This window comes from Thermobia domestica, chromosome 5 (genome assembly GCF_964235325.1).
Source record: "Thermobia domestica chromosome 5, izTheDome1.hap1.1, whole genome shotgun sequence".
Classification (NCBI taxonomy): domain Eukaryota; kingdom Metazoa; phylum Arthropoda; class Insecta; order Zygentoma; family Lepismatidae; genus Thermobia; species Thermobia domestica.
The window spans coordinates 60,292,887-60,581,244 of NC_137458.1; the positions used below are offsets into that span (position 1 = coordinate 60,292,887).

Sequence of the window (288,358 nt, forward strand, 5' to 3'; positions counted from 1 at the left end):
GGCGGTGGGAGGTCATACCGCAACTTTTAAGTGCTCCGAACTTTGGGATGGGTTATATATATATATATATATATATATATATATATATATATATATATATATATATATATATATATATATATATATATATATATATAAAGTTTCGTCTTCTGGGGGGGCATCGACCTCCTGGATCCGCCCCTGATGTGTACAATATTTATAATGTGTTTATATTGATAATTTGTGAACTATTAGTTCATTCCATTTCATTTCCCTTTCTGCACTCCATTATCCGGGTCACTTTCCATAGAAATCATAGAAATAGTTCCTGTTTTCCTGAATGCAGTATAATATTGCACTAGATACATTTGGGACCTGTTAATTTTGAACACCCTTGTTTATTGTTTATATGTCCACTCGCTCTTCTCTGGTGAAACAACTAGAAAGAGTTCTTTACCTGGACATTCGACTAGCTACTGGCGCTCTTCGTACTAGTCCTGTTGCCAGCCCTTGTGTTGAAGCCAACGAACATTCATTAATATATCGTCGTAGGAGGCTTCTCTTTAATTATTTTGCACACGTGCTCTTTATTTCTAATCACCTCTGTAGATTTTCTTGTGTGATGGCCGGATTTACGACCTCTATGCTGCACGTCGTCGCTGTACACATGGTCCGTCCATGGTATATCCATGTGTGTGATAGTCTCCTTTTTGACGATTTTGTGTGGCCCTCTCTATCGTTGCTTCAATTTTTTGTTGTCCCAATAAGGCTGCTTCGATCACCACGGTTTGAATTACGCTTGTCTTCACACCCCAAGCAGCATACTAATTCCCAGCTGTACCAGCAACAGTTTACAACACTCTCAGAACAGTGCCCTAATTTTAGTGTGTTCTATACGGAATTTCTGTTTAAAGAGGGAAATTCTGTTGGCTGTGCCTTTGTCATTGATGAGAGGAACTCAGAATATAGCTTACATCGCATGTGTTCCGTATATACTGCTTGATTTACTGCCATTATGCTTGCCCGTGAACATGCTCTCACGCTCTCGTTCCGTCGTGAGCTGGTTTGCATCGATTCTCAGAGCATAATTAGGGGCCTCCACAAGTCTTCATTAAGCACGCCTTCGTTGAAGACATTCTTCTGAGATCCAGCCATCAGCTCTAAAACAGGACTGAGTCATCGTTGTCTCTTGGGTGCCGGGTCATGTTGGCATCCGGGGAAACGAACGTGCTGCCACAATCGCCAAGAACGGTGCCTTGGCTGAAGTTGCATTGGAGCATATTCTTCCTTACTGCGATCTTTACTAATTTTTCCACCTTGATACGCACTCATTGGCAAGCAGTTTGGGACCAGCCTATTGAAAATGTACGCAGTTAAGCCGCTCCTAGGAAAGTGACATACATCTTCTCACTCTAGTCATCTAGATGAAGTGTCTTCTGACGTGTTTTCGTATCGGACATTCTCACCTGACACATGAGTATTTGCTGCGTGGTTTGGGCCGTCCATATTGTGAGGAGTGTATTGTCCCTCTGAGTATTCAGCACATTCTTGTGGAATGTTCTGAATATTCAGATCTCAGAGAACGTCACGGATTGCCTTGTACCTTTACCTGCGCTTTGGTGAATGATGATGGTATTGTTAGCTTGGTACTTCATTTTCTTCATGCTTCTGAGGTTGCTTACATTCTCTGTGCTTTCTAGTCTCTTTAATCTTTTAATTGCTGCTACGCTTTTAGCTATTGTTGTATCTTTTTATTTTTTCTATATTTATTGTTGTTATCTATTTTTATTCCATATATTTATTCTTTTATCATTATTTTTTGTTTTTAATTTTGCAGCACTTTTTGTTTTTGATATATTCGTTTTAGCTTTCCTTTGCTCTTCTATTGATACAGTACTTGTGCGAGCAGCCGTGTCAATCGTGACATGGGCATACGGCCTCAATGCTGATGTCCCCATACGCCCCCCCCAACTCAGTCATACATACAAATTACTAAACTGGTAAATTACAAATATTAATAAGCTGGGTACACTCATCCCCTCAATGAATGCAGCCTAAATTCAAAAATTAAAAAATGTGGAGCAACATTATTTTTTCCTCTTCCTCTTCAGAGCTTAATACTTAAATTCTAACTCTTTCATTCTCGATACATCACTTTCATAAGCGTCAATATCGCTTTCATCAATCATTTGAAGTACATCATCTTGGTCAAGGCCTCGACCTGAAATAGAAATCGAAACAAGTTTTCTCTTTAATTAACCAGAATTGTCAAGTTCTAGAGTTAATTCGTTGAAAAGAAACGCCAAATTAACATTTAAAATAATTCATACAACATTAAATAAGTACAGCAACAATTCCAGCTAGTTAAGCACCCAACCCTGACTACAAGCCTAAACAATTATACATACAATTGTTCAATGTTTCTAGGAAGTAACAATAAAAATGAAATACGACGCAGTAGTACAAGGATTAGCCAGAATTTTATCAGTTGCGTACGATTGTTCAGCCGGCTGAACACGCCAACAATGACGTCTTATATTTACAGACTTTAGTTCATATCAATAAAATTTCTTACTAATAATACACACCAGACATTTCTTGATAAGAAAGAAGCGAAATGTATTCCCTAAAATAGGTTTTATAATGAATAGACGTACCTTTGTGTAAGGACGATGCAGCTTCCCGCTTCTCTGGACGTCCAGCCATACTCCCGAACACAAAACGAACAAAAGAAAAGCGACACTCGCACTACTCATACATACAGATAAAGTACAATGTTCAACGAGCTCGATGACGGAACTTGAATGCATTTGCCCCGTTTGCGATAATACAACGTGACCTTGAAATTTGTTCAGCGGGCTCGACAAGGGGACTGAAGAGGATATACATACTAATAACATATTATCATCAGTGGCGATTCTTGAGGAAAGTCACATACAGTGTTGGCAATTTAGCCATTTTCACATGTCGATTAGTCCGTAGGAATGTTGCGTAACTATTATTTTGGCCATTTCATCATTAATGGTTGCTAATTTCTAGCCATTTGTCTTTGCTGGTAGTTACTTTTTCCAATCGAAACTTTTGTAAAGAAATGGATAAAAACAAAACAAAATGTGTTAATCTTTCTTTTTATATCTTAGTAGTAGGGATGGCCACAAAGTTCCGGTTCCGCGAGAAACGGTTCTCGGAGATCCGGGTTTCAGAACCGGTTCCGGACCTGAATCCGAAACACCGGTTTCAGAAACGAATCTTAGGAACCGGTTCCAGAACCGGATCTAAGGAACCGGTTCCAGATCTGGATCTGAAATGTCGGTTCCAGAACCGGGTCTTAGGAACCGGTTCCAGACCTTGATCCGAAAGCCCCAAAGACCCGTAAAGGAGGCACAGAGTTCACCTTCAAAACACTGCAAAGAAAACCATGCGCTTGTGCCCTCCCCGCCCAGACCCGCAGTGCCCCCACAAAAAAAATTTTGTCCACCAGTGGGTGTTTAGCCAAATGAGTTGGCCAGTTTGCCTGTTTAGCCATGAGTTTGCCAGTTACCCAGTTTATTTAGTCAAAGAAAACAAGCGGCCGCCGCCTGGGCGCCTGCATGTCGAAAAAAAATGAAATAAAATCTTTGTGTTTTACGTTCCATGGTTATGCCGGTTAGGCTAAAGGAGACGGTGATGATGAGTAATGAATGAAATGGTGGAATGAAGAACGTAGGAGGAAACGGGAGAACCCCAAGGAAACCACGCATACGGTGTTTGTCCACCACAAAGTCGCCTGCCTGTCGATTCCATCATTTCATCTAGCACACTGTTCACAGCCTGCCAGCAGCTCGGGTATAGCGTAAGGATGGTCATAAATTTTCGGTTCCAGTGGAACCGGCTCTTGAAGATCCGGTTTTCAGAACCGGTTCCGGAACCGGTTCCAGATTTGGATCCGTAAAACCGGTTTCGGAACTGGATCTTCTAGAGCCGGATCCGTTCAGACCCGAAAACCGGTTCCACCAGGAACCGGTTCTGGCCATCCCTACTTAGTAGCACACATGGTAACTTAACACAAAGGGGAATCTAAAAGTAAGTTGAAGTTAGTTGAGGCGCCTAGTATCAAAATCCGCCACATCCATTTCACTTAGTTTCGAATAATCTCGCTAAACGTGCAGTGAAGTTCCATATACATGCGTACAAAGTCCCATATTTGAACTAGTTTTTTTTAGTATGAAATATTAAGCTTTTAAACAAAATTCTGTTTCCATGGAATTCCTTTAGATCAAACATATAACAAGCGATATATAACTCAATTTTGGTCTTAAAATAATAATAATAATAATAATAATAATAATAATAATAATAATAATAATAATAATAATAATAATAATAATAATAATAATAATGGATTTGGCGGCCTTTGATACTAACACCTCAGTTGTACAATCCAGTATTTTTTGTGTGTGCAGTTATAATTTTTATATAAAGTAGGTGTCGAGGTGTAATATGTCTGACAGCCACCAGAGCGCAGTACGTTGTTTACGTCGTTTATTCCGGTGACTAGGTTAATTGAAACGTGGCACAGCAACTGGTACATTACACAAAAGTTAAGATGCGTAATGTCATTCGATTTTGTATCCCATGGGAAATATCCAGCAAACCAACAGAAATTCATCAAGAACTAACAGAAGATTATGGATAAAATGTGATAACACATAAACAAGTGAATGTGTGGCGTCACACGTCTCCCAATATAAGAATTGATGTGACAGATGAATAATAAAGTGAAAGAACACTCTTTATATACTCTCAAACACCGTCTGTACAGTCCTGATCTAGCCCCTTCTGACTACCATATTTTTGGACTCATGAAAGAACGCATGGAATGTTTCAACACATTTGAAGTAGTGCAAGATGCTTCTGTTGCCTAATTCACGAGTTTGGAGTAAGATTTTTTTTTCAATAGGCTTAGAAGAATTGCTCTCTGATAAAATAAATGTCTGAGCCCATGTGATGACTACGTACAATTTTAGTGTAATATCATATGCATAACATACTACGATTACATATTTATTCCCCTTTATCTTTAGGAATAATGATCTTACAACTTGGTAGGCAAATGATCGAATTAGTAATTGTGAAAAATAAATAGATTTGTAGATCCCGATGTCGTAAAAAATGTGTGTTGGTAGCCAATAATTTGCCGTTAGTTATCCAATAGTTTCGACCTTGCATACTTAACAGCAGTTTTATTTATTTATTTATTTTTTTCGTAGGAACTACATTGCCAATTGAGTTGGTTGGCAAATGCTCAATAAAGCGGACATTTGCAACACAGGGCCAACATTGGCAGTTAGCTAGACTACCGTTGGCAAATGCTCGATAAAGTTTACAATTGCAACGCAAGGCCAACATTGGCAGTTAACTGAGCTACCGTTGGCAAATGCTCAATGAAGTGGACAATTGCAAGGGAGGGCCAGAGCTGGGCTACCGTTGGCAAATGATGAATAAAGTAGACAATTGCAATGTAGGACCAACGTTGGCAGTTAGCTGGGCAACCGTTTCCCACACTTGAGCCTAATGTAATACTGGTAGGGTAATAATATTATTATCATCATATCGTTTAAATCTTGGAGAGACAGGTATCTCAATGGCAGAATGTTCACCTCTGGTGCTACGGGTCCCTGGTTCGATCCAGGTCATTGTTGATTTGTGGTGGTCAACATCGTGTCCGTGGGTTTTCTACGGGGTTGCTTTCACATTCCCATTCTACCAATTCTTTCATAATCATTTTCTTTTAATAATCACCCAGTCTTCTTTAGCCTGAAGGACATAAAAAAGGGCGTTAATCTAGAAATTTCTTTTCGTTGATTTTTAAACCTTCTTTCTCTGTCTCAGAATCGTGATTCTTGAAAAGAAATTACGAGCTCCCTCTTGGCTAAGCGGTTAGCGTACGCGCCTTCGGCGTGGGAGATCCGGGTTCGATTCCCGGTGGGAGCTCATGTGGTTCGGATTCCACGTTAATCAGTAGGTCCACGTCTCATATAGCCTCGCTGCTGAAAGGGACGCTAAACTAAAATCAACTCAACTTGAAAAGAAATTCTTCTTTTTCTTTCGAAAATAATTCGTAACACCACAAACAATTATCTATAACAATACTAGACAGGGTCGGCTCGTCCATATAGACAACATAGGCGGCTGCCTATGGTGGAAACAATTAGGGGCGGAATGGCAGGCATTTTTTTAAACCTACGGTTTATCAACACTAGCCAAAACGTACGTGCGCCAGCGCTTCCGTATTCCCACTGTTCATTCTATGACTAAAGAAGATCTCCGGATGCTCGCACAGAAATGTCACTGTCCAAATGTTTCTACGTAAGGTGGTCAATGGAAACTTAAGGTCTGCAACCCTACTGCAAGAATTATCTCTTCATATTCCTACCCGTGTAGCGCCAAATACCCATCTCTTCCACCTTCTTTCACAGAGCACAAATTTATATGATCAGATAACAACTGACGTGGACATTTTTTACGCTATTCAGTTTTTGACAGAATAACTACATAAATTCAAAATATCTAAAAATGAATTAAGAAACTTCATCTTTGCTTTGTCTTAACCATTTTTTGTTTTATATTTACAATGGACATCGACATGGTTTATATCACAATAAAACTTTAATTTCCTGAGGTTAATTTTTTTTTTTAATAATTGGCTTGTAGATTACTTATTAATACCATGGAAAGAGGCATTCGAAGTCTTATTTTATTTAATGCTTAAACAAATCGTAACAATATGATGATGTGGTGAAAATGACAAAGGTGACAAAGCTTCACTTCGGTTTGGGTTTGAGGAGAAGATTATGGGGGCTCAGACATGTTTTTCGCCTAGGGTATAAAATATCCTAGAGACGCCCCTGACACTAGCAAAATGACTTTTAACACCAAAATACTACTCAACGTATTGAAATGTCTTACGTTGATATACAATGTTTCGAGCACATGGTATAATGTACGAGAAAGCTATATAATTGCTATTAATGACAGAGTGAATCAGACTAAATAGAGATAATGAGGAAACATAATCATCCCACCTTGCAGTCCTTCAGAATTAGTGAAGTAGTAGAGAGAGTTCAATTAATCAATTTGCGATCTTTTATGATCTATTATCTTCTTCTATATGGACATAAAACGAATACTGTCTCTTTCTTCCTTTTTTCTCAGAAAATAGGGCCTACTGCATTATCTAACCCATATCATATAAGTTATGTAAATGAGCAACATTACAAGAATTGATTGCTTAGCGAGTTACTACTTCTCTGTTAGCGTAGTGTAGGGATATAGACATTAACAAACATTTTATCAATTTTATGAAAATTCTTTGTTAAATATTTCGCAGTAGCACCAGAATTGGAGACGGTGGGCAGTCGCCTCTACTCTCCATTTTCTGGATTAATCTACTTACTTTTACTGACTGGAAGACAACATCAAATTGACAAACTACTTTTTCTTTTTCAGAAAATTTAAAGTGTTGAACTTTTACCCTAAACTGAAAGCTCCGTTCCGATGTACAGTAACTGACACATTTAATAATTTCCATTTATCTTGATGCATTCTTTCCTCATCAATATGTCATTGTTCCATGGAGTGTGTATCGCTAAATTTGGGATCTAAAAATCTATTTTGTGCCTCCATAAAACCTTTAAAGGGTAGACTACTAATTTCCACTTTATTACGCATTGAGGGTCAATGAGAACCAGCACAAAGAAACCATACTTGAGACCCACACAAATTAAAAATAAATAGACAAATAAAAACAATCATACAAAGATAGCTATGAAAGACCATGTTATTATTAGGGCTAATCAAATATAACAACAAAAATGTTAAGCGAACTATAGAACAACCGTTGTTTTTAATGGAAACAATGAGTTTTTCCCTTTTCTCCTACAAGATTTTGAAAGAGAAATCATACATTTTAAAATTTTATTCGGGAGTTGGATGCAACATACTCGCTGGCCAAATTCTGCCCTCGAGCCTCCATTTAAAAACCATTAGTCTAGAGAATAGATATCGAGCCGGTTCTCTGAGAGAGAAAATCTGCTTCCAGGATCATAATTACCTTTTATCAAGAAGAAGCAAAGTTGAACAAACGTATGAAATTTCCGCACTGCCATCTTGAGATGCTATTTTGAAAGTGAAGAGAGAGTGGAATCGATAAGGTCTTTTTGTATGCTCTAAAGATTGATCTGAAATACCAATTCTGAAAAATTCAACTTCCATCTAATTAGTTCGATATCTGCCATATTTTGCTATCTTTCCTATCTTATTACCTAAACACACGTATTGAAGATGCGATTTCCAAGCGCTTGACGTTGTAATCAACGCTCTATCGTAAAGAAAATGGTGTCAATAACATGCAAAATGTACCGTTAATGATTGGAAATTCATAATATATAATTCGGTGAGTCCTCTTTCAGTATATTTTTAAAAGACGTGTTTACGTTGTATAAACTTGTTGTGATATGTACGATTCCACCATGATGATACAATTCTTCTGTACAGTATTGACAGATCGTTTTACTGTAAACATTCCTTATACACACAATTTTTTTTTCAGTGAGTTACAAAGTTTCAGGTAGTGAAACATTTTGTACAAAATTTTCAAACTATAATTACTAAACAACATTTAAAAAAAAACTTCTAAGCAAGTGAAGAGCAATTTTCAAATAAAAACGTTTAACCAAAAAAATTTTCAAAACTTTTCAATGAGTGCAAAAAATTTCAAACTTGAAAAATTTTAAACAAAGATGTCGAAACAAAACTTAAAAACAATATTTTAAAAAATTAGACAAATATTCTTAAAAAATTTTAAAATCTTAAATTTGAAATTGGAAGTGTTTATTTTTTTCTCAAAAATTTTTGGTAAGTGCAAGAATTTTTTAACCTAAAAATATAATCAAAATTTTCAAAAACTTTTAATGAGTGCAAAATTTTCAAACCTTGAAAAGATTAAACAAAGATGTTCAACATAAACTTTTAAAACAGTTTAAACAGAAAAAAATCAATATTTTTGAACTGCTCATCCAGTCAAATTGCATCAACGTTTGCTTTCCAATAATGACCTTAAACTATGAGTTGTAACCAAAGTTCCATGTGTCAAATTGTTGTTACATATCAAAATATTTTAATAATTACCTTTCAGGTTTCAAGTCCTCATTTTTTTCCACCAATGCCCATAGACTTAGTCGAAACAACAATACTCAAGTTCAACATTTTTTGATTTGTGATTTTAGCGTAGCGTCCCGTTCAGCAGTGAGGCTATATGAGACGTGGACCTCCTGTTTAATGTGGGATCCCGACCACATGAGCTCCCGCTGGGAATTGAACCCGGGACTCTCACTCCAAAGACCAGTACGCTGACCGCTTAACCACGAGGAAGCTCTCCCTTCACCGTTAAATTTTATAACAGATGTACTGTACTGTACTATAAAGTTTAAGGGCTACGTAGCAGTTAGTCTTTAAACTTTATAGGGCAGTTGGCTTTGTATACAAATATTCGTTACTGTATATTTAAAAAAAACTTTCTTCCGGTTTAACAGATCCTTCATTTAACCGAAGCAATATGAGTCGCATCAAATTCGGTTGAATAGGGCTCTAGTGTAATTTTTCCTTTGGTCTATTTTCGGAAGTGTTATAGTACTGTACACTGTAATCTGGTATAGGGCAGTCTTGGGAAGTAACGTAACGCAAGTAACGCGTTACTTTTTAAGTAACGTTTCGTAGTAACGCGTTACATTTTTTCCAAAGTAACTGTAACGGTAACGCGTTACAAATTTTCAAGTAACGTACCTAGTTTGCGTTACTTTTTCGCGTTACATTTCGGATGAGTAACAACAATATATGTATATTTTTTTGGAACAAACGTATCTTTCCTGTAAGTGAATTTCTCAGAATGGAACAAATGGAGCATGAATGTCAGTGACCGACAATTCCTGCACTGTTCGCCTTTTCCAGTTTCGCCTTATGACCTCTAGCAATGAAATTAGCATGTAAAACCTGTTATCACTTTTCATCTTAATGCAAGGCGGAATGGGAAATCTCGATGTGAATTTTCCCGTTTCGCCTTACGAACTTTACGTTGGTAGGCTTGCAAATACATTCATAGATACAATTTGATTTGTTTATTTACATAACAAAATATAGTGCCACTTGCTGCTTTTGGAAGATGAGGGCAGCCTCAGGGCAATCACGTGAACTGATTGCAAGCACCTGGAAGATTTGGTCTTAGATTTTGACAGCTCCAAATCAATACATTCAGTGAGTGAACTACGAGTGCAATGGTACTGGTAGTCTATTTTACTTTGAATGGTGTTATTTTTATAAAGATGGAGAACGAAAATAATTTATCGTTTGAACATTTGAAAGAATACTTTTTCTTAAAAGCTGAAGATGATGTTGAACAGCAGGGGCGTATTTAGGGGTGGGGCTTCCGGGCTTAAGCCCCCTCCCCGAAATCTTACTTACTATAGTAAAGTATATAAAATATCTTGCAGAATTTTCACATTTTCAGGCAAAGCCCCACCGAAACAAAATTGTAAGTACGTCACTGCTGAACAGAATTTAAAAGTAAAGTGGTGCCCCGGCGGGAAATATTTATCAACAATTAGGGTGCCAGAATGAACGACATTCAGTAAGGGTTTAATATGAATAAACGGTGTTCTGATGAGCAGACCTATTTTATTGATGTAATGTTGATGGTATGTAATATTAGGGTTCTTTTAGATCAGTTTGCATATCCTAAAGTCCCGCTGATTATAGAGTTTGGAACAACTAGCTTTAAAAGCATGTATCGATTTTAGAGTTATTGGCAATTTTGATTCACCACCAGTTCAAGTGTTCTCATTTCGTCAGTTGTAGTGTAATGTTTCTCTATATTCTGTATTTTTAATTTTACATAGCAACATTGTTATTATTATATAATTAGTTTAGCAGAATAATAATAAGCAACCATTTTTTCTAACGCATAGGGATGGGCATGAGTCAAGCTAAAACTCGACTCGAATCCAAGTCGAGCTTCGAGTCGAGTCAAAAGTAATATTCTCGAGTCGAGTTCCGAACCGATTCACTGTTTTTGGCGTCGAGTTTCGAGTCGAGTCGAGTTTGATAAGTGGCTCGCTCGTTTTAACTCGTTTTGAAATCATGGGCTGATTACACTGGAAAGTGAAAGCCATGAGAAATGTAAGCTAAGCAGTAATATGGAATACTTTTAGTGTTCCTCACGAGAGGGGACACTGTTCGCATCTCGTCTCGTCTCGATAGCGAGACTACAAGAGATTTTTTTATAACAAGCTTAGCTCGGCTCGGCTTAACTAAGCCGATGGCTCGAGCCGGCTCGTTTGGGGTGAACCATCGGCTCGAGCTGGCTTGGTTGGGATAAGCCATCTGCCCGGTTCGACTCAACTGAGCGAAGGGCTCTAGCCGACTCGGTTGGGTGAGTTGTTGGCTCAGCTCACTTCTCGGTTTGAGTCGATAGTGAATGAGCTGTAAGCTGATCTGTTCGAGTCGTTGACAATTCTAAACCCGGGCCGAGCAGTTTTGAAGATATTTGGCCGCCCTATAACTTTTAACAACGTTTGGCTCGGGCCCGAATACTCAACCTAGACCCTCAACCCAAATTCAGAAGCTCGTGAACAATGTCCTTTATTTCTAGACTTCACGACTACCGAGATTGGCAATCATCTACTTTTTTAGTATTCATATATAAACCGCCTATCTTTCATGTTTATACACAGTGTTGTTATAATAATAATAATAATAATAATAATAATAATAATAATAATAATAATAATAATAATAGCGGTAGTAATAGCAGTACGGAAAACTGAAGTAATAAGATTTTTTCCACATATTCAAAGTTTCGGACCTAAAAGTAACGCGTTAGTAACGCGTTACTTTCGAAGTAAAGTAACAGTTACTTTTTTGAGGCAAGTAACGCGTTACTAACGCGTTACATTTTAAGAGAAAGTAAAGTAACTTGTAACTCGTTACATTTTTACAAGTAACTTACCCAACACTGGTATAGGGTCATTCCAGAAGCTGAGGGGGAAATTTTGATATTTTTTTCTACATATCTAAATGAATGTTTTCTACCTCATCATCGTTCGAAATGATTTTATAAGACAGTACTGTCCTCTAGCCGGGATTTTTTGTCATGCCATTACAATGAGTATGCTAAGATGAAGGAAATGAGTTTAAAATGTATACCAAACATATAGTATTTGCCGACATACAGTATTAGGAAGATTAAACATCGTATATAAACTCCTTATTAAAAATAGGTGAACACATGCTCCAGTATTTTCTGAAATCACAGTTTTAAGAAAATTTCTATCGTTATTTTGCTAATATATAATAAAAGATACGGGTCACTACATTAAACTTTATCGCTCCAATTTCATAAACGAAATCATATTACGGTGCAGTTATTACCAGAACATGAAATACGAACAACAGTAAGTTTTCCTTGTTCGAAGGAAATCACTCTCAGTATTTTTTTTAATTTTAAATGACGTCATTTATCAGGATTATTAATTAAATATTTGTTTATAATATATATATCAATAAAATCACGTAATTTGTATTTGAGGAAATCATAAAAAAGAATAAAATAACACTTCCCATTGTAGATTTTTTTAGAAGTGATCTACGCAATACTATAGGGTTATTCACGAAATATGAACCAAATCGCTTGAATATATTTTTTAATCCTACAAAAATAGGATTTAACCTGTACTATATGGTTATTAATGAAACTTTTACTTATTAATGAAAAAGCTCACCCTGGAAAAACAATTTTTTTCAGGACAAAAAAGTTATGCTATTTTATTAGGTTAGTAATCAAACATTTATTTAAGAAATGTGAACAAAAGGTCTAAAAGAAATAAAAATAAACGCCAAGAGTAAACTACTCTTTTTGTGGATATTTTCAGGACAAATATGTTATGCCATATTATCAGGCTATTATGAAACATTTATTTATTAAGTATGAAAAAAAAACCTACCTGGTATTTTTTTGAGAAAATCGTACGAAAAAAATTGAAAAGAAAACACCGCCGAGAGAAACCACTTATGCTACAGTGTAGTGCTATTAATAAAATACTGTATATATATTTATCATGGAAAAATTCGCCAAAGTCGTTTTAGAGAAAATTACCCAGAAAGAATCAACCTTAAACTACCCGTTCTGGTCTTTTTCTAGAAAAACAACTTAGTCATATACTACTAGGGGCTACTACTACTACTACTACTACTACTACTACTACTACTACTACTAATAATAATAATAATAATAATAATAATAATAATAATAATTATTATTATTATTATTATTATTATTATTATTATTATTATTATTATTATTATTATTATTATTATTATTTTGCCAGATGCGAAGCCAGAAATTTTTGTTTGATGGATCGAAATCAAAAGATCGGAGGAATCCGGAGGGGCTCCCGTAAATGTTCAACTGATGTAAACAAAAAATAAGTATATTATTAAAGAGAGGTAAGGGCATTCTGTCGAGAAAGTATAAAAGATTTTTCAGGCCAGTCATTCTGAGTGAGGTTTTTCTGGGTTTTCCTCATTCACACCAGGCAAATGCAGGGATGGTATCTAACATACGTCCCAGATCGCTTTCTTTCTTCTCCAATCCTATCTTCTTTTCCTTTCCTCGGATAATGTGATCGTCGAGGGACATCATCCCTCATATGTGACGGGCTAACATGCTCGTGGATGCCAAAAGTCCAGAAATCTAATTCCTAATCCTAATTATTAAAAAGAGAAATTCTTAGGTTGGGGACGAACCTCTTGGGTTCGCCCGTGGCTATCACTAACAGAAGTCAACTGCTACAGAATGTAAAACTTCTTTGCGCTGTGATCTGCTAATCTTTTAGAATTTAAATAAAATCTGTCCTCTTTAATAATGCATATGAATTGTAATTTCTCTTCCCCGTAATTTTCTTCCTTCTGTCTTACCCTTTATCACATTCATCGTTATACAATTGAGGGGGTGAGCGCAACAGTGTATCACCTGTGCTTGCTTTTGGTATACTGTACGAAAAACCAGATGTGTTTAAGTTTAACTTGATTTTTCTCCATTTTTAAAAATGTAGGTTAGACCACTGTTGCGCTCACCTAATCAATTTCTTCAGAGTCCTCTCAGCATCCTTTCTTCTCCTTTTCTTCTCTACGTTTACCAACACTCAAGAGGACTTAGGATGGAATTCTCTATGTTTCTCTCTTTCATTTTCAGACTATATTTTTCTAGTTAGTGGCCTGTATACAATACTGTACATCTTTCCTATATTTTTAATACCGAAGAGAAATTGGAAATTTTAATCAATTGATAATGTACTATACCTATGTTCTGATGTCATAGGGAAAATTAGTGAAAGAAAATTAATTAGAATGGTCCGTGCACTGGTGTAATTTTATAAAAATAATTATATAGAATATAATGCAATTAAAGTACCGGTACGCTATTCGTGGATGTATTGATCTCTTATTGCCTTATCCGTTATGTAAATGAGAAAGTTAATTACTTCTTCATCACACATTTCATGTATTATTATTATTATTTGACTAAAATTGATCTTTTTATGTAGCCTAAATTAAAATCGCATACTTTTCTCAATAGATGCATTCATCGATGCATGTTTATATATATATATATATATTTAAAAATGCACACTTCAAAATGTATTTCTTTATTTCTTATATGGTTCATTCCTCCTATATGGTTCATTTCTTCTCAATGGAAGAAGAAAGATTTTCTTTGAAAGTGTCAAATAATAAAGCAACACGAAACATTCCGAATTTCCAGTTTATTTGTTTCCTCGCCAAAACATTTAACACATTCCTAACTAAAGTGACACAGATAAGCTTTTACTCACCCCCTATTCTGATCGAAAACTATTGCCCAGTTCGAATTTGTTGGCAACACTGGCTTTCGGAGAAAATATCTGTTTTACTACTATGTAGTAGGTGGAGAAGGCTAATAGGTCAATTTTCAAGACTACATAAGAGTATCAAGAAATTGCCAGAAGTTACCAATTTTTGTTTTTTGACAATTCTCAAATTTAAGGATTGGGTCAATGCACTCCTCCCAAATTTTAAAAGGAGAGCATCAATGTACTTATGCCCATAAAAGAGAATTGACTACTGTACTTACAAGCCTATTAAAAGAGTATATAGAAGATTAAAACTTCCAAAATTAGAATATTCGATAATTTTTTTACTCATAAAAGAGAAAATTTAAGGGGTAAGCCTACGCATTCCTCCCAAAATTTAAGAGAGTTGCGTTAACGTATCCGTGTCTTATAAAAGAGAATAGATCCTATTCTCAAATATATAACCAAATTACGTGATAAACCTTATCAAATGTTATAAATTGGGTAAAAATCCTCAAAATGTAGAATTTTTGACATTTTTTACCCATAAAAGAGAACAAGCAGAACCAACCAAATTTATATTTGGGTTCTAGAAAACATTTACCAATATTTTACAGTTCCCAAATTTCAGGGGTAGGCCAATGTACCTCTCCCGAAATTTAAAAGCAGATGCGTAATCGTGTCTTATAAAAGTATAGACACCTACCCTACACTTAACTATATAAGCTATAACGTGATAAACTCTCATCAAAGGGTATAAATTAGGTCAAAAAATTCTCCGGATTTGAAATTTTGGAAATTTTTTAAACATAAAAGGAAAAGAAATGGACAGCCCAACTTACAGAGGTATGTGGCACAGTCCTATACTACCATAACAATTTCTTAATTTCGGCAATTTCCAAAAATTAAGGGTGATCTCTAAATCATTGATTCTGGGCCAGGGACCAAAGGGCAAGAAAGTTCGCCTAAGTCGCGCAAATACTAGTTTTGTTCCAAATTTACCCCATTCTTCCCTATACACACATTTCGAAAGTTACTATTCATTCGCTTATTGCTGTACTTCTGCTCAGTACAGTATTGATTCTCACCTGTTGATGACACCGTTAGTGTAGCAAGATTGATAGTATCACTGCGCTGGAGACAGAATATAGGTCTAAAATTAAAAAAAAAAAAAAAAAAAAGACTAACATCGAGCACCATGTCGCAACGCCAACCACAGTTTAAAAAGTCCCGCATGAAACATTTATTTTTTGTAGATTTTTATTAACAATAAAAAAGTCCTTTCTCCTTCCTTCAGGTTCTTTCGCAACTCACATCCTCATTTTGTTTGCATCTCAATTTTTGATATTGATCAGGTACTTAGACCCAAACTTAGTCATCTGTTATGCAACAGGTTCCGTACGTTTAGCTCTATAGTACTTTATAGCTATAAGAAACTAGAACAAAAAGTGTCTGATATATTTTCATGTAAATCAAACTACTTGGAGTATTTGTGGTTCTACTGTGATAGGAATAAGGGTACTTCCACAAGGCTAGGGAAGCAGTACTATTTGTTTCCTCTATACAGGAAACAAGTGTTCCTACTTCCCTTACCATATGAAGAGAATATGATGGTAAAATTATAGAGCAGTTACCTCTGGTCTCAAGGACTTTCGGAAATGAAATCTTTCAGTTTTACGTTCCACGATTATGCCAGTTAGGCTAAAGGAGACGGTGATTACGAAAAATAAATGAGATGGTGGAATGAAGAAAGTAAAGGAAACGAGGGAACCCCGAGAAAACCCACGAGTGTTGTGTTTGTCCACCGCAAAATCCACACGGGATCGAACCAGGGACCCCAAGTACCAGAGATGAATGCTCTACCATTCCCCCCAAGCACTCTCGGTTCCATCCCAGCTCGCGCCGCTTGAGTATTTTGGTGAACGAAAACTGTCGAATGCATGGATTTTGTCAGGATTTTCCTGTTTTCTCTGAATTTATTCATTCCACCATTTCTTTCATAGCCTTAAAACATAAAAAGTTAAACTTAGAAAAAAAAAAGAGATTAGGATGATGAGGATACCAGTGAGAAGATACTGGTCGAGAGCGCAACAAGGAAATGATAACAGGGAACAATAAACACGTTCAAACTGATATTGTGAAAGTTAAGAGGCAGGATATTGCGGTCTAGAAGGCCAGGGCGATGGGAGATGACATGCTAGCCACACATTGCCCAAATGATAGCAAATTGCATGTCAAATACATGTTGAGGAGACATCATAAATTGGCCTTTCCACAACACAAGTTTTCTCTTGTTATAAGTGCCTAGTATTATGTTAAATATGACCATTTCAACGATTTTTTTTTTTTTTTTTTTTGTTCACGTCCATCGAAAAGATAGCATAAATTAAGATATTAACTTTTGATAATAAGCTCCTCATATTAGATAAAAAATATAATGTTGATTTTTTATTTTTATTATTATTATTATTTTTTAATGTGGTGAGCAAGTTTACTTTGAAGGTGCTGCCTTCCCTTCCAATATTCAGCTGAGAACACTAACACAAGCAGTGGGATTTTATTTGGAATATTTTTAATATTTGTTTGAAAAAAAAAAAAAACGAATATTCGTTTGTCATGAATTTCGTTTAAAAACTTACCAAATTAGACAGTACAATCCAAGTTTCTCACGGAAACATCAACTAAAAGATGCATTAGTTAGCCTACTGTTACACAAGATTACTGGATTTTTTTTTCTTTTTTCAAAGGGTTAACTTCAGAGGAGAAAAATCAGTATTCAGATATTTCCCACTGACTAATCTACTTATTGTTATGTTTAATAATTGGATGAAATTATTCCGATCGAAAGTGTATTACGCTTTCCACCTGTCGTTCAATGCTACGCATGCTACGATGCTACTACACAAGGTGCTCTATGCCATAGTGCAGTGTTATCCAGTGTGCACGAGTAGAGACTCCAGTTTGACATGATTTATTAACAAAGGTCACAGGACAATATTTTTCAGGAAAACATAAACAAGATTGTTTGCGTAAAATAAAATACTTTAGCTTATAAAATTATAATGGTTAATATAATAGTATTGAATTTAAACGGTTAAGCGAAGTACAATGAAGAATGATGGCCATTTAAACATCAAAGAACTCGCCTTGTAGTATATGCACTTTGTAAACTCGCGCATTGGCTTCCTGTTCCTAGGCACCAAAGGGTGCACAAGTGGGAGTGGGGATGATAGCAGAGAGCAAGTAATCTGTGGTGCGAATGAATGACTTTAGCTGTAGAGGGTGTAAGTGCGTGAAGCTGCACGTTAATGTGTACTTCTACGAATGAGACTGTACTGTACGTAGCAGTACGATGGTAGCATCATTACAACAACTAAAATAATTTTCTTCTCTAGATGGATTAGGTACATTGAGAGTGTGTGCTGTGCTTAGCTGCAGTTCATGGCGTGAGGCATGGCAGCAGTGAAACCTGCCTCTCATATATTGCAGTTGAGGCCTGTCGAAGTTCCGAAGTGTATGCTAAATGGAGAAAAGTTCATTAAGTGGGACGAAGTAAGTCAGTTAATAATTTATTTGGAATATCGAATACGCAAAGCCGTTCAGTAAAGCCGGCCCTACTGACCCACCTGCTAGATTCTCCCTCTTGCATTGATAAAAGAAAAAAATCTTATACCTGTAGCTAATGTCAATACCTGCTAAGTTTTTTGACAGTAAACTTTAGTGTACGTTGTTTTTCTTGAAGTAAATAAATATTACTATTTGGTAAATATTACGAGCATGCTAAATGAGTTAATGTTGGAATTATGAATTCCTTCCCGTCTACTGTCATGCAAAATTGCTAGGTAAATAAAAACTTCTTGTGGGCGGAGCGAAAATGTTTACAACTACATTGAAAATACTTCGAGTATTTTCAGATAAATAAGAGCATTGACTAATAAGTCACACTAAATTAAAACGGGTATATAATATTAATACTTCTCCCAATAATTAAACGAATGTATTAATCGCTCTTTCTAGATCAGATTAACTGAATATAGCTATAATTCGACAAGAAAAATTGTTTCGTGAAGAAAGAGATCTAATATTAAAACCAGCACTTTTTGATACTAAAACCAGCACATGTCTTTAATACTTAGTAAAGCTTTTCCAGTAAGCGACTGGAAGTTAACCACTGGGTACAAGTTCAGTTTATAAGGGCAATAAGATTTTTATAAAGTTATTGATCGAAGCCATATAAACCTATAAGCTATTCGATTAGCAGGTGTCCACTTACTGGTAATGCTTGCATGATTTGTTTTGTAACGCACCAGAAAGTGGGGAACCGAGTGAAAACTGGTGACTTGTACACAGGGTTTAGGGCGCGAAGCACCGAAGAAGATACCCTACTTGAAACTATTGTTACGTATATTTTTTCGGCATATGTCGGCCCGAGAAGGGCCAGAATTTTTTTTCTACCAAAAAAAAAGTTACGGTACTTTTTTTAAAAAAAAATATTGCTTAATTTTCGTTAGGTAGGGTTAGGTCAATTAGTTCAGTATAAATTATTTTTGTACTTACACAGGCCCACTCTTCCCATTTAGCTGTAATAATGACAGAAAACAACGTGCCCTGCGAGGCTCTAAGCCGCCCTCATCCGCCAGCGCCTGCTCTAATCCGACCTTCGGAAAATATTAAACTTTGGTACAGAAAGAAACCAGTGACAATTGAGATGGTTAGCTTTAACCCTAAGAATATTCCGGAATTACTAAACCCTCGTGCCCCCACTGATGAATGGAGCCGATATAGCTAATGGCTTTACCAAATTAAGGGTAAATACGTACACCATTTCCTGAATTCCTGTACGTGTTTTTTCTCATTCACATCTTCCTTTACCACCCCTTTATCACGGTAGTGTTCTGACCATTGACCTCCAAGAACAAATCGTGGGAATCTATGCTTCTTTGTCTCCAATCACAAATACAGAACGTCTTCCTCATATGGGAATACGAAAGAGTTAAGAAAAATAGGATAAAGGATTTTAGATCGTTTGTGTATGCATGTAGAATATTAGGTACCGCAACTATAGTGACTCATTGTTAAAGCGGTCACTTCCAGTGCGTGGCGGGCCCTGGTTCGATCCCAGCTCGTGCCAAATTGGCTTTGTGATGGATAAATACCGTGTGCGTGAGTTTTCTCGGAGTTCTGTTTCGTCCTATTTTCTCCATTGCAATCATTATCGTCTTAGCCTTGGTGCATGATGGACGTTAAACCTAATCAGAAAAAGCGCAACTCAACTATATTATGGATGATGCGATTCTCTACTATTACATAGGTTTCGGTTTTGCGTACTGAAAATTATTTAATGTAAATGCTTCTTTTATTTTAAGTAAAGCATTTCGTCCATGAATTATGCAAAACTCATATGCAAGCATTGTTTTATCGTTTTTAGATATTGAAATAAGCCATTTAATTCATTGTATTCCATTGAAGCCGAGGAAAATCAATAAAGTACTATAATTAGCTTACATCAGTTTGCAAATCTCAATGCAATCACAGTTGGTACAGCGGACCCGGTAGGAGCTCATGTGGATCGAACTCCACGTTAAGCTGTCTACGTCTCGTATGGCCACGATGTTGAGAGGTTGAAAGGAACGTTGAACTCTAGTCCAGCAACCAATCGATGTAATCACAGAATACATGTGTTTCACGTTAACATCTTTGACAGAATTTAGGAATATTGTCTGTATAAATTGACTATTGGAGATTCATTTGATAAGCATCGATTGATTGCTGATTCACTTACTATGTCATTGTCCATTTATGAAAATCTCTTTTTAAAGCCTTTTTTGTTAGTTTTTCACTGAATACCTGATTGTTTTATATAATATGTGCACTTACTTAATCGTTTAATTTGATGCTGCCAAGTGTTATTACTAGGCTAAATAAAAATGAAGCTATTAGTGGGGAGAAAAGGGGGAAATCCTGTTATTTTGTAAGATTGTGCAAGGCACACTATGATGAATACTATTATATAATGAGTTACTTTATTTTTTTATTTTTATTTTATTTTATTTTTATTTATTTATTTATTTATTTTTTTTTTTTTTGCTTCCTGTGTATGAATCAGGTTTTTGCCGCCGCCGTCTTGCGAACCTTTTTTCTTCCCGATGTGTTCATAATTTTAACGCCGAATCGTATTAGCCGAGTATCTATATAGTAGTACTAAATTTACTGTTTATCTTATCCATAGTCTAAGATTAGTCGCGGTAACTCAATTGTGATCTTAACTCAGGCTAAGTTGCAGTCCAGCATACTCAAAAATTCGTAACTATTTTGCTACACGAATTTTGAAACTGAGGGAATCCTTCGGATAAATGAGAGCTGTGGATTTACTATATACTGAAGCAAAAAGAAGGAATTCATCCTTTCCCGAGGGGTGGGTACCGGAAGTGGGAGTGTAGACGAAATTTTGAATTCAATACGTATAGATAGTAAAGCCGAATTGGATAAATGGCGAAACAGTTACACATTGATTTTTTTATATATATACAATTAACTTATTGTTTTGCTCAGGTTTAGCTCGACGAGCCGAGTCTTCCTGACCAAGTTCTAATCTGTCCCTACGTTCAGTTCAAAAGTTAATGTTAAAGAAAGAACTCCTTCATAGAAACACATGGAAAATCAATATTCCTCACGGTCGGATCAAAGAGAAGAGTTAAATTAACCTGAGCTAACCAAAATTAATTCAGATCAGTGTTTTCCCACTATCTTTGTTAACGCAGGTACCCACCATCTCTGATGCGCCTGCTCCCGCGCGAGCCTCCTTACTGAGCTTCTCTCCCGGTTCGGTTAGATACAAGTTTTGCTTTTGGTAGCATATTTGTGAACGCGTATGAACCCATAAAAAGTAAACCCTCCTTAGGTGAATCTGCACGCAGTATTCTACTGTAACTACTCCCTTAAGGAACTCCTAAGGTGCTAAGAATGAATTTCCTGTTCAAAGACGAGTATGCAATGAATTTAAGTATGCCAATCTAAAGTAGTACAGCCCGATTTTTGTTGCTCCAAGTAAACTGCGCATGTACGGGAACAACATGTCATGTAGCAACACGTAATCAGGGTGTCAGACTGAGTTCAGGCATGTACAATATATTGTCTCTAATTTCGAAAGGCCTATCTGAGGTACCTCAGCTCTAAAGAGTTTGTAAATTGTTCATTGCAGCTTTTGAAAAATTCAAGATTGTTAATAAAACTCCAAGTGACCAAAGCAGTATAAATATTTTAAGATTATATATTTGTGTTACAGTTTCGGCTATGTAACACAAATATATACTCTTAAAATATATATATATATATATATACTGCTTTGGTCAGTTGGAGTTTTATTAGCAGTCTAAAGGGTTCATGTTGCCCTCCCCAAGTGAAAATGAATTCACTACTGGCTGGAACTTGAGAATGAGTAAATAGTTGTTAATCGATAGATATAAATTTAGAATCTAAAAATATGATGTTTATAAAGTGTCGAGTCCCAAGCAATTTGTTTCAAACTTAAACATAGAACGAAATGAGGATCAATTCCATTAACTATTCACCTGAAATTATTCTATTAATTAGTGACAATTTTTAATAGCCAGGTTTCTGGATATGTTAATTCACGAGGGGACATCCAAAACTTGCGTTTTACTACAGAAGATTTTTCCAAGTTTGACCCACCTGAGTTTTTGAGCTTTTCATTAGTACGTATATTACTGTGTAACGAAACTTTTTTTTTTTTTTTAAAGTACAATTCTATTTCACACTTTTATTGAGCGAATTAGACACTTCTACATATTAGTATGGTATACTGTAACATTTTATAAATACTAAAGCTGCCCTACGACTGTCGTAACATTCTGAATAATATGAATGGAGTGCACGATGGCTCAGTGGTAGAGCGCGTGCCTCTGGTGCGGTCCCTGGTTCGATCCTCGATCAAGTAAGTTTGTGGTGGACAACATCGTGTCCGTTGGTTTTCTCGGGGTTACTCCCGTTTCCTTCCATCATTCACTTGCGTTAATCATCCGTCTCCCTTAGCCTAATGGGCATAAACGTGGGACGTTAATCTGAAATATTTCATTTCCAAGATTATGAGTAAATAAAATCAATCTTAAGTTATTTTGAGATAGGGGAGGCCGGGTAATAAGAGACATGGCCAAAAAATACCCTAAATATCAAATCAAAATTATTTAAAAAAATAAGTAATGGCAACCTTTACTTTCCTACCCCACTTGCACTTACGAACTAATATGAGTTTTTATATAGTCACGCTATGAAAATATACCTTCACTTTGAACTTACCATAGAAGTTCGTGACTGTTTTAAGATAAAATTTTATTGCGAAAAGTGAGTTACAAATGTGGAAATGACTACTATGTAACTTTGTGACTAAGATTATGAACATAGTTGTGAAATTTTGAAAAATGTTGAAACATTGCATTTCAGGTCAGATGAGAGCATGTCTCTTATTACCCCTTTTAGAAATTACAGCTGTCTCTTATTACCCCAGTTCAACTTTATGTTTATGTTTATTTAGCGTATGTGACGAGTATAACCTGATATTTTTTGTATATAGAAAGTAAATAGGAAAATTCCTACTTTGGCAATTCAGTCTGAGTCTGTGCATAGATAGTGACAATTGAGAATATGCTTTGGATCAACTAATTTCATCATCAACTGGTGAAAGTTTGCCAGGAGAAATTTATTCAACTAGAGCAGAATCTTGCTTAGAAATGTATTACGCCGTGTACTACGATCTTGACTGGTATATTGGGAGGGTTATTGCTTTCCCAGATGAAGAACCGTGCAAGGTTAAATTTTTGAAAAAATAACTAAGTGGTTTCAGTTGGTCTGCCTATGATGACATTCAATCAGTTACGTCCAAATTTGTGTTTTATGGACCTATCAAACTGGATGGAAATGGAAATGGGCCATTCCAGATTTCTAGAGAATAGCTCCAAAAAATTCGTTGTGTTTATAGCAAAATGAAAAAAGACTTTTGAAACCAAAACAGAAAGATTAAATATGACTCATCTTCTTTTGATAGGCCTAGGTGTTTGTAGGACTATTCTTAAAATCGATTTGTTAAACTCATACCTATATGCCAACAGTTCTTTTTGACCTATACATTTTTCCTATGTTTGCTTAAGTGGTCCAGCCTAAGATAATTAATTAAGCCTACCTGCTATAATTATGTAACACTGAAGTTTAATTTACATTTATGAGATTTTTAAATGCTAACTTAGATTTTACAAAGGCTAGCATGACATTTCCAAATTCTTTTGTACATTTTCCATATGATCGTTCGACTGTACTCATAAAAGGTTTAATATTCATCTTGCATATTTTTCGAAAATGCAGTTTTACATAGGCTACATTTTACATAAAGTTTGAACAGCAATAGGTTTACAACATTTTTCAATGTTCTCTTCGTGTATGATTATAATTTAATAGCTTTTTCAATCCATTTAAGTTAGCTAAAACTATTTTTCAAATGCGGTGATTTTTCTTCATTGAGAATTTAGGCACTTTTTAAGTTCATTTTCGACATTCTCCAGAAATTTCTTGTCAGCATTCCTTTTTTTTTTTTTTTTATTTGAGCTCCTCCGTGGCTAAGCGGTTAGCGTACGCGCCTTTGGCGCGGGAGACCCGGGTTCAATTCCCGGCGGGAGCTCATGTGGTTCGGATTCCACGTTAATCAGTAGGTCCACGTCTCATATAGCCTCGCTGCTGAACGGGACGTTAAACTCAAAATCAACTCAACTCAACTCCTTTTTTATTTGGTAGTGTTTTATCCGTAATGTATCTAGATTCCGTAAAACGCAACTTTACTTTGTTTCAATGGTTTTTGATATTTAATATTCAGGCAAATAAATTTTCCGAACGAACTATTGAATTTCATTTTTTAAAGCTTGATACTTCGGGAACATATGCACATATTTCAGATCTGAAAAAAGTAAATTGTTCAGAATTGTCTGAAGATTTTTCCTTAAACCACTACTCATTTTCTGTTCTATGTGTATGAGCACTGAGAGCCCTGTCTCTTATTACCCCTTAGGGGTAGTAAGTGACACTGACTTTAACAACATTTTTCGTGAATTTTTTTGGTGTGAAAAAAGAACTGGAAAAATGTGTTAATACATCAGCAGGTTTCATTGTTTTAGTACAATCATACATATTTTCTGCTAGTTCCTCAAGAAATCAATGCAAGTGCAAGAATATATATATATATATATATATATATATATATATATATATATCTTATTACCCCTTCCTCCCCTAGTTAAAGAAAATGTTAATCTATGAATTATGTTTAGATTTCGAGAAAATAGCAGCCTAGATTGATGCAATTATCGAATTAGACCATTCTTAAAACGAGGCCAATGTTCCTTTATATATGTATTTATTTTGACGTTGTGAACAGAGCGTCATGGAGAGGGCCCGAAATTCGTACTTAGAATCACGCAATAAAGGTCTGACCAATTTTCGGGGTATTTTGTTTCATGGGGTTTTAAAATTTATTTTATTTTTTATTCATTTATTTATTATTGATGATGAAGCATGCGACTGAGGCTTCAAATTCAACAGTATCACGCAAAAAAACTGTTAAACCTACTTCGAAAATTCTTGGTGTAAGAGTAGACTTTTGGCTTGGAAGAGTTCATAGGCATATATACTGTATATTTCTGAATTCTAGACGAGGTTTTTTTTTTTTTTTTTTTTTTTTTTTCAATTTTGTGCTGAAAGATATAGGGTGGTCCTCAGTGACGACGCCAGCTTTTAAGTTCTTAGGGAGCAAGGGAGGGGCAGATACATTTTCGAGGGGGGCTACTTTTCATACCAAAAATGACATATTTATTATGTTTGACTTACTTTACATTACAGTGTGTATTTCGTTGCTGTTTTCATATTAGACCTATATGATTATAAAGTAAACTTATTTCAAGTAAAATTTCTAACAAATAAGTAACGTCTGCACATGAAATATTGTTCAATGGAACTTTTGAAACCTAAACGTAAATTGAATTACTTTCGCGTATGCTACAAGTAACATATTCGTCTAGGACTATATGCTACGTTTATCGTTTTCATGGGTAACAGTTCTTACAGAACTAACTATAAGGACACGAGTTTGGCGCGAAAAGCCTGGTAGTCGCAAATTAAGCTGTTATAAGCCGGGAATAATGTTGAAGAAAAAAGAAGTATAGAACCTTTAAATAAAACAAAATATGAAATTGAAAACTTCAAACCTGGATAAATACAAACAAGTTATGTAATTGGTTTTACCTTTTTTTGTTTCTAACCGAAGTTGATCCAATGAGAAGAAAACAAGTCGACCAAATCTACTATTGTTCGCTAGGCACGATATTAAAAGTCATAAGAAAGAACTATAACTAAAATTTACCGGAAAAGGCGCTAAATTAGAAAACAGAAATACGCGTGCACAGCCAGACACTCAAAGAAGAAAGCTTGAAGACTAATCTGCCACATAGTAAATGCATAGATAGTACGATCTGACAATGAGATTGGTATAAAATGCTATATGTAGAATGTTTTATGATTGTAGGAGTCTGGGGGGGGGAGGCAGGAGTAGCCACCAGGGGGCTCTTGCCTCGTTGCCCCTCCCCTCTGGCGTCGTCACTGGTCGTCCTGCTTTCGTGATATAGGATGAGTAGTTTTTCTTTACTGAACAGAATGTCGAGTTTCATTAGGCTCTAACTTTAACATCTTCATCGCCTACCGTGAACGTTCGCAGATTCAGTGGGACCTTCCAGTGAGGAAGACTAAGGGAAGCCTGTATCTAATTTAATTTTTAGTGTAGTTTTATTATAGTAAGTTCTGAAAATATACCCAATATGTGTGTAGATATTTTCCCCGTAATCCTTTGTAAAAAAATGAAATTGCCTTACATTCAGAGTCGTCTTGGATTTAGAAACGTATTAGCACGGGTATCAGAAAAGTACCGAAAAAGTCTTCAAATTCAACGTCCTCGTGTGATTTTGGCTTGACTGATTTGGACGATATTGGGGACAAGATTAGACCTTCGGTATCGAAAGATGTATATAATAGTATTAATTTTAGCGCAGGGGAAAAAAGAGAGAGACATGACAGGTGAGGGACCCATGATTCAAATTAACATAAACATGCGAAAGGAATTTTATTAATTTGCATAAGGTTATACCTTCGACCTAGAAATCTTTATATATATTCAACTTGAAACACCAAGACATAGAGCGGAGAGAGCCGAAATTTTAATATTATCAAGCAAAAATGCCTTTATTTACTTATTTCTGACCACAGTTTGGTCTGTTCCCCTGGAAACTTTAAGTGTATTGACTTTGGCAAACAGTGACAAAGTGCGGATTAAAAAAAAAAAAAAAAAATATGTAACATTTATAAACCAATAGACTGATAGGTCAATATACTCAAACACTCAATATTAAAGAACCTTCCTAATGGAAGAACATTGAACACATTACTGTAGTTCAGATTCCACCTTGAACTGTAGCTCCTATGCTGAAAAAGGTTAAATTCAACTACTAGAATAGAAAAATAACAAATCTTAGAGATCTTCATCGAGCAGTGAACAGAAAGTTCATGTAAATTATGAGTGATGTTATCTCCATATACGTTATGTCCAATTTAACATTTTCGCTCCAAAGAAACAATATAATCCGAAAACAAAACGGAAGAAAACGAGAAAACTCACATGGTTCCAAGTGGATTGGATTATTTAAAATTAATAATTTTTTTTATTATTTTTTAATCTGTTTAGTAGATAGATTCAATTAATCAGAGTTAAATTTAATCTTGTGAGGAAAATTTCGATTCCCGGTTAGAGTTATGTGGTTTGGATCCTACAGTAAGCTGTAAATCACATGGTGCCTTCCATTTCAACTCAGGCAAAAAAATAATAATAATAAAAAAAATAAAATTGTACCATCACCATCGCAGATATTGTTGAAACTTTTTTTTATAGCAACTAGACATGTTTTTAAGAGACCCATATTTTTTTGTTTTGTCGAAAAGAAAAAAATTCTTGCCAAATAATGGGCCATCAAAGATGGGGAGTACAATTTATGAATTGTAAAAGACATGGAAAATAGTCAACTTCGAAGCCTCACCATTCAGCTATGGAGACAGGTAGAGTTATAATTCTTGTTGTCGTATGTACATAGGGATATAAATAAACTATATTTTATTATAGTTTGGTTTGCGCATGCGTGTCTTTTTGTACATGAATTAACAAATGAACGTCAGTTTATCTGAAAACTCGAAGTTTGCGGATTTTTTCGAGCATTTCCGGTTCGAATTTTAAAATTCTGTTTTCACGGTTGGTAAGACCTAGTTACCCGCTTTCCGAAAAAAAAAAAAAGAAAGAAAATTGTGTCGCTTCTGTGTGTAACCGTTTTGTCGCAAAAAATTCGAGAAATTGAAAAATTTTCAAAAATCGCCATTTTTGGGCGCCATTTTCTCGAAAACACCATCTTTTAAAATTCTGAAACTTTGTCAGATGGTTCAACTTTACATGAATAATAAACACACCAAATACCATTCTCGACCAATGCTTCATGAATTAACTACAGCCTTTTGAAGTTAGCGAAGTTTCATTAATTTTGATGTCGCAGTTAGCAACACTGGAAACAATAAAATTGCAATGATTTGATGATGTTTGTGGTTCACATTAATTAAATGAAGAATAAAAGGTTTTCCCGACTGGTTTTTTATTATTTTAATCAAAAAGGCTCTTTGAAATAGTAAAATGAGCCTCTCCCCTTCTCCGTTTTTTTTTTTTTTTTTTTAAACGAAGTAATCTGAGATGGAAATTACGATTACGAAACACACAAATTTTAAGCTCACTTACTTAAAATAGTCTTCGGAAACAAAATTTCACTTTTTTTTTCACATGGACCAATTATTTGCTTGCTTGGTGTCTTCTTCACTAATAGCATGTAACCGTGCAGATACTCCAATAGGTGTTCGTACACTCACAACTCGTCCAGAGGTGGATCCAGGGAGGCGATTGATTGCCCTCCCAGAAGACAGGCACGTAGCCGGGATTTCGTGAAAGGGGAGGGAGTCCGTGACATGAAATACTGTGGTCATCACAACAAGAGCTCAATGATTCTAAACTATTTTACTGGAACATATATTGGTTCGTTCAGCCACGATTTCGTAACGGGGGTGGGGGTGGCATAAAATTCTGAATGCCCAGGATCTCGATCAATCTAAAGTACTTTACTATTAACATATATTGATTTGTTAGGACAATAAAATGAGGATATGTTAGTAAGTATTTTAATAACAAGCTATGAGAAATCTCGAATAAAATAATAAAAATAAAAAAACAACGTGCTGGAAAAGATTTTACAATATTTACATCCTACCTCTGTTCATTCAAATATAACAATTTTCCTTTCATTATGACCCCGACTATTATAAAAAGTACATATTCACTATTATAAAAAGTACATACTCAATAATGTCTTGTAAAATATTTTACCATATCTGCGCTCCTTTCTCTGCTGAATCAAATGTTAACAGAACTTTCTTTCCATATAATTTTTTTTTATTATTATTCCGTCAACTACTGTCTGTTCCAATGACAGGTGAAAGGAGAAGTAGAAAATTGTTTTTGAAATAACATCTTTGATACTGCAAGGATGCAATGACGAAAATTTATGATAAAAATGTCCACGGTGCTACACAACGGTACTATACTTTCGGAAGTTTGAAATCTCGCTTGAAATCCCCCTGACTAGTACCAGAAATTCTGAGAATTCCGTAACTCTTTTAGAAATTCTGAGAATTCCGTAACTTTTCTAGAAATTTCAAATTCCCTGACTCTTCCAGTATATCTCGCTCACCTCGCCATGTATTTCAGGTAATACAAATCTCCTTATAAGAAAGAGTAACCAAAAGCTACCTGATTTTTTAAAATTTTTAACGCGATCTTTCTTTTTTCTCATTTCATTTTTTCATCCTTAATTATTTTTTCATTTCTGTTCTCGAAGGGGGGGTCCGGACCCCCCTTCCTTGGCTACGTGGCTGCAGAAGAAGAAACTTTCTTATTTTATATATAAATAAAACCCATCCCAGAGTTTGGAGCTCTTAAAAGTAGCTCTAAGTAGCAGTTATACCCCCCCCCCCCTTCAGAAGTCCTGGACCCGCCCCTGCGTAGCACATTGTCGATAATCACAAAACACTTATTTTCACTTCTCTTATGTTCTTCTGGAAACCTGTACCCTGCTGAAGGTCCATGTGGAAGCATAAACAGCACTTCAACTTTACGTAATTCATGATTTATTCATAATTCTCCTACGCACCACTGGTTATTATACGTATATGCAAGGGCGCCGATCCTGGGGGTGACCCGGGCCCCCCAAAGCTGATGTGGGCTCTTTATTGTATTTATGAATATAAAATGTTTGGCATAATTTGAATGCAATTTGTCCTAAAATCCTCATATACTTTCTGCATCTGAATGCCCCTCCCGCCAAATTTTTCAGAGAAATTGGCGCCTTTGCGCATATGTATATAACAAATGTTCCTTTTTGCAGACTTCTTAAATCTACACTTTGAATTGCAGAAGCTCGATTTTGGGGAAAGCATGAAGTTAGTTTATGGTGACCCGTTACTGCCTTAAAAAAAGTTCACAGTTTTCCGAAAGCCAAAGATGACTTCTTTGAATACCAGTTACCGGTCGCACACTTTCCCAATCTTTCCCTTTTTTTTCTTTCTTCTTTCTTTCTTTCTTCTCTCTTCCGGAAGTTGTCGAATTCAGTTCCAGGCAACAAAACAAGAGTAGTACCCGAAGTTAGTACTTGCACTATACTCAAGAATTATTCTGAGGTTTTAATACTGTGTATCTGTTTTTGCCTATGGTTATGCCGCGTTGCCACTCTTTACAACCCCCCCCCCCCCAAATACCGTCGTAGAGACCCTAGCATGGCAGGTTTCACTGCAAAACACCGCTTCTTTATCAAACCTGTCTGCATCTCGAACATCTGAAAGCGATTTTTAAAGTGTGATGCAGCACCATCAGAAATCACTGACACGGTTTGGGAGATTGCAGACACTTATTTTCTCGTATTCGAACCTTTTTCAATAACCTATATTTTCGCTTTTCTTCGAGTATTTTTAGAATCTTGTCTATGGCTATGAGTACATGAGTCGAGTCGTGTGTTTTGTCGTCGCTTATTACAACAAAACTGTCAGTTGTTCCATATTCCGGTGATAACTCTGAATTTCACTTTGCAGAATAACAGTCCAGTTTTCAACGAAGTCCACATGAAGTAAAATAGAATTAGCAATTAATTCTCTTTGGATTTTCTTGATGTAGTCATGAATTACAATTATTACAGTTAAACCAGCAATGTACGATACGAAAACAGAAAGTGGCGCAGTTTTTTAATATACGAGATCATTGTTTTCCCATATGGCGTACGTAACACTTTCATTTTCAACAGGATCAATAATTAAAGACTCCACACTTCTTCCTTCCACTCCAGGACATTCACCACATTCTAAAAGACAGCTGTCATTTTCTACATATCATACTACTAAAGGAAATAGGTCACTCATGACAGCTTCAATACAGGTTGCACCTTTGATTTGTTGCAACGCAGTAGCAGCTAAGTTAAAATTTGCACAAATACACACACACTTCCCTCGCAGGTTGCGGACTGACCCACTTTAGTCGAATACTACAAAATTTCGAGTGACCCATTCTTATGCCGGAAGTGTTCTGTTTAAAAAGTCCGTAAATTTCTTTGATGGAACGCGTAAGAAAATATGTTTCGATTTTTTTTTTAAACTTTGTCCTTCACTTAATTGAGACTTTGTCTGGAGTATTCCAAATCATCACTAAGGTAATAGTTCAGGCTTTTTATAGATCATCAGAATTTATTGGATGGCCATTTTAAGTAAACTTAAAATTTGTGTGTTTCGTAGTCGTAACTTCTATCTCAGATTACTTCGGTTTAAGAAAACGGAGGACTAGGGGGAGGCTCATTTTACTATTTCAGAGAGCCTTTTTAATCAAAATAATAATAAAAAAAACAGTCAAGAAAACCTTTTATTCTTCATTTAATTAATGTGAACCACAAACATCATCAAATTATTACACTTTTATTGTTTCCAGTGTTGCTAACTGTGACATCAAAGTTAACGAAACTTCGCTAACTTCAAAAGGCTGTAGTTAATTCATGAAGCATTGGTCGAGAATGGTATTTGGTGTGTTTATTATTCATGTAAAGTTGAACCATCTGACAAAACTTCAGAATTTTAAAAGATGGTGTTTTCGAGAAAATGGCGATTTTTGAAAATTTTAGTTTCTCGAATTTTTGCGACAAAACGGTTGCACACAGAAGCGATACATTTTTTTTTTTTTTTTTCGGAAAGTGGGTAACTAGGTTTTACCAACCGTGAAAACATAATTTTAAAATTCGAACCGGAAGTGCTCGAAAAAAAAATCCGCAAAATTCGAGTTTTCAGATAAACTGATGTTCATTTGTTAATTTATGTACAAAAAGATACGCATGCGCAAACCAAACTATAATAAAATATAGTTTATTTATATCCGTATGTACATACCACAACAAGAATTGTAACTCTACCTGTCTCCATAGCTGAATAGTGGGGTTCCGAAGTTGACCATTTTCCATGTCATCTACATTTCATAAATTGTAGTCCCCGTCTTTGATGGCCTATTACTTGGCGGGAAAATTTTTTTTCGACAAAACAAAAAAATATGGGTCTCTTAAAAACATGTCTAGTTGCTATAAAAAAAAGGTTTCAACAATATCTGATATGGTGATGGTACATGCTCTGCCTGAATTGAGATGGAAGGCACCACATTTCATATTACGTCAGTGCTAAAAGGGAGATTGAACTTCTAACCAACAGTAATCAAATTTTATACTTATGGTATTACGATATTTATAATTTTAAGCTCTTTATTTTTCCCATACATTCTCAAATAAGGATAGTTGATTAGTTAAGGGACAACTCTGTATCTTTATTAATTCGTGCATAAAAATCCTGTAAAGATATATTAAATGAGTTATCTTATTTCGTTCTTCATCATATCTAGAAATATGATTGTTCGAACCTGGGATTCCGGCTTTATCTGAAGTGTGTAGACTGTGTAGGGGGTCTGTCAGGTTGTCTGAAAAGTATTTACCCTTTGGAGGTCAAAATTGAAAATATATTTACTGTTATTGGAAATAACATTATGAAACCTCATTCGATGGCGAAAGTGCAAAACCTAGTAACTCATCAAAACCACTTCTTCTTTTTTTTTTTTTTTTTTTTCACTTACGAGTTTTTGCACACGTAGATTCAGATGGGGGGAATTGAATGCAACCAAAATGTAAAATTCCATAAAAAGTGGAGATACGACGTTTTGCACTTTCACCATATGCAACATTTTGTGCGATGACCTGTCATTTTTCTGGTAACAACATAATTCAGTCGCTGTAGAACTTCTGTGGTTTCTGGTCAAAAAATTGTGACAAATGTTTTCACAGGTCTCTTTATCCTGACAGTGCCAGATCTGGGATATACGGTGGATGCATTAAAATCTCGCAGCGAAGCTCTCACTGTTTCTGAGAGTCGCTAAAGATGTATGCGGTCTGGTGTTATCAACGATATCCGTTTTGTTGATCAGTTTTGGCCGTTTGTTTTGAGTTGCTAGGTGCACTTGCGCCAGTTGTCGACAGTACAAATTCTGTGATTGTCAATGTAGACTTTGCCAAAGACTACGATTTTTTTCGTACATTGTTGTTGTAGTTTATCCACTTTATATCTCACGTAATCAACCACTTCAGAAGTGTCTCGAGTTCATTACGTTTCAGTAGAGATTCGCGGATGGAAATTCAATCAAGTAAATGTTTTTGAGTCAGATCATATGGCATCGATACGTTGAGCTTCTTTTTGTACCCAGGCTTTTCCAAATGGTTTAACACTAACGTTGGATGTTTAGTTCCTTGGCGATGTCATAACTGCTTGCATGCCGGTCTTGCTCGACTTGCCAAGATATCATCCACTTTTGTTAGATCGGTTGTCCACTTTAAGGAGCACCTTAGATATCGAGATTTCCAGGTCAAAAGCAAATGAACCATCTTTAGCGTGTTGCTTTTGATAACATATCTTGCTCATAAACAACAGAAGTTTCTTCACGTATCTGCGCAGCATTTGTGCCTTTCTCAAAATAAAATTGTGAAATGTAGCGTGCGGAAAGTTCATTTATTGTCAGGATGTAATACCTTATGTCTGATTAAAAGAATTTCACCACTCTTTGATTGCACATCTACTAGCTTCAAATGTCAGCTGCCAAATGATTATATACCCTGAGATTTGTGACACTAACTTCTTCTCGTGCACAGAAGCGCAATACTTTTTAGACGAGTTAATATTTAGTATAGTAGCATTAGTATCATAAGCCCAGAGATTTGGATTCGGTCCTAAGGTCAGTCACACTTTTTCATTCTGAATTCCGTTGAATTTGTTACTTGCAGAGGATAGTGTATGAGAAAATATTATTTTTTCCTCCATTTATATAATATATTTTCGTGATTTTTTTGTGAACTTAGGATGGGGATAAATTTCCACATTGAAAGAAAAAGTTTGGGCAAACTCTTATACCCCTAATACTGCACATATATGGGTCATAAAACGCGTGAATTCGTCCAAACCGCGATTATATTTAGTTGATTCATTAATTTGTATTTATGCTCTTTGTCAGCAAAGGGGCTGTATAAGACGAGACTTAAAGTTTAAAGTCTAATGTGATCCACTGTAGTTAGTTCTGTTTTCCGATCATAATCGAACCCGTGACCTGGTACACTAAAGGTACTGCAACCAAAGACGCTAGCCACTAGATAGGCTAGGATTCTGTATTTAGTTTGAATAGTAAGATTTGTTTGTCTGTTGATTGATTTAAGTCCAAAGTGATTTAAGTTGAATTATTTTTTACTCTATGATTTAAATCAAATTTATTTTGCTTAAAAGAGAACCAAAATGCGTAGTCCGTAGGATGGTAGTTGTACTGATTTAATCGTTTCGTATTACAGAAGAGACTTGAGGAGGAATTGTATTATCATTTAACATTCATGATAATACACATCATAGCCTTTTTTACCGTAATTGGAGCGTTTAAACATACATAACAGGCTGAATCGTTTCAAATTAATTTTTGAACATAGAACTTAAATCGAGCCAAATATTATCATCTCTTTCATTAAAATGCCGTATGTATCCCAAAGAAGGTGGAGGACGGATTTAGAATGTATTAAAAGAATATACTATCTCACAGCCTCTCATGGTTTGAAGATAAAAATTCGTATATAATCTGCTTATTTTAAGTGGTCACGTGCTCCAGCGTTTTAGATAATTCCGATTGTTAGAAGGGAAGGCAATTTCTATGTTATGCTCAATAAAAATAACATCGATGTTGTCTGCTTCATCATTTACGGGAAAACTAGTGAAGCGCTTGGAATGAACTTTTAAACATAGTTAACACTTCACTCGAGCCAGGTTTTTATCTTGTCACTTGCTCCAAAATTCATATCCTAACGAGTAGAAAGATTCAATATTTATTAACAAAAATAATATAACTCACGAGTCCTTCAAGTTAGGCAGTTGAAACTCGGTATAGAATCCTTACGGTGTAGTTGAGACGTATCCCACGGTTTTCGAAAATTATGCCTTTAAAGGAAGAACATTATTGTCATATTTTAATTTCCTATTTTGTATTCATGAAATGACGAAAGTGAGAGCACGATCAAACCATTTAAAATGAAGTTTTGAACATCACTTTGAATATAACTTGGATTGGCGTGGGTGTTTATCATTAGTTCTATACTTGGATTGAAATGCGGCTGGTGGGAGTGGGCCGATTTTTCTCAAACAATAATGGCCGCACCGCTTAAAAGGATTGTTCGAAGATAATTATCACTTGAGTCGGGGTATGTTTCTATGTTTTCGTTTCGATTCAAATACGTATCCTGAGGGGTGGAAAAGAGGGTTCAAATATATTTGTCATATATTTGCCATAAACCTGTTCTTTGCGTACGAAGAACAGACATTTCAGTTTTTTAAACTGTTAAGGGGAAAAGTGTATTTGAATGAAAAAGCCATTCTTGATTCGAAACATCTTACTAATAAAAGATCTTACATATTATAGTAATACTTTTGTCATATTGAGTGCAGATGACTTGAAATCTATGATCATGGATGATGTGCCTCATGTGAAACCAAAGATTTAGTTAATTGGCGAAGCTGATACATATCGATTTCTGTTTTGAATTACTAAAACAAAGCTAACATCAACATTGAAACTTCTCGTATCGCCTTGACTAATATCAAAGAAGTTAAACATAAAAATCTATAAATTTACATTTCTGTCAGTTGAACTAATGAATGGATAGTTACGCAATGCGAAATTTCACAGGACTTAAAGGTCACTATACTTTATATATACAGGGTGTTTCAAAATAACACCGACAACGTTTGGGAGATGATTCCTGACACCAAGAAAAGACAAAAAGTATAGACCAACCTGGGTGCATAAATGCTTCCTTTCAGAGTTACGGGCTGTCGAGAGTCCATAGCTCCAAACTATGTGACTTACCGTAAGCAGTTCAAGACTTCACTGAGGAACTAGTATGTGTCCTATCCAAATATCCATGTTTCAAAATCCTGCTGTACTTCCGCAACAATTTTTATAGAGGTAGTTGGATAGTACTTCAGATTATACGCCCGTAGCCAAACTCCCTCATGCATGAGTATGTTAGGATTCTCAAACATGTATTTTGGATAGCGCACATGTTAGTTCCTAAGTGAAGTCTTGACCCGACTACGATAGTTTTGGAGCTATGGACCTTTAAATTTCATTTTTTAATGTTTTCGATAGCCTATAACTCCGAAAGGAAGCATTTGTGCACCAAAGGTGGTCTATACTTTTCTCCGTATCTTGATGTCAGGAATCACATCCCAAAGCTTGTCGGTGTTGTTTTTAAACACCCTTTATATATCAATCAACCGGAGGGAGATGTACACCTAGTCAAAGAAGAAATTACCATATAAAGGAAAATCTTTGGAATGTGCCTAATCTTAGTTGTGAATGAACTGGATGGGCACAAGACAAGACCTCAGTTTCGAAGTGTTTTATTTCTGAAGCAGTAAACACACAGCAGTAAAGCCATAGAATGAATTAGTTGATATTATTTAAATAAAATACCGGTATGTCATTTTAAATATTTAAGGGATATTTGCTATTGTCATTCTCAGGACTCGAAAAATTCCAGGTTTTATACCCTTTGATCACGTTTTCCCTTTTCTACGCTTTGATCACGCTTTTTTCCTTTTTGTATCCTTTAATCAGTTTTCTCTTTTATACTCTTTAATCACGTTTTCCCTTTGTACTTTTTAATCACGTTTTCCCTTTTGTACTATTTAATCACGTTTTCCCTTTCGTACTCTTTATTCACGTTTTCCCTTTTTGTACAATTTAGTCACAATGTTCCTTTGTGGTCGAGTGATTAACTCGTGTGGTTCCAAGTTCGATTCCCAATGGGAGTACATGTCTCGAATACAAATCTTAGTAATAGTTTACATATGACCGTAAACAGTAGGCCCTCGTCTCACATAATCTCTGTTCTAAAAAGGAACGGTAAACTTCAAACAACCAGCCAATCTTTGATCGCAATTTTAGAAAAAAATGTATAGGTTTCATGTATATTCCATGAAAAGTGGAACGTTTTTGCAGGGATCTGTTTCTGGTGTCGAAGACAAGGATTTTGAAGTTTCGTAATATTGTTGGAGCGACATGTAACTCTTGTCTTCGTCATGAAGTTGTTAGGATAGCTCTACTGATAAATTTCTGGTATGTTGGTGACAATAGAACAGTGTCATTCACATTGAGTACGGTATAATCAAAGGCTAGTGATATATCTGTATGTTTCCGGTCCAGTTCCATTGATTTACTTATGACATGTCTATAAGCTTCCACAAAAATGAGGATTTTCTGTTACAGTAGAATTTCTTTAACAAAGAGAAGATAACGTTGAATTTGTTTCATGTATTCAGTGAGCTATAAGTCGCTGAGAAATTGAGGCTACTTTCTTGGATGACTGTACGTATACTGAAAATCGGATTTTAAACTTTTCTTCTTTCTTTCAGGATATAGGAACGGTGACTCACGTCACGTTACGTGTAGACGAGGATGGATTCTTTCTATACTGGACAGATCCATACGATGTAAGTGTAAATATTTACTAAGAATCTGGTTGTGTATCAAATGATTCAGTAATCATTACAAGAAAATAAAATTTAAAATATCTTTAGTCTACCATTCTGATGTCATATTTATATGTTGAAGGGGATTGTATAAATGCAAATGGATAATATGAAATAGTCGAAGTTGAATATTTAAGAAGCCCAGTGTATGCGATTTACATAGGTAGATCAATGTAATGCTCATGTTACGAAACAGGAATCAAAACCTGTGATTCGTTGCCATAAAAGTAATCTCTGCATCCAAAAAGGATTGATATACTAGAGTAATTAAACTTTAATGTAATTGGTGAGAGGAGCTGATGAGAAAATTAACATTCTTCTGTAATATGTGGATCCAAGTTCAATATCCGATGAGGGTGAAAAGTGTAGTCTATAACCAAAGGACATAGAAGGTCAGTTCGATCAGAAATACATGTAAGTATTAAGTAATTACATACGGGTTATTCATTCTTGTGCTAGCCATTTCAAACGGACATTGTATATGCGAAGCTTTGCGAAGAAGGAGCAGTCGTCCATCAAGGACTTTTTCAAACATTAAAAGCTGTCAATCGAGATCCCCATGTGCAGATACTGATTCTCCCTCTACCAACGACTGCCTGCTTTCCACCTGGCTTCTGGGTTTTGTGTTCGTGATATCCAGGTGGCGGCTTACGATTAGTCGAGGGCAGCTGGAGGATCGAGCTCAGCGCTCGTGAGGCGCCTTCTGTTTTATTTTCCACAATTGGTACATAAGATACGTGGTTTGATTGGCAACAGTGCTCAGGAGGAGTAGATATAATCGCCCATTAGCGTGGAAGCGGTGGCTTGGCGTGTCCTTGAGACATATTGAAACATGCACCGAGATCTCTTTATTCAGTACAGCGTAGCAACCAGTGAGTGTGGGCGTGTGTGTGTCTTGGTGGATTTTTAAGTACGCAAAATGGATGAAAAATTTGAACAACGCGTTTGTGTGAAATTTTGTTTTAAAACTGGGAAATCTGCTTCGGAGACTTACGAACTCTTAAAACAGCTTTTGGAGACAAATGTCTGACCCAGTCAAATGTGTTTATCTGTTTTCACAGATTCAAAGATGGCCGCGAGTCAGTAGAGGATGACCCTTGGTCTGACCGGCCTTCAACATCAAAAACTAACGAAAACATTGCGAAAGTTGGCGATTTAGTGTTCTCGAAACGTAGACTTACAATTAGGGAGATGGCTGAAGACCTGAATTTAAGTTTCTATCCGGTTCAGTCATTTTAACTGATGATCTGTACATGCATCGAGTGTCCGCGAAATTCATTCCAAAAGTGTGTCACACGAACAGAAACAACACAGACTTGGAGTGTCCCAAGAACTGTTTAATCGAGCCGAAATGGACTGATTTCTTGAATAGGATAATAACAGATGATGAATCATGGGTTTATGGGTATAACCCAGAAACAAAGGCCCAATCTTCTCAGTGGAAGAGCCCAGATTCACCAACACCAAAGAAAGCGCGACAAAGTCTGTCGAATCTGAAGAAATGTTGGTGTTTTTTTTTTATTATTATTATTATTATTATTCTAAGGGTATCGTGCATCATGAATTTGCCCCTAGGGACAGTCAGCCAGCCAGAAATACTACAAAAGTGTCCTTCAGCGTCTGTGCGAAAATGTGCGGCGGAAAAAGCCTGCTCTCAAAAAAAAAAAAAAAAAAAAAAAAAGTATTCTCCACTACGACAATGCACCAGCGCATTGTACGTTCTCGATCCAGGAATTTTTGGCCAAATTCAACATTCCTGTGCTTCCGCAATCCTCGTATTCCCCAGATTTGGCCCCGGCCGACTTCTACCTTTTTCCGAAGTCAAAATTGTCATTAAAAGGGAAAAGAATTGACTCAATTGAGGACACTCAAGCAAATACGGAGAGAGTGCTTCACACCATCACGAAAAATAATTTTCAGGAATGCTTCCGGAAGTGGAAACACCATTGAAATCGGTGTGTTCATTCAGCAGGGGACTACTTTGAAGGAGATCTATCACAAGCCTGTAAGTACAGCCATTTTTAAATTACATGCCCAATCTTAAAACTTTCCAATCACACCTCGTATTACAAAATTATTTAAATTATATAGAATGTGAACAACTAGAATAAGATATATTACTCGACAAATTTTCTTTTGCAGACAAACTACAGTCTGATTGTCACAATAGATATGTACCTTACAGGGATAATACGAAAGCGCAGCAACAGTAGCTTCAAGTATTCTATTATAAATGTAAAATATGCATGGGGCACAGCCCACTGACATAGAACTTGACCATGTTGGTCGGCCACTGTTAAATGGGTAGGTGTAACGTCAGAGTAACATATAAAAGACTGTGAGAGTAGTCCCAAGTTGATGCGAACTGAGAAGCAGCCTGCAATAAAGCAGAAATTATATAATAAAACAGTTTACAATGCAAAATAGCGTAAACTGAAGGGTACGTCAAATAACCCAAACAGTGTAGCCAGCAAAAAAAAATGACGTGCCTGCCTTAATTTATCAGGATATGAACGTATAATATCTAAATATTTGGGATGAATTCTTGACAAAATCTATCTGGATGCTAATATAAGCAAGCACTTTTATCGGTTGTAAAATCGATTTCTGAACATTAATAGACAACGTCATTCGAGATAAGATGGCCAGCGCGTGCATCAAAGCGGTAGGCTGGCCGATACGTATTTGAATTTCTAAAGAACCAGTCCATTAGGAAGCGTGCAATAAACTTCGGCTATTTTTCTTTCTTAGGCCTTCCCTTTGTGTAATCCTTTATCAATAAATAGTAAAATGAGTTAAAATCTATTATTATTATTGTACGAATTAGGTTTACCTGTTACATTGTTTTGTTTATTTTAAAATTATATGCATGTACAGTGTATATCATTTTATATTTTCCTGCTACTAGACGTAAAATTTATTTTAAAATGTGTATAATATTTTTATTTTTTGACTTCCTCTTTCTGTAATGTTTTATTTAAAGCTTACAGTACAGTACAGTACAAAATATTGGCCTAAGAGATTAGGAAATATAAATAAGAGCAGGTTGTGGTGTTGGTTTTGCATGTATGGGTATGTATGAGAATGCTTAATATACATACATGATCATTTTCTCATTGATGAGGCACAGCGGCCCAATAGATTCCTTACCTGTGATTCAATCCCAGACCAAGTGATCATGTTACAAACAATGTCATATCCGTAAATGTTCTCGAATTCTTTTACTTTTACATCCGACTGCCTTGTATTACCATTTACTTGAATTTATAATCCGTCTGTTTTAGCCTGAAGAGCAAAGAACAGCAGAGGAGCAGGACATTCAAGTAAAGATTTCGTTTCATGATTATTTCACTCCTTTTCTTGTCATAAAATATCATCACATGATCATAGGTGTTCTGCCGTTATTGGCAGGTCACTTGCCGCAGCTGGGAAGTTTCAATGCATCACGATCTAACCGTTTCGTCTGTACGTTCGATTTTTCGAATTTAATATCGTCCATCAACTGTAGCCTCTTTCACCTCTTCCTCTTTTTCCTGCCACTATACCATTTAGCACCTCCCTCATAATGGAGTTTCTTCTAAGCCAAAATCCCAATTAGTTTCTCTTCCGCTTTTCAGTTATATCTAAAATTGTTCTTTTTTACTCTGCTTATTCGTTTTTTGTTCAACCCATCTCTCTCTCTTAATTTTTCTACACATTCATATTTCGAAAGCGTCCACTCTTCCCTTTTTTTCCCCCCATCGCTTTTGCGTAATTATAAATTTCCTCCAAATATTCAGCAAAAAAGTTTATAATAAAATGTTTAGTTATGAAATAAAATTAACGGTACCATCATATAAATGTTATATCAAACATTTTCTTTTGTAAATTGTAATTGACTAAAATATCATTTTTATTGTTTTTTAGGAGGTGACCTTACTGGACATTTCTAGCATTCGTGATACTCGTACAGGAAAAAGTGCAAAGATTCCTAAAGTAAGTGCGCCTTTCTTTCAATTTCATTGATTTAACCGTATCACATAGGTAATGCTGTCTTAAAAATTCAGGTGATTTGCCTCATCCTTTTTAAATTCCATATTACAGTCAAACGTAGAAAATGTTAGTACTTAGTCTGAAAGGAAGTTCTCAATTGGCCATAAAAGATTTAGATTTATTGGTTTTAAATTTCAATTATGGATATGAATATTAGGCTTTTCAAAGAGAGGTGGTTACTTAAAATATTTTGAACAAAATTCTACTCTATATTCTTGTTCTGAAAAAGCTTCTCAATTTACATTTAGTTTCGAAAGCCTTACAATAGAGAATGTACTGACGTAGAAAGGTTGAAAAACTGGAATTAACCTGGATTTAAAAAAAAAAAAATATTTAGAAAGAAATTTAATTTTTACCCATATTGTTTTTAAAGTTTGCTACACATTATTTTAAACATTTGGAATTGGTAAATTTAAATACATCGGACGAGGACTGTAAAATAATTAATTTTAAGTTGTTTTTCTTCTTTTGTTACTAGAAGACCTACGTTAATTCTCAGTAGTAGGAGTCAGATCATGTAGAAAGTTGGAACTTTAAATATAGGAGTAAAAGTTAAGCAAGTATTAGAACAATCAGGCTAGTTAGGTTTTCTGTTTCAGTATCTTTTTTCTAAAAGTGAGGAATATATTTTGTACTTTAAGGCAGTTCTTTAAAGAATTGCGCTAGAATTTATGCAAGTGTATTCTTTGAAAAACGAAGTAGCAAAACGCTTACCTCTAGAAGTAATATATTTGTAATTTAAGCACAGGACAGACAGACACACAAATAGAAAGGTCAGTTTTACCTCTATACTTTCCGATCCCAAGCAAAGCATTTCCTATCATTTCATTTCTTGTATTGTGATTTCTGAAAATGCGTTGCACTTCCTAGATTTCGGCTCTGCTTTAGATACTTGTTTACGGAGGATAACACAGGAGGAAAAACTATAACAACATCGAAGGAGATTACCAGTCAAGATGAAAGGTTTCTTCGCACTGCCTTACCCTGATGAGTCCGTTCTCTTTTATTTTTCACGATATTGTTCTGGTTTTTGTCGTGCTTTTATTCCATGTGTGAACAGGACTTTAGGAGAGAGCCGAAAGAATTCTCAGGAATCACAGATACAAGTTAGTAAAATGGTCGTTAAAATTCCGAAGCGTGTTAGCATATCATCTGAAAACATTTCCAGTCAGTAAATTTCGAATACATTCTTGTTCCTCATCATCAGAACCAAGGTAAAAACTTTAAAAGTAAAAAAGAGATTAAAATAAGAAAAGCGTAAAGGCTATTACTTAGGAGATATGACAAGGAGACGGTAAACTGAGTAGAATTGGTAAATGAATCGGGAATATTAAAAATTCTAGCATTTAGACATACGTCATTGAAAATACGTGAAAAATACTCTATTTAGGTTCATCTCCGCTCAAGCATAAGAATGATAGTTGGGGTAGAAGAGAGTGATCCGTTTAATTCTCTAGATTGTGTAATTTCGTACTAAAACGTATCGCGAATCACTTCAGGTAATCAGTGTATACTTCTCGTTGTCATATTCACATGTATATTACAAAGTCCAATGTGTTGCAGTTTTTTAATGAAAACCTTGCAGTTATGTTTTAATATTGAGGATTTGAAGATGAATTGGATTTTTTTTTTTTAAAAAAAGTAGATATAAATATAGAAAGATAATTAAACCAGATTATATTCTTGTGCGTCTTTACGAAAGTTGTACATAAAAGCAGCATTCCGCTTCTCTGGAAAATATAGATAAACCTTTTTCGATGTATAAAATGTTTCTTCAGCGTTCCCTCTGCTAATTCAACTGTATATGAGGTGCTGTGTAAATGTAATAAGTTATATTGAGATGACAAAGCATATTGTGCAAACTACAATAACAAAGCATGTACGAAGCATCAAGAACTCTTTACCTGTTTTAGGACTTTAACTATTTGACAATCATAGGCCACGTTATTCACCGAAAATTCTACAACAATATTATTAGTGTATTATCATCATCAGCGGTAGTCTGCCATTATTGGTATTCTCTTGCTTCAACTGAGAAGCTTCTATGCTCCGTAGTCTTCGGTTAACCTTTTCGTCGTCACGTACGATTTCTCTGTTTTGGTATCTTTCATTAATTGTCTCCTTCTCCCTTCCCTCTCTTTCCTGCCATCATACTCTAGCACGCTCTCAATATACAGTTCCCTCTTAGCCAGTGTCCTAACCAGTTTCTCTTCCTCTTCTTAGTAATATCTAAAATTGTTCTTTTCTCCCCTGTCATTTCTAACACTCTCCCATTCGTTTTCCACTCGACCCGGTTAATTCCCTTCGTTCTTCTCCACACACATATATCGAAAGCTTCCAGTTGTTTTTGATCATTTTTGCGTAATGTCTATGTTTCTGACCCATACAGAACAATATTTCATAAGAAGCGTTTTATGAGTCTTTTTCTCAACTCTTTATCCAAGGTTCCAAAAAATAGTATTTTCTTTCTCCTAAAGGCTACTTTCGCCATTCGTATCGTTGCTTTTATTTCATGTTCACACTTCATATCATGACTAATAATAGTACCCAAGTATCGAAAACTAGCCACTTGTTCTATTTTCTTCCCTTCAATATATATTGACACCGACCGCTTCGTTTCAGTTACCATGGCTTTTATCTTTCTAATAAATTAGAGCATAAAGGAAAAAAAAAATCCAAAGTTGGGACATGCTCCGGTCAATAGATCTAAACAAAATAATATGGATAAATATAAGGATAAATTTCTCCACTGCATTGATGACAAACATGGAAGATGTAACTAAATCTAAACCTTGACAATAAGTAATTTAATATGTATGAGTTTGACTGTTAGGTATGTGAGCGTTCCCCTTTTGGTCTAATGGCTAACGTGTGTGCGTCTGGTGCACATGGTCACATGTTCGGTTCCCGGTGGTAGAGCACAAAAAAATTAATTTCACAATCATTCACTTTAATTAATTACCTGTCTCTTTTAGCCTAAAAGATTTAATCGTAGGACGTTAACTAAAATTTTTGTTAGGCATATAAGTTTCCGGCATTAGTTTTTTCTCCGTGTCTCGTAACTGAAGGAAGGAATAGAAGTTGTTTAAAATTTTTACAGGATAAATATGCAGGAATAACAAATATAAAAAATAGTTTTTATTATTATTATTAATTATTATCATTATTAACTGACAAAAAACCTTTGAGTACACACCCTAAAGAACCATGAAATAAGCGTAGGAAGAATTCGAACCTTTATTTTCAGTTGAGAAATATAACGCAATAACTTTTTGACGTCATATCGTTCGCAGCTGGCAATAACATGTTCAAAACTCGTACCATTATTATTCCATACTATTTTCTGTGTTTTAGGTGATTTTCTCTCTGCAGTATTGTCTCCTGTTTTACAGCTATTTTGGAGAAAAGAAAAATTGTACAAATTTCCCTTTGAATGACTCAAAACTTGACTCATTCACTTTGATGACAAATAAACGAACCCTGATTGTAAGATTCGAAAGATAGGAGTTTTATCTTTTTATGTTAATGAACACATTGACCATGGTCGTATTGACTTATAAAGTGGAAAGAGTTACAAAACCTGTACAAGGAAAAAAATTCTGTGTATAATTTAATGATCTTTTCCGTTTATTCGTTAGCGTGTTGACTAAGGAAATTTGTTTTTTCAGGATCCAAAATTGCGGCATATAGTAGCAGCGCAAGATGGCTTGGAGGACAAAACACTCACTGTATACTATGGGACTGATTTTGTTAACCTATCATTTATTAGCTTCTTCAGTACGGACAATGAGATAGCAAAGGTAAGATATAGTGCTGGAATGTGAGGACATAGAAAATAATTTCTCTTTTCTGTACATTATATATGTAAATATTTTGCCCGCAGGCGCTCCATCCTAACTGCGAAAGCAAGAAACAATATTCTAGTTTTATACAGAGAACATTTTCAGGAAATCTATGCACCAAATTCATCTCAATAGTTTTTATTGTCCTATAATCATTTAGTACCAGTAGGCACCGAACAGTGTAACTCAGTCTGTTTCAAAAGAGAGTGTTGAAAACTTAACTTTTCGTTGAGAGAACTGTCGTTTCTGTAAATGTTTCTTAACACAGACCATTTGTTAAAAGTGTTCTCAATGTAACAATTTTTTATAAGGATTTAGTCATATGTTACACAGATTTAACTATTGCTGGGTATAAGAGGCATACAAACGGTATAAGGGTTTGTATAGAAAGTAATGAGATCAATTATTTTTTTCTGATTGGACTGTACATCTCAGCGCACTCGCTTCAGGTGGGCTCGACGGACGGGGAATTAAGTTTCAAACGTACTTAACGTCAGTCACCTACGAGCTTCCATGCAGTTCGTATTGTCGTTTAAATGGACTCCTGCGTATAGATTCAGTCGAAGCGTAAAAATGTAACGTTCTATCGAACAGTGCTATGCCATTAAATTCTGTGTGAGACTCATAAAATCGATTATGGAAACGTTAACTATGATCTGTCAAGTGTTCAGGACTAAAAGTCTAGGCTGTTGTGAGATGGCACAAGTGCTTCAAAGCCGATGGAGAGTGTGTGGAAGACGAACCCCGCGCAAGACGTGCGTACCCGGGCATAACAGAGGAAAATGTACACGTGTGCGTGATATGTTAAACTCAGACCGGCGGTTAAGTGTTCAAATGATCACAAACCACATAGGAATTGATAGTGACTGTGAACACCATCATTACTGAGGAGGTGGAGATGAGAAAAACCTGTGCCAAGCTCGTCCCGAAAGTTTTGACAGATGACCAAAGGCAAAACTGTGTGCTTATTTGTAAAGATGTTTTCAGCGCTTTCAAACAGACTCTCTGAGTTTTTGAACAGTGTAATAACCGGCGACGAAACGTAAATGTTTGAGAACGACCCACAGGTAAAACGCCAAAATGCCGAATGGCACACAGCAGCATCCTATTGGGGAAAAAAAGGCTCAAATGAGCAGGTTTAAGGCTAAGGTTATGCTTATTGTCTTCTTTGGCGCCGAGGATGTGGCCCACCATGAATTTGTACCTGAAGGACAAACTATCACGAGTGCTTTCTACGTGAAAGAGCTGAAAAAGTTGAATAGAAGGTCAACCGAATGAGGTCAGACATTGCCACCGATTGGAAGCTGCATCATGACAATGCATCAAACCACACTTGCTTCGAGGTCAGCGACTACCTGGCGTCACAACACTTCCCACGCCCCCTACAATCCCGATCTGAATCTGGCAGTTTTCCTGTTTTCCCGAGTGAAGACAGCCCACAAAGGACACCGCTATGGGACCGTAGCAGAGGTACAAGCATCTTTAACGCACGTGAAAAATTCATTGGCAGAACTGTGTCGACGCCCAAGGGTCCTATTTTGAAGCATTTTAATGATTCGTTGCGATATCTTCAATAGATATTTTTCCCCCGAATTTGCTCTCATTACTTTGTATACAAACTCTATAAGACATCTGGCACAAGAGGCAGTCAGAATTTTTTCTAGAGTCAGTTGCGAGTAGAGACAGACTTATTGACAGTAAGTACTACTACAGAAATTTTATTTCTTCATTCATGTACAACTTGTTCCCACAGTCAAAGAGTTTAAGTGTTATCATGGATTGAATACACACAAAATACTCTGGTGGAAATATTTAAGAACACAAGGAAATTTGCAGATCAGACCCAGAGTTGGTACAGGAGTAAGTGTTGGTAGTGACCCTAACTTGCCGCCGATAAACATTCCGGAAATACTATACAAGGTGTTATATACAGTACTCAGTATCGCGTTTAAGGGCCCCGGGTGGCAATACAAACAACTGTCCAAGCAGATAACCAGTCGTATATGGTGGGTAGAAATTACTTTCGTTGCTGAATATCACTGCCTTTCATTCGCCTTGCTAGTGAAATCTCTTCTGACACCACTGAATATGTTCTTGGCGACGATCAACAGGCATTTGCAGTAATCGTACTAGAGGAACGTGGGAACTTCTACCTGCCCTAAGATAGCGACATGTGATTAGTGTTCCTGCGCTCACGTTGGAGGTCATCATGGTTGTGATAGCGTTGCCGGTTGCCTTGTTAGTTAGGCTTAGACGTTCTGTCTGTCCAGGCACTTCCCTATGTGTTGAGGGGGCAGTGGGTCCTCTGCCCTCCATTTTGTACACCAGTAATCAACCGCTAACACGTCATGATTAATGTAAGCGATAATCCTGCAGAATGACCATCTGTCCTATATATTGCTACTTCATATGAAATTGCTTAATTTCACAATAGGCATTCGCTAGTGTCATCCTGACATTGCAGACACATGCTGTGATCCACACACAAATACACTCGTCATGCTGTTCGATGTCCTTCATACTATCCGTAACTTACCATTCAGAGACACTGCAATGAGCATATCCTCTACGGATACACATTCTGTGGTTCGAATTTTGTTTGTTCGAACCGGACGGTGTATGTGGAGGTGTTCTTAAATACGTTTCCGCCAGTGTAATTTTCATAATTTTTCCACAAAACAATTGTGTGCAAAAAACCTTAGAATGGTTATTACTTTATTACTTTAATTATTATTAGTTTAATTATTGTATGTATAGGTATGAAGTTGAAGTAATGTAGTCGCATTTATAGAAAATTAATTTAAACATTTGTTAACTATTTCTTTCCTGCAGGTTATGGAAACTGATCTATAATGAATCCTGACATTACAAGTAAAAGAATAACTCATTGCTCAAATATATATAATAAATTGTCGTTAAAATGAGAACCTTGGTAGGTCTTTGTTGTCACACAAAACAACCCGAAACGTGCACTTAAGTTTCACTATATTTACAAAATAAAATTATTGAAACAAAACTAAGGATTGAACTGCACGCACTTCAGCCACAAATTACTTGTCCGCAGCTTGACTTTTAGAGATTCATACACCACTTATATATGTAGATATGGCTTAAAAGCCATACAAGAATGAGGTTTTAAACTGTAAGAAGGTATTATGAAGTATGTCTAAGCGTTTGTAATAGCTCATTTTAATAAGTATTGAGTAACTAGACCATACTGGAGACAGAGACAATGTAGCAGCACATGCTTCTTGTGAATGTCTGTGCAGATAGTTGCTGTAGTTTTGTATTTTCTTGTTAAAAATAAACAACTTTGCTACACACAGTTTAAGTACAAATAACGTGTCCTTAGCTTGACTACCACAGATTTACATTCCTTTTATATATATAGCATATTTCAAAATCGATCTAAGCGTTTTAAAGATGCTTTGAGTTACTGGAATATATTTAGGATTTGGCAGATTGAACGCAAGGCAAGCCCAAGGACTAGCACATTTAAATGTTACTACCGTTACTTCTAACAACTATAAACCGCTCTTACACTACCGTTACTACTAACCAATGTATGCTGTACTGTATTAAATGAAAATAAATTAGTTATTGTAGACACCTACTTAATTACCTATATCTTTTCCTCGCTTATTTTCCAGAACCATCTAGCGGAAATTTTGACAGGTCATTTTCAAGTTTATTTGGATATTTTTTTTCACCACAAGATTTGTTGATATTCTGGTTCTATTGTATGACCATAAAGCTTTCATTCAACACTCGTTCGACTCATGCATTACTGAATGGTATAGCGAGAATAAACTGCATTATTTTGAATGGGTTTGATGCATCTACTTTCTCGAGAAACGCACTAAATAATTTACAACAATTATTCTTTTATATCCTGTCAAGTGTTGATATAAATTTCAAACCAGAAACTCTATTACACACTTCATTTCAATCGAAACTAATTTTAAGTTTTCATTCCCATCTTTGTCAATCATCAAATGAAAGCAGTGTTGTTGCCTGCGATAATACAGGCACAACAATGATAATTTCCCATAAGTAGAAGCTTTGCTTTGTATATAATTAAATACACACTAGTTATTTGCTGAGCAAAACTATATATTTTCATTAAAAATTATGTATTACAGTTTCAACAATTAATTCTTTGGCTTTTTCAGACACTGAGATACAGGATAACTGTGCAATCTTATATACAGCTGAGAGAGATTTTAATGAAAATATATAATTTTGCTCAGCAAATAACTAGTGCGTATTTAACAATGATAAGAATTTAAATTTATTGCTACAATAAGAATATAATCTTACAGTATTGACTACCACAGATTCACATTCCTTTTATACATATCGCGTCGATCTAAGCATTTTAAAAATGCTTTGAGTTACTGGAATATATTTAGGATTTGGCAGATTGAACAGGCAAGCCCAAGGACTAGCGCATTCTTCACATGATGTGTTCTAATGTACAGTGCTACAGTATTGTACATTAGAACACATCATGTGAAGAAAGCATGCATATACACTGATCCAATAATCTCTCTCTCTCTCTCTCTCTTTTTCCTAAAAAATAAAAGTTACATTTCTATACATCAAAGCACGTAGAATATATACTTTTAATGAATTGCTAACTATACCATAAAAAATACTAACAAAACAATTGAAGGAAAATTTTAGAGTAGAACCTGAAAAATTCTATTGGGATATATCCAAAATAACAGGTATAAAAACCCTGAGACGTTAAAGGGTAACAGTGTATAGCAATAAATTAGGATTACATTCGAAACTTATCCCTATCACCTTACATAAAACTCAACAATGAGACGCTCTGATATGTTGGGTGTTGGGAGACGGAAGGAACGATTAATCACATATTATTTCAATGTAGATTTATGTCAAAATCTTGGGAAATATGTTAACAACTTCATCTGAAAAAGTGGAACAAGGTCATATTCATTAAAAACTTTTGTTTGCGTTGGACAGTAATAAAGTCAATATGGAAATTCTGTTGTACTTACAAGACAATAATGTAACGATTTAAGAATTTTTTTTTTTTTTTTTTAATAAAACTCCCTAAAAAAAAGAAATATATGTTATCAAATGTAATAGGGAAAAAAACGGACAAATAAAAATTTACATCAAAATCAGGAAAAGAAACGAAATAATAAAAGTACAGCATTAATGTAAATGGCGACACGAAACAGTATCTTGCGCCAATGTAACAGCTTTTCTTTCTTCCATAGGGAAAGAACAACTGCAATTGGAACTGTATGTATAACTAATAACTAACTACAACATGTATAAGTCATGAATAATATATATAGTTGATTTAGGTAACATATTTTTAGTTCGTTGGCCCATAGACCCTATAATGTATTACGAACCCAAGCACTCGTGGGAGCGTCCGAAGATTTGGCAATCCTAAATATATTGAAGATAGAGGCAATGCTTCTTCTGAATATCTGCGCATACAGTTTCACGTTTTCCTGAATATTTGTTTTTTTTTTTTATCAAATATTCTCTCAGTTCGACTAGTAAAAAGCATTAATAATGAAAATATTTATGTTTTAGTTGAAAGTTGTTCTGAAAGACAAGCGTAAAAAAACTTTTTATGAACAGATAAGCAGACATAATATTACGTAATTTCTAATTACTCATTTGTATATAAATATACATACGCACAAAAGTGCTTACAAGACAACAAAACTCCAGAGGCCTTGCTTTCCCTTTCCAACCTCTCTAACATGCACTTTTGTTCTTCTCTAGCATGCCCAATGTAATATTTATTTATATATTTATACCTATTTATTAAGCAAGTTCGAGATGCAGTATAGCTCGCTCGTGGCTTTGGTTAACATACGTGCGGGAGAATCGATATTTTGAGCTCATGTGATTCGACTTACGTTAAACTGTAAATCCATGTCTCATATACCCTCGTGCTAGAAAAGGACTTTAGGAGGCGAAAATCGAGATAATGTGCATCAAGCAATTTTCAACTGGATTCCTTAACAGAGGGAGGATTTTCTTTCTTTCTTTTTTCTTTTCTTTTTTTTTTTTTTTTTCGAAGAAAATAGGTCAACCACCTCAAAATACTCTTGTCAGCGCTTTTCAACCGAGAATGTCCTTCTCTTAACCTCGTCTGCAAACAATATAATCATGGCAAAAAGAGGAAAAACTACAAAAAAAAAATCCATAGATGTTGCGTATCCCAATTGAAATGCACTCTCTGGTTAATTTTCTATGTTGGTAAAACTCCTTTCGAATTCGCGTCAACAAGCACAAATACTCTCGCAGCGCTCAAATCCCCCTATTCAATTGTTCCGAAGTATACAACCCTTCACGACATTACATTTAACCATATATTCCGTGTAAATATTTTTCTTTCCCCAAACTATTCTTGATCTCGGTGGGAACAAACCATCCTACCAGCAAACTACTTCCTGGTATTAACCATCTGTAATACTTTACATGAGTAGTACACTCACTCCGTTTTCCGCTCTTGAAGAGTGATAAACTTAAAAGGGTTTATCAATTTTACAAACTTGATATCAAATATCTAAACAGAGTGGACTATTTATGTTGATACGCTCTTGTAACTTTTGGCCATAATATACTTTAGGCTATAAAACTTATAATAAAGTGATCGTAGATTTTTTTATTGAATTTACATTAAGACTTCCGCTACGAGAGGTTAGCTTCCTTAAGTGGAAAACTTTCAACGATGTTGACTAAGAAAACCTAAGCGTCCGGTAGGTAAAGCAGTTTGTTATTTCGCGTGCGTCGTTCACTAATGTACCAAAACATTGAATAGTGTCAATGGAATGGAAAAGAATCAGAAAAGTTTCAGAGTGGTTCTGTGAAAGTTAAAAAATACAACGTTTGTTACTGATAACATCGAGATATTTGTATATTTTTATTATTAGAATAAACGTTTTTGTTGTGATACCACAACAATGTATGCCATGTGATGTAATAAGTTTGCTGTAGATGCTTTAAGAAAACGCCGCAAGAGAGGGTGAGAGTTCCCAGTGAAAATTTTGACAGTTACTAAATAAGAGATGTATACCAAGACTAGTCTAAGTGCATATCTATAATTATGCGTCAGTTCGGTTCCTTAAGTTCTTAACCTTAGAATCTACGTAATCTATATTATAAAATTGAAAGTGACTAGGTTTGTGACTCTTAATCTCTTGAACCGCCTGACCGATCTCGATCAAATTTTCAACGTAGATGCGGTTCTGGCCTGGAAGTGTTTTTAGCTATTTACTTTGACGGTACAACTTAGGGGCGGAGGGGGACATAGAAAAAAATAAATAAAACTTAATAACTCTCGAACCACCCGACCAATCTTGATCAAATTTTCAATGTAGATGAGGTTTGGAACTGCCATGATTTTTATCATTTCACTTTGACGGAGCAACGTAGGGGAGGGGATGGAGGGGGAGATATTCAAAAATCAATAAAAATAAAAGTGACTATGTTCGTGAATTAATTACTTTTGAACCACCCGATCGATCTCAAATCAAATTTTCAACATATATGAAGTTCAAACCTGGGAAGTTTTTTATCATTTCATTTTGACAGTAGATCTTAGGGGAAGGGAAGAGGGAAAATATATTAAAATGAATAAAACTTAACTCGAACCACCCGACCGATCTCCATCAAACTTTCAACATAGATAAGGTTCGGGCGTGGAATGTTTTCTTCATTTCACTTTTACACTTTTACAACGGTGTTTCCTGCAACGAAGGGGAAGGGGAGGGGATATATATATATATATATGGTGATCAGAAAAATGGAAACACCTGAACGAAATTGCAACTTACCAGATTAATATGGTGTCGAGCCACTTTTCGCCTTCAGAACAGCCTTGATGCGACGTGGGATGGGGGTATAGAGGTCGTGAATGGTAGCAAGTGGAATTTTACACCATTCCTCGTGCAGGGCATCGGCCAGTTCTGTGAGAGAGGATGGAGGTGGAAATCGTCGCCGGAGTCGTGTTTCCAAGACGGACCACAGATGTTCAATTATGTTGAGATCTGGGGTTGGGCGGGCCAGGGGAGGTGTTGAACTTCATCCCGATGTTCCTCAAACCACACTGCAACAACGACAGCTGTGTGAATGGGTGCATTATCATCCTGGAAGATGGCGTCATTGTCCGGGAACAACATCCGGACCATAGGATGCAAGTGGTCTCCTAAAATTGTGACATAATCGTTGGCAGTGATTCGTCCGCTAAGTGTGACCACAGGAGCCAATGAAAACCATGATATGGCGGCCCACAGCATCACCGAGCCGCCGCCATGTTTACAGTTGGACAGAAACACTGCAGATCATAAGCCTTTTGGGCGTTCTCCACACATAAACACGGCCCGTGGTTGGAAATAGGGTGAAGGATGACTCATCCGACCATATCACACGTTTCCAGTCCTCAACGGTCCAAATTGCATGGTCGCGGCACCATTTGCGGCGTGCGAAAGCGTTATGGTCCCTGATGAGCGGTTTGGCCCGTGCAACACATCCCCGTAAGTTCATGTCATTTAATTCGCGGCGGACTGTGATTGTCGAAACAGGGTGGGGGAGATACTGATTGAGTTCCTCCGTCACTTGCTCCGCAGTGGCACGACGGTTCTGCGTGACAATGCGTTTAATACCCGGCGTGACGTCACTCATGATTTTCTTCCGCCCACTGTTCCGCTTCCCCGATGTCGTTTTCCCGTGTGTTGTGTAGGCCGTCATCACCTTCGACACTGTCCCACGCGACACACCTAACACAGTAGCCACTGCCGTCACACTCACTTCACATAACCGCGCACCAACAATTTGCCCTCTTTGAAAATTGTTGGTCTTCCATTTTACACCGTCTGCTGCAGCCACTGGACACTGCTGTTCCACTGCCCCTGACGTAGTATGGAGACCGACCTAACACACCACCACCAGCGGTCCGGCGCTGCGGGCGCCACGACACCACTGCCAACCCGTACCTCTGACGTGTTGCCAACTACAGGTGTTTCCATTTTTCTGATCACCATCTATATATATATATATATGTATCAAAAAAGTAAAAATAAAAATGACTGTCTTTGTGACTTGATCGCGCTTTAACCACAGGACCGATCTTAATCAAATTTTCAATATGGATGAAGTTCGGACCTGGGCTGGTTTTTATCATATCACTTTGACGGTAGACCTTAGGGGCGGGGGAGGGTAGGGGACAGATATATAAAAATAAATAAAACGTAATAACTCTTGAACCACCGGACCGATCTCGATCAAATTTTCAAACTAGGTGAAGTTCGAACATGAGATAATTTGTCATATCACTTTGACGATGGAACTTAAAGGAGGAGAAAGACATTTACAAATGATCGAAAATGACCGATATTAGTGTCAAATCTAGTTTTTGAGGTTGCTCGGATGAACAGTGACACTTCTGATGCCATTTAAATCCAAATTCAGCCCCGCAAAAATTGTGTGATGAGAGGTATATATATATAATCAAAATTACCAATATCAGTGTCGAATTCATTCTGGGTCTCTGAGATAAACAATGACACTTCCGATACCATGGCCCGCAACATGGGGAGGAGAGGGGATATATAAAAATAATCGAAAATGATCAATATCAGGAGCGCTTTAGTAATAGTAAAAAGTGACTGACTAACGAAACATATTACTATTTTTTCTGAATTTAACCCAGCGAAACGAGTAATTGATGCTAGTATTGAATAAAATAAATACTAACCATGTTTCTAATATCCAGTATTTCGGATACTTTATAGAAATGAAATGAAATCTTTGAGTTTTACGTCCCATGGTTATGCCGGTTAGGCTAAAGGAGACGGTGATGATGAGTAATGAATGAAATGGTGGAATGAAAAAGTGGGAGGAAACGGGAGCACCCCGAGAAAACCCACGCACACTGTGTTTGTCCACCACAAAGTTCACTTGGCGGGGGCTGGGACCGAACCCGGGACCCCTAGCACCAGAGGTGAATGCTCTACCACTGATCCACCGCGGCCCCCAAAATACTTTATCGAGTATCCATTATCAAGTACTGTAGAGGCTTAAAAAATATTCAGCACCAAAGCTTTCACATGCTTGAGAGATTTTTACTTATTACAGTTTGTTAGTCTTTGCAAGTAACAACAGTTATTTTTACCCACTTTTAAACGTAATCTTCATTTTCTCACACACATACGCCATGGAGTCCGAACGAAGTACAGTGTTACCATATCCTGTATCCTTGCACATAAACAATTTGTAAACTTGGGTAGTAGATATGTGCGTGTGATCAAGACATTTGTACTGTAAGTAGATTAATTATTACTACAGTATTGTAAGTAGATTACACAAATTCCAGACAATAAAGATATCCAAGATAGCCCCCATCTTCCCCCCCCCCCCAAAAAAAAAATACAGTGAGCTATTAAAACACGTTACTAGGTTAATATGCCCTACTTTACTTTATTTTATTTTATTTTTTAATTGAAGATTTCCACTGAAAAAGTTCTAAGCTTTAAGCATGTGAAGATCGTGGTGTTGAATATGTTATAAGCCTCTATAATCCTTGATAATGGATACTCGATAAAATATCTGGAATATTAGATAGAAAAAAGTACATATTTTATTTGGTAATATGTATTTCATTCGCTCTATTAATCATTATTTAATACTAGTTAATGTTTTTGTTCTCTTGAAATACGGTAAAGAACAGTAATGGTCGAAATATCAACTGTGAAATTTATACATTTACTTTGAGCAGGGCCGGATTTACCACTAGGCTCGGGTCTAGGGACGCAGCGTTCTCAGTGGTGCACATTGGACGAAAATCTAATAAACAAGACAAAAAATGCAATAATTGAATAATAAAAAAGTGATTAAAGTTACAGTAAACGCCTTCCAAGTAATAATTCATTTAGTGAGTCTGTTGGGTTCAATCATTGATAGTTGAAGTTGAATGCAGTTTTAACGTTGTGCTTCCCTGTATCTCAAAAAGTAATATTGAAGAAAGTCCATTTTTTCTTGTAATCAAAATAATCATTTGTATTACAGTAGAAACTAATTTCAACAATGAAATCAATTTTTTTGTTCGTTGTAGTCATATTTTTTAGTGTTATGAATATTCACACTATTACAAACGAAAATTCAAGACAAATTTCTTTTAATATAGCACCGGTGCGTATTGTTAAAACTAATCATTCTCTGCAGAGGTGCACGTAGGAAGTGGATCCTGGAGGTTCAGAACATCCGAAATTCCAACTTATCTTAAATTTAGTCTAATTTTAAGGGTGATTTTACAAATTTTAATATAATTTGTCCTCATATTTGAACTCTCCAGATGCTTTTGACCTATCCGAAATAAATTCCTATATACGTGCCTTATTCTCTGTAATTTTATTAAAAAGAAATCATTAAAATTTATACACAAATGTTGAAACAAAAATATGCATAAAATAAGTTTATTTGTTTTTATTTTCTATCATGCTAAAATTGTATGCGTCGAGGTGAGAGGTGCAAACATCTTTCGACCTAGGATGGAAAAACAGTAAATCCATCCTTGACTTTGAGGTAGAAACCTATTTATTTTTAGTTTAGTACCTCCATTCATGATAGTTTGAAATATGCTATAAAGACAAAATTTGTCGGTGAAAAAAAAAAAAAGAAAAAACGCGTAAATTTCTGATCAGTTTATTGAATTGTATTATTATTATGATTATTACTATTATTATTATTATTTAAATATAACTAACACTTTTATTTTTTCTTCATTTCAATGAAATATTTCAAGACTACTATTGTTCTCTTTCTTGGGTATGATGTATGTTGAAAAACTCGCGCTAAGAACTCGTACCTATTTATTCATATTAATTACACTTCAATTATGATATAAACACAAGAAAACAGTACACTATCACTTTCAAGAAAAACCCTCAGAATTGATGTGTTGAACTATGTTAATATGCCAGAATTTTTTTCATTATTGTATGTTAATTTGTTCTTATTCTTGTTCTAGTACTGGAGCGAAGAACTTCTTAAAATGGCCTACAATCTTCTGCAACTCAATTCTGCAGCAGTGATGTGTCTAAAAAAGGCTTACACAAAGCTTCATTTAACTAAAGATAAAAAATCAGGGAAAATACCAGTCAAAAAGTGAGTACATTTTTTTTTCATACTCTCAGTTACTGTAATTATTCGACTTCCAAACTATGCTAAAAATCTCTTTGTTGCGTGTTACTATTAAATTTAATTATACCTCATAAGTTTAATGCATAGAATAAAGCACAATACAAGTTTCCTGCTTCTTGTACAGTTATTCAAGATACTCAGAATGATTGTTGTTAATGGCCAGACCATATCATAATGGCGGGCAGTTGCTTGAACATCGTCGAACAGTGTGTTCGCGGGGATTCCTGCATATGTCGCTGTAATTTCCTCACAAAAGTCCCCCAGCCTAGCCAGTTTCCTGCTGTTCACGACATTCTTCAAGATTCTGTTTGAAACTCACGCTTCCAGTGATATTGAACTTCATCTGTGTTTTCAAACTTTATCACTTTAAAATAGACTTCCGTTCCTCAAATGTGAACCCTGTATCGGCCAGGGTTCACGAAAACAATACGTTATATGTTACAGTCATTGAACTTCGAAAACAATACTCAAGTTCATTAACTTGTATATGTATTTTTTATGGACATTGTATATTTAGACGTCTCTGTACTCTTCTAAGAGGTAAGGTATCTATACAGTAATTAACTTGAAAATTATCAAAATTCCATCTTATTCACGTTAGCGTCTGAAGATGATAGTAGAGCCTAGCCTGTTGAAATATTAACCAGTTTTTCACATTGATATTCTATAGTTTAACACTTCTAGCTATTCAAATGAAGCTTCTTTTCCTCTTGATTTTTATAGAAGGGTTTTGTTTCATTTAGTCTAAAAGTTTTCTGAAACTGATTTCCGTAATCTTTAAACCTTCGTGGTCCTTATGTCATATCGCCTACAATGCCAAATGTTTTAATTTACTTTACATTCTCTTGTGGATAGTGGTTACCACTACAGTATTTTTTTGTATTTTGTTTTCAGTATTACAAGACTATTCTCACAACACAAAGATGATCGGAAACGAGTTGCAAAGGCTCTTGATCTTGCTGGGCTTCCTCATGGAAAGGTAAGTTGGAACCCATTTCACTTACTACAGTTTTATAATCATTTAAGTTAATCATCATTTTCCAACATACGAAAACCAAAGAGCACATGTTACAGTAAAAACACATGAGGAATGTAGATGCCTTCGTTCTGATAGTCACATAATTTATTTATATATTTTGAAGGAAGAAAATAATTGTCGAATGCTTATTAGGAAATGTTCCTAAACTCCTTAAATGAAGTCACGTAAAAATAAAAAGTGAAAAAAAAAGTAACATCTACTTCACTTTCGAAGCTCTATACTCTTACGCTTGGTCTTCTTAAAATTTATCTTGCAGAATTATGTATCAGAATGTGCCGCACGAGTATAACTTGTTTTTGAATGAGAGTTCGATCCTTTTTAATACCCAGATATGTTCGTGATGGGTTCATTCATTAGTTGAACCCATAATACAATACGAATTTACTGACTTGTTACTTTTATTCCCATTTAAATGGGTGGGCCACTTTGTCTCAGTAGTAGAGCGTTCACCTCTGGTGCATGAGGTCGTTCGTTCAATCCCAGCTCGCGCCAAGTTAGCTTTGTAGTGGACAAACACCGTGTGCGTGCGTTTTCTCTGGGTTCTCTCATTTCCTCTCACTTTTTTCATTCCACCATTTCATTCCTCATGATCACCGCCTCCTTTAGCCTAGCCGGCATAATCGTGGGACGTAAAACTTAACGATTTCATTTCATTTTTATTTTTTTCTCATTTAAATCGCTGTTTCGTAGAATTATAATAGTAAGTTAATTTGGCTGAATACTGTTTTTACAATCAGAGTTGGACTTTTGCTAGGTTTGTTCGTGGCTTCAACAAAGTTTCTGGCTCGGGATGAAAGATTTATATTTATAATATTTTTTTTTTTCTTTTCCTTCTTCCTTCGAAGAGAAGGTTAAAAGGAAGCGAGTTGTGTTAAGCGTCATTACCTGCTATCGCAAAGAGTTCATGATTTCAAACTTGGTTTACAAATATCGTTATTGGTATGAAGAATTTTAAAACAAAAATGATGAATAATGGCACACGATATCAGAACATCTTTATAGAAGAAAAGAAAAACAATATTTTACGTAAATTTGCCAAACAAAGAAATATAAGAGTAATATTGCCAGTTCTTCTTAAAAGGAATATCCAAGCTACGTGGAATACACGGAGTTTTCTCTTTCAATCTTTAATTGTCATGCAGTGGAATATATCTAACAGTACGTTTTTCATATTATTGATATTCTTTACAGGTTCCACAATATAAAATTCAGAAATTTTCCATATTCAGTGTTTGTATGCGTGCAAGCTTAGCACTTAATTGCATGAGTACTTTTTCTCTTGTAATTACTTACAAGATATTTTCGTTCTCTTAACCTAATTTATTTTATTGATTAATAGATTTCTATTTTTAGTTGTTGTCGTTATTGTTATTATTATTTTAACTACGTTTCTTTATCTTCTGGCGACTGCTTCCTTATTCATACTCGACGTTGTCCACCCTTTTTCTGATTTTGTTTTGCTTGTGTCAAGCATGAAGTGTGTCTTATTTTCAGTCTCTAATTTTGCTTTTTTTTTTCCTATATTAGTGTAAGTAACTACTTCCAGCACTAATAGCCATGTGTATTTCTTCTTTCAGAACGATGCAATAAATCCCCAGAAATTTCATTTTGATAATTTTTTAAATTTCTATAAGAACCTCACATGTAGGAGTGAAGTAGAGAAGATATTTGAAAAGGAGTAAGTATATAAAAAGGACTTAGTTAAATAAACAAAATATTGATCATTAAATTCAAGTTCCACATTTTTTTTTAAGTTGTAGTCACTGGAAATAAACAAGGAAGGAAGGACAAATCTCATTTTGATTGATTGAATTTATTGTATTTAATTGTAGATGATTTTTAGGTGTTGAAATACTGTTTACTTTATATACGTGCTAGCGTCAATTACTCGGTTCGCTGGGTTAAGAAAAATTAGTAATTTGTTCCATTAGTCAGTCACTTTACTATTGCTGAAGCACTTTCTGATATCAGTCATTCTCGATCATTTATATATATATATATCTTCCCCCTCCGCCTTCCCCAAGTTGCGGAGCGGAATTTCGATTTAAACGGAATCGTAAGTGTCATTGTTCATTTCAGCAACTCCGAAAACTATGGATTCGACAGTAATTTCTGTTATTTTCAATCATCTTTATATATCTCCCCTCCCCTAAGTTGCACCGTCAAAGTGAAATGATAAAAGCCATCCTAGACCCAAACCTAATCTATGTGGCAAATTTGATCGAAATCGTTTCCGTGGTTCAAGAGTTATTAAGTTTTATTTATTTTTTATATCTTTACCCTCACCCTCCCCTATGTTGTACCGTCCAACTGAAATGATACAGGCCATCTTAGGTCCAACCCTCATCTATGTTGAAAATTTGATCGAGATGTGTCGGGTGGTTCAAGACATACGAAGTCACATAGACTTATATATATAAGAGAGAGAGAGAGAGAGAGAGAGAGAGAGAGAGAGAGAGAGATAGATAGATAGATATAGATATACAGATGATAATCAGAAAAATGGAAACACTTGTAGATGGCAACACGTCAGATGTATGGGTTGGCAGTGGTGTCGTGGCACCCGCAGCGCCGGACCGCTGGTGGTGGTGTGTTAGGTCGGTCTCCATACTACGTCAGGCGCAGTGGAACAGCAGTGTCCAGTGGCTGCAGCAGACGGAGGTAGTGTAAAATGGGAGACCTCTCAGATTTTCAAAGAGGGCAAATTGTTGGTGCGCGGTTATGTGGAGTGAGTGTGACGGCAGTGGCTACTGTGTTAGGTGTGTAGCGTGGGACAGTGTCGAAGGTGATGACGGCCTACACAACACACGGGAAAACCACATTGGAGAAGTGGAACAGTGGGCGGAAGAAAATCATGAGTGACAGGTCACGCCGGGTATTAAAGCGCATTGTCACGCAAAACCGTCGTGCCACTGGGGAGCAAGTGACGGAGGAACCCAATCAGCACCTCCCCCACCCTGTTTCGACAATCACAGTCCGCCGCGAATTACATGACATGAACTTACGGGGTCGTGTTGCACGGGCCAACCCGCTCATCAGGGACCATAACGCTTTCGCACACCGCAAATGGTGCCGCGACCATGCAACTTGGACCGTTGAGGACTGGAAACGTGTGATATGGTCGGATGAGTCATCCTTCACCCTATTCCCAACCACGGGCCGTGTTTGTGTGGAGAACGCCCAAAGAAACTTATGATCTGCAGTGTCTCCGCCCAACTGTGAAACAGGCGGCGGCTCGGTGATGCTGTGGGCCACCATATCATGGTTTTCATTGGGTCCTGTGGTCACACTTAGCGGACGAATCACTGCCAACGATTATGTCACAATTTTAGGAGACCACTTGCATCTTATGGTCCGGATGATGTTCCCGGACAATGACGCCATCTTCCAGGATGATAATGCACCCATTCACACAGCTGTCGTTGTTGCAGTGTGGTTTGAGGAACATCGGGATGAAGTTCAACACCTCCCCTGGCCCGCCCAACCCCAGATCTCAACATAATTGAACATCTGTGGTCTGTCTTGGAAACACGACTCCGGCGACGATTTCCACCTCCATCCTCTCTCTCAGAACTGGCCGATGCCCTGCACGAGGAATGGTGTAAAATTCCACTTGCTACCATTCACGACCTCTATGCCTTCATCCCACGTCGTATCAAAGCTGTTCTGAAGGCGAAAGGTGGCCCGACACCATATTAATCTGGTAAGTTGCAATTTCGTTCAGGTGTTTCCATTTTTCTGATCACCATCTGTATATATATATATATATATATATATATATATATAGATAGATAGATAGATAGATAGATATAGATAAATAGATAGATAGATAGATACGTTTAGAGTAAAAAAATAAACTGAACTTTTATAGAAACTCATGTAAATAAAATACAATCCAGCAACAATATATTTATTATTACAGGATAGAATCCTTCTTTTTACTAAGACGAACAGTCATCTTTTTTTCCAACGTTTTTGTAACTTCTTGAAAACGGACATGAATTATTGTTCTCAGTTTATATATACTTAGCACAGAAAATACTTTTTACATTGTAAAAATAAATCTGTGATGTAGTACAATAGACAGAAAATCTCATTCCTCATACGCGTCTTTCTCATAAGTCAATGACCTGGAGAACTACCACTCAACAAAAGTTAAAAGTTAAACTTGAAATTTTATTCACAATAAATGCACGGTATTTAATAGTAATATTGCGAGTTCCGATTGTGTTAGTTTTACTTTTAGTAGTCAGTATGCAATTATATATATAACATGTACTTGAGAAGAAGGTTACACACGCAATATATTTTGCAACCCATGTAAAAACATATCTCACCAATACTTTTTTCGCAGGTTTTCCTCTGATTCCCATGGGAATTTGAATTCTAGTACAGTTTGCAATATTAATCTATATTTATAACTATACACGTGAGCTCTCAAACTTGAATGATTTCTCTGTAACGGACACCTCTTATTTACAGATAAATAATTATGTCCCATTGGTGTCCGTTACTTAGAGGTTTAACTGTAATGTTCTTGGTCAGGTCTTTTCCCAGCGTTCACGCAACTTACAAAACAACCTTGTTTTGATTGCTTGTTTAGACCACCTATCGGGTACATCTTGACTCCGTCGGTTGAACCAACTTCCACCCTTGGAGAAACTAATCTTATGGAGACCTACTGATCGCCTGTACGTTGTAAAACTTCCATCTGATTTTTTTCTTTCTTTCTTCATTTAACTACATTTTAAAATTTCAACTGAAAAAACTTAAGTATAAAAGCATTAGTTATTGAAACAATTGTAGAACAAAATAAGTATACTAATCGTTCAATGGAAGAACTTTCGTATGTGCAGTTCAATTTGTATTATATGTTACATTATCTTTTTTTTATTGTTTTTAGAAACACACAAATACCTTAAACAGAGGGCATGAAAAACGTCGAGGGGGCCGCAGTGGCTCAATGGTAGAGTATTGACCTCGGTGCATGGAGTCTTTGGTTCGATCCCACCTCACGTCAAGTGAGCTTTGTGATGGACAAATACTGTGTGTGGGGGTTTCCTTGGGTTCTCCCGTTTCCTCCCACTTTCTTCATTCCACCATTGCATTCACTTCTTATCATCACCGTCTCCTTTAGCCTAGCCGGCATAACGTGGGACGTAAAACTTTAAAGATTTCATTTCATTTTTCGAAAAAATCTCAAGTGCGAGGTCGGCATGGCGACTGAAAATGCGAGTCTGACTCCTAGCAAATTCATAATCCAGACATGTAGGCTTATATATCAAACTGAATTTATATTATATTGACGAAAGGGGGATACAATCGATTTTTAATACACTAAATCCTCTATAAATAAAAATGCATAACTGGAACGGGACTCGAACACGGGATCTTCGGCATACCATGCCGATGCGTTAAGCACTACGCTACCGAGTTCGCTCCCAAAATAGTCATTACACTCTTCCATTCTTGCAGTTGGTATTCTTTCACTCAGATCACATGGTTTGTATACAACTTCTGTTGTAATTGGACAATCCAGTGTCCATATTCAGGAGACCTGTGACGGTTATATTATCGTTATATTGATAAAAGGAGGAAAGCGAAAGGAATAAACATTAGAGATGTTCTGAATATGGACACTGGATTGTCCAGGCACAACAGGAAGTTGTGGTACAAACGATGTGGTCTAAGTGAAAAAAGTAACCATTGCAAGAATGGAAGAGTATATAGCTGTTCTGGGACCGGACTTGGGTGACGTAGTAGTTAACGCATCGGCATGGTGCGCTGAAGATCCTGGGTTCGAGTCACTTTCCGGTTATACATTTTCATCTATAGAGGATTTAGAGGATATGTCCAATCATACGCTTTTTCACTCATTGTGTATCATTGAATTTATATTATTATGGCGCCTGTTCTTGATGACTGGTGCTAGGGCAGGGGAAGATTTTTTGACCACTGCTTAACATATTAACACAAATGAATCGGTCATTTGAGAAACACCTCATGTCCAAAAAAGTAAACTTTCGGGAAATCTAAAAAAAAAAAAAAAAGTTTTTCCATAATTTAACATCCTATATTTTTTGAATTTTTTTATATGTTTCTACAGGGGTTTGGTAAGCTAATTCTAGCAAAATAAAATTTTATGATTTTTATTTTGATATTTAAAAAAATTATAAAAGCTGTTGGAGATGTGTTGTTTCTCAAATGACTGATTAAACGATATGTTATCAGGTATGAAATAGAAGGTAAAACAATGCAAATTATTAATAAAAATCAGTATTTTATTTTTCAAATAATATATACACATTTTCCAAACATTGTTTCTTAAAACAATTCAATGTCATTCAATCGATAGTTGGCCAGTCATAAGTTTTTGAATAAAATTCACCAACAATGTCTGCAGGTATATAGGCTTCGACTTTCTTGAGGTCATTGATTTTGTTGATATTGATAGGTACACATTTTTGCGGGTAGGCACCGATTTTTGGAAGCTCTGGTAAACCAGTTCCCGGTTTTTTCAAGTCAAAATTTGTTCATTGAGTCCACCAATAAAGTTTTTTACTTTAACTTGGCCTACATGTTTATTAGAGTACTGAAACTCCATAAAAGTTGAAATGTTGAATTTTATTTTGTTTTCCCTTGGGATGTTCCTTGCTTGAGTCTCCGTAGATATTACATTTTTTTAATAAAATTGACCAAACCATGATTTAAAATCCTTCACTTTTTCACTTTCTACTATTTCCGCCAGGAACTTGTCCTGAATAGCAGCAGAGTGCAACGTAGTTCAGCGTGCTGTTTTTTTTTTTTTTTTTTTTTTTTTTTTGTGTGTAAATCCTGTCAGTTGTTTTAATTTTTCGTTTGATTACACTAAAGTCGCGGTCACACGGAAGGTACAAATGACCTCGAATAGGAAAATAGTGATGAATACTGTTTAATCGGCCAGTTTCCATAAGGGCAAAAAAAAAAAAAAAAAAAAAAAAACGCATAACCACGGTGTTTTTGTTTTGTCCAGGTGCACCATCGGAAAAAAACATGAAGATGCCTAACACCAGCATCAAGAACTTCATTGATATAATCAACTAAAAATGAACAAATTTCATTCGGCTCCTTCTTAGCTAAGCCCTTATGATATACATAAAACTTGGCTTTATTGGTTGCAACATCATGAATATTAAAAACATTCACCGTCAACTGTCGTAATTAAAATATTTCTTGAACTGGTATTTGAGGAAGTAGAAGGTTTTGCATAAAGTCCATGCAGATCCCACCTACTTTTTCATCCGTTAAACACCTTTGTTTAATATTTTCAATGGCTTTGAAAAACTTGTTTGATCTCCTTTTATGCACAAGGAGTTCCGCAACATAAACTCTTTTAGCTACATCATTTAAAGATGGACTTTTTTATTTTGACAGACAGTTCCTCACATTTACAACAAGAATCAATCTAAGGCCTCCCAAAAGTTAGGTCAAAATGCTCATGAAATATTTTCAAATAAAACTTGTAATCAACACTCAAGTCTGGATGTTTTTCTTTGAAAAGTTGCTACATAATTCTTACATTAAGGTTAGCGTTCAAGTATTTGTAAGACCTGCTGGTGTAATGGGCTTCTTTCTGGGAAAAAGAGGCTATGTGGTCGTCAATAGCTTTTATGATATGACCTGGTTTAGCGTTCCCTGGAGCATTTGTCATTTGAGAAACAACACATTTCCAGGAGATGAGGTGTTTCTCAAAGGAATTGATATTTTCTAATGCGCCATCAGCATGGTTACTAAGTGGAGGTGAGTTGTTCTATGCGTATTGGATTTGTCTAGCCTTCACCAACAATTTAAGATGTCTAACTCAATTTTGGCCAAAAATGGACATGAGGTGTTTCTCAAATGACTGATTCAAATGTTTATAGTGCTGCCATTGTACACTTCCATGTGAAAATAAGTATGGAAATAAGAGAAGAATAGAGTTCAATAGATGTTCCAATGTGATGCAGTAAGACCGGCTGTAGAGTAGAAGTTTTTTAAAATTTTTATTTATTTATTTATTTATTTATTTTGACCTATAGGAACCGTGTTAAATACTATTTTATAATATTACATTATCTTTTTCTAGGCTTATCTAAAGGACTCACTTCCAAAGATTTCCCCAACTTGATTAGATGTGCCACGCACGTTTTTAGTATATTTTCGGCGCTTGTAACGTAAGAGAATTACTGATTTAATTTGTGTTTGCATCGTTTGAAGCAGTGATGCTATAGGACAAGATCTGCTGTTTAAAATGAGATGTTAGCCACAATACAGTACGTTCAATGGTCTCTTACCGAAAATCGAACCCGTGTAAACCATAGCTAATGAACTGGGGAGGAGGCCTTAAGAGGATGACGTTTACAAGATCGTATATGTAATTGTATGATTCTATTTCAAACTAATATAATAATATAAAATGTGCGTATATAATTGTATTATTCTATTTCATACTAATATAAATAATGTAAAATATAAAGCTCCTTCGTGGCTAAGCGGTCAGCGTATGCACTTTTGGCGTGGGAGACCTGGGTTCGATTCCAAGCGGGAGCTCATGTTGTTCGAATTCTACGTTAATCAGAAGGTCCCGTCTCATATAACTTTGCTGCTTGAAGGGACGTTAAACTCAAAATCAACTCAATTCAATAATAGAAAATATGTATATATAATTCTATTATTCTTTTCAAATTAATATAAATAATATAAAATATACAGTTAATTGGTTTCCTATAACTAGGAATATTTTATATTCAGCATAATTTTCATGGAGATATCTGTAATTAAATAAACTTTTTTTTTTTTTTTTTTTGTATGTGTATTTAATACTATTTTGTGGGACCTTGAATAAAGAGTTTAGAAAAAGACTCAGAAAATGCTTCGTGTGGAATATTGTACTGAATGGGGCAGAAATATGGACATTACGTAAAAATGATGAAAAACGACTGGAAGCTTTCGAAATGTGGGTGTGAAGAAGAATATAGAGAAATAACTGGGTCGAGCGGAAAACGAATGAGAGGGTCTTAGGAATAGTGAGGGAGAAGAAAACAATTTTAGATATTATTAACAAGAGGAACTGGTTGGGGCATTGGCTAAGAAGGAACTGTATCATGAGGAACTTGCTAGAGAGTATGGTGGCAGGGATAGAAGGAGAGGGTGAAGAAGACTACAGTTAACAAAAGAGAAAAATCGTACGTGAAGACGAAGAGGTTAGCGGAGTACCGTGGAGCATGGAAGCTTCTCAGTTGCTGCAAGTGACCTGCCAGTAATGGCAAAAGATGATGATTTTGTATGTGTATGTTTGTGTGTGTGTTCCATCTGTGTTTTATTTATTTTATTTTAACTTACGTTTCGAACGTACTGACTGCATTCATATCAAAGTTTTACTCATTTCGGACATTGTTGTACAATTATTGAAATATAATTTAATTGATACAGTTTTACATTTAAAAAATTAATCAAATATTGTTGTATCTCACGGTGTCATTCAAATTCATAATAAAACCGTTTTCTTAATTATTATTATTAAACAAGAAAAGAATAAGAAATCGGTAATAATTTAAATTTGAATGAAACTGTAAATTATAATAATATTTGATTAATTTTGAAATGTAAAATTGTAACAAATTACATTACAATAATTGTACAGTAATTCCTCAAATTAGTTAAATTGACAATGAACGCAGTCAGTGCGTTTGAAGTGTAAGTTGAAATGAAATGAATAAAACATGAATGGAACACACATACACACACAATTTATTTAACTATGAATACATTAAATGTTTATGGTACCTTAAATTACAGTGTAAACGAAAATTAATGTGGAAACAATACTAATATCAATTTAATAACAATGAGTAAAATTATACACATGTAACACTGATAAAAATAAAATCACTTTAAAAGATTTATATGAAAAATTTCAGCTTTGTATGCAGTTTGAGTAAATGTGTATTTTTTCCATAGGATTGATAATCCCAAGAAGAAGCTTATGACGGCAGACCAGCTGGTTGATTTTCTCAACAAGACCCAAAGAGATCCCAGATTGAATGAAATATTGTACCCTTATGCAAATACAGAACGAGCTAAAGATCTCATTAAGCAGTATGAGCCAAATAAATACAATGCTCAGAAGGGTAAGTGATATTGTAGCGAAAGAATGTAAAATTGAGCAGAGTCGTTTTTATTATATACAAATGTCCTCCATAGTTACAGTAAAACCTATGTTCGGCGAAATCTGTCAAACTAGCATATTACTATATCTGCTTAATAGCTGTGTCAAAGTAACTGGTTGAATTAGAGAGGTAGCCAATTTAACAGGTCTTATCGTGCATAGAAATAAAGTATAACCTTGGGAAACTTAACAAATTGTTTTCTTCAATAACGTGTAGTTTTAGGAAATATACACAAAATAAAGTTTTTCTCAGAAAGAACGAGGTTTTTAAAATTTGTTTTCCTTTTCCTTATTTTTCCAGGTCAGTTGAGTTTTGATGGCTTCTTATGTTACCTGATGAGTGAAGATAATCCTGTAGTTTCTCCATCTAAATTGGACCTAGGTGAAAATATGGACCAACCTCTCTCTCACTACTTTATCAACTCATCCCATAATACCTACCTCACAGGTAAAACATGGTAATAAGTCTTCATTCTTTGAACCTAAGTTATGTAACTCGTATTTTGGTACGTTAGTTTCCTCTTTCAGAGCTTTAGAGCAAAAATGTCGAAGAATTTATCTGAGGAAGAAATACACATACCGACAAGCAGCGATACATATACCATAATTGACACGATCCTAATAATAGAAGCCTGGTATCTGTTAATACAAAAGTTCTCAACTTTTTCCACTGGCGTTGCACCAAAGCATATTAATTATTTATACCACCGTAAATCATACGTACCACCGATAGTGGCTCGCGTACTACAGGTTTAGAAACTGTAGTTTAATACGTAACTGGTGCGAAGATGAGACATTTATGCATTGGTAAGAGTACGTCCGACATGTATGACTTTTGACTTTTGTCTGTAGATTATCAAAGATTTCTACACCAGATACGCAGCTAAGCGCCCTGTGTGAAAAATTGTTTCCTTCTTGGGCTGATTTGTCGATGGTGAGGGATATCTTTCACCTTCGACCTCATTTTATTTCCGGAGGTTCAGTGGTTTTCACTTACCAAACAGCGAGCAGTCACGTGACTTATTGGAACTACTGTATTATTTATAAACACTTATCGACCGTTCTGTGCCCAATATCTATACTTAGCATGTCTGAACGGCGTTCAGAAAAAAAAAAGTTCCCTTTCTTATAAGAGCAACGTTTATTTGCTCAATTTCTCCAGATAATTTTGAATTATTTTTTTAACCGTGATTTCGTTGTTATTCTAAGGGAGAACGGTGGCTTAGTGGTAAGAGTACTTAACCTCTGCTGCGTGTCGCCCCTGGTTCGATCCCTGGCCATGTAAGTTTGTGGTGGCCAACATCATGTCCGTGGGTTTTTTGGTCCTCCCAATTCTCATTCCACCAATTCCCCCATCATTCACTTGCATTAATTATCCGACTCTCTTAGCCTAACAGGCATAATCGTGCGACGTTAAGCAGAAATATTTCACTTGTTATTAATCTATTTATTCTTATTCATATGTTTTAGGTGTTGTTAATTTTGCTTCTAGCACTGGACTTTGAATCTAGCAATCTGAGTTTATATCTCTGTGACAGTGTACGTGGGTTTTATTGGACTTCTGTTTCCTTTCACACACTACATCATATTGTTTTCGTTCATCATCATCATTATCTTCCGTATCTTTGGAGCATAATTGCGAAACATTAAACTCAAAAATAAATAAATAAATCTTCATCTTTATGTATGCAGCAAATTGTTAAGCTAAAACTACTTTCCTCAATTGTAGCTTCTTTCTTAAGCCGAATAGCATAAAAAAGCATCTTCTCAACAAATATCTTTCAGTGGTTGAACTACTACAACACATATACCTTTTTTTCTTGAATTGATACACACAAAACTGTAAACTGTAAAAATCAGTATGTCATACATTTATTTTTCCATAAAAATTTCCCTTCTAAACTTAACCATATTACCATCAAAACTCTCAAACAACAAACACAGAATATCATTTTATTAACAACGTTACTTTTAAAGCTAGTGCTAACTTTATTAACTTTGCTTGCTATTGTTACGTAACACTTCCAATAGCTTTCAGGATAATAATCATGATATACTCTCACTAATCTTCCTTTCTGATTTAGTCGTTTGTCATCATCTTTAGGGTCCTGTAGTCTTTTACTGTTTGCGATACCAACTAAAATTCTGCGATTTCTTAGGTATCCCTCATATACACCGAATGTAATTAAAATTGATTTCTCTGAGGTACCTAGTGTTTCTTATAAGTTACGAGCCTACTCTTTCATTTGTTAACTCAATATGTATAACTAATTTCCTTCTTGTTTTACAGGCCATCAACTTACTGGCAAATCTTCTGTAGAAATCTATCGCCAGTGCCTTCTTGCTGGGTGTCGTTGTGTGGAATTGGATTTGTGGAATGGACGAAACGGTGATCCAATTATTGTGCATGGATACACACTAGTACCTGAAATTCCTGCAAAGGTAACTGAAAAAAATTGTAAATAATAATTATAAGTAAATAAAGTTTACACGCGATTCATTTAGTTTCATATTAATGGTTCAAAAATTATCGATTTTTTTATGTTACGTTGAAACGAAATTAATTAATTGTTTGAGAGTATGTTGAGTCGTAGGAGACATGATGACTCAATGATAGAGCGTCATATGTAGTTCGGAGGATTCCTGGTTCGGACCCCCAGACAGTAAGCATCATATTCGTGAATTCTCTTTATTCTCTCGTCGTCTCCTATGATTTTCGGTGATTTATTTACATTTACCAGTGTCTTCCGTTGATTGCAAGAAATTACTGAGGATACTAAATATTTTATTATCTCTTTCTTTCAAAATGTAGTGTCGTTATATCCTAACTATATATGAAACTGAGCTGACTGACATAAAATAAATGGGTACTTCCGGTTGACGTGAAAAGTTGAAATTTGGCATGATTGTACCTTTTCGGGACTAACCAACAGGGAATACATCCATCCTATATATATATATCTTACAATAGTTGTGAGGTAGTATCACAGACGAGAATACTTCGAGAAAGGTATAATATTTACTGCGATGTTTCATTGCCAATGCTAGTTTGCTTAGGTTGAGACACGTGCCTCTGTGCATCGGAGGTGACCGCTTCACAACGGATTGTAAACGATGGTATTTTTAATTTTTGAAACAGAAAATCCCAAATATGGAACATTTTATTATGTGAAAAAGGCACTATACTAAACTTTATTTAATTTGTATTTATTTTCTTAGTGCGTTTTAATTTATTCCATGGCCAATATTTCAGTCACTAATGATCCTGAGGTCTTTGAGCTCTAATGGGCTAATTGTTGTTAGGAAGAACAATCAAACTGCTTATGTTGATCATATAGCTTAACGTTCTTAATTAATGCGGTTTTATCCTGAATCTAGAATCTAAAAGGTGATTTAATGAATAAAAATATAAATATTTAAATTTGTAAACACTATCTTTTCAAGAGATTTTCCATTGTATCAGTGTTGCCAATTCCAAGGTCTGCCTAGGTTTCTTAATATGTAGAGAATTACCTATATTGAATCTTGCGGTAAAGTTACATGCATATAAGTAATCTCTAAAATAAATATATATATAATATACAGTGTGAAAAAGAACTCCCTAGTTTTATTGTGTCCTAGAATCTGTACAAAGTGACATACCCTATTCTAATTTGTGGTGTTTCATTCATCAACTCTCCAAGTTTGGCTCCCCAGCAGTTGGCAGGTCTGCTTGACCTTGAGACGGCACCAGTGCTGTTTTTTCCTCTGTTTCCTCAGTTCAGCTTAGACAGGCGTGCAGTGCAGATGTGCACTCCGCAATAATGTGTACTCCGCAACAGAAAGTGCAGTGTGTTATTTGGCTTGTGAAAACTGAGTCAGTTATAACAGTGCAACGTAATTTTAGACGTCAGTATGGTGGTAAACTACCTACAGCAAAAACTATCCTTCATTGGCTAAAGTCTTTCAAGGAAACCGGTAGTGTTTTAAAAGCAAAATCACCAAGTACACCGAGAACTTCTGAAGATGTTGAACAGATCCGTATTTCTTGTGTTCGGAGCCATTGGCGAAGAAGTCATTGGCCAGACGTAATCTACAATTAGGAGTGTCTAAAGGTACTGTGTATGATGTGGGTAAAAGACCTAAGTTGCGCGCCTACAAATTGCAACTGTTTCATGAAATTAAACCTACTGATAAAATCGAAAGGTATGAGTTTGCTGCAGACTTTCTACACAGAATTGATGATGATGTCATTTAAAAAAAGTTATCTTTTCTGATGAGGCTGCATTTCATGTCAGTGGAACAGTTAATCGTCATAACTGCAGAATTTGGGGGGAGAGCATCCACATGAAGTTATTCAGCATCAACGTGACTCTCCTAAACTTAATGTCAGGTGCGGTTTGATGGAAGATCATGTGATTGGTCCTTTCATTTTTGTAGAAAAAACAGTAAACGGGGACGTTTACTGTGACGTACTGACAGAATACGTCTTTCCCCAAATGGACGATATTGAGGCGGAAAAGGGGCTTGTGTTTTTCCAACAAGATGGCGCCCCACCTCATTACAGTAACCATGTGCGTGCGGCTCTTGACACTCGCTTTCCAGGAAGGTGGATAGGCAGGGCTGGCCCAATACCTTGGCCACCACGAAGCCCAGACTTAACCCCACTGGACTTTTTATTTTGGGGCCACATAAAAAAATGTTGTGTACAGTGAAAAGATCAGAGACGTCAATCATTTACCGGAGAGAATCGTCGCGGCGGCTGGGACAGTCACACCTGAAATGTTGGTGAACACGTGGCGAGAAGTGGAATATCGTCTCGACGTGTGCAGGGCCACAAATAGATCCCACGTTAAAGTCTACCAACATTAAACAAAACTTAAAGGAATTCTCTTTCATGATATGTACTCATTGATGTAAGTTTTCATTCATTTCCCAATTAAATTTATACTTAAAGCCAGGGAGTTCGTTTTCAAACACCCTGTATAACTTCCAATTAATAAAATTGTGATTGATTTATGGAATTTTCCAAGACTGGGGCAAGAGGAAAAAACCTGGTTCGAGAAAATCTACCGCCCCGGCCATGGCCCATGCTTAAATACTATCCTAGTTAGTATGGTTCTTTTATTCAGACTTGGAAGAACCCATCGGAGTGAAGAAGAGGGTTCAAAGCTTCTGTTACAACAAATGTTTTCCATCGTTATTATGGATCTCAGGTGGAAATTTTTAAATGAGAAGCTCTCGAAGTTTTGATAGTTTCCGTATTAAATGTACTTGTATTACCATGCGACTTTTTTTTCCCCTCTGGAACCAAAGGTAAAAAGTCTATCTGCTAACTAGGCGACACGGATTCGATCCTCTGGAAATGGGAGGTTTTCTGGTTATACCCTCATTCTTTGAGGTTTACAATTACAAGCAAAAACAGAGAGAGAAAATAAAGAAAAAGGAGACAAAACTACCCAATGCAAATTGGACATCCAGATTTCCAAGACTTTATATTTGTTTATTTTATAAAGAAAATTGGTTAATCCAAGTGGTCATATAACATATTGACACATATTGAAGATATGAAAAATAAATAAACAGACTGTAGCAACGAGCACAAGCGCACATTACAGAGACTAAATATTTTCTATCTTACTATATTTTCCGTATTTTTGTATCCATGTTTCTACGCACTAGTTTTCCGTTTTTGTATCATTGTATGCTTTATTCAACATGTTTATTTCAAACTTTTTTTTTTAAATATTTTTTAAATAGTGGGATAGATATATCCTTTATGTTCTGAGCAGACTAATGTAAATTTTAATGATATGTATACCATAAATATACACAGGGTGTTTCAAAACAAGACCGACAATGTTTGGGAGGTGATTCCTGACATCAAGATAAGACAAAAAGTATAGACCAACTTGGGTGCACAAATGCTTCCTTTTGGAGTTACAGGCCTGCCGAAAACATGAAAAAATGAACTTTAAAGGTCCATAGCTCCAAAACTATGGGACCTACCGTAGTCGCGTCAAGACTTCACTTGGAACCAACATGTGTCCCATCCGAAAATACATGTTTCAGAATCCTAAGGTACTCAAACAACAATTTTTATAGAGGGAGTTTGGCTACGGGCCTTTAATTTGAAGTACTCACCAACCACCTCTATAAAAATTGTTGGGGAAGTACCGCAAGATTCTGAAACTTGGATATTTGGATAGGACACACATTAGTTTCTAAGTGAAGTCTTGACCCGACTACGGCGAGTCCGGTTTAAAATTCTGTGAGCAGTCCGGTTTAAAATTCACAAATATGTACCCAGTAAGTAAAGATGTAAATGATAAAAATTACGTAGTAAGTTACTTAGACAGCAAAAAGTGGATGTAGAACAGAAAAGGTGCCTTTTAAGAATATCCTGTAGTGGTCATAAATAGAAATGTTAATAATAATGATAATAATAATAATAATGAAAACATTGTTTGAAGTGTAGTATGTTTGATTTTAAAATTCGTAATCATATTTTGTAGGAAGTCATAGAAGCCATAGGAGAATCAGCTTTTAAGACTTCAGAATATCCTGTGATTCTTTCTTTTGAAAACCATTGCAACCCTAGACAGCAAGCAAAGCTGGCACAGTATTGCAGGGAAATATTTGGAGATACGCTTCTGGACATACCTTTGGACTCACATCCAGTAAGTTAAACTTCTTGAGTGTTATTAATGTCTAAGTAGTTGCATCCGCATTGCTTCATCTGAGTTGTATGCCCTTATATACAACCATATTTGACTGTTCTCTTTACATTAATGGAAACTAAAATTGGCCCTTATGCGATTAGCTTGGTACTCGTACTCTGCAATGAAACTGCCTTTGTTTCATGTCACTTTAATATTCGGCCACCAAAGTGACATGACGGTCTTATTTCTGTATCTCCGCTTTAGAGAACAACAGGGTTGGAAGAAGGGGCATTGTATGTATATCTCATTTCTCGTATTCATATCAGAAAGTGCGAATGGGTATCGGCTTTTGCAGTGTAACACTTCCAATAGAGCAAAAAAGTTGTAACACACTGTCTGGACAGTGCCAGCTGGTCGTCTTTCGTCATGAAAAGGGGGATACCGATAGGTATATTGCTCGTCTCTTGAAAATCCGTAAGCCGAGAGGTCGGCCTAACGAGCTAAATGGACGAGATAGACATGTGATTCTAAGAAGAGTTAAGAACCAGGGTTGGCAAAAGCCAGTTTTTATTGAAAAAAAAACTTTTTTGTTTAAACCATTTTTTAAAATAATTTGCTCTATGTATTTATATTATATATGGACAGAAATTATTTTTTTTCGCCTTGGTGGTATTATGCAACAACGGGGTTATGCTGGAAGGGGTCACATAAGCTTAAAGCGGAATCCAAACCGCTTCTCGACTTACATACGAGAGAAATTGTTTTCCATTTGGACTCGAAACCGGGACTAATTGGCCACAAATGCGATGAGTCTGCCGACTCACTCACAAAGGACTCCTGATAAAAAATACGTTGTACTGATCTTTACATACTTGTTAATATGATTGTCAAGATTCATTTCAGAAGGACAAAAAGATAAACAGTTGCACAAATGAAACCATTATTCAAAATTATACATAAATCGGGAAACTCCCGCCTTTCTATTGGGAAAATCCTGTTATTACTTTAAATGCAAGAAATAACGGAAAAATTCCTTTATTGCTTAGCATGTAAAATTTTATGGTCAACGTATCGTAATCAGTACGCTAAAACTGAGGTATTTAATTATAAATTTAGTATGTAGATATCATTCAATTAAATTAAAACTCCAATCCAAGCTAATGTTGGAAGCTACATAGGCAGTCGATAAATTTTTGCCAATTTCTATCAATATATTTAAGCAGCCGTGGATTCTTTATAAAACAATAGGCAGGTAGGCATACAATTTGGTTTCGTTTCGTATTTTTAGGCTTAACATCCTTATGTAATACCGAGGTAAGAAGATTTTCGCTTAAAGTGACATCCGAACCGCTACTTGTTTACATTTGAAAGAAGAAGGGTTGTGGTTCGATCGAGAATTGAACATGGAACAGCTTGATTAAAAGGTGAAAAGTAGATAAAACCAATGCAGGTGGTTTGATATGTGGAAACGTCACCATGAAGTTCATACGATTTAAAGCGTATTTCGTTTTTAACAGTTTTTTTGTTTTTTAACACCAGTTGGTTTAAACCAGCCAACCCTGTTAAGAACCCAAAATTAAGTGCACCAAAAATTGCAGCAGAATTGTTGAAACAGCGTGGAAAGGATGTATATTCTGAGACTGTTCGGAAAGTACTGAAAAACGAAGGATACCACGGAAGAGCAGCTTTAAAAATATCACTGGTAAAATGGCATCCACGAAGAGAGTCCTTCAGGTTTGGGGACAACTAGAAGTCATTGGTGGGCTAAATCTGATGAGTAGGGTGTTGTGGTTGAAGTTCAATACCATGGCCAGCCAGGAATAAGGCCACAACATCAGCACAGTGTGGCGGTGCATTGCTCATGTGGAGGATGAAATTGTCATTTGCCATTTGTGGTGTTTCTCAGTTGATTTTGGCAACAGTTATGTATCCAAAAGTCTACGAAAAAAAAAAATACTCGCCCGTAATTGTGTGACCTTTCGGAACAGAGTGGAATAGTATCACTCCCTGGGATTCGTAGAAAATAGCGTAAACACCTTTTCATTGGATGCCACCTGATGAAATTGTTTTGGGGCTTTTGAATCTTTGTGTTTCTACTGCATCGACTGTTCCTTTGTTTCTGGGTTGAATAATGGAATCTATGATTCATCGATTTCCAAGCATGTCAAATTTGCAACACTTGATCGAATCCTTGCCTCTTTTTGATCTTTATTAAGCATTCGTGGAACCCAGTGAGAAGAAACTTTTCTTTAGGACTAGTTTGTTTTAATTATTAGTTACATGTTTCCATTGTTACCCCTCGTAGTATGTCTCCTGCATTGTGACACGACTATCTTCCATGATGAAATTTTCAACACGATTAATGTTACCGTCAGTTGATGTTTTTGGACGTCCAGACCTGTGCTCATCTTTCACACTCATTTGCCCTGCTTTGAACTCACAAATTAACTACTTAACAGTGTTTCCACTATCAACACAAATACCCGGTGAGAAATTTCAAAATTACTCGTTGCTCTTCAACCGAAAGTTCCATGTCCCCGGCTAGTATCAGAAACACTTCTTACTCGTTCAGGCACTGTGACTCAACTGCTGCCACATAGTTTAAATATAAAAATAAAAACCTTCACTGGTTAGAGATTAAGGATGGAGGTATGCAATGCCGCAGATGCTTTCCTGAAATGACAAAAAAATTGTGGAATTTAGAACAAAATGTGGCTCGTACTTTTGGTGTACACCTCGTATGTACAGAATACCTCTTTATGCTTATTTAATAGTTTTTGAATGAAAGTGGGACCATGTGATTCAGTGCGTGGGGTCTTTGGTTCGATTCCAACTCGCACCAGCTGGGCTTTGTTGTGGACAAACATTGTGTGAGTGAGCTTCTCGAGGTGAGAGGCAAAATTTTCGAATTGGTCCCTGCGATAGTTCTAATTATTTTTAAGGGGGGGTGGAGTTCGAGTTTTATCTTCCTACCTTGAGAGTTTACTAAACTACTGTATTTTTGGCATAAATTCTAAAAGGTCTTCGTCCCTTCTTTAAGACAAGCATGTATGGTCTCTTCGATATAGTTATCCAAAAATAGATCAAGTCAACTAGGTGAATTTGTATGCGGGACAAACAAGCATTCATATGTGTATCTAAAATTTAAAAATATGAAGGGTTCAAATATTTGATATGTTACTAATATAAAGTCATTGTCTGTCGTTTTAGTTGGAACCAGGTGTCTTACTGCCTTCCCCTTCTTTATTGAAGAGGAAAATAATAATTAAAAATAAGAAGAAAAACAACAGAAAAATGTCGCTGGAATCGGACGGTAGTTTCGAGTATCCAGCTGAAGTGCAGGGTAACGGGGATGTTGCGCGTCCTTTTACTGCTGAAAGTGATAATAAAGAAAACACTGAAGGTAAGTTATTCTCTTAAACAAATGCTAAAAGAAAGACCTATTAGAATTTAATTTAATTTATCGTGTTTACATTGCATTTAGCTCTGGTTGTGACGTAGTATCTCCAACTTCATGTGTATTTCCAACTACCTGTTCGTTATGCACTTGATTTTGACCTAAAAGAAGATCTTTAATTGAATGTATGTACCTACCTTATACAATGCTTAACCTTATCTTCACAATGAGATCACAAGTTGTAAATTAAACTACAAAATTTTCGACAACTCTACTAATATGAAACTTAAGTTGAATGGCTTACTGTGTAATTCGACGATGATTTTTCTTAATAATGAAGTGACTACACTGTCGCTAAGTCGTGCAACAAAAGATATAAAGTAATTGCATATCAGGTGGTCAGGAAGCTAACTGAATGGATTCCTCTTTATTTTGGTTTAATTTGTACTTCAAAGTTATTTTGTTGTTTCCCTTATGTTTGTCCCAAATCTCAATCGTAATGCAAGACATTAGTTAATAGGGATTTGCCATTCAGGAAAGTAACAGAATTTTTATAAACAAGGAATATAATGGAATTAAATTCCACTGCACTTCATTTCACTTAGTCAGAGTACAATGTTTTATAGCATAGCAGATCTGGCATCAGAGTTTAGTGAGAAGGGTCGCAACTTTTCTCAATATTGTAATGTTTCTCATTCTTACTAGACATTTCCGACTAGTAAGTGCTAGCATTACTATGTCTTATATGTTAATATCAGGCTTGTAATTATGAATATTTTTATGTTAATATCAGGCTTGTAATTATAAATATTTTTCTAAGTTTTTTTGCGACTTATTTGAAAACTTCATAGCAGATTTACAATAATTTGCCTTATACAGTATGACTTTTGCCTTTTCTCCAAAGTAAACGCTATGGCCTTAACTTGTTTTTAAATCATGGTCAGTGTCCTCTCTCAGACTCGTAGGGATGAGAATAATAAAGATTTTTATGGTTATATTTCTTACTTCTTCTCGTATTAGAGGCACAAAATGTGATTTAACTTATATTTGGGGTGGTTTGAAATTTGCTCCCTGCTTTTTTTTTTATTTTTTATTTTTTTTATTTTTATTTTATTTTATTTTATTTTTTTTTTATATATATTTCTTTCCTACCAATGTAGCGCTAACGTGTATTTTTAAAACATTGTTGACAATCTTAGTCGTCTACCTCTGACCAAATCACAGGGTGGTGAAGTGCGACTACCATTGATATCTGCTAAGAAGGGCGGAAAAGCTAAAGAGTTGAAAGAAAGAAAATACACATGTATCGAATTCACTGATGTTGAAAAGATATACGCCCTGCGAATATTTTCTGTCTTTCGATGTTTCTAAACAGAAACACAAATACATTAACCAGCCCAAACCGTACGACCATCTGCTACTTTTTAAACGAAGTCGTTGGGATGATGTAAGAGTCATGGGGCCGAGAGGACCGCTTATTAGGTGGTGATAGGAATCTCTCTCGATCAATCAGTGGTGCTTGTGCGTAGAATGGTTAAAGTCGACAATTTATCATAGTTTGATAGGGTCAATTTGTGATGGCTGGACAGCTGGGAACAAAGGTATCGGAAATAATGCGACTTGTTGTGTTCACAAGCTTCTGTGATTAGTGTCCTCCAAAAGTGTGAAAAGGACGGTGAAACATTACCAAACGATAAGGCGTAGTGCGACCACACCCCATTAAATATCGGTCGTCGAAGACTGTCGAGGTTGGTACAACAGGATAGGACGCAAACTGTGGCACAATTAACAGCAGACTCAATAGTGGGCAGACAAACACCGTGCTCATAGCTTTTCTCGGGGTTCTCCTGATTCCTCCCACTTTCTTCATTCCACCATTGCATTCATTTCTCATCACAGTCCCCTTTAGCTTAACCGGCATAACCGTGGAACGTAAAATTTAAGATTTCATTTCATTCAATAGTGGACAAAGCATGAATGTATCTGAGGACACAGTTCACCGTACACTGTTAGATATGGGCCTCCGTAACTGATGTTTCACACGTACCAATGGTAACCGCACGGCATCGTTGATTATGACTGAAGTGGGCACGTGCCTATTGTCAGTAGACCGTCGAGCAATGACATAACGTTGCATGGTCATGGTCCAATAAGTCACAATAATGCTTACGTCACATCTCTGAAATGGTAAGAATCCATTGTATTCTAAGAAAACAGCTCCCGAGACGTGCACAGTAGAATGACGGTATGCCCGTAATGGCTCCATAATGCTTTGAGGAACCTTCACATGGTCATGGATCCAGTCGTGCGCGTGGAAGGCGCAGCGCTACTCCGAGCTATCAGCAGGTCATTGTTGATTGTGTACACCCATTCATATGAGACATGTTTCAAGGTGGCATTGGCATTTTTCAGAACGATAATGCCCCTTGTCATAAAGCCAACATTATGCTGCAATGGTTCGAGGAGTATTGTGGTGATTTCCAATTGTTGCGTTGGTCTCCAGATTCATCCGATCTTAACCCAATTGACGATCTTAGGAGTGTCATTGAACGTCAGATTCGAGGTGATTATGAGATTTACAGGAATTAAGTGATTTGTGTGTGCAGATGTGGATCAAATTTTTCCATTGATAAGAATATTTGTGCTCTCCAAATTTTCATCGTGATTTAAGCAAATGTTATGATCTTTCCAAGGTTAATAATATGGTTCAAACTTTTATCTAAAGATCCTTCGTCAAAATTTACTTTGGCACCTGTATCTTAACAAAGTACGATTCATACATTGCGTTCTCTATTCGCAGTTACGTTTTATAGAGTATTTTCACATTTGGTGTGGAATGGTTTGAGGCTGTCAAATGTTTTAATAGATCTGAAACTGCGAGATCTTGGTCTTTTGAACTCCTTATGTGCTCTTTTATTTTCATTGTCACATTCTTTTGGTCATTCCTATATGTTTGGTTGCAACCTTTTTCACTAAATATGTACCTGACACGCTAAAGTTATCCACATAGAAACTCTTGCGTAAACAACATGAAAATCCATTAATATTAATTGTACCTAGGTATGAACTAGATGGTATTTGTAAGTATTCTGATTTCTTTGAATAAACATGTAATTGTGAAATGTGTGGTTTATCTTTCAGAATTCGTTGAAGAGAACAACATTGAGGAATACATCGATGTAATGAAGTTGCAGGACAAAGTAGTGACGGGGAAAGAAGCAGCTTTAAAGGAATCAGAAGCGGGAGCAGAAATATCAGCGCTGGTTAACTATGTTCAACCTGTTCATTTTATTTCATTTGAAGAATCGGAAGGTAGATGTTCAATTTTAAAATTTAATATTAATGTATTTAATATTGCCTTGCAATATTTCCGAATTCTGTCTAGGAAGCCCAACATTATCAAGGACAAAAAAGTTGAACTGAACTAAGTACATGAGATTTTGATCATCCACAAAAATAGCAGAAACACAATTAAAAGACTACCTCCAAATATCTTTGTTCTGGAAGAAGTGTGATTTAATCAGTTCTATTCAACTGTTGTGTGTTGTGTTTAGCTTTTCATCCTTGATAATGCTGCGCGCTTTCCACCAAAAATTTGAAAACAAGATATTGCTTCTGTGTGTTAAAATTGGAAGGCGCATGAAGTTAGCGTCAATCACTTAACTTATCGCACCGATTTTGCCAAAGAAAATTTCTTTTGAACGTAGTTGGACACTAATTTAATATGATTCGTAGTTCCCACATTTCCTTGATTTTTTTTTCTTTGATGTATTCGTTCTGACAGTGTCTAAATTAAATAAAAGCATTGTTTAATGCAGAGCGTTTAGTGATTGATGGGGAGTTTAGCGTCCTTTTCAGTACTGAAACTATATGAGGTGAACCTACAGCTTAATACGAGAGCCGAACCATATGAGCTCCCACCAAAAATTGAACCCGGTTCTCCCGCACCGAAGCCAAACCATATAGCCACGAAGGAGCTCAAAGACCGTTTAGAACATGTTATGATGGAATACTGAGGCGACTTTTTTAGTCGAAAAGTATTGTTTGAATTAAATAAAATTTAAGAATTTCTAACTTTTTAAATATGCGACTTCATGAAGATTGCACAGCATTTGCAATTTTGTTGGATAATATTAATTAATTGCACAAAACTAACTCTGAAGTGTGTTAGATAACCGCAACTAGTCAGTTTTTCCTAGTAATGTTCACACAGCAATATTATCATTAATCTTTATGTTTTATTCATTTTTAGCGAAACGCATGTATTGTGAAATGTCATCGTTTGACGAGAAAGAAGCTACAATGCTTTTAAAGGAGAGACCAATAGACTTCGTAAATTATAATAAACGTCAATTGAGTAGAGTCTACCCATCAGGAACGAGATTCGATTCATCAAATTTCATGCCTCAGATGTTTTGGAATGCTGGATGTCAGTTAGTGGCCCTCAACTATCAAACGTTAGGTATTGTTATATTTCTGCTAATTTTACTATCAAATTAATATAGAATTAAGTTACGTTATATTCTGGGCTTGAATCCTAAGGAAGAGGATGATTATACTAGCATAATTAATTCATTTTAGTGCATATATTTAAAAATATCCGTCATCTTTTGTTTTCGTGTTTCGTTTCATCTCTTTTTAGGTTAAACAGTACCTTCCTACTGGCAGACGGCCTACAGTTAGACAATACTTTTCCTTTGACCTAAAGTTGACCTAAAGGACTTAATGTGATATTGATTCTACATTACATTGGTAGAATCAGTATTAGGTTACATAAAAGTCTTCGGTGAAGAATGTGCCAAGTTATAATAGAGTGAGTATAGTTACAAGTCGGTAGCATCAAAATGTCCCAGGTATTTGCCACATTAAATGGTCCAAAAATCTCCAAAATGCCCAACAGTTCTAAATAACCTATTATAAAACTTCCACAAATTCGTGCGAATGCCAGTTTAGCCAATGTGGATTTTATTTTCATTATTATTTTTTAATGTGAGACGTAAAAAATGACAGGCGCAATGAGACATGTTCAATCTTGGAAATTATATTTTTAGATTGTAGTAAGAAACGAAAGTAAGTGAGGTAAAAACCTTCCGTTCGTTCTCTCTCTTTCTCTCCCCTTGTTATTCTTTCCTTTTTAGTGATTACATAAAGTAGCCAAATGGACACTGATAAATTAATATAAATGGAGTGTTATTATTTTCAAATATGAGCGTTTGTTATTTTTCGTATCTCTGTTAGTCGATTATAAAGGTAACCAAGGAAGTTCTGTTACTTTTTGTGGAGGTCTGTGTTCCATTGGCTCTCACACCGTAAGTTGAATGCAAATGGTGATACGGCGAAGGTCAGTTGTTGGTGTGGATATATCCAACATACTACCTAGTTGTGGTTGTTCAGTTACACCGTGAAATTGTGTAAGAACAGAGGGAACATGGTCCTCCACAGAGCGTCATAAGGGCGTATATGCAGTACGAGTTCAAACTGGGGTCAAACGCCGCTGCAGCGACACAGAAGATATGCCAGGCTTTTGGTGAGGGTATCGTGACTACGCGGACAGTGCAGCGGTGGCTTAACAAGTTTAAGGACGGTGACGAAACACTCGAAGGCGCACCACGTGCAGGAGGACCAATACATGTACAAAATGAAGATCTTTAGGCAGCAATTGAGGCGAACAGTGGCTAGACATGTGAGGAACTGGAACTACAATTCAATGTGAGTGGAGTAATCATTCGGCAGCACCTCCATCAACTTGGGAAGCATTACAAGTTGGGTTGATGTGTCCCACGTGATTTGACTCCGAGCCAGAAAGCAACGTGAGCAGACACCTGTGTTTCTTTGCTGTTTCGTCTGAGGAATGAGCTATTTCTGGACAGTGTTGACATGTGATGAGAAGTAGGTCCTGTACAGCTCTACGGCGCCGTCATCATTGGTTAGTATCCAGCGAACCGGTTCCAAATCAGCTGAAACCAGCATTGCACCACAAGAAGGTGGTGGTATTGGTGTATATTTGGTGGACTCCTCGCAGCATCATACATCGGGAACTGCTACCAGCTTGTCAGAGCATCATTGCAACTGTGTACTATCGGCAGTTGAGCCGTGTTCAAGAAAAAATCAATACTCTGGAGCTGCACTTTTGAATCGTAAAGGGTCCTCCTGTTACAGGACAACGCTAAGTCCACGTGGCTAGGATGACCCGGGATACCATTCTACGCCATGGATTGGAAACTATTGCATCCGCCATACTCCCCGGGCATTGCACCTTCCGATTATCACCTGTTCCATTCCTTGGACAATCACGTTAGAGAATGCCAGTTCAAATCCCTAGTAGTTGCAAATTGCACTTGATACCTTCTCCGCTTCACGGCCCACCGAATTCTACCGCGATGAAATCCATGGCCTTCCAGAACGTTGGCAGAAGGTCGTCGATGCTGATGAGGGCTATTTTTGATCTTCAGGTACGTCTTAGATGACATATCGATGTTTTGAAGGTGGTGGGTAAAAAAACGACGAAACTTTGTTAGTTACCTTTATAATATTCATATTTCTTACTAAAGAACTTTATTCCTATGCATAGATTGAATTATCAAATAGACTTTTGTGTAAAGCCTTTGTTGGATGTCTATATGTGTTAAATCTTAAATATAAGGCCAAAACACTTTCAAAACAATAATGCATTAAATATAAGAAAGAAGTATAAATTTGGTTGTTTTCAGTGTGTTTGTTATGTTTCTAGATTTGGGAATGCAGTTAAATTTGGGCATATTCGAATACAATGGAAGATGTGGGTATCTGTTGAAACCTGAGTTCATGAGGCGAGAGGATAAAAGCTTCGATCCGTTTGCTGAATCTATCGTAGATGGAATAATTGCTGGTACAGTGAAAGTCAAGGTATGTTTCAATAAATTTATTTTTGTATCTGTAAACGTGTGAACATAAGTTTATATATCATTGTTTGACACTTTTCGTTCTCATATATATACCACACACTTGAAAAAACAACATACAAAATATGAACTTCATAGTTGAGATTAAGGACTGGCTGAGGTAGAACAGAGAACAGAAAAATTGCACGTGCGCTACTTGTACTTCTGCCTCCAAACAAGTAACAGTACTATCTTGTAGTACTGTTCTCAGTGCCGTGCCGTGGAAAATCAGCGCCTAGGGCGAGAGTATACGACGGCATCCCCGTACATACGAGGGAGGTCGACAGACCAGACGCGAAGCGCCACCATGGTTGGCGCGAATCGGAAGAAAATTTTCAAAAATAAACCCGGCTTTTCCTTGATTTTGAGCACTTTATTACTTCTTTCTTCCATTTTATATATGGGGGGCGCGGTGGCTCAGTGGTAGAGCGTTCACCTCTGGTGCTTGGGGTCCCGGGTTCGATCCCAGCCCCCGCCAAGTGAACTCTGTGGTGGACAAACACCGTGCTCGTGGGTTTTCTCGGGGTTCTCCCGTTTCCTCCCACTTTCTTCATTCCACCAATAGGTCTCCTTTAGCCTAACCAGCATAACCGTGGGACGTAAAACTTAAAGATTTCATTTCATTTCATTTTTTTTCCATTTTATATATGTACACATCCATTTTCCTAACATGAGTAACATTATAGGACCACTTCCTAAAGCAGGGAAAGGATTTAAGTACATACTAGTTTGTACTGATACGTTGACAAAACCAGTTAAATTAATACCGTTATGTGAAACCACAAGTAAGTTCATTGCTAAATACTGCTGTTGATCTAAAATATTCAAAATAATTTTTCCTCTCTTTTTTCTTTTCCTTCTTCTCTTTTTCCTCCCGAATTTTTCTCCCTTTTACTTCGTCGCCCCTCTTCCTCCCCAAGGCACGGACGGTACTGACATCAAAGCGTATTCTTGGTTAGTCGAAAAAGTGCGAAAATCTCCTTTGATTTTTTTCTTTTTTTCATTGAACGATCCTAAATGCAATAGATAAATACATCTCTTATCAAATGCTACTCACTTAATTGAACGATCCTAAATGCAATAGATAAATACATCTCTTATCAAATGCTACTCACTTAATTTTTAACCTAAAACTTTTTTATATTTCTTTAAAAAAGTTAAGTGCATTCCATAATGTTTGTTACATATTGTTGGTACTTTTTAGTACTTTATTTCAACATTTTATTTAATAGTGATTCAATTTGTTCCATTGCAGATAATATCTGGCCAATGCCTAACTGACAAAAGAGTTGGAACGTACATAGAAGTAGACATGTATGGATTACCGGCTGATACCGTACGGAAGAAGTTCAGGACAAAAGTTGTTCCCAGCAATGGTATTAACCCAGTCTACGAAGGCGAACCATTTGTTTTTAAAAAGGTACGAATTAAAATGATCAATTTTAAAAATTAGTTCCTAAGGCATCTTTTATAAATAGTATATGCGTAAAGAGTAAGCGATAGGAAAGACAAACAATAATCTATTGGGTTGGCCCATAAATTTGTGTTTCAAAACATCGCCGACAATGTTTGGAAGGTGATTCCTGAGACCAAGACAAGGCGAAAAGTATAGACCAACCTGGGTGCACAAATGCTTCCTTTCGGAGTTATAGGGTGCCAAAAACATGAAAAAATGAACTTTAAATGTCCATAGCTCCGAAACTATGAGACCTACCTTGGTCGGGTCAAGACTGATATATATACAGGGTGGGCCATTTTAATCAATCCACGGAAATATCTGAAAAATGATAAAACATAGAAGTAGGGGGTCTCACGGGAGTTGTATTAGCAAATTCATCTTTAGATATTGTAATGTTTGAAGTACACGTTATATTGCTAAGGGGGAAAATCAATTCCGCCAAAAGTACCCTTCCCCGCCCCCCGTAAATGGGAGTGACGGGGGGTAACTTTGAAATGTCAAATGGGAACATGGGTCGAGTAATACCTCGTTCGAAAGGTCTTGGAAAACTAAGTAACGCTGTACCAAAAGATGTTTCATATGGAGCACCAGTTTCAGAATGGCTGCCATGATATGGTTCTAAAACTCCAGTACCCGTAGTATGAAAACCATGGAAGGTAAATGAATGACACAAAATTGAAATACGTAAATACCATAGGGCATATCGAATGATATGACCCCTGTGATCCCAGCGGCCTCCCTGAAGGGGTCTTGTGGGCTAATTTCAAAATTTCAATGTCGGACCGGACAACGGTTCGGGCGTACGCTTCACCTACCCAATGCTGTTTGGAAGGCAGACTTCATGGATAGAGAATTGGTGCACTGAGTTAATGCGGATGGCCACATTTACATTTTTATTAACTATTAGCACTCATGTCATATTGTGAGCTTGAGGGACGAAACGGTGTGTACGTATATCCCCGAAATGCTTTCCGAATAACCAGCACGCATTGCATAAAAGTTTCTGTGGCGATGGAGATTAGCAAATTCACACGTTTGTAAGTTCCAGTGACTGCATATTCGACAACTTCTTTCGTATAACGTTCCTTGTGTTTTCGCATCAAATCATACTCAGCCATATAGATATGCGTTACCATTCAAATAAAATTTCACTTTTTTTTAGTCACTACAGCGTCATTCTTACAAACAAATGTTTCAACCACACCATACCTATTTGTAGCGTAGCCTTAATTAGCGAATTAAAGTAGAGTTCTCATTTGAACTTTCACAATTACTTTCCACGCCACTCACATACAGAGCGCAAAGAGAGATTATTTTGCAGGACTTGGATTTCTCTCTATACATTATGGCAATTTTACTCTAACATTTTTATCTCTATTGTATCATTCTCGAGCCTTGGAACACCTCCGTGGCTTTCCTATTTAATTTTCGTTATTTTCATTTATCTCTAACCGTATTCATACTATGCGCACTAGACGTTTTCTTAGACACAGTCACCATGTCTTGGTGATCATTTTGAAAACTGTGTCTCATGTCGAAAATAATCTTACAGAAGCTGTTTGATATTCATTTGTCTATGTAACGTGATGTTACTCGCTTCAAGTTACTATTTGAAATTTTCAAGTTGGCCCCGGATGCCTTTCAGTTGGCCCTTGGAGTCACCCCGACAACACCTCTCGATGTGCCTTACGTCAGTTACCTACTCCAGGTTTTTTTCTGTTGATTTATCTCCAATCGCTTTCATACTATGGGTACTAAACCTTTTCTCTGACACAGATACTGTTTTGGCAGCCATTTGAGAACACTGACACTTCACCTCAATCGTTTTCTCCTGCAAGATGTTTGATTTTGCAAGATTTATCGAACGAGGTACCACTCGACTCATGTTATTTGAAATTTTGAAGTTAGCCCCCAAGACCCCTTCAGGGAGGCCACTGGGATCACAGGGACCACACCATTTGATATGCTCTATGATATTTACGTATTTCAATTTTGTTCCATTCATTTACCTTCCATGGTTTTCATACTACGGGTACTGGAGTTTCCGAACCATATCATGGCGGCCATTTTGAAACTGGTGCTCTATGTGAAACATCTTTTGGTACAGCGTTACTTAGTTTTCCAAGACCTTTCGAACGAGGTATTACTCAACCCATGTTCCCATATGACATTTCAAAGTTACCCCTCGTTACCCCCATTTACGGGGGGCGGGGAGGGGTACTTTTGGCGGAATTGGTTTCCTCCCTTAGCAATATATAACGTGTACTTCAAACATTTCTTCTATGTTTTATCATTTTTCAGATATTTTCCGTAGATTGATTAAAATGGCCCACCCTGTATATACTGTATATTAGGGTGGAGTGAAAAATTGAAGTTTGCACATCGGTATTCTAATAGTGCGGGATTATTGCTCCTTAGTAAGTATTTTAAAAATCAATATTTATTTTCGTTGAAATCTATTATCTTTGGGTGCCACCAGCATGGTTAACCCTTTCATTCCGCAAAATTTTCCAACTTTTAGGTTGGCGAGCAAGGAGACTAGATGAATGGTTGATATCCTGCCAAATAATTGTCTTAGAAACTTGAACTAAAAAGAACTGAAATGAAGAGTATGTGTTTTTATTCTGCCAAAGCATTTTACAATACGTAGAGTGAAAATATTTCAAATTTTCGTGCTACAAATACTGGCAGAAAGGGTGGAATAATACGACGTTTAGAAGAGTCTGTTCAGAGACTTTTGCAATGGTTGGTTGGTTTGTCTGCTGCACGTAAATGAGCTCCCTTTAACACATTTGCTAGAATTAATTGATGGTAAGATAACAGATCCTTATGCATTTTCTGGACAGATTGGAAGATCATTATTAAATTGTGAAAACCAACAAGTTGTGGAATAAGATGTAATTGAGAGCCGTCTTTCAGCTTTCGAGAATTATAATAATCTCAGTGCGGATCAGAAATATTTGTATGAGATTCGCAGGGCTGTTTCAAATGGACATTTTCCTGATTCTTTGGCAAAGCGCTATGAAGGAAACATTGCGAACGTCAGGTGGGTTCCTACAAAAAACAGAATTATTCGATTGTATGTAGCTACACCAAACCCTTCAAAAGAATTAAAAGTGCTCTCTTAGTATATTGTAAAAGTGTATGCGCCAGTTTGGTTCAGCATAAAACAGAAACGTTTTTGCACAGATGGATCAAGACATTTCTTCAAAATAATTCAGTTATCGCGCTTCCTTTCTGAAAAGTACAAGGCTGTAATTGGTCCTGTACTTCAAAGAAATGGATGCTTTGGACATCCTGAAAACATTCTCCTCTCTATGATGACAGATGAGAAGAAACATACCAGAGAATTGGACTTAAGACGAGTCCTTAAGGCAAAACCTCGCAAATGCCTGGAATCAGAAATTACGACATTCTATTGCTGAATTTTGAAGCTGAAGACTACACAGAACTCATAAACTGGACAGATTTGGTTATAACTTGTCCCCCCCCCCCCCACACACACACACTTATTATGGATCTCACTGCTGCGAATATTTATAGAGTCATTCAAGGTGATACCACAAATATTGAAATTCCGAATATTCCATGCTGTAGAACAATGTGTAAAATTGGTGACAGAAGCATCGTCTTGTGTTTGTGGTGTAAGTGCACGAGATGGATACATAAGGGCAATACTCGAGTCCCGAAGACGTATGCCTGTCTTCAACACATAGTCAGAGTTTTCTACAGTGTAATGTATGTTATGTATCTCCACATATTATTTTGATATGAAGTTTTTCTAGCTCATTTCCAAGAATAGAAAGTAATGTATTTTGTCATGTTTTCACATATTATTTGTATATTAAGATTTCTTAGGTTATTTCCAAACTGAGATCAGAAATCTTCATGTCATTACATGACTTTTCTTATATTTGCAATAATCTAAAAATTGTGTGAAGATGTCTATTGTAACATACACTACACACAAAAACCTAAATCTTATGTTTGTACTGAGTGGTGTATTTTTGTCATCTTTTTTTCACATATCATATTATAAAGCTTTCTTAGCTTATATTCAAACAGACAAGAATGAAAAATCGCCTCACTAACTTCTCTAATATTATTAATATACAGTATTTATCAATGATGCCTGTAGTCGAGTATATACGTAGGGTAATACAGACTACACATAAATCTAGTCCAATTTTACGTACAAGGTAGTGTTCTTTTTTTTGTTTGTTCACATATGTTTATAAAGATTTTCCAATTGATTTTCAAACTAAGATAAGAAACAAAAAAGTTGATGTTATCAAACTTGCGTAATATTTGTAATAATTATAAAGATGTATTCGAATGTAGCATATATGTAAGATACTTAGTTTCATTTTTCCATTCAAGTATAATGTAAAAAATATAAGTACGTTACAACTAACTTTTCGAGTCCTCTATATCTATAACACTAAAATAACTGACTCAGAGGAGGGAGGTTTCTGTGATACAGTATTGTTATATAACGACTTTTCCGAACAGAAAAAAAAATTGCCTCATTTCACAATACTGTTAAAAATACATATGTCAGCCAAATTTCAAGTCCGTATAGCACCCAAAGGAAATGATTCAGGAGACTAATATTTCTGTGTCACAGTACTCTAATGGTAAGGCAACTTTTTCTCTCTATTAGAAAAAATAATACAGGAAAAAATAATTTTGTCTCTTTTACCAATACGGATAAAAATATTGGATTTCAGCCAAATTTCAAGTCCCGTGTGGCACCCAAAGGAATTAATTAACGAGACTAATATTTTTGTGACACAGTACTCTAATGGTAAGGCAACTTTTCCGCCCTATTAGAAAAATTAATTCCCAAAAAAATTTTTTGACCACTATTTCACTCCACCCTACTGTATATATCTGTTAAAGTCAACATCTGTGATTATCAAGATAAGTTTTTTTTTTTTTTTTTTTTTTTTTTTTTTTTTTTTTTTTTTTTTTAACCTGCTTGAATAGATCTAAATTATGGTATCAATTATTATTGGTAACAAACGACATACTATTTATCGTCATAAATGTTCCATTTTCTCGAAAACTACCTTCAAGTATGTAATTTTTTCAGTTCGATGTGATCTATTTACTGATAGATGTATCTTACATTTGGACAATATTTTAATTAAACGAAATTAAAATTAAAAAATTAATGATAGTTTTAGGCTGTATCTCATTAACCTCTACATATCTTGGTCCTGTTGCTAGTATTATAAAGAACTTAATGCGAATATACGAGGTGTGTTCAAAAAGTATCGAACCTTTTTTTTTCGGCGTAAACAAATGAATCGCGGGAGACTTTCTTCATTCTAGATGTAGAGGGGACACTCATGCGTAGTCGTAATTTTTTTTCCCGCCCGCAGTAAGCGTAAGCGTTGGCAGTCGGCCAACGAGTGAAGACTACAGTGAGTGGTTGTCAGATTTCATTTCTTGTTTTAATGACAGAAAAATTTGAGCAGCGATATTGCATCAAACTTTGCCGAAAGCTTGGCGATACCCAAGCGGAAACCATTCAATCGGATCGGTACATTCAATGTTGCGAACGAGAATTTGGGCATAAGGAGAGTGTCCGCGAAATTTGATTCAGGCTTTCCTCGCGAAACACAACATTCTTGTGTGTCGTCAAGCTCTCTACTCATCCGGCGTGGCTTCGTATGACTTTTCGTTATTTCCCAAGCTGAAAATGCCACTAAAAGGGACCCGATTTGAGTCAAGATATCATGTAGAATGGGATAGCGCATTTACTCACCAGTTCAAAAACTGCGTTCCAGAAGTGTTTCCAACAATAGCGGAAGCGCTGTGATAAGTGTGTGCATTACCCAGGAGACTGCTTTGAAGCGGATTATTGTTTCGGATTTCCAAATCAATAAATGTATTTTTCAAACGAAAGGTTAGAACTTTTTGAACACACCTCGTATTGGTATCAGTTTCATATAAGTAAGCTGTATGATTCTCGTACACGATCAATTTCACTTACAAATTAATTAAGTTTACAAATTAATTATTTTGTATCCGTTGTCTCCAAAATTGCGCATGCGCCTTTATATGCACGCGTATAATTCTGTTTAGCTAGACAAGATCTATAAATTTTTATGGTCATATCTTTCTACAATCTTTTCGTCGTTAAATGCTAGTAATATTGTAGAATGTATGATTTTCAAAAATATATGAACCATACAATAAAACACAGATAGAATATACATATGTTCCGTGTAGTATTAGTCATCGATTTTGTTTGACACTTGTCTATTTGTCGTACGTGCAATTTTTCGTTAAGTATATTCTCTAAGTGCCAACAAATGTAGCAAAGATGACTTTTGTAGTAGAGGTCTGCACGGGCTTGGTGCGAGTCCGCGGGCCGGACTCGGGCCTACAAAGCATATATCACTTCGGGCCCGGGCCGGGCTCGGCTGTGAATTTTTAAATATACAACCATTTTTCTGGGGCCTAACTTTGTAAATATACTGTACAACGATATTTAATAGACCATTCTTTCTGGAGAACTTTTAAAGCACATCTGCAAAATTAAACCTCTAATTGCTCTGAATAAAAATACAATTTTGTGTTAATTATTAAGTTTCTGTAATTCGGGCTTCTTTCGGGGTCATTTGATTATCACACGAGCTCGGGCCCGGGCTAAAAATCCCGGCCCGTGCAGACCTCTGTTTCGTAGTACATCAGACAATTCATAGACGTGTATGTAGAAATTCGCGTACCCAGTTAATTGGACACTGATTGAAAGTGATCTTAAGCATAATTCCATATGCTCTGTGTATCTTTTAAAACCTTCATACATTCCCTGTTGCAGTCCATACAATCAGTTGTTCTTGTGTCAGACACTTATTATACTATGTTTTTTGAACTATGACTGCGCACTTGAGGCATACAGGCTCGTGTGCTGTGGGTGGTCACTTTTAAGAGTGAGGCAAGTTTTGGTATCTTCATAGAATGATCTTAGGTCATTCACAATAATGATATTAGGTCATTCACATACAAAATTAATAGTTACCTCACTGTTAATTATTCCAGAATGTAAGTAATGAAAAGGATGGCTAATTTTAATCTGATGACTTAATATAATTATAAACCCCTATCTTGCTCTGTAGAAGTGCTTTTGTCACGACTGAAATTCTCAAAAAATTCTTGTTTTAGACTTGAGGATAGAAAGACGGCGGAGTATTGACTGATCAGGGTGCACCAATACCTAATTATGGCTCTGAATATATAAAATGTCGTCAAATGCTTGAGTTCTACATTACTTTGATTGATCTAAATTTGGTACAGTGTTGACTGCGTGAACAAGTTTACATGTTGCACTAATTTTGTATGTCGTTTTTTTTTTTTTTTTTTCTTTGTTTCCAGTCATTCAGTAGTGTATAATTCATTAGAATATCTCTACTATTAATTAACTTTTGATATAGCTTTAGTGCATACTGCGTCTTCACCATACATTTATGCATAATTTCCAGCGTTTTCCATCAGATTCTTCTATTCGTTCAAATTTCAACAGCGCAGGCTGCTCTCACTTTTTTAAAGGTCTCTCGAAATAGTCTATAAATTCAAGTATTGTATTACTATAATTTGATCTGTGTTCCTTTGTATTAAGTACAATGGATAAATTGTGACAATGTTGAAAAGTAAACTAATCACAATTGCTGTTAACCAGACATAAATTGAATAAGTTTTGGTAAGGTATAAATGATTTACAAGTTTATTATAGAGTAAGTTTATTAATAGAGGCCAAAATCACATTCAACGACAGCATGATTTGGTGTCTTAATGCACTGCTCATAGTAATTATAATACTCAAACGCTGTATATTTAAAATGTCTCAAAAGTTGCATCTTCTCTAATATGTATACATTATCCTACCATTTTAGGTTGTACTGCCTGAACTTGCGTGTCTTCGCTTAGCGGCGTACGAAGAATCAGGAAGGTTCATAGGGCACAGAGTGTTGCCACTTGTCGGATTGTGTCCCGGTTACCGACATGTGACGTTACGAAATGAAGTTGGTCAACCATTACCATTGGCGACATTATTTCTAAGTATAGAAGTGAGAGACTATGTTCCGGAAGATTTCAGTGAAATTGCAGAAGCGTTAGTAAATCCAATCAAATTCCAAAATGAACTTGATAAAAGGCATGCTCAGTTGAAGATGCTAACAGATGAAGTGTGTGATAACGTAAGTTGACATGAAATTGGAAGTTTGTTAGGAAATACACAAGTACATGTATTGTGTGTTAATTTCTATTGTCATTATTATTTAGTATTACCTATTATCATTTCAAGATAGTGGATCATCATCATAAGTGCTCTCCCATCATTGGAAGGTTACAGCCGCAAAATTAAAGAGGGTTAGTGTGACTATTGACTTGCGTCAATACAGAGACATTATATATACACAAAAGTCACAGCTCGTCCAATGTGGAAGAAAAATGTGCTGTATGACTTTAAGGTGGGTCTATTAGCAGCCGCATCAAGTCATCGAATATGTCACGCATTTGGGGAGGATGCCGTAAACACGCACCGCCAGGCATTGATTGCAGGAGTTCAGATCGGGAGATCTGAGCGTTTGTGATTAATCCCAGAGTGGGCGACCATCGGTGTTTAATGACGCCCTGAAGGGAGTCATAGAGGACATCAGTCAGACGTGTGGTGAACTTGCCAAACGCGTGGAGGTTTCCCCAGGAAGTAGTCAGACTTAACTTGAACCACATAGGGAAGGTGTACATATTGAGTAAATGGTACCTCACACGATGTCGGCAGCCAACAAGAAACAAGTGACAGCATGTTTGTCGTTAATGTCTCGGCACTGCAACATATCCATTTTTGGTACGTGGGTCTGTTTTCAGACGATCACGAACGGCAAGAACTTTTTTAGTTATCTTGTATAATCTTGTCTTGACTAAAGGTATCCGAACTCATGAGGTCGACACTTACGAATACAGAACTCGCAGACACTCACGAGTACGGAACTCACACTCATTTGACCTTTACCTCACAAAGTAAATGTGAAATTTAGTGAGCGCATGTTCCAAATCATGATATAGATGTGATTTCTGATTAGTGGTATGCGTTCGATGTCGGACGTGTGATGTGAGCCTGAAGTCAGGTGAGGTGATGTCGCCATGATGTTCAGAGCGTGACATCAAACCGCTGATGTGACAATGAGGTTGAAATGATGATGCAAGATGTTGGATTTATGGCCTGAGCGTGAGATTGAGATTAGTCCAAAGTGGGAATTATCCACTTTGTCTTGACAGGGGAATTATCCAAAGTAATACATTATAAATTAGTGGTATTCAACCCAGAGGTACGCAATGACTTCTTAGATGATACATAAACTTCAAAATAATATAGTTCTCTTAAATTTATAGCATGATACTCCAGTTCATAGTAAAACTGGATTATTGAATTAATAAGTAATAAATTATGTTATTTTATTTGGTAAATTTATCTATATTTTGGTTTGAATTTGAGGAGAGCTTAAATCTGGGAGTACACCACGTTTGAATGGAAAAGTGTTGTTAGGAGTACACTTCAAGAAAGAAGACAAAAATAGAATATCACTGGTCTAAACACCTGTTATTAAAGAAAAATCTCTTATTTCAGCCATAAATTCTAGCATTCCTCGAAGCAAACAGTTTTTCTCAAAACCTTTCCCTAATTAGTTGTGTTTTCTCTTCTTAGTTATCTAAATCACTATTTTTCTCTCCCCGCTTTATATATATATATATATATATATATATCAAAAGATCCAATATATTTCAATCAAAAATTTTCTTGTAGGACTTATAGTCTACATGTAGTGTAGCCAAACCCAAACTTATCACTTATTTGTAATTATTTGTAAGATCGCAATCTTTTGATCCATTTTTAGTTTTCCTAAAATTCTTGTTTTCCTAATTCTTCCCATTACTTTGTGTCGATTTTTTGTAATGTATGAGTTTTGTTGAGTACATTACAATAGCCTAAACCGTAAAATATAGTCAAATTTTACTCGAGAATTTATTTGTTTTAGAAAAAGTTCTGTAGTTAAGTTGTTTTCTCAACCATATCATGAAGAAATTTAAGAAAGAGGAAAGATAATGATAATCTTGTATAATCTTTAGTCCATTGGAAAATTAAATGCTTTGCAAAGGAGTGGAAACTCTTAATGTAGTATATTTACTTATTAATAATCAAAACCATTACCAATCAGATGTATTGGAGGGTAATCCATCCCCTTCAAACTTTTTAAGGGATGTAGATAGATAATTTTGAATGTTTCCTAAAGTATTTAAATCATATTTAGCAACAAGAAGGAGTATTACTGACGATAAATAAACTTGAACCGAAACATTATATATTAATAATAATAATCTGTTCAACCGTTTCGGCATTTATATAAATTTTATTTATGTGCAGTTAATAGATAAATTCAATTTAAATAATTAATTCAATTTGAATTTCTGACGAGAGTATATACTTATTTATTAAAATTAAAATAAGTCATAAGAGTTTCAATAACTTAACGTTATCTTCGTCAGACATTAACTAACAGAAGTATTTTCATAACATTAAATTATTATTGTTCGATAATTTTAATTGTTTCATATATATATATATTAATATTTAACAATCAGTTATTGTTATAATTTACGGTTTATTATAACAGTTTTTTAGAATCATCATTATTTTCACTTTCTTATTATTATTATTATTCTATCATATAATTTTTTTATTGCTTCTCTTAATTTTTCATATCCTTGATTTTTATCTTTCCATTCGTTCTAACAATCTATTCCATAATTCATGTATTTGAAGTCCATTTGTCCAGTTCATTAATCTTTTGCTTCTTTCTCTGTTTATCAGTCGCGCTTCTTCCTATTTTCTTATTACTGTTCTGTTCTGTTTTTCTAGATCTTGTACCTCTTCCCAATCTACATCATGTTTGTATATACAGTTATTCTTTTTTTAAGTCTCACATCGTCCTTATGTTGTTTTACTCTTTCTTTAATCTTTCTCTATGTTCCTCCAATGCATATCATATTACAAGTTTTACACTTCACTTCATGCACTACTCCTTCATCTTCTTCATTTATGTCTTTCTTCTTATTTCTCATTTTCTTAACTCCTTGTAGAATTCTACGACCTCCTTTTCTGTGTGTGTGTTCATACCACCTTTTCTTAATAAGGTCTTCAGTATCTCTGTCTTTTCTCCAATGTTTTCTATCCCGTCCCATTTTCACTCCTCATGCTTTTTCTCTTTTTTCCTTTCCTTCTTTCCTCTTCTATTCTGTTTTTTTATTTTTTGTTGTACTCATTCTTCTCTAGTAGACTGTGAAAATTCTATATTCCTTCCATCTTTCTTTCTCCTTCACTATCTGTTTCTTCTATTCTCCTCTCCACTTTTGTTACGAAGTTCCTTTTTGTGCTATTATCTACATCACTTCTGTTATGACAGTATATCCCTGCCTCACATTCTTTGCTATACCATCTTGCAGTAGCGGGTCGTGGTCTGCAGAAGCACCGGTTGCAATGTTGTAATATCAAAGGTATGTAGTTACGCGCAAGTGTTCCCCTCCCCCAACACTCTTGAGTCTTATCCAAAAAATATTCAGGAAATATGAAAAGGAAAGTCCTTTTAAGCTTCATTTGCATATTTATTGATTTAAGTGTTTTCTCTAATATTGACTTAATTTATAAGTTTATCCTTTTATTTTTTCAAACAACCACTATCAATGTACGTTTAAACACTATTTATATGAACACAAAACTTCTACGTTCATGCTATTGAACGAGAGAGAAATCGAATATATAGCATGTGCTGTAAACCATAAATGATATTGTTAACCCAAAAAGAAGGGGGAAAAAGCAAGAAAATTGCATATATTCAGGCATGCAGTTAAACAAAATTATTTAATTAAGTAAACTATGCATTATTTTAAAATGGAAGGTCTTTCTTCTTTCTTTTCGAGCTTCAAATTTTTCTATGACTTCATTAAAATCTGAAATGCTGCTTGCAAAGTTTTTCTAAATAGAAAGCATTGTTACTGCAAACATTTCCCGCTTTATTTTCTTTAGGGTACAGAAACACCTCTCTCATCCGACAATATGCATTTTGTTAGCATTTCTTTGTATGAATATAACTCACTCACTCACTCTATGGCCTATGAAACCCGGAGGTCAATGCCACGTTCACAAAAGCTCTCCACTGACTTTTACCCTTAGACGACTGGGTCCAGTTTCTACTTTGTATTCCTATTTCTGAGAGATCCATCTTAATATTGTCCTCTCATCTGCGCCTAGGTCTATCTAATGGTCATCTTCCGTTTGGTTTTCCAGTCAAGCGTTTCTACTTTCTTCCATCCTAGCTACATGACCTGCCCACCTAAGCCTCCTAGACTTGATGACCCTACAATGTTTGGTAAACATATAAATTATGTAGTTCCTGTTATGAAGCTTTTCTCCATTCCCCATTCCCGTTCCTCTTGGGTCCGAATATTCGCCTCAGGATTTGTTCTCAAATACTTTCAGTCTCAGAGTAAGCGACCATATTTCGCAACCATACAGAACAACAGGCATGATTATCGTTTTATATATTTTAAGCTTCCAATTCCTCGACAGAATTCGCGACAACAAGAGATTTTGAACTGAATAATAACACGAATTCCCTTCTTTTAATCGACATTTAATTTCTTCGTGCATATTATTTTCGTCTGTTAATATTGATCCCAGATATTTGAAGCTATCCACTTTATCAAAAGTATTATTTAATATATTTAACACATCCATGTTTTGCCGTATTACAGTCTCGACGCACTTCTATGTATTTAGTTTTCTCTGCATTTACTTCTAAATCCAAGTCACTGCAAGCGTTTAATAAGACCTCTTTGTATGAATATAAGGGACAAAAGGTCCATTTTTAGTAACTACGTATTTTTGTCTGCTGTTCTACTATAAACAAGCGTGAAATCTAAGATTTTTTTCTTCGAAAATGAAAAAAATAATAGTTTAACATTCCAGCAATGTACGCTAAAGAAGACAGGTGAATATTGAAAGTGAATGATTTGAGATTAATTTTGTATGCTCTCCGCCGAAAATCGAACACGGGATCATGTGCACGAAAGACACAGAGCTAGGAATTAGACCAGTGGTAAGATATTTTCTTTTTCGAGACTCGATGCCGCCTATTCCCCCCCCCCCCCCCCAGAATAGGATATTTTTCATTTTAAAAATAAAATCTATCCCAAGAATTTTCACCTGTGTATTACAAATGTAAAATAAAATTATTGATTTCGAATGACCGCCCTCAGCATTCAGTCTGTATCCGCCCCTGCTACCACCAGACGCGTATTTGTTCTTTGCGAGTTTCTGTTTTGTGAATAACCTCTCTTCCAAGCGTCTACATCTCACTCATTCTATCAATTGAGTCAAGTGCTGCCAAGCGGAGGAATTCGTAACTACTGCAGAAGCTGACTATATACCAGTTGCGGACGAAGGAGCAACTGGAAGAGGGCAATCCGGGAGGATAGCAGCGATGCAAGAATAAATCCACCTCATGTTAAGAGATAGGAGCTCGCTACCATATGCTCAATGTTACTGCTTCCAGTGGCAACGTTCGCTACAACTGGAAATGTAAATTTCTCTCTCTCTTTCAGATTTTTTAATTGATTTTTTTTTAGAAATGCATCAATACTGTTTTGCGCTCAAGAGCAAAGGTTTATTTTTAACTGATACACTACTTTAATGCTTAAAAATATCTTTAGTATTAAAAAAAAAAATCCGGTTGCACAACCATGCAACATATAGTACCAGCCGCCGCTGCCATCTTGTAATCAATCTTCCTTGGATATATGTAAATGCTTGCTATATTTCTGCAGGTTAACGTCTAATGAAGACAACGTAAAGTTATTGAAACTAATACGACTTACTTTAATTTTAATATAAAAGTATATATTCCTGTCAGAACGGTGAATATTTCCAGAGTGAATATGGACGAAGATAAATTCAATGCTAGTGTGTAAACAGTTGCAACACGTTGGCATAGAGTTCATTAACTTGTGCAGTGTATCTAAGGAAATGCAGGGTTGCTAAATGTTGATTGCTTCAATTCACTCAATACTTGTAAGCTTTTCTTGCAGATGCCTTACCTTCAAAGCACTGCATAAATTTTACGTTTAAGTTCGGGGCGTAACGTGCACAAGCTAGTAAAACTGCAAACATTTAAGTGAATGTAACAGAATCACTAATTTGATTGCTTAACTTAATAAGATCACGATGAGAGATCACGACAGTTAACTAAGATTCCGGAAGCGGGGTGCATAAAAAGTGTGAGAATTGGCAGATGTGGTTGAAATATGAAATCCTTTCTTTGATACAACAGCACATTACGTCAGTTGTGCCTTGCAGCCAAATTTCAGTCATCAATTTTGCAGAAAGTTGAGTTGAAATGTCTGGTGTCAGTGTTTATGTACAGTGAGAAACAGAAAGTAATCCATGGGTTTAACTTCACATGGAGTTGTCAAGAAGCTGTTTCGTGCGTAATATCTACATAAAAATTGTGTGGAGTGGGCCAAAACTCACAAAGATTGGATTAGTGAACAGGCGCAAAATAGTGTTTAGTAATGAGACGAAAATAAACATTATAGGAAATTAAATCAATGTATGAATATTAAGGCATTGATATACGTGAAAGAATAAATATTGTTATCTATTTATTCGTTAAATATCATCCATTGTCGCAGATATAAGTAACTTCTGAAACTTGATTTGTATTTCGCGTAAAATTTCCTTTAAACTTATTTATATATCACTGTAATGCAAATACGTTTTTTGAATCCTTGTAAACGCGCAAAATTACATGGAGTCCCTATTCATTGTTCCATGACTATAGATGTGTATGTATGTATGTATGAAGTGGTTTCGCCACTTGTTGAAGACACTAACCACAGCACTCCTCGAACACCCGACAGGTCATGCAGTTTCCAAAATGCACGTGCCGAGCCTCCGGGCCATTACAATCTGCCCTCTGTCAAACTCAGATAGATCGCGCGCCTTCCCCATTCTCCACACGGCCAGCACGTACGTGCTCCATACGTGTGTCTGAATAGCAGGCACTCCTCGTTAGGTGACACTGCTATCGCCTGGATGGGTTTATATCGATAGTAGGTAGGTGATCATAATGTTCTGGCTGATTTGTGTATGTAGATAGTAAACCTTCCTTAATTAGTGGAAGATTCCGTTGAAATCTTTGACAGATTTTTTTGAGTTGGTTCCTTTTCTTTATACGACAAATTGGTACTTTTTGATAGCTTTTTGTGTGCCATTTGATAGTACTTTAATATTATACTTCATACTTGCGAATTCTAATCAACCTCTTGCTGTCATTACAAAGGACGATCCACCAAGAGATAGAGACGGTGCCATTGAAGAACAGCTGAATAGGAAGACGGGGAGTCCGGATGCAGTTGGAGCATCATCTGTAGAGGAGCAGGTGACTGTTTCTACTGAAAGTGCTTTACCAAGCAATGCAGTTCAAGAACCAGCACCACCTCAGATTCAGATGCTGAGTGTGAGATCGTCATCAGTACCTGCACGTGCAAGCCTAGTAGGTAAGTAAGTTATAGCGTTCTATAGATTGCGAAATGTGATTCCCACAATTATTATTTTTTTATGACAACAATAAACGAATCTACTAATAATAAAAGTTTGACACTCGTCTGAAGCATCCAGATTAAAATCCAGTCGCAGACAGTATCAGCGATAAACTCCCGCCATCATCAGTGTGTGCTTCTATTCAATAATTCTATTGCTGGAAAAACTACATTTTTGCCAAATCTTCCCCCTCGGAGAAATAATGGTGGTTGATGAATTTTTCATAAGTTTCCTTGCTTTATAATCTGAGTTGTCATCCCATTACCAGTATCAGACTTGTAGTAAATAAATATCGACAAATTATTTATTTGTACACTAAAACCACTAAATCGTTCGACACCACTTTAGTCCTGAATGGCGTATATGTGACTGACCACTACCGCTTGTGAGAAACACTATCAACTAAAATAATAATAATAATAATAATAATAATAATAATAATAATAATAGTGCGTCTAAGGCGGCGCCTTCATTACACTACTAATGCGAATTTCCCAACTTGTGCAAAAGAATTGAAGTTCCTCGAGCAGATTCGAACTGCGAATTGCGAAGTCCGACAAACAAGTTGCAAATGCGAGTGATCTCAACAGTTGGGATTGTTCGTCCGAACGTGTGCGAATGAAGCGTTGTCTGCAGTCGAAGTGATGTAGTTTACAGGGTGGTGCCTATAGAAATTGTGCTTAGGGAAAGCTACAACTATATCAAGTGCAATTATATATTTTAGAATAATACAAACGAGATTTTGTAATTCCATATGTCTGTTTATTCAAAATATTTGAATTTGAATAGAACGCTGTTCATATTAGTGAGGACAGACCTCAGTTTTAGATCGAACTTAATTCTACGTATATGTGCTTAACCATTCTCCGTATTGAAAGACTCTGGTTTTATTTATATTTTCATTTTATATTATCAACATTATCCAGGAATATTATAGTTTTTTTTAATTATTTTTTTTTAATCTACGATTTTGCATACAGGCTAAGGGAGACCATAATGATGGGATGAACGATAATGATAGAATGACTGAAGTGGCGGGAAACTGTTACCGTTTTTCCAAAAGCTTAAAATACGAATTTTATACTTAAAATTTAAATTGTATCTTTCAAAGATATACGTTGATGTAATTCGCTTTCGCAGTTTTTCCGATCCATTGTAGGCAGTTGAGTTCGCAATCGGATTCAGACACAATTTAGGTGCGGCCTGACCGATTATTCTTCTAAGAACGAACATACTAAATCATTCCACACACTTTTGAAAGGTGGATTTGTAGCAGTTGCACCTTTTGTGTAATATTTAAAAAAATGTTACCTTGTGATTATTTTGAAGATAAGTTGACGTTAATAAAACAATTACCAGCTGAATAACTCACAGTATTTCCATATAATTCATATTTTGAAATTAATCTTTACCTTATTTCAGTATTTGGTGTTCAAACAGACGGTACAATTATGTTTGACGGATCGTTAAGCCCAGATTTACGTTACAGCCTAATTTCATGTACTCTACATCAAAGAAATAGGGGAAGCCATTATGACGATCATTCTTCGATCAATTTCCACTTCTGATGAACGCTGTCCTTTTGATTGCGAACTATATAAGCTATTTGTAAGTTCAGTTGTCTTTGCGTTTACGGAAGTTAACATGCTCTTGACGGTGTAGTGTGTCCCACGGGTAAAGATGTGGAGAAACGTTGATAGATCTGAATACCAGTCTTCCCGGCTAAGTAAAATGGAGCAGCAGTTCAACTCCAATGTGGTCTTCCAGTTAAATTAGTGGTCAGGCTGCCTTGCATCAATTTAAAGGGAGAACCACCTTGTGGCTATATGATTAGGGTACACATTTTCGACGAGGGAGACCGGGTTGGATTCCCAACGGGAAGTTGTGTGGTTCGGATTCCATGTTAGGCTGTAGACCAGGTTTCATATAATCTCGCTACTGATAAGGCCGCACAATCCCAAATCAATAACCAACCAATCATCTTAAAGGGACATTGGTACTGAGAAATTATGTATATTGTTACATTTTTATATTATTCTCTTTCCAGCCTTAGAAAAAAAGTAATGTAAACAAACCCACCTGACTACCAGTGGGTCGATGACCAGTTGGTCTCACTGCACTAGTATCCTACCGCAATATAATCCCTACTAAAATAATAATTTTCAAATAAAGATATCGGAATTTATCCTGCATTTTGTGATAATAAATGCAATATATATAATATTTAACAACAGATGTAGCTTTATTTCAACCTCACCCGTATTTGGACATACGGTATTTACTGCGCATGCGTATGCGTTCGCGCGCCTACCTCACTCATTTAAAATTATTGTAGAATGCAGAGTTTCATGGAGATGATGTGTGACAATAATCCATTTTCGTCTCGTAAACACAAAAGAGGACAACAGGAACAGAGGCAATCTTGTTATATAAGGATTTAAGAGCATACATATTTCCAACATAGCAGTAGTCAGTGTCAGTGCGTTAATTAAACCAACTGTAGCCTTACACTTTGGAAATTATGCGACGACAGTAAGCAAGCAGACGATCTTGCTCTTCACGTCTCTCGCTACCGAAGCACGTGTGAGCCGCGGACTAATACGTTTCGCTTTGTTTACGTCTACTTTGTTCTAAGGCTGGAAAGACTTTAGTTAACTTTCTTATGTAAGAAAATTTATGAAGATGACAGTTCACACACCATTGTATCTCGGTCAGCGTGAGAGCAAGTACCCAAGTTTTCGTTTTCTTATCTTCTCCATCACAACTTCAGTTACCCACTGTAATGCGCCGCTATTATAGACCTGTGCTATAGCGCATTACATTATATGCAATAAGGATTTTGGTCTGCACCACATGATATAAATTTTAAAATATATATAACATTTTTCGAATTGAAATCAACAAAATATATTCTAGAAAGTAAAAATGGAATGTTAAGCACATATAATGAAGACAGCGCAGTGATTTAATTTGGTAACGTCCTGGATCTAACGTCAAAAATACGTCAATTGTATTAGTATTTATTAGAGATGCAAGGGCTCGGAAAAAAACCGGCTTTTTTGGAAAAAAACTCGGTTTTTTCTGCTTTGCTTTTTTGCTTGGGAAATTTTGGGCTTTTTTCAAAATACTGCTTTAAATTGATAAAACGGACTTTGTATCACTTCTCTATAACACAAAAAATAATTTAATTAGTGGTTGATGCTGATAATAATATAAAACATCGAAAATAAACTATGAATTTCGAAAAAATATTTCAAACAATTTTTCTTCAACATATTTACATTATGAATTCCACAGGATTAACCAATGTATATAATAAGAATTTTTTAACTTCCTATATACAAAAGTAAGCAGAGTTGGCAAGAACCGTGGTTGTTTTAGAAAATGCCAAAAACCCGTTTTTGGGGGGATGTTTAAACCAGGCTTTTTTGACTTAGATTTTTTGCTTTATGTATTTATATTACATATTCACAGAAATAAGTTTGTTTCGCCTTGATGTTATTATGCAACAGGGGGGTTATGCCGGAAGAACTCCCATAAGCTTAAAGAAGTGCGGTCAGTAAATTTCTTAAGTTGAGAATCTCCCGCCCTAGTCATTGGGAAAATCCCGTCATTACTTGAAATGTAAGACAATAACGGGAAAATCCTGTTATTGCTTTGCATGTAAAATTTAAAGGTCAACGTACCATAATCAGTACGCTAAAACTGAGGTATTAAATTACAAATTTAGTACGTAGATATAATTGAAAGTCCAATCCAAGCTAATGTTGGAAGCTACGTAGGCAATCGATAAATGTTGCCAATTTCTATCAATATATTTAAGCAATATTGGCTTCTTTATAAAACAACACGCATTTAGGCATGCAGAAATATACAATTTGGTTTGTTTCGTATATTTAGGCTTAACATCCTTACGAAATACCGAGGTTATCAAGGAGAAGACTTTCGCTTAAACTGACATCCGAACCGCTACTTGGGTTACGCATGAAAGAAGGTTTGTGGTTCGACCGAGAATTGAACATGGGACACCTTGATTAAAAGGTGAAAGGGAAATTAAACTATTGCAGGTGGTTTGATATCTGGAAACGTCACCATGAAGTTCACACGATTCGCATTTTTCATTCTTTTTATTTTTTTGGTTTAAACCAGTTATTAAAAAAAAAAAGTTGTGTAAACCAGCCAACCCTAAAAGTAAACACTTCTTTTTAAAGAATACACAAATAACTAGCAAAATAGTATGTAGTATTTTTACTTCAAAATATTCCATACCCTCTTTTTGAAACAAAATAAAATTAAAATAAAACATAAGAGAAATACTTAGATTTATATGATACACTTAAAGGCTGCACATCTAGAGCTTTTGGTTCTGTATATTCTTGAAATTCTACAGTTAAGTTTTATAGAACCACCATCACAGTTTACCCAATCCTCAAGTTTTCTGAATTTTTAACAAGAGGGATTCAACATATCATTACGGAACTCCCCCCCCCCCTCAAAAAAAAAAAAAAGACTACGGAATATATTTAAGTTAAGCTAAATACAACTGCACAACAAACATAACTGAGTGATTAGCTTTTGCGCTTCTATCGGGAAGTCCGGGATTCAACCAGCATTCGACCATTCTGACAAAGCTTTTCTTCATTCCATCTGTGAATGTAGAAATAGTGCGTGTACTGTGAGTTGGGCGACTTCCTTTTTTATTGTTTTTAAATCGTTATTATTACTAATTACCAGCAGTGAAGGTTTTGCGAAGGTTAGGGGGGCGGTCTTTTGGACTGAAGCCCGTTCCCCAAAGTTACGGAATGTCTGCAACAAACGAAATATCGATTATTTATGCCTTTACTCATAAACTTTAAGCTCCCGTCAAATAAAAATTACGAATGTTTAAAAAAACTAAACATTAGTAAGAAACCCTTCCCAAAATACTTTTCTAAATCCGCCACTGATTCTCAGTATAAAATGATTTTTAAAGTTGTATCCGGAAGATTATTGCTAAACATATAAACGAAACGAAATATTAGTTATGCCTGTACTCATAAACTTCAAGCACTTCCCAAATAAAATTAGGACTTTTTAGGAAACGAAACAATCAGAAAAACCCCTCCTAAAGTACTTTTCTAAATCCGCTACTGATTATTTGTATACATTGGTATTCAAGGTTGTGTCCGGAAAATTATTGCTAAATCACTTCACAGCTACAGTATAACAGAAATGTGGAAGTACGGTTTGACGGATATATTGAAAAACGTACACTTTGACGGATAAATAGAAAAACGGGCAAGTTTAACTTTTGCGCTAGAAGCTAGAGTACTAAAAGCTCTTAGAAATGAAACACGGATGACAAACTAGAGAAGAAAAAAGATGTCGATAACTCAAAAGTTAAGATAAAGTTAAATAGCCTCTAAAATTACCCTCAAATACTACATTCTTCATGTTAGCTTTAATTCGTAAAACATGTGCTCCATCCATCTCGATGGTGAATTTCAGAGCGAAATATCACATTCAGGTCATGGAATTCTTATCTAACTATAGAATATACTATAAGAAAGCTATTTAGATAGAAAAATCATGAAGTTGAAAAAAGCCAAAATTTCCAAAATTCTCGTTTTTTTCCCAAAAAAGCCGGCTTTTTATGTGAAAAAAACCATCGATTCAAAAAAGCCGGCTTTTTTGCATCTCTAGTATTTATTTGTTGTTTCGAGATCTAAATATAGAGAACCAGTAACAAGATAAAGCAAAGTGCAATTTTGTGGAAACATATGTGTATATATACTGAGAAGATAATTTGAAGTTCAATGTAACAGCCTCGAGGAATTATTCCTTACAATGATAATATTGATATAAATATATAGTATAATTGAAGATAAATATAAATAAATACGATGAGGATATCTGATGTATATATGATAGTTATAATACGTAATTGAAAACAAAAGGGCTGTTAAGGAGATATTGAATATTTGTGAATTAAAGTACGAGTATTATTAAATGTGCATATGTTGTTTCTTGAAGAATTGCATCACGCCATCAGTACTGGTTAAGTTTATATACATCTCATGGAAGGTAAAAGATAATGTTTTAACTGTGGGAGTGTCTGCATCAATGCCCGAACCAACAAAATATATGTAGCACCCTTCCATAAACCTGAAGGTTGGTGATAATAGGGCACTACACCACTTCCTTATATGGACAGGGTGATTTATCTATATTCAGGGGGATGTAAAAAACCGGGAAATTTTGAAAATTAAATAATTTGTTTAAAAATACTATTTATCTTATTTAATAGTAAAAATAATGCCATTTTAAAATTTATACAGTACAAGTTATTTTTTAAAGATGACTCTTATAAGTGAGCTCCTTCTCTACGCAAACATTCCTGCAGTTTCTTCGTTAATTTTTCATGGTTTGACTTAATATCTCAGCTGGAATTTCAGCAATTGCTCCTCATATTTCGGTTTCAATTCTTCCATTGTAGCAGGTCGACTAAGAAACACTGCTTTTAAGATGACCTCACAAAAAGAAATCACAGGACTTCTGATGATAGCATCTTGAACAGCTTGGATATTGTCTGGTGTACGAGCGGTTCACACACGGCCTTGAGGTTTCTTTTTCATTACCAAACCAGTTTGTTCGAAATTACGTATCCATGCTTTAATTGCATGTACTAATGGAACACGATCGTGGCGTTCCAAATTAAAATGACGGTGGAATTCTCTACGTGCCCCCTTCCACACTGTCAATGTTCTTGTAAAACGCTTTGATCGCAAAACCACGTTGCGCACCACTCCAAGTATTCATAATAACTAAATGGCAGGGTGTCATTGACAAGCCGGCGTACGTTATTCAGTGTTACCAAACGCCCCCTGTTGCCAACATAACTTTCAACATTTCCCGTTTCTTTGAATCTCTTGTAATTGGATTGACAAAGTGGAACGTAGCTTATCTGTATTTAATAAGAAAGAGACGAGAATAAGAATTTCTTCTTCCAACTGCTTGAGTACGATAGATATACACAACAATCGTAAAATAATTGAGTGCAAACACAATTGGTGCAGTTTATGATAAGAACGTTTTACAACCCCCACCAAAACCGCGGCTCATATTTGTATTCTACAATAAAGTTTGTTACATCTTTTAAAATTTTGCAGTATTTTCGAGAACGCGACTGCTTGAATAGAAAGCTAATATACACTGAATTTATTAAGCATGAGTGTGTGTTTCACAATGCTTATTTTTACAACGAGTGAAATTTCTCTTCTGTTGCTTACAGAAACAGCATATCAGGATATACAAGCGGAACCCCTAGAATCGTTTTTGGAAATAAAAGAAGTTAAAGATAAGAAATTGGAATTGCAGAAAAAATTAGAAAATTTACGGAAGAAGCATGAAAAGGTGAGTAAAACATTTAAGGAATGTTTATTTGTATTGAAAATAATGTTAAAGTTATGTCGAACATACCTTTATATATTTATTAAGTACTTAAGTATTAAAATGTCTTTTAACACACTGTTAGTATAAATGTTAGTATCGTATTTCGTGTCTTCTTTTCGAGACGTTAAAATTCTCTTAAGAATTGTGAATTTAGGGAACATAAGCTAAACGTTGTATCTTTCATTTTCCAAGGCTCATTACAAAAGTCAATGTCAATGAGGTTAAAGATGATTCCAGTTTCAACCGTAGAGTGTGGAAATTAATACTCTGGTTAACCTTTTTAAAATCCTTTCGTTTTTTAGGTAAATTATGGATTTTGAGTTAAGAAGGTACTGTTTCATTGCTGTTTATCGTAGGATCATGGTTCGTACCTCGTATTTTTTTCTTTTTTTTCACAATAGAGCTCACTTTCAAACGGTGCCTTCACATTTCCCTATCATGTCCTGAGGCGGGAAATTTTGAGAGAAATCGGGATTTTTTCTAAGATTTTTTTTTAATTTTGAGTCCCCCTACCGCCCCGTTCTCCTGTGTCAACACACAGATCTCAAAATCAACTGAAAAATACTAAGGGGTATACTGAATATGTGTACAAAATTTCAAGCTTTTATCTTGAATAGTAAGGACAGGAAAAAAATATTTACGAATAAGCTAAGAGCATCCCCACAATGCCCCAGATGACCCGAAAAGACCGGATGTAATATAAAAATTTCTTAAAACATCCCTATTTATCCTTGGGTCATGTTTTGTACCTCATTCTCTTCAGAATGGAATAGCCTTTCAAACGGTACCACTCTTATGAGTCTATCATGTCCCAAGGAGGAAAAATTTAAAGGAAATAGGGATTTTTGGCGAAAAAATCACTTTTCCCTTAGGTTGGACTCCTCTGGACCTCTCCTGTTCTAACACACAGATCTCAAAATCAACTAAAAATACGGAGGAGTATACTGAATGTGTGTACAAAATTTCAGTTTTCTATCTTGAAAAGCAAGGTAAAAGATATTTACCAGTGCGCTCCCCACAATACCCCAGATTCCCGTATAAAACAGGATCTCAGCTAAAAATTTCCTGAGACATCCCTATTTATCCTAGGATCGTGGTTCGTGCTTCATTCTCTTGAGAATAGAACAGCCTTTCAAATGGTGCCGTTCACATGTCTTCATCATATTTCTGAGGCGGGAAAATCACGAACAAAGGTATTTTTTGCCCCTCTGGACCCCCTGTGTTAACGCAGAGATCTGAAAAAATCTGAATTATACTAAGGGGTACACTAAATTTGTGTGCAAAATTTCAGTCTTCTAGGTGCCAAAGTAAGCCCACCAAAAATAATAAAAGTAAGCTAAACGAAAAAAAAGTGACGTCATCACTTCCTATGTGTCAACGCAGAGAGGCGTGAGATTATACGTAACATATTCTACAATGCCTCTATGCGTGCAAAAGCACAACAAACGCGATCTAAAAAGCTTTATTAGCACTTTTTTAATCGAATAATGAAGGTACTACACTATCGTAGTTACAACTGTGAAAGATATTTAAAGGGTTAAGGAGAGGAAAGGTCCTTACATTCCCACAGCTAAAAAGAACTCAGTCTTTTGGTGTTAAGATTCTGATATTTAAATTGCGTGTAGATTCCTGTGCCCAATCTGGTGGAATACGAATGCACAATGCGCGACCTCAAATATTTATCCGTGGAATTAAAATTATCTCCGTTCTTAAAGATACAAATTTCGAAGATTGTGGACTTTCGACAGAACCATATCATTTGCTTATTTCCTCGTGCTTTATTAAAAAAAAATCAAAACGTAGCGCACGACATAATTTGTCTTAAGCAACTTTATTGTTTCTTTCTGTCAAAAAACGTATTACCTGTGCATGAAATATGTAATATAATTTCTTATATAATGATTAGGGCAACCCAAAAGCATAAAAAGCATAACAGCAATTTACACATGCGATTGATACCTTGAACATGGTTGTGGTTGTCTAAGGGTCCAGAAGAAACTAATTTTAAAAGCATAATTTTAGAAAATAAAGCATAATTTAAAATATATAGCACAATTCTTGGAAAATTCTGTTTAACCCTTTCTGACCGTGTGATTCCATTTGAAATCACAGACTTCCTTGGCGTTCATAGCGCATATATCGTGCCGAATGATTCCAAGTTGTCTCATACGTTGTAGTTACAGCGCCCTGGCAATATATAATTTTGAAAAAATAATGGATTTTCTTACTTCCTTAGACTTCAACATATAATCCACTGAAATCAAAAAATTCCTAATTTCCAAAAAATAATTCAGTTCAAAAAGGGTTAACTACAAGTTTAACATATTGTATTAATATTTATTAAAACCAGTATTTAAAATGCAAAATCATTGAGAACATAACAATGCAACAATGAAAAGCTTATTTATATTTCTGTAAACTTTTCGGTGTAATCCTTTGATGTGGAGAAAAGGGGAAAAAAAAAAGGAGGAGAAAACTTTCTGCCAACAATGAATAGCACACAAGAACTCCACACTATGTTGCTATATGTACCTCTTGAACTTGAGCACTTTCTGTACTTTTTGGTGGCATCTTTTACTTTCCCTTTCTGTATATATGCACCTCTAAGGCTCACACAAGTGATAAAAAACTGACGCGAGTAAAGCATATCTCTTTACAGTGCATTAAGTAGAAAGTTCAGTAAATATTAAAGAAACTGGTTGCATAAAATATTAATGAATAGATCAAGATATTTAGAATATTTAATGTATAGTAAATATTATACATTATACATGATTAATGTAAAACAATGATTGAAATTAACAATAAAGCATAATTTGGAAAAATTAAAGCATAATTAAACAAGAAATAAAGCATAATGTGGGTTGCTCTAATAATGATGATTAAACGGTATGTTTTTCAAAGTATTTATGTGAGATTTTATGTTTTCCAGTGAAGACAGTAAATTTTAAGTGTATATATTTGCATTAACGACTGTATTTTGAAGAAAGTAGATTCAAGTATTTACTAATAGTTCAGCATTAAGTAATATATTTTTTTTATTTCTGGTTGTAGGAGAAAAATAACTTCTGTAAAGTCAAAATATCCAAATCCTCTCAGGAACCAGAAAAACCCAAGTCGAAATTTAGTGTTGGACATAAACTAGTCAAAATGTCGTCAAGTAAAAATATGTAAGTTACTAGTTTATATATATTTGATACTTTTAATGACATTCGTTATAATTGAGTAACATGTTTGATCAGTGTAGATTTTTTTATTATTATTATTATTATTATTATTATTATTATTATTATTATTATTATTATTATTATTATTATTATTATTATTATTATTACACTTAAATATAGCTTTTAAATGGAGAATCGAGAACGAAAATGGAAAATGCTACTTGATTTAATAGGATGGATATTTAATATTCATTTAAAATACCCCAAATATCCCAGAAGCACTCACAACTGTCGAAAAGTGTACTTTCAGGAAGAAGTTACTTTCCATCCTTTTCAGCATATCTTTTTAGAAAAGTAATATTGGTTTGATTACACTCCGTTGATTATCTTCTTCCTAATAGCATTATTTTCTTATTTCCAGAAATTCTCATAAAACTTCTCGTGTAACTAAATATTCTTCTCCGTGATTACTAACTGGTATCATAAAAATTAAATGTTTTTGAGTTTAACTTATTACGATTATACCCTTTAGACTAAATAGGGCGAATGATTAATGGAAGTGAATGATTTTTTGTACTCGACCACCGGGAATCGAACTCGGGACCACATACACAACCGGTATCGTGTATAGCTGATTAATAATTAAAGAAACATTATTTACAAGTCTCGCTTGCTTTATTTGACTCCATCGATAACGTAATTTGGTTGAGGAAGACTGTTAACACTGCAGTAAATTTAATCTCCTCAATATTCCTCAAGATATACTCCTTTTTTAATCACAATATTCCTTTAAACTAGGACTGTAATGAGTTTTGAAGAAAGAGTACGTAAGTTGAAGATTGAGGACTACTAGGAATGAAATGAAATGAGGTCTTTAAATTTTACGTCCTACGGTTATGCCGGCTAGGCTTAAGGAGACGGTGATGACTAAAAATGGGTGAAAAAGTTAGAATGAAGAAAGTGTTGGAAGGAAACGGGAGAAGCCCGAGAAAACCCACGTATAATGTGTTCTGTGTTTGTCCACCACAAAGCTCACTTGGCACGAGCCGAGATCGAATTAGAGATCTCATGCACCAGACATGAGCGCTCTACTACTGAGCCACCACGGAAGAACTATTAGTGGTAGGAAAAGTAATACAGCAAAACCTTTGAACTTCGCCACCTCTCTAAGTTGGCCACCTGCTTATCTTGGCCTAGTTCGTCTTGAACCTGCATTTTTCCATAAGACATTTGTTACTTTGTTACTCTGTAAGTTGACCGCATTGAAGCAGTGTTTAGCCTATGATGATAATGATAAATTTACCTGCGTATCTTGGCCACGCAAAATACCGTTTTGTTATTTTTCTTAACTCTTTCGTATTCCCATATGAGAGGAAGATGTTCTGTATTTGTAACTGGAGACAAAGAAGCATGGATTCCCACGATTTGTTCTTGGAGGTCAATGGCCAGAACACTACCTGATAAAGGGGTGGTGAAGGAAGATTTGAATAAGATAAAGCACGTACAGGAATTTAGGAAATGATTGTACGTATTTTTTTACCCTGTCTGTATTGGTCTATATGGGATCCTTTCATCAGTAGTCCCGGAAAATTCTCAAGGTTCAAGCTAACCATCTCAATTGTCAACTATTGGCACCTGATGGTTTGTCGAAAATTAGCGGAGGTTTTGAAATGAATTCCCTTAAGATTTTCTCAAAACATCTTTTGCTTCGAGGGAAACACTTGTAGCTCATTAACAAGAGGTGGTTAACTACAAAATTAGAATGTGCATATGTGCCAGAAAAAATAAATAAATAAAATAAAATTAAAATAAAAGGAATCTCTAGAATGAATCATCGTGAATAAATTTATTATTAACTGATTCGCTATTTTTCGAAAAACGTCATAAACTGCATATAAATTGTTCAGTTTATCAATTTATAATTTTGCTTTTCTTGTTTTCAATTTGAATCACTCAGTGTGCAATATCAATTTCAATAAACTGCATATGGTTGTTTGTGTTATAATGTTTTCAATCCGAATAATTCAGTGTACCAGACTAGTTTTCAGGAAGAGAAAGCTACATGTACTGTATTAAACATACTGTAGTAATTTTTTTTCTAATGCTGTATATTGTTATGATTACTCTATATACATTAGTAGCTGTCGTGTCATTGCTTATTAAAATTTTACAATCAAGTAATACTAGAAATCCTGTGCTAAAAATACACGAATCACACTTATTTTCTGTAAGTTGGTCACTTATCAATGGAACCGATGGTGGCCAACATAGACAGGTTTCACTGTATTAGAAGAAGGTAATCAGCGTTAAACTGTCGCTCCACAATCAACGTTAGTTTTTTGAAAATATATGTTCTGAAGAAGAAAATAACTTTTAGCCGAAACGTTCACATTTAGATGATTTTCGATGCATTTAGGATAAGTATTTTTAAGTAATAATACATTGTATTATCGGTCTAGGAAGAAGGTCCATTTAAACCTCTATCTTTTCATTAACTCATAATTTCCTTTTAAAACATGATATTGCATTTGATTGTAACGGTAATTTTGAATCAATCCGGCAACCGTGACGGAAACTGCCATATTACTGTAATTATTGATATACGTGGTACTGTAATTATTGATAAGAAAAATATACATGGTAATTAATAAGCAGTCATACATTATTTTCGTCGAGAGTGTGGTTTTTGGTTAATACGCACTGAATGTGGTGAAAATTCTGTACGTGAAACACAAAGGGTATTCTGAAAAAAAAGAAAAAAAAAGTTTAGTGTTCATAGTATGCCAAGCATGCGAACAGTTCTTTCGTTGGGAAGGAGTTTGAGACAACTAGCTCTCTTCAGAGCAAAAGTGATAAAGATTGGAGAACATTGTGTTACGTGTGTAGTTGTGTTTACAAGAAATGGAATATATTCCCAACATTTGCCGTCTTAGAAAGATTCTCCGACCTGTAAAGTATATTCAGAACTATTTATACTGGTTTGTAATGAGCAGTGATATATATAAAGTGAAAAAGAAGGCAAAGTAAATATAAAAATATAAAAAGATATGGGAAACAGAGGTAGGACGTTATAGACAGTCAAAACCAGTGAGGCGGTTCGCAGACAGGTTAGTAACATAAGTATTTTCTCACTTACTTCTGAGGGAGGCGGTTCGCAGACAGGTTAGTAACATAAGTATTTTCTCACTTACTTCTGAGGGACAAGGTTACTTACATGCGGCAAATGTGTGATCAAATGTACTGGTGTGATCGGTTTCTGTTCGGGGATGGGTAGGACGGAATTTAAACGCTGCAAGAGTATCAGTGATCGATCGTGCGAATCGAAAGTAGAATTAAAGAGTTTCGTCAATGTAGATAACTGGACATTGAGCACATAATCATAATTCATTTTCTATTCGTGCTTACAGGTTCCTTCGTTCTATCATATATTTGTATGATCTGTAACTTTCAGGATGTTTGACAGTGATACACGACAGGACCTTCTCTCACTCCACTCTGATGGCGAGTCATTCTACATTTGAAAGCAGTGTGTCTAGTGCTTTCAGTGCGTTTATGTTCTTATCAATCAAGCATCTTTTGTTTGATTTTCGAATGTGCTTGAAACACTACTTTGTTTCATTCTAGAAAATAAATCACCTCCTTCCTTCTCACAAAGAGGCTGTAGTTAGATCCTGTCTGTGTTGGAAAATACCAAGTGTTTCTAACCAGTTAATGTATGTCTAATAACAATTAGAGCATATTATATGTTATAATAATGATTAAATATTAAATTTCTTTTCTGTAAAATATGGTACATTCTTTTGTGCAACTCTTCAATTCAGGCACGAACTCCCAGGAGCTTCAGGAAATGTTGGTCGACGTCTTTCATGTGTTACTCGAAGTCCATCAGACGACATGATAGGACATCAAGCCCAGGAAGAAAAAGATCTGAGAATAAAATACCACGAAGCGGTGAGTAAAATGTAATTGTGTTGTATTGTGAAAAAAATAATATATATTCTGTCTCCAATCTTCATTTATGGTTACCAGTAACTGAAAACGTTTTGAATGTGCTGTGAAGAGTAGACTTAACATCATGAGGTGTCAGTTTCAAATCACAATGGTAGACATTCAGATATCTTGAATAGTGTATCTAGAAACTTGCGGGTATATTAAACCAGAATAATAAAATACACGTAGTTTAACTGGCATATTTTTTGTAAAAAGACTGTAGTAGAACTTGCGTGGTCCCTTTCTTTTCTTCCTTACTTTTGCTTCTAAATTACTTCGGAAGCACGAATTTCTTAATGCCAAATCTTGAATATTTCTGTCTATATGCTATATTTGTTGTTCTACATAAAAGTAGATATATTCTACATGCTATTTGTGTTCCGTATAAAAAGTATTTATCCTTTTCATACTAGGTCTGTTCTTTTGTACATAAAAAATTAAGTTTAACGTCCCACGATTATGCCCTTTAGGCTGAGGGAGACTATGATTAAGGCAAGTGAATGAAGGTAGAACAGTTGGCTAAATGAGATTGTGTTAGGAAAGGGAAAATACCCGGAGAAAAGCCACGGGCACGATATTGGCCACCACAAACTTGGCCGGGGATCGAACCAGGAACCCTACGCATGAAAAAAAAAACGCTCTACCACTAAGCCACTGTGCTTGTATGGAAGTAGATATCTTCTACATGCTATTTTTGTTTTGTATGAAAGAAGGTATTTGTGCTCCTTTTCAGTCCTAAATTTGTATTGAATAAGATTTAATTTGCAAATCTACTTAAAAAAAATATATACTTATACACCACTAGGAACGTTCTTGGAATTGCTCTATTTAGATGTCTTTTATTTCAGTGTTACAAACTACCGAAATTTTTTTGGTTGGTAAACCTGATTAAACATGAACATGGATTTTGATGCAACGAGACAAAGTTCACTATTTTGCAATCTGGTTGTAAACTAATGAGATCCCACTGTTTGTCTAGAACTAGGCAATTCAAGGCAAAATCTATCTTATCTTTCTTAACATGTTCGCGTAAAACATGAAATCCGTAACAGATTATACACTGGCCCCACTGAGTTAGGCACACACCTACATAGTATCGTGTCGGCCTGACTCTGGCCTTAAGAATTGGAGGCAACGTAATGACTCCATTAGCATCTAGACGAAAGTATTACAAGCCATGCATCCTCCATAGCGACCCTCAGCTGATCCATGTTCCTGTTGGGGTACAGCTCTTTCCACGACATCCCACAAATGTTCCACTGGATTCAAATATGGACTGCGAAAGGGCCACTATATTAACTGGAAATTGGTAGAATGTTCCCGAACCACCCAGAACCCCGTCGCCTTTGCACTGTTCCAACCTGGCATGCGGGATTCATGGCTTCATGCAGCTGTCGCCAGATTTGGACTCTCCTATCAGTGCGATAAAATCGGAATTGGGTCTCATCACTCCAGGGTACCAGTTTCCACTGTTTCCATGGTCCAATTCTTGTGCCTTTTAGCCCATGCAAAGTGTTCAGTCCACTGGCGGCCACTCGGGGTGGCGTGCGGCTTCTGAAGTAGAGACGATATAGGGAACGTTAAACTGTCTATGCACTAACAGTTAGGATGGAATCCTCATTCAGTTGGGATGTGTTTTGCGCATAATCTGGCTGCTATTGGTTCATACGATATGGCTCAGCTGGCGCAGTCTACGTTCATTGAGAGCGCACTAACCTTTGCGCTGTGACCGGTTTCCAAATGTCCTCCTTGCATTTACATAAACTCGACGTACGTTTGAAACTGTGATATGCGAGAACGCACGGTGATTTACAATCTCTGAAATGGAGTACCCCATTCATTAAGCATCAACAGTTTACCCACTGTCAGACATGTCTAAGTACCGAGCTTTTCGCATTCCGCTTGTCACGACTACTGCCCCTTGCAGCCACAGGTTCTGCTTACGTTTACCCCCAATCTGAGTAATCGGGGCAACGTATATGTGGGCATGGCAGTTCGAGAATTTCACACAGTCAGGTGTGCTTAGTTTGGGGACACGTCAGTTTATAGTATATTTTTTAGTTAGGGTAGACACTGTAACTTTAGTTCGTGTATAATCACATTGAAAAGTATTATAATACTTAACTTTCGAAAGACATTTACTGTATTCTGTAGATAACATAAGAAATAACACCATTTCTGTGTACTTTCTACACAAAAGATTACTGCAGTAATTTTGAAGTGGCTCAGTGGTGGAGTGCTTACCTCTAGGTGCTCTCTTATAGATCTTATAGCTTTCATGTCTTACAGGTGAACTTTTTCAGATAATTAAATTTATAGATTTTTCATAGTAATGTCTCATATCCCACTGAACGATTTCACCCTATGTTGTATTCTCAGCAAATAAACTGTGCTTTCTAATGTCAGTTTTCAAAATATTCAAATTATCTGCATCCTAGTTTTCATATGGCGCCCATACTTTTCTATCGGAAATCTGGATTCGATAACCATTTGTAATCTGCAAATATCTAATTTCATATGGTATAGGCGTTTGTCAGTTTCGTGATAGTACATTTATAAACTATCACGTATTCTAAGTAGATATGTGTATAATAATATGCAGCGTCGTTAACGAAATCTTAGGAATTACTGTATAATTAGAAACAGTATACTTACTTGCACTGGTTTTGTGTTTCAGATATTTAATATTGTTGGAAAAAGTGTCAACGCTGCACAAGAAAGCAACTTAAAGGTGCTAAAGGATGAATTCGAACACAAAACAGCAGAAGTAATGGATAAACTTCAAGTGATACGCCATAATGAAATAAAAGCACTCTCCAAAATCCATAAAGACAAGGATGAGATGGTTCGGTAAGGATTTGGAGTAGATGTTTCAGTCTTTGCATCATTCATGATTTGCTGATCTCTCTTGATATTTGAAGCAGACATAACGGGTAGAAATTAATAACAAGAAAGTTGATATGCTGTGGTGTTAAAAGTTTTTAAATGTAGTCTTCAATACTGACTGCTAACATCATTATGAGTTCTAGATACATTTTGATGGAGCTTATAGTTTACTAAATTGCCGTATTTACGCGAATCTAAGACGCCTTCGAGTGTAAGACGCACCCTTGGCGAAAATGAAAAAACCTACACTGCATTGATTTTAAAAAATAAATAAATAAATAAATAAAAATAATAAACAAGGAAAAACAAATAATGTTATGGGAAAAAAGAAATATTGAACTTACTGCTGGAATTGACGGTATATTCATGTGCATCTGCTGGTACTTGTTTTCTTTTCTAATGTAATTACGGTACAACACTTGCTTGCGTCAGTTTTATAACAATCCATTATCGGTATCATTTCGCGTAAAATGCACTATTTTAGTTCTGCATTCTGTTCGTTCACACAAAATACACATTCTTTACAGAATTGTGTCTAACGGGATTAGCAATTTTTGGCAAACCTTCATCTAAGATGGCGTAAATTTCCATAACTCAAATGTAAGACGCACCTTGAACTTGGAGGCAAAAAAATCAACAAAAAAGTGCGTCTTAGAATAGCGTAAATACGATATTTAAATATAGTCTTCAATAATAATTCGTAATATCATTATGAGTTATAGATACATTTTGAGGTAACTTATAGTTAATTACATTAAGTAGCAAGTTAAATTCCTAGCATAAATTATAATTCTAGTTGTTGTTTTGTATTATATAAATTAACCATATACTTTCGAAAGGGCTTTTTTTTCATTCATTACTTCCTCAGTGTTTCGTTGTAATTTGGTGAAAGCTTCAGCGGTTCTCAGGATCAGTATTTTCCTTTGAAACCAAAAGTATTTTAGATCAATGCAATATTTGTATGGTTAAGGAGATAATGATAAGGTAAAAGTTGTTCACAGTTTTGTTGAAAACGAGAACTTTAAAAAGCCCGTAAACTTAAGTTGAAGACAAGATCTTTAGAAAGCCCGTATACTTAACATCTCTACATACACAGGATAATTTGTTCGTTTGTTTGTTTCCTTGAAATAAAGCTCTGAGGCAAATATGACTACATTTGATTGATGTATTTCGCTTAATTGATAATACAATCACGCACCTTAACCAGGCTGAAAAAAAAAAAGTTCATTGCATGACTTTTTTCTTATTATTAATTTTAAATTTAAAACTGTTTTCTTCCCTGAGAAATACGAGATAGCTTCTGATAACAATGAAATGTGTCATTAGAAATTTAGCAGATTTTGAATTATAACATTTCTTTGTTGTTTTCAGAATAAAACGTGAAGTTAATACAAGTATGATCGAGAGAGGTGTGAAAGAAAGATTGCAGTTGAGAAAATTATATGAGAAGAAAAGAGAAGAACTAATTGGTCAGTACGATGAATTAAGAGCGCAATTGGAAGAAGAAAAAATGAAGGTAAATTTCGTATTAGCTTTGCAAGTTCTGCATCTTTCTCTTCACCATTTGAATGGTTACTTGTTGTACTCTCCCGATTTTAAAGTCTTTTTTTCTTGTTTTACATCTATAATGATAATTATGTTTTATTAATGATACTGTTCTTGCAAGTAATATTGCAGCCAGTAATGTTATGAGTCATATGTAATGTAAATATTGTAACTGTTTAGAATGCATTGTTAAAAATAGTATTAGTAGAGCTTAAATTATACATCTCGGGGATGTGCTTACTTCCTTTGAAAGCATAGCGTAGCTTGTCATCTGGAATAGCCTGGATAAACTTAAGTCTTCATATTCACAAATAATATGTACTATTTATTACTAAGAACGTTAACGATAGTCTAGTAACTGGCTTTGGAGTGAGTAAATCATGATTTTTTAACTATACAAAAATCTTACACCGAGTTGACCACCCTAGCTTAGAATATGATTCTCAACTTTTAGTCCTTTGAATACAGACACTTAAAAAATAAATAAATAAAAATAATAAAGGATCGATTTTATAGAAGTAAGACGTTGAAGAGAGTTTGGGACAAAATCGTTGTGAATTTCAAAAAGCAAAATTACATATAACAATAACAGATTTGACATATATATATATATTCACATTTCAGGAACTTCAAGTATTAATCAATTTCGTTTAGTTAACTAGCATTATTAATACACTTGGTTACTTACAGCCATACTTGCAACGTAAAAAGAAATAAGAAAAAATACCATAAGATTATAAATTAAACTAGTCGGATTATTTATAAACAAGCAAAAGGTTTACAGCTATGCCTTATAATGTTACTACTGTCGCTGGTAAAAGTAAATTTTGTAAAGTTGAAGTTTGCGTTTTGTTCCAATAGAAGTGCTACTGTATATCCTAATAGCAAAGAATTTAAACGTTACTTCATTCGAAAGTTTTTTATTACAATTAAGTTAGAATCTCACACATATTTGAACTGTAGGAAGTGTAATTCGTTGGAAGATTGGATTCTTCGGAGAGTCGAGGGCTTTACTGCTGATTTAGCATTCCCAAACCTAAAGTTTTCCCAATCCTAATTTGTAATGTTTCAAAAACTGTTTCGTTGCTATCTTCAAACTCTTACGAAAGACACAAAAAAATTAGTACTAGTTTTCTAATTCTCGAAGAACGAGTCATACAATATTTATAAATATTGTAACGTTCCACGTGTTTTCACACGTGGTAAATGTAAACACTCTACAAACGACATCCACGAGGAGGACATCGTCCACCATCGCCAACGGTCGGTAAATGACGGAGATCAACGAAGATACCCGACATTTTAAGATAAAAGAGGAGAGTACACCACAAAAGACATTAATCTTGCCCGGTTGATCAAACCACCAACTCTCTAAGACGCCTGGCCATTGAGTTCCTTTGCTTTCTCTCTAAGACGCTCGGTCATTGAGCTTCTTTATTTTCTCTCTAAGACGCTCGGTCATTGAGAGGCACTTATCCAATATACCCTAAGACACGTGGTCATTGGATTCCTTTAAACCTTACCAACAAACCTCCTAAATATTAGAGAAACTTGTACTTATTTGTAATATTTTGTATTCAAGAGGAAAACTTTTATAATAAAAGATCAAATTCCCGTGTACCATCTTTAGCTCTACCCTAAAAGAAACCTCTATAATACATTGTCGCGTGCGTGCCTTGGATTGATAATACGTTTCAAGATGCATACGAAATATTTTTGTAGGTTTTTTTAAAATTCTGATTAAGAATAGTGTATGTTAAAAAACAAACTGTCAGTGAGATGAGATATAGCGTTTTGAAAATAAACGTATAAAAACTGTATTACGAAAAGTATTTTTTTTAAATTATAACAATATTCTTTGGATTCGCAATTAATTTGAATTATACATTATTTTTGTTACTATTAAATCGTCGATCCGTATAGTAACGAATTGCAACTCCACTTCTTTCAAGGTTCATACGCATTCCAAAAAACACGAAAATTTGTTTTCATTTTTATATACTGAAAATATGGAATACAGTTGGAATATTCTTACACATGCATCATGCACAAAATCTTATACATATATCAAGTTTCATAATTTTTTATTGCATAATATCCCATTAAAGTATTCAAATATAATTACGCGTTTTTTTTTTTTCACTCGAGCACCAATTAATTGTTTTTACTACTTATCTCTATAAACATATTGTCACGGAGGAGATTCTAATCAATTTTAAGGATTTGTATACATATATACACCGATTTTTTTAAATAATGAAAACATCTGAAGAACATAATACTTAGCTCTTAATATGGCGTAAGACCAGGGGTTTTCAAACTTTTTGCAGTTGAGGCTTCCCTCAACAACCAAAATCTGAACGCACCTCCCCTGTCAAAAATGAAATTTGCCAACAACATAAATACATGTATCCCTAAAAGAAAGACTATCACTACAATAAACTATGTTTCATTAATAGAAATATCTTATTAAAGTAGATGATCTACATTGTATACGCTGACTACTCCTTCTAATGGTATTAGCCGGTGTTAATAATTATAAATTGTGTTAAGTCAGATATGTATGTTAAAATGAAAATACGAGCAAAGAGGGAATTTAAATAATAAAACCCGGCACATTTAAATGTGGAACAAAGTCAATGGGAAGTAAGACTATTCATGAATGGCAGTAGTACTTTAGAAGAGAAAGAAAAATTCAGCTAACATGGCTTAACGCGAAATTCCGAAGACACTGTTCTACAGATATAAAGTAGAAGACCGTTAGTGGCCATCTAACAAGCAATATACAGATTTAAGCCAAAGGTGAAAGGGTCATCAATGTGGAACAGAGGTGATAGAAAGGCCTAGTCCAGTATGTATTACTAAAGAAGAAGGGTGCACACTTTAAGTATGGTGTTGCATTATAAATATGTTCCTTTGTAGGGTCTTTCTTTTAAAGGTACTCGCGTCTCCCCTGACAACCTTCGGCGCCTCCCCAGGGTGGCGCGCCGCACAGTTTGAAAACCTCCTGCGTAAGACCATTGTTAGTTTACAGAACATTTGTAATTAATCGTGGAATTAATTCGTGCATGTCATAAATTGGTTCCTGAGGAAGGTTGTACCATTCTTCATGCAGTATAGCACTCAGTTTCGTTAGCGAGGATGGAGGGGCTTATCTGATCCGGATTCTAACTCCATAACTGACTCTTGGTGTTCAGTGTTTAGGTCTAGGGATTGAGCAGGCCAGGGAAAGTAATGTACTTAATTCTAATGTTCGTAAAATTACGCCTTAGAGCTCCAACAGTGTTATTTAACGCGTTATTATGTTCAAAAAGCGGAATTGGGTGTAAACATCATCTGGATCATACTGGTGATCACCAAAAGTTCCCATATAACCACGAGCAACATTGTACCCTGTAAGCGTAATCATAAGACCCATGGAATAAAGGAGACCGTAACCCACAGTATTACCGCCGCCATCATGTTCCAGAGAAAGAGTCTTTCTCTTCTTTGGGAGTCCACCATACATAAACACGGCACTGGTTGTTGCGTGTTATTTGGCGCTGTTCCAGGTACTGATTAAGTTTCGCAGCCACTTTTGCTGCATTCGCTCTACGGTCCTTAGTTGCAATCCTTTTCGGTGATGAATATTCCCTGCTATTGAAACTCTTCTTCCATCCACTAATACAGTTCGCTGATTTATCTTTGCGGCGAACTCTGTAGGTTATCACCACTTTGGACACTATTCGTCGCAACACGTACTAACTACCTAAGATCACTTGCGCCAAATGTTACTTTTCTCAGAAAATTATTTCAGTTTACCTCTTTCATGTTTCGAAAACTATAACATTTTTCTACCTTGATCTCTGGAGGAATACCGAGAGATCTTTCAGCTGCTGATGTAAGTTATTGTACAAAATCTGAAGTGTCAAGGAGAGTGCATGAGCCACATGTAGATATGTCCAACATGCTTTCCCTTATTTGTTTTCACAAAATAAATTGTTGCAACACTATTTTTAATCCTCACTAAATACTTACAAGTACATAATAACAAGATATCAACAAATATCTTGACGTTGGACTTGTACTCTGTTGTTCTTGTTATCGAAAAATAAATAAAGACAACTTCAAGTTGGAAAGACTTCATAGTATTTCTATCAGTTTATCGTCTAGGTCAGTTTTCCCAATTTGTGGTCCGCGGATCCTAGGTGTTCGTAGATCAAATTTAGAAGGTCTGTTGCGTTATTTACATCTTAAAATTTTAAATAATGAAATGGGCCACCTATATGTATAATCTGCATGTGTAACCTGCATCTGTATGCATAATATAAATAAAAAATTAATTATTGTTAATATTGTTGCATACCTTTCAACTACTACGCAGATACTAAAATATAAAGGTGTGGGGTCCATACGTTGCGTTCAAACTAGAAATTGGATCCGCAATTCTGAAATATTTTGGGAATCACTGGTCTAGGCCTTCATGCCGCGCATTGACATATCATGTCTCCTTCTGTAATTTATTCTGGATTCCTGAACCAAATATATTTATTTTTTTTCTCATTTTTCATTCAGAGCTATGGACATATTACCAAAGATTATGATCAAGGGAAAGTACAGTTACCGTCAAATGCGACAGGTGAAGAGTCTCAGTTGCCATCAACGTCTAATAAGTCGGGTGAGGATAGTCAAATAATAGCAGCTTCAAGTCCACCCGTAGAAAATTCACAGTCTCCATCAACATCCAGTGCAACTGGGGACAATGCTGTTCAGTGACATCTGCAGGAGGATCAAAAGGAAGTCACAGGTAATTTAGAGTGTAAGCCTGTTTAATAATTTATGTTAGTACCATGTATATTTCTGATTCCAAAACTAGGTTGCCGCTTGCTTTAGAGACGTATAATGTGGAGTTTTTCTTTGCTGAACAGAATCACTAGCTTTCATTAAGCTGTATCATTACACTCATCCTCACCCAGTGGCGTACCCAGAACTTCAAGGAGGTCCAAGCACTGAATCTCACATCTTTTACGACAAGCGTGAATTTTGTATGTGTTCTAATATAGTAAATGTTTATTTTTCCATATCATGCTCAAGAGAAGTGTTAAGCCCCGAAATCTTTTCCTTGCGTATACCACTGTTCTTGCTTACATTCACCTTGAACATTCGCAGACTCATAAGTCTCTTTCGGTGAGGAAGACTAAGAGAGATCTTGTCTGCTTTGATTTTTAGTGTAGTTTCATAGTATGTTCTGAAAATAATCTAGTATGTGGTGTAGATGTATTTTTTGTAATTCTTTGTTAAAAGTATGGAAGACGTATTAGATTCAGAAATATACGGTGTTATGATTGTAAATTGTTGCAGTATTCCTATTGGTTGTTTCGTACAGAGTTTTGAAGGAAGTGTGGTGAATTGTTTCTAAATATGAGTTCTTATACCAAAAAAGAAAATCTTGACTGCTTTCAATGGAGTGCGGTCAATAAATTAGTTGCCATTATCGCCATTATTTCTTCCTTCCTAGAAACTCGTTTTCTGTCTGAAGTCAAATACTTTACCAGTTGCTTGATAATACTAGTTCAGTAACGCGAGAATTACGTGCCTCAGCGTAGAATATAGTCTGTGATCACATATGCTAACTATTCACATGTACGGTGACACTTAAACAAACAAATGGAAGCCGCTACATTGTATATGAATTCCGAATTGCTTCGACAATTCCAAAAGTCTTAAACGAGTATAGTAAACTTTAAACTTCAATAATATTAACAGAATATATTGTAAAATTTTGTGTATTTTTGTTTTATATATAAGGAAGAGGTAGAGCAGTTAATAAAAAGAGTGTTTGGAATTGATTTTTATTACTAGTTTTATTATAAAAATTTATTATAAGAGTATTTGTATAAAAATACTATACAATTTGGTTTTTATTTAAAAAGGTAAGTAAAAGGTAGTTTTTGACCGAGTGGTCGCAAACAGGATTTTTAATAGAGCCCCGTAGCAGGCTAAGAGAAGTGGAGTTAAGGAACCAATGTTCCGTAGCAAGTAAAGGCAGGTTAAATTGCCAACAAAGCCCCGTAGCAGGCTAAGCTAGGAGATAAGATAGGCGTAGTCCCGTAGCAGACTAGAGGCCTGGAGTTAGGTTACTCCAAAAATTTTGTAGCAAACTAGAGGAAAGTTATTAGAGAATTGGTGTTGAGTTGTTTTTGTTTAATTTATAGGGTCCTTTTGGGTGGCGGTGGCGCTGCTGCTCCAATGTTGTTTTTTGCTCCATGGGAGGGGCTAAAAGCTGTTGTTTGCATGTGATTATAGGTTCCTCTGACGAAAGATTTTTTTGTTAAACCATGTGGTGTTGTTTGTAAACATTAAAGCGTAAAACTGCTTGTTTACGACATCACATAAAATATTACAATATATATATGTAAACATAAAAAATAGGAAGAAATTTAAATTAAATAGCCATGTGCACAAAAATCGCTAAAGAAAGTGAGATCATTCATTGATCGTAGAAATGAAGATTCAGAATCACCTATGTAACGTCCAATTTCCAAATATTTTGGCACAAATGAATTTAGAATCATATGATGTATCTGTTCTGTGAGTGATAGCTGTTAATACTCTCTTTGTTACAGCGTTTTTGAAATTTTCAGCTTCAATTAGATCGTAACTAAGACTTTTTGAGTCATGTTTACTTAAAAGTAATCACCTCCGAAAGTACTTTCCTACATTTTCTTTACGTTTTGTATATACAAAAAGACTGTTAAACTAACTTTCAACCTCTCAAGGGATAAAAAGGACACTTCTTTCCCAATGTATTTTTATTGTAATCTGCTTCGAGATGCGAGTTCGAAAAATAAAACTTATTTTAAAAAGAAAAACTTTTTTTTTCTTTTTAAGTCTGGAATATTACTTTTTCCAGTTTCAATTTAAATGAAGAACATGGTAGGTTCTTCAATGCTACTATAGTTTCGCGATTTGTAGAATTGACAGAACTACTTTCAACAATTTTGTCACACACAGTTATCGTTTCCAATTTTCAGAAACTAAAGTCTCATTTGGGAGCATAGGCAGAAAAACTATTTATGCTGCATTTGGAGGTTCGTAAAGTTGGAGGAAGAAGCTGTTTTATGGTGTTGCCAAAATTTCTGTTTCATATATAGAGTAACAAACTTACTCGTTTATAATAATAACAAAAGAAGTTCAATCGTATTAAGGCTACGACATACTCAAAATGCAATTCACTTCTTCAATTTTGCGAGGACAGCTCATGTTATTTCCTCTAATTGAAGCAGATCTCCAGTATCCCATGCTCCAATGCTTGTTACACAGTGTATTTGACTTCTTTTGACCTATCAACTTGAAACAAAACATCGCAGCACGCCTTATTCTAAACACGAAGAACCGTAGTGCTGGCGATCTTTCTGGGAGTTACGTCCTCTAGGGAATCCCTTGTTGAAGAATGCATTTTTGAATGGCATATGTGTGACTTCTTTTACGCTGATATGGACCGCCCTCGAGTTCTAAATAACGCATGTTGAAATGTAGCTTTTCCACTCCATCACAGGTCCGTATGAACTTTATTTTGATGTGAAGAATCTCCTTTTACAGCTTTTCGGTACAGTTCATTAACAACCTCTGTGTATATATATAACAATTTATGAATTTAGGCAAGTCAGCGAAATTTGCAGCTTTTTCAGATGAGAAGACGCAACACATAGGTAAAGCATTATCATTTGTAATAGAAATATTTTAAAATTAACGTGTATTTGTTTCATTATGTTGACAGATGATTGCGATGGTGAGGAAGAGCAGCAGAAGGAAGACTCGAGTATTTGGTGGAAGATGTGTTGTTGAGCACATTCAAATTGTGATCAGTATTAGTACACGAGTTAACTGTGTATGCAACATCAATGGAACTTACTTGGCTAAGTTTCACATTGGTACTGATTTTATACTCTGGATGTGATAAAAATTTTGTAAACATCTAGGAATATATATATATATGTCGCCACGTGTTGTGCTTTGTCTGTTGGTATGTCTTCCATGCAGTGCAGCTGTATCTTTTTTCCCCCGTTACATATATATTTGTACGTATGTATGTATGTGTATAAACAAGATATTTGATTCACAAATGTATATTCAAAATGGCTTGTTTTGAAAAAAGAAAAAAAAAGTGCATTTTACTTGCTATGTCATAGACCTGATTTTTTACAAAATATTTTTATCTCGCTTTTAAGTTGAACATAATTACAAGTAGAGTGTTTAATAACTTAGTTTTTCTACGGTAATTGATTTTCAGAAGTGCCATGATCTATATTCAAATTCTTATTATTATTTTTAATGCACGTTCTTTTTATTGATTTATTGAATAAAACTTATAGGATGTAATTAATTTTATATGCTTGATAGTTTTTTTGAGACTGAATTTTAGCGTTATTTATTCTTAATGGATTGCACAGGTTTTCCTAGTACATATCAGTTGTATGTGAAGTATGTACTTTAATATTATGTAGTATGAATATGATATGTTTGATTTTAGTCAAATTTAGTAATTTTGTACTGCACTGCAAATGTGAAGATAGAAGGGTAGGCTGTGATCAATATAAATTTCTTCCAATGTTCCCTCCCTCTCCCAGTCTTTTAAATTATCCCTTCCCTCTCTGTGTACAGTGTGAATTTGCCTCAGTAAGGAAAGGAAGAAATGAATGAATGTCTTTAATTGTAAAAAGATAAAGAAAATGAACTTTTAAGAACATTGTTTTCTGATCTTAAGTTATCAAAAAAAAAAAAAAAAAATCATACACAAACACACACACATAACAAAAACACAAACATACATATGCATAATATATGCATCCATTAGAAGACAGTTTCGGTATTTTCCCAGTACTAGCAGTATTCTCGTACTGCACAGCAAGAGTTTAATTTATGTGGTCTGCTCAAAAGTGAAGGTGAGAAGTGTAAAAGTGCTGTGATATGTTTCCACTTGTGAAATACTACTACAAAACAAAATCAGAACTTTCTGATCATCTGTTTTCCACACTTCATATAAATATATATATATATTTAACAATGAGTGACAGTTTATTCTGAATTCATTCATTTTCCGCATTATACTCTGTTGGCCTAGTTCGCCCAAAGATAGCAAGTTCAAAGTATATTTTTAATATAATTGATAATTATAATTATTACTATTATTATGATTATTATTGTATAGATAATTTTTTTCTCCAGATGTCATTTGATTTTTTTTTATCGTGTTAGATAAAAAATATCGTAAATACATATATATATATTTAAATATAAATATTATATAAAGTGAAATCTGTCCTATCATTATACTTCTCGTGGTTTCTAGTGTATGTTACCTCTGAAAAATGTTGTTCATGAATTCAAAGTGGTATGTGTTGTTCATTGTTGTTGCTGCTGTGTTTAAATAGGACTGTGGAAAAATAATTCTAAATGAATGTATTTTAATTGTTGTCTCTTGGTAAATTTTCACTTTTAGATGTTGCACGCAGTGTATATCTTTACTTTTGTATTATTATAGAATTTCGGTGTTTTTTGACTGTTAGTTGCTAAAATTTCCATATGATTTTAATTCGTTTACGATTGTTTTGTTATATATATATATAAATAAATATATTACATATGTATGTATGTATGTATGCCTAGATATAATGGATTGAGTGGATGCCTATATTTAATGATGAAGTAGTGTAGCATAATTGTTACGTAAAGATTTTGTTCCTTGAAGGCACTAAAATAGGAATCAAATAAGAGATATACTTAAATATATTTGTAAGAAGTTAATATAAATTCTTTCTCGAAGTTTCAGGGTAAAGATAGATATCAAGTATGTATGGCATTGTTACGAACAACTATTGAAAAATTCGATATTTTCCAATTGTAGTATCAGACTGATAATGGAGTGGGTTGTATCGTAAAGAAAAAAAGCTCAAATTATCACGTGAGATGTGTTTTTAAAAGATTTGATTCGAACAAATTATAGGTTTTTATGGCACACGTGACATGTCAAGAGAGAAATATTGACAGCATGTACTGTAAAGATGAAAGATTCAGGAAATCAGACTCAGATTATTCGAAAACTGAAAGGACTGATGCTTACAGCCTATTAAGTGTTTTACATTCGCTCCGGTTGTTTGTTGTGGTAGTTGACCTTAAGAGAAATAGTGCTAATTTAAGTTGATTGTCACCGTTACAGCCTCAGTGTCTGTCGTTTTAAAAGAATAATCGGACTTTTTTTAAAATATAATCGGGCCAAGGATGATCAATATACGATAGTACAAATGAAACGCCTAGTCATTATTTACAACCGAGAACTATTTTTTTTAAGCTCTTTTTAAATTGTTGGTAATTTGTTTTTATAGGGTCAGATTTAGATAGAAAATTCTCGTTTGCCATCAATATTTACGTTCCTTGAAACTGGAAGTTCTGTAAAATTAAATTTGGAAAGTGAACCGACAAAAGTATTGGTAAAAATAGTGATATACGATCTAACGATTCGACGTATCTAGTACAATCTTTCCAGTGTCTTTTTTTTTCTGTTCTTTGTTAAACAAGGTTTGATTTTTTTTTTACCCTAAGAATAAAAAAACTAAAAATAAAAATTGGGGGGACACCGCAGTCTAATGATTAGAGTGTTGGATTCACATTCACGTGGTCCTGGATTCGCTTCCCAATTTTCGGCGTCCGCCTAGCGTCGTGAGGCAAACTGGAGAGTCACGTGAATGAAAGACGTGACTGCCACTAGATCTAGAAAGTCTCCGATAAACCGGTTAGTGACAGGGCGACGCAGCACACTGACCACTTGCTCGTCTCTAGTTCAGTTGGTCGCTGAAAGATGGCGTTGGAGCGGCTCAGTCCCTCACTCAAATGCACTATTACGTCAAGTAGTTTTGGTTACAAATAAAAATTAACATCCTGTCGTTCGACTTTTCGGTTTTTCTTTATATTATATTGTCCGACTTTTATACGTTTCCTTAACAAAGAGTACCTCATGTTAACAAGAATTGAAGTTTAAAAGTTAATCATAATTTTGAGCTTCATAAACTATACTATGTACTATCACTTGCTAGTGTCATTATGAAAATTTTGATCAGAGTATACTTTATCATTAATTTCATCTTAAGAGATGGCGTGGATATCGTACAGCGTCAGTTTTTAGGATTACAGAAAACAAAATTTTCTCGAAAACTATCTGCCCATATCGTTTTGTTCAGGTTAATGAGATCGATCAGTTGAGTCAATCTTGGAACATTTTTTTTCCCCCCCGTTGCATGCTAATAACATTTTAGAATTGAAGAATCAGAGCCTGTGCTAATCTCCGCGATAAGTAATTTCAGTGTATATGGTTGGTTAAGAAGATAATTTTATGATTTATAATTTAAATGAGATCTCAAAATCTCGCAGACGTATCAAGTATTCCTGAAAATACATCATACAGTGTAGCATATCAGTTATGTAATTAACGGCTGTAGTATGTTTTGAAATGTATGATTCAGCAGACTGTGTTCGTTTATTTGGAATATTACATCCTATTTAGTACCTAGCCTAATAAGACGACAGCAGTTTTAGGTGGAATCCGAACACATGATCACATATTGAGGGTCTAACTCAGGTTTCTTGTACAGAAGGCGAGGATGCTGTTTATCCTCAAGAGAGTGCAGTACAGTAGAGAATTATATCAGTTATATTTACTAGTAAGTCATTCCCCCGTGCCATTTTAGAAAGCTATGTGACCCTCGAGCAGTGCACAGGTAAGGCGTCATCCTTTCAAAATCTCGGTGTCAACACGGTGCTTCCGGCGACTTGACTTCTCAGGTATACATTTGGCGTAGGCTGGGTGAACCCCGGATGAGAACAGGGCCGACTCTAAATAATTTGACACCCTAGGGGAGAAATATTTCGCCGCTCCCTATCCCCTCTCACATTTTCATCCCATCGTAAGACGGGAAGGGGACGGAATACATGGCAGTCAATCTGATTTATTGATGTTACTTTTATTATTATTATTATTATTATTATTATTATTATTAAGGTAAAGCTCCTTTATCTAAACAAAAAATACCCTCCTAACTTGAACATAAGCTAATGTCGTTTCGATTTCGATCAAGTATACGGTGAAGCTTGCTACCATATGTATGGTACCTTGCTTTAATGCTTCTGCACAGTTTCTTGTAATAATTGTTCACCTCGTTGATGTTACAAACCCTGAAAAAAAATCACCCACCGCACCGGCCCTGGATGAGGATAGAACAAGATGATAAATATTGTTCCCACCGGGGATCGACCGTCCGGTTGGTAGGTAGAAGCCTTGCTAATTACACTACTACAGCCCATACTAAGCCCATAAAGTTGTTAACAATTTGAGAAATCGATAAGTTGCCTCCATGAAATATTGACAGTATCTTGTAAGCTGAGAATATAGCGTGACGAATGCTTGTAGCCCTTTGTGGCACAGGGTTTCATCATAAAATCACATATTAGCACCAAATTATTGCTGTACACATAGTGATACCAGGCTTCAGGCAGCCAAGCCACCGCTCGGCTTGTGCATAGTGGTTCACTTTATGGTTTTTTTGTGTTACTCGTAGGGTTTATTGCAGTTTGCACGCTTTCGTTTCTATTAAGGCCTGTGAAGTAATTCATTTTGAGTTCACGTAAATGAGAAAGCACAAATATTCATTGCAGATTAAAGGAATTAAGGGAAAAAATTCCTAACAGACAAAAATCGAATTATTCTCGTTATATATATATATATATATATATATATATATATATATATATATATATATATATTAAGACATTTGGACGTAACACTGAAATGTAGTGGTGACAATACTAAATCTTACATTTAAATTCAGTGAGGCTGTGTTGAAAATTGATCTTTGTTTTGAACTTTGTTATTCTCGTCTGAAATTACTATTATCCTTGAAATTCCACTTCTTTATGTATGGATGACGGAATGTAGTATGATATGGTCCTTATTGGTTTTCGGTATGGAAGCGTGGTTACGTTCGTTGAAAATATAAGAAAGCGTCTCGGCATCAAATTTTTAAATAATAATTAAATGGGTTTACACTATACTCATTTTTTACGTTTAGTTGTTGCTGTCATGCTAAGTTTTGATTTAAGTAAATACTATAGCTTGAAAACTGCGTATTCCATACAAGTTAGGCAGTGTACTGTAATAGTTATACTGTAACACTCGATATCAGCCGTAATAAATAATTGAAATGAATATTCTGGTTACTAGCGTATTTAAAACAAATATAAAAGCAGTACTGAAAGTTTTTGCTTCAAGTTGTATAATTGAATGAGGAAAGACTTTGTAATGTTACCCTGAAGAAACTAATTCAGGTATCCAAAGGTGCTTTTCTTAAGTTTCTGCTTGACGGATTACGTATTTGCGAGAGATCTGATTTGATTCCAAATCTGAAAGCAATTTTTTATTCTTAATTTTTTTTTTTTTTTCAGCGTCTTCTTTAGATCATGCACGCAATATTTGGTTCATTTGTAAATGTACTGAATGCATTATTTGAAAACAAAAGTGTGATCATACGTCATTAAGAATAATTACGTAACCTTAAGTAATGTATGAGTTCCTGACATAAGATCCAAGTAGTACAATTTATAACCTTGAAAAATCTTCGTAATAATGTTTTTATTTGCCAATATATTGTATAATATATTATACAAACAAGATAGATATATTAAGTTGTATAGGAAAAAAATTATTGGAAGTAGTGTGTCAAGGTTGTTCTTATTCTTTTTAAGAAATAAGTCTTCTCATAACTTAGCGTATCTCTACCTATACAAAAAACTTTTAAGTTTTCTTTCCTATTGTATTTCTACTGTCATGTAGTGTCGTTGAGAATTTATTTTTAAATCCCTACAAAATTAAATTTATTGTGATAATTTCAGATAAGTAATATGCAAATGTTAAATAATTCTCGTGATTACTGTTACTTTTAAATAATTCTTTATTTAAAAGATGAATAATTATGGTTGATAAAAACCTGTTAATGATATTATATAATTCATGCCATTTATTTTGCCTAATAATGTAACTTTATCTTTGTGTTAAGATCACATTGCAGTTACAAAGGCCGAGTTTTTAGTAGTTGTACAGTAGAAATATGTTGTGTTAACATGCTGGGTTAGTACATAATTTTGTGGTAATTTTCGAAGAAAGGAAAAAAAACACTACTAATGAATTAAATCTTCCTGGTTGTTTACTTCTGTTTCCGAGCGGCCCGACAGTTTTTCAGTTGGATGCGTAAAAGAATCCGAGAATCGTATGTCAAAAACCTTGTCAAGCAAATTTTGAAGCTATTCTCCGTCTAGGTAATAAATAGGAAAAAAGTGGTACTCCACAGAACAAGGTTGATATCTCTTGACAAGCAAAAAGCGATGACAAGCAAGCAAAGCAAAAGTAACAACATACTTTTTTTTTTCTTTCTTTCGAAAACTAGGAAATTTCGTGCTCCCACGTTGTGAACCTTTTCCATTTACTGTAAGATGAACGATAGTTAAATGGTCGCAGCCCATCACATTGACCAAATCTGTAGTTGATTAATGTGGATCATTGTAGATCAGTTGTTGTGGACAGAGTCACACTTTCATTGTTTGCATGCGAGATCGCTTACATCAAATTTCTTCTCCCAGAAACAATAAAATTACTTACTATACCGTACTTCTTTAATTAGGTTCTCGCATATATAACAAATGTTTCTAGCCGCCTATGCCTTGCTGAGTTTGCAATTAAGCGCAAAACAGGAGTATATGTTGGTAATATTCGGTTCTTTCCACTTGGCTGTAATTCTTAGTGTAACTTAAGAAAGAAAAAAACTGATAGATCGAAACTAGGGCTATAAACCGTTACTAAAATTATTTTTCTTTTAAAGTTCCGTTACAATGTAAACGCTATGAAATTATGTTCTAACCCAGTATATCATTTCAGTGCCATGATATAAATTGTTGGAAAAAAGCCTCCTGTCTGAGTCACATGATGTCAAAGAGTAGCTACGTAGAAAATTAAACACTTATTACAATACTGATATTAATTACTATGTAAGGGTGTCAACAGGATTGGTTATTCTCAGCAATATTAAGAGATTTGAAACTATAATATAAATAACATAGTACGCTTCGTTGCATTATAAGCTATTTTCTTGTTATATTGTATATCAGCTCAGGAATTTTTTTTATGAGTTTGCCAGAAGATAAGTTCTGCGCAAATTAAAGAAATTTCGTAAATGTTGCCTAATTGTTTTAAAGCGATCGTTGTTATCTGTCATCATGTTATTGCATTTTTAAGCACACGTTAAGAAAGAAGATAGCCGTTAGAATATTATTGATTAAAATCTTTTCAATATACGTAAAAAGTTAAGTATCCAATGCTGCGAGACATAAAATAGAATTTTAATTTGTTTCTGTTCGTTGATTTGTGGAAATTAAAATGGACTTTTATGCGGTTGATCGTCTTAATATTGTGCTTTTAATTCAGATTCTGTAGTTAGTGATAATTCGTTTATTCAGCTGATATATTAAGTTTGCCGTCTGTCGTTTCATTTTTCTATGCAAAATTTTGTGAAATGAAGTGTTTGTCAAAAATAAAACGATAAAAAAAAAAAAAATGCACAGAATACATTTTAATGTTTATTGTGATCGAAGTAGAAGGATGTATATAAGGATTGTCAGTTTCACGTTTCGTAATTAGTTTCACAAATTTAATACAAGACCATAATCATTTTATTTTTTCTTTAGATTTTAAAAGATTCTACATTTTTAATCTCAATGCAAATAAACCAAATACAGTAAAACTTATAAATTTTGCCACCTCCCTATGTTGTACAGTTTTGGAAACTGAACATAGTTTTGTTTATTAATATTGATATTAGATACTTCTTTCCTGGAAACTTCTCTTGTGTACGAACACTGATTTGAAAGATAAATTAGTTTGTTGCTGGAGACATGTGGCTCAGTGGAAGAGCGTTAACCTTTGATTTGGTTCCAAGCCATGTGATGTAGTAATGGCCATTATGTCCGTGTCGTTTAGGATTCTCCCATTTCCTCTCAGTAGCTTCATTGCGTCATTTTTTTCGTATTCATTCACTTTACTATTTATTATGTTTGTCATTTAGCCTGCAGAACATAATTGAGTGACGTTAAGCATATCATTTCAGATACTTTACTACTGACGCAAAACCATCAACAAAATGAGTTAGATCAGTTTCTAATATACATGTGTTAAGAAATAAATAAAAAAAAAAAAAAAAAAAAAAAAACGATAAACTTCGTATACGTGTTCAGGACCCCTCAATACAGAAAAAAAGTTTTTGTGCAACTTTAGTCGGAAATGTCTAATTATAAGGATAGGATCAATTTAAGATAGATAGTTTTTATGTTGTTGTTCTCTTGGTCTAGAAGTATTGTTTTCATTGTTCAGACTATTTCACTTGTTACACATTGTTGCGAAGTGACAAAGGGTGGTTGTAAGTTTTTTCATTTCATCATAGAGCCCTACAGTAAATTCTGTAATATGACGTTTGACAGTTGTTTTATTCAATGTTGCCATTCTATTACCAGTTCCACTAATTACCACGTTTCCGACCTTATATTGATGTCCTGAACGTATGCAATCATGTCGGCTGTATTCAGTGTAGCCACTTGTAGTAATTATCTTAAATTGGTCTCATTTCCGTAATTGAGAGTTTTCGACCAAAGTCGCAGAGAAATTTCTTTCTTATATTTACTTCCTAAACACCTATGCAAAGTTCGTCGGTTTACTCCCGAAACACACTATATAATATATTAGAAAATATTACTTAACCGAAGAATATTAAAAACTTAATCACGACCTTGCATTTCAAACTGACACCCCGTAGATGCCTGTTACTTTTTTTTTTTTTTCTCCCTTCTTCCCTTCCTATCTGATGTCGGTTTAACAGAAGATATAATGTACCTTTGTTTTTACTGTGTTTGTTTATATTTGCATTATTGTCCGGTAGTTAATTTTTGATTCCTGCCTCGAAAGTTCTTTATTCCAGTATATATGTATAGTATGTCTACAGTTAATGATTTTCAATTTGATAAATCATGAGATAATGTTTGCATGCACTACAGTGTGAATCTGAAGATACTCTCAATATCTTAATAAGATTGTTTTTGTTCCGTGTTATTGTAAACGCGTAGTTCATGCTTTCTCAACCTATTTCGTATCACGACCTCCTTTTATCTCACCCTCTTGTCATTGGTCCCTAAGTAATTTCCGATTTTGGTTAAAATCTTTTGCAGTATCTTTGCTTTATTTAACAATACTTATGAAATAAAAATATGTCATATTATTGTCAAAATAGTCTTTAAAATATATAATTTTCCGCCTAATTTATATTTTTCACATTATTTCGCGACCCCTAGATTGAGAAACGCCAATGTAGGATTTGCATTATATGGATGATTAAATAAAAGAAAAATATATTGAACTGTTCTTGGACCAGGAAACAAAATGAAGTAGATTTGTCAACGGTAGATGTTGCATACAATTGTTAAGAATTGTTTGTTTTCAAATTATGATATTCAATATTTACAGAAACAGTGATAATGATATACCAGTATACCAATGGTTCTATCAGGGTTTGTTCTATACCTTGGACTTGGACTATTCGAGGGAAGCATAGACACCATAGTTTTAACTGTATAATGAGCACTGTTTGTAGCATATTGATTTCTTAACTATAAACTCTCTTTTAACAAAAGAGAGACTGACCAAAGCTTAAAACCCACTTTATTTTAAATTATAATTTGTAACTGTAATGTCTGTATTTTCATTTATTTTCGATAGTGTCTGAAGAAGGATATGCTAGATATCCGAAACAGTTACAAATTATAATTTAAAATAAAGTGGGTTTTAAGCTTTGGTCAGTGTCTCTTTTGTTAAAACAATCAATCCAAAGCCATGAATAGTCTTACTATAAACTCTCGTATTCTTAAAACAGCTTAGAGTTGTTTTCCGATCTAAAGTCATTATTAAAATATAACCGATAGTACTCAAAACTAAATAAATAAATAAATAAAAAACAGATTTGTATTGATCAACACTTGGAGATATTAAAACTAATTGAGGATTTGAGAATTCGAAATAGAACTATTAATATGTAGAATTCTAAACTTTCCAGGTCAGTGAATTGGATAGGGTATAAGCAGCATAAGTGATAATAAATGAAGGAATAAATATGTAAAACTTTGAATCTTCAAAACCATGAAATCACATAAGAAAGTGTTTCATTGATTGTCTTGTATTAAATTTGTGGATAAATGTTAACAACTGATATATCCTTGTTATAAAACACAGATAGTATTATTTAGTGCAGTCAGACAATCACTGTGCTGTGACTTTTGGCGTGCTGATTAGTGTCTGAATCATCTAAAGCGTTATTAACTATCTCTGACCTTGATACATTTGTACAAACAACAACAAACGGGTGATACTTCGCTCGTGAAATACTCTTCAGATGCACAATTATTATGTTTTTAAAAGAAAGGCACAAAAAAGAAACAAAAACTTATTTTTCTTGACAGAGTGGAACGTTGTTGATTTACAGTATTTCGAGTTAAAAAGTTAAAGAAAAAACTGCATTTGTTCTCAGAACTATAAGTCTCATTACGTTGATACAATAGTAGGACACTAAATCAGAATTTGAATGTAGTAATTTGTGCTACGCAATCCTATGTTTAGGTAAGGGTATAGAGATTGCTGGTATTTATTTATTGAACCTGAATGTACTATACTTGGTATGAGGCTGTCATCTTGATTGGCTTTTTGTGATTGGTGATTTCAATAGTAAATTAAAGGTCATGTTGGAAATTTAGTCTGTTGACAATCGCTTTTTCTTTCTGTTAAAGAGAAATTTTTTATCATCAGATTTCACTTATGCATTCCTAACTTACACTTATTGTGTAATGCGATAATGAGTAACTCCATGATAAACATATATAAAGGACTGATCACTAGGAGGTGTTTGACTCAAGATACTAGACTGTGTTCAAGATGTCACATAATTAGGTATGATGACTATTCCAGCTATAATATTTTGTATAACCTGCGCGTAATTCGGGATTTCATTCCTTAGTTAATCAAGCATCGTGAGGCAGTTAGAAACTACTTAAGTGTAATATCGGACGACAGGCTGAAAAAAGAAAGAAAGAAAAAATCTTGTCATACCGGTAATAGCGTCGGTAGTCGATGCACTTACCACGCATCGGTAGGTTGAACGTGCACAATCGAACTGACCAGAGCCTTTTCGAGCTAAAGCGAGCTACTTTGTGGCTAAGCGGTTAGCGTATGTGCCTTTAGCATTGGAGACCGGGTTCGATTCCCAGCGGATCCCACGTTAAGCTATAGAATCGCATCTCATAGCCTCGCTGCTGAAAGAGACGCGAAACTCAAAACTCCAACTCCGAGCTAAAGGCTACACTTGGTTCTGATAGAGTTAAAAGAATTTACGTACTACTCACTGTATTGAACAAAGGAATTTCTACTTAAGCATGTGCAAAACTACAGGAAGCTCTGTAATGAATTTGTACGAATCTACGCTTTATTCGCATTATACACAACTCTGCTAAATGAAACTTTCTTTCAAAAAAAATTCACTATAGAAAGATTGCAGCATTTTTTTACTAGGTGAAGTATTTGCATAGCTTTCTTGAGTGTGCAAACATACAGACACAACCACTTAAAGGTAAACTATACGTTCCAACTTGTTATTTATTTCGGAAACTGTTCGTATTTAATACACTCTCAAACTATCCATCTTTTTTGCATCCTTCTGTTTACAAGCTCTGTGCATTAGTTTGGTAATTTCCCAATATTAGGTAAAATGTATTTCTTGCTATTGCGGAATGGAGTAATAACCCTACCTTCAACAAGCGCTGATAGCATTACATAAATGATACTTTACAACTATTTATCGAAACTATTACAATTATTCTGTTCAAGTGAACTACAAGTATTCATTTTCGTAGGCAGCATAATTTTTTCATAATCAGTGTGAGAACATCCTTTAACTGAGGATAGCATTTACATACCAATAAACATGTAATTACACAATTTAGATAGCCTTCTAATTAATTCTTGCGGTTTACGCAACCTGAAAATTTTTCTACACTACGAATTATGTGCCATAGATCCTGTGCAATCAAATGATTATTAGTCACTTAATTTCCGTACCTTCTTGAACTATCCAAAAGTTTTCAATAAAAGTTCTTTGTTTGCTGTGAATATTTGTACCTAATAGAATGATTAAATATTATAAAAGCTTTTCACGCATTGTCAGCCGCCACAGGTTTCCACTGTTGGCCTCTTTCGTCGTGAATGTCGGTAAGTCATTTAAACTCTGCATCGCTTGTGCATACAGCTATCCTTATAAAGTCCTCGCCTCAAGCCTACATCACGTAATACACACTTGGCGGGGCTTCGATTGCACTCTATATGTTTTTATGCTCGCTGCTCAATGTCAGAGTATGTCGGTTAAGGGAGGTTGAAAAAAAATCCCTCATGTATAAATAGAGAGGCCCTTCTATATCCCTGCACGTCAACAGAAAAAGAACAAAGCTATGTTGGCCTTTGGAACTTAATTATTCTGTGTGAAATCGCTGAGTATACTTTAGATGCTCTGAGCATATAAATACTATTCTCATGAGCTTTGTTTTCGTTACATGACAGCCACTACTTATTATAATTTTGTATCAGTGCCGATGAACGTAATGGGACTGGATGTTTTAATCCAAGTGATACTCAATGAATATACTAGTGATACATTTTTCACTTGTTTTCTCTGAAATAATATTGGATGGAAATTGAACATTGCATGAAATGTTACATGTAACTTCGAAATTCCGTACAACTCAACATAGCAGACACTTAATTTTCAGTTTAGTAGACTTTTTAAAACAATATATGATGAAAAATATGATTAATCTAAACGGCCTTAGGTACCTTCTACGTTATTCATACGTTGCATCGTCTAGCTTGACAGAAAGTTTATCATATTGGAGATTTAACTCTGCCATAGCTTTTTCTTCTTTCTTTTTTGTCTATGATGTGACATCCTAAATTCCATCGCAAAACTTAATATATTTATTTTATAAGTAGTTTTGTGTATGTATAACTTCCATTTAATTTTTGAGTTAGCGTCGCATTCAGCAGCGAGGCTATACTCGTATGAGACGTGGACGTACAGCTTAACATATGATTCGAACCACATGAGCTCCCACCGGGAATCGAACCTAGGTCTCCCACGCCAAGGATGCGTACGCTAATCGCTTAGGCACGTGGAGCTTTGTATACCTTTAGAATACAATATTAAACACAGTATACTTTTTAGCATACATATATTGTTCTTTAATATACTTCTATTTTTTCAATCTTTTGATCAAAAACAAATTTTTCATATCCTCCATTCTTCTATCTTTCTTCAGAATGGCATATAGATGTATTGTCTATTATCTGTTCATATAATTTTGTCAATAAAAAATTTGAATTACAGAAAATGTTTGTAATGTATAGTGGTCATCACTGTTTAAAATACAAAATTTAATCTTTGAAGCTAAGATAAGGAGATGAATATAGCATAGGGTGTTTTTGTGTAATTAGCTGAAAAGTTTAAAACAGGTTGTAGCAAATACATATATATATATATTTTTTTTTTCAATAATTCTGTTGAAACTCGACAGCCTTGAGCATACGCAAAGTAATAGGAAACCAGAACGTTAAAAACCTGTTGAATTCTATTTCATTCTCTGTAACTTCGTTTTGTAAATGCCCATTGTAATTTGCCTTATTGATCTTTTGTAAATCATGTACTTTTCTTTTTCAAAATCTAGAAACTCAAAGCGGTAACAAACTAGAAAATCAAATGCATTATTGTAAAATTTATTTTATAATGATAAAATGTTTCTAAAGTCAAGTGTCTAGAACATCCATTATTACGACTATATAATGAATTAATTACTTAAATTCATTCACAATGGATAATCATTAAATTATTTTGTATAAACATAAGTAGAAAAATGAGATAAAAGAGAAAGAAAAAAACAGCAACTATTGATTATAAACTTCAACATTTTCAGTCGAATATACAAAGTTTAGGAAACATTTTAATGTTTTGTGCCCAAACGTAGTATTTAACGAAACGTTCGATTGCTTGTAAGACTGTTTGTTCTATTTTATGCTAAATAGTTCCTTGAAATTTTTCTGTTGGGTTTTTAATAGGAAAATGTCGTAATAGAATAAGAAAGCAGATTGTGAAAACTGTACGGTACATGTCAAGAAGTGTTAGCGTAAAGAAATTAAAAAAAGTAACTGTCCGTATAAATATTGTCATGTCACAAATTGCAATGAAATAAGAATTAGATCGTTTTAATTACATTATTTGTTCTGAGAATAGAAGCAAATATTGTATTGTAAAAGCGAACACTCAAAATTTTAACAATGAAATGAAATGGTGTGGAAATGGGCTGATTTGTTGGTAATAAAGGGGATATCTTAACTATGCTAAGAAAAGAGAAACATGTTCATTTATATATATATGCATCTCCGTTGTTGTTGATGATTGATAAATAATAATAATAACTAACAAGTTTACGTGTCAGGTAAAATTGTAATTACAGAGAAAGCTAAAAGACAATACAAGCACAAGGGTTTAAAAAAAATGTTATTCACAACACGAATGGAAGCAAAATGGGGGGCAAGCTATTACAAATAAATTTAGCAGATGTTTTGATTGTGTCCTCTCCAATGAATATAATGGGTATTCTTAAAGAATTTAGGCTGTCTTTGTGGCATTTTTATATTAAACGACAATCAAATGTTTTAATCTTCGTTCACTTATGCACAAATACGAAAATGCCAGAAGGAAGGTGTATATTCAAAAAGATAATCCATTAGGTTGGTGAAGGGTCTCTCTAAATAAGCTAATCGTTTTATCGTTTGCCCTCCAGATTTTGCAGATTTTTATTATAACAGAAAAAACATTTAAAATAAAATAATATAGACTTGTGCTTCTTTTATGTATTTGCGAAATTTACTTCGTATTGATGATGTTAATGACTGTAAGTTAATGTAAATACTGTTGTAAAGAAAGAAAATAAGTAGTTACGTGTTTTGAAAAGCGTTCTAATTTGTGTGTAATTGTGAATGTGTATTTTTGTGCTGAGCGATTCAAAAAAAAAAGTATATATTAAAAATACCTAAATTGTTTTGCTCATATTGCTTGCAAAACAATTTTTTTAACGGAGGTGATATTATGGAAGTACTAAGATCGTGAACTTTTGCTGTACAGCATTTTCCTCTAAATTACTTGTAGCTATCACATTAATTTCGAAAGAAAAAAAAATAAAAGTAATTAACTCTATCAATTGGTACTCTGTCATATTTCTGCCTTTATTACTAGAAATTGAGATATTATGCATTTTGTTGCTTCGTGAAATTTTCTCTTAAAAAAACGAGAAAGAAAAACATTCTCAGATATCTAGTTACTAACTATTATGTAAATATTTATTATTTTCTAACCACGCTTGACATAAAGAAATATTTCCCTTCCCTGATCCACCATCTATCTCAGTGGTTGGAATGGATAACTTATATAACGGAAAGAACTTTTTATATATTTGAATTATTCTGCGGTTTCTTCAAAAGATATCAAGAAACTATATCAGACTAAAGCAGCACAATAGAATTGATATACATAAAAATGGATTAATCTTTTTTCATAAGAGAATAAAAAAAGAAGCACTGTTCTCACTGTAGGACGGTATTTGTTTGGTGAACTATATATAAGTAACAGTATGCTGTATAACTAGTTTCAGAGTTTTTATATTAGAGAAAGTACCCGTCATATGAGTGGGTGTTAGAAAAGAAATTATATTACTGCAATCACTTTGCAGTTATCTTTCTATCCTTAGTAAAATTCTCGTTTCATTCTTTCTATACTTATTTAATGTATTGCTTGACTATCTGTCTCGATCTGAATTTTTTACGTGAAATTTTCATTATCAAATACGAAAGTTTTGAATGTTTGACAGAAGATAGAAATTCCTTGTACAGGTTCGAGATGCAGATTCTTGGAGGTGCTAATTTCTTAATTTAGTTAGACTCACACAAATTGTGTACGTTTTGTGATTTGTCTTGATCAATTGCACATTTTTTTGCCAATAAAAATTTTGTATTCGCAACTTCTTTAAAATATTTATTAAAGTTGATTTTTGCAATTTATGGACTTCAAAATTATATGTCAAATGTAAATACTGGAATTTTATTCAAATACTAAAGAATTTATACAAGTGTTTGTAAGAATAACTAATAACATCACAAGAAATCTACATTCGAACATGAAAATAAATTTTGATAGCGCCTATCTCATGAATAAATATGAAAGTAAATTTTCCATAATTTCGTCTTTTAATAGGGTGTCTAATTTGGCTGTCTTTTTTGTGCCGAGATATGCTGGATTGCTTTCCGTCCCTAAATTTTGAAGTTTTTCTTGCATTTAGCTCTTTTGAACAAGCCTTGTAGCCAATCGAGGGAATCTGTGAAAGTCGAATGGTTGTTGCCTTGTTTTCTGAATATTCAGGTGTGTAATATTTTCCGTCTTTTGTTTCTTTGATTCTTTGTAGTTGTTGCCTTTTTATGTATACGACTTTAAAATGTATTCAGGTCAGTAAGCTGTTTATTATTTTCGCCTGTAGTATTGTATGCTGGCATAGTGTATAAATGGCATGCGTTGTTTGTGTTGTTTCATGCATATTTCATAAGTAAAGATGTATGGTTAAATTGTCGGAAAGTTTTCACACATAACTTGAAAGTTTTTAATAAGTAAGTTATGATTCTTTAAATTACACCTCGTCTATGTATATAGACTCATCTATACTCTTATAAAACATAATAGCAATAATACACATTTTCTTCTAGTTTTCTTTCGTAATAGTCGTTGTATTCACATACCTGTAAATTCTTCGTTCCATGGAAAATTACTAATTTATTTGTCAATCTAAAATGACCCAATCATGAGTAATGCAAGTATGGTATAGTTTGGTTCAGTTTGTAACTTAATGTCTTAGATTCGTTAACTATGTGGCATCATGTTATATGCCGTATATTAAAAGAGTTATTTTTCCACCTTCTGAATTCGAAGAATATATTTTGAAGTAATCGTAATTATGCAAACTTAACATTCTATTGACCATTTATTAATATTTAGTGTAAAGATTTTTGTGTGTAATTTAATCCTGCATTTCAATAACACTATGCAAGGAATAAATTCTAAAATGTCTTGATTTTATTCAGATAGATTCATTTTGATTAAAAAATATTGGCTATGTCTTCAAAATTTCTTTATAGCATACTTTCTTGTTCTACTGCGAGAAAAGTAACGCACAAGGAATTTGAAATATCAAATACGTACTGTGTATTCATGTTGTATTTATTTCCCACTTTATCTGAATACCTTAAGATAATTTGATAAATCATAAATGTGTGCCATTTATCTATTCGTACGTATTTAACAGTAGAACCTATACAGTTTGAGTTTATCATAAATCGGTCGCAACGTACAAAAGTGAAAAAGCTAATAAGTTTTCATCTATTCATCATAGTAATTCTAGTAGTTAACGCTCGCCAACTGTTATATTTTTTCCTATTTGCTGCCTTCATTGGGTGCAGGTTTCTTTGTTAAAAGTGGTGCAATTAGTTGCAAGAGGGACTTTCAAGGACAATCGTTGTAAATAAGTTCTGAGTCTTGAACTCAGTCGTAGACTGGTAAAACTGCCATATTGACCCCAAATGAGAGCTGTTTAAGAGAAATAAGGTATTAACATTTTTTCTCGCCACCTCTTTCTGAAAAGTATTTTTCTTTTCAAAACATATAATATATATATATATATATATTTAAAATATATATTTCATACGTACCTTGGTAATAAATTGTTTTAATGAAACGACAAGAAACTGTTGCGAAGAAGAAAACTTAGAAACAAAAAAAATTACTTCTGTATTTTCTTACAAATTTTTATATATATATAAAATATATAACCCCGTTAAAGCTGACAATTGTGCAGTTTGTTTTCTTATCAAAATATCGCTGCAATGTAACATAATTTTACTATTTATTCTCGAGAAAAATATATTACTATAAATATATATATATAAAATGCTGTAGCAGTGAAAGTCAAGTAAGTTTGCTATTGTTATAAATGTAGGATAAACAGTTGTCTTTCCATGCAAAAATGAACTTTGAATAGCTTTTATTGAAGTGTCATATCAGTATGTATTTGCTATGTTGTACAATAATAATGTGAAACTTTGAGAAGTAGAATAGGTGCAGATAGTGTACTGTTCAAAATTGTCCAGTGTTCATGTCTTTTAAAATGAAGAAAAGAATAAAATTGTTCTCCCCATGTTTTACCGTAAGTGCATATAAATTCTAGAAAAGGATTTTTTTTTTCGATTTACAGATCTGATAAGTGTATACTCAATGTCCATTGAAAACTGGTAGAAAAATACTGAACTGTACTGAATAATTCCTCTGTGAAAATATACGATATAAAAATTAGTTGTGTTATTATTTGTTTGTTTATTTATTTGTACATTTCAGGCATAATGAAAACTGTGCTTATCGAAATCTCATGATATATTTCCTTTTGATTGTGTGTGTCCACCTAATTCAAGACAAAGTATTATTTTGCAAAGTAGCATAATCACTGTGCTTACTACAAATGCTCGCAAAGCGTAATACATTTTAGGTGTTATATATATTCTAAGGAAGAAAATGAACTGTGTACTATAAGGCTATCTATACACTATGAGATAAATCCTAAGAAATATCGTAGGATTTGTCTTACGCAAAATGTTACGACATATCTCGTAGGAAATCCTACACTTGTGCCATACACGTGAAGATTTTTCCTGTTTCATATCCTCCAAAGAGGTGCCAGGTCTCACAACGCACACTCGATGAGCAATATTTTCCAGTGCCTTCTGCCTTGCATGTCTGTTGTGATAGAACGTCGACTTCGTATTATATAAAAATGTATGCACTAATAAGTGCGCAAATACCAAGGGGTCAATCCATCTGAAGTGGTCCAAAAATGGTTGCTCGACCATCTCCGAAAATTATAAAAATTTGAGTGTGACGAACCGTGTGTATGAGAAGGTCAATAACATCATTCACGTTTTCCTATGTACAAGTGTTCCTAAATGGCGGCCATCTTTGTTGTCGGTGGAGTGCTAATTTTTGCATTTGCTTTATCACTTACGTAGACAATTGCTACTGCACTTATTTACTGTTTTATGAGGAAGTTCTTATTTTGTCACACAAAAAAGTCGCCGGTATGTCTCAAACATTATCGTGTTCCCACCTGCAGCTGCTCCAAAGCGCTGCAAACTACTTTTTAACCAGACGAAAGGCAGTGAAGGAAAAGAAATCTCAACAAATATTATAATAACGTTCGCTTATTGTCAACATACCTATGTACAGTAAATACAAATTTATAATTTTTGACTTTACGAAGTATACAATATAATTGTTCAATAATTAACATAAGCAGGCATTCATTAATTATATTAATATAATAATTAATAAAACTAATAAGCGGGTGATTGATGACTCAGTGGTAGAGTTTTCATCTATGGTATTCTAACCCAGGACATGTGGGTTTTGGATGGCTAATTTTGTGTTCGAAAATTTTCCCGGTTGTACTCTTGGTTCCCTTTCTTGTATTTGTTCCATCATCACTCATTAACGAATTTAGTTTATCAATATAGCCATATATTCATTCTGTCCGTCAGTGAAACAAATAGTCTCAAGAACTATCTGATGGATTACCATCAATTTTGGCCACGATGTACAGAGTCAATAGTTAAGAATCGAGTTCCCTGATGAATGTAATATTCAAACCGGAAGCGGTACGAATCAACCATTTCCGGTTTTAACGTTAATCATTATATTGTAAATATGGTAATAGATAGCGAGAAGCGGTTTCTAGTAATCGACATATATAACATTCATGTAGATAGAATGTTACGCAATTTGTGCATCTGCTGAAAATAATGAGCTTAGGTATTTAGAGAGCATTTTCCGCTTTAGAAAATGTGTGCTTGGTTATGAATGTAGAGAATTAGCTGAGTCAGGCACGTAGCTAGAATATGGTAATAGGAAGGGGGGGGGGGTCTGTCACGAAATACTGTGGTTATTTACCAGGGCCTCAATCATTCTAAACTATTTTATTGGCAACATATATTGGTTCGTTTAGCCAAGATTTCTAATGGGATGATATGAAATACTGTGGTTACACACCAGGGGCTCGATCAATCTAAATATTTTACTGACAACAAACCCATATTGATTGGTTTGGACAATAAAATGAGGATATGTTTATGTTAGTAAGTATATTAATAAGAAGCCATGAAGAAATCTCGAGTAAAAGAATATTAAAAAAGTATTGAAAAAGATATAGTCTTCCGAGGTCATTCGAACGGTGTCAAGAATTTTGCGCCTAGGAAATTTGCGCCCTACCTCAAAAACAGGGAAAATTGCGCCTGCGATGTACCTCCACCGGGAAGTTTGAGCCCTGCGAAATAAAAGAACCTATTCGAGCTTACGCATTTGCTCGGAGGGGCTGACATTACAGCATAAACAATCTTCCCCCCACAGCCATGCCATTTGTGATTTATTTTCATTGTGGCTATATAAGGGGAGAATAAACTTCAATATAAGCCAAAAGAATACAACGGGTCAACGCAATCACTGCTCCTTCCAGAGATGATTTTGAGGGAACACTGGCTTCCACAGAGCTCTCAAGAGTGCCCCCTCGGAGGAGACCAAAATAATACGCTTATAATATAATAATAAATAGAATAGTACCACCAGTGACCCCCCTTCGGAATACTAAGTGTGCCTCCCGGAACATTTTTTTTGAAAGAAAGACTGAACGCAATTGTGTGTTTGAAGTGTAATTCCAGCAAGTAAACACATTGTACATAGTTTCTTGATAATATTACTGAACTGATTTTACATTCACTTTACATTTTCGTTTCTATATTTTGTGTCCTGAAAAGCCAAACAACTCGCAAAGATTGTGAACAGATATATCTGGGTAGAGCCAAACAGCCTTTTGTAGATTAAATTATATTCTTTGATTATATTAATAAATAATTATATATCAGTCATTTATATTTATATTGCAAATTTTGTAGTATAGTGAAAAATTGTATTTGTATGGATTGCCCTTTAGTGAACTAAAATTGTATTTTTTTCATTTCGGAATATTATAACGGATGGAGTAACTCACTGAGATGATGAGAGGCAAGCCTAGTTCAAGTGTGAGTGGAAGTTACTTTACACAATACAAAAATAAGTTGAATTGTAGGGCGCAAACATCCCAGTGCAAATATATTGAGGGTGCATTTTTTCCCTATTTTTGTGGTAGGGCGCAAATTTCCCGGGCGCAAAATTCTCGCATTCAAGGAAAATGTCCGTGAAGTTGACAAGCCATTTGTGTCAGACCTCAATTTCGACTTTAAACATCGCTAGTGCTACGTTAGTGTTCGATAGTGACGCAAATCGTTAGTACTCCACAGATATCGTGTGTTTTTTAAATAATGGATATAGGTCTTCTAACTGCATGCCAACACGCCCACTTCTAAGAATCATCTCAAAAATGAGGTTAACCGTTAGAGCAACTACCCTAAGTGTTCATTAGTGCCATTAATATTAAAGTTAATGCCTCCATCGCACGGCTCTTGGAGTAATAATATGACATTAACAACTTTATACATCAGGCTCACCTGATAAAATTAGCCAAACGAACATGATAACACCACGCTCTTTGCTAGAGTCTCAATGCGTCCCTATATTCACGCGAACATAATGCGCAATGTGGATGTCCCCTGACGTGCCCAAGTTAGTTACTTTTTTTTTTTTTTTGCAACTATTGTTTATCTGTTATTTATTGCTAGTCTGCAGAGTAGTCCTTACATTAATATGCCATTGTCCTTGATAATCATTGCGTATTTACAAGCAGTTTGTTATTACTGTTAGAAAATATCAAAAAACAACAGATAAAATCTACTACTTAACGGTTCATATTTTTCTTTTACAGTACATAAACGATTAATAATAATAATAATAATAATAATATTCCAGCATAAAAGTTATCAATTGCATCACACTGGCAACAAGCGAAGCATATTTTAACTTCATAAAAATTCGTTTCTCACGATTTTCTGGAAAACTACGTATGATAACATCTTCATTCTGTCAAGTTGTTTATCTCAGTGTGATATATGTCTTACCTCTGGACAATATCACAGTAAAACAAAAATTAAATATTGGGAGTACATCGTACTTTTGGTCTACATCTCATTAACCATGGAAAGATTGATTGTTTCAACTTAACCCTGGAACTCCAGACATTTTTTTATACTTTTGTGTACCAGTCGGGTCCAATGGACCCACAGCAATATATTGAGACCGTCTAGCTATATAATTACATTTTTAGGAGAAAATGAACAACGAAATACTAAACAATGTCATTTTTGCAATGTATTTATGACGAATTAAGAAAATACACTTCCCTGTTATCGTAGTTATACCGTACACTAGAAATATGGTAACTTAGCAGTATTATTATTTCTTTATATGAGCTCAAACAGAAGTTCTAATTTTTAGGCATAATGAAATAGTCAACCTTTTACATACACGTAATAACAACATTAGATTACAAGTAGCAAATATTTGCCTCCAAAAAGCTGAAAATTACGATCCCTTTGCCTTTTCTTTTGCATTTGTTAAGGTTAGTGTACGAAACATTTTTCACAAACAACTCTGCTGTGCTCAGAACACACATTTGTCTTGCATTTGGTACAAAAGGTTCTTGTCTTTTGATCACGTTTTGATGGGCAGATCCCGCATCGAGCTTTTTTTTTTTTTTTTTTTTTTTTTTGTGGATGACTTTCCATGAGCTGATCAGTTTTTGTGTGGCTTCTCTTCTGTGGAAAGTCTTCTCCAATATGAGCCATTTGTTTGCCGAGGGAAATCAGGAAGTTAAAACATTTCAATCTCTGCTTCTTGTCTTTCTTCTGTAGTCACAAGAATATAATATAAGCATTGAGTGCGCTTATATCGATCATGTTGAAGAATGTTACTAGAGACCATCTCCTTGTCATTCGCTTTATGTCGTAACAGCGGGTCATTTGGTCCATAGTGTCCACGCCAGACTTTGTTTTGTTATAGTAAAGGATTACTTCTGGCTTTTTCTCTGCTGCAGAAGTGTCAACTTCAGGCTGGTTATGCATTGTACTCAGAAGAGTAAAAGTTTTGTACTTCTTTGGACAGTACGAAACTATTATGGTATCCTGTTGGAATCCAAGCAAACTGCTTCCTACAGCCCTACTTTTATCCGGTTTGGTAAATGAAGCTGGGTGTTCTGGCTTACTCTTCCGTATAGTTCTGACGTAGGTACGTTTTCGTTCCTTCAATTTACGTGCAAGAGAAAGGCTTGTAAAGAATTTATCCCCAGTAATACTACCACTTCCAGCAATTTCTTCTGTCAGTTGATTGACTCTTACCTCTTGATTGACTTCTCTTCCTTGTTCTGGACTCTTTCCGCTATATATTTGCATCTTCCACACATAGCTTGTGGTGCTCTCACAAATGACCCAGAAATTTATTCCATATTTACCCGGTTTACTTGGTATGTATTGCCGAAAGGGACAACGTCCACGAAAAGTCACAAGCTATTCGTCCACCGTCAGTTATCTCGGGGAATATAAGCGTTCTGTAGAGTTTTAACCCAGTCTTCAAACACTGCACGAATTGGAGATAGTTTATCATCAGGTCTTCTCTGGCGCCTGAGCTGTGCATCATCAAAACGTACAGCGGAATTGATTTGTTGAAAACGATTCCTGATCATAATGGAATTGAAGATAGGTCGACCGTCTTCCTTACTCCAGAGCTGCCTAGTTTCTTCACTCTGATTTGTATACCCCAATAAGTATTAGCACGCCGATATATATGTCTGAACACTAACAGGTTTCCACTCACGAGAAAATTTTATCCTACCTTCCTTGTTAGTCCACTTGTAAATTGTTTCCAGAATGTTCCTACGAAAAAATAGACAAAAAGCACATTTCTCATCGTCAACTTCCCTGTTAGCATACCGTGTAGGACCACAGTCCTTTCTAGTTACATCGGCAGCACCAGTACGCCCGCGATTGGTAGTGAAGGGTACTAAATTGAAATGTTCTAAGCCACTTCTAGAGCGGAAAATTGCTTCGTCTTGCACGTCGCTGTCACTAACATCAGAAAAATCACTCTCACTTGCAGATAATTCTAATAATTCACAGTCCACTTCTCATCATCTGTCGAATCACCAGAAAAATCCTCCTCTTCTGCCAACAGACATCGGCGTATGTCGTTATCGGAAAGTTCGCCATGTGCCATTATCCTCACACACTAAATTCAATGACTAAAGTGAAACGTGCACTGGCTGGTTTAGAATATATTATAGGTAGAAATATATAATACGCCCCTGAGAGGTGGTGTCAGAAAGAAAACACCATAAACCAGTAAACATTATGTACAAAAGGAATAAATAGTTGGGAAAAATTACTAAAACTGCATTAACTCCTTTATAAGTAAAACATTTTACTGATAACTTATAATACTGATAACAAAGAATAAAGAACACGCTGACGTTAATTCTGCCATGTATGATCCACAATGTAAATCAAAACCAAAGTTGAACCAGTATTCCTATTTAAAATATAGTGGGTCCACTGGAACCACCTGGTACACAATGCTGCAATTTTAATATATACCACCTGATTTAAAGGAACAAAGTATTTCTGACATAACATGGAAGAGGAGCACCATAAAGAAAAAGTCACGGAATATTAGCGACCACTCACGAAAACTTACTCTGTAATTAATAAACGAAAAGTCATATGGGTCCAATGGACCCGTTTGGGACTCCCAGGGTTAACTTGCATCATGCATTCTTAGGATTACAAAAAGGAAATTTGTTCGTTTGCATTTGAACAAAATTCTTAGGATTACAAAAAGAAAAAATATTTTTTTCGAATTCCGGAATTTTTTGTGAATTCCGGATTTTTTTCCGAAATCCGGATTTTTCCGAATTCCGGAATTTTTCTGAATTCCAGATTTTTCCGAATTCCGGATTTTTTCGAATTCCGGATTTTTTCCGAAATCCGTTTTTTCCAAATTCCGGAATTTTTCCGAAATCCGGATTTTTTCCAAATTCCGGAATTTTTCCGAAATCCGGAATTTTCCGATTTTACTTTCCGGATTCCGGAAAGTAAAAATTCCGGAACTGGCCATTCCTATTCCCAACCCTGTTCACGTGAGTTAACTTCTCCGAGAGACTTGCTGCTTTCACGTGAGGCAGTGTTGCTACACTTTGTTGCTACAATTGTACCAAATACAGCCCTTTTTATCATTCATCAGCCCGTTGGTACCACGCTGGCATTTTCAGCCCCTTTCGTGAAAAAGTTGGCACAATTCTACCCAATTCAGCAGATTTTGCTACATCTCACGTTACTTATACTGTGTGTTGGACTCTTAAAAAATGCTGTTGAACTTGCATTCTGTGGCGTTGCACCGCTTAACACTAGGAACTTTGTGTGGAAAATTCGTAATTCGAACTATACTGGGGTACAAATGACGCTAGATGGGCACATCCTCACCGCGCATGAAGGAGACGAGAAGGAAACAGTGTGGTGGAAATATTATATTCAAATCCTTAAAAAAAAAAAAAAAAAAAAAAACGTTGAATCAAGTGTTGAATATTCTGAAGAAAACCAGCGTTTGCTCAACTAAGTATATAATTTTTGTCATTGCAAAGTTGCTACACCAAAAGATAAAAGCACGAAAAATACATTGACATAATTGCTGGCTAAGTTGTTTACTAGTGATGCCATATTGACGAATATAAAGATACCCGAACATTCCTGCATTTTATAGATCTATATCGACACATTGATTTCTACCAGTGGCGGCTAATGTTAGTGTTGCAGCGTTGCGCAACGACCAAAGTATTTCAAGAAAAAATATTATTATCAATAGTAGTAAAGAACAGAAAAAATACTTTTTAATACTCGCATATGTACACTTTAAATAACATATTTTTTACTTCTGTAACTGTCCGTTCCGTTAATCCGTTTTAAAAAGCGAAAAATAATCCGTCACAGTGTCTCTAATTTATATTGTGTTGCAGCGAGCATACAACGACCAGATTCCTTCAGCGCGGCAATTGGAGCAAATGTTAAGTCTCCTTTCCCCTATCTCAGAAGTTAAAGGGACTGGTCGTTGCAGTACTTCTGCAACACAGCACCGTTTCCAGTGAACGACAAGGTTTTTCGCGCTAAATAAGATTTCTGAATTTTATTTCACTAGCAATTAACAAATGAAATTTGTTTTTATGCATTCATATTTTTAAATTACGGGATCATACTGAAGCAAATCAACATAATGACAATTTAAAAAAAAAGTGATTGCAGAATTACAAAATAAGAAAGAAAATATATAGTAGAGCAGAAAACAATGAAAGTAGACCCGCATTTACAAGTTAATTCTTAGCTTATATTGATAATGAAGGCTTCTTCTACAGTAATTTGTGAATCAAATATTAATGTCAGTATGTAGAATCGCCCCCTCCCTCTGTGGATAGTATTTTAGTATATACATATTTCTTTTATAAAATAAATATATTTTATACTCTTGATAATTTCCACATAAAACTGTATGATGGGGAACGCCACATTGAATTTGGGACTAGTTAGCAATGTTCAGGCGCGTAGCCACGAGGGGGATCCACCGGGTCCGGACCTCCGAAAAATTTCGAAACTTGACTAACATTTGTAGGCTTTCCTAACGAATTATACTTATTTAACAGAGCAATGATTGATGTAGGCTAAATATTTTATTTTACGCCTCATCATGTACTCTTTCTTTTCTTATAAAAATAATCGTTCTATCATTTTTTCTAAAAATATAGGTGACAGTAATTAAGAATTATTTAGTGTCTTTTCGGGTGCAGTATAAGACAGGTTTCATATTACGTAGACGTATTGGACCTCCCTCAAATACTTTGGACCCCTTCCAGCTAACATTTCTGGGCGTAGAACTAGCAATGCTGTTTGTTTTGATGTTCTTTGGTTTTTGGCTTCTGTTACATGCTGATGTTACTTCTGGCGGGTTTCGAGGTTTCCTTACCAGAACATAGGACATTGATAAGCATTGTTTCGCCTCATGTGGAAGTATATTGTGTTCATCGTGCATTGCGTAACAACCAAGACGGATGATTTGGAATGTAGATTTTTCTTTTACGTACATGTGTGTGTGTAGATGTATGAATATGCAAGATTCGGAATTCATATACCAGTACCTCTTTTGTACCAGTTGTTTTGGTTTTTAATTATTGGATTTAATTATATTGTGTGCTTTAATTCTGTAAATGACCTACAAATTCTGAATGAATTGTATACCATGACTTCTGTAAATAACTTACAAAAAACATTGACCAACTTTCAACTGAGGAAAAACTTGGAATTAAGGCTTAGGCAAAACAAGCAAAGGGCAATTCAGGAGAGTGTTCGAAAAAAAAAATCCAGTTTAAATTTACAGGATATCTTATGGCAGCAATGTTGTTTACATTTCCTCAATTTATTTTAAATTTTCCTGGATAAACTGTGAATAAAGTGTGTTCAATGTACATTTTTTTATAACTCTAATCTCTGCTACGAACTCTCTTCAGTCAACGCTGAAGAGGAATTCGGATCACTGTCAGGGACTGAGTTTGCTAGAATGAAGGTAAATCGCAATAATCGCAATAATCTAGAAAAAGTATTTAATGAATCTACAAAGCTTCTGAAATTAATATTAACTGTACCTATGGCGTCAGCAAAATAAGAAAAGCTTTTTTCCACATCGAAAAGAATTGACACTTTCAAGGAATTGAATGTCCCAAGAAAGGTTATCCCATTGGTTATGCTTTCCATCGAAAAAGATCTGACAATAAGAATACCAGAGTTCAACCACCATGTATTAGACAGATTTGCTCCAATCAAAGAGAGGAGAATGAACTTACTAATTAATTAAGGTGATTAATCGGATAAAATGTTCTGCATTTTTTTATTTTTTAAAAACAGAATTTTATTTAATACAACATGTCACATAGCATTTGCATGTAAAGTTATGCTGATTAGTCAATGAGTCCACTTTATATCTTCTGTCTCTTATCGTTCATACTGCAACACCCGAAACCACAAACCACCGGCCGCCACTGATTTCTACTCTTGGAAGAGGCGGGGAGGGGGGGTGTTCTAGAACATTACCTCTTTGAGTTTCATGTTATAAAGCCGTGTATTATCCTGGTATAAAATTCAGCCCTTTTTGTTTCAATTTGGTAATATTTTTCAGCCCACTTCAGGGCTAGGACTGTGGCAACACTGACGTGAGGTCTCGAAGCAGCTCTTCCAAACAAAGCCAGTGTTTGTTATAAAGCGATGTTCTTTTCGATACTAAGCTTAGTGCTTTTAGACAGAGAAGAAAAACAATACTTGAATTTGTGTTCCAGGAAAACAAATAATTCATGCATAGTAGTTTACAACTGCCAGATTTACCTATTATAATTAATTTATATAACAATGAAAAGTGATTTCGGAAATTCAAGACTACATTATTGATGTAATACTATGAAATGAAATGGGAATTCTAACATCGCACGATTATGTCCTGGAGACTAAAGGAAACAGATGAGTGAACGAAATGATTAATGAAAGGAACTGAGGAATGAAGTGGAAGGCAATATGACACAAATGGACACAATGCTGTTCAACACAAACTTACATAGTATAGCCTGAAATCGAGCCTATGACCTTGAAACCAAAAGTTAGCGCTCTATCATTGAGCCCTATACTCGAATTATGACGTAAAGGCGCTCCCGATTCCGACGTCGATTGGTTGGGTGTGGATTGATTTGGAGTTTAGTATTTTGTTCAGCGCCGAGGCGATTTAAGAGGTTGACCTATATCTTAACGTGGAATCTGAACCACATAAGCTACCACCAGGAATCGATTCTGGGTCTCCCGTGCCGAAGATGAGCTCTCTAACTATTACGAGGGAATTCCCCGCGGTCCGGTGGTGGTATTCAGCCGGTTCGCTAGAACCGGTTGTTAAAATATTTTCAGTTCGCAAAACTGTTTGTTAAACCCAGACAACAGTAAATATTACCGTTATGCCCAGAAACAGTGCATTTTTGTTTAACTACCGGTATCTTTGTTTTTAAAACCTCTTACAGCTACAGGGTTAAACATATGCCGCCTTATGCAGAGTCGTTTTGACTTATGATTAGTCATACTAAACGCCTGACTACTGCAGGAATCTTATGTTAGTCGAACTCTTTAGTATGGCACTAATCAAGCGTCAAAACGACTCTGCATAAGGTCCATGATATCTCAGAACAAGGTATAAGCGCTTATTTCTTAATCTCAAATGCACAGATATCAAGAATGAGAACTGCGATTACATCAGTATAGTTGTGAGGGTTATTTATATTCGAAACGTATACACACCATTATCAACAAGGATGTGAACTTCGTGGTTTTTCTAGTGTTGTTCACGACGGGGGTCTCTCCCGTCTCGTGAAGTATGATGGAGATTCAAATTCGTTTTCAAAAAGGTTTAATTATTTCTATTGGACGATGTCGTCTTGTGTCGTTTCCTCAGCAACACTACTCTGTGCACACAATAACACACATATGAGTAAATAGCATGTGTATCAGTTTTCAGTATTATAGCGTTTCGTTTACTCGTCATACATTTCAATTAAAAGATCATATAGTTGTATCATCTCTACTATCATATAGGCTGTGTTTTAAATATCCTAATCATCTATTGCGTAATTGCTGCTCGTGAAATTTTCACCAATATTGTTTCAATCGTTTAAGTCAACAGGTTTCATTATTTCTCTTTGTTAATGGGGAAATTTGGATCACAAATTCTTTATGAGATTAGGAGGTTAAGGAAGAATCGTGCTTAGTCTTGAAGGAAGTAGTAAAAATAACACTAGGTAACAGGAAGAAGACTCTTAGGTAACAGGAATAAGAAAGACTTTGTAGTTGAATATTATGTTGCCCACATCAAACGAAAATTTTTATTTTCGGATGGAAGATGGCCCAGACATTTTCATCTTCCATTAAATAATCAAGGATCAGATCTCATATAAAACGCTCCAACAAAACTTGGATGAAAGTATTGAGAAATAAGATGTTTCATTCACTATGTGTGCTGGGACATTTGGTCGAAAATGTGTATCAGCTTTTTCAGTCCACCCATTCTGAGTGAGGTTCTCTTCGGTTTTCCTCATACAAGGCAAATGCCGGGATGGCACCTAACATACAGCTCCCAGTCCACTTCCTTTCCCATTCCTTTCTTCCTTCGTCACTGATTGGCTCCATGCCTCCTCGAATCAATGCGGTGATAGATAATCATGGTTCGTGGACACGCTATTAGGTTTAAAATTATAAGATTTTTATGTTTATTGAAAAGTGTTGTGTTCATTAGTTTAAGATATGAAGTGTTCACGAGCAGAAGGAAAAAATAGTTCTAAGCATTTGGAATTGCCAAGGCGGACTGAAATATTTTATCTTGTTCTTTTTGTTTAATAAGTGTAATTTTATTTATTTTTTTTTTTTATTTTCTATGGCCAAGGCGTAGTTAACTAGAATATTTATTTTGTTATCTGTGTGAAATATATTTTTTCTTTCTTTCTTCCTATTAACATTTCCCTTTAATATTATTATGGAAATTAGAAAATGGATATTCAGAACAGTTTTGGTTTTCAAGCACTTAATGCCAAGAAGTAAGCATATCTCCATGATATTAGCATATCTTTTTCTTTCTTTCTTTTCTTTCTTGACTCTTATCTAGTCGATCGCCAGTAGTTCGCCTGAAGGCAAAACATCACACAGCAAACAAGCTGATTCGGCACGTGCCAATGTACACTCATGTCCAAAATGATTGTCGCATATCTATAACTGTCTTGTTGTTAGAATATAATTTGAGAATGATTTTGTAGGGCGCTTTTAATGCTTATACTATGTGTATAATCGGGAAATGTATATTTGTGATAAATTTCATAGGAAAAGAATTATAAATACGAAAATTAGAATGAGTAAAACAAAATGTTGCTAAATGAACAAGAGTTTTATTTTCGTTTTATTGTTCTTGTTTACTGCTCTTTAGACATGAAATTTGCTACATACATGTCTTTACCGACTATATACTTACTAACATTATAAGAAATACCGGGCGAATTCGTTATCAAATAATATCCCTACAACAACATATTTATATACATGCGACAATAATTTTGGACATGAGTGTACCTGCTGAGCCTGGTTTGATGTTAGTTTTTTGTCTTTCTTGCTTTCATGAAAATATACATATTTTCTCTTCTGTACAAGCGACGGATCTTGCGGATAGAAGACCTGCACAACCCAATCTACGTAAGTATTTCAAACAAAATTCGGTGAAAATAACGTATTTTCCAAAGTCAGTGGTATCACACAATGCCTTGGTTAGAATGTTTCGTTTCAAGGGCCCAAGCATTCTCATATCCTTGTAGGAAGTTTTTAAGGAAGAGTTCACGTTATCAGACTTTACTGTGATAGTATTTTGCAATTGGAAACCAGTATTGGGGCAGGTTTCTAAACGCCACCACATAGAAGCAATTCAAATTTAGGAAGATTTTTAATTAAAACAGTGCAGAGGAAAGATTTTCATATACAAAGTAATTCTAGGTTGCTGAGCAGATAGCAAGAAACCAGTACCACATTAAGTTTTAGTTGATGTAGTGTAGTCAGGCCGTTGTTTAGGTAAGTGCTATTCTGTGCTCGAGCACAGGGCGGCAGAATTTAGGGGGCGGAAAATTTTGGATATTTTTAAAATGAAATGAAGTTTCAGGTCCCACTTTTATGCCGGCTAAGCTAAAGGAAATGATAATGCTGAGAAATAAATGAAATGGTGGAATGAAGAAAGTGGGAGGAAACGGGAGAACCCAAGAAAACCCACGAACATGGTGTTTGTCCTCCATAAAACTCACTTGTTGCGACCTGGGTTCGAACCAAGGACCCCATGCACAAGAGGTGAAGTGAACGCTCTACTACTGAGCCACCCTATTTTTAAAGATTCACAATAAAGTTATATTTAAAACTAGCAACCCGCAGAGTCCCGCGCAAGCGCGAGAAAATATGTTAGTTTAATTCGTTCTAATTATAGTAGTTACTAATCAGCTAGCTTATCTAATTATTTTTATAAAGTCATCCTCCCCCACCCCCACTCCAAGGGGTGAGGATGAACTTAAACATTATGAAACCTGATACAGTTAAGCTCAGCGACCTCGAAAACTATGAATTCAATAACTAATATCTTTTCGCGATTACTTTAAAAATCTCGAACCCTCCCTGGGGAATGGAGTATGACTTTGAGGTTGAATTGGATTAAAACTGTCACTATTCATCTCAGCGACCCCCAAAACTATGAATTCAACTTTAATATTGGTCGTTTTCATAGGGGGGGAAGAGATGGCAATTTTGTGCGGGAGGCGGCAAATTACCTAGTTATATCATAAATTATGTCACAAGTTTGAATGTGAATAACACAGAGTACCGTATTCTCGCGTGTATAAGCCGCACCCTTAACATTTACCTTTACATCCGTTTAAAAAAAATCCCAAGGATAAGCCGCGTGTAGAATGTCTATCAAGCTACAACTAAAATAAAATCATGTGTACGTACTTATCACACACTAAGACTTTTTTATTCTAAAATAAAATCCCAATGTCACTACCACTAGAGAGGTTGCTCAAAATGTACAGTTGTAATGTTATTCACTGTCACTAGCAGTAGAGAGGTTGCTTGCACTATCAGTACCTGCATTAGAGGTATCACTGGCATCACGATTACTATCGCTGATATCCCATAGCATATCATCCTGGGAGCCGTCCAGAGCATTGGATATTCCACACTTCAAAAATCCTTTGACGATCGTTTCAGGTTTAACACTCTCACAGTCGGACGTTTGATCTTACCTTTGGGTGTATGATCATGGTTTCCTGCAATCATCCAATCATTGTAAAGTCTCCTGAATTAACTTTTAAAGGAGCGATTAACAGTAACATCAAGGAGCTGAAGCATGGAAGTAAGGCCCTCAGGAACAACAGCTATGTCAGTTTTACACTCATTTAATGTTCGCTTCACACGAGGAGTCACGTGAGCTCGGAAGCTATCCCAAAGTAACAAGTTCTTAGGTTTCAGCAAACCACCAGGTCTTCTGTTCCACACCATTTGTAGCCAGTTCAACACCAGATTCTCTTCTATCCATCCTTTTTCCTGAGCACGCACAAAAATACCCGGCGGTATGTCTTTTGGTACAGTCTTTCGCTTCAAGACAACGTAGGGTGGTAGTTTTTTTTTTTTTTTTTTTTTTTTTTTTCATCTGCCAGAACAGCCAGTATAACGGTTCATCGCTGCTTCTCACCACCTGTAGTCTTTATTCTTACGGTGCGCGAGCCTCTTGGCGCAACTGTAGTAGACATAGGCATGTCTCAGTAAATGGGTGTTTGATCAGCATTACCGATTTGGGAGAGCGCATATCCATTGGCTTGTCGCTTACGGATAATGAATCTGTGAAACTTCAAAATTTCATCGTCAAAGTCTGCTGGAAGACGTTGAGCAACTGTTGTCCTACGACGCAGTGACAAGCCATTCCGACGCATGAAACGTGTACACCATCCAGCACTTGCTCGAAAATCGTGGCTTACTCCCAACCGACGACCCTCTTCAAGAGCTTGAAAGCGTATCATATCAACTGTAACAGCATAATCTGAACTTTTTCTCATTAACGTAAGATAAAACATTTTCTTCCAATTGTGGATACTTACAAGGGAACCTTCCGAAAATGATAGTTGCAGTGAAAGATGTGGCCTATGCCAATTGAAAGAGCTGTAACAGAGGTGAGCATTCCCAAAAAATTAGCTGCCCATAGCAATAAGTTCAAGAAATATAAGGGGTGAAAGTTCGGGAAACAGCAAGGGGAAAGTGCAAATTCCGCAACAAAAAAAAAGGGGGGGCACGGCAAAATACAATGCTGACAAGTGATGTATAGAAAGAGACTTGCCATAATAGGGAACAAATGAAGGCCACAAGTGGGGTTAACAGTGTTACCAACTGCAATGAAAGGTAGCTACATGTTTTGCAAAGAGCACTATATGAAATGAGTGCAATATTCAGTGTCAACCTGTCATGTAGAACATAAGATATGGCGTGTGTAATCAGTGGTACAATTTAACAAAAGAAAATAAAAAAACAGAAGTACGAAAAATACGGAAAAGACGGAGTTGGCCATAATGCGCCACATTTGATCACCAGCTGTGCATATTAGAATGAACAAAACAAGAAGCACCGACTATGCAGGAAACCGACGTACCTAGAGTCGAAAAGAAAAACGAGTTCCAAAGTTGGTAACACTGGCCATGAACATCCAGACACGTCTAATATGAATAGTCTTTAGACCACTCGCTTCACAAAAAGAAAATTCCGGCAACAGGCATCACTCGGAACGCATCAATGCTAGAGTGATTGAGGCAATGTCAAGTCGGGGAACATGAAATGGTTGGGTTCAGCCAACAACCGATAATAGAAGTAGTGAACATTATGTCATGGTTGGGTCGTATGTGGGAATATACAGGGTGTCCCCACCAAACTCTGTGACCTGACAGATTTGCGAAACGAACAAAAATGTGACGGATCCAGTTGTGCAGGAATGTACCAATGTCAGGGGCTGATAAAAGTCTGTGAGAAGCAAATGCCCCCAGGATCCCCATCATAGGGCCCCAGGAACCAACTTCAAACTTTCAAATGCCAACAGGGACCGAGTGGTACCTCTCTCGATAGATCATGGAATGTGCAACAACACCTATAGGAAACATTTGCTATATGAAGCATGTTTTTCAAAATGGCCGCCACAAATATATGTTGTGTCTTAACATGGCATCGAACATTGTGATCTCAAATTGCTGCAAAGCGAAAAGAGATGTTGCAAATCCAATTGCACAGGAATGTACTCATGTCGAGGGCCAAGAAAGCTTTGTAAGAAGCAAGTCCCCCAGGTCCCCCATCATAAGGCTCGAGGGGTCAACTGCAACATTTCAAATGGGAACAGGGGGCGGATGATATTTCTCTGGATAGATACAACACTGCGTATAAGAAACATTTGCTATATGAAGCACGGGTTTCAAAATGGCCGCCAAAAATGCACGTTGTTCTTGTCACCGAGCAGATTTTTTTGGCGGCTATTTTGAAATCCCATATAGTAAATATTTCTGATATGCGTTGTTGCATATTCCAAGATTTATCGAAAGAAATATAACTCGACCGATGGTGCTATTTGAAATTTTGAAGTTGGCCCCTGGGACCCTATGATGAGGGACTTGGGGGCACTTGCGTCTCACAGAAGTTTGTCGCCCGCTGACGTGGGTACATTCCTGCACAACTGGATGTGTCACATTTTTTTCGCTTTGAAACTATTTCAGTCGCAGAGTTAGGTGGGACACACTGGATATATCATATAGGCGGTGATAGTACTGCAGACAGCAACACACAGCAGATCAAGCCTTTGATTATGTTTGCTTTCTACAGGTGTGGATATGTGATAGAAATACCACCAAAGGTTCCGACACCTCTAGAGTACTGTTTCGAGACATTCACAAGCGATCATTGTACCATGTGTGACGGATTGGCAGTATTCCGCTGTGCTCACTGCAAATGTATCTTCTGTTTGGACCATTGTCTCATCGAACAATTGCACGTATAATGTGGACGAGCATGTACAAATGATGCGAAGGCTAATGCCTGTTGCCGAAATTTTCTTTTTGTGAAGCGAGTGGCCTAACTATATTAGAATTGTCTGGATTTTCATGGCCAGAGCTGCCAACTTTGGAACTCGTTTTTCTTTTCGACTCTAGGTACGTCGGTTTCCTGCATAGTTGGTGCTTTCTTGTTTTGTTCATTCTAATATGCACAGATGGTGATCAAATGTGGCGCATTATGGCCAACTTTGTCTTTTCCGTATTTTTCGTACTTCTGTTTTTTTTCTATTCTCTTTTGTTAGATTGTACCACTGATTATACACGTGATATCTTATGTTCTACATGACAGATTGACACTGAATATTGGACTCACTTCATATAGTGCTCTTAGCAAAACATGTACTTTTCATTGCAATTGGCAACCTGTTAGCCCCACTAGTGGTCTTCATTTGTTCCCTATTATGGCAAGTCTCTTTCTATACATCACTTGTCAGCATTGTATTTTGCCGAGCCCCCCTTTATTGCGGAATTTGCACTTTCCCCCCTTGTCCAACCTTGCTGTTTCCCGAACTTCCACCCCTTATATTTCTTGAACCTATTGCTATGGGCAGCTAATTTTTGGGGAATGCTCATCTCTGTTATAGCTCTTTGAATTGGCATAGGTCACATCTTTCACTGCAACTATCATTTTCGGAAGGTTCCCTTGTTAGTTGCTTTTCCACGAAATGCCTTCCTCTTGCCCCTTGTTGTTTGAAGTTCATTCTTCTGCTTTTTCCAACGTCGCAAGTTGGATTCATCGACGTGAAAATGACGTGCAGCAGCTCGGTTCCAATTTTCCTCAGAGAATCGAATAACTTGCAATTTAAAATGTGCATCGGTATTTGAGTTAACGTGTTTGTTCCTGTGTTGAATTGTTGTTTCGTCTGATTGTGGCCTTGTGGATTTGTTTTCTATACGTGTTTCTTGTGATGTACGGTAAATACCGTACAACAAACACAAAAAATTAATACCGTAATTATCTTTAAGCCATTTTAAATCATTCGCGTGTATAAGCCTCACCCTACATTATCGTTTGCTTTTTCGTGAAAAAGTGCGGCTTATACACGCGAGAATACTGTATTAAATCAAGACAATTTATTTTGGTCATATTTTACATTGATATGTTGTACACCTGACTCACGAATCATTTTTCGAAATGTCCCCATTTGGCCTTGATGCAGGCACGAAGTCTATCTGGCCTCTGGTCAATGGCATTACGCACCACGTCCATGGGAAAATTGTTCACTGCTCGGGTTAAGGATTGTTTCAGACTGTCGACAGATGAATGCCGTTTATGGCAGACCTTTGCCTGAAGGACTGCCCAAAGTTTGTAGTCCAACGGGTTAAGGTTCGGACTGCTAGCGGTTGAAATAAAGTCGGGGACGTTCCGTGCCAGCCAGTCCTGGGTTGTTTTCCCTTTGTGGCCTGGAGCGGAATCCTGCTGGAAGGTCCACCTTTCCCCAGGGAACATGGTAGTAGACAGTGGTTTCACTATAGGTATTAGCACTGTGTCCTGGTACGTCTTGGCAGATGTTTTAACACCTTGTTTGCAAAAATGCAGCTGGGTTGGGCCTGAGTAGCTCACTCCCCACCAAACCATCACTGAGGCAGGATGATGTGCCCTCTGAACCCTTGGAGCTGCCTCAGCAGCTGCAGTAGATGACGTGGCATACACACGGTCATTTTGGGCGTTGTAGGCCTGCTCAATTGTGAACACCTTTTCGTCAGTGAACAGAATCTTTCTGTGCAGATCGTTGGCGTAACGCCGCAACGGTCTCTTTGATTTAAGGTCCCTCTGCGACATTAATGTTTGGGTCAGAAAGTGACCAGTTCGCCTCTTATACGCCCGAAGATGTAGGTCACTCCTGAGCACACGAGACATGGAATTTCTGCTTATGTTCATCTCAGCAGCCTTCACACTTTGTGTTCGAACAGGATTTCTTCGAATTCTTGCTGGGACTGCTTTCTGGACCTGCGGGATTCGTACCGTTCGTGGTCTGCCACTCCTTGCGCGGTCAGCTGCCGTTCCAGTCTCGGTGTATCGCTGTATGGCGCGATACACGAATCTCTTGCTGATTTTAGGGTTTTCAGGAGGTTGAAAATCTCACCTGCTGTCTTCCCGACCTTGTGTAGTGCAATTACTGCTACACGATTTTCGTAATCGCCCCACTTCATCAGAACTCAGTACAATATCAACATCATGAACAGTTAAAAGCACACTACATGCATCTTCCGCTTTGTACACAGATGGCAGTACTGTGCCACTCCGGATGCCTATAGCGCCATTCCAAACTTTGTGACAGTATTTATGATGTAACTAGGTATTTAGAGCACAGGGACGCACAATATACAAATATGGGCCTGAGTGTAGTTTTTCGCAATTAATTATTGATGTCGTATCTTGGGAATTCAGAATGTAGACTCAAAGATCTGCAAAAAAGTAAATCCTTATGAATTAAGTTCTATTTGACTTTACAGCACTGTTCAAGTATATAATGAAACAAGATTCGGAACTTAGGTCCATAGTTATATATATTCTCCAGAACACACAATGTACGTCACCTGAAATTCAGAAGGAAATAATAGATGTATTGGCAGAGATTATACTAGATGATGAAAATGAATCACAGTTTCTTTGTTTGAGAGCATATGAAACACAAGACTCCTCTAGTGTGGAAAATTTATCAGTGGTTATAACGTTCGTGAAAGAAAGAAAGCTGTATGAACATTTATTAGGTCTTTTTCAATTATTGCTTTTATCATCTAAAGGCACACTACAGAAGTCTTTGAAGTTCTTTTCCAAAGCAGGATTTCGAAGATAAGAAATAATTTGTCAGTGTTATGACGGTGGTTGTACGATGGCAGGGTTGTAGGGGAGGTGTTAAAATACTATTAAACACCATTTCATATAGATATTGAAGTACTAAATTCCCCCTTTTGAATACTTTGTTTCGACCCCCATTATTATTCGACTGCCTTAGGTTAACGGGGTGTGAGGTTTTATAACTATTTAATTACTTGTTAAAGAAATATTGGGAGAAAGGAATTTTGTATTTAAAGTGCTACTTGAAGATTCGTCTCTAAATTTTGAAATTGTTTCTCAACCTGTGGAGCTCATTAAAGTTAGTACCCACTTTTCATGGTTACTGAAGTTTATATTATTGTAATATTTGGAGAAAATACGTTAAAATTTTTCACTGTTTTTCCCGTTATTAGATTACTATATTTTTCGTTGCGTATTGTTAGTTATTCTTTATACACATATATACTTTGTTTCAATAAGTGTTATGAATGTTATTTTCCTTTTTGTCTTCACAAGTAGTTTTTGAAGCATTACCTTTAAGATTGCCGGAGGTTTATTCAGGGGTGTAGCCAGCAGGTTTGCGTAGGGGGGCCCGTCGTTTTTGAGGGGGGGGCAGCTACAATGTACAAAGCCAAAAAAAAATGTGCTGCTAGTGTGAAAGAAAGGAAAATTTTGGTTTCCTTCTGGAAGACTAAAAACACTATTTTAGCTTCTTTTTCTTCTTCTTCTTCTTCTTCTTATTATTATTATTATTATTATTATTATTATTATTATTATTATTATTATTATTATTATTATTATTATTATTATTATTATTATTATTATTATCCATAAATTATATTAAAGATAGTTTTTATTATGCTTAATCAAGAACTACTGCCCGGGACCAAACGCTATACTTTTGTGCATAACTATAAAGGTAACCAAGAAAGTTCTGTCCCTTTTCGTGGAGGTCTGTGTTCAATTGGACCTCACACTGTGAGTTGAATGCGAGTGGAGATAAGGCGAACGTCAGTTGTTGGTGTGGGTATATCCAACATACTACCTGGTTGTGGCAATTCAGACACACCGTGAACTTGCGTGAAGGCAGAGGAAACATGGGACATCCACAGAGTGTCATAAGAGCATGTATGCTGAACGAGTTCAAATGGAAGTCAAACGCCGCTGTAGAGGGACAGAAGATATGCCAGGCCTTTGGTGAGGGTGTCGTGACGACGCGGACATTGCAGCGATGGTTTAACAAGTTTAAGAACTATGACGAAACACCCGAAAACACCACGTGCCAGAAGACCAACACATGTACAAAGAGGAACTGGGACTACAATTCAGTATGTGGTGAAACCATTCGGCAGCACATCCATCAACTTGTGAAGCACTACAAGTTGGGTCGATGGGTCTCTCATATTTTGACTCCGGGCCAGAAGGCAACGCGGCAGTCGCCTGTGTTTATTTACTGTTTCGGAGCCATTTCTGGACAGGGCGTTGACATGTGATAAAAAGTGTGACCTATACGAAGCTCCACGGTTCATTGGTTAGCATCCCATGAACTGATTTCAAAACAGCAGAAACCAGCACTGTACCAGAAGAAGGTCTTTCTGTGTGTTTGGTGTATCGTGCATCGGGAACTGCTACCAGCTGGTCAGAGTATCAATGCAACTGTGTACTGTCAGCAGTTGAGCTGTGCTCAACAAAAACTCAAAACTCTGGAGCTATCACTTCTGAATTGCAAATGGGTCTACGTTTACTGGACAACCCTAAGTCCCACGTGGCTAGGATGACTCAGGACACCATTTTCCGCCTTGGATGGGAAACAATATTGCAACCACTATATTCCCCGGGTATTGCACCGTCCGATTACCACCTGTTCCATTATTTGGAGAATCACCTTAGAGGACGCCAGTTCAAATCCCTAGTAAAAGTCCAAAATGCACCTCATACTTTCTTCGTTTCACGGCCCACCAAGTTCTACCGCGATGGATTGTATGGTCTTCCAGAACGTTTTCAGAAGGTCGTCGATGCTGATGGAGACTATTTTTAATTTTCCAGGTTAGGTGACATATCGATGTTCGAAGGTGGTGGGTGAAAAAGCAACAAAACTTTTGTTTGTTACCTTTATATTTAAATTTAAGACCTTGTATACAGAACCTATCTACACAAGATTGATTTTCTTTGAAATTTCACTTAATTTCTTTATGGTTTCGTGACAAAAATATTTATTTATTATTCGTGACTAAAACAAAACATAATTATTATGAGTAGAAATAAAAGAGAACGAATGAAATCCAAATTGAATAAAAGCATTGTTTCTCACCAAATTTTCGATCCTCTATGTCTTTTAAAACACTTGTTAAAGCATATAAAATATACTGTACTTACAAATCAGTTTAGTACCTTTGTTTTATGGCTGTATTTGTAGTACCTTGTTAAAACGTTTGTCTTCAAACTGTCAAATTAAATCGCAGTAAATTGTGTAATCTGCTCTCACAAAAAAGTATCCTATTTTTCGATCGGTATAAGGAAGAGTTACTATACTATTTTTCGATCGGTATGGAAAAACAATATTTCTCCATACTATTTTACCATAAATTATTAATTGTCAATAAACTTGGTTACTTTTAAATGAATGAAGTGAGATAATTTTACTATGATGTTTTAAAAACTGGTCATTTGGGGGGGCCTGGCCCCGATGGGCCCCCCTTGGCTACACCCCTGGGTTTATTAAATATTTTGGAAGAATGCCCGTCAAAATAAAGCCTCCAGAATACTGTAACCAGGTAGGTAGTCAGGATATAGTAATAGGGGGGGGGGTCTTAAATACTGTGGTTATCACACAGTGGCTCCATCATTCTAACTGGCAACATATATTGGTTCGTTTAGCCAGGATTTCGTAGTGGAGGTTCGGGGAGAGCACGACATGAAATATTGTGGTTACACACCAGGGGCTCGATTAATCTTTTTTTACAGGCAATATACCCATATTAGTTTGTTAGGACAATAAAATAAAGATATGTTAGTATATTTTAATAACGAACTATGAAGAATCTCGAGTAAAAGAATATTAAAAGCGTATTGAAAAAGATATAATGTTACGAGGTCATTCGAACTCTGTTCTTCTTGTCTTCTTTTTCTTATTTTCTTTTAATGCCGTCAAGGATAGCAGCAAGATCTCTTTCGGCAGTAAGAACATCCTATAAAATGGATTAGTGTTGCCGCGAAATTGAACATTTCTTTAACAAGTGTAGCTGGAATCTATGTTTCCAGGCTCATAAATGGTGATTGAGAACATTTTTCAAGTTCTACCTGAGAGGATATCTGGTCGAGTCGGTTTTTCAATCTTCATTTGTAGTCCATAGGATTGGCATGGAGCTAAATGAAATTTGGAATACTCCGTTACAATAATATCAATTTTCAACTTGACCCCCCCCCCTTCATCGTTTCCTACGCAAAACTCCTCATAAGAAAGAGTAACCAACCACTTGCTGTAGCTTTATATTTTAAACGCTGATTCTTCTTTTTTGTTTCATCCTTCCTTAATTTTTTTCATTTTTGGTTCCGAAGGGGGGATCCGGATCCCCCGGACCCACTCCTTGGCTACGTGCCTGCTGTAACTCATCTCATGGCGTCGTCAGTATGAATAGCCGTGGGAGGACGGAATTTTCCTTTCCTCTCCTTTTATAATTGTCTAATTTTAAAAGGGGAAGAAAGTGGGAGTTCTGGCTGGGCTCCAGTTTTTATTTTCTAGATCCACCACTGCAGAAGTTTTTTTTTTTTTTTTTTAATGAATTTATCGTTCTAAGAATAGGTACCGTAAGACATGGGGCAAAGTAACTCCATAGGTAGAATTACTTTGCACAACATACAAAAAAGCATGTTCAACATACGAACATAACGTTTCTGTGCAATGTTTTCTCTAGTATTTATACATTTTACTTCCTACACAAAACTGCATGCAGTCTACAAATATTGATATTAGTATGATGGTACCGGTATCAGTACTTAGTATGAATTATCGATAGTTGTAAAGAAAATTATGTATTTTCTGGTACCGACACAGGAACCACATTCTAATATCACAATATTGCGAGCGGTGATTATATTCAATAAGAAAAAGCGGAAAGGCTATTACTCACCGCAATTCTGCTATATATATATATGTAGCAGAATTTTCTTATACATGAAACAGGTAGCATGTACAATGTAGCATGTACAACATGGTACATACAATGTCAATGGTTTCCAAAATGATTGACAGAATGTTATTCCCGTGTGTATTAGTGTTTGACAGAAGATTTGTTTTTTACATATCCTAACCTTTTAACCATTTTTAATCATCCTTCGTTTTTTTTTTTTTTTTTTTTTTTATCCTTTTTGAATTCTACCACAGGCTGATGAAGGAAGTTGCATCTTCCGAAAGATTTATCTGTTGCATGTAGAAGAATATTTTGCTACTTTTTTTTCGGTGAGTAATAGCCTCTCCGCTTTTTCTCACATTCTAATAGTTTAGCATATGCCCCCAAAAAATACCAACTCAGAAACAGGAAAAAAATCCCCGTGAACTGATTTGCCTTGGTTATTCCTTGTGTCCAAAAATATCATCCCAACCGTAATCAGTGGAAGATTTACGGTGTTCAGTTAGTGGGACATTCTGGCTGAAGCCGACCCAAATTGCATGATTTCTTTTTTTTTTTTTTTAATCTAATGTTAGTCATTCCTATGCGTATAATCTGCAAGCCCCCCTCCCAAAAGTCTAGTGATTTTTAAAAGAAACGAAGCTTTTTTGAGTCAAGCCCCTCTCAAACTACTTTTCTGCGTCCACCACTGCTCATAGTTTATTTTCCAATAAGAAATCCATTTTGGCATCTACCTATATAGGAAATTTACCTAAATTTAGAATGTAGGAGGTTTCAGTAGTAATAATTTCCTATCTAAGCGGTATTTCGGACCGGTGCAAAGTAACCCCGAGTAGAGGCTGAAACCGCCTTCTCCCAGTTTTACTTTTTTATGACTTTAAAACGTTTCTCATTTCACTTTCAACTATTGGATCAAAGTCCCATTATACACAGTAGTATTCTACGAAACTGACTTAACTTTGACGGAAATTCTTGTATGTGATATCTTTCAAATTTTAGCGGCCTTTACAGTGACTGCTTTCCATACCTCTACAACAACGAACCCTCTCGGTAACTAGAACTGATGTTAATCGCCAACATTATAGCCAAAATAGAGTTAGTTGTTCTATCTTACGGTGGCAATTGAAATTTCCTCTTTGCTGTTCATGGTTTTACTAACAGAGGACTGTGAAACTCTTTTCATATTCTGTGCAAAGTAACCCCGTCTTACGATATCATCTTATCTCTTAACTTTCTATTCAAATCATATATGTAGCAGAGCAGAAATCAACCAATTTTAGTTTTAACGTTGACAGCAATGGAATAAAAACGCTGATAGATAACGGCAAGTGTTTTTCTTTTTTCATTCAATTAAGCGTCCCAAGAAAATATTCCATCTCCAATCTAATCTCTCTATTAAAATTAAGAAATCAACTACCACTTCTAATTTCAATTTTACTTGTGAAAATATCACACCATACTACCAAACTTCTTCACGTGATGTATACGCAGTGGCGTATTTACGATTTTGTTTCGGGAGGGGCTTTGCTAACTTTCGGGGGAGGCTTTGTCTGAAAATGTGAAAATTATGCAATATATTTCGTATACTTTACTACACTAAGTAAGTTTTCGGGGGGGGGGGCTTAAGCCCGGAAGCCCCCCCTAAATACGCCACTGTGTATACGTGACATTTGCTCCTTGTTTTAAATAATACACTTTGCATATAGACTCATCCTTTTAATCAATTTATAAAGATACGAAAAATTTTCTAAAGTTCAGATACAAAAGAAGTTACCATTACTTTATCTCTGTACTTTTCCTGTACTATTCCTTAAAATATAGTTCAAAAGAAAATTATCTAAATGATATTTAGTCTCCGATCATCTAGTATAGCTTAACCTGTAAAAAAGAAAGAAAAAAAAGGAAAATTCCTAATGCATTCAATACTCTTCTCTTTGTTTTCTTTGAAGATAAGTCCTTATTTATCATTATTTAAGACTGAAAGTCATTCTGGGCGAGAGTTGCTTGGTAAAATTAAAAACAAAACACTATGAATTATTGACAAAGGGCATCGCATTATATTGAGGAGTATTTGGACAGACCGTGTCAACCAAGATTCCTGATCATGTAGTTCTCGTAGCTGGAAGTAGTTTACCTTGCTTCGAAGATCCATATTTTCAATCCTAGAAAAAAATAAGCACATATAATAATAATAATAATAATAATAATAATAATAATAATAATAATAATAATAATAATAATAATAATAATAATAATAATAGTAATAATAATAATAATATCACTGCTGCGAAAAGCACTTAAGCAAGAATACAGTACAGTAGCGTCATTTTAGATTTAGCTTGGGTGGGCAAGACCCCTTGATATAAGTAAAATTTCCCATTTTTCACTGACTTACTACTATCCTATTGATAAAATCTACACAAATCACAAACTCAGGGGGGCAAGTGCCCCTGATACAGTACTTAGTGTGGAATCAGAGTATAACACTATAGAAGTATGTCAAAAGCTTTGCAATATTTCCAGAAACCCAAACAGCAGGTGCGTGTATTACAGAGTCGTAGCTAGAGATTTCGGCGCCCGGGGCGAAGTAGAATTTTTATCAAGTTGCTTGAACAAACTATTGCAACAGCCAAAAACAATCATTATGTATTCTACAAATATGAGTTGTTTTCAAGAGGCTTACTTTGGCCTTTTTGTTAAAAGTTGTATACAAATCCACTTGGATAATAGTTATGGACTTTACACCTATCGTATATACAACGTTTCATATTATCGATAAAAAAAAATGTAATTTCAATACATTAGAAACTATTGGCTTTTAAAATGTTCGAAATGGATGACAACATTAACTTGCAGTAATAATTGTAAACTTTTGTAATTTTATTGTGTATGTGACCACACAAATAGTATTTCAATTTCGATTCTTTTAATATCAGCAATCAAACGGGTTCACTTTACAAACTTTCTTTTATTACTCTTAAGGGTCGGCCTCATGCCCCAACAGAAGATAACGATTATGCTATAACAAACACTATTTACGAAAAAGTAATAGAACGGGTATTTGACCAACTCCCGCGATGCCATATGAAAATTCTATTAGGGGCTTTCAATGCGAAGGTAGGACGAGATGATATTTTCAAAACGATTATGGGGAATGAAAGTGTGCATAACAAAGGCAATGACAACGGCGTTAGACTCATGAACTTTCCAACATCCAGAAACCTTATCGTGAAGATTTAAAAAAAAAAAATCCCACATTGCTACGTCCATAAATACACATGGGCCTCGCCAGATGGAAGAACACACAATCAAATTGATCACGTTTTAATGAGGACTAGCTCAGGAGAGTAATGCTCCCAGAAGTAGGAACAAAAAACACAAGTTTTGATTGGTTGGCGTTACCCATTTCTTGCCACGTTGCATTCAAATAGCAGAAATCAAACGATTATTATTGTCGGTCTTCGTGGCCGAGTGAGCTAGCGCTATATGCAAGTAAGGAAAATCTCTTTTGGCGTGAGTTCAAACCCGGCCCGAGGAAAGTTTCTTTTACATTTTTTAAATTAAAATAATACGAAAATAATACTCCAAAAAGTGATTTACTTACTTTTGTGCAGATAAGTAGTAGTAGTAGTAGGAACGGGTTAGAAGCCCCGCAGGGCTCGTTTGTTCCCCTTGTACTCCATGATATAGGGCTCGTTTTGTTCCCATTGTACTCCGTGATATAAATTTTGTGACCAACTTCAAAAAACCGACTGGGATAGGATAGCGCGTAAAACAGCTGGCTAGAGTAGCGCGCGAAAAAACGTACTTTCGGGAGCATTACTCTCCCGAGCGGGTTGTTTTTAATGGATATCAGTCTAGCATAGTTGGTGTTTGGTCGTTCAGAGGAGCTGACTGTGACACTGATCACTATCTGGTAGCAGCGATAATAGGAGAGAAATTATCCTTGAATAAAGAAAATATTCAATATGAAAACAGAAAGGTTTAGTTTTAAAGAATTAGAGAAGAACCAGGCGAAAGAGGAATACCAGATTGGAGTGTCGAATAGATTCTCGGTTTAGAAGGTTTCGGGATCACTAGTGTTGAAGATACTTGGGTTCAAATTATGGATGCCATTAAAATTTCAGCAGAGGAAGAACTGGAGCAATTGGAAATACCTAAGAACAAACCATGGTTCGATCAGGAATGCATTAAACTAGCGAAGAAGGGAAAACAGGTAAAACGGGTTGGCTACAAAATCCGAACGATATAAATTTTCGTTGACATCAAATGGGAAACTTCTAAAATGTTTACAGCAAAGAAACCCGATTTCTTGAGAGCTAAAATTAATTAACTTGAAGATAATAGTAAAAAACATATTCGAGACATGTATAAGGGCATCAAAAAATTTAAGAAAGGGTATCAACCTCGCGTGTATATATTAAAGAGACACGACGGAACAATATTCTCACTGATACAGTTAGCATCTTGAATAGATGGAAATATTTATTTGACGATTTGCTTAAGGCTCAGCCGAAAAACTAATGTTCGTGGGGAAAGAGAAATGCACAGCAGAACCATATATTCCACAGCCTAGCCGAAGAGAAATAGAAATCACTATGAGAAAAATAAAGAAACACAAATCTCCGGGTATAGACGAATCTCCGGCTGAGTTAATCTTAGCTGGAGGAGAAAAATTGTGGAACAAGACATACAAACTCATTCTCCTTATCTGGAACAAGGAGGAATTACCACTAGAGTGGAAAGAATGAATCATTGTTCCAGTTTACAAGAAAGGCAACAAAACATATTGTAATAATTATCAAGGCAATTCTCTTCTGTCAACATTCTATAGAATGTCCTCTCAAACATTCTTTTAGCAAAATTGATCCCATGCACAGATGAAATTATTGGAGATTATCAGTGTGGATTTAGACGAAATCAATCAACCATCGACCAGATATTTACCATTCGACAAATAATCGATAAGAAATGGGAATTCAATACTCTGGTACATTTCATTTTAGAAAGGCTTACGATTCTATTATATTAGGAGATAAACTTTGTACAACATTCTTGCAGAATTTGGTATGATGAAAAAGCTGGTTAGAATAATTAAGATGTGTTTAAATAAATCCCAAAGTAAAGTCTTAGTAGGAAAATGCGTCCAGACGCATCGAAACAAGGAAATGCGTTGTCGACATTACTATTCAACTTTATTCTGGAGTACCGTACGCTATGAGGAAAATCAAATATAACAACTGTAGAAGGCCGATGTCCTTCTCCTTCATCTGCATATGAAAATGCAGATGAGGGGCACATTTACATATCAATATGTAAATAGATTTATTTTGTGATACAATTAATTGCTTGAATATTAATATACTTATTGAATATTATCTAGTTATTATGATTAAAGATGTTTAAACACCGAGCGTAGTACGGAAATATTAATACAATATTGTATTGTATTTATTCATTTATGTTATTTCCTTTATAGGCTAATTATACTTGATTTTACCGCTTGCATCTAATTACTGGGTCATTGTATAATATATAGCATACATGGGGATGAAGGAAGAATGATATTAAAATACTCTACAATGGATTAATTAATGAAGAAATAAGCATATTCTATGGAATCATGCATTGATTTTAGAACTTGGAAGACGTAGCTAGCGCTGACAGAGATTTTTTTTTCTCTCGCGACTCTTCGTCGCCTAGCATATTATATGTGAGGTCTTTCACGACTCACCGTTTCAAGAAATCACTAGATGAGGGACAATAAGACTCATTAAACACAGGAAGGATCCTACTCACTTCTTTAGTGAAGCAACGTTGATTTGGAAACAGTGGTTACAGACGCTCAACTTCTATTGTTGAAAAAGTTGTAAAAATTTTATCGTCAACATGTGAGTTTTTGGATTTCTATAGGTGTGATTTTCTTAGCAGCGAAGCTCCAAGCGTCTCTTCCGCCCCCTTTCACCCATGGCCGGTACAGTCAGCCGACGGACCTAGGATTTTTACCCAAGATGCAAAGCCAGTTTGAAATGTTTACTTTATTTTGACTCATTTTTCTATGTAAAATATTAATATTAACGTATTACGCTCAATCGTTCTTGGAAATACCGTTCAAAATTCCTGACTTATTTTGTCAACGTGTATCCCTTTCGTACAAGACATTTGGCTCTTGTAATTGTCAAAATTAATAATAAACAAAGATGTTTCCTCTATCTCTCTCCATACAAACATGGATGCCATTAGTAGCAGACAGTTTTGAAGGACAGCCGCAGGAAAATGGGCTTAATTCTGTTACTGAGAGAGATGACAGTTTATCACAGGTATAACATTGTATTCTATGTATATTTTACTTTATTTCAGTATATGATAACATGTATTTCTCATATTCGTAGTGTTAGTTATAATTAAATATAATTACGTTTGTTTTGAAAATCTCATAGACTTCTGTTGTGAGCAGAAGTTTCCAAGTTCACCGTCATTTGTAATGACAGCAGCACCTGTCAAAAGGGTGCGGGAAGAAACTGCAACTAGAGGCAGCTGACCGAGCTTGGAATTTGCAAGGACCTCCCAGAAGTATTGCCGGAAGGCACTTAACCTTTTGTTAAAGACTCAAGAGGAAGCGAGTCCTTCCTTTTTCTGGTTTTGTGCAAGAGATATACTTGTTTCGGGAGTGAACAGAAAAAAAAGTTCGTTGATAGCTCTGGTAGAGAAAACATCGAAAATACAGCGGAAGGAAGTCACCTATACTTCCTCCATTATCCGGTAGTTTAACCCAGGAACTGTTGAGTTTTTTTTCGATCTCCCAGGGATTTTCCTGTTGAAATACATGAGTCGAACATGTATCGGGAACCGTGTGTGTTTGGTGAACTTTGATATTACATATCACCTTATTTGTGGCATTCATCAGTGACTGAAGCAGTGCTAACGTTTGAAGTTAGAATGCTCAACAACGTCAAATTAACATGAGCAGTTACTTTGAGAAAATATTTTTTTAACACAGTGCTTGTTGTAACTCTAATAAGAAGAACGAAGTAGACACTGTTGTCTAAAACCCCACATAAGCACAGGGGCATTTACATATTTCCATTATGGAATTGTTACCATTAAATATTCTATATCTCTAGTTGAGATAAATAGGCCTGTCACGTCATATACGGCAGGACCTCCTTGGACATTGGAACAAGGATTCAAGCAATAAGTAATTTGCTTGTTTTACAGACATATGATATGTCAGCATCCTGATAATGCGTCGTCCGGCGTAGAAAATTGTAAGAACACTAACTTCTCCAGTGGAATGGAAATGTGCAGCTACGTGGTGACTTAAGCCAGAACAGTGTGCGTGAGTGATATCCACTACAGGAAGAGTGCGCCGAACCAGTTTAAATATTTAATTATTTTTATATTCCTCGATATTTCTATTCATTCCTATGATAAATCAATATATATTATGTGTTTGAATTACTCCTCTCTGAAACTGTCAGAGACTGTGAACTCTTAAACATGAGGAGATAATGAAATTGTGTCTATAAAATTTTAAATCATTTCTGAGATCAGACAGATCTCATTTTCAAGTGTAACACGTCCACTTTATTTTGGTTTTTTTTCTTTTTCTTTGTGAAAGAAAGTGTGTTTAAAGATATATATATATAGTTCAAGAGTGTGTGTTTCGTAGTGCACTACCAAGGAAATTCAATACTTTTGAAAAGGGAGTGTTAATGTGTATCTTCGGTCGTTTTGATGCTATACCAAGACGGAATAAACCGCCATCTAATCCCAGTATCTCTGTTGTTCTGATTTTGCTGCAGGGTGAGTACCTGTTACTAATCAAACATGTTTTGTTTCAGGAGGGTGAGACAAGGAAGCATTTTCCCTTGTTGTTTGTGTATCTGACCAGCTCTCTGAATGGGGCCCAGAGAGTATCATGCCCATAGAACCAATACATAGTCATGAGTATAGTGAGTTTTAAAACAGGCTGCTACCTGTTATTTTAAAGTAGATTTTTTTTTAACCTATTTCGTATTGACATAAACTCACTATAGTAACTTCTAGGCCATGACTGACATTACAGATAACCCTGAGATCTGTTATTTTGGTTAACTAAGTTATTATTTTTTTATGCTCTACCGAATTTACAGGTGTCAGTGGCGGCTCTTACAGGAGAGTACCTTTATCTCCAAGAAGGGAAGTAATTAATGCAGATGCCTATAATTTGCATTTTATGTAAATTTTGCTTTTAGTTTTGAATATTCCCAGCCACTCCACCTTATTTAGTTAATTTTATTTGTGTTGGTGTTCTTTGGTATACCTAGTTTCGGCTTGGGCTACCTGCACCTCACATAAAACTTGGCGCCAACAGCGTTAAGGGCAATAGAGTATACTTCATATACTCCCTGGTCAGAATACAATTGAAGTAAATTTTCGGTTTACTTTTGTATTATTCCCAGAAATTTCCAAGAAGTACGGTGTTTGTATGTTCAATTTATGTTTTTGTGTTTTGAATGTTTAATCTACAAAAGTGTTATTAGAGAATTCAGGCTTTTGAAGTTAGGGGGGAAGAAACCTTTGTAGAAATTTTTTCTTTATGGTCGTAACACGAGCACAGGCTCGCAAAGTAGAGAACATGGACCATCAGTTTGGTAATGAAGATTTCGCTCAGAGAGCTGACGAGCTCTCAGAAGAAATTATTGTTGAAGCGCAGGGCGCTAACGAGCGCACGGACAGCGTAGTGGGAGACGCTGACGTGGTGGAAACAGTTCCGCCAGTCACCGGTAGGGAACCGGAAGTGCCGTTGCGGGAGGAAAGGGACGAAACCTCTGTAAAGCCGAGTGTTGTTAGCCCAGCCAGTAACATTAGTAGCACTATGGATAATATAAGTAATTTGAATCTTGTGGCCATTTTAGGTGAGATATTGCAGGGCCAGCGGAAAATAGAAGAAAGTACTAGGAAACTAGAGGAGAATGCTAAGAACTTAGAACAAAAATTAGAATTAAAATTTGTTGAAAACGCAGCTAAATTAGAATCAAAATTAGAAGAAAGCTCAAAGGGTTTAGAGAGAAGTCTTGAACAAGCGCGTAACGAAACGAGACAAAATAGTGAGAGGTTAGAGCAAAGAGTAGAGACTGGCCTGGAGCAAGTACATAGAGAGACGAAAGACATGTATAAACGTCTCGAACAGGCCATCGAGTCCAGCAATGCTCGTCTTGAACTCCAGCTGGAGACTGTGAGTTCGAGACTCGAGCACAGTGAACGGGAGTTGACTGAGCGGCTAGAGATCACCACAGTAGAGCTAATGGGGGAGATCGACGGCGCTCGTGAAGAACTCAACTCACGCGTTACAGAAACGGCAAAGAAGTTAGAAGAAAATTATTCTGATCTCACAGAAAATATACAACAGGTCTCGTCTCGTGTTGAACAGACCACTTTACAGCTGAATAATCAGGTCAGGAGAGTGGAAGTGAGTTTCGCTTCTTAACTAGCCAGCTGTCTCCGGCACACCAGAACGTCCTCCTTCACAGAACAACACCTCGAGTCGCGACTTGCCCGGTTCTCAACCTGGGAACCTAGCTACAGCCCACGAGACAGACCCTGTTCCGTCAACGTCTCGCTCATGTAGTCATGAGACGAGACAAAATCTCGCCACAGCGTTAGGTCTCATACACCGATACGTTACTTTGCCTGTGTATATGGGAAATGAGACCGAGACCGAAACATATAATTTCCTTCAAGACCTGGACCGGTACTTCGAGGTCACTGGGGTTCCCGACGAGATGAGACTAAGCTTTATCCCGAGGGCGGTGAAAAATACTTCGTACCAGTGGTTCCAGGTGAACAAAAGTAAAATTCGCACTTATGAGGATTTTGTGTGAGTTCAGACAGTGCTACCTAAGTGAAGAATGTTTGGCTAACCTACGGGCTAACATACTCACTTCTCATTTCGATAGCCGTGTGCACAAATCCCCAGCGGAATATCTGCTGGATTTGCTGCACAAGAACAGCATTTTAGAACCGCCCATGTCAGATGCTACTTTGTTAAAAGTACTCCCCCGGCATTTTCCAAATTGGTTATTTCGGGCAATAGTCTCGTCTCGCCCGAAAACCATAGCAGAACTTCTTAACCTAGTGCAAGAACTGCAGTCGTCGATGACCAATCGCGACCAGTTCTACCAACAAAACCCTAGGAAAGGGGTCAACATGCTCCATGTGAGCATAGACAACGAGGACAATAACCCCTCAGGCCTGAGTGGTAAGCCGCTGGCTCGTAAGAAAATATACAGAACACGAGATAACCAGCGTCCTTACCAGAGACGCAGACAAAACACGAACCAAAACAACCACCAGCGCTCACCGCCTCGAAACCAGAGCAGCGGAAGTGGGTCGTCTGGCTGGTCACGTGGGGGAAACTCCCACACCCACCACAACAACAACAGTCGTGTAGCCCGCGGCAGGAGGGGAGGAACGCGCAATGCGGATGGTCAGAGAGGGAATTCCTTCCGTAGGGAAGAAGAAATTCAACTGCTCGAACACTATGACCGAGCGCCCCCTCCTCCCAACCAAAATACAAACAGTACCAGGAGTAACCAATCCTCATCTCCTTCTTCAAGGGAATGAGGATTGTCCGCATATACTTGCGACGGCGGTAGGATGGACACGGAGAGAACTTGTTCACCCGAGTTGACGAAATTACATCCCAAGTATGTGCTAAATACAGAAAATAATTTAGAGAATGAAAATGTTGATAACTCTTGCGAAACCGCAGTGAAAGAAATTTTTGTAACAGAAGAAGAAAATTGTAATTTGTGTTTACAGATAAAATCAAAGAAGCATTTTAATGAAGGCATGTTTGAAAATAAATTAATATTGCTTAGTAGGAACGGAGAACATATAGATATAGATAGGGAAATTTATGAGGAAGCGAATGGCATATTTAAGAACTTGTTTGACTCTTGTAATGATGCATTACCTGCAAATAACGTCATCTCACTACCAGAGATACAAGTGTGTTTATTTGGAAAAGAAGTAAATTGTCTATTGGACACCGGAGCGACCTGCTCTGCAATTTCAAAAGAAATTTGGGACACCGTCTCAAATAGCCAACCCCCACCCGCATTTTTGAGTGCGAAGAATATACGGGTAACGTCTGCTTTTGGTAGTAAATCAGCGACGATAATTGGCCAAACTCTGTTAGTCATTGTGATACAAGGGAAGGAATATCATACTCTAGGTATTATAATTTCAGGCCTGAACAGGTCTTTGATATTAGGATCCAACTTTTTCACCGAATCTCGTGCCGTGTTAGACTATGACACCGGTCTTCTACGTCTCAAACATCCTTATGATGTAGAAGTGGCGTTTAGATCAGTAGATTGCGAGACTGAGGATCTAGTAGTTCGTTGTTTGGAATTGAATGGAGAGTGCCAAAAACCATTTAGTATTATGGATGAAGTAGATAATTTTGATTGTAATTTTTCCCCGTCAGACGAAAGACGGAAGGCCATACGGGCTAGTGCACAGAATGAGTATGAGACCTCCAGAGAGCAGGCCACTCGTGCCCCAAACTTGGATGATGGAAGATTCCCAAGTGCCCAAGAAATGGCAGTTCACGTATTCCCACCAGAAGAGTGGTTGAAAGTGAAAACTCGCGCCTCCCATTCAGAGATAGAAGAGTTTGTATCGAACTACTCAGATCTCTCAGCCTCCCAAAGAGAAAGTTTGCAAGCTGTGCTGCTCAAGCATCAAGCCCTTTTCGATGTCAAGCCAGGTTGCATAGCTAACTACGTGCATGAGATTGGAGTAACGGACGAACGTCCAATCAAGACAAAAATCTATCCTTACCCTAAGAGATTTAGAAACTTAGTATCCAATGAAATTTCGAGATGGTTAGCGTGGGGGGTGATCAAGAAACAGTCTACGGCGTATATCAATCCACTGGTAGTGACACCTAAGAGTGACGGACGCATTCGAGTCTGTATCGATGGCCGAGCTCTGGCCAAAATATCTGGCGATCTTTCTGACAGACCAATGCCACCCTTATCTGTTCTTCAGGATATATGTGATAATTCTTGGTTCAGCTGCGTAGATGCAACCGAAATGTTCCTACAAATCAAAGTTAAGGAAAGCGACCAAAAATACTTAGGATTCTTACATGAAGGCATATCTTATGTCTTTCAGAAACTTTCATTTGGGACTAAACAAAGCCTTGCTTCTTGTGTCAGAGCTTTAGATATGCTTATAGAAACTGAAGCGCAAGAGTACTGCGGCGCGTATGTCGATGACCTGATTTTAGCCAACAGGAGCTTCAGTGATCATCTTGTACACCTCGACAGAGTGTTAGGTTTACTCACTGCGGGCGGCCTAACTCTCAGGCTGAAAAAGTGCAATTTCGCAAGGAAAAGCTTAAACATACTTGGTTTCCAACTTTCTCAATCCGGTATCGGTAAAGATCCGGAGAAAGTGAAGTCGGTGTTGGATTTCAGAACACCCCGGAACGTGAAGGAACTGCGTTCCTTCATTGGCTACTGCCAGTATTACAGATGCTTCAGTAGGAAATACTCGGAAGTTCTCGATCCGTTGTTCCACTTACTGAAGAAGAAATAGAGATGCAATAGTATCACACATTGACGCATCGAACCCCGGACTGGACACAAGTGTACGTAGTGTTAGTGCTATAGTGTTATTTATTGAAATAGTGTATTTGTGTATTTAAGGGAATTTATGTGATTCAGGTTTATGTAAAGTTAGGGACTCCTGAATTCTCTATATCTAGCTTTTGTTTATTGGTATTTCAGTTTATTGTGTTTATTAAGTGTTTTACTTTGTATGTTTTTTTTCGTGAACCTGTGTATTGTGTGATTATATTTCAGAAACAAAAATGTGCCCTCTTTATGATCTACGTCCTGTACTAGCATGTACAACACCTAGAATCATAGGGGGGAAATAATGTAGAAGGCCGATGTCCTTCTCCTTCATCTGCATATCAAAATGCAGATGAGGGGCACATTTACATATCAATATGTAAATAGATTTATTTTGTGATACAATTAATTGCTTGAATATTAATATACTTATTGAATATTATCTAGTTATTATGATTAAAGATGTTTAAACACCGAGCGTAGTACGGAAATATTAATACAATATTGTATTATATTGTATTTATTCATTTATGTTATTTCCTTTATAGGCTAATTATACTTGATTTTACCGCTTGCATCTAATTACTGGGTCATTGTATAATATATAGCATACATGGGGATGAAGGAAGAATGATATTAAAATACTCTACAATGGATTAATTAATGAAGAAATAAGCATATTCTATGGAATCATGCATTGATTTTAGAACTTGGAAGACGTAGCTAGCGCTGACAGAGATTTTTTTTTCTCTCGCGACTCTTCGTCGCCTAGCATATTATATGTGAGGTCTTTCACGACTCACCGTTTCAAGAAATCACTAGATGAGGGACAATAAGACTCATTAAACACAGGAAGGATCCTACTCACTTCTTTAGTGAAGCAACGTTGATTTGGAAACAGTGGTTACAGACGCTCAACTTCTATTGTTGAAAAAGTTGTAAAAATTTTATCGTCAACATGTGAGTTTTTGGATTTCTATAGGTGTGATTTTCTTAGCAGCGAAGCTCCAAGCGTCTCTTCCGCCCCCTTTCACCCATGGCCGGTACAGTCAGCCGACGGACCTAGGATTTTTACCCAAGATGCAAAGCCAGTTTGAAATGTTTACTTTATTTTGACTCATTTTTCTATGTAAAATATTAATATTAACGTATTACGCTCAATCGTTCTTGGAAATACCGTTCAAAATTCCTGACTTATTTTGTCAACGTGTATCCCTTTCGTACAAGACATTTGGCTCTTGTAATTGTCAAAATTAATAATAAACAAAGATGTTTCCTCTATCTCTCTCCATACAAACATGGATGCCATTAGTAGCAGACAGTTTTGAAGGACAGCCACAGGAAAATGGGCTTAATTCTGTTACTGAGAGAGATGACAGTTTATCACAGGTATAACATTGTATTCTATGTATATTTTACTTTATTTCAGTATATAACATGTATTTCTCATATTCGTAGTGTTAGTTATAATTAAATATAATTACGTTTGTTTTGAAAATCTCATAGACTTCTGTTGTGAGCAGAAGTTTCCAAGTTCACCGTCATTTGTAATGACAGCAGCACCTGTCAAAAGGGTGCGGGAAGAAACTGCAACTAGAGGCAGCTGACCGAGCTTGGAATTTGCAAGGACCTCCCAGAAGTATTGCCGGAAGGCACTTAACCTTTTGTTAAAGACTCAAGAGGAAGCGAGTCCTTCCTTTTTCTGGTTTTGTGCAAGAGATATACTTGTTTCGGGAGTGAACAGAAAAAAAAGTTCGTTGATAGCTCTGGTAGAGAAAACATCGAAAATACAGCGGAAGGAAGTCACCTATACTTCCTCCATTATCCGGTAGTTTAACCCAGGAACTGTTGAGTTTTTTTTCGATCTCCCAGGGATTTTCCTGTGGAAATACATGAGCCGAACATGTATCGGGAACCGTGTGTGTTTGGTGAACTTTGATATTACATATCACCTTATTTGTGGCATTCATCAGTGACTGAAGCAGTGCTAACGTTTGAAGTTAGAATGCTCAACAACGTCAAATTAACATGAGCAGTTACTTTGAGAAAATATTTTTTTTAACACAGTGCTTGTTGTAACTCTAATAAGCAGAACGAAGTAGACACTGTTGTCTAAAACCCCACATAAGCACAGGGGCATTTACATATTTCCATTATGGAATTGTTACCATTAAATATTCTATATCTCTAGTTGAGATAAATAGGCCTGTCACGTCATATACGGCAGGACCTCCTTGGACATTGGAACAAGGATTCAAGCAATAAGTAATTTGCTTGTTTTACAGACATATGATATGTCAGCATCCTGATAATGCGTCGTCCGGCGTAGAAAATTGTAAGAACACTAACTTCTCCAGTGGAATGGAAATGTGCAGCTACGTGGTGACTTAAGCCAGAACAGTGTGCGTGAGTGATATCCACTACAGGAAGAGTGCGCCGAACCAGTTTAAATATTTAATTATTTTTATATTCCTCGATATTTCTATTCATTCCTATGATAAATCAATATATATTATGTGTTTGAATTACTCCTCTCTGAAACTGTCAGAGACTGTGAACTCTTAAACATGAGGAGATAATGAAATTGTGTCTATAAAATTTTAAATCATTTCTGAGATCAGACAGATCTCATTTTCAAGTGTAACACGTCCACTTTATTTTGGTTTTTTTTCTTTTTCTTTGTGAAAGAAAGTGTGTTTAAAGATATATATATAGTTCAAGAGTGTGTGATTCGTAGTGCACTACCAAGGAAATTCAATACTTGTGAAAAGGGAGTGTTAATGTGTATCTTCGGTCGTTTTGATGCTATACCAAGACGGAATAAACCGCCATCTAATCCCAGTATCTCTGTTGTTCTGATTTTGCTGCAGGGTGAGTACCTGTTACTAATCAAACATGTTTTGTTTCAGGAGGGTGAGACAAGGAAGCATTTTCCCTTGTTGTTTGTGTATCTGACCAGCTCTCTGAATGGGGCCCAGAGTGTATCATGCCCATAGAACCAATACATAGTCATGAGTATAGTGAGTTTTAAAACAGGCTGCTACCTGTTATTTTAAAGTAGATTTTTTTTAACCTATTTCGTATTGACATAAACTCACTATAGTAACTTCTAGGCCATGACTGACATTACAGATAACCCTGAGATCTGTTATTTTGGTTAACTAAGTTATTATTTTTTTATGCTCTACCGAATTTACAGGTGTCAGTGGCGGCTCTTACAGGAGAGTACCTTTATCTCCAAGAAGGGAAGTAATTAATGCAGATGCCTATAATTTGCATTTTATGTAAATTTTGCTTTTAGTTTTGAATATTCCCAGCCACTCCACCTTATTTAGTTAATTTTATTTGTGTTGGTGTTCTTTGGTATACCTAGTTTCGGCTTGGGCTACCTGCACCTCACACAACCAGGGCCTAGAGCTGAATAGTATTCACCAGGTTATGGCGTATGCTGATGATCTAAATCTCATAGCAGATGACAGTAGAACAATAAAAAGAAATGTAAATGCCTTATTAAACGCTTGCAGGTTTAGAAATACAAAGCAGAGAGATAAAACTAAATACATTGAAGTTCGCTGGGATCGTAATACTGCAAATTATGGATGCGTCAAAGTGTCAAATGATACTTTTGATAAAGTGGAAATTTTCAAGTACCTAGGATCAATATTAACAGACCAAAATCATATCCACGAAGAAATTAAATGTCGACTGAAACAGGGAATTCGTGTTATTGTTCAGTTCAAAATCATTTGTCGTCGCAAATTTTGTCGAGGTATTTGAAGCTTAAAATATACAAAACGATAATCATGCTTGTTGTTCTGTATGGTTCCGAAACATGATCCCTTACGTTAAGGAAAGAACGCAGACTGATAGTATTTGAGAATAAAATTCTGAAAGGGACGGGAATGGGGAATAGCGGAAACTTTATAAGGAAACTGCATAATTTGTACTCTTTACCAAACATTGTTAGAATCATCAAATCTAGGAGGCTCAGGTGGGCGGGTCATGTAGCGAGAATGTAAGAAAGTAGGAATGGTTTCAAAGTTTTCCCTTGAAATCCAATCGGAAAATGTCCATTAGGAAGACCTAGACGCAAATGAGAGAACAATATTAAGATGGATCTCGCAAAAATAAGGATACAAAGTAGAAACTGGATCCAGTTGGGCGAGGACATCAGTCATTGGAGAGGTTTTATGAGCACGGCATTGAACCTCCTTGTTCCATAGGCCATAGAGTTAGTTACTTCTTTTATGAATATATATATATATTGTGAGACATATCGGAAATTTAAAAGGAGTCTTCTTTACGAATTTCTCAATATTGATCGATGGAGCTAAAGAATATGTTTAATATTTGTATTTAAAATCCAAAATGTAGTTTGTCTACTACATATGTTTGAAATCATAGTAATTACTTAATTTCTTAACGAATTGAAGTTCTGAATTTAAGGTTACTTATTATTAATTAACATATTAAAAATATACTAACACATGTTCACACTCACAGAAACACACACACACACACACACACACACACACATACATATATATATATATATATATATATATATATATATATATATATATATATATTTCTTTTTAGGTAAATAAAACACAACTAGATACATATGCAGAGAAAAAAACTATCCGTGCGATACAAGTAGTTCATGGAGAAATGATTCCAATAAATGCCTTCAAATTGGAAGCATTTCATATGTTAATGGCATTTAAAAAATAGCTAGTAGTGATCAGTACAGTCCGGATTTTTATGTAATATTAACCCCCTAAATATGTACATAAATATGTAACAAAAATCGCTTAAAAATGTAAGAAATATGTAATATTACATATGTTACATATTTATGAAAACGTAATATTAACACGCGTAAGTGTATGCAATATTTAAACGAATTATGAAAATAAAGAGGAAAATCTACTAATCTGAATACACTATCCTGCTTAATGCAAGTCCCCCAATGAAGTGAAATGTTTGAACAACCGAGACAGCCCATACGTCACTGACGTGACTGATTGCAAGATAATAAAAATCAGACGCGAATGAAGAAAGATGTGAATCGGCTAGAGAGAAACAGGAAAGCCCCGAGAAAAGCAATGCATACGGCATTTGTACGTCAGAAATTTCATGTGGTGTGGTGTGGTCCCGTTTCAAATCTAGAACTTTTTACACTAAATGCGCATCCGTCACCACGGCCCAATCTCGAAATGAATTATACGCAATATACAAATTTGAATACTAAAAGCAACTTAAGACGAAATGTATTGTTTTATATATATTTATTTCATGCAGGGAAAAGCAGTCCTATATCTTTTAAACAATACCAGCTGAACTAAGATTGAAGAATATTTCCACTAATGAACATTTTTAATTTGAAATAAAGTACTTACAAAAGATGTGCCTGCAGTTCAACTGTGTGTTGTTGCACAATGGGTTACAAGCAGTGATGAAAATTTTCCGATTCATAAAAACATACTCCACTTATTCCTACATCGTTGTATAGCCGTGATGTGAGGTGGAAAATTTTCTTCTATACTTTTCCGGAAAATTTTCCGTTCTTAACAAATATCAGTGATCAAGTAACAGTTCCTCAGTATTCATAAAATTGATTGAATTTATGTATAGAAATGTTAAAAATTGAAAGATCGTTTAAAGAATCTAAAAATTTTCATGGCTCAGACAATTTTCAGTATTATGTAGGAACAAGTGAAACAACTTTTCATGAATCAAAGATTGTCCTGTACAGCGATGAAAATTTTCCGGAAAATTTTGAAACGGAAAATTTTCCGATTCATAAAAATATACTCCACGTATTCCTATATCGTTGTTTAGCCGTGATGTGAGGTGGAAAATTTTCCGCTATATTTTTCCGGAAGGTTTTCCGTTCTTAACAAATATTAGTGATCAAGTAACAGTTCCTCAGTATTCATAAAATTGATTGAAATCATGTATAAAAATGTTAAAAAGTGAAAGATCGCTTAAAGAATCTGAAAATTTTCATGGCACACACAATTTTCAGTACTATGTAGGAACAAGTGAAACAATGTTTCATTAATCGAAATACTTTGTGTCTTGTATGGAAAAATTGAAGAAGTTTTTATGAGTCGGAAAATTTTCATCATTTTGAAACAAAAAGTAAAACAACTTTTTGTGAATCGGAAAGTTTTATTGCTCTGTAGAAACATGTGAAAGGAATTTTCATGAATCGGGAAATTTTCATCACGATGTAGAAACAAGTGAAAACAATTTTCATAATCCGGACAATTTTGAATATTATGTATAGTGATGTTAGGTGGAAAATTTTCCACTATATTTAACTGCACATTGAGATATACAATTCCTGTAGAGGAAAATTAGACAGCAACAAATTATAATTTTCCAATTAGATTTCGGGAACCGGAAAATTTTCTAATATTTCAAGTTGGGAAGTAAAAATTTACATAGTGTTTCTCTCTCCTTTTTTTTCTCTCTCTCTCTCTCTATTACATCTACTTATTTATAAATGTTGCAGAACGTAAATCTATAAAAGTAGTAAAGCTATGAGAAAACCGTTTTAAACTGACGAAATCTAATATTGTAAGATCAAAGGTGGATTCTGAGAGAAGAACGCATTGAAGTTTTTGAAACATTCTTGAAATGAAGAATCGTTAGATTTTCACTTCATGAAACTTTTTAAGGCAATATTTATTACCAATAAATTTTACGGCTAAAAAACAACGATGTAGAAATAAGCGGAGTATGTTTTTATGAATCGGAAAACATTCATGAACTAATAAATTGAAATTTTAAATAATAGAATGAGATATTTGTACTCTACGAACTCATGTTCTCTGCACTTTGCATACACACACACACACAGAGAGAGAGAGAGAGAGAGAGAGAGAGAGAGAGGAGTTGAATTGAGTTGATTTTGAGTTTAACGTCCCTTTCAGCAGCGAGACTATATAAGACGGGACCAACTGATTAACTTGAAATCCGAACTACATGAGCTCCCGCTGGGAATCGAAGCCAGGTCTTCCATGCCAAAGGCGCGTATGCTAACCGCTTAGCAACGAAGGAGCTCGCAGATGAAGAGAGAGAGAGAAACACTGCGTAAAAGTTTACTTCCCAACTTGAAATATTAGAAAATTTTCCGGTTCCCGAAAGCTAATTGGAAAATTATAATTTGTTGTTGACTAACTTTCCTCTACAGAAATTCACTTTTGTAGCTGAATGTGCAGTTAAATATAGTGGAAATTTTCCCACCTAACATCACTATAGATAATATCCAAAATTGTCTGGCTTATGAAAAGTATTTTCCACTTGTTTCTACATCGTGATGAAAATTTTCCGATCTATGAAAATTCCTTTCACATGTTTCTACAGAGCAATAAAACTTTCCGATTCACAAAAAGTTGTTTTACTTTTTGTTTCAAAATGATGAAAATTTTCCGACTCATATAAAGTTCTTCAATTTTTCCATATAAGAGAAAATATTTCGATTCATGAAAAATTGTTTAACTTGTTCCTACATAGTACTGAAAATTTTCAGATTCTTTAAACGATATTTCGTTTTTTTATGATTGCTGAGGAATTGTTTCTTGATTACTGATATTTTTTTTTAGTACGGAAAATTTTCCGGAAAAATATAGCGGAAAATTTTTCACCTCACATCACTAGTTACAAGGTACATTTCCAAATGATCAGAAGTAAAATTTTGTCGGCGATCGGATAAAATATTCTTGTATGCAGAGAATGATCTCTCCACATCACATGAGGTAACAGGAGCCTATTTCAACAGGGAGATGTAGTTGGGGGAAATATCTTCAGGGGGGTTCTTGTTTCACCACTGAGAATCTCACACACTGCCAATAGCCTGTCGTAACCGGCTGCCAATAGGCGTGTGTCGGGTTTCTTTCCAGCACTGCATTTAGTTTCTTTCGAACTTTTTCTCCTACATCTCCACACACACCTTGCAGCAGTCTCTTTGCATCCTCTATGATTTCCATGGATTCCGGAAGAGGCCGCCCAAAGTCTCTAGTTTTTTTAATGCTTGTAGGTAGCCAACCAAAATTGCTGTCTATGTATGCGATATCACACGCTACTTTTGAGTAATTAAACAGTTTCTGAGCAATGCCAACTGACACAGAAGACTCCGATGGAAATGGCTGAACAACAGGCTTTTTTTTTTTTTTTTAAATGTTCATTGTAGAAATGTACTGCCTGTATCCAAGTGCCCCATCGCGTTAACACAGGCTCCAGAGGAAGTGGCACGTCTGGCAGTTGATCTCTGTAAACTTGAATACGTTGTGGCGCCTTAACAAACATTTTTTTCCGTGGAAGAAACTAGTTGATTTACTACGCAAAAGTTGTCTTTCACCTCTTCAGCAACACGCTGAAAAGCATGGGACATACAGGTGAAATGAATTAAGTGAGGGTAAAAAACTGTAAGTGCTCTAGCCACTTTTAACATGTACACTGCACTCTCGGTATAGAGAACAAGGACTTTTTCTTCCTGAACTCCTCCCGGCCACAACACTTTAAGACCATCGTTTACAAAGCGAGCAATTGTGGAATGATTCGTGCGTTCCAACAATTTACTCGCAATAAGGCCGTGTCCAAAAGTGCATAGTGCACACTTCGAGGATGCACACTCGAAGTCTACAAATGGAGTGCACACTAAATAGTGTACACTTTGTCAAATTAGCTTTTGATCCACACTTGTTTACAGCGCCTCATCGTGGTGGAATATGGAACATTGATAACAAAAGAAGGGAGAGCTTCGCGTACTAGAAAAATTAACATGTTTTTTTTCATTTTAGATAAATGACTTTCCAGTTATTATAAGGTAAATATATCGTACAGATTGACAATATGGGGTAACCATAAAATGACTTAAGAGTTTCTTTCATGTATGCCAACAGCTTCAGCTTTGCAGTATCTGCAAATATTTATCAGCATAAAAACCACTAAACTATTGGCGGTTCTATTTTATTAGGCATGCTTGCACGATGGAATATTTATTAATTCCTCGGAAGAAAAGTAGCACTGGTGGTTAGGGCGCTGATGACACTGTTGCGAAGCAGATTAAGAATTTTATTGCAGGTGAAAGTAGGCAATTTGCAAAAGCGTTAGGACACCGAGGGGAAATCGCTATTTACAATATTGTGGCTCAAAACTACTTTGGGAGAGAGTTCATATTGAGTATAATTCCTTTATGTACGGTAGATACACAAGAAGAACACTATAATTGTCGTCGTTATACTGTATTGCTTCAGTTACAGGCATACTGATTAGACTATTTCTACCATATTATGCTGAGGTTGAAGTTCCTTATATGTTACTCTCTCTTTGTGAATCTATAGATTTTACCCGTAAATTTTCAAAATAGTGCCTCCATATTGTTAATGTACACCAAAATTAACACTTACAAGGATGACAAGGAAAGAGGTGGTGGAGTTCAACAACATGAGGACCAAAATTTACAAGAAAAAACTATTATGTCACTATTAACGGGTGTGAAATACCAATTTATAAGGATCACGTGTACTCAAGATGGATAACCCTAATTAAAGTAATATGTTAAGAAAACAAAAAAATATAAGATTACTATCTTATAATTCCGCTTAAAATGAGTTCTGTACATTGTATACACTTCAACATTTGCGTGCACTTCATTATGCTTTCAGCGCCCTACACCTTTCTTGAAATATATCCGCTGTCTCTCCTTGCTTCCCACTACGAAAATGCTTTCTCAGTAACGAAACAAATCCCCTCGTCCAAATATAACCATAAAAAACTGCTATTAATCTAATAAGAATTTTATGAAAATTAAGAGACGTTTTTATGAAAAAATACAGTATGCAATGTAGTGGCTCTCATTGTTCAACTATACGGAAGGAATTATTTGTTCATAATCAATTCATAGTGGGTACCGTAATGGGATTATATGAATTAAAAGGAAGGCAAGTCTTTACTTTGGCCATTTCATTCAATGAATCGTTCAATGAACCGATTCGTAACCAAGACTGAAAACATGTGCCCTGTGAGCCTGTAACCTGCCTTCACTCGCTGGCGCTCGCTCGGCAATACTATGTGAATTAAATATTAAACTTTGGTACAGAAAGGAACCAACCCAGTAACTAACTTATAAGTTAGTTACTATGTTGGTTCCTGTTCACAAAACCGGAACCGAAAGATCAAATCGCTGAATCGAAGAATCAAAAAAGAAAAAAATGAGGTTTCCAAAGTAAAGACTTACCAAGAGGAATTTGTGAAATCTTTGATAAATGTGGAGAAAGAAATATCTGATCTGTATTTCACTTTTGGGCAGCTATCAAAAATGCAAAATGTATGGTAATTGGTAGGGCCTATATTAGGTCTACAGTTTCTCAAGCGCAAGGAAATATGGTAGCTTTGAAAGGAATTTGTTTAGAATCAAAACTAGAAAATTAGGCCTATCTACCTACGAATTAACATTTGCACCTGCAGCTGTAGCTTTAGCTATAGAGAAATAAATAATCTAGGTATTCATTATTCTATGCTAGAGCTTAACATTTTAATTCATACGCCATTAAAATTTGTCATTTACGTGCAAATAGCTCCATTACCGATAGTGTAATTATTTCAATTAAGCTACATAAACCATGTAATATTTAAAAACAAATGGCTTTATAACATTATTAAAGAAACATTTGGTTGCTTTTCGTATACTCCATTGCATACCCAAAGAACACAACGTAAATACGTTTGTTATTTGCGTAACATTTTTATATTCCACTTGTAAAATCACTAATTTGTATATTTATCAAGTAAATTATTATTAGATCGGCCCACAAATATATTCACCTCAACAAAAGTATTAAAAATATGTCTTTTAAAATTTTATTAAGTCACTTTGACATTATTGTTGTTACCACTACGAAGAACTGCCATTTTAAGTACGCAAGTGTGCTAACGTAGTGTACATCCTCGCACACTACGTACTATGCACTCGCAGACTTGTGAACTTGGACCTTTTGATGCACACTAGGTGACGTCAGTTCCGGAAATAAGCGTACTTCGAATGCACACTTGTATCTTTTGGACACGGCCTAAGATAGGATTTAGATGGAGCATCTTCACTTAACTTTCCAATCATTAAATTTGCTACATAACGTCCCAAAACGTCTATTGTTTCGTCCACAGAAATCCAAATACATATGAACTACCTATTTCTGCCCTAATGGTAACTATAGCTTCCGTATAACAAACTTCGAGATAACACTTTCGAAGAGTGTATTCGTCAGGAATTTGACGCCCTCAGTACTTCTCCACAAAAGCACGGTATTTTGGCACTTGAACTTTGTTCCAAGGAATGTTTGCTGCTATCATTGCTTGGCACAAGTCATGGAAAAACTCACTCATTGAAGTATCTTGATGCATTTGTGTCAAGAGTACTTGTTTTCTTACAGTTCGCAAATGTTTATTTCTTGCATGGAGTGCACTTCGTACATGTTGTTCTAAGATTTTATTGAACATCCATTTTTTTTTTTTTATCACACACTTGGTATAACATTACTTTACCGTCCGTAGTAAATGCATCATCGATAGTTACCCACGACCGGAATTTCGCCGATAAAGTTGAGGCAACCGGAGCCATTTTTAACTTCGACGGTCAATACAGAACACGTGCGTTTTGCAACTGCAATACTAGAGTACTGTCCCCGTGTCATTCAGTTGAACAAACGAAGTTCTTTGAAAGCTTAGGTTACCTGCTATGATATTGCCATTGTCGCCAGCTTTTTGGAACGAACTCTTGTAGTAAAATTCCTGGAAACACATTAACATACAGTTTTAACTTGAATTGCAGGATTTGCTTTCATCTTTTTTTCCCGTCCGACCTCCGATAACAATCAAATAGACTTCATTTTAGGAATTTCCTGGCCAGTCGCCTGTCAGGCATGTGATCTGTCTTCCTCCAGAGTTGAGAATAAAGGGCGCTTCTACTGTACCCTGGAGGGAGGATTTTTACTTGTTTCTTCTTATATTTCTTTTGTTATCGGCGAAAATTCTGCGAAACATGGTTTGACAAATACAAAAAGAAAGATATATTACTCTTTCGGTAAAGGAAAGAAAAGATAGACATGACAAAATTGAATCTAGATGCAAGCCTTGCACAGTTGGAGAGTTTATTTTTTTAATTAAAATTTGAGTAAACGCAAAATTTTAAGACAGTTTTATGTGAAAAAAATATGTAGAAACCATAGAAATATGTAATATTGGTCAAAATATATAAAAATATGTAATATGAAACTTGAGTTGAAGCATCCTACAGGTGTGAATCACAAACATTTAAGGACTTGACGAACCTACATATGAAGGAAAGATATGTAATTACATACAAATTCGGATATTAGTGATCAGTCTTTGAAAAAGACGAAATTCGTTAGGTTAAGTTCTGACCCCTTAAGACCTTATTCTACAAGTTCGAAAATGTTTTTATTACTCTTGTTTACCTTCATTTTTAATATTCCCACGCAAACACCAGCTTGCGTGTGTCTCTTCACTCATCGCATTCTCATACCTTCATTCTTACCATCGTAATTAATCCGATTGGGTAGAAAAGTGTGATCAACAAAGCAAACTCATCACCATCACAACATCGAACACGTATTTCAGACTTTGCCACTTCCGATTTTGAAAAGTACTGCCACTGCGTACCCTATATGTCATTTACTCGGCACCTTGTATATCACATTGTCATTAGAATCATATATAATTTAATAACTTTCTTTAAGTAATAAGTAAAAATTGTTGTCATTCTTATTGAAACGTTTGAATTGCGAGCGGTACGAGGAAGAAAATTTTTAACAAATATATTTCATTCCAAACCGATAATAATATTGATTTAATAGGACGCCAATACTTTTACGGGGCGCCGCGTCGTTTACTCTTTTTCAACACTTTTTCTTTCTTCTTGCTCGTTCGCGCCTACTTACTATCAGCGGCCGGGGCAATTGCCCCGCTGACCCCCTCCCCCTAGCTACGGCTGTGCGTGTATACACCATAATCGAACGTTTATCAAGTCAAAATCATCACATCTGAAAATCATAACAAAACTTATACCAATCATTACTGCTGACTTAGTGATGGTTAGAGCCACAAGCATAAGTTATTAACATATGAAAATAGCGACGAATCTGCCTTGACATCAGACCGGTAGCCAGCCCAAAAATGTAGGGGGGCCCGGCTGAAGTTAGGGAGGGCCCGATGCAACCATATTATATTTCATCACCATATTATAGACATTTCGCAAGCCTGTCGTGAAAATTTTAGGGGGGCAGCAAAATTTTAGAGGGGCCCGGCCCCCAAACCCCCTGGATATGGGCCTGCTTGACATCAAACCAAAATCGCCACTCTTACAAATAAGCTTTGCGGAAAACGAAAAGGATATCAATCGTTAGTGCTGGTTAGTGCTAAAACACAAAGTTAGTGCTCCTACGTTCGGAAAGTTATTAACAAATTAAAGTGGAAATTCTGGTTGGACCTCAAGCAAAAATTAAATAAGTTTCGTGGAAAACGAAAAGAGTGGCAGTTGTTAATGCTAGATTAGTGCTGGTCAGTGCTACAAGCACAACGTTCATGCTCCTACGTATGGAAAATTACTAACATATTAAAGTGGAAATTTTGGCTTCGTGTCAAGGTAAAATCGCCACTTTTACAAGTGAATTTTGCAGGAAACGAAAAGGTCGTTAGTTGCGGGGCTGAATTTGGATTTAAACGGTATCGGAAATGTCACTGTTCATATCAGTGACTCCAAAAACTAAGAATTCGGCACTAATATCGGCAATTTTCGATCATATATATATATATATATATATATATATATATATATATATATATATATATATATATATATATATATATACCTCTTTCCCTCTCCTAAGTTGCACCGTCAAGGTAAAATGATAAAGGCCATCCCAGGTCCGAACCTCATCTATGTTGAAAATTTGATCGAGATCGGTCGCGTGGTTCAAGAATTATGAAGTTACAAGCATAGTTATCCTACATTTATACTTCAAGATATTTTACGCCTTGTAGAAAACATATTATAAGAGTAGTACTTGTGAGAAATAATCCCCTATAGATAATACTTGCCTCCGAACCAACCCGAGAAATGATTCGGAACCCGTTTCATATAGCCTCAGTGCCGAAAAGGAACGTTAAATTCAAATAAATCCAATACTATGAAAAATAAGATGCACAAAGTAGGTAACTGACAGCAAAACATGAAGGAAGACGTAGTTACGTTACCATCGAAATGTATATCCTTCTAAAAGTTGACCCTTCTAAAACAAACTCAAACAGAAATTGTCTGATATTATTATCATTGTCTACTTGATAAATGTAACTCATAAATGAAACAAATTCAACGTTCCTATTTAATAGTTTGTTTCAGAAGTATTTCACAATTACCATAATATTTCACAACCATAACAACAACTACAAGGGTAAGTTTTTAAAAATACACTTGTACTGTAGCTTCTCCAAAGACATTCATTGTTTATACGACTACGCATATGTCATAAAAGTCGCAAGCATCTACTGGCCCACTTGCTGCTAAATGTCAATCTTCGATATAGCAACGCGTCGAAGGATTTTTGCTAGTGTGCCACTGGCGGCAAGGTTTCGTCGAGTCGAAACAGATATCTGGATGCGGGGTGTTGAAGTTACCACCGCTTAGCAATGAGGACTTCAGTTTGGTCCGCGGTCCTTCAGTTCGTCGCGGAGAATCGCGATGGGACCAACACTAACTATCGCCAGTCATGTGCATGTGGTTATTATTATTATTATTATTATTATTATTATTATTATTATTATTATTATTATTATTATTATTATTATTATTATTATTATTATTATTATTATTGACGAATTGTTCCTAAAGTAAGCTCTGGGGGTCAAGAGTAACCACTGCATCTATATCATGAAGAGAAAAATCTTGAGATGAGTACGTATGATTGTATGAATTTAGATGGCAACTGTCGCTGATCATTAGAAAGTGAATATGGAGAATATGGGTGAATATGAAATAAAGTAAATAGACGCGCGTCATTTTGTTATAAAATTACATGGCGAAAGCGCTTTATCTGATCCGAAACTGTTATCATCGAATGTACACGATTAAAGTAGCGCCCTGATTGGCCAAATTAAAAAAGATCTCAACGATTTATCTCTCTGTAAGCGAGATTTTATTCATTGCCTGTATGGCGAAATAGGAAAAACACGCGCCTAGTAATCACAAGGTTGGTGGTTCGCGCCCACCCCCAGGTACTTTTCTTTTTAGTGTTTTTAGACACACCTTAATGTAGACAAATCACGCATATAGACGATTTAACATATTTTGGGGGAGTAATTTTGTGGTTCATTGGCGTTTCGCCTCTGGTGGTATAATTTTCAAAACGAAGCGGGGACACCGCGGATCGTTGCTGCGGGGCTGCCAATTTTTGGCGAAATGTCGCTAGTTGCCCTTTGGTGATCCACTTACGCTTATGGATGGTGATACTTGAAGAATGTTTAGAATTATGTTATTTTTTAAGTATAGTATATAAATTTATGATAAGAAGCCAATACTTCTCCTTTGTCGAAATGTGAAATAGTTTACTTACAATATATCTTGAAGGTTCTTCTCTAGTGCATCAGCTTGGGCCTTCTTATTCGTAAGCTCAGTACATATTTCTTCGAACTTTTCTTCTAGATTATCCTCCTCACCACATTTTAGAATTGCAATAAATTTTTGTCTTTGTTCTGTTAAAGTGTCGACTTTTCTGTTGGAGAGAAAATGAATGTCATCATTGTTTAAAAAGGTGATTAATAGTATGCACAGAGATTACAGCAAACACGCTAAGTTGTTTCTTGCTTTGTAAGTTGAAAAAAATCATTTTATTATTTATTTTAAGTTTGCAGTATCAAGAAGTTTAGTTTAATGATTACTTTTATGTTGTCTTTACAAACTGTTGGCTTCTAACAATTCAAAAAATAATTGAGATTCCTGATTAGTTTCACAGTCTCTACTATACTCTACTTAAATCAGATTTTAAAAAAAATGTACTACAGAACGTCGAGCTACATACTATGCTACACAGTTGCTACGAAAATTTAATACAATATCTCTGCTCAAAGTCAAGGGCGCCGATTTCTCTGTAAAAGGGGGCATTCAGATGCAGAAGGTATATATATATGAGGATTTTAAGACAAACTGCATTCAAATTATGCCAAATACTATATATTCATAAATACAATAGGGGACCTAGAGACCTGCACGGGCCGGGCTTGGGTGGGCCGACACTGATTTCTCTTCAGGTCGGGCTGGGCTGGGGCCGATTAATTGCAATTCTTTAATAATTATTGAGTTTCGTTAAACGATAATTGGAATAAAGCCAAACGTTGAAGAAGTGTGCCCGTGAAAAATGTTACAAAATGAAACTTCGAAAATTTATCGGGCCCGGGCCGGGCTTGGGCCAAGAATTTTAAAAAAAAACTTATCGGGTCGGGCCGGGCTCGGGCCGAAAATCTCCAAAACTTTTCGGGCCCGGGTTGGGCCGGGCCTACGTACATTCGGGCTGGATTAGGCTCGGGCCGAAAAATTCGACCCGTGCAGGTCTCTAAGGGGACCCACATGAGCTTTGGGGCGGGCACCCCCAGGATCGGCGCCCTTGCTCAAAGTTTTCTGTCCTTACAAAAAACATAAATCCGACGACCACTCCCCACACGTCTTCATTCGGCCGACTGCCAGGACTGACGCTTTCTGCGGGCTGGAAAAAGTCACTGCCGCGAATGAGTATGCCCTCTACATCTACACTAAAGTAATTCCCCGCTCTCAATTGGTTTGCGCGGGAAAAATAAGGTTCGATACTTTTTGAACACACCTAGTATATACAACTTTCAATCCCTATCTACGGGTACAGTATAGATTGCACTGGGATGGTTGTATACAAGGTCAATTTAACAGATTAGTTCACTCATCAAGAGGTGTCCGAATGCGACTGTGTCTCACAAGTAAAAGTCCATTTGGTCTCACCACTAAGTCCAATGCAAACATACAGCATCTGAGTGTGCATGAAGAAAATGATCATCAAAACGTAAGCTACTATATGGATCATAGGAAGCTCAGCTAGGGAAGAGAAAGCTTTAATCGTCGCTAAAATGAGAGAAAGGTATTCATAACAATAAAACTGAATATCTTGTAAGGAGTAAAAGTAAGCAAACTAAAATTAACCTACAAGCCGTAAGAATGGCACCAATGATTATGAAAGACCATAAACAGGGTCAGCGGCTCAAATCTGTCGTCAACATTAGAGGGGACGGGTAAGACCGTTCCCATAGTCTTTATATATTTGTTGTTGTCTTCAACATTGGGAGGCGAGCAGATTTGAGGCATATTCTGGGGAGACATCAATCTCATCTCGATATTCCTTTATAATCGGACACAGATCATCACATTTCTCCCCAAAAACACATTTCAAATCGTGTTATTGGAGGACAGTCCTCCCAGTTCCAAGATTGGAGGGGACATGTCCCCCTCATCTCCCTGGATTTTCGCCACTGAACAGGGTTTCAATCTGGAACTCAGTGTTGCTAAGTCACCAGAAAGTTGATACGTCAAAAAATGACACAATAAAATATCAATTCGGACATCGGAAAAATGCATAATTAATACAAAAGACAATAGGAAAGACTGAATATCATGTGTGAAAAGAGTGGACGATATTAGTGCGTGAATATTGCCCGCGAGGGAAAACAAAAATATTGTAGAAAAGAAAGTGAAGTGGGAACCCATGGAAAAAACGGAAGTGAAAGAATCTGGGCAGTGGAGATCAGGATCACCCACCCTGTGGCCGCGGTCGTGACTTTTTACCCTGGCGTAAGCCGGACGAATCCAGTTCCAGAGTCACAGCTGGTCGTAATCATTTAACTGTATGTCAGGCATCTCTAGCAAGTAGGCCTACGTATGTTTTTTATCGTTGCTCCGTAAAAGGAGCAAAAAGAGGTGGTGAGAAGTGTTTGTAGTGACAAGTGCTATACATAGTTGGATTCGTGAATGTTTGGAGAGGACGATAGTGAAAACCATATCAAAATTGGACCACTGATTCCTAAATTATAAGTGAAAAACTGGACAAAAATCTCACAGTTAATAACATTATAATCAATGTAAAGCATATAGATGTGTTTATAGTGGAAAGTATTTTAAAAAAGTAAAAACTAAAAGATCAGCATTTCCTGTTGTACTCATCGACAGTGCAGTGAATGAACTTGTCAATATACAGCTGCGGATGAACATTCTAAACGGTGAGTAAGGACTTTGAATATTTTCTACATTTCTCGGACTAGAATCACTCATATAAAAAAGATGTCGTGCAGCATGGGCTTTTAAGCCAACTTTGGGGTACTGTGGCACCCGGACCGAAAGGACCAGGGACTGAGGGTCCTCAACCCTCCTTACTTCCTCCCAGGACCTCCCCTCCCCCATTTTTTAATTCTCTCAAGTCCCCCCGTTCGGGAAGGGTGTCTAAAGTATTCCTACCAAGTTCTTAGTTAAATCGCTCAAGAAATAAAAAGTTAGTGCCCATCGTAATTTTCGTGTGGTGTATAGAACACATAAACTCAAATACGTTTGTGACTATTACTAAGAATAATCAGTGTTTAGTACACACTGGTGTGTGCGTATAATCACAATCCGAGTATGGCGATGTATAGATCCCCTCTGGGAACGCCCTCAAGGAACCAATCTCCAATCAATCCCACTGTAAGAAGTGACAAAACAGATGAAAACGGACACAAAAAAAAAGGACACGGGAAGAATCAACTACTCCGGAGCTCCAAACAAATAGGAACACAATGGAAGAACCTGGGTTTGATACCATGGGCCAATTAGACCAAGAAATGACATATATTGAAAATCTATTGGATTGGAAAAAGGTAGGCAGGACACATTTGGAAAAATTGAAGAAAAGAGCAATAGTCTGGGTAAAGGATCGCTCACAACTACTAGGAAGACTGAAGCAGATGGAGAAGATGAACTCCAAACTACAAGAAAAATATGATAGCTTACAGAAGGAAAAGCTAATAACCGAAATGGAGATGATGACAGGACAGAAAGGTAACAGAGGAGAAGACAAAAAACTAATTGATGAACTAAAATTCAAGAACAACAAACTAGAAAAAGAAATAGAAGACCTAAAGGAGGAAAAACTCGAAATCAAGAAAGACAGAGAAAGGCAATACAAAAGATAGGAGATAGAAATCACGGAAATAACCGAAAGTAGAAATGAATTAAGGAAACAATTACAAGATAAGACGAGGAAACTAAACAAATTAGAAGATGAATTTAATCTACTAGAGAAGAAACATAATCAGTTGAAGGAAGAACTTCACCAAACACAGCAATTATTTGGCAGAGAAACAATCGAGAATGAGAAACAGAAAAGCATATATAGAGAAAGAATTGCGGAACTAAGCGAAAAATGGGGAGTAGATGGAGACACAGTTATAAAAGAGATCCAAAACTTAACAAGGAAGATTGATGAAATGAACGAAAGAATAGATAGGATGATAACACAATATGGTCGGATGTCGTAAGAGGTAGAAAAGTGACGGAAAAAGAAAAGAAGATTCTTGAAGTGACTGCGAAGACGAAACCAGCACTTTTCTTCAGACCAAATGAGGGAGAAACGGCTCAACGCCTAACAGAAACGATAGATCCCAGAAAAGAGAAATTGAAGATAACTGGCATGCAAACAACGAAAGATCTAGTTGTATTGGAGACTGCTACCAAAGAGGATCTACAAAAAATTGCAACCAAAGAGCAAATAAAGAGAGACTTCAGAGTTGAAGAGAGCAGGAAAAGGAACCCTCTGATGATTGTTTATGAAGTCCCAGCAGATATGAAAGACGAAGAACTGGTTGCAGCAATCATCGATCAAAATTTTGATGAGGATGAACTATTAGAAGCCAAAAACATTAAGGCACGGTTCAGAGCAGGCAAAAGAGGCCAGAAGAAGTGCCACTTAGTTATAGAGGTTACGCCTATCACTAGGAAAATGCTAATAAACAAAGACAGGATCTATATAGACTACGAATCACACAAATTCAAGGATTTCATTGTAGTCCCTCAGTGTTATAACTGCCAAGAATTTGGACACGTCATAAAGTATTGCGAGAGTAAAGACAAACAAAGATGTAGGTATTGCGGCACGCTGCGTCATAAGAGCGAGGACTGTGAGGAGAAAGACAAAAAGATTTGCGTTCCGTGTAAATTAAGGCACAAAATTTGTCAAACTCCAAATTCAGAAAAATGTGTCTCATACAGAGTCGCCCCAGAACGCATAATTAGTAAGATTAACTATGGATAAGCTGTATAGACCGTATAAGAACAAGAAAAATAAATCCCCAAGCAAAGTGAGAAGAGAGAGACAAAGGGTAGAGAAATTCTTAGATAGGAAAAGAAGAGCTGCAATAACGACAAAGGAAAACTCCATACAAGTGGACCTAACGGATGGAGATAACCAAGGCAAAGAATTACAAGTAACACCGAAGAAGATGAACAATCTTAGACAAAGGCAACGTGAATCGACAAAAAATGATAAAAAAGATGTTAAGATTCACTTTGTGCACGGGGAAGATAAATATCTATTTCCGGTTACGGAAGAACCAATCCAGGATAACAAAATAACGTCAACTACACTCGCGGACAGCAAAGAAGAGCTAGGCACAATTTTTAGGGAGCCAAATCAACTATATGAAAACATGAACCACCTATACAGATTGGCAAAACTGGAGGATAAGTAGCATTCCGTCAAGTAATCAGAGATCTACATGATAAGGGAAGAACAATCACATATCCAGTTCTGGAAGAAGTAGATAGAATTGAACTTAGAACTTATGATCTACCAGCAAATGGGTGGGAACTGATTGATTTGATTAATGAAATATATGAAAGAAGGGATATCCATTGGGAACTTGAAAATGTCTACAAACAAATGGTAAATGCGCACGGAAGAATATGTTTAGACTATAGCAGATCGGGTATGGATGCTTACGTTTACACAAAACATGCATAGTATACTAACAACAATAAAAATTGCACAGAACAATTCGCAACGATCGAAGCTAGGTACAATGAAACTACGAAGATACGCGGAAACTAACGATATAGATATAGTTGCAATTCAAGAACCCTATACCTATAGAAACAAATTAACCACCTTCCCTGCAACGGCGAAAATAATATATGGAATCCAGGAACCTTTAGCAATAACAGTAATTATGAACAGGAATTTGGAAGTTCTAAAATTGTCGCAATACTGCGACAAATGGACGGTCTGCACAGAGATCACACTGGGATCAGAAAAGATTTGGCTAGTAAACTCATATTTTCAATATAGTAAAGAGATAAACCAGTTTATTACAACATTGCAATAGATAATTTGGCAAAACCCCGATAAGAAGATAATAATGGTCATGGATGCCAATGCAAAAAACGTAGCTTGGGGGTCTCCATATACAGATACAAGGGGAGAAGAGATGGGAGATTTTATCGCGCAAAATGGACTCCTAATTATAAACTCAGGAAACAAACCAACATTTGTGGGGCCCATGGGTGAATCGTATATTGACTTAACAGCATGTACGCCAAATTTAATGGAAAGGATCAACAACTGGATAGTGCATGATAAACTAACGAATAGCGACCATGAAGTTTTATCCTTCAATTTAATTATGGAGAAACAAAGAACAACTAGCGAAAAACTGAATACAAAGAAGATTAATTGGAAAATTTTAAAAGAAAAATTGATACTCCCGCAATTAGAAATAACGGAAGAAACCGACACGATGGTGACAAGAATTGAAGAAGCAACAGTGTTAGCAATAAGAGCATCAGCTCCCAAACAGATACAGAGAGCAGGTTACGGGGACTTCTGGAATCCCAAACTGGAAAGAATGAGAAGAATAGTAAGAGCAAAGAGGAAAAGTTACCAAGCGACGTGGGTACCACAGCTAAAACAGATGAGACTCCAGGAGTACAGAAGAGCTAAAGAAGAATATCAAGCAGAGATTTTGGAAGCAAAGAAACATAGCTGGGATCTTTTCCTAGCTAGAAACATACAATTTGATCCATGGGGCTTGCCATACAAACTAATTATGCAAAAAATAAACCCGGTGATATTATGTACTGTTAGAAATGCGGATGGATCATTCACTAACACAAGGAAAGAAACACTGGACAAACTAACACAAAAGTTTTTTCCGAAAGATTTAAAAGAAAACGAAACTGAGGAACAACAACAACTACGAAGGAAATATGAAGAAACAGAATTAGCAGAGGAAATTCCGGAGACAGACCTGATCACTAACGAAGAAATAGGAATGATTATCAAGAAATTAAAGTCTGGAAAATCGCCGGGAATAGATGGTATAACTAACGACATTTATAAACGAAATAAAGATGTTTGGACTCCATATCTGTCAAGACTCTTTAATATGCTACTGAAAAGACAAGAATTCCCTGATAGCTGTAAAATTTCTAAGTTGATTATACTGTTAAAAAGTACAGACAAGGACCCAGTGGATATAGGAGCATACAGACCAATCTGCTTGCTAAAAAACATTAGTAAAATGTTGAAAAAATAATAGCCAACATTATAAACAAATATAGGAACGTAAAAGACGACGAACTGCAGTTTGGATTTAGGGCAGGCAAATCAACAGAGGACGCGCTAAATGCTTTTAAAGAACAATTGCAGACAAGTAGCTTCCAGAGGAAATATGCCCTAGCGCTATTTGTAGACATAGAGGGTGCCTTTGATAATCTTTGGATACCATCGCTAATAGATAATTTAAAAAGTATAGAGCTTCCACAATACCTAATAAATATAATCAAAAGCTACTTCTGTAATAGACGAATACTAATACAACTAGAACAAGGGGATATAACTGTGAATAACGAAAAAGGATGTCCACAAGGCTCAATTTTGGGACTACTCATGTGGGACATACAGTTGCAACAATGCCTTCATAAAATGAATAATAGCGAACAAATAGACAAAATAATAGCTTTCGCCGATGATATCGCCATAATAGTATCAGCAAATTCTAGAAGAGAATTAGAAGTGAAGACAAACCAAACACTAAACGAATTACAAAATTGGTGCACTGGCTGCAAACTAAAATTATCAAATAGGAAAACTAAATACATGTTATTCGGAACAAAACTGCAGAGAGATCCACTAATTAAGATCGAAGATCAGAAAATAGAAAGAGTAACAGAGTTTAAGTATTTGGGGGTCAATATTGATGACAGACTAAACTTTGGAAAGCATATTGAATATATTATTGAACGTGGAAATAGAGTGACAAATAAATTACTCACAATTGGCATGAATACTTACAAATTACCCATCCAAACACTCAAATTATATTATGAAACTTTACTCTGTGCGATGATGACTTATGTAGCAAGTGTATGGGCACATAGAATTATTAACAATAAAAGGATAAAAGAAAGTATAAACAGACCTCAGAGGAACTTACTTATAAGGTTATGCGGAGCTTTCAACACTACACCAAACAACGCTTTATGTATACTGCTAAACGTTAAACCTTTGAATCTCATAGTCGTACAAAGAGCCTGCAATTATTGGCTAAAGAAAAATAATCAAGAAAAAACAAAAGAGTTAATTGGCAAGGAGGCCACAACCAAGAATGACATCGAGGTAGCCATTGAAAACATATGGGATCAAGAATGGAGGACCTCGACTAAATCTAGGAGGTTATTCAATATAATATCAACAGTGGAGACGAGAAGAGAATTAAAATACCTTGACCCAGCATCAGGATTGATACACTTCCTCAGTGGACACGGACCCTACGAAACTTACCTACATAAGATCAAAGTAAAAGACAATCCGTTCTGTGAATGCGGAGAACTAGGATCACCTGAACATCATGTTCTTTGGTGCCCAGTGTTGGAAGATGAGTTACCAGAAAGAGATAGCATAAGAACAAAAACGCTGGAACAGATAATCAGCAGCGAAAGGGATTGCAAAATATTAAGCAAAATCACACAAGCATACTCAGAAATGAGGAGAAAAAATTATTACAATGGAAACAAGTAGGAATCAAATATGGATGAAGTGAGATGGATGCGTTTTGGAGAAAGTGGACCCCTCTCCAGGACCGAAGGCACCTTCTGGAAGGCATCGGAATTCCGTGCTCCCCGGGGAAGAGTGGATGAGCCAGTGCATTCCCGGGCTAAACCTGGATCGGAACTCCGAATGCGCTGGATGCGTGTGTGTGAGTGTTTGTGTTCATACTAGGTGTTTCTTGTGTGCGCGCGTGTGTACTACAGGAACTGTTACCCAGCTAGGGACTGGATGGCAGAAGTATCTCAGACTAGAATAAGGTCAGCCGGTGTGCGGATCTCAGTTTGGATATAGGTGGTAGGACACAACGAACCAGGGCCCGCACTAAGTGCTCTGAGTGGGCCCTGGACCTCAAACCTGTATCACTGAGATTACTCGACAAGGATACTCGACTGAGAATACTCCCCCATTGGACAAGCTTAAACCACTAGGATCAGCTAAAACTAATGTAGCCATAGGGAAATCGTCTATTATTATAACTATATTGGAATGTGTTGAAATAGTGAGAAGAGTGAATATGTGCAAAAATGTATGTGATTGTTGCCAGTGGTAGTGCTTAGTATTGTTACTCTAGTGTTAATCAGTGTTTACGGTGAAATTAGAAAAGACACACAGGGAAAAACCAAGTGAAAATCGATTAGTAGCTTAGTGCATTTTCTAGTGAAACACAGGAGAGAAACCCAAAACCATACAGGGATTAACCAAAAATCATACAGGGAGAAACCGAAGAAAGAAGAGGAGACCAAAATAAATAAATAAATAACAAAATGAATAAATAATATATAATAACATAATTAATGGAAGAAGTATAAATATGGAGAACTAGTACACAAAAGAAGGGAATGAAATGGAAACTAAATAAAAATAACTGATATTGTAAATAAATAAATAAATAGATGCGTAAACAACAAATAAACAAAGAAAAAACTAAATATGCATAAACAATCTAAAAAAATTTTTAAAAAGAAAAATATTAATAAATAAAACCATAGAATATTTAAACACTAGCAAAAATAACAATCATGTTAGGCTAGGCTTAATTAGGTAAGATAATTTAGTAAATAATAAACATTAATAAATTTTGATAAACTATTAAGATAGTAATAGGAAACAATTAGGAATTAAGGTAGGCAGTTAAGAAACATGCAAATGAATATAGCACTTAGGGAAATTATTGTTTTTTGTTTGTTGTTTTCTTTTGTGTGTGTGTGTGTGTGTGTTGTGTGCTGCGGTTGTTTTCCTTTTTCCCTTTTTCCTTTTCCTGAAATATAATGGATAACGAATAAAGAAAAGAAAAATGGCAATGATGATAACCCGTTCCGGTTTAATTTTTCAGAAACCGGATCTGAAAGACGGGCCTGAGCCAAAAAAAAATCATTTAGCTGATCAGATATGATTTCATGGCTGGTAGATACAGTGGCTATGAGACGGACTGTACTTAGCTTTGGTGATAACAGTACCATATCCTAATACAGGCAGTACTAAGTTAGTAGTCAATTCAATATAACCTGTATGCAACTGAAGCTGTCTTAAACGGAAAGTGTGTGGAACCGGTATATTGAAATTCCGTGATAAAGGTTTCATTGGCTATAGTATATATGACTGGAAGAGATGACGGGCATATTTGTTGCAGAAATAAAAACAAAACCATTTGACGTGTGTGCTACTAAATAAACAGGTGTTGTGCAATGTGCCTACTATGGACCACAGGGAGTGGAAGTAGTAGAAGACCGAGAAAGTGCACAGAAAGCATGGAATGTAAAGATGCGAGACGGAACAAGTATTAGTATTTGTGGTGGTACGAGCGAGTGCGAACGAATGCTGGTGTTTCTGTGTGAGCATTCGATAACGAAGATCTGGTAGTGCCAATGGAAGCAGGTTGCAGCGGTGCTTTGGAGGCTGATACGTAAAATACATCGTATTTGTACAAAATGCGACAAGTTGTAGATGTGGAGTTGTTGGCGGATGTGTTCGGTATCTCTAAGCTTATCACAATGAGACAATACCATACAATTATTCACGACCGCACATTACATATCGTTAAGAAAGAAGTTGATGCACGCAACATCTTATCATTTACAGCGCCCAAATCATGAGTTAAACACTTTGGACGAAACAAAAATATTTTCGCGCAAGATTACACATAAAGTTAGTACAAGAGTCGACTTTGATGCCACAGATTTACAAACCGGCACATACTTCGTTAATGAAATCAACTTTTTTTTATTACAGAGCATGAGTTAACTTCAGAGTGTATCATTAATGCAGATCCATCCAGATTTGATAGAGTTGCGTTATTGCAGAATCTTTCCATTAAGGACAGCAAGAGGATCTTTGGTACCATGGGTTTAATTGCTACCATGATGTATTAATATATGATTATGCCGATGATTGGAATGGATGGCTCACTGCTTCCACAAATATATGTTCTTGTTTCGGAGCCCGATGGTCACTTTCCAGCGAGCGTGGACGACGAATTCCCTAATGTGAAAGCATATTCAAGTAGTTCAGTGAATACGAACAAACACGATTTTCAAATCTTCCTGGAGCAAGTCTTGCGACCCGATTTGCAGAATGAAGATCGTGTTTCGCTTTCGCTTGACTCCTGGGGAGCAAACAAGGATGATGATCTTTACAACGAGACAGTTCCTGATGGTTTAGAGTTCTATAAGAAGCTGATGCCTGAGAAACGTATAGGTATTGTATAATCTGTACAATAGTTGTTCGTTTAATCGCGTTTTATCGGCAACAATCAGTTTCATCACCACATATAATGCCATAATACGCATAATTTTGTAGAGAGGCTAACAACTTAGCCTGTTAGCCTTCCATGGAAGCAAGATTGATCGGAATTGGACCCAATCTTTGATCGCGTTTGATGGGCACGAGTACTGACAAAACACCATGTCTGTTCGTGTGTCTGTCCACTCGATCAAACGATGGGCAAACGATCTAGCCAAATTTCAATTTAGCGTCCATGGAGTCGAAGAGGTTAACTTGTTAACTTTCTACAAATTATATGTATTACATGATGCGTGATGATCAAACACTGATTATTAGCGATCAAACGATCTGACCTAATTTTGATCAATTTTGCTTCCATGGAGGTTAACAGTTTAACTTGCTGGGCCTCCCTATAAAATTATGCATATTATGTCACTAGTCGTGGCGATCAGTCTCTGTCGATAACCAAACGCAATCAAACTATGTTCATACGATTGGATCCAATTTCGATCAATTTTATTTTCATGGGGGCCAACAGATTAATTTGTTTGCCCTACAAAATTATACGTATTATGTCCTACCCGTGGCAATCAAACGCTAGTTGTTGGAGATCAAACTATCTGGTCCAATTCCGATCAATCTTGCTTCCCTGGGGAGCTAAAATGTCATCAGTCATAAAGATCTAGAGGTGTAATAATTCAAAATGCGACAATGATGTTCTCTCCCTCTAAATTAACTTTTTATTGGCTGAAATACTCGCACTTAACCTTTCCAGACGTGTTTGAACATCTGATCGCTAGTATCTTATACAAGAGCTATTCCTGTAATTTCGAGATCCTTTTTATTTTTTAATATTAAATATAGCTCTGGTGACGTCTCATGATGACGTCACGGCGATATTCCTTAGCAAATGTCACTGTTGAGTGAGACGTGATTGCGTGTCGTGTATTATGTGACCTGTGACGAATTGTGAAATGGGTGACCTAAAGGAGTTGAAGGGTCAGGGGGAAGAACGCTTTCAGTCCATTTAATGAAATTTTTCAGGAGAGGGAAAAAAAACAAGGTATTCATTAAATAACCGTTGTAATTACATTGTTAGAAAAATAGTTTTAAATTTATATCATGGTAAATATGGTATATATGTAAAGAAAAACTTATTTTTACAGCAAATTAGAAAATTGGTGTGGGAGAAATCGATTTTTTTTTTTGGACTGAAAGCGTTCTTTCCCCTGGCCCTTCAATTGTAAATCTGTGTTAATTTTTGTTGTAAGCTTGCAAATAAGGTTAAAGAAATGTACCAAATGTTGCAAGTGTTAAGCAGCATTCAGTGGTGTATCAACGAGTTAGGATTACCAATAATTTACTCTTTTGAAATTCGATTGTCGATTGACTGGTCGTGAAATTGTGGGAGAGTTACACATTTTCATCGCCTCATGTCATCAAATCTTACTCGAAGACCTACTGATGCGGCGCATATCAATGAAAAAAGCGCCGTTGATTCTCATACAAGACCACAAGGATACTCCGGAAAGGAGCATTCAGGAAAGAACGAGGAAACTCCGGTCTATTTCACAACAGGCGTTCTAGGGTTTCTTCGAGCAATGGCAACAAGGTTGGAATCGGTCTAAAGATACAACAGGAATTTCCGCAGGGTTCTTTCAAAGGAGAACAAAAGACCGATTCGAGATGTATGTGATGAGGTCTTATTACTATGCACACGGACTTGATTTATTGAATTTCTAAACAAACGGAACAGATCTTCCGTGTAAATTAGTGTAAGAGAGGCCTATGTTGCGGATAAAATGCGGGGTTGATTTTTCAGTTTTTATGCACCAATCGTTAACTTGCCTTCATAGCAGTATCGCGCCACAACCCAAATCTCTTCGAGAAACTTGCTTTACGCTGACGGATGAAGTCAGGACAGCTTTTTGGACGAAGTCAGGATAGATAAATTCATGTTTCATCGAGTGTGGCAACAAACTTCCACTTTTTTCCCCGGATAGATGGCATTCGTAGAGGCGCCTGCAGTAGGTCTTCCTTTCCCTCCGATGTTCACGACTTTTAAACACCATCCAGAGCTTTAATTTGCCACGTAGATTAATTTTCACAGTTGACTTTGCCACGTGCAATCGTTTTTACATCACACGTTGTGTAGGAGGGTTTTCCTACAGGACCATTCGACGCAACTTCCGAACTACAGGTGGAGTCTCCGCAATACACCGTAGCTTTCTACTCCCTTTACAGGTTGATGAAGTTGGAACGTCGCGGTCGTGGTGTTTATGTCGAATTTATGTTGTTGATTGCCCTTGACCCCAATGCACATTCATTTTTCCTACATTGTTTTTAATTCTGTCACGGAAAACTTGGCGTGAAAAAAGTGCTACAATGTAGCCTTCCCAAAACCAGTTCTCTTGGGAGCCATGTTGCACCCCACAAACGCACAAACTTGGTGCGATACTAGAGGTGTTTCTTAACTTTCTCCTGTCCTTTGAATCATTAGGACCGGTCGATTCTGTGAGGAGGGGGTGAAGGTTTAAAAATCGAACACATAAGCCTAAACACGGATCAACCTTCTGTAACAAGCATTGTAGCTGTTTTACCGAATGATAACAATCACAAACAATTTGTTCATCTTTCCCATATCATGTTTCTGTTTTTTTTTTTTTTTTTTTTTTTAACTTTTCATCTAAGTGAAAGAGCATTTAAGGTAATACTGTATCAATTCCAGTCAACAATACCAATAAATGTTGTATTAATCTTAAAATACAAATTTGAAAAAAAAAATATTTGCCATGCATTTCGCATGTCTACTTTTCTTTTACTACTTACGAGGGTTGCACTGAAAGTTTTGGAATCATGTACTGGGAATCATGCACTTCTGTTAGACAATGAAATCTTTGAGTTTTACTTCCCACGGTTATACCGGTTAGGCAAAAGGAGACTGTGATTATGAGAAATGAATGAAAATGATGGAATGAAAAAATGGGAGGAAACGGGAGAACCCCGAGAAAACCCGCGCACACAGTGTTTGTCCACCACAAAGTTTCCTTGGCAGGAGCAAGGTTTGAATCCGGGGCCCCATGCACCAGATGTGAACGCTCTACCACTGAGCCACCGCGGCCCCTATACTTCTGTTAGATTTGATTGTAGTTATAAACTGTCATCTTTGTTCACTCTAAATGCAACTCGGAATCTGTCGCTGCAGGGCATCAGTTTGAAGTGAGGTAGTCGTGATCAAAAATGGACCTGACGGTAGAACACTTCCGTACCATGATTTATTGCGAGTTTCGTCAAGGGTTTCCACCGCAAGAGTGTGTTCGTCGAATGACTGTTACTTTTCCTGATGAAGCCCTACCCCAGACAACAATTTACAGGTGGTTTCAGGGTGGTGGTCGGGTCAGCCTGAGTGATGAGGATCGTACAGATCGTCCATCGACAGCCATTGTGCCCAAAAACATTGAATCTGTTCGTGAATTAATTAACACTGACTTATCGTGAAATTCAAAGGACCTTAGGCATTGGCATGAGCCAAATACGAACACTGGAGAATCGTAGAACAGTCAATGCAGAATGGTACATGACCATATGTCAGCAGACAGTCCAACCCCAACCGTTGAATCGTTCTGTATCGTAATAATGCCAGCTCGCACACAGCACCTACCACAAGTGATATTCTAGGCCAGAAAAACGTTTAAGTCATGATATATCCGGCTTATTCACCTGATTAGGCCCTAGTGATTTCTTTTTGTTCCCAACAATCAAGAACATGTTAAGTGGGAGGCGCTTTTGCACCCCAGAAGAAACCATCGAGGCATATAAACTGCATGTTTCACAGGTACCAACTTTGGAGAGGCATAACTGTTTCAAGATATGGTTCTACCGTTCTATTCAGTGGTGCTATTCAGCAGGTTCGCACCGGTTCGCTAGAACCGGTTGTTAACATATTTCTAGTTTGCAGAACCGTTTGTTATACCCAGACATAAACACACACACGCATGACCTAACCAAGACTGAAAGAAAGATGCCAAACAAATTAGTGAAAACACCTCTGTACTTTTCCCGCTCGCTTGTGTTGTTGTGAAAACAAGCAACTTTAAATAGTTTCAATTCAATGTAGAGACATTTTGAATATGAATTCCGGGAGTTTGTTCGGGATACTAGAATCTGTGAGTGTAATGAATGTGATACGTATTTAAGGGGTCGTCCAAATATTACGATTTGTATCGTCGACACTGAGAAACTTAGAATACGGGAAGCATCCTTGATTCCACAAAGAAAAAAGTCAATGTCAACGCAGCGAAAGGGGAGAGGAGGTTCGGTCTTGCGTTACTAACAAGGGAGGGTCACGAAGTGGCTCCACTGAGATCCGAACGAGACAATTATGTTTGCATTTGATATATTATAATTAGATGAATCCCAAACTTATATGTGACACCGGGTGGAATAACGTGAGTAACAACATATCCTGTAATGTAAAAGCTACAAAGCTGCCAGAATAGTTTGAACCTAGTCATTTGTTCGGAAACGGCTGGGTAAATGGAAAACTCGGCGAATACGTATCCCATCATTTTCAAGGACATATTTTTGGGGATAAAAAGTTTGCCCCAGGGTCTCAGACGGGTCCAACTCAAAATTTTCAAATGGCAAGGACAGTTAAGTAGAAAATCGTTTGACAGCTGTTGCAAAATGAAAGAAAATGGAGCAAGTCTTTACTCCCTACGTAAACCCTGTGCAAAATGGCGGCGGGTCAAAATGTAAACAAAAACTTAATTGAAAAGTCCATGGCCACCCCTATAAATCGGAAACGGTGAGACAAATGTGAAAACAGCAAAGGAAGTGTGGCATTATTTTCGAAGTACAACGATTTAAGTTAAAACGTCTTGTCCCAGTGCCCCAACAGGGTCCCAGGTGGGGTCCAACTAAAAAGTTTCAAATGGCAATAGGGGTTAACTAGCACATCGTTTGAACGTTGTTGTTAAATGAAAGAAGATGGAACAAGTCTCGACTTTCTATGACAACCCTGTGCAAAATGGCGACATGTCAAAGTGTAAGCACAAAGTTAATTGAAAAGTATATGGATACTTTGAATCCAAGATGGCCGCTTAAAACCTATGTCATTCTATTATGTATTTAGAAACAATGGGAAGACTAAAGAACTGAATTTCGATTCACTTCAACTATTATTTCATTTTGTAACAACACATATGTTTTGTTCCTAATGCACTTTCGTCATGGTTCTCTCGATATCATTTACGTGAATATAACAAATATGCGATGAACACACAACTCTGACTTTCTATTCATACTGGTAAACAAAAGATGAATACCTTCGAGTATTTTTCTAACTTTGTCATACGTAGTTCATACATAAAGGACATGCTGCACCAGTCAGGTTGGTGACTCTATTGTAATGTATTCGTGATGGTTACATTTGTATGCCATTCATTGGTTTGATCTCAATATTTCAAGCAATACCAAATACACACACACACACACAAACATTCATTTACAAGATTGGCGAGCAGTACCTAACCACGTATAAATTATTTTAGTACATCGAGCTGCGGAAATTTTGTTGGTTTGCAACAATATTCCAAAAATAGCATATTTATATGCAAATTCATTTTTCACGCTGACAGCCATATTAGATTTCAAATGATACTCGTTGGTATTTTGTGGATATCTGCTATTAACCATAAACGTTAATATCACATTTCGCTTCTCTAACACCAGTGGTTTGAGCTGGACATGCGTTCGATACATACTGCGGCATTTTGAACTCAAGATGTCGCGTTTTTGAACATTTCTCATCTTTTCGTCACTTACTTATCAACATGCATGCCAAATTTGACTTTCCTAGCTTCAGCAGTTTGGTACGCATATCATTTCGATATAGGTTTTAAGCATCCATCTTGGAGTCAAGATGGCCATAGATTTACTATTAAGCTTTTGTTTACACTTTGACCCGTCGCCATTTTGCACAGGGTTGTCGTAGAAAGTCGAGACTTGTTCCGTCTTCTTTCATTTAACAACAGCTTTCAAACGATGTGCTAGTTAACCCCTATTGCCATTTGAAACATTTTAGTTGGACCCCATCTGGGACCTGTTGGGGCACTGGGACAAGACGTTTTAACTTAAATCGTTGTACTTTGAAAATAATGCCATACTTCCTTTCCTGTTTACACATTTGTCTCACCGTTTCTGATTTATAGGAGTGGCCATGGATTTTTCAATTAAGTTTTGTTTACATTTTGACCCACCGTCATTTTGCACAGGGTTGTCGTAGAGAATGGAGACTTGCTCCATTTTCTTTCATTTTGCAACAGCTTTCAAATGATTTTCTACTTAACTCTTCTTGCCATTTGAAAATTTTGAGTTTGACACCTTCTGGGACCCTGCGGGTAACCCTGGGGCGAACAATTTTATCCCAAAAAGTGTGTCCTTGAAAATGATGGGATGCATATTTGCCGAGTTTTTCATTTATCCAACCGTTTCCGAACAAATGACTCGGTTCAAATTATTCTGTCACTTTTTTTTGGGGGGGGGGTAGATTTTACATTACAAAATATGTTGTAACTCACGACATTCCGCTCGGTGGCACGTATAACTTTGGGATTCATCTAGTTATAATATATCAAATGCAAACACAATTGTCTCGTTAGGATCTCAGCGGAGCAACTTCGTGACCCTCCCTTGTAAGTATGACACGAGGGAGGAAAGGGTTAATGTCTTCGTTACGCAACGTGCTTTTTCTCTAATCTTTATTTTTATTCTCAGGTTTATATACAATCCTTTAAATAAATAATTTTATTAAGTTCTTTTCATTTTTATAAGTAAATATGTATATTGTTTTGGAAAACTGAGAACATACAGCCTGTATACATTGAATCATGCAGAAGGGATTTGAAGACGCTACTAGACACCAGTATGACTGGTGACGAACCCTGCGTGTATTACAATACAATAAAGCTGTTTTGTGGCTATCGCTGCAATGCATTTACGTTACACCATTTTCTGGAGTTAGTTGTTAGCGATCGTAACTACAACTTGAAACTGCCCTCGCGTTTCCACTCGTATCGCTATTTATGAGAGTAGATTTAAAAATTTTGACTTGAATCATTAAACACTGTATTCTTCCAAGGGGTTTTGCATGTGAAACAGAAAAATCTCTTTTTCGTGAAATAATATTTTCCGCGACAGAACGATCCAAACAAAATAAGATATTAAAAGCCGAATTAGTCGGATATTCATCTCATACTGAATTTTTATCTTTAGATTTGAACTTTGCAAGAGAAATTGAGTTTATTTGCGTTCTGGCACTGATTTAGGACAAGAAGAATTTGAAAAGGGGTAAACTGAAGTCCAAGGAAGATGGACGTAAGCTTGTTCACAAACGAGATGTCCCTACTCCTTTATGTGTGCAGCAACGTTGAATTTGTGATCTACGGGAAAGAGAACTTCTTTGTATCGTCAACACTAGGAAACTTCAAATACAGGAAGCATCCTGGATTCCACAAAAATAAAAAAAAGAGGTCAATGTCAATTCTCTAGATCCTGTTTCACCTGAATCTTCCTGCAGAACTTCCTCCTTGCCAATCACCCGACCTAAGAGGTTGAGTGCGATCTCCTTAGGAAAACGACAATATGGAATTTCGAAGAATTAAGACTATCTAATTAAACAACTTTATGGAGTTCAAATAATATTACGGTACTACCATTTTCAAGTACTTTGATTTGTTGGTGAAAAAGAACTGCAGATTTATTAGAATACAAGCATTTTGTAATGAAAAGTTCTGCCATTAAAATTATTTTTTTATGGTAGTAACCCCAAAATAACAAAATTGATAAAAAAATAAAAAAGCGTTATGTAACAAAGGTGGAGGGGTTCAGCCTTGCATTACGAAGTGTGATAAGGAAGAGAATAAAATTGATCAAAAACAGTGTTACATAATATGTGAACGGCCCCTAACGCCTATTACGTGCAACACGTTTTTGAATGACTCCAATGTCTTCATTGGTTCTCGAGATATGTACCTTCGAAACAATGTGTACAAAATAAAGTGGTCTTTTCATCGATAGGTCGATTGATTGCTTCTCATGACCAATACTATCATTCCTCAAAATATGGCACTTTCCTAGTGGAACACCCTATATATATAAAGACAGAGAGAGAGAGAGAGAGAGAACCGGTTGTTAAAAGATTAGAATAGCACCACTGGTTCTATTCCATAAAAAAAAACAATGGTATGCTGCACAGGGGAATACTTTGAAAAGCAATAAAAAGTTGCTATTCTTTCATCTTCTTGCGTTCTATCATTTTCTCGAAACTTTCAGTGCAACCCTCGTAATACACCAGCTACATCTTTTAAAAGTGCATTAAACTTATCTGAATCTGGAATTTCCATAACTATACCAGGTGTATCAAAAATCCGGGGCCAAGACCAATTTCTTTTTGAATAAAGATATGTATGAAAACACGGAAACAAACGGAAGTTGCTGGAAATAAGTGGTTTTCTATCTAAATTGGTGAATTTTTTTTTCAATCGCACCAGCCCTTTGCGCTCCACACCAACAAGACACTATGTGTTGAATGAAGAAGCAGCGTTCCTAGTTCAGCAGACCGTTCGAATGGAATATAAGGGCATACAAAGGTAACACAAGGAACGTACGCGTTGTTGTGTAAGTAAATAAAACCTTACCTAGAAAATAAAAGAAAAGTTATCAACACAATAAACTCAAGTCTTAGAAGTGCTACTAATAAATGTTCGCAAATTCGTTTCCGAAAAATACCGTATTGTCAATATGGTGAAAACCTAAGGAAACAACCTACTGAATTGGCAATGTTGCCTTTTCATTTAACATAGAGTGAATAAACCAGTGTCGAGTCTAAACAGTTGGTGCTAGTAATAAAGATCCGTCATTTTAGATTGAAGATCACTTATTTTCAACAACTTTCTTCTCTTTACATTTATTCATATCTTTCCTGAAAACGAAGTTGCCTACGGTCCTGAACTCTTGATACACCCTGTATTATCCCAGGAGCGAAAGTATTGGACAGTTATTTCCTTACTGTTGAATCTGGTTTCGTTCCAAGATCACTCTCTCGTGTTCTTCATTCAGTTCTTGTATCCGCTTCGTATTCTCTTCCCTCTCATGCTCTAAGCATTCGATCTTAGTTTCGAGCTCAGTTGACGTCATTTGCAACTCTTCAATCTTCGTTGTTTTTTCACTTACTGTTGTTTCCATTCCATGAATCTGTCGTAGGAAAAAATAAATGTTTAAAAGGTTTTAAAATGATTCACTACACAAAAGTCATATGCATATTATGTTTAGTGGGGCGGTTGGCGGCCCCAAACTCGAATGAAAAAGGAAGAGGGTTGGAATAAGAAGGAACAATTCACCCTACAAAATTGAGCAGATAAAAATATAAGACTTAAGCTTGTAGGCTAGACAACTATGCCTTTGGAAGCATGGTGCAAATAGAAGGCAGTCCCTTCACCATGATAGGATATTACAGACTAATCCTTGCATACTTGAAACTTAAATGATTTTAGGAAATAGTCAGTCGCTACCGACCTTTGACATAAAACGAAAGACGAGAATAGGCTTCTGGAACGTAACAACTTTAGCAGAACCCAGTAAATTAAGCAGGTAGGCCTAGTAAAGGAAATGGGAAATTACAAACTAGACAATTTGAGGCTAAGTGAAATTAGGTGGTTAAACCAACGGAAGTGATTAAGAATCTCGGAATAGCAGCAAAGAAGAAACTATTTAATCTTGTTAATGAAATGTACATCTCGGAAGAAATACCAAAATACTTCGACAAAAGCATATTGGTACCTATCCCGAAGAGAAAAGACGCAAGGGAATGCGAAGAACACAGAACGTTATAAGTTTGCTTTCCATGCTTCAAAAATACTGTGCAAAATTATCGCACAACGAATGGAAGGGAAAATTGAAGGACGGCCATCGGAGGGCCAGTTTGGATTCAAGGGGAAAAGGGAAACAAGGAAGCAATACTGAGTCTACGGTTGATCATGGAACATAATATCAGAATAAACAAACCTCTTGTGATAGCATTTGTAGTTATAGAGAAAACTTTTGACAACGTGGATTGGAATATGATGTTCAGAGCGTTGAAGAATCTGACGATGGATTACAGAGACAGAAGAATAGTACACCAACTTTACAAAAACCAGACAGCTGTTTTAAGGAAGAGATCAGAAGGAAGCAAAAATAAGTAAAGGAGTGAGGCAAGGATGTGGACTTTCACATCTCCTGTTCAACGTCTACATAGAAGAAGCTATGAAAGAATTCTTTGATAAAAACGACAAAGGCGTAAAAGTAAATGGCCAGGTTTTCAGCACAATTAGGTTTGCTGATGACATAGCATTGATAGCGGAGAACGATGTAGACTTGCAGGAAGCACTTTCAAGCCTAAACGACCAACTGGAAAAAACATGCAAAATGAAGATAAATAAGAAGAAAACCAAAGTGATAAAATGCACAAGAGCAGGACAGAAAGAGGCAAACGTATGGCTAGATGGAGAGAAAATCGAAGACGTTAATACGTTCCCCTATTTAGGAAGTCTAATATCCTCGGACGGAAGAAGTGACAAAGACGTAAGTTCCAGAATAGCGCAGGCTAACAAGCATTCAATAGGAAAAGAGGACTGCTAACATCAAGAAATGTGTCGTTGTACGTTCTAAAATGATTTATTAAGACTTTGGTATGGAGCGTTGCGATTTACGGATCAGAGACATGGACATTAAGAAAAGCTGAAATATCCAAGCTGGAAGCATTTGAAATGTGGTGTTAGCGCAGAATGCTTCGCATACCATGGACCGAAAGGAAAAGGAATGAAGGACGAAAGATCATGAAGGCAATAGGAAAAAGAAGAAACAGCATGCTTGGCCATCTTATTCGGTACTCCGATTGGATCACCGTATTGATAGAGGGAAAGGCAGGAGGAAAACCAGGAAGAGGAAGGCCAAGGATAGAATATCTAGATGCAGTTACGAAGAAGAATCCTTATCAAAGTATAAAAGAGCTCTACCAAGCGAGAGAAAAGTTTTAAAATTTCCATGTTGCCCACCAACCTATGGTTGAGATGAGAAACAAGATGATTTTGGAGAGAATAAGACGGAAAATAGAAGTACATTCCTCTATTCTGGACAGAATGGAATCGATGAACTACATAGAAATGGGGGAAAGAGCATTGATGTTAAGTAAAACTGCACGGAGAGCATTAATATAATGGCATCCAGTCTCAGATATACTTACTGGTAAATTTAAGACTAAAGTAAGATACGTACGTTACTATCTACCAGTGTTATACAACAACAGAAACTTCAACAATAAAAGAAAAACAGAAATTTTACTAGTCACTACAAGAATCTTTCAAAAAACAAAAAGAAACAATCAAAAATGTAAAAAAGAGTTCTAAATGCAAAAATTGAGTTCGAAAACCAAGGATTGTAATAAATTGTGTGATCTCACGAAGTAAGAACTGTGAATGAGAATGGAGAAATAATTGTTAACTTTTGTACTAATTCAGATTTAGCAATATATGTACTATATTCCCACATAAAAAGAATGTTGTCAAACTTCATCGGTATCCTCGAATTATGCTACTGAAACCCCGATAGACCATATAACCATAGTCTTCAGAAGATCATTCACAAATATTAGGAATTAGATAGGAGCAAACGTTGGTAATGATCATCTCTTAATGCAAGCAGAGTTCAAGCGAAGATTATAGCATCACAGCAGAAAATCGACCGTCTCATATAGCCTCGCTGCTGAAATCGACGTTAAACTCAAAATCAAATCAAATCAAGCAGAATTGAATTGAAAAGGTTGGGGTGGGTGCGCCGACGACGGAGGTCGTTTAGTACCCATCACTAGGTAGGAGCACACACAGTAAACGCGAAGAAACACAAACATACACAGCTAAAAATCCGTACTGTCCGTTGAACAGAAGGTCATAAGGAACGCACAAAAACAGTCACGCAGATCACCAGGCAGAAAAAGAAAAGTACAAGATAAAATAATAAATAATACATGAAACGTTAAAAGCGGTGCATCCACATAACAGAATACTGTACAGTCACAGAGGCACACAGAAAAGTCAGATGGCGGATAAAACTTGCTGATGTCGCAGAAATCGGAACACCTTCAAGACGATGCCAGGATCATCATTGAGCAGAGTTCGGAGGTCAGCGGGTAGGCCAAACTGAGCACGCACAGGCGCACTTGGCACGCAGTCCACAAGAAGATGACGAATAGTCAAGCGTTGACCACAGAGGTGGCAGTCAGGAGGAGGAGTTCTCTGTAGAAGATGTCCGTGTGTCAAATGACTATGACCAATCCGAAGCCAAGCCAAAGTCCTCTCTTCCAATCATGAAGGGCGGGAGCTCGACGACCAGATTCCAAGACGGGGCTTCACAGAAAATCAAGCAGAAAATCGAGCAACAAAACAAATGATACGATATAGGAAAATTAAAAGCAGGAGAGAAAAAGAGATTAATTTAGAATTGAAATTAGAAACCACTATCAAAGTTTTACAAGCGTAAGAGGAGATCAAGAGGACATTGAGAGTTGTTAGAAACAAATAAAAAATGTATACCATAACGTAAGAGAAAAAATAATTAGTTACAAGATTAAACAAAAAGAAAGACTGGCTAAAGGAAAATACATAGAATATAATCTGCAAAAGAAAAATAGAAGCTAAATTTAGTACTAGAAGACAAGGGCTCACATTCCGTAAAATCTCTGTATACAGCAACACAACGCAATGCAAAATGATGTGAAAAAATCATTAGAACTGGTACGTCAATTATCGCAAACTAAATCGCAAATTTTGTGTTGTGATTACGCAAACAGTTACGAAATTTGCCCGTAGGAGGTCAAAAGCACAGGTCCAGCATAAATATGCAGACGTTGATAAGCAAGTTAAGAAACGTGCCACGATAGACAAGTGCGCCAAACGACCAGAGGATACTTAACAAAGAGAAGATGCTAAGGAATTATATAAAATCACAAAATATTTAGCAATATGTGTATATAGTCAATCAAAGATAAGCAATGGAAGCTGTTAACGGTACAAGAGGAACAAAAATATGGAAGGAACACTTTCGAGAAATTCTAAATGCACAAGAAGTAGTAATAAATAATAATTGCCAAAGACATACAGAAATGGACTCTAGAATAAATATTGAGTCGCCAACATATGAAGAAATAGTAAGAGCTCTGAAGGAAAAAAAAGTTGGCAAATTCTTAGGAATAGACAACATTCTACTCGAAGTGATAAAAGTGGATGAACATACAATGGGGAGATACATGCAACCACATAGAGAGAATATGAAAACTGGCAACACTACTAAAAGAATGAAAGGAAGGTCTAAGAGTAAAATACCGAAGAAAGACCTGTCACAGTAAGTATAAAACTCCGAGAAAGTATAACTTTGTTCTATGTTCACAGTAAAATATTATCTAGAATGATTTTAAACTGAATCAAAGAACCAACTGAAGAGAAACTTAGGAAAGAATAGGGAGACTTCAGATAACATCGAAATTGTACCGATTTGATACATTCATTTCGACTAACTCCGAAAATAGTTCTATGAATGGCAGAATATATTATACCTAATGTTCATAGATATTGGAAAGACTTTTGACTTTGTAAATAGGTCTAAAATACGTCATCTAAAATATCCCCCCAAAAAATTGTAAACATTGTTAAGGAAATTTATGAAGGATACGAATATCAAGTGATACAGGAAGGAAAATTAACAGAGAGGCTTTAAAAATAAATTAGGGAGTGAGACGAGGATCGCCAATAATATTTGTAGTAATTTTGAATAAAGTTTTGAGAAAAGTTAGAGAACGAAAGACAAAAGATATATATACAATGAGAATACAACGGGAATACAATGGTATAGAATGGGAATTAAACAACGTTTAGAAGATCTTGACCTCGCAGATGACATTTGGCCACTAGCTCAAAGATTTAGAGATATGGAAAAAAGTTACAACTACTAAAACAGGAAGATAAGTGAGCTTATCTAAAAATAAGCACATGAAAAACAAAAGCAATGAAAATAAATGCAAATATAATACAAAAACTCCTGATTGATTATATGGACCGTGAAAAAGTAGATTCTTTCTTATATCTAGGAAATATAGTGACGAAAATGGGCTGGGCAGAGGAAGACGTCAAGACACTAATTTAACAAGCAAATGGAATATTTGTGCAATGTGGAGAAATGCTAATATTTTTTAAAAAAAGTTTGCAACTGAAATATGAAACCAACCTTATTGTATGGCTGTGAAACATGGAACGTGACATCTATTAATAAACAACTGCATACATTTGTAAATCGATGCCTAAGGAGAATCCTAAAGATAAGATGGTCAGAAATAATTACTAGCAAACAACTATGGAAAAGAACTAGCCAATGTTCAATAAACGATCAAATTAAAAATAAAAAAAGAAAAGAACATGGAGCTGAATATGTCATAAGAAAATGAATGGGAGCCACAGAGAAAACAGCGCTAGACTGTAACTCACAATGAGCAAAAACAAAAAGATTGGCCCTTAAAAAAGTCTAGAAGAAGAAACACGGGAAGGCGGAAAAGTTAGGGAGAAGTGAGGAGGTTTGCCAGCGATATGAGGAGATGGAAAGACTTCTTCAATGCTGCCCTGCCGGTGTTCCAAACGGAAGAATAGGAATTAAGTAAAAAAGAAGGGAGTCACGTTCAATAGTTACAACTCGTTTATTATATACGAGTGGTGGGTAACATTTTTAGGTTTGAGGGCTACTTTTCATATCAAAAATCATTGGCGGTTTACCTACCTCTGTGCTTGAACCTGGACCCAGAAAGCGGGGGTGATTTATATATTTCCTACAAGCCTGGATCAAAGTAAGATCAAAACCGGTTACCAAAATTGGGAAGGTGTCATTAATTTTGCTCGGTGGCAGCACTTCACCCATTTTTATTAAGATTTCTATGCTTGTCTACAAAGTCCGTTGCAACCATGAAAAATCTGAAACGGTGAGACATATAAAAACAGAAAAAAACATGCCTTTCATCATTTCAAAAGTACAACATATCACAGTAAAATAAATTGTCTAAGGGTCCCCCGCAGGATCCCAGACGGGGTCCAACTTAAATTTTTTAAATGGAAAGGGGGATCAACTCGCATATCGTATGAAAGTTTGTATTAAATGAAAGAAGATAAATCCAGTCTCGACTCTCTACGATAAGCATGTGCAAAATAGCGGTGACCCAAAATATCAATACAATCTTCATTGCAAAGTCTATGGCCACTCCTATGAATCAAACGTTGGGATAGGTGTAAAAACAAAAACATGGATATGTTATTATTTCAAAAGTATAATGATTCAAAATAAGAAAATGTTTCAAATTCCCTCGCAAGGTCCTAGACGGGGTCCAACTCAAAATGTTGAAATGGGTAAGGGGTTCAAGTTGAGTATCGTATGACGGCTGATGTTAAGTGAAAGATGAAACACGTCCCAACTCTTGATGAAAAGCCTGTGCAAAATGGCGGTGAGTCACAATGTCAACATAGGCGTCATTGAAAAGTTTATGCCCACTACTATTAATCAGAAACTGAGACAGGTGTAAAAAAAAAAAAAAAGACTAGAATGTTTCAAGTTCATCACGTTTGTGTTCATATTTTGACCCACCGACATTTTACACAGGCTTATCGTAGAGACTCGAGACTTGATTTATCTTCTTTCATTTAACACCAACTTTCATACGATATGCAAATTGACCCCCCTTTCCATTTAAAAAATTTGAGTTGGACCCCGTCTTGGACCCTGCGGGGGACTGTGGGACAATTTATTTTACTTTGATACGTTGTACTTTTGAAATGGTGAAATATATGTTTTTCTGTTTTCATGTCTGTTTCACCGTTTCAGATTTTTCGGGGTTGCAACGGACTTTATAGACAGGTTTAAAGATCTTAATAAAAACGAGTGAAGTGCTGCCTCCAAGCATGAGACCTCCCCAATTTTGGTAACCGGTTTTGATCTTACCTTGACCCAAGCTTTCAGAAAATATATATATCACTCCTACTTTGTGGGTTCAGGTTCAAGTACATCCCGGGTCAGTAGCTAGTGGAAACCATAAAAAAATAACAGTGATCGATACACAGAGGAACACAGACCTTCACGGGCTACTTCTTAACGTCTTGCGGTCGACTAGAAGACCGTGGTGCACACGTTGAACACCCTCGTAATACACTAAATCTCAAATTATCCGAACTTCAATCATTCAGATAGGTATCAGGTTATAAGGAATGTTACACTCAAATCAGTAAAGAAATAAAATGCAAACTCTACGTATTTGTTCGTAAAAATACAATTTTATCTTAAAACAACGTTAAAATTTATACTTAATTACAATTGTCCACATCTTTTTCAAAACTTAGTAAATGTGATCTTATTTTCAACATACATTAAACCTACTTATTAATCAAAAGCGACTTTAGAGATGGTTTCTCAACATAATCTTTTCTTGATAATTTCCCCGAGTACGCCAGACATCTGCATATTCCAGTGGCGTATTTTGTGGGCTACCGGGCTTTATTATAATTTTTGTGGGCTTTATTATAATAAAATAAAGTAATTATAATATAAACTAATTTATATTGATAATTCTATACTTTACTATATTCTTTCAATGATACAAGTTTCTAAGAACTGTATGTGTTTAGAAAGATCCACTAACTTCTTTGCATCCGGTCTGTCTCGCTAACTTAAGAGCTCTTCGATATGACAACGCAGCAGAAACCACTCTCTAGCTACCACACCAAGAATTGTATTAGTGCATTCCCCTCGCTTCACCTCCACCCACAGCTTACGAACGGGCTGCCAGGTAAGAGCAGTTGCCTATAAAGAAATTGGTTTCTTGGGAGTGAGCGAAGAGTAAAGGGAAATTATACGAGTAATGACAAGGTCGTGATCTCTGGGAATTGTCTCGGCCACCTTGAGTCGTTTTCCGTAGCGGTTGAGAAATTTTTGTGTTTTATAACATTTTGCAATAGTTTGTATAGCTGTTATAAATACTTGTTTCATTATTTGCATTTCGTTGCCAAGGCTCTCATAGACTGAGGCTTCTTCGTTGGCTAATCGCCTCTCCGACAGCTTTCATTTACTCTGCTGAGTAGGGTTACGACATGGGCGCCCGAAGGGGAGGGCAGGGTGGGGCCCGGGACCTTCCCTGGCTCACGAAAATGTATACGTAATATAGCAAACTACGTATATTAAATACTAGAAATACCAGATGCAATATAGCAACCATAGAGATAGGCCCCCCCTCTAGGAAATTTTCTTCGGGCAGCCCTGGTTACCACGTATCCAAAGCAAAATGTAGGGAATACTTCATGGTACAAATGAAGGTAGAAATTTACAACCATTGTTCTGTAATACTAATAGGATAATATAAGTCTTGCTAGTGAAGAGAAAATCATCTACTTGATAAAAGGAAAGTATGTTGTAAGGTTTTTTCTTATTTTGAAGATGTAAAATAACGTAGAAAGTAAACTTCATAATAATAATAATAATAATAATAATAATAATAATAATAATAATAATAATAATAATAATGTAAGATGTTATAAAGGTTAGTAATAGTGCAAGCCATCAAACCAGTATACGCTACTGGCATATTCGAGTTATGTCCAGAACTCATTAATTCAGATAATCTAAATTTCATTCTAGTTCCTAATAAGAGACCATTATATTTTAGCTACAGTTTGCGATAAACAACGTTTTCGGAGTAAGGAAAATTCTCATTTTTTATGCCCATCTTTTATTCTCATCTTTTAAAATTCTCATCTTAAAAAGCTCAAAATATTTTGAAATTTATTCTTTCATACACGTATTCAAAATACGCTAGATCACTTACCTTTATTCTATTTTCATTTTGTTATACCTACTTAAATTTTTGGACGTATAATCTAATAAATAACGATGGAACTCATACATTTCAGCCTAGTTTAAATAAGGAATTGTTACAGACATACGGCCCAACAGTGGGAAACCATTAGCTGACCAAGCGCCAACGTTGGGCTTACGTTGTAATTGACCACTTTGCCGACCATTTGCCAACGAACTCAATTATCTACATAAATGCTACGAAGTAACAAATACAGTACAACATGAAATGAAAACTGAAATGAAATATTTGAGTTTTACGTCCCATGGTTATGCCGATTAGGATAAAGGAGACGGTGATGATGAGAAATGAAGAAAGTGGGAGGAAACGGGAGAACCCCGAGGAAACCACGCAAATGGTGTTTGTCCACCACAAATTTCACTTGGCGGGAGCAGGGTTTGAATCTGAGACCCCATGCACCAGAGATGAACGCTCTATCACTGAGCCACCGGGTCCTGCGACAATTGCAGTCTTGTATATTTCAAGAGACATTGATTAACTCTTATGTCAAAGACCCTAGAATGAAAGTCATGGGGAGTACAAGTGTATCTTTCTGATACATCGGATTATGAGGCGATTGTGACACCTTTGCTAAATCCTTGTTCTTAGTAAAAGAAACGTTTCACTGACCACTGGCGGTTAATAACAGGTATTAGTGTTAGTATCTCAATAGCCTTCGTTTACTATGCTAGCTGGGAGTATTAACTGTACATAGTAGCCTACACATCGAAAGTTCATCATGATGCTGTTCCTATTTCTGCATTCTTTGGCTCATTCACCTAGTTCTGTAACATCGTGGCGGTGTCATTATCACATCGCAACTCACTCTGTGTCAAATCAATAATAGTCCGGGTGTCAAACGGGAAAAATACGTGTAACCTTTGTTTGTGGTATGGCAAAGGTTTTATGATTGAATTTGATAGTTTAGTATGTGTGGATTTCGTAACCGCTTGATGCCACTTTGTCATCCTTGGGCAAACTTGAATATTCAAGATGGCACCCAATATGGCGGATCAAATATGCATATTGTAAATCGATTTCTGTAAATAAGGTGTCATTTTCTATATTTTATGTGTCCAGGAATTCAAACATGAAGTCCACTTCTTAAACGAAGCTACAGAAATTAAATATTCAAGATGGCGTCCAACATGGCAAATCAAATATACATATTTAAATACAAAGTAATATCCTTAACTAAGATGTTATTTTCTGTTTTCTGGATCTAGAAGTGAAGAAATTGTATTAATAAAGAAGAATAATGATATGTGAGAACATATGTCCATATTTTATATGGAGTAGTCTAATAACACATGATATTATGGCATGTCAGATGGAAGCGGATTAACAGAAATTCTGGACTGTGCATTGGTATTGTGAAGCTGATGTTAAATGGAAAAATGTTTCCTCAAAACATGCGAGCTTTACGGCTTCTTACTGAAGAAATTTTACATCCAATAATTGATAATGCTGAAGTAACATTCTTGAAAGTATAATGGCAAATTTGGAGAAGAAGAGTGAGCAAAGTCGCAATACTCGCTTGTGCGTTTACTGCCTTTACGAGTATTAAGCCCATTTTATTGATGATGTCATTTCTGAGGGCCGAAAAAGAAGCAGATTGGTGGCTACACATTTTTTGTGTATCTGAAATGTTGCCTTACTCTGCCGCTGCTGGTCACTGGAACTACAGTGAAACCTCTCTAAAGCGGACAGCCGTGGGAAATCAAAAATTGTCCGCTATAGAGAGGTGTCCGCCTTAAAGAGGTTTCAATATTTTCTTACGTAAATTAGTAATCAAGGTGATATGTAATTAGAAAAAAATATTTTTGCATGAATTGTGTATTTACGAATATTACCAAAATGTTACGATACCTGCATTATCCTCTGCCATCCAACACTCTATGTTCGAGGCACAACATTGAAATAAGATGCTATAGTTCTCAGCACTTTACACTTATCACTACTTACTACGTTTTCAGTATGTCGCTTTAATTTGTTGGTTAATTGCAGTCCAGAAGTGTCTTTTTTGAAACAATATGCATAACCGCGGGCAAAAAATACCAAACTTGTCTTCTGCTTGGTCAGAGATTCCAGAGGGACAGTAGCATAACATGTCATCCCAAACGTCGGGCAACTGTCAATCACTTTTGTGTCTAAAATAGCTTGGGTGGGAGTGGGATGCATGCAAAATACATGAGACTGTTGCTAAACAGAGACGCTTCATCTGGATTGCTGAGCAGACAGTTGAGGAAGCTAAATGTCACATTGCTTCCTTAGTGACATATATGAAAAATGAATTTTTACTATACTTTTTAAATTGTTTCTAGAAAAAGTGTCCGTAATACGTAGGTAAATAGAATCTATAAAAGACAGAAAAGACTGTCCGTGTCCGTACTAGAGAGTGTCCGCTTTAGAGAGGTTTGCCAATATGTTTTTCCCTATTGCAATGTTTGGGGATTACAAAATGTGTCCGTTACGGGAGGTGTCCGCTTTATAGAGGTGTCCGTTAGTAGAGGTTTCACTGTATTTACGATATGCTATATCTTAGGTTTATGGAAAGAATGCCATGAACACTTCTTGAGTGGATAACATGTTATGAGGCATAACAATGGCTTGTGGAATGGTACATGGTCAAACATTAGATATGGGTATGATAAAAGAGAAACTTCCTTAAGAGGCATAACAATGAATTGTGCTATTGGCAAGGAAGTTAGAGATGTGCATACAGCCTTTAAGCCTAGTAAATCATCCTGAAGGATTAGTAAATATTGTATCCGGAAAAATAGCATCAGACGAGGCAAATGTAGACAATGCTTACGAAATAGGAAAATCTGTGGTCTCCAAATATGAGCAAAGTTTGCCAAATGGATTTTATGCACCTGTTTATAGAGGCATTATCAAAATCGATGAAGGGACGAAAAATGCTGGACCTAAAAGTTATGTTGCAATAGACGCAACGTTACTATATTTTATGGTTGTAGCCCTTCAGATATACAAAGAAATAAACATGCTGGACGTTGTAAAACATGAACTTGCTACAACACCTCCATCGATGTTTACAGATGATGGCCATATTCAGGAAACTAAAGGCAAATCTATTTTAAAGACTAACATGGCCACATCTATGTCAGCCAGAATTTGTAGCAAACCTTCACTGATTGTTATTGATGGTTGAGCATATCTGTGGGTAGTGAACTGGTCAGCGAGAGATTTCTTGCAAAACTTCTGTGATAAAATCATTGCACATTTGCTAGAAGCAAACGTCAACTTAATTTTCGACAGATTATGAATACGGTATTATCCACGAGGGCTCTCGAGGGAACCAGTCTGTAAGGAGGTTTATTTTGACAGAGGAAGCGCCACTTCCTGCACAGAAGGCAATCTCAACGAATAGTGACAATAAGCAACAGTTGATTCAACTTTTAACCAGATATGTTGTCAACAAAGTGGCAAGGTTGTGCTTAGGAAACACTCTCATCAATAGCAATCAGGATCCATCACCCATACAAATAAAATGTGGTATTATCGTAGACCGAATTGATTTACAAAACTTTCAAGAAGAGGCAGATATCATGATGATGAAACAGCTGCTTGTAAAAGTGAGAGAAAGAGGCAATTAAACAGTCCATGTTATTTGTGACGATACTGATGTATTTGTCCTTATCCTCTATTATTACTACAAACTCTCTATGTCAAATCAAATCTACATAGTGTCATTAAAAAAAGCAAGGGATTCAGTCGACATTAAGGCTACAGTTGAAAAACAGAAGAATATAATTTTAAGTTTACCTAAAGCCCACACTCTTTTGGGTTATGACACTGTTGCTAGTTATTACAGCATAGGAACAGGAAAAGTTCTAAAATGTCTCAATGCTGGCTATAAACTTCAGAAATTAGGTCACATCGATAGTGATGTAACAGACGTATTAAAAGAAGCTATGAAGTTTGTCACTGTTTGTTATAGACTTAAATCTCTAAACATGGCAGAGTGCAGAATAGCTTTTGAGCGAGAAAAACTAGCCAGGCACAGCTTCATGCTCCTCCATACACAGCCTTCTCATCTATTCCACCAACAACTGAAAGTTTTGTACAAAATGTTAAATGGGCTTACTTTCAAGTATGTTTGTAACTGGCAGCAAGTAACGCGATTTTGCCAGATATCAATCCCGTTTGTTTTGGATGATTTGAAAACGAAGACAAGCAGCTGATTCCCATTACCATTCCAAAAAGCACTGCTATAGCTCTCCAAGACATTTTAGGCATGACTAAGTGTTTCTGTCGGTCAAATAAACCCTGCTCAACAATGAGATGCAACTGTAGGTCAAGTAATATTTCGTGCAGCATTCTTTGTCACTGCGTATACTCAGGAGACAATTGTTGTAATCCGCATACTTTGGGAGAATAAGAAATGATACTGAAGATGATTTAGTGATTGAGGATTAATTAGATATTGTTCACGACATGTTAAAAATATAGCTGATGTGATAGAAGAATAGCTGATGTAATAGTAGTAATTTATAACTTGAATATTATTCTATTCTTCTATTACATCAGCTACATTTCTTTGCTGTTACATGACTACTGTAAAATTATTCATTAAAAAGTACTTAAGAAATATTTCGAAAATAAAGTTACATTTTAACATTGAATACATTTCACTTTTAATTCTTGACCCTAAAAACATAGAAAATGACACCTTGTTTACAGAAATCGTTTTACATTTACAACAAGCATATTTGATCCGCCATATTGGACGCCATCTTGAATATTTAGATTTCTGTAGCTTCATTTAAGAAATGGACTTCATTTTTGAATTCCTCAACCCAGAAAACATAGGAAAAGAAACATTGTTTACAGGAATCGCTTTACATTTACAATATACATATTTGAACCGCCATATTGGACGCCATTTTGAATATTAGATTTCTGTAGCTTCGTTTAAGAAATGGACTTCATTTTTGAATTCCTCGACCCGAGAAACATAGAAAATGGCACCTTAATTACTTAAATCGCTTTACATTTACAATATGCGTATTTCATCCGCCATGTTGGACGCCATCTTGAATATTTAGATTTTTATAGTTCGTTTAAGAAGTGGACTTTTTTTAATCCTCCGACCCAGAAAACATAGAAAAGGACACTTTGTTTAGAGAAATCGCTTTACATTTACAATATATATATTTAATCCGCCATATTGGACGCCATCTTGAACATTTAAGTTTGCCCAAAGGTGACAAAGTGGTATCAAGCGGTTTCGAAATCCACACATACTAAACTATCAAATTCAATCATAAAACCTTTGCCATACCACAAACAAAGGTTTTCGATCTTGGCTCCCAAACTATAACGCCAGTTCTACGTCATTCGTAACGCCGGGCCCTTGGTGTTGAAACAACAAGCAAAAGTGGTGGTACTATTGCTCTGTATTAAAATTTGCATTGTTTTAACACCATCATTTTCTACTGTGTGCCAGGTTGTGGTCAAACCGTTGGGTGTGATAAGTCGTGGTGTCGGGACGCCTCCTGGTGCTACAAAGGGGAAGAGAGTTTGCCACATTCCTCTGGTGCCAGCATGGATTATGCCTGTAGACAACTTGCTAGAGGATTTCCATCCAGTAACAAATGTAACTAGTAAGGGAGTTTCGGCTCATCTCGAAATGACCGTATCCCATTATTCCTCCGCAGCAGGGGTAACAGTGAAGGAAATGTGGGTGACAACGTCCTCCACTTCCAAAAATTATCTATGGCGTCCCTCCACTTCCTAAAATTACAATGGTCAAACATAGGCACGGGAGATGGCGTGACGTCATGCATCCCCCTACCTTTTCAGACCCACTTTTATCCCTGTCCCGCAGGGGTATATTATAATAAAATTCTGAAATTCGAACGTCATATATCTCTTTGGTTATAGTTACCTACCATACTATTGATCAACTGGATTAGTGGCTTCATCTAGGTACATTAGATAAATAGGGTGAACCTGTATTCAGACAATACAGTCAAGCAAGATTTCTCCAAGAGTACCGGTACTACTATTCAAAACGTAAAACATACCCTTTCTTTAAGGAATTTTTTATTCTCTCGCAGTTTCTTTAACTTTTCACGTTCATTAGCTAATTGTTTCTCCAAAGCATCTCGTTCACTTTTTAAAAATCCTATCTCATTCTTCAGGTTTTCACACGTTATTTTTAAAGTTGCGAGTTTGTCTTCATTTTTCTGTAGTTCTTCTTCTAGTTTGCTCTTCGTCTGCAATAAAAAATAGTTTAAATTATATCAATCTATTGCAACAAATTTTCATGTTAAGTGAAATTGTCAATTTCGTTTACAATAGATATTATAAATATATATATTTGATTTCACATTTGGACCTGATATCTGTATTTAGAATTAAAACTACAAGACAGCATATTTCTGTTCACTGTAACTTCTAAACCTACTAAATACGAGTGCCACTCCACAAAGGTTGACCAGTGTTTTTCTTTCAGGCATAGTTCTGGAGGTAGTGAGTTAGCCCCACAGATATGGACACTTGTTCCCCCGGAACTAGCATAAATTAACTTGTGATTACATGTCACTCTTGTGGAGGGCACTTCCTTTAGCAAATAGTATCGCAGTGGTCCCCTTTACAATTTCATTCTGCCTCTGAACAAAATATTCTGGAAGAAAGTCTGAGGCAGAGTTTTGGGAGGCAAATCGTAAAGGATAAAAATGTTTGGTTTCAAAATAGACAAGCAAGCGTGTGAATGTGGGAAGTTAAAGTTCAGGGTGTTTCAAAACAACACCGACAATGCTTGGGAGGTGATTCCTGACACCAAGATTTGACAAAAAGTATAGACCAACCTGTGCATAAATATTTCCTTAGATGTAATAAAAATCATGTCAACGGAGGCTCTGCAGGTTCTGGCTCAGGAGGGACCAATACATTTCCTGGTACTAAGAGAGGCTTATAGAATGTAGACGAAAAATAACGAAATTACAAAAATTTTAGAAATACTAGGACAAATTCCAAACAACGAAACAGTTAGATAAAATTATTGAAAGGAGATGACAACAGGAATGGGAACGCTCAAGTAAAGCACAGAAACTAAAAGGATACATACCGACAATACAAATACTAAGGAAAGAAATGCCAAGCCTAAATAAGGAGACCCTGGAAACACTTTCTGGCCATGGTCCTTTTAAGTCACATTTATATAGGATCACAATAGAAGAAAATCAGACATGTATCTGCGGAATGGCTCAGAAACCCGAACATGTAGAAAAATAACATGGACTTGAGTGCACTCCATAACTAGGGAAGATATATCAGAGATGAACTCAAAAATGATACATGGAAAAACATCAGACAGGATAAAATAAAGCTACTCAAGTTCCAAGAATTAACAAAATACATAATGGGAAACGTGGAATAGAAGAATTGAAAACAGAAGAAGGAAAGAATAGAACACAAACTAGATTTAGAAAAACATTAACATACATAATTCTGTTCACAAATAATAATAAAAAAATTCTTGGAATGAAAACCGGAATAGAAAGACGCTACCTTTGTCTTGTGTTTAGTGTCATATAGTTATTGATGTGTCTTAAATGTGAATGTTCGGTGCAATCTCAAGAAGTAAACAAAATAATAATAATAATAATAATATAAAAAGAGATAATAAAAGACAGGAAAAACTCAGAAGAAACTTATACTAAACCAATATTTGTTTCGCACTGTGTCTTTTGTCGTTATATTGTTACTAATGTATATTCTTTTTAGTTTACTTTCAGGTGGCGAAAGCGCAAGCAGCCCAAAATAGTGCAATGAAAATTTTAATGAATGACAAATGAAAAAAAAAAGACATTTTATCTTACGTGTGTTCGTATTATTCTTTTACAGAGTTGTACGTTTTTGTAAAATAATAATAATTAATTCTTTAATTGGCAAGCATTGATAGCATTACCATTAAAATATTTAGTTTGCTTTGTGGTTGAACCATGTCTTCCTGATCATAATTTTGTAATTTTTAAAGTATTTTTGTACTTTGGTTACAAAATACAGGATATTAATTTCAAAGCAACATTGCCATAAAATAGGTCTTAGGTCTATGTGTTAGGGATGAGCACATTTTTTCGAAAAATACTTTGTCGAAAACGAAACGAAAACGAAAACGATTTTTTTTCGAAAAACGAAATTTTTTTCGAAAAACGGAAAACGAAAATTTTTCGAAAAACGAAATATTTTTCGAGAAACGGAAAACGATAATTTTCTTAAAACAAACTGAATTCATTTCATTTGTTAGTCCTTCCAAACTATAGTATACTATGCATACATATAGGAAGTCTTATAGAACTGCTATGTTCATCTGTCTGTCTATCCATCCGTTCGTCTGTCGGCTGGCACCAGAGCAAGAGCGGTAAGAAATAGCGAGAAGCATAGATTTGTAACACGAATAGATTCATATAATGAATTTGACTTTTATTTAATCCAGAAGTGGTAGAAATTTGTCGCTTTCTGTTGCATTGTTGATCACCACAGAACACAAACGGTAATATATAGGAAGACGCGGTTTTCCAGAACCAATTCAGTGTCCCAAGAATATATTCGATGTTCGCCCTTATTACACTTGCAGATTAAGCTATGCATAAGTGTCGGAAGTCTTTAGAATGGCTTTGTCCGTTTGTCTGTCGACAGGTGTCAGAGCAAAAGGGATGGGTAAACACACCCGTCCCAAATTTTGAGAAGGAAGCATCAATACATGCCTGTCATATAAAAGAGAATAGAACCCTGTTCTCAATCATGTAAACAGATAACGTGATAAAGCATCCGCAAAGAAGATGAATTAAGTCAAGGACCAACCACATGGCGAAGAGATGGAAATTTAAATAATTCGGCTATTTTTTTACCCATGGAAGAGGATAAGGAGAACTACCCAAATTTACTATGGTATGCATTTGGGTTCTAGAGAACATTTGTCAAATTTTGTTTTTGACAATTTCCAATTTTAAGGGGTAGTCCTATGTACCTCTTCCAAAGTTTTAGAAGGGAGGTATCAATATACCTATGTCCTATAAAAGAGAACGAATCCCATACTGAACCATATAACCATATAACGTGATGAAGCGTCATCAAAGACGATAAATTAGGTGAAAACTTCCGAAATTTACATTTTTTTGCAATTTTTACCCATAATAGGAAATAAGATGGACCAATCAAACTTACAAGTACATACAACGGTCCCAAAGTACCATACAGAATTTTTAATTTTGTAATTTCTAAAATTTAGAGGGATCTTATGTACCGCTTCCAAAATTTAGTGGATAGGCCTAAAGTGCCCATTGCAGAATTTTGTGGGGTTAGTCCTATGTACCTCTAGTTCACTAACATTGGTCCAGCGACCACGACCCAGGGGCACAAATGTGACTCCAACGTACCTCCTTACTACTACTACGTTTAATCAGTCATGTTCGTTATTGTGCGGTGAGTGGGTGATAATGAACCCACAGTTTGCGGCAATTGTTTGATACGACTGGTTAAATCTGCATACGTGGTAAAATAATCACATTAGTAATAGGAGTAAGTTTTTGAAAAAGCTTCTATCTTTTGTAATAATCTTGGGACTTGTGAGATTTTATGCCTACTTTCCTTACGGAAACTTTTTGAGTGACAAATGAGTAATCCTCCATCCCAAATTTCTACAAAAAAAAAAAAAAATAAATAAATAAATAAATAAAAAATAAAATAAAAAAAACACGGAAACATCCTACGAAACTTTAAAGTATATTCACTTGCTTCTCGTTGAAATATTAGAAATAATGAGATCAGCATTAAACACAGTGAGTGGCAGTTATTCCCATCAACCGAAAATGAAATTAAATCTGTAAGGTTTACTTCCACGGTTATGCCGGCTAGGCTAAGGGAGACTGTAATGATGAGAAGTGAATAAAATGCTGGAATGAAGAAAATGGGAAGAAACGGGAGAACTCTGAGAAAACCCACGCACACGGTGTTTGTCCACCACAAAGTTTACTTGACGCAAGCTGGGATCGAACCAAGAACCCCATAAACCAGAGGTGAACGCTCAACCAATGAGCCACCGCGGCCTTCCTATCAGCTGAGTATCGGTGACTAATAAAGCGGAATTTTTTAAATATCGCACGAATGATATTTATTTATTTTGGAGGGAAACTGGGACATTTGGAGTTTGGAACAATTCCTGGGGATACAGATTGGGTAAATCTGGGGACTATCCCGGCTAAGCTAGGGAATCTGGGACAGTGTTTCTTTCGCGTACACTATACTTCCCAGAGACGCGAAGCCCTTTCGCTCATACCCTCCCCTTCCCGAAACGACAAGAAATTAAATTTCTATTACATGTTATTCATGTGCAGGGGACGTCCTTTTAGCAAATAGTGTCCTAATACATCCCCCTCACATTTTGATTTTTCCCGCTCGGACAAATATTTCTGGAAGGAACCCTTAACTGAGAAAATTGAATCGGGGTCTTATTATTATCTCCCTACATAAAAGAAGTATTGACTGACTGACTGATTGATCAGTCCCCTGGTCAGACTGATAAAGCTACAAACTTGAAATTTGGACAGGGCATAGTGTTTGTGATGTAAATGTCACTAAAGAAGGACTTTTGGAAATTCGACGTTGAAGGGGAGGGAAGAGGGGCACAAATATTTATATAAAAATGCCCATATCTCAGAATCTGTGAATGTTAGGGACATGAAATTTTGTATATGGACTTCTCATTAAAAATAATTAAACATGATTTTCAGCGTTTTTTTTTTTTTTTTTTTTTTTTTTAATATTTGCCCTACAAGGGAAGGAACAAGCGTGGAGTTAGAATTGTTATAATTCGAAGACCATATCTCGAAATCAGTTAGATTAGAGACGTGAAATTTGTATTTACATTTTTTCATTTAAAATAATTCAAGACGATGTGGGAAGAAAAAGAGTAGGATGTTGTAATTGTTTAAAATAAGATGACTATGTCTCGAAATGCCTTCAGGCTAGAGGTTGAAAACTGCTGTTTAGACTTTTAATTTAAAATAATAAAAGACGTATTTCAGCGTTTTTTAATGTTTCCCTCAGAAGTTATGAAAAGGACAGGAAGGAAACAGGATGGGAATTGTAACTGTTAAAATAACATGGTCATATCTCGAAATCCCTTAAGAGTAGGTACATGTTTTATTAAATACGTAATTCAATGTTTTTTTTTATTATTCATTTATTATTTATGTTTATCTTAGAAGGAAAGAAAAAGAGAGTTACAATTACTATAATAAGATGACATGTGTTGAAATTCCTTAAGATTAAGAATATGTTAGAGATATGAGAAATGCTAGGCCGTAGGCCGAGCAAATGTGCGGATCTAGGTGCAGAGTCGCTAGCTAGCCAAAGGCTAGTTAAGATCATCTGAAACTTGCTAGGAACGTTTCACACGAAAGAATAAAAACTCACAGTGCGTACAAGATTAGAAATAAGGATTTCTCATCTCATCTCGTAAACTTTATTGAGAATATTCAACTCGTCTCGATACTCGGAAAGCTTTTCTCATCTCGATTTATAAATTAATGTACAAAACTTATACCCTGACTTTTTTCTTAATTTCATCTAGAAGTTATAGAAGCATCGAGAGAGGTCCGCGTAGAATGATGTGGTATAGCAATATTTAAAACATATTTATTGTCAAAATGTATTGTGTAAAGCAGGGATGTAAATAACCACTCGCCTGGGGCGAGTGGTTCATCGGTGTGGGTGAGTTCTTAATATCACTATTACAATATTCGAAGGTAAGTAAATGATTTATTTTATAGGATTTGGGCTAGTAGCTTTTTTTTTTCTTGGGCTAGTAAAATTTTGTTGCTTATTTGCATTCCTGGTGTAAAGACTTATGTACTTTTAAACATTGATAAATGCTCTTCATTATGTTCATAGAATTACTTTTTTAAATTTATATTTTTGACACTATGAATCGTGCAACACTACCTGAGTAAAATAGGTTTCGGATTTAAAACTTGATTGAACTAACGAGATTTGAGAAATTTAACATGTCGTATCGAATTTGCAAATGTACTTTTCTTGACTCTTGTCTCATTTTGGAGTCCAGATAAGATATTGTTCCCCTTTTATCTTGGATGCCTTTACTTACAGTTCTGAATACCAGTAAGTCAAAACATTCCAGGATTAATTTTATTAGAGTCCATGCAACGGAATGTGCACAAACATACAACTTGATAATTGCGAAGAAATAGAAGAATTACTTCTGCTATTTTAAACAAATGTTTATTTAGTTTTGTTTGTTTGTTTCTGCAACTTTCAAATACATCTAAAATGTTTAAATTATGACATACTAATGGGCCATAAAGTTCTAGTCTCCACGTTATTAACGAAGTAGAGATTAAACGTATTGCAAGTATAGTTCCGATTCTTTCTTTTTCTATTAAATAAAATTGGTGAGAGTTATACTGCTAAAATAAACTGATTTTTGTTAACACTTACCATTGTCACAGAATTTCTTTCTTGTATCACTTCATCAACGTAAGCTTGCAGTTTGCGATAGTTTGTCATGGCACCTGAAGCACGGACCCTCTCTGTGTCTAGCAACCGCCGCAGTACGGTTATTTGTAGATGTAACTGTTCCACCTGTGAATAATATAATTATTAAAAAAACATACATCTAATCATTGAAGACGAAGAGAGAAAGTTGCCAAAATATTGTTATAGTTTATTTTGTAACTGGTCTCAAAGAAAACATAATTTTAGTGTCATTATCACCAAGAGTATACTGATGAAATTTCAGTATAGTGCTCCACGCAAGAATTAGACATTGAAGAAAATAGTATAATTGAGAAAGAGGAAAGCGAACATACGAGGCTGGTTACTGTCTTTTGTACAATAGTTTTCATCGTGTACGTGCACTGAAGCTCTCCTAAAGTGAATCTGCACAGAGGAATACAGACTCACAACTTAAAAATGATTGTTCAAGTGGTGTAAATTTATTGATTAAGGAAGACTTGCTAAAAAAGGTAGATTTACTTAAAAAGAACAAAGAATCTATTTACTGAAAAAAAGTAAATGAATTTATGTATGAATTGGTACAATAGATCTTCACCATATTTTGTTTGTTACACTATTGTTGACAGCGTTCTAAACCGAATAAACGAATGTTAAGTATCTTAAATGAAAAGAAAGTTAATTTTGTCGTACTATCGGAACATTCGTCAGCTATTGGAAGCCATACGATGATAGTACGCAGACAAGGTAGAAGAAAAAAATTGACGACATAAATGTACGTCATATTAGTCGCACTCTGTTGAATTAAAAATAATAAAAATCAGAGGAGGAAAATGAACTGTAATTTAGCTTGTCAGAATATCAGATGTAGGTCTTACGAGTGAGATCGCATACGTATTTACCCTCACCCGAATGTTTACCGATTAACACATGAGCGTCAATGAGTCCAATACTGAAATGACATATCGATTAATACCACTGTCCTCCATTCCTCTCGCCATCGCGCTAGTGTTTGTTGATACCAGCGAGGACATTCTCGTCGATCACTACAAGTAAGTGGTAATCATGCGAACATAGATTTCCTTCAAACAATCGTTTAATCTTCACGCATGATGAGCACGATGAGTCGTTTCACACTGGTGGTCGCTGTTACGGGGGCGGCCCAAACAACTTTTCTGTCAGGTGATCCACGATATTTCGTTATTGTACCGTTAGTCTTGTGTGGAAACTTTCTCCCATTGTGTACACAATCGATGGACCACTGATACGTCACGATCTACGCAAGCCGCAGTTTTGCGGCACGACACCTGACCTCCCACAGCCTCATTATACCACCAATGTAAACAAAAAGTATGAACTACACACAATTACCCTAGTCGCGTTATCCTACGGCGTTTAAACTATTAGAAACACATTCTGTGGTACGAATGTCATTCTATTTGTAGTATGAATTTCGAGGCGAAAAATACGTATGTAGGTACACATAATATTCTTAAAAGTTTTCCCACTTGTGTACAAAAGTGGTTACCTTTGAACCAATCATCACGTTTAAAATATTTTAAAGGGCTTCATGATATGTAACACTCTATTAATTAAAGATACGTACATTATCAAATAAATTATATGTTTTACTGCACAACCATTACAATAGCATATATTTGATACAATTGACTATCTCCTTACATTGTTGAAAATGCAGATTTGTTCCCGCAGTTTTCATATACATGATTGAAAAAACAAAATTATAACACGCAGATTAGTTCCCACGGTTTTCATGTACATGATTGAAAATACAAAGGTATAACACACAGATTTGTTCCCACAGTTTTCACATACTGGCAATGAGGGAAACAGTCGCAACAATTTAAAAACTCACATTTTCTTTCAATTTCCGAGGAAATAATGTTGCATAGTAACATTTTCAACAATTTATTCCACAACATAAAATTAATAACGTTTCGTAAATATTGTTTTCACACACTTCTAGATAAATATATGAGTGTGCGCATTCGCTATTGCACTTGTGTCCGATCTTTTTACTACATCCTCTTAACCTAGAAATAAGTCCCTAGCTTAAGGGTTCCTATTTATAATTTGTTTATATGTTAAAGTCCTTTACGCTAGTTAAGACAAAACATCCAATTAAATAATTATTGTAGTTTTCAAAAAGCTCAATCATTTCTGCTACGATTGCGCTGCGTTATGTCGTCGATATTTTTGTTAGTGCAATGAATCGGTATAAATAATAAGAAATAAGCCAAATGAAATGACGACGCTGATTTGCCAATGACGTGAAAATTTCCACCACTAAATAAATTATTTCAAAATGGCAAATTAGACTTGATCGATTGTGCTTCATATATGCAGGATTGCACTGTTGATCTTGTTCGTTTTTCTTATCAGTAAGGATGAACTATAAACAAAAATTAGTTCTAAGCGACAATACTAACTTGACGTTAATTGAAAATGACCATCATTTTGTAACGATCTACTCCGTTACAGTTAATGCTCCATCAACTTAGTTTATGCTGTAAGCAATCAAAATTTGTCAACTCCATGATTTATTAAGTAGTACTTCTATATGCAAATGTCTGCGAATGTTAAATTTTCTTTCTAGTTTTATTACTTTTGTTTAATTACACAAGAATTATTTATGTGCAGATGGTGCATTTGATGCTTGTGTGAATATATGAAATTTGTATTATATTGAAAGCTAATATATTTTGCAAATATCCCTCTTGATTGAATGTAATATCAAGACATAATTTTAAGAATTTACATTATTGTATACAATTGAAATTTAGTAAGAATTCCGAATTGTTATATACATGTATGTAACGCAAGATGATCAGTCTCAAGATGATGAGAAAAGGAAGATAGTTCGAATATGTACGGGAGATATACAAGGAAGATTTGCATCCAAAATGCCTGCCAAATGACTACGCTAGTTTATAAAACCATTTTGTTTTCAATTTTTAACTATTTAAACAATCTTACTTTTAGATACTTTATAGTTTGATACAATCTTTAAGTTATTTAGAACAATTTATGTATATCTGACTCCATCGGCAAATGTTATTTATTACGTCTTTTAATGTTAAGAGTACCACTTAGAACAAACTATTCGACCTTATAGCCGGTCTATTTTATTTACAACTCATGCCGTATTTTTTTAATCAATTACAATATAAGAACAATTTTAGTGATAAATTTGAAATATCTCTATGACCACGACTCTAATGGTTAATACTCGACAGGATTAAACAGAATAAAAGATAAACAATTTGAAGATCGTTATATGGCATCTAATTTATTTAAGTTTTACATAAATTTCAGGATTGGCATTAATCCGTCTAAAATTAATGATTTTAATTTTTAATTTAATAAATTTAATTTTCCAGCAGTTAATCGTCAATTGATAATCGTTTTAAACAAGTGGTAATGATTAAACAACTAATCGCTAATTATTTCAGAAACAATGTGAAATAGATATTTTTCAAGTTTATTTTGCGTCTTACTTCCTAAACTTCATTATGGTTTTTAATAGTAATTTGTCTTCAAATGCAGCCATTTTTCTCCAAGGTGAACATTGTGATCTTAACTTGTTTTGAAATCTTGGTCAACGTCAACTTTCTTTTAGGATGGTTAAACTAATAACAAAAGTTTTTGAAGCCATTATTCATTCCCCCAGAAAATGTGCTTGAACCGGTATTTCAAGTTGTTTGAGATTTATTCCCTCCCATTTTGTTTCTTTTGTAATATAGAGATCAATGTATTTTGAAACATAGTAACTATCTCAATTGGTTACTACTATACAATATAAGACTAATGACATAGTTTTAAACCTTGACCTGCTACAATGCGTGGATAGGGGTCTAATATTGTGATGGTCTTTGGTTCCCAAATTAAGGGCAATAAATTTGTTCCTCATGTATTCTAAACCAAAAACTCATACGCCGAACTCATTCGATTGAGATCAAACTTGCATGGTGACAGACTTTGACCTTTTATTTGCGTATGACATATTACATTGTGCAGGTTTTGGGTTTCCAAGCTATGTACAATTGAATTTCTAAATCGTTGGACATACCAAAAGATGATAAATACCATTTGAATAGCAATTAAAGGTCAGTCTTGGATAGATAAAAATCTAATAAAGGACGATATCTTTCGATTATGCATATTTCACTTGTTCTTATAAATACGTACAACATCTGTATACTAGTACAAATCTAAAATCAAGAAGTATCTTTCTTTACCCATTTTTAGAACTTGTGATATTATCCTCGAATGATCTTAATCATTTAACTTGACCACAAGATCTAGTTGATATAAGAGCAAGGATTATTATGAAATATTAAATTTAATAATGAAATTTTCCGGCAGTAAAATCTTTCTCTTGATATTTTCTTTCAATTTTTGTACTAACGTCGTGTCGTTAGTGAAAACAATTTAGAATTTTTTGAGTTGTGTGAAATGAAACATTGCTATAACAATATTTTTCCAGAAACATTTTATACCGAAAAATAGTGACAATTTTCAGTTATGGCAAGTTTTTAATTCTTGGATATGAATAACATGATGAGGTGGGGAATCATCAAATAATTAACCCTTCCGAAAATTTTAAGAAAAATAAATTTTTTACGTATCTTTTTTAAAACTAACCATACTTAGTAAGAAGTTTTACATCCCTCTTTCACATTCTAAAACAATATATAAACTAATATAGTATTATAGATTATCTCATAAGAAATTTGGACTCGAATTACCTCTTCTTTTCCACAAAAAAGAGCCCTCCTGTTTGTAGAGAAATGAACTTTCTGTAAATGGATTCAATAAACAAAACACATTATTTTTCGCTACACTTTAAAAGAACGTAAATCATACACTTTATTAGAGTAAACCTTGAATTAAGAATTGAACTTCAGAGTTGGACGAGTATAATAGAAGTGCAAATTTAAATTGCATGGCAATAAAACGATATTAGTTCTTATTCAAATATCTTTCATTAAGAACGGAACAATTTCCGGAAAAATCGTGAAAAAGTTTTTGCCTTATCACAAGTAAAAATTAGCACTTAACATTCCGTTGCTTTGAAAGTATGTAGTTAACAGACAAGTTATACTTGCTTCCACATAGTGCGTTGCGTTAAAGAACATAGTTTCTGAAATATGAAATATATATCTTGTGTAACTACACACTACTATAATACACAATTTTTATTTAATTTTAATTATCTAATATTAGGTATAATTACACTGGATGTATTGTAAGGGCAGCCATGAGAATTCTCTTATGGAGTTTGTAATATTGAAGTAAACCCAAACATGAAGGATCCAACTAAACTCATCTAAACATGATACTTGTAAATGATTAATTTACAGATTTATGTTTCTTTTTTAACACAGAGGCTATATGTGACATGAACCTATAACAACGTGAATTCAAGCTCCCACGGAAAGTCGAATCTGAACTTCTTTAAATTTCCACTGAGAATCAAGTACGATGACCTTCCACTGCATTCAAATCCAGGGATTATATGTTATGTTAACATGTACACTAACCATACAGTATGGCACATTATTACAGTACAGTACAGTATTACAGTTCATTAGTACAGTAGTATTTAGCATCAATCTAGGGGTTCTATACGTATCCCTATGCTCAAAAAATGCGCGTATACTGTAACTCACGATGTTTCGCATTTATTCCATTTTTCTTACGTTTATGGGTAAAATTCAGTTATTAGTAAGTGGAGATAAGAGAAAGCAATCCATCTAAAGAGATATTTCTAAAAAAATATAATAAAATAATAAAAATATAAGCAAAAAACAAAATTATGCTCAATTTTGTGTATACTGGCAATCATGCTTTCGAGGGACGTTTGCAGTAGCAGAGCACGATTGCTGAGGCAATTTCACAATTTTGAATTGGTGGAGTTGGATCAAGGAACTTGAAAGTGGAGTAAAATATTGCATTTATTGGTTTAAACCTAGTGTCTCGATTGTATGCCAAATATAAATTAGCTTCTATAACCAAGATGTACGAAAATATAGAAACAAACATACGTCTTAAAGTTAGAAGTGATACGCACCATGACTATGAGCATTTATTTAAGAAAGTCAACAAAACGTAGTTTCCGTGGTTAGGCGTGTAGAGTGACGAACTAGTAGTTCTTATACTGTTTTGACACCAGATCGAATCCCATCCCATCACATCTTTTTTTCTTTCAAAACATTATAGGAAGTGTATAATTTTCGTGTTAATAAGAACCGAAACAATATAATAAGGAAATAATTTATTGATAGTATCTTTTAATTGACGTATTTATTCAGGTTTAGAGTACTATTGGTAATAGCGATTGTTTTCAGTTTATGCTGTTGTATAGCTTCTTCTCTCATCCTGTTTTGGAAAGAGAGCAATTTTGTCTCCAACAAAGTGTGAAAGATATATACAGACACAGACATCTTAGTACCAAACGTGACTGATAGTGATGAAATGGACAAGTTTAGCGTTATTAATAAAGAGAGCTATAGAGGATTATTGGAAGTTGGTTTTCCTTTATTTTTTTAGCATCTTAAAAATATTTTTTCTTTATGAGACTATACTTTATAACTCAAGATGTGCGATCATACCCACAAATTTAGCTCAGGAGTGAAAGATGATTTTTTACACAAATATTTTACAGGTTTAGGTACATGAATCACCAATACACCATGGTCTCGCTTATGAGATCTTCGTTTATTCTACACACCGTATTACCCGACATATCATTGCAGGCAAAAAATAGCATCAATCGGCAAGAACTGCAAGTTGTGATCTTAGACTATTTCTTGATGCTCTGGACTCTATCGCCTAGCACGCCAGTCTACACCATGACTCATATCTATTATTGAGTGCAGGCACGCATCCAAATTTCCTTTTCGAAGGGGGCCCAACACGAATCCTCGTAAGCACTCAATTCTAATGTTTTAAAATATCAATAAAATATCAATAATAATAATAATAATAATAATAATAATAATAATAATAATAATAATAATAATAATAATAATGCAGACGTTCTGTACTCTGCAGAGAAGAAGTAAGAAGTTCTCTTAAAGTTTTTCTTACTTTTTGTTTATGAACCGGTTCTTTGAACAAACTGCATTGTAGCACAAACAAAATAAAGAAAATATTTTCGATAGACATGTAACTAAGGAAAACTGCTACGTATATCACATAACAAAAATAGCGAAAATGTAATGAATGTATCGTACTAATACATTAACGTTATAAAGAGATCGGAAACGAAATATTAATCCTATTTAAAAGTGCTTTTAATTCCAACTGGGATCAATAAGATTACGGTATGTTCCTAGAATTATAACAAGAAAACACATTGCCCAAAGTTCGGACACTGACTCAAAGTAATCTGATATAAAAGAACCTCACAAGGGTAAAAGCAGGTTTATTAAAATGTGCTTGAGTTTCGGAGGGGGACAGCCCCCAGGACCTCACACTGGATATGTCCCTGATTCAGTGCAACAATTATTTGTTACAAAATATGATTACTAGCTGCCTAATGTGTAAAATTATATTATAGTTTGGCTTTTAATAGGTCTCTTCTTAACACAACCATATTATCTTGCGTTCTGCCTGTCTGTTTAAGTCCGATAAGCCAAACTCTATTCTATTTCCAAAGATAGCATATACATGAACTAGAATTGTATCATCCTAAAACAGACAGTATTATGAAATGCTTATATTAAAAGGCTGGAATAAAAAAGCATAAATACTGTTTTGGTAGCGTGAGAATAAATTAAAAACAATTCAATATATATTCTAGGTTTCAGATTATCATCTTCTATGTCGATGTGTATTCTTTTTAAACAAAGTTTTAAAGATCATACCATTCGCAATATTTCTAAGAAAATCGAAAGAAAAATTCCCATGTGCCTCTTGTGGCAAAGTGGCTTAAATGCAAGGTCCGAAATCCGATTCCCACTGTAAGATATAGATAACAAATAGGTGCATGAAAGGGGTGTTAAATAAACCAAAGCAAATAGATCAATCACTCAAACAAAGCATACAGTATTACGAAGGTATCAAGGATATGTTATTTAAGAGGTTGGAGCGACTGAAATGTTCATCTTATATGAGTCACTTTTAAAGGTAAAAAATAAAACCTACAGTACCAGATTTAGTCAGCAGTCTCCGGCTAAAGTAGCCCTGCCAAGAAGTTACCAGAAAAGGCAGTCATCGATGGGAAAGATCGGGGAAGAGTTTTATACTTCAAGTCATAGACATTATACACCATCGTTTGAGGAGTTACATTGAAGTGCATGTCATTGCTGAGCCTTCAGAAAGTTCTATGTGCTGTTTTTGCTCAAAGTATGATCTTCACAGATGTAGGTGCAGTTTGGTATTGAGCATATGACTACAACCGTTATGTGATATCATTTATTTAAAGGGTTGTTACGTCATAAAACAAACCCCGCTATATAATTCTGCAAACTGCTCCTATCATTTTCTACTGTTCGCAATGACGCATTGCCGACTTTATGTTAGAAGGTAACAATAAGCCTATTGCGCATCCAGCAGTTGTATGTTAGAAGGTAACAATAAGCCTATTGCGCATCCAGCAGTTGCACATATCCGAGTTTCTTCGTGCCTCCTAACAAACAATGTAGCCGTTGTTTCTATCCCATTTAAAAATTTGAAATTTTACACATAGCATATATTTTAAAGTTGCAATGACAATATGTATGTATGTATTGAAGTGAACATTAGAACATTAGAACACAACCCTTTAGCCGAGGTGCTTTTCTTCCTCGTAGCTTAAAAACCAGGTTTTGTATATGTAAATGAATGGTTGATGGGGCAAAACGCCAGGGACGTAGTCAAAAGGTGGGTTTTGAGGGCCCGGACTCTTAAATCCCTTCCAACTATTTTAACCTATGAAGGTGACCTTGCATAAATCAATATCAATTCAATAGAAACACCTTGAAAAAAGTTCAACGTATTGGATTAACAAGCGTTGAACCACCTTTGCCCTTAGAACAGATCTAATGCGATGTAAAATGAAGTCTTGAAGATCGTAAATGGTAACAAGTAAAATATCACACCACCTCGCTTACAGTGCATCAATACGCTCCTTGAGAGAGGATGTAGGCGGAAATCTGCACAGGATTCGTGTATCCTAAACGGAATACAAATATTCAATTATGTTGAGATCCATTGATAGGCAGGTGTCCAACTTCATCCTGATGTTCTTCAAACCACGCATCAACAGCTTGATCTGTGTGAATAGACCTATTAAACTAACAACTCTATGGCCTATGGAACCCGGAGGTTCAATGCCGCGTTCACAAAAGCTCTCCACTGACTTCTATCCTTAGCTAACTGCATCCAGTTTCTACTTTGTATTCCAATCTCTGCGAGATCCATCTTAATATTGTCCTCCCATCTGCGCCTAGGTCTTCCTAATGGTCGTTTTCCGATTGGTCTTCCAGTCAAGACTTTGAGAGCGTTTCTACTTTCTTCCATTCTAGCTACATGACCCGCCCACCGAAGCCTCCTAGACTTGATGACCCTAACAATGTTGGGTAGACCATATAAATTATGTAGTTCCTCGTTGTGAAGTTTTCGCCATTCCCCATTCCAGTTCCTCTTGGGTCCGAATATTCGTCTCAGGATCTTGTTCTCAAATACTTTCAGTCTATGTCCTTCCCTCAGAGTAAGTGACCATGCTTCGCAGCCATACAGAACAACAGGCATAATTATCGTTTTGTATATTTTAAGCTTCAAATTCCTCGACAGAATTCGGGATTTTGAACCGAATAGTAACACGAATTCCCTGCTTTTAGTCGACATTTAATTTCTTCGTGAATATGATTTTCCTCTGTTAATATTGATCCTAGATATTTGAAACTATCCACTTTATCAAAAGTATTATCCAATATTTTAACGCATCCATAATTTGCTGTATTCCGGTCCCGACGCACTTCCATGTATTTAGTTTTCTCTGCATTAACCTCTAAACCCATGTCCCTGCAAGCGTTTAATAAGATCTCTACATTTCTTTCTATTGTTCTCCTATCATCCCCTATTAAATTTACATCATCAGCATATGCCATAACCTGGTGAATACCGTTCAACTCTAGGCCCTGGTTGCTATCTTTGATTTTCCTTATAGCGTATTCCAGAACAAACTTAAATAATAATGGCGACAACGCATCTCCTTGTTTCAGGCCATTATCCTCTTAATATACCTATTATCATCTTAAAATATGGCGTTATTGCAACAATATTTAGACTATAGGATACACTATAGGATAGGATACGCAGGCTATAGGATATAATGGTGACATAATCACGAGCAGTGACGTCACCGATAAGTATGAACACAGAATCCTCTGATAACCTCCATATTGTAACCCTACAATATCACAGTGTTGTTTCACATTTGGGCAGAGACACTACGAATCATACGTTTCTTTGCGCATCCGCCACACATAAACGCTGCCCGCCATTTGAAATAAGGTGAATGATGACTCATTACAACATATCACACGTTTTCAGTCATCAGCAGTCCATATTGCATGTTCGTGGCGCCATTAACGTTTTGATAAGCTACTATGTTCTTTATCGACGGTTTCGCCCCTGCAACCCGACTCCGTATTTCAATATCCATGTAACTCACAGTGGACTGTGATTGTAAAGACTGGTTTGGAGAGGTGCTGCTTGAGTTCTTCCGTCTCTTATACTCCAGCCGCACCATAATTCAGAGAGATGATTTGCTTTAATGTTCTGAGGGACCTGTCACTGAGAGCTTTCTTCGTACTCCGTTCCTCTTAGCCGATGTGGTTTTGTTGTGTTTGTAGCCCTTTGACACTGTCCTTCGCTATACACCCAACATACTTGAAACCTTTGTCTCAATCGGACTACATAACCGACCGCAACAATACCTTTCTAAATCACAGAGGTCGCCTACGATCACCGTCTGCTTAGATCACTGAACACTGCGGTTTTACTGCTTCTCTTGTAGTACAGAGTGTGATCTAGCACACCGCGACCAACTGATCGCAACCATCCGTTGGTAACCAGACATCTGGCATGTTTCCATTAAATTGATAACGGTATGTAGGTGTAATGTTCAACGATATTTTAAAATCTTGAAGATCAACATCGCTTGGTGAAGGGGTATAAAATTTCTCAACGAAGATCCTAGTAAACGTTCCCTGCAGAAAATAGCAGCAGGCATTTCGGATTACTTAACCATCTAAATAAATGTTTCCATTTAGTACCACCCCGTCGATTCGGATTGTCTAGGACTAAAATAAATTAGGGGTCAATAATGAAAATGAGATTTATTTATCAAATATGAAGAGATATGTTTGTTCGAGCTTTGATTTCTTCAAATCCATGATGGAATATTACATTATGAGTACAGTTTTCGAAATTAATAGTATACAATCGTAAATATATTTTACAAAACGATGGTATATCTCAAAATATTTTGAACCCAAAAAATAAATTACAAATAATAAACTTGTCACTTTAACTGCAGAGTCTAAGTCTTGAATCAGCGTAGTGTTTGGAGAAATTGCCTCACTTTTCCTACCTTCCCGTGGGGCAGCCTCCGTTTTCGGCTTGATCCTAAACGGATATTCAGAAGTCGATGTCGGAGATGTTCCCCATTTTTCCAAAACACCCTTGACCGATTACAATCTGACTCACGTGCGAGGGGAAAAACCAATGAATAAAAATGAATCTAAAGCCTTACAAAAGGGTTTCCCCAAAATTTACATCTAGTAAAATCAATGTTTGTATTCCAGAACTGTAAATTCACCTATATTCATGATTTACTTCTATTGTAGTTTTGATATGAGAATAATATGCCTGAAACTCTAACACAGGTTATTAATACATTTGTTTGTTTTAGTGAGATTTTGGAGTTTTACTTAATAATCAATCAATTTGGATATATGATTTCAGAGTTTTAGAGGTTTCCTTAATTTTTTCATTTCTACAACAGTTTGCAACTAACACCATTAACGTATCTCTTTCGATATTTCCATCAGGTAATGGCTCTGTCACTCCCAGTATATTTCAAACATCAAACTACCTGGACCTACAGTGTCTTATTCCATTAATCAGAACTACATTTAATATCCGACAATTCTGTGCATTTTCAATTAAATCTGCAAACTCTCTACTAGGTTAAAACTGAGCATTTTCTAGTTTCTTCCTTTCTTGCTAAAACAAAAGTGTTCTTTATACAACCTAGAAATAATGACTCTAAACTACATGATGTTCCGTAGGGCATTTTATGTGGCATATCATTTGACAGTTGGACACTTTCTTCATATATTGAAAGCAACAGGGATTAAGTCCTTCTACACTTACATGAGAAGTAAACAAATTCTTCTTAATTCGTTGAATTGTGACAATGCACTAAGCCCAGAGAGTTTTAAATTTATTTAAGATTATTATTATTATATTATTATTAGCAAAAGCGTCTGAGTACTTTCTGAGAAAATCATCAAAAAAGTCATCCCCAAGGATAAGCTATCCCTTGTGGATCTTTTCAGGACAAACAAGTTATGCTATTTAGGAAATACGAACAAAATTGCCTGAGTCGTTCTTGAGAAAATGGCAGGGTAAAACTTACTCCCAAAAGTAATGCGCCACTTCTAGAATTTCAGGATGATGGAATGATACCATATCGTACAGTTATTTATGTAACATTTATTTATGAAATATGAACAACAAATATCTCCTGAGTTGTTTTTGCGAAGATCATCGGGAAAACGGTCATCAGGTAAACTACTCTAAAGATCTCCTGAGTTGTTTTTGCGAAGATCATCGGGAAAACGGTCATCGGGTAAACTACTCTATGTGTGTAACTTTGAGAATTAAACGATTTATGCCATATTGAGAATTATTTATGAAATCTGAACCAAGAAACTCGAGTCATTTTCAAGCAAATCATCGAAAAAAATCACCGTCAAAGTAAACTACCTCTTTTGGACTTTTCTTTACAGGACAAATGCGTTATATCATATTGTAAGGTTACTACTGAAATATTTATTACTGAAATTAGAACAAATTCGTCTCACTATTACCGAGAGGATTGTCGAAAAAATCACCCCATGAGAAATACATTCCTTCTGGATGTTATCGGGAAAAACGAGTTATGCTGTATGTTAGGTTATTAATGAAACATTTCTTTACGAAATATGAACAATATTTCCTCAGGCGTTAATGGGAAAAGCATAGGGGAAAACTCACTCTAAAAGTAAACTACCCCTTCTGAATGTTTACACGACGAACGAGTTGTCATATTGTTAGGTTATTAATAATACATTTATTTATGAAATGTGATTGAGAAAATAGTTCAAAAACGCATCCCATACAGTAAATTACACCTTATATATTTTTTCAGAGCAGTGATTCATACTACGGTGGAGGGTTGTTAATAAAATATATAGTTGTAAAAAATAAACAAAATCTTTACTGCTGTTTTTGAGAAAATTTAATTATTTTAAATTTTCATCCTTTAGTAAACTACCCTTATTTTTAGGCGTAGGAGGATATAGAATTCGAAACGATAAAACGTTATAAAAACTTCACGTCTAGAATTTGGTCCAAAGACGTTGAATAGTGTGGCTTCTATTTCAGTGCATGTAAAACTGTGACGAATCGACAGACGAACACATGGACAGACATCGAAAAACCACTTTTTCGATATGTGGGGGCGTGAAATTTGAATTCATTGATATCTCGAATTCGAGTTTTATTACTATCATTACAATTTCTTCTTTCGTCGCTCGAATGGGAAAACGAATAGGCCTACACCGACACATAAGATGATAATTTGTAATCCCAAAAATTTAATGAGTTACGTGTAATGTCTTGTCATGCTAAAAGAAACCCTTATGCGTTTGTTATATCATTTTAATATTAGTTTTTCACGCTACTGTATAATGTTGAAGAATGGTATAATTATCGTTTATCTCCATGCTATCCTTTGGAAGCATTCGTGTTCCGCATACATAGATCTGTATAATTTAGTTTTGTTCAAAGAAAGCATTCTTTATTCCTTACAGACTTATGATTGCATTTCTTGTACTTGTGGATATGAAAAAAGAGAGGAAGTCAATACTCTAAAAAGAAAAAACACAAGCACACACACACACAGTAAGAACGATAATTTGACATAAGCTTGTTCCTTTCTTTTTCCTTTTTTTTTCATGACAAGCTATTCTACTTCATTAACTGTAACATCATGTTTGGTGCTAACATTGGAAAGACTGAAGGTCGCGTATGTTCTTTTTTCTGTTCCTGACTCACAGAAGCCCCAAGTAAGTCGAAGTTGGTCTGCTGTGCTAGAACGGGGTGGGGAGGAGTAAGCATACAAGACCAAAAATTGAAAACAATCGCTATTACCAATAGTATTCTAATCCTGAATAAATACGTCGATTAAAGGATACTATCAATAAGTTATTTCATTATTATATTGTTTCGGTTCTAATTAACATGAAAATACGCTTCCTATAATGTTTTGTAAAAAAAAGATTTGATGGAATGAGATTCGATCTGGTGTGAAAACAGTATAAGAACTACTAGTCCGTCACTCTATCCACCTAGACACGGAGACTACGTTTTGTTAGCTTTCTTTTTCTTAACAAATAAATGCTCATAGCCATGGTGCGTATCACTTCTAACTTTAAGACAAGAGTTTTCCTGTTTGTTTCTATATTTTCGTACGACATTTTGGTCACAGAAGCTAATTTATATTTGGCAGACAATCGAGGCACTAAGTTTAAACCAATAAATGCAATATTTTGCTCTATTTTCCAGCTCATTGATCCAAGTGGAGGTTGTGAAATTCCCTCTGCACTTGTGCTGTGCTACTGCAGAAATCCTTCGAAAGCATGATTGCCAATATGCACAAAACCGATCATAATTTTATCTTTTGCTTATATTTTTATTATTTTATTATATTTTTGGAAATATCTCTTTAGATGGATTGCTTTCTATTATTTTCGCATACTAATAACTGAATTTTACCCACAAACGTCAGGAAAATGGAATAAATGCGAAAAATAGTTAGTTATAGTATACGCGCATTTTTTTGAGCATGTGGGTACCTGTTAAATTGTTAAATTGTTTTAAGATGATATTGACATCGTCACAGAAAGTAAATCAAAATCCTACGAAAATTTATTAATTTTTTGGCTATTTTATAGCTATAAAAGGTGTCAAGATGACGGACCAAACTTACAGAGGTACATACCACGGTCCTATACTTTTTTTTATCAAAGCTTTTAGTTTTAATTATTTCCAAAATTAAAGAATTCAGCCAACACAGCCTCATCCCGAAATTTAAAATGACAGCATCTATGTACACATGTTATATAAATGAGAATGAAGTCCTCTATTCATCTATATAAACATACAAGGTGATACACCCATATAAAAGAGGATGAAGTATGTCAAATACCGCCCAAATTTAAAATTTTAGCTCATAAGACGGAACGAGATGAATCAAGCAAACTTACAGAGATACTCATGTCCAAAATGATTGTCGCATATCTATAACTCCCTTCTTGTAAGAATATAATTTGATAATGATTGTGCAGGGTACTTTTAATACTGATACTATGTGTATAATCGGGAAGTGTATATTTGTAGTAAATTTCATAGGAAAAGTATTATAAAATGAAATTAGAATGAGTAAAACAAAATGTCGCTAAATGGACAAGAAAGTTTTACTTTCGTTTTATTGTTCTTATTTACTGGTCTTTTGACATGAAATTTGCCACATACATGTCTTTGCCTATTATACACATACTAACATTGTAAGAAATACCGGGTGAATTCGTTATAACATTATATTCCTACAACAACATATTTATAGGCATGCGACAATAATTTTGAACATGAGTGTACATACTATGGTCTTATACTACTAAATTTTTATTTTTTGCAGTATCCAAAATTTAAAGGAGGGATAACACACCTCTTCAAGATTTGAGGAGGTGTACTAACGTACCGATTGCTAAAATTTAGAGGTGGCGGTCTTGTCATACCATGTGCCTCCCTCAGTCATTCAGCGTTGGGTATGGTCAAGTGTCACAGTTATTAATACATATAAATTCATTTTCAGATCTTCATCGTTGTCCATTTCATGAATGTAATGAAAACCCAGTTGACATTAAAATACCATTCTCATACTCTTTTGAAACGAAGTAAGTAAAATTTATAATTGAATAAATTAAAAAAACCATCTCTTATGTTTCAAGTTTCGCTTTAAAGATTTATAGAAACATATTTAAATAAAAATTTTAGGAATGATAAAAAATGGATCGAAAGATTGCGATCTTGGCCAAGAATTTTCAAATACATCAAAAGATTGCGATCTTGACCATAGCTTTCGAATCAGGACCCACAAAATTTTTGAACGGAGCCTAAATCGAGTTTTCTTATTTTCTATGGAATAAGCACATCATACTGAGTCAAGTGATAGTTTAGGTTTGACTACACTACATGTAGTTCTTCAGATATAAGGTGTACAAGAAAATTTTTGATTGAAATATATTGGATCTTTTTATCCAATAATCCATTTAGCAGCTTTCTTTTCGTCCCTTGAACTAAAAAAAAAATATCCATATAGTGTGAAAATTTCTTCAATACTCAGTGATAAATTTGCAGAATCACTTTCCATAGATCTGACTTTTATAAAGAATCTGTACTGTAAAAGAAATTTCCTCTCAATGACACATATTGTTAATGTTGAACAAGAATAAACATCGTTTACATGTAAGTGTTTTATTATGAACCAAACAAGTGAGTTTTATTTCACATTGTGATAGTATGAAAAATTTCCAAACTATGTAAATTCAATACGGAGACAAGAAGTAAAGGAATAAGTTCAGAGAAAAAATCTGTTCTACGGGAGCTGAATCATTATTTAAAAAAGAAAACTCTCCTCGATATCCATTTTCCGTTTTTGCTCTGGCACATGTAGACAGACGGACATAGCAATCTTATAAGGCTTCCGATACCAATGCATAGGAAGTTTGCAAGTCTCACAAAGAAAGTGAGGTTGTTATTGCAAGAAAAGTCTGTCCTGACTTCACTCTTCTTTTTCACTCCAAATATTGAAAAAGCTTTTGAAGAAATATATTAATGATAATTTTGCACTGTTATACATTTATTTTTGGGATTAAATCTTAAACAATTTTTGTTAAGTGTAGCGTACCACGACTGTTCTCCGAGACTAAGAGAGGCTGATGATGATAACAAATGAAATGGTGAAATGAAGAAAATGAGAGGAAACGAGAGAACCTTGAGAAAACCCACGCACATGATGTTTGTTCATCATAAAGTTCACGATCGAGCGAGATCATGAAACATCTATATTTTAGCGAAATTACTCTTCAAATACAAATACAATATTAGTACATCCTAGGGAATATGGATGTAAAAGAACATCTGTAAATAAAAATATAAATAAACAAATAATTCGAACAAAATTGGTCAAGAATTTATTGCCTTTCATGAAATTAATAAGAAAAAACTCAAAAATTTACAAATATTTCAAAACAATAAAATAGTTACCTGTCGAACTTAAAAAAAAAGAAAAAGAAAAGAAAATAAGATCGGCCACGAATATTAACTACCAAATGAAAAGAACGTTGAATATGGTTCACGAACGGCAGCAACACTCTCGGAAAATTTGGAAAGTTCTTCAAAATATGAAATTAAATGTTCTTAATTTTGCTTACCTGAGAATCTAGAGCAGAATTATTTTTTCTCAGGGCTAAATTCTCTTCTCTTCGTTTCCGCCATGCATTAAGCATTAGCAAACGACATATTTTCTGTCCAGCGCTTTCCTCTTCGGGAAGCAGTGATGTCAATACTGGTGCTTTTCTAAGTAATTCTTTGCTGAAAGAAAATAAAATCATATAATAGAGTGAAATGAATAGTTTGTTTATGCATTTAATTACTTTTCTTCGGATATACAGAGTGATTTGATATCCTTAATAAGCTTTTGATTGCTGAATCTGGAAGAAATATACGGAAAAAAATGTGCACAAAAGTCGCAATCGGCGTTCTTTTAGAGTTATGAGCACTAGAAACCATGTAAAACTAAACTTTGAAAATCTGTAGGAAAAGCAGATTTGAAATTTATACAAATCATACATGTTGTTTTCAAAAATACCTCATTCAGAACTTTAGGATTATTGTGCAAGGGATTCACCAAAAGAAATAAAGAATTCACAAAAATTCTGTAACGATAAAGTGCGTCCAAATCAGAATGTTTGGAAGGACTGGTCACCAAGGAAATGCGTTTCGAAAAAGACATGTCAATATTTCGCATAGACTAAAGTTAGTAAGATTTTTTATATGCGATGCATGTTGCGCTATTCAATATTCGTGATAGGCTGCTAGTAGGACATTTTAAAAATTACTACTAAATGGTTTGAAATAATAAATAGAAAACGTATACAAAACAAGCAAACAGAGCTTGCTAACCAACCTAGTCAACCAGCCAACCACAATTGAAGCTACAGACTGACGCTGACTGAAGGTCGCCACTAACGAATCAAACTCCACCCCCTTCCTTCCAGCACCTACATGATAAAAACTTCTGTTTCTGGTCTCTCATAATTTAATCTCAAGATGAGAACAATGTTGTCAGTTCTTGAAACGTTGGATGACGGGAATTCACCTGGCTGTTATGACGAGAACAACTATATTCATTTAATAAATGATTGTTAGGTACCGAAAACAAAGTCATAGGTCAGTAAATAATGGTTACTCCTAGTGTTAAATCTTGCAGTACTGGTGTAGCCAGAGAAAGACCAAGCGATTTGAACTCTTCTAACCTAGTTATTGAACTAAGTGTCAGTGAATGTGAAAGATATTTTCAAATGTTTTACTCCAAACACAGACAAATCTGAAAACTCAGCTTATAGTTCCTAGTAGATCACGGATTGGACAAATTTTAGCTGCTTTGCTGAAAGAATTATTGTTTTGAGAGTCCGACCAAAAAATAAAGAAACTCGTCGCATGCGCAGAAAACGTTGCTTCAAATTTTAGTTTACCGTGCTTTCTATTCTATTGTATAGTAACATATATGGTAATCAATTTTACGAAGATTGTAATACTGACATTGTAAATAAATGTGATTTTATTTTGTTTCTTGAGATCTTGAACCCATTTGGAAACAAAGACTGATTTTCCTCTTTATCTCCTATGCGAAAGATAAATAGGATTAATTTCATGTTACCAGCATAAAAAAAAAAAAAAAAGTTCTCAAATATTTTCGATTGTAATTTGCTGATTTTGGCGGGTTTCTAATAAATTACTTGCTGGTATTGGTTCCAAAAGCATGTAGTCGGGACTCTAAAATTAACAAAACATGTGAAACAAATGGTTAGTCATCGTAATCCATTTGGGGTTGCGATAATGTTCCTACTTTCATCTCTTTATTTTCTTAATCATTTTAGATTTGAAATATACATCATGTTCGAAATTTGCGACTTCAAAATATCCCATTTTGCTATATGGTAACTATGATTTCATCGTACACCATACAGATAATGAAATGATGGTATAGGCCTACATACAGTAATTATCGTATAATGACCTGCCTGTTTGAAACAAAAACGCAGGGAAAATGAGTTTCTACGCAAGTAGTCGTAAGGATCTAGATTTTTTAATACTTTGACTCCAGAAGACAGTGCACACCTTTGTGACCAGGAATGTAACAGTCCTCATGCTCATAGAATGCTGCACAGTGTTAACCGGGGATCTGCATGTGTTATATGTCATTGGAAAGGTTACACCGAGTACACCTCACATGTGAAATATCTCGCTTAAATGGGGCCTTTAGGGGGTGTGACAACCATTTGAAGATCAGAACAAGGCACGCTCCGAAACACCAACAACATGGACAAAATAGGAAGCTATGATGTAATTATTTTGATTCTTGGTATGTATATGTTATAGGGTACGTGAATACGAGTCTTACATCAAATATTTACAAATCAAAATGGCGGATCCAACATGGCGGACACAAATTACAAGAAAAAACAAGCTATGGATCTAAAATTGGGCATATAGAGATATTCGACGTTGTTATGTACAAATCGGATACCGACAGTGTAAATTCAAAATGGCAGATCCAAGATGACGGACAAAATGCAAAACACTCCTATGGAACTGAAATCGGATAGGTAGAGGTTTTCATGGTCGCGAAGTTTGAATCAAATGTTAAAAATGCATAATACAATATGATGGATCTAATATGGCGGACAAAAAGTGCAAAAGTACAGAATGGACGTATGTGTATCGAGACGAACCAGGGCTCCGTCTCGATTTGGAAAAGCACGTCTCGGTCTCAAATTAGAGACAAGACCGAGACTAGTCTCGGTGTTGGTAACCATTCGTACTCATGAGAGTGGACATTTGCCATACCTATGATTCACAGGTGTACACGTCATAATGTGAAACTGGAAAGATAGTTATAGAACGATAACGATGTTTTCAACTCCAACGCACACTTTTCACTACATTGTTTGGATGTTCAGATTGTATCTGCAAATAATCGCAAAATACCCTACAGGCGCCATTCAAGCGAGATGTTACAGATGTAAAGTGTACTCGGTGCGAGCTTCTCAACGATATATAGCACATGCCGATTCCCGCGTATCTCTTCGTGGGCGGGGGAGGGAGTTGGTAGTAAAATAATTATTGTCTATGATGCAATCTGTTCATATCATAAAACTTTAATATGCGCTACAAAACCTACCTTGCAATTCTTGTCTCAATTTTAGCATGATTGTATAGCAAAACACGCTCCCTGTTTATTGTAAAACATTGCCCGTTATGTACTGTAGGTATTTTTCTACTACATGTATAAGAAGCGCACATGTCCGTTCTTTCACCACATTGGATCCGTAATATTGCATTTTAGACTTTTAACATTCAGCGACCACGAAAAACTCTACCTACCTGCTTTCAGTTCCATAGCAGTGTTTTGCATTTTGTCCACCATCTTGGATCCGCCATTTTGAATTGTATACTGTTGGTATCTGATTCATACATAGCGACGTCGAGTATCTCTGTTTTTTGTAATTTGTGTCCGCCATGTTGGACCCGCCATTTTGATTTGTAAACATTTGATGTCAGATTCATATAAAGCTATAATCCTATATAGGTCATATCACGTCTCAAAACAATTACATCATGGCTTCCTATTTTGACCACGTTTTCTGGTGTTTCGGAGTGTGTCTTGTTCTGATCTTCAAATGGTCGCCGCGCCCCCTACGAGCTCCATTCACGTGACATATTTCACATGTGAGGTGTACTCGGTGTGACCTTTCCAACGATATATAACACATGTAGATCTCCGCGTAACACTTCGAGTATTTCCCTAGTTAGTTCCCTCAGCCAAAATAGAGGAAAATATCTTCTCCGCATTCTGAGCTCAAAAGATGTTTAATAATCAATAATTTTAAGCTCGGCGATTGGGCGGGCCGTGGGAGGTAAGAGGACATGTTCAATTAAAACTATACCGAAATAGCAAAATAATGAATTTGCGTTTTGTCATCTTGGAAAATTGCGTCATAGGCTGAAAACAACATCTAGATCACAGGATATAGTTGAAGCCCTAAAATATCTACTAGCACCTAATATCTTTGTATATTCTGGACATATTTTTTGCCGTCCTAAAGCTTTATTGGCGAACGTGTCACTGAAACAAGTTCGTCCTTTTACCAGAGGCGGATCTAGAAGCTAAAAACTGGGGATCAGCCAGAACCCAGGGGGGCGGCCACGAGTTTACAATAAACTTTTAAAATATATAAATAATAGTTTAAATTATTTTTGACACTGAAAGTACTGGGGAGCCCATTCTCCGGGCTAGATCCTCCACTGCTCTTCGCTATCATTATTTTGTCATGATCTCTGTAGTTGTTCATGATCTTGCACATTATTCCTTGTGATCTTTCTAACATAATAGCCACCCTAAAAACACTTGCTCCAACTAACAACAATTTGACCTCTTTGAAATTCAGAGAAGTATCCAATTTTGTATTACTTTCTTCTGCTGGCTTCAACACATGCTGCCGTTCTACCCCGCATGAACTACTCCAGATGATCACGTAACACACTACTTGCAAGAGGAGCTGAACACACATTTTCAGTATTATCACCTCACACTTCATATGTGTTGCTATAACACGAATCAGGTTTTAACAATCATATATATAGGGTGTCCCATATAAAATATTCCGGCAGTAATTCGGTTAACTCTAGGAACACCAAGGAATGGATCTCGGAGGCCCACAAATTATTTTTGTTACATTTTGTAACATTTCTAATTGCATTAAAGGTCTGAAAAAATTGATATTGTCAAGCTTGACCTCTTCATCATTAAACGTACTTGCTTAGTTTTTAGTGTTTTATTTTTTCTATTTATAAATAAAGTGCTGTGGGCCTCAGTGCCCTTCCACTTGGTAATACTAAGGGACTATTTACTGCATACGCTAACTGTCATATTCCAGTGTTTTGGCTATTTATTTAATTTTCCTTTGAAACAATTTTGAAATTACAACATACTGGGGCACTCTGAGCTATTATTCTGATGCAGTATTGCCAACTGCACATTACAAAAAATTTAGTGTATACATTTTTCTGATTATTTTTTGACACCTAATTATTTTATTTTCTATTAGATTATTCCTTCAAACCTGCTACCTGCTAACACCAAAATATGTTACTTTATATTATTATATTATAATCACACACACACACACACACACACATATATATATATATATATATATATATATATATATATATATATATATATATATATATATATATATATATATATATGTGTGTGTGTGTGTGTGTGTGTGTGTGTGTGTGGAGAGAGAGAGAGAATCAAATTTCAATAGTGGTGTTATCAAGTATTTTTAATCATAGAATCTACAAGCATACATCTCTGGCTGTATGTAGGAATCTGTAGCAGCATTGGAACAATGGCAAATTGTGATCTTCGCCAAAGTTCAATTGAGAAAGAACTTTTAAATGAATCTGACATAGAAGGGAGTGACCTCGAATATAGCAAGATGAAAATAACTCTGTCAGATTTTGAACATTTTATTTGATATTGCAAATGTAACAAATGGAAGCAGTGACACGTTTCTTTCAATTAATCCCTTGTAATATTCATCATGTTGTAGTGGTATTAGTTTATAAAACTGACAGACAAGTCGTAGCTTGTTTGCTTACTTTTTACATGTTCATTCCATGGGTGCAAAAACCTTACATTGTGCTACTAGAAAAATTGTAAGTTGTGTTGGCAACACTGCTTCTCTGGTGACTCCCCTATAGTGCCCAATGAACGTCCCTCATGCTGTCCATCTTTTCGCGGAAACAAAATTTGAAAGAATTACGCCATTCCTAGGATAACAGAGATGGAATTATAAAAATTAATCCTGAATTCATTGGAATACTGAAGTATACCCCATTCTACCCTACTTTACTGCACAACAACCAAAATGCTTTTAGAAGCCGCCTTTGTACACATGCCACACTATATTAAGTTGCTATTGATCTGTTGGATACTCTTTCTGCACAAATAAATAAATCAAATAGGTCATAGTTACTGACATAAGTAAAAAATGGTAACTTAAACAATTACACACATATAGTTGGCAACACTGCACTTAGAAACCTACTAATAATAGAGAATAAAAATATATGATGTCTTAGACATCCCAAGTTCATATCAACAAGATCAATTACTTTCCGTGAGAAATAATGACCTTTATTTTGTGGGTCTCAGAGCCCCCTTGTTGGTATTCCACGTAACCCAAAAATGCCTTGGTGTTCCTAGGGCTAATATTAGAGAGGAGCAAGTAATCGTGTATAGTTGTCTGAGTAAATCTGGATGACGCCTAAGGTGTAGTTCTGTAGCACCTTGTGAGCTTTATTTCTATCTGGTTCCACGATGGGGCATCAGTATGCCGATGTGCAGTTGCTTAGCTGGAATTCTCTACCTGTTCAGTTCCGGTAAACAAGTTGCGTCGAGATTTTTTTTTCTTGTAGGCCCTAACTGCGTGATAATGGAATAATATGTGCAGATGAGGTCAATTACGAGCACACCATATGCCTTCACTGCCAGATACCCTGAAACAAAACACCTCGAGAAAAAGCTTTGTCCAGAGCCTAGTACAGAAATGTCGTCAAACCTGCTATGTGGCGAATATGATTAGGCGGAAACCAGATGCTGTCCAAACCCCGGCGATTATTCCATGATACTGAACAGTGAATAACACGACGCCTACAAAAGTCTACCCAGAATATAACCTGGCAGATTGGTGTGTTACGAACAACGTGTCAGCGTGTACTGAAGTCTCTGAAACTGAAACCATACCGACTAACTTCTATCTATGAACTGAAGGAGCTGAACAAGGTTAACAGCTTGAGAGTTGTAATTGGTTACCGATAATGATTACGGAAAGACGTTTGGATCCTCGGCTGTACTTTGAAAGTAGTTTTATTAATCGGGTTATGTAAATGTGCAAAATAAAAGCCACTGGTCTGCTGATAGTCCACATATTCTCCACAAAACTCCCCTTCATGACCAAAAATTGGTGTTTGGTGTGCGCAGTTTCTGGGACACGTATAGTAGGTCCAGTATTTTTTTAATCAAAAGTGAACAATGAAGTTTATTGTGACCAGTGATTTATCTACACCCCCCTGACACCCTTCCAGCACTCCCTAAAATTTTCGGACACCCCCCGGAAATAAATTCATTACACCCCTCCAACTAGAGGGGTGCAATATTAAAAAGATTCAATCTCGTTCTGCCTAAAGCCCTCCAGGACTTTTTAGAAAATATTTTAATCGATTTTTATTTTTAGCAGAACGGGAATTTCCGTTCTGCCTAATCTTTGGAGACAGGGTATTCTATGCGAGGAGAATTTTTTAGGGAAATGCAGCACCGAAAAGCTTGACTCCTAGCGTGTGTGTAGGCAGATTGGAACTCATGTATAAAACGGCTGTAATAACGAGGGCGGGAACTAAATCCAAGCGGTCAAAATGTAAGGAAAATTCTGACGAGGACAAAATCACAGGAGTATTTATTGGATGTACCAGTGCACACCCTATATGATTATTTTTTCCTTTCGATCCTCATATATTCTAAAATGTTATCTATATTTTTTTTAACTGAAATAACTTTTTCTTTCTTTTAAAATGCTGAAAACTCAATAAAACGTAAAAATGTTTTATAATAAAATAGCAGATTAGCTTTAATTACTTTCACACAGACTCATATGAAAAGTTCTGGGTATTCCTATTTATTATATCTTTAATACATTTGAAACACGTTTAGCATATTACAGTAAGACCATTCATTTTAATTACGAAAAGTAACTATGATGCTATTTGATCGTAAAAAAGTCGTTCTTGTGTGGTACACTGTAAAAAATGAGGTGTTGAAACAACACAAAATGACTACTACTTTAGCGTGTTACTTGTGTGTTAATTCAAAACCAAGACATCGCCTTCCGAACATATCAGAAATAACTCGTTACTACCTGAGAGAATTTGCATTGGTATTATCATTTAATATGAGCAATGCTTTGCGAAATATCTTTGGCACTTATGCCAAGTAACGAATAATGTTCTATGTTTTCTGTAATCGGTCACAATAATATTGTTCCATTCCATTCCATTCGGCGTCTGTAAGATGCCGTGTAGTTTGGCCCAAACTTAGGTTCAGATGGCCTGTTCGTCTACGATTGTCCAAAATAAAGTTGTATTAATAATATTGTTGTTAACCTGAGAATCGTCTGACAACAATTGCATAGGCAACTGTTCTGCCATCTTATGTTCATATATGCTAAGACACAAGAACAACAGATAAAGAAAACAGACGGAAGCACAGCTATCTCTATAACTGTTGTCAGATGATTCACAGGTTTACAACATTATTGTGACGGATTACAGAAAACATAGAATGTTATTAGTTACTTGCCATAAATGCGAAAAATGTTTCACAAAACTTTGCTCATACCAAACAATAAAAAACAATGCAAACACTTAACAGCTAGTCAGGAAGTATTTCTGATATGCTCTGAAGGCGATGTGGCTGGTGTTGAATTGACACAAAAGTAACACGCTAAAGTGGTAGTCATTTTGTGTTATTTCAACACCTCATTTTTTGATGTGTAGCATATAGCAGTCGTTTATATTGAGTAATGTATAAATATTTTTTAATTCTGAAATACTGATCAAGATTTTTTAAAAGCAAAGATCAAAGTGTGAAATATATACAGTACTTACTATAACAGTCTTACGTCTTTTATTGGGTTTTCAGCGTATTTTTAAAATGTTATTTCCGTCAAGTGAAGAATTTCAGATAACATTTTAGATGCATAACAGTTGAAGAAAAATAATCATTCCTTTATTAATCTGCGCCTATGATTCTATAGCTTGAATTTAGTCCGTTTTGTCTGAATTTTCCTTGGGGTTTGTCCTCTTGAATTTTGTCCTGCATTCCTAATAATCTGTTTGGTAATTCTAACAGAGACTGTAAAAAAAAAACTATTTCTTCAAGTTTCATTATAAATTTTAGACGTTATTCTTCTTGTTCTTCTCGGAAAAATGACAATATTCTTTATCAGCAGTGTTATTCACATCTACTTTGGTAAAGATGAATGTTTTTTTTTTTTTTTTTTTTTTTAATACCTGGGGACAAATGGAAAATTGATTGACTCAGTTGCAAGAAAGCCATTTGACATTGTAACTGAAACGAACATGAAATAAACTTAATTAGGTATAATAGCAAATTATTTCACATCAAGATTTTATTCACTTTTTCAATAGTTCATCTCCAACATACTGAGAGTCGCAGTACGTAAAATTTGCCACAGTTCACATCTTCAAGGCATGTTTGGCCTTATGTTAAGTAAACAATGCATGAGAATGCATAAGGCGACTATTAAGAAAGATGTTAATGTTCCACATCACAACTCCTTTTTCGTCATTACCTTATCAGCTTATTTGTCTTATATACATAATTCTATACTATATGCAATAGTATCATATGTACTTCTCTTTCTATATTTATAGTCAGTGTAAATAGGAGCAATATAAAATATCAATATCAATACTGAAATACTTACATGTTTTTTGTAGTTTCAATCAAATCAAAAGGTCAGATAATCGTAGATAAGGACCGTCTTACGCAACCTTTTGCATTGCTTGCTTAATATGTGGCCAAACTTGTCTTGAGGATGCGAACTGTGGCACCTTTCACGCACTACGAGCAGTGGCGGTTTTAGCGGGTAGGCCGGGTATGCATAGGCCTACCCAAAACTTTGAAAAGTATATAAACACTAAAAGATACAATAAAGAGTAAATATATTTTCCACTTCTTATATTAATGGTAAATAATTATTTAATAAACAGCATCAACCACTACTGTAAAAGTGATTTCCTATTGTCATTAATCAATCACATGCAGTAGCGTAGCCAGGATGTGTGTTTGGGGGGGGCAAGTTCTGTTACAGGTACATATATAAAATTACAAACAAAAAATATATAAACATAAAAATATATAAAAAATACAAACATCAAAGTACCAAAGTACATTGTCGGACCTCTTTGGGGGGGGCCTCCTGGCCCCCCTTCCCTACGCCACTGATCACATGTGCATATGTATCCATACGCGAGGGAACAGGCCTACCCAAAATTAAAAGTCTAAAACCACCTCTAACCGCGAGCCTTAGCATGTTGGAGGTGAACTACTGGAAAACTGAATAAAACTTTGTTATGAAATGACTTGATAGTAGATCGAAGTAACTTCGCGTTATCTTCGTTTCAGCTACAATGTGAAACGGCTTTCTTGCAACTGAATCAATCAATTTTCCATTTCTCTGCAGGTAGTTTTTTAATCACATTCATTTCTACTGAAGTAGATGTGAATAACACTGTTAATAGCATAACTGTATCTAGTCCTTTTTTCTAGAAGAACAAGTAGAATTACATCTAAAATTTATGATAAAACTTGAAGAAATAGTTATTCTTCTTACAGAGTCTGTTACAATTATTAAAGAAAAATACTCTTGAGGAAATCTCTTCCTGGACAGAATTCCTCGTCTCGAAAGATTAGGCAGAACGGGAATTCCCGTTCTGCCTAAACACAATTTAAAATATATTCTACAAAGTGCTTTAGGGCCTTTAGGCAGAACGGGAAGACAAAATTTAAAAAAAACTTACTATTTTGGTTCTTAAAAGATTTTGAATTCTGGTTTTTAAATGTCAATATAATAAAACAACTTACTTTCGACAAGATAAATTTTCAAGCAAAGCACGCAACGCAAGGTTGAATGGAAATCAACCTTTACACGGCTGTGATCGTCACAGCAACGTTTTATCAATCGAATGCCAACGATTTCATCTCGACTTCACATAAAGCATGAGAAAGTCGACGCTAATTCGGTCTGGCTGAGAAAGGAAATCCAACGCAATCGTTCATTGCATCAACGAATTTCAGTTTTAAAAACAATAATTAAAAAGACGATAATAGTATACGACCTTAATTCAAGATTGCACCCCCCCAAGATTTTTGAACACCCCCCTAAGTTCAAAATTCTGCATAAATCACATAAATCACATAAATCACTTCTAGCAACCGTTTCACAGCGAACCGCAATAAAGACTATACTCCTACTTCCAATAAGATGGAGACACATGCCACACATCGAACGAATCTCTAGCATTGGTGCATGAACTTGAACTATTTACAGAAGAGTGTACATTAAACAGAGTTTTGGCCAGCTCGTTCGTCTTCTTGTAATCTTTATCTCTGGGAATACTTAAATCAGAAGATATTCAAATAATCCCAATACTCTGACCGAACTATAGCAAAACATTACTCATACTTTCCGGAGCATCCCCGTGAAGAGCTACAAATGGTGTTAGCCAATATGCTGTTATGTGTCTCAACGTTAACGGGGGTCACTTTCGCCGTCTCTTGTAACATTCAGGTAAGTCAATGATAACATTTTCCTAATCTTTCGGCCACTATTCAGTATTACCAGTCAAGCTATTTTTAATAGCGGCCACCCTGTATACTACAGTTACCATAATGCACAACAAATTAATAATAGAATAAAATAATAAAGGATATTTATTTCACGATTAATGACGTAATTAACATGTTGCGATCAGTGGCATACGCAATAAGAGTTTTGGAATTCTAATGCCCCTTGAACAATATATTACGCAAAAATTAACAGTTATCATATTAAAAGTACATATACAAACACCTGAAATTATATGAACTTGGAAGAGCTTGAACACCCCCTGAGTACGCCACTAGTTGCGAGTATAAATAATTTTGATTTACAAAATAATTCTTATGGACCAAGGCTTTCCAGAACATGGGAGAGTATATTAACTAATTTTGGAACATACCGTATTCTTTTTAATTTTGGTTATTTACAGAATAAGCAAACCAAATGTAACTTTTGCGATTTTTATTTCAAAACTTCAAATCTTGTGAGTTGAGGAGTACAATAGGTAAGTCCTAGAACGTTCACCTTTGGTACAAAAGTCCCTAGTTCGACTCCGGGTCATGGAGCTTATGATAGCCAATACTGTGTGCGTGAATTTGACCGAGGTTTTATCTTATAATATTCATTCCTCATGAGGGAAGGGCGAGATGTCACTCAGAGATAATTGCACCAAATTAAGTGTAGGAGTAGGTAATGGGAATAGAAAAGAACGTGTGGAAGAATTCGTTTCGCAGGCGTTCGGAATCAGAAATAATGGGGCCTACAGTTCTAAAGAGATGTGGAGCTTACTATCAAAACGTCCCTTGTCCATCCAACAAAAATTTTGGCAAATCGAAAAAAACTAATAATTATTTTAAAAGGTTATTAAATATTGTAAGATTTGGTGTAGAAATTCTTTAAACTATTATTGCCTTATTTTATAAACAAATTCCATTATTCAAGACACAAGTAATGAATAATAAAGGTATTTAATTTGGACAAGAGACATTTTGAAACTAAAAAATGGACAAGGGACGTTTTGAAAGCAAATCTACCGGATAAGAGACAATTTGATACAAAATAATGAAAATCTGGAATTATTTTCTTCTTGATTACCACTCATATCTATGAAAATGAACTGCGATACTCCACAAACGTCTGAAAAATAACTTTTCTAAGTGCTTTCAAACTTCAAACACCAATTTTACTAAGAAATAAGTGGAACAATATGGCTGATATGACCTTAACAATCTAATCACCATAAAATATAAAGTTATCGCACAAATCTTTTGTCAATTATCTCGGTTGAGCCAAAGGTACCAACCAACTAGTTTGTGGACTTAAATATCCATTAAATGTTCTAGAAAGAAATAATTAATGCACTTTTGTGTCAAGTAATTGCTGAAGAAAACCCATGGACAAGAGACAGTTTGAAATAAAACAGCAAGAATCGTGTTCAAGTGAGAATGGACATAGGACGTTTTGCTTCGAAACTTTATTGCTGTAAGGTGTCCACCATTTTGCAATGGACAAGAGACGTTTTGAATAAAAGTGAATATTTCAAATCCAATTTTCTCTGCGTTTTGGGACGTTTTGACCAGAAATAAGAGTGCAAAGATGTAAATAATTATTCGATGATTCCGTGTATATTGATATCTCGATTTTCAAAAAAAGATAGACAAGAGACGTTTTGATAATAAGCTCCACGGCCTGTCAATCAGATATTAATGGAACGGAGCCTTTGCTCGCTGTTGCGACCAATGCAGAAGAAGTTAAATAAAGTAGAATGAAAACTGAAAAGATGAGCTGAACAGAAAATGCGCCAATGTTCGCCCTCAATCCCAACAGACGAATGCCGGGATACTAAATCATCAACTGCCCTTGCAATTATCCACCTTATCTCCATAAAGAGGAAAGAGGCAGTCTCATCTGTTTCAGACTGAACGTGTGTTGGTCTTTTTTTTTAGCATATTTATTTTGTTAATACAGTTCTGGGTACTACGTGTGCCTGTCATATTTTTTTAATGCTAACAACTGTTTCATTATGTCAAAAAAAAAAAAGGCAGTATATAACTCACTGTACGTTATATTAAGGTTAACTACGGTATTTTCTAATCTTGTTGAGACCAATGGAAGCTAACTTTCCGAAAATGGCATGTATGTAGACATTGAAGATATACTGTTTCATGTGTGCTAGTCAACAGAAGTGAAACGTTCATGTTCATTTTGTGTTCACACTATTAAAGTACAGTGTTTGTGAAACATGCGTGAGTCTTAAACGCAGTTGTTACGAAACTGTTTCTATCCAATACAGTTTGCTGCTTTCTAGTGGTGAGTAGACCACGTTCACATATTTCCTTTATCCTTTGCGCTAACATAGTTGTGTTAATCAACAGTCTCGTATTCAAATGTATTCAAACGGTTACTTTTGTTATGGCTGTCCGTAGTCGTTCCTATTTTAAACATCACTAATCCCGAAATAATTCGCCTCACACACAATACTTTAATTTTGGTGGACGCCACGTCGCACAGTGGTTCCGATCACAAATCTAGCGGGACAAAATTAAGAACAGCAAGGCATTGCAAGATATTGTCAGAAAACATCATTCATGAGCGACAACTATAGCATTCCCGTGATACATAAACCCGGATGTTGTTGGAATATCAGAAACGTGCTCTGGAGTGAACCAAAAATGCAAACCCTTTTATCTGTGAAATATATTGACAAATAATTGTATATCGACTACAGAACTTACGTAGTGGGTACTGATGTTTCCAGTATGTGCATAGAATGTTGAAAGTTGTTACAAACAAGTGAAAGTCTAAAACTGACTCTACGTCGAAAATAACAGACACACAAACAACCTGAAAACCGTATGAAAGACACAAACAAAAATTCCAAATGGAAATAGATTAGTTGTTGACTGTTAATTATCTTCATCAACAACAGCGCCAGCAGAAGTATTGGTATCTTCAATATCACATCCTGGATCTTGAAGTAATTGCAGTACCGCAGTAGGTATGCTGGTACGTCTCTTCACACGTTTCATTCGAAGAGTGCTGACAATCAGGTCCGAAGAAATCAAGAGTGTGCTTGTCACGTCCGTCATTGTATCAGATCTAGAAAATTTGCGCGTATGATGCTCCCTGAAATATTTATAGTCCTTATTTCGGGCTTCTTGCGCTTCTTCCGACATCATTCCAATAGGAAGTACGACTTCTGTTATGAACTGCACGCCATGAATAAGTATCTTATGCACGCTTTGTGGCATATAATACTACGGATACTTCTGGACGTATAAGTCTGCTGTGTCGGAACAGTTTTTTTCAAACGCAACAATTAAAACCCGGTTTTGGTACATCAACAAGAAGTCCCATTTCGTTGCAAAAGCGCTGTTGGATGCATCGTTTTCTGTCATCAACTTTCGATTTGTTTTCCTTTCGTATTTGCCACGATTGAATATCTAAGCGATATCCAATATGGAGAATGCACTCGAAACACTTAATCCATGAGTGAAGGCTGGATATACCCAGAGTCAATGCCAGTGGCGGCTCGTGCTACTTATACTTAGGAGGGCTGCATAAAATAAAACACTTACCTTATTTAAAAATTAATTCCATACGACGGTCCTTCCTTGTAGCAAACTTGTCGATAACTCTGTTATTAAAGTTAGGGATCTTTTCAACCATTTCCTTTTCTATTGATAACATGGCAAGTGCTGTTAACCGTTCTTCTTCCATTGTATTTCTCAGAAAAGTTTTCACTCTTTTAAGGGTAGAAAAGCATCGCTCCGGTTCACTAGTAGTAAGGGGCAATGTTATGAATATTTTCAAAAGTTTTAGCACTTCAGAAAAAGTGGAAGCAAGACTATTGTTTATAATATATTGGAGGAAATTCACAGCACCACTAAGTTTCCTTAACTCTTCTCTTGCATAAACTACACTAAGTTCTGTATGAAGTTTATCTTTATCAAACACAGGAAAGAGTTCTGTACATTTATTGAAGATTTCTTCGGGAAAGGAAGCACTAAACTCATCAAAATTAGATTCCTGCAGAAGTGAAGATATGGATAAGTGGTCTGTAAAATGGAAGCGCAGGTTCACTTCGTTTAAAATAACATCACACACTTCTTTGGCTGCGGCTGTTCTTGATTGTGCGTTTGAAACAATTCTCCTTTTGTTTTGACTTTGCGTTTCGGTATCAATTAGTCCTATTGATTCCCTGATTTTATTAATTTCAATAGTAAAGGCAGATAAATATTATTGAACTTTTGCTGCATCTATTTGACGACTTTGTAGTTGGTTATATAGAATATCAAGATGTGGCATAACTAAGGGAAAAAAATTTAGCCAGAAACAAAATTCTTCATTTTGGAGATAACCCAACAAGGCAGATGCTTCATTTATTGTTGCGGTGCTTGAGGTCTCGGATTCTGACAAAATTTGGAAGCATTCTTTCAGTTCTTCCTGCTTTTCATACACTACATTAACAGTCCTAGATTTAAAATTCCATCTAGTTGGTCCACCAGTGGGTATCCGCTTGGCAACACAGGAATCTAAAACAGCTGTTCTGTTATAAGAGCGAGAAAAAAAAGACGGGATAGCAGAAAGATTAGAAAAGAATATTTTGGCTTTAGTGTTTTGTCTGGTGGCTCTTTCCATCACAAGATTCAATTGATGAGCAAAACAGTGCACAAAATAAGCATTAGGGTATACCTCTCTCACTTTGGCCTGAACTCCATTTATAGCCCCACTCATTACAGCTGCGCCATCATAGCTTTGTCCAATAAGTTTACTTTCTTGTTTTAAGATTTGATTAATTTCAGAAAGTATGCATTCAGCAATGGAGTCGGCATTTTGGCCACTTGGATTAAAAAAGCCCCAGAATCTTTCCACAGGAACACCTTCTGCAGTACAGTACCTTAAGACAATAACAAGCTGAAACATATCTGCAATGTCAGTTGTTTCGTCAGCCATAAGAGAAACATATTCGGCAGCTTTAATTTCTTCTATTATATTTTCCCTGGTGACTTCTAGCATACATTGAAGTAACTCATTTTGAATACTTTTAGAAGTCCCTTTAAATGCTGATGTACTGTCAAGATGAGACTTCAATAAGGAATCTAGTTCAGATGTATATTTAATCAACCCCATGAACACGCCTTGATTTTTCGATCCTTCACGCTCATCATGCCCCCTTAACGCTAGTTCATGAAAACCACAAAATTTTACGCAGTTAACGATTTTTGAAAGAGTGTCCCTATTTTTTTGCACCTGACTATTATGACGTTCAATCGAGTCTTTATAGGCTTGACTTAAACAAGTCTGGACGTTCACAGAACCAAGTGTGGCTAGATTTAACATATTATTAACATGCTTCCTTGATATTTCATGTTTATGGCTTTTGTCATGAAGTCTCTTCAAATCCGATACCCCTTTTTCAACCCACGCGATGTTCGCTGCGTCATCGTCAATCCCGAACAAAAGACAAGGGAAACAGAAAAGTGCATTTCTTATTTCACACCCACATATCCACTCATATTTGTTATATATTTCAGTATTGAAACACCTAGTGTACTGTTTTTGACGACTTACAGCAGTTTGTGTTATGTTTAATACAGGAGTCGGTCTCCCATGTGCTTTAATTTCACACTTTTCTGCCAATGTTAAACTACCAAATCGAATAGATTTTAAATATTCTACTGAATTATTCATTTTCCTTATACAAACACAAGATGTGGAACCACAATAAAGCACGAAAAAATACACGCACGTCGTCACAGAACACCAATGCACTCACAAGAAGACAAGGACGAAACAGACCACCCTAAAAGAACTGCAGGAATTCTAATTGTATAGTTTCATAGTTGTTGTATAGTTGTATAGTTTCACTTGTCTTTTGGGAACACTGATACAGAAGACAAAATTCACAAGTAACACCAGATCATTCGCACGACGCAACGCAAATACTCACGGAACGGAACACCGCATTTTCAAAGAATTAATATAATCCACTATTGCACAGAATAAATCACTTGCCTACTAGAAACACCCCGCCAGTAGACAAACAACACAAGTATACTCAGCGTTGCTAATCAAAGAAAAGGAGATTATGCCACTCGCAGCTAAAAATCAGAAACTGAATATTTTATTTAGGATTAGCCAGGGGAGATTTCCCTAGAGTTGGCAAGTCTGAATATACGCGCGCATCGTCAAACAAAGCAGACGGATACAAATTGAGAAGAACGCGCTTGCGCAAACTGTCAAAACTCCGAAAGGACTGCAGGGAAAGCAGTCCACACGTTATCAGGAAAGACATGCTAGAAAGGGGAGGAAGTGGAATCACAACATCGTAAGAAAAGCCAGGAGATTGTACTGACAGTCCCAGGGAGTGAAGTGGAACAACAAATTTGCTAAAAGCAGGCGAAAAATTGAACAACAAAACGCGCGTTAAAATAGCATACATATAAAGATTGATTATTAGGTCTCGGATCGGAAATATGGAATTACTTTGGGGGGGCTGCAGTCCTGCAGCCTACCCCCACGGACCGCCGCTGGTCAATGCTGTCACATCTGGATGTTTTGTCCGAATAAGGGGCAGATTGTTCATCTGAGAAGGGGTTGCTCCACACACATGACAATTTTGGGTTGCTTTATTGGAAAGCACGCTACAAGTCTTTCCGTCTATCATCGTGAGAACGAGTTTGTGACTCACAAGAATTGCACGCCCGTCTACATGTACTACCGTGGGAGAGAGGGCAGTGATTTGTGTTTTGATGTTATCAATTTTTCTTTTTATTAAGTCCGGACCTTCCTTCTGCAGAGTCACTTTGATGGGCAGACAGAATTTTGTCGACGAAGGCAAAGGATTCTGCCATAATATTAGCTTCGTCTCTGGAGTGGAACTACTGCCAACAGCAGAAACTAGTCATCTGCAGTGGTACCAGGGATACAACAAATACATTGGAGTCATCAATATCCTGATGCGTAGCCGCACTGAATTGCTTATACTGACTTTGTCCAGAAGCATCATCACAGCCTCATTTTACTACCAGAGTAACACTTGAAAGTGTATCTAAACCTACACGTACTTGCTGAAACACCTCCTGTTGCACTCTAGGGGGCGCGGTGGCTCAGTGGCAGAGCGTTCACCTCCGGTGCTTGGGGTCCCTGGTTCGATCCCAGCTCGCGCCGTGTGGACTTTGTGGTAGACAAACACCGTGCTCGTGGGTTTTCTCGGGGTTCTCCCGTTTCCTCCTACTTTCTTCATTCCACCATTTTCACTCATCTCTCATTATCACCGTCTCCTTTAGCCTAACCGGCATAACATGGGACGTAAAACTTACTCATTTCATTTCATTTTTCCTGTTGCACTCACACTAAACGATGTACAGTGTGATCAAGCAGCGACTGTAATTGTACCTCTGCAGAGTAGTCGGTGATCGTAATATTCTCCTGATAGCAACGCTTTTTTGCCTCAAGAAGCATATGATAATTAGGGAAGATATCAGCGTTATGAGTGATACTTATTTGACGCATAGAGATGTACTGATCTTTTGTAAATTTTTTATCCACATAAAGCGCTAATGCGTCGTCACATGTCATTTTAATTGGTGCTTTGTTTGGTGGAGACCAATATGCCTTTTTCATTTTCGTGGCTCTCTCTGGGGAACAACTTGATATTTACTTCACTATTTGTGCAGTATCACGCCTACCTGTTGACCATAGACTCATTTCCGCGGCAAGAACAATCTCACCAACTGTGTGTGCTTCCACCAAAGGTTTCACTTTTCGTTTTCTACATTTGTCTGTACTCTCCTTGAATAATTTTCGGGGCCGACCTTGTATGTTTTGTTGTCCTTCCACACTTTCTGGTTCCACAAACGTCAACTGAACATTCAGCCACTTACTGTTTCGTCGCAGAAATTCTTTACGCACATAATGACACTTTACCCACTTTCCTTTTAGTTTCTTACAAAACTCAGCACTTTTCTTCAGCACTTGCACACGAATATGGCCCTCACACGTTTGCATACCATACTTAGTCAATATATACTCATACACACGGGCTAATCTCTTTGATGGGTCCTCTTCATTCTGCCACACATCGAACAACTCTCTCTTGAAATTCCATCCGCCATCACTAACTTATTAATATAAACCGAAGTTAGTTATAGTTGGTTACGAAACTCTTTTACTTTTTTTTTTTTTACCCAAAGGGTTCAAGTCCACACTGAATATCATTTCACGGTGGCCATTTACGGCCTTTGCTTTTGCCGGTCTGCAACTTTACTGCGATCGTCACCAATTTTCACTTATTATGTCTCTTGCGATAAATGCACATATACACTAAACAACCCAATGCACACATTCACAAACGTTTACCATACAACGAGAATGTACACAGTTTCATTTGGCAAAAACCCAATTCGATTCATGAGTATCTTACGTGTTCATGGATCTTGTTTAGCGAGCACCTGCTCAGCAATTATCATGCGCTCCGATTGAATGTGATAAACACATAACTTCTCAATGCTCTCACGCGCACCCACATGTTTGTTTCAGTAAATGCATTGTGGATCGCAGCAACACAACTCTGTAAGATTATATCAAGACAGTATTTCTGTGGTTTGGTTAATCATATATTTTCACTTTTTGTCCCGCTAGATTTGTGATCGGAACCACTGTGCGTCGTAGATATCAAACACTCATAGAAACGAAATCAGTTAGTATTGGTGGGTTCAAACCAGGCCCGTATCCAGGGGGTCTTGGGGGGCCGGGCCCCCCTAAATTTTTGCTGTCCCCCCTAAAATTTTCACGGTAGGCTTGCAAATAAACTATAATATGGTGATGAACTATAATATGGTTGGATCGCCCCCTCTAACTTCAGCCCCCCCTACATTTTTTGGCTGGCTACCGGCCTGGTTCAAACATTTCATACTTGCGTACTGACAGCATCTTATAGTGTAGAAATACAGCAACTTCATTTCTAACCTTTCCCTGGAAAACTTCTGGCAACGCCATGATTAATTTCTGTATATATTTAATTTGTTTTTTTAAAATATAATTTCATTACGCTAATTAGTGATGCACATCCAATTGGTAAGGGCAAGGGCAGGGCAGTTAATAGATTTTGTATCCTGGCATTCGCCTGTTGAGATTGAGGGCGGACATTGGCGCATTTTCTGTTCAGCTCATCTTTTCTGTTTTCATTCTACTTTATTTAACTTCTTCTGCATTTGTCGCAACAGCGAGCAAAGGTTCAGTCCCATCAATACCTGATCGACAGGGCACACTTATTCAAAAGTGTAGCCCCTATTATTTCTGATTCCGAACGCCTGCGAAACGGATTCTTCCACACGTTCTTTTCTATTCCCATTACCTACTCCTACACCAAATTAGGTGCAATTATCTCTGAGTGACATCTCTCCCTTCCCTCGTTAGTTATTCATCAAGACTCGCGTAGGAATTTATGATGCACTTCTTGTAGGCTACAAGGCATATCCGTAAAGGTTAATCTATAGACTTCTCCATCTCATGAAATACGAGGGAATTACGATGTAGAAATAAAGGGTAGCTCGATAGTTCTACCCATTAATATATCTTATGCATCGAGTGTATCTGTGTGCTGTTGTGTATTTATAATATTATGTAACTCCATGTTCTGAGACATTTTCTGAACATAGCACGGTTCCCCATCCATGTATTATTGTTATTTTACAACATTTTTTTAATACTGAAACCCTATGAAACTGGACTCAGAGAGGAGATTTGATTTCAACAAGATGGAGCTCCTTCACATTATATTCTCTATGTGCGCCATTATTTTAATGACACTTTTCTTAACAGGTATATAGGTTGAGGTTCTGAAACATCAACCACGTCTATGAAATGGCTCGCAAGAAGTCCGGACTTGTCAACGTGATAATACGTTCTTTGGGAACATATCAAGAACAATACGTCAAAATAACGATGACTTAACCTCCTGGAACCCAGCGTACTGCATACAATACAAAAACATCATTTTATATAAATCGATACCACAACTCATTCGTTTCGTGGAATTTGGTAATTTTTGTTGCAGCACGCCACGAGATACCGTTTTGTATCTGGCAGCTGTTGTTTGTGTAAATGACGTACTTCCTGCTTTTTCCCGCTTGTATGAAATGTGACGTCGCAATGGATAGGAACGAAACAACAACTTCATCAGGTAAATTACAAATTATTATTTCACAATTTTTCCAAATCTCTTCATTTTATGTGTATAAACTCTTAAAAGTATATAGTTTATTGTTAGAGAATTTATTGTGCTATTGTTGTTTTCAGATTTTAGTTATTGTTTGCCAAATTACAATGTACTACCTGCAATACGTTAGGACTTCGAACACTTGTACTCCCTGCATGTATGTGTTACCTGCATTACTTTGGGACTTCTCGCATTTGTATTGTATGCATGTTTGTATTGTCTGCATTACTTTGGGACTTCTCCACGTAGTATTGCATGCTAATTTTAATGCTAGAAGTACTTTGATAATTGTAGTTTAGGAAATAAGTTTTCGATTATACTTATTTGTTTTTAAAAATCTCATTTATATAAAGAAATATCATTCTCCTGGATTCATACTACATGTTTCTTTTTTGTTCTTGAAATATTCACTACACATTCATTGATTTCATATCATTGTTGAACTTATACTCTATGTTCTGTTTTACAGGGCGTCCTCGCCGCTGCACACGACGGCCTCTTTCTGCTGACGAAATACCCAGTGCGCTTTACGATGAATTAGACGACTCAGATATTGGCTTAAGCAGCGGAAGCGACGACGAATACGATCCAAATTTAGATGCCTCTTCTGACGAATCACGATTTTCTGACACAGACGAACGTTCAGAGGAAATATCTGTCTTTTCGGTTCCGGTAGCATCGAAATGGAGTGCCAACACAAGGTAATAAATAATCTTTTGGTTGTACTTTCTAGGGGAAAATATAGCCTAGCTCTAGACATTCTTGAAAAAAAAACCTAATATTTCCGATAAGATATCTTAAAATCGGAGACTCCACAGTTTCACAGGAATATCTGCAATAATTTTACCAGAGTACTTGGTTGATTTTCTTAAACGCATTTCAGCCAAGTGTTGCGCAGAAGCTGAGATTGCGGAAGGGTTTTCATTTTTATGAACATACTTTCTACGAATAGTATCTCCTGTAGTGTTTGCTATAACTAAAGGATATAGTGTTTAATAATTCATCAAACTGATTTACGAGTGATCCAAAAGAAACAGTAAACATTTTTTTAAAATTATTGTTTGGGTATAATTTAGTACACATTCAGTAACAACTTCAAACGGCTAAAAGAACATTTCAAAAATGTTGGATAAACTGTTCCAAATTTCTGAAATCCTGCCTGAAATACCCGTGCTGGTAAAGAACATGTTGACTTATGAGTATATATTTGCTAAACCATCTCAGTTTTTAATTACGTTATGTATAGTAACTCATTTAACCGATATTTTTTCTATTTATTTTCAGTTTACGCCAAACCTTCCACAGAGCCCAACGTATCCATCATCGGAGATTGACAATATATGTGATTTGAAAGACACTTCAAAATGTATGAGGAATACTTTCCAGATTCATTGTATGAAACCATTGCTTTCTGTACAAACCAGAGATGCGTTTTGGATTATGAAAAGTCCCCAAATTTTACGAAGGAAGAAATAAAAGTATTCTTTGGAATCAACAAGGTGATGAGTTGTCTAAAAGTAAGTACTAATCATTAATTTTCATTTCTTTTTCCTAAAGTTATTAGTTCAATTAGTAAAAATGAAAGAGGTTTGCCTTTTTAACTATTTCAAAATATCTTATTTTTTCAGCTTCCTCGCATTCGAATGTACTGGCAGAAAGACACTAGAATTCCATTGGTAGCTAATGCAATGTCCAGAGACAGATTCTTCTCCACTCGAAGCAATTTAAAAGTTGTTATTGATAATGACATTCCGGAAGCTGTGAAAGAGAAAAACAGACTGTGGAAGATTGACCCAATTATGGTTTGTATTCGAGAGGCCTGCGTAAAGTAAAGAAAAACTACAGACCTTTCAATTGATGAGCAAATAATTTGCTTTAATGGAAGAGTAGGATTTCGTCAGTATGTTCCCGGAAAACCTAACCCTGTTGGTATAAAAGTGTTTATTTTAGCTTGTCCTTCTGGAAAGGTAATTGATTTTGTGTGTTACCAGGGGAAGAATACATTTGACAGCGATATTCAGAAGAGTTTTGGATTAGGTGGGGCTGCTGTCATGGCTTTGATAAAATCATTAAACCCAGGTCATAGATTATATTTTGACAGATATTTTTCTAGTATACCGTTGATAAAACATCTTACAGACACAGAATTTGTGGGAACAGGCACAATAATGGTTTCACGTGTTCCTCCGGAGGCAAAGACTATCTTACCCTCCGACGAAACATTGAAAGCTAAAGGGTAAGGTTCATTTGGAACTGCAGTTGATCCTGGTAGCAATATGTGCATAACCAAGTGGTATGATAACAGAAGCGTACTTCTAGTTTCATCGGAATTCGGACCCGACCCTCTTCAAACCTGTGAACGTTGGTCAAGATCAGAGAAAAAGCACGTAGAGGTGCCAATGCCAAATGTTGTTCGTAAATACAATATTAACATGGGAGGAGTTGATCTAGGTGACAGAATGATCAGCTTTTTCCCTTCCAAGGCTCGTACTAAAAAATGGACGATCAGAACAATACTTCACATGGTGGACTTAATATGCTCTAATGTTTGGATCCAATATAAGGAAACTGCACAAGCGTTAAACCTTCAAGCAAAGAATGTCCAGTTGTTGGATGTGAAATTATACTTGGGCAGAAAGCTAATCCGTTGCTCTGAAGACAAAGAGATACTGGACGACAGCAGCCATGAAGAAGAGACCCCAGCGAAAATGATAAAAAACACTTCCTCTCCAAGCCCAGAGATCATAAGAAGAAACGTGCTGCATATACCCGAAGCTGTCAAATTCGAAAGAGGTAAAGCTATTCCACGATGTAGAATACGATTCCGATGCACAACCTGCAGTGTCTTCTTATGTATTTCACCAGACAGAGATTGTTTCGGGAAGTACCAACGTCATTGAAAAGTTCTTAGCTGAAGAACAATATGTCCAGGAATAGTCATCAGTGTTAAGTAAACGAATTCATCAATTTTAGGAGTATAGTGTGTGTATATCAAACTTTACAATTTCTGTATAAAATATTTGTACAACTTTTATTTGAAACATTGTTCCGTTTAAAATTTTAATAATAGAAACGTTATAAAAAAGACTGGCTTTTTTACAAAATCTTAAAATGCATTGTAATCTATTTTTTGAAATCAAAAATACGGGGAAATATAGATTTAAAAAAATAAACAGGTATTTTTATTATTAAATATAGTATTTGTATTGCATGCAATACATGTAACTATAAGCTCAATGTACTGCATGCAGTACGTCCCACCTTTGTGTTTTGCCGACGACGGAGGGGAAAAATGGCGACTGATTATTGTTTTGAGGCACTAATGAATGAAAGGTGATATGAGTTGCACATTTTTCCCACTACCATAACTGCTTGGGTCTCAGGAGGTTAAGGGCAGTTGTTACCATTTCCAACAATAATCCCTACTATGTTATGTGAAAAGTCCCACATGACATGGTATCATATTAAACTATGTGGCTGGAAGGAAGGAAAGCACTCAGATACACTGGATACATACGGCATATGAAATGAAATTAAATATGTCCCAGTTATGCCATGTAGGCTAAAGCAGACAGTGATAAGAATCAATGAAATCGTGGAATGAAAAAAGTGGGAGGAAATGGGAGAACCCTGAGAAAACCCAAGTACATGATGTTTGTCCACCACAAAGCCCACTTGGCGCGAGCTGGGATTGAACCAGGGAACCCACATACTACATATGAAGACTCTTGAGCTTCCGTGGCCCCCACACATAGTTTATGATTGTGTAGAGATTTAGGTTCCATCCTGTACAGTACGGGTTGTATAAAAGGTGCTGATACGATAAAAGAAATGGTTGGAAAACATGGTTACATGCAAGGGCGCCCATCAGGGAGGGCAAGGTGGGGCGCTCCCCCCCTTTAGAGGAAACTGTGCTTCGGAAGATCGAAAACCCAATAGATATTTTAGAACAGTTACCGCAAAATTTGAGACTACATTTGAAATGTAGCTTATACTTGCCCCCCCCTTGGAAACCACAACATGGGCGCCCTTGGTTACATGCATCCTTAATGGCTGCCTAGAAATAACTTCAGTGGTAAAGTTTTACCTCTAGTGCATGGGGTCCCTAGCTCGATCTCAGGTCGTACCAACTGGAGTTTGTAGTGGAAAAGCATCATGTGTGTCTATTTTGCTCGGGATTCTTCCATTTCTTCCCACTTTCGTCATTTCATTATTTTTTCATTACCATTATCATCGTTTTCTTAATCTCGGAGCCAATATATATATATATATATATATATATATATATATATATATATATATATATATAAAGAGAAAGAGAGTCATTCACAACTGCAGCATTCAAGAAGCACGGTGTGTTAAGGTAGTAGGAGACGCTCACCTTTGGTGCGAGGGGTCCCTGGTATTTTGACGGCAAGGGCTACAACGTATTAAAATGTCATTCACTTCTATGAAACTTTGCAGATACCATGGCGTAAAAACTAACACCTATTTACATGAAATAGGCATAGACGGAGCTATGGGAGGCATTGCCCCCAACTTTTTGACAAAAAATAAAAATGCCACCTATAAATCTTTCAATTTTCATTTGTTTACCGTGCCACCAGCAGACAAAAGCCCTGCCCCCACCCCAGGAGACAATTCTTAACTCCGCCTATGGAAATCGGGCATGTTTTTGGATTTAGAGGGCCATATTTTTTTGAATTAAGATTTATTATTTTCATGGTATATTTTCTGTACTTTTTGTTGGTTCAGGTTAGTTTTAGGTTAGATTAGATTAGTTTACTTTCGGTTAGGTTAGGTTAACTTTGTATTGGCTTCCCAGTTCCAAAACTATCCCACGAAATAGTCTAAATTATTATGAATGCGTGTTGTTAAGAAAGATAGCAAAATTTAACTTACGATGTATCGTCTTGCTCTTCTTTCGATACGTAATATAGATTTTCCAGAGAAGCATGAAAGGTTTTTCCATGTAATCTATTGTCCAAAAATCTTCCACGTAAGAAAGGTAAAGTGTTTGTATCACTTTTTGCTTTTTTTAAATACGCTCTGGGTGAGGTAAGTACAAGTTGGCGATATACTGCACGTTGTTGATTACCCTTATCGGGAAATGGATATTTTATAGGTGTAACTCTTCCAAAGGCAGCATCCCCACATCCAAGCGATGTCAAAGATGGAACAATTTCGTACTCCAAGCACTGGCTAGACATCTTAAAGCTGGAAATATTATATATACTTTTTCATAGTAAGGTAAGTCATTGGATAAATGACGTTGTAATATAAACTTCGTTACCTAGCCAACCGTAAGTAATCTGTGCAAAAGTGCTTGTACAATTCAAGTTCTTCAAATAGAATGATTTCATGAAGAAAATATTTTCTTAACGTAAAATATTGTATATTTTTTTCTTTCTAGAAAAATTCTCGTCAAAATATTTCTACAAGACGTTTCAACTCCATTACATGAACGTTAGCCATACCACAAATCACATAGCCATACGTAATCG

General features: G+C 35.9%; 2 protein-coding genes across 3 annotated transcripts in view; one reads left to right on the forward strand and one right to left on the reverse strand.

Moving 5' to 3' along the window:
- The first annotated feature begins 18,099 nt into the window (after positions 1-18,099).
- Positions 18,100-149,219, forward strand: Plc21C (Phospholipase C at 21C). 2 transcript variants are annotated; one of them, XM_081758703.1, is made up of 25 exons: positions 18,100-18,452; positions 38,100-38,177; positions 42,123-42,191; positions 45,917-46,048; positions 58,116-58,252; positions 59,183-59,267; positions 60,905-61,005; positions 69,306-69,475; positions 69,815-69,961; positions 71,804-71,955; positions 76,008-76,172; positions 79,365-79,557; positions 82,693-82,863; positions 83,804-84,013; positions 86,282-86,436; positions 87,727-87,891; positions 95,835-96,137; positions 103,335-103,551; positions 110,865-110,986; positions 114,080-114,195; positions 118,014-118,143; positions 120,860-121,032; positions 122,440-122,584; positions 127,168-127,411; positions 130,373-149,219. In XM_081758703.1, the coding sequence occupies exons 1-24, from the start codon at positions 18,354-18,356 to the stop codon at positions 127,366-127,368; spliced, it is 3,636 nt and encodes a 1,211-aa protein (XP_081614829.1). In that variant the 5' UTR covers positions 18,100-18,353; the 3' UTR covers positions 127,369-127,411; positions 130,373-149,219. The 2 variants fall into 2 exon arrangements, with proteins under 2 accessions (XP_081614829.1, XP_081614830.1); XM_081758704.1 differs by having other exon boundaries at positions 127,168-127,399.
- Positions 149,220-175,227: 26,008 nt separating this feature from the next.
- The window catches only part of LOC145685930 (uncharacterized), a 113,140-nt gene continuing 9 nt past the window's right edge, over positions 175,228-288,358 (reverse strand). Inside the window, exons 1-7 of the mRNA XM_081758706.1 lie at positions 287,757-288,358; positions 261,308-261,467; positions 243,516-243,659; positions 237,077-237,268; positions 222,126-222,310; positions 201,800-201,958; positions 175,228-175,688 (exon numbers count right to left, since the gene is read on the reverse strand). The exon at positions 287,757-288,358 is cut by the window's right edge and continues 9 nt beyond it. Of these exons, the coding sequence (XP_081614832.1) occupies positions 175,511-175,688; positions 201,800-201,958; positions 222,126-222,310; positions 237,077-237,268; positions 243,516-243,659; positions 261,308-261,467; positions 287,757-288,064 (1,326 nt within the window). The 5' untranslated portion in view covers positions 288,065-288,358 and the 3' untranslated portion in view covers positions 175,228-175,510. The remainder of the gene's footprint in view (positions 175,689-201,799; positions 201,959-222,125; positions 222,311-237,076; positions 237,269-243,515; positions 243,660-261,307; positions 261,468-287,756) is intronic.

What these genes read in the sequence shown, in the direction of transcription:
- Plc21C (XM_081758703.1), top strand. Translation starts at nt 18,354, where the DNA reads ATGGCAGCAGTGAAACCTGCCTCTCATATATTGCAGTTGAGGCCTGTC. An exon ending in CCTCAACTATCAAACGTTAG is followed by an intron (nt 84,014 to 86,281) that starts GTATTGTTATAT and finishes TTATGTTTCTAG; the next exon opens with ATTTGGGAATGCAGTTAAAT. An exon ending in AACCATTTGTTTTTAAAAAG is followed by an intron (nt 87,892 to 95,834) that starts GTACGAATTAAA and finishes CTACCATTTTAG; the next exon opens with GTTGTACTGCCTGAACTTGC.